The sequence below is a fragment of the Camelus bactrianus genome, chromosome 3 (assembly GCF_048773025.1).
Source record: "Camelus bactrianus isolate YW-2024 breed Bactrian camel chromosome 3, ASM4877302v1, whole genome shotgun sequence".
Taxonomy (NCBI): domain Eukaryota; kingdom Metazoa; phylum Chordata; class Mammalia; order Artiodactyla; family Camelidae; genus Camelus; species Camelus bactrianus.
The window spans coordinates 99,774,496-100,001,712 of NC_133541.1; the positions used below are offsets into that span (position 1 = coordinate 99,774,496).

General features: G+C 39.6%; 9 protein-coding genes, 1 long non-coding RNA gene and 1 other non-coding gene across 27 annotated transcripts; 4 read left to right on the top strand and 7 right to left on the bottom strand.

Moving 5' to 3' along the window:
- Positions 1 to 20,676: 20,676 nt before the first annotated feature.
- HBEGF (heparin binding EGF like growth factor) lies at positions 20,677 to 32,469 on the bottom strand. The gene is made up of 6 exons (XM_074360805.1): positions 32,125 to 32,469; positions 31,753 to 31,926; positions 28,800 to 28,977; positions 23,373 to 23,528; positions 22,481 to 22,571; positions 20,677 to 22,127 (listed from the first exon to the last, which is right to left on the bottom strand). Exons 1-5 carry the CDS (start codon positions 32,168 to 32,170, stop codon positions 22,499 to 22,501), a joined length of 627 nt encoding a protein of 208 aa, XP_074216906.1. The 5' UTR covers positions 32,171 to 32,469; the 3' UTR covers positions 20,677 to 22,127; positions 22,481 to 22,498.
- Positions 32,470 to 44,744: 12,275 nt separating this feature from the next.
- Positions 44,745 to 60,665, top strand: SLC4A9 (solute carrier family 4 member 9). Its single transcript, XM_010971739.3, has 22 exons — positions 44,745 to 45,123; positions 45,472 to 45,632; positions 45,915 to 46,028; positions 46,453 to 46,508; positions 46,655 to 46,812; positions 47,063 to 47,150; positions 47,498 to 47,652; positions 48,043 to 48,159; positions 48,348 to 48,522; positions 48,694 to 48,827; positions 48,983 to 49,245; positions 50,147 to 50,205; positions 50,416 to 50,604; positions 50,734 to 50,847; positions 52,026 to 52,187; positions 52,335 to 52,513; positions 53,222 to 53,294; positions 54,738 to 54,806; positions 55,066 to 55,239; positions 55,838 to 55,993; positions 56,323 to 56,422; positions 57,466 to 60,665. The coding sequence occupies exons 1-21, from the start codon at positions 44,906 to 44,908 to the stop codon at positions 56,374 to 56,376; spliced, it is 2,868 nt and encodes a 955-aa protein (XP_010970041.1). The 5' UTR covers positions 44,745 to 44,905; the 3' UTR covers positions 56,377 to 56,422; positions 57,466 to 60,665.
- Positions 60,666 to 67,455: 6,790 nt separating this feature from the next.
- On the bottom strand, positions 67,456 to 81,593 carry LOC141577095 (uncharacterized). Its single transcript, XR_012505664.1, has 2 exons — positions 81,040 to 81,593; positions 67,456 to 69,288 (listed from the first exon to the last, which is right to left on the bottom strand). It is a non-coding gene; the product is annotated as an uncharacterized LOC141577095 (long non-coding RNA).
- A 166-nt stretch (positions 81,594 to 81,759) lies between these two features.
- On the top strand, positions 81,760 to 194,083 carry ANKHD1 (ankyrin repeat and KH domain containing 1). 14 transcript variants are annotated; one of them, XM_045507940.2, is made up of 37 exons: positions 81,760 to 82,187; positions 103,812 to 103,965; positions 108,416 to 108,572; positions 109,567 to 109,714; positions 110,439 to 110,586; positions 112,140 to 112,373; positions 114,724 to 114,818; positions 125,543 to 125,780; positions 126,012 to 126,203; positions 130,256 to 130,365; positions 138,340 to 138,396; positions 146,259 to 146,346; positions 148,512 to 148,639; positions 148,845 to 148,988; positions 149,902 to 150,004; positions 157,563 to 158,321; positions 164,017 to 164,162; positions 164,333 to 164,444; positions 164,924 to 165,069; positions 165,571 to 165,713; positions 166,146 to 166,359; positions 167,716 to 167,891; positions 168,109 to 168,271; positions 170,032 to 170,127; positions 170,602 to 170,718; positions 174,112 to 174,286; positions 175,072 to 175,528; positions 176,003 to 176,149; positions 177,980 to 178,129; positions 178,289 to 179,901; positions 182,861 to 183,037; positions 184,344 to 184,595; positions 185,153 to 185,328; positions 185,997 to 186,161; positions 189,198 to 189,307; positions 193,409 to 193,582; positions 193,733 to 194,083. In XM_045507940.2, exons 1-37 carry the CDS (start codon positions 81,897 to 81,899, stop codon positions 193,734 to 193,736), a joined length of 7,959 nt encoding a protein of 2,652 aa, XP_045363896.2. In that variant the 5' UTR covers positions 81,760 to 81,896; the 3' UTR covers positions 193,737 to 194,083. The 14 variants fall into 14 exon arrangements, with proteins under 14 accessions (XP_045363896.2, XP_074216882.1, XP_074216884.1 ...); XM_074360781.1 differs by having other exon boundaries at positions 185,156 to 185,328; XM_074360783.1 differs by having other exon boundaries at positions 184,395 to 184,595.
- Positions 173,325 to 173,433, bottom strand: LOC123613306 (U6 spliceosomal RNA). The gene has a single exon (XR_006720686.1). It is a non-coding gene; the product is annotated as a U6 spliceosomal RNA (small nuclear RNA).
- Positions 194,084 to 195,001: 918 nt separating the features above from the next.
- Positions 195,002 to 201,471, bottom strand: SRA1 (steroid receptor RNA activator 1). The gene is made up of 5 exons (XM_010971748.3): positions 200,825 to 201,471; positions 200,573 to 200,698; positions 196,388 to 196,590; positions 195,604 to 195,712; positions 195,002 to 195,454 (listed from the first exon to the last, which is right to left on the bottom strand). The coding sequence occupies exons 1-5, from the start codon at positions 200,847 to 200,849 to the stop codon at positions 195,243 to 195,245; spliced, it is 675 nt and encodes a 224-aa protein (XP_010970050.1). The 5' UTR covers positions 200,850 to 201,471; the 3' UTR covers positions 195,002 to 195,242.
- Positions 201,472 to 201,608: 137 nt separating this feature from the next.
- Positions 201,609 to 207,465, bottom strand: APBB3 (amyloid beta precursor protein binding family B member 3). Of its 4 annotated transcripts, XM_045507947.2 has the most exons (13): positions 207,064 to 207,463; positions 206,605 to 206,768; positions 206,446 to 206,522; positions 205,805 to 205,865; positions 205,468 to 205,614; positions 205,218 to 205,345; positions 204,960 to 204,965; positions 204,675 to 204,810; positions 204,451 to 204,535; positions 204,122 to 204,205; positions 203,761 to 203,876; positions 203,431 to 203,622; positions 201,609 to 202,158 (listed from the first exon to the last, which is right to left on the bottom strand). In XM_045507947.2, exons 1-13 carry the CDS (start codon positions 207,110 to 207,112, stop codon positions 201,922 to 201,924), a joined length of 1,482 nt encoding a protein of 493 aa, XP_045363903.2. In that variant the 5' UTR covers positions 207,113 to 207,463; the 3' UTR covers positions 201,609 to 201,921. The 4 variants fall into 4 exon arrangements, with proteins under 4 accessions (XP_045363903.2, XP_010970047.3, XP_010970049.3 ...); XM_010971745.3 differs by lacking the exon at positions 204,960 to 204,965 and having other exon boundaries at positions 204,122 to 204,280; positions 204,675 to 204,789; positions 207,064 to 207,465; XM_010971747.3 differs by lacking the exon at positions 204,960 to 204,965 and having other exon boundaries at positions 204,675 to 204,789; positions 207,064 to 207,462.
- Positions 207,466 to 207,544: 79 nt separating this feature from the next.
- On the top strand, positions 207,545 to 209,907 carry LOC123613296 (SLC35A4 upstream open reading frame protein). Its single transcript, XM_045507953.2, has 3 exons — positions 207,545 to 207,713; positions 208,676 to 208,774; positions 209,710 to 209,907. The coding sequence occupies exons 1-3, from the start codon at positions 207,699 to 207,701 to the stop codon at positions 209,905 to 209,907; spliced, it is 312 nt and encodes a 103-aa protein (XP_045363909.1). The 5' UTR covers positions 207,545 to 207,698.
- A 366-nt stretch (positions 209,908 to 210,273) lies between these two features.
- Positions 210,274 to 212,264, top strand: SLC35A4 (solute carrier family 35 member A4). The gene has a single exon (XM_010971753.2). The coding sequence runs from the start codon at positions 210,274 to 210,276 to the stop codon at positions 211,309 to 211,311; it is 1,038 nt and encodes a 345-aa protein (XP_010970055.1). The 3' UTR covers positions 211,312 to 212,264.
- A 307-nt stretch (positions 212,265 to 212,571) lies between these two features.
- LOC141577094 (uncharacterized) lies at positions 212,572 to 218,253 on the bottom strand. Its single transcript, XM_074360804.1, has 8 exons — positions 218,063 to 218,253; positions 216,770 to 216,978; positions 216,614 to 216,697; positions 215,433 to 215,481; positions 215,291 to 215,361; positions 214,445 to 214,612; positions 213,504 to 213,662; positions 212,572 to 213,425 (listed from the first exon to the last, which is right to left on the bottom strand). The coding sequence occupies exons 2-8, from the start codon at positions 216,923 to 216,925 to the stop codon at positions 213,219 to 213,221; spliced, it is 894 nt and encodes a 297-aa protein (XP_074216905.1). The 5' UTR covers positions 216,926 to 216,978; positions 218,063 to 218,253; the 3' UTR covers positions 212,572 to 213,218.
- A 498-nt stretch (positions 218,254 to 218,751) lies between these two features.
- LOC141575563 (uncharacterized) lies at positions 218,752 to 220,790 on the bottom strand. The gene is made up of 6 exons (XM_074355050.1): positions 220,776 to 220,790; positions 220,570 to 220,689; positions 219,917 to 219,994; positions 219,560 to 219,642; positions 218,948 to 219,034; positions 218,752 to 218,872 (listed from the first exon to the last, which is right to left on the bottom strand). Exons 1-6 carry the CDS (start codon positions 220,788 to 220,790, stop codon positions 218,752 to 218,754), a joined length of 504 nt encoding a protein of 167 aa, XP_074211151.1.
- Positions 220,791 to 227,217: the final 6,427 nt, after the last annotated feature.

Below are 227,217 nucleotides of genomic sequence, written 5' to 3' on the forward strand. Positions count from 1 at the left end.
AATGGTAGAAGGTGGTAACGGCAAAGAGTTGGACAAGGGACCAGACCATGAAAGACCTTGTAAGCTACCATCAGGGGTCAGAATGTTATCCTGAGTGTGACTGGAAGCCATTGAATTATTTCAAGCAGGGCATTGATAATGATCTGAAAAGACTGATATGATTCTATTTTAAAGAGATTGTTGTGGGTTCTAGGTGAAGAATGGATTGGAAGGAGCAAGAGTGGAAGTAAAGAGATGAGTTAGGAGACTCTTGAAGTAGTACACGAGACAGATGATGACGGTCTAGATGAAGATGATGGTGACAGAGACAGAGAGAAGGAGATGGATTCAGGCAGAGGTAACTGAACTTGATGGAGGAATGAACTGGGGGCAAGAGAGTGGCAACGAAAGGAAGAGAGGAATCCGAGATGATTTGAAATCTTCCAATAAGTATGCTAAATGAAAGAAACCAGACAAGAAAGAGTAACATGCTGTATGATTCCATGTGTATAAATTTTTAGAATATGAAAATAAATCTAAATTAACAGAAAGAAGATCAGTGGTTGCTGGATAGATTGGGGATGGGGGAGACTAAGGAGGAGGCAGAAGGAAGGGATTACAAAGAAGCACTAGATAACTTCTGTGGTGATGGATATATTTATTAGCTCGATTATGAAGATGGTTTCCTGGGTGAGAATTTATCAAACTGTACAGTTTAATATATTCAGTTTATCATATGTCAGTTAAACCTCAAAAAACTGTTTTAAAAGACAAATAAAGACTCCAAGGTGTTTGACCTGAGCAAACTAGTTGAAGGATAATATCTTTTACTGAGAAGAAAAAGTTAATTCTTATGATGTAGACTGCATGTGGTCTCAAAGCCACTCTATAGGAATAAAAAGAAGAATCCTGTGAATAGACTATAGTAGTTAGAGTATAGTTTCAGCTGCTATAACAGGGATCTAAAATAGCCATGACTGAAACAAGATAGAAGCTTGTTTCTCTCTGTCACAAATATCCAGGCATAAGCAATGTAGAGTAAATATATGAGCTCCACCATGCCAGAGTTCCCAGGCTCCTAACTTCTCCATGTGATCCAAAATGACTCATCACCCCCCATGTCCATAGCCTAGCTAGAAGGAAGGGAAAAAGGAAGAGGGAGGCTCACTCCTTCCCTTTAAAGGCATGTCCCAGAAGTTGTACATGTGGCTCTGTTCATAACACATTGGTCCAGAAAGACTCACATGGTCGTTTATGTCTATGAGAAGACTGGGCAACGTAGTAATTATTATGGATGACTAAGTGTCTAGCTAAACACCAGGAATTCTATTATGAAAGGGAAGTAGAAGACAGATACTGGAGGAAATTTAGCAGTTTCTGATATCAGAGCTTTTCAGCTTATGAAGTCACTTCTCATTCATCAAGTTATTTGAACATCACATCTTTGTGAGATGGATCACTCTGAAGGGTTCATTCTATTTGAGAGAAAGTTTAGCAGAGTGGTTAAGAGTATAGGCTTTGGGAGTCTGACCTCCAAGTTTTCAAATCCTGTTTCCACCATTTACTAGCTGTGAGATCCAAGGAAAATTACTTAACCTCTCAGAGCTCCTGCCTCTTCAACTGTAAAATAGAGATACTAATAGTACCCATCTTGTAGGTTCTTAAATGAGATAATGCATGCAAATTTCCTGGTATATAGTTACACCTAATCAACATTAGCTATTATTGTGTGTCAAATGTTGTGAACCTACAGATAAATAAAGGAACAGTTTACAGTGGGAGTCACAGATAAACAGAGAGTTATAAAAGAATATGAAAATTCTGCTGTAGAGGAAGTGACCCCAGGAGCTCGAAGAATACAGAGTAGGGGATCCTAACCAAGGAGGATTGTAGGAAAAATAAGAGTTAGTGGCAAAGAAAGGAGAAACGACATTCCTAGAAGAGACTAAGATACCAAGACGAGAGCCTAGTGTCTTCAGGAAAATATAAATTGTTTGGTATGGCTGAAGCATGGAAGCACATTAACCACTAAGAGAAAGAAACAGAGAGAGATGAAGGCCAACGGTGGAGGGCCTTCCGAGTCAAGTTCAAGAGATTGGGTTCTGTCCTGTGGTCACTGAGTGCAATGGAGTGTTGTTAGCAGGGGAGTGACTGGCACATTTACATTCCAGAAAACTGCCATGGCTGCTTTATGTGGAGTGATTCCCAAAAGGCAGAAGATGAGAAACCAGATCAGAACTGGAGCAGCCATCCAGACACCAAGGGGCCAGAACTAAAGCAGTGGAAGAGAGGAGAGCCCCAGAGTTTACCTGCTTTTCAGAATTCCTCTTCTGTCTCTTGCAATTTCTCAACCTTGCCTTATAGCTTTTGCATCACTTAAATTACTAGAGAAACATATTCTTTGATAACATTTCTATATATATATATACAAGCGACCAACCATCATGGTTCGCCCAAGACTATACCAATTTTTGTACTGAGAGTCCTGTGATCTGGGAAATTCTTCAGTCCTGGGTAGGCTGGGATAGCTAGTCACTCAACCTAGAGAGCCTTATGGAGACGCAGTGAGCCGTAATGGTTAAAGGAAAAATTCTGGAACCAGATTGCCTGATCAAATCCTAGCCCCATCATATACCAGGTATAGGACCTTGAGCAAGTTACTTTACCTCTCTGTAGCTCAATTTCCCCACATGAAAAATGCGGATGATGTAATCTAGTAACTACCTCACAAGATTGTTGTGAGGACTAAATGAATTAATATAGAGAGCTGGCCCTCCGTATCTGTGGATGCAAAACTCATGGATATGGAGGGCTGACTATAAAGGACTTAAGCATCCTGAGATTTTGATATCTGTGGGAGGGGAGGGCAGGTCTTGGAACCAATCCTTGGTGGATATAGAGGGACAACAATACTGAGTATTTAACATGGAACCTTGTATTTGCCATGAGCATTTTGAAATTACAGTTATTACAAATCTGCTGCCTTCTGGTTTATTTCACTTCTGTTCCCGCACATCCCCTTGCTCTGTCATCCTTTCATGGATGTCTGCAGACCCTTCATTTCAAGTTCTTAGCCACCCACCCAAAGGTGAGCAGAAAAAGTAGTTCTGTGACTCTGGAGACTCCCTGGTCTGTGGGTAGCCTCTAAAAGTATTCAATTGAATTAAATAGATTTGAAGTCTTTTAAGACTCTCTCCCAAGTGAGCTACTTCCTGATAGCCTCAAGAGTGGGAATTTTGCACCTGTTTCCTTTGAAAACGAATTATGCACACTGGTCTGCCTAGGAGTGGGATGGAATGGGGTGGGGCATTGGTAAGGCTTGTATGGTAGTTCCACGAGGGCTTTAGGGACAGGGGTAGGGAGTGATCCTTCCCAAGTGACACATTTGCCAAGAAATTCTGAGGTAGCTCTTCTAGCTGACAAAGTAAGGTTTGGGGGTAGGACATTCCTAGGAGGGAACAGGGAGCCTTAGCTGTTCCTACCAGACAAAATAGTCATTGGAAACTGCATAGTGAGGAAGTGAGTTGTTCTAAGTAGGAACTGTTGGTGGTTTTTCCCAGGCACGTTGCCATATTTGACTCAATCTATCTTTGAAAAATCCAAAGAAAGTGAATATTTGCAATCAATCTGATGATTTAAACTTGCATAAGAGATGAAGCTGGGTAACAGGGCATAACAAAGACTGGGATATTTATCCCGTTGCTCACCAGGGAAAGTTAGGGTGGGGGGCGTGCCAGAGCTGAGAGCTGAGAATGGGAGACTCAAGAATAGGAAAGAAATAAAATCAGGGAAATCAAAAGCCTGGTGGAGAATCCATGTCTCTATCGCCCCAGCTCACCCCAAACGGAAAAAGTTCATGGTCCTTTAAAACAGGAAGAGGACTACAATGGAGTTGGGTTGAGATCTGGACATGCATTTTTTAAAACAGGCACCAAAAAGTACCAGCACAGAGGAATGTTTTTCCACCCTCACAGCTGTACCTAGGACAAGGTGACTAAAGCTTTTCCCTAGAGCACCCACATTTAGCAGCTCCAAACATTTTCAAATATTTTTCAATTGTAAGAAACTTAAATATTTAATATTTTTCCTTTATAAATTAGAAGAACATGAGTGAGAGTAGCCCCTAATAAGCAAAAAACATAGTCAAAACAGGAAGCCACACATTGTCCATCTCATTACTAACTCTCATATGTAGCCACAAGCAACTCCAGGCTTACATTTGGACAGTTTAGCCTCGAAGAGGAAAGAGACAATGCCTCTTTCCATTATGGGTCCAGAAAGGGCCCCAGAATTGGATTTCCCAGGCCTAAGTAGGATCATATGTCCATCCTCGAAACAGTCACGATAACCAGAGGCATGGAATGCTCTGATTGGGCAGGTGCAGGTCATCCAGCCCTTCCTGGAAGGTTAGGGGTATCAGCCCCACCCAAAAAGCACATGGACTGAGAGTGAGGGAGAAGTGTCTTCTTTACGGAAGAGTGAAGTATGAGGTAGAGGTAATGGCTGTCACAAACAGAACAAACAAACAAACAAACAAAACAGTGTCCACTACACCTTAGTTGCCAAATTTCAACTTTTTAATCCTCTCTCCTAATGAATAGGTCAATTCCATTTCAGTAGGGACATGAACTTCATGATAGCAAACCTCTGTTCTTCCCCAGATAGCGGAGATCAGGGACTCCAAGGAAACACTTGTGTTTTGCAATAGAGTCCTTGGATTACTGGATGTGGAAGGTCCCATCTATGGGGACTGAATCTAAGACTTAATGTTGTTTGGCATTTCCAGCTCAAAGACCCTAAGCACTGTCTCTCTGCTTCATTAAAGACAAATTGTAGCAAGCACTTTTGGCAGGGATGTGGAAGTTACCACTTCCTTTTGTCCCTTCAGCTAAGGTCAAAGCAAAGGTTAGCTTGGGTTTGGGAAGATGGCAAAGGGTATCTGGCTGTGGATGAGTAGCTTCTGTGACCTCACAGGTCTTTGCCTTTTTAATCACAGTGATGGGTAGAATATATAAGAAGTCACTAGCAGGAATCCTTATTCTGAAACATCAGCATCTGAGGGCAGAAAGCCATATAGAATCAGAGGGCAGACTCTGCAAGGGACCCTAATTAGTCCATTCATTTGTCACATCTGTATTTCCAATGTGTTCTGCCATCTGAAGTTTAGTATAAAATTTCCAGAAAAGAATCCTAGACTCAAAGAGCTACAAGGGAACTTTGAGTTGTTCTAAGTCCTCGCTTTATAGTTGAAAATATAGAAAACAGACCGAAATGTGGGAAAATATAATATAGAAATACAGAAAATGAGGCTCACAAAGGAGAAGTGGCTTACCAAGGACGTAGCAAATTGGTATCAAGCTAAGACTAGAGCCCAGAAGTCTGGGATTCCCTTCTAGAGTTCCTTCCATTCCACCTGTGGCCTCTTTTGGGTGGATTCTGACAAGACTATACTGAGTTTTAAACAGAAGAATTTAGAGTCAGAACGCTCCATTTGTCTTGGGAATATGGGACTCCGTTTTGTAGTTACTTACCCTCGTTGCACTTGAATGAGCAGATCTTGAAAAGGGCCTCAATCCCAGGGCACGAAGAGAAGTTGAGATAGAAAAAGCTCCACGGTTCTGCTTCCTAGAAGCAAGATGAACCTAGTTTCAGATTTGGACTATGCATTGGGGATTCTGGCTACTCCCTAAATGCACTAGGATGTCTAAGGTATCCTTGGCAATGTACACTAAGTGTTGTGCCTGCAAGGCATTTTTTTCTGGATCGGGAAAAGCATAATTTCCTCAGTATCTCAGAGGAGCTGATAACCCTCAAAAGGTTAAGAACGACCACTCCAAAGTGATCTTCCAAAAGTGGTTTGTCATCAGAATTACCAGGGAAGCTTTGAAAGCACTGATACCCCAGCCCCTCCTCCTAGAGAGGAGGATTCAGTGGATTTGTGCTGGAACCCAGAGAATCTGCATCTTTTAGAAGCTCTCCAGGCCTAGAAACTGCAGCTCTAGAAAAAAATATTAATAGAAATGCTTTTCTAGAAGGGAGAAGGAAAAATTACCTCAGGGCTTAGCACTTGAAAGCCATCCTGATATAAGTGCTTCAGGTGTTTATGACAAAGAGAAAACTAGAATTCCTGGAAAGGGGAGGAAGTTGAAACCCAAGAAGCCATAGAAGCAACAGTGGAATTAAGAAGGCGGCCAAGTTTCTGTTATACTGCACTGTGACCACAGCTTACACCAGGCAGATCAGCTTTGCCTCCCTGACACTACCCTCCTGTGATTGTCAGGGCAGTAGAGCATTAGTGCAAATCAACCACTTCTTGGGTTTCTGTCGTTTCTAAACAGAAAACTACTCACACATTGGCTTTGCCCATTTACGCGTGAAACAAATATTTCAGTGCCTACCGGATGCTAGGTACTGTGCTAGCACTGAACAGAATGGACACCTTGCCAGTCCTCATGATCCTTCCCAGTCTGGCATAGGTACTGGGCGCATTCCGTGGAACTGAGAATTGAGGTGAGAAAGAGGTCTTTCCCTTTGTTTTAGTGGCTCCGTCACACTGGTTTCTCTTCTATTCCCAGAACACATCAAACTTTTTCTTTCCTCCAGGCTTTCTATTTCTCCTCTAGAACATTCTTCCTTGCACTCTGTTTATCACCTATGACCAATCCTGCAGGTGTCAGCTTCAATGGCCTTTTGATGACGAGACCTCTCACTGACTGCACAATCTCAAGTATCTCCCCTGTTACCCTCTCTTGGAGCACCTTACGCTTTTTTACAAGGCATTTATCACAATTTTAATAATATATTTATTTGTATGATTCTTTTTTTTAAAGAAATCTTTTTTCTAACATTTTAAAAGTATTTTATTTATTTATTATTGTATTATTTAATTACTCTATTTTGGTGGTGGTGGGGAGTTAATTAGGTTTATTTATTTTTAGAGGAGGTACAGGGGACTGAACCCAGGACCTCATGCATGCTAAGCATGGGCTCAACCACTTGAGCTATACCTTCCCCCCTGTATGATTCTTTTTAAACTCTGCTATAAAAAAAAAAAAAAGAAATTCATGCAATAACCACATATTAAATGAAAACTGTATGAATCATACACCAGAAAAGGAAAGTTAGCTTCCTGCTCCCGACCTCCTGATTTTCAGTTCTTTCCACAGGCAAATGCTATTACATTCTATAGATAATTTACGCAGTTTGAAGGGCCCATGTAATTATTTACCAAGTGGCTGTCTCCTCTACTAAACTGAGGCTAGGCGCTGTGTCTGTGTGTTCATTGCCTTATCCTTAGTGTTTGGCACATAATCAGGACTTCATTGGTGTTTGTCGGGTAAATGAAAAGATGTTAAAAGAACAGAGAGATTGAGTCAATAACTAAGCTGCCAGCTCTTGTGCATCTTCCAGGCCCCAGCTCAGCTGTGAGCACACAGTAAACTTTATTGATGCTTCTATGCTCCCCTAACTCATTTATACCTCCTAGAGAGCAACTTCTCACACGGTGCTGAAACTATAGTTCCCTCATCTGTCTGTCTGTCTCTCCCAGTAGTCAGTGAGCTCCTTGAGGGCTGGGACCATGTTTAACTCTCCTGGAACACCGTGCTAAGCATCCCAGACATTAATGAACACTTTCTGACTGGCTGCGAGTCTAACCTGACTCATCAGACTGTTGGCTTCTTGGCAATTCTGTTCCCAGCCTGTCAGAGCAGTTCAGGTTAGCGCTTTCTCCAACGTCTCTAGTTTAGAGAGATGCACTTCACTTGAACCTTCCTGCAGATTCTCATTTCTTTTAGGACTCAGTTCCCTCATCTGTCAAATGGAGATAGTCATGCCAACCTTCCAGGGTTGTTGTGGTAATTAAATGAAGTCTTATGTAAAAGCTCCAAGCACATCAAGGCAGTTGTTCAGCTCCCCATCCCTTTTCAGCAAGAAGAAGGGTCTAGTAGCCTGTTTCTCTGAAAAGGAGAAAGGGTCTCTCTGCATGGGAAGTAGGGTCGGGCAGACAGGAACTTTAATTCTGACCCCAGTTCAAACATAATTGAGACAGTGAGGTGAGAATCATTAATAAAAGGGAAAAATGGCCCTCTCTGGACAACGATTTAAAATGTAATGGTTGCATATCAAAGCAGATGTTGAGTGATGCCTCCTGAGGACAGAATACAGAGACTTAGGAGGTTCCTAAGGCCATATGCAGTCTGGTCCCTGCCTGCCCCTTCTGTCTCATCTTGCAGCAATCTCTCCCTCCCTTCCCTCCAGGCTCCAGCCACTCTGAACTTCCTTTGTTCCTCCTGCATCCTTTTGATGCCAGGCCTTTGCATATGCTCTTCCATCTCCCTGTTAATCACTTATTCTATAACTCTAAGCTTAAAACTTTCTCCCCCAGGAAGACCTCTCTCGACCTCCTGAACCAGACAGGTCACTGTGTTGTAGGCCACCTTGTAAAACCCTGTTCTTCCTCTTTCATAGCACTCATTACAGATGTGTATTCCCAAAGGGCCTGCATTCAACCATCTATTTATTCCACAATTCTTTCAAGAATTCCTACTATGTGCTAGTGGTTGTTCTGAAGGCTGGAGATAAAGTGGTAGGCAAGATCAGCCACAGACCCTACTAATGACACTTACATTCTAGTGAGAGAGACAGACAGTAGACAAACAAACAAATTAATATAGGGACCACTGCCCTATATTCATTGCTGCATTTCCAGAACTGGACATTGTATACTCAACACACAGCAGATGCTCAATAAATGCTTGTTGAGGTGAAGGAACATGAAGGGAGGGTGAATGGCAGGCAGATTCAGGCAAGAGGCAAAGGTGGCCAGTGTCAGAGCCAACACGACTAACTACTGCAGGATCATTTCACCCTGAAGATCTGTCCATCTTACAGGAGGGGCCAAAATGGGTTGGAGCCTTCCCTCTCCTGTTGGTCTCCAAGAACATGAGCCTTGTGGGAAAACATGGCTGTGAATGAAAAATATTGCCACCATTTCAGTAAATAAAGAAGGCTCTGGCCATCAAGTCATCAGCCACTACTGCCACCCTCCCACCCCACCCCCGCCAGTGAGTGTCAGGAACTCAGGATGCAGATAAATAGGCAGCCCAGCCTCTGCAGCCACCCTTAACCATGCACCCTGAGGGAACTCAATGTGGAAGAACAGGATACTGGCCCTAAATAACTAGGTGCACATCAAAGGAATGATTTCAATGAGACTAGACCTTTGCACCTTCCCATACAGAGAAAAGCACTAAATTCCTTAACTTGAGATACCTGGTTTGCTTTCATCAACAGTAACCTTTTGATGTTCCTACTACCTGGTCTTTGTTGCAAAAACTCCTAAATATCCTGGCTTTTAACGTTCCACTTTGGAACAGTCTCTTAGACCAATCTGAGAGGCTGTGTCCCAGGCTTGAGTCCTCAGGAAGTCCACCAAATAAAACATAACTCTCAACTTTTAGGTACTGTATTTTATTTCAGTCGACATATGTTCACTTCCGCCTGTCCTGTGCCTATGAAGGTATGTAAAAATGGGGATAAATGAATGGGTGGAAGCCTCAGACTTGCCAAATAATCTTATCCACTCTTGTGCTTTCCTGCACCAGAGACTGGTTAGCTAGTTGCCAAACCCATTTCCTCTTTCTCATGGACACCTACCTAGACTACCTCTTCCCACTTCTTATATAGTTAAATGTGACTACATGATGAGCTTTTATCAATGGAATGTAGATAGAAGCAAAACAATTTCCCATGCACAATCCTTTATGCTCTTTCCACATCACAGGGATCCTGGAAGCTGCATATGAAAGATGGCAGAGACCCAGGATGGAAGGACTTAGGTCCCTAAACTACTATTTGGAGAAGAGTCTCCAATTTATTAGAAGCACCCATTTTAGATTTGATCTGAGTAAGAAATAAGCTACTGTGATGGGCCACTGAGGCTGGGCATTGACTTGTTAAAGCAGCTAGCATTGTCTTAACTATGTAATTCCTAGTCTCTCCAGGCCAATGACAATTCTCCAGCCCAAAGCCTCCCCTGAGCGCCAAACTCAGCTCTACAGCTATGCCCCAGACATCTCTTCTGACGTGGTGGTCACCACTTTAGACAAAACGTGATAAAAACTGGGTTTGCTATCTTCACCTCCAACCAACTTCTCCTTTTCCACCGGGGCCAATCTCAGTGGATGGCACCACTGTCCATCCAGGCACACAAGCCTCAAACACAGATTCATCCTTGACTCCTTTCCCCTCTCCCTCATCCTCCACATACTCCTAAATATCTCTTGAAGTGATATACTTCTCTTCTTCCCCAGTGCTGCTACCACCGTCAGATTCTGCGACCTGGAGACTGTAATGGCCACCAACCAACTGGGCTCCCTACTCTTCCCTACTCTACTTTAGCTACCCTTCTCATCCACTCTTCCCACTGCAGCCTCAGTCATCTACCCCAAATAGATCTGACCGTGCCACCCACTACCTACACTTACTTTAAAACCCTAGGCTGGCTCCCCATTGCCTGAGGATCCAGTCCAGACTCCTTGGCACAGTCTTGAAGGCCCCACGTGATCTGCAGCCTCTTCGCCTCTTCTGCTGACCCCAAACCAGCTGTCCCCATTCCAAACTCATCACAGTTCCTCATTCACATCATCCTCCCTCCCTGCACTTACCGTTCCCTCTGCCCTGAATACTCTCAACTCCTCTCTTCCCTTAGACCACATCAGCTCATCCTTTAGGCCTCAGCTTGACTTTCACTTCCTCAAGGAAGTGGCCTCCCTGACCCCTGGAGCAGGCTCGGCCACCTGGCACCTCCTACTGTCCATCATAACTCTCTTGACATTTGATTGTTGTGACTTGTTTAATTCTCTTTCCCATTAGAATGCAAGTTCCTAGAGAGCAGGGCCTGGATCCTGTTCACCTTTGTGTTCTTAGCTTCTAGAACAAAGTAGAAATCACTGTATGAATATTCAGTGAATACAGGTAAGCAGTGAACTAGCTCAGTAATTGTCAACTTAAAGTTGCAATGTGGCATCTCTCTGCAGCCTCTTAGGAATATCAGAATTAACTGATCATTCTTTCATGACAGCAAACAGTTAATTCTCAGAGTTTCTGTGTGATCTGAGTCAGGGTGATTCGCCCTGACTTCTTAATGAGGAAATAGAGCCACAGGGGAGCAGGTGATGTGCCCCAGGGAAGTAGGGAGGTGAGGCAGTCCCAGGGCTCCAGCTATGACCACACTGCCTCCACCTCCCCCTCCTACTTTTCTTGTTTCTGAGCACCAGGCGGAAATGTAATGTCATGACACATTGGGGGATTTCTTTCTTCCACTGCATTTTTCTGATGTGACTCCAGCCTGGGGGGGTTGGGGGAGCACAGGCCACAGGGGGAAGGAGGCGGGTGGTGGGGAGGTTAGCTGCCACATTCCACAGCGGCCTCCATTTGCATAGCTCCGGGATAGAAGAAAGAAGTTCAAGAGCTTTGGCAGACGCACTGGGCATTCAGCTCCTGTTCTGGCAGCTGCAGAGGCTGGGCCCAAACGCAGACTCTGCCAAGGCCAGGGAGGCAGGCCCTCTCCCAGCCCAGGCTGCCAAGATGAGGTGGAGGAGGTCAGAGCCTCTGCCTAAGATGGGGGATCACAGAAAGAGTCCCCTTCTTTCTGTCCAGCCTGGCAGCCAGTTGGCCATGAGTCAGTAAGTGTGTGTGTATAGGATGGGGGTGGCGGAATAATGTCAGGCCCTCAGTGCAAATCCTTCCAGGTTGGAGGACTGGTGTGGGCATTGGAGAGCCTGGGGGCTATCATGGCCCTTGTCCACCCTAGAAATATTGGAGGGGCAGCCCCTGGGCAGATGTCCTCACCCAGCTGCCAGTCACATTCCAGAGAGAGCCTCAAGCCACAGAGTGAGGCTTGAGAAAGAGCTAGAGGCCTCGCTCACCATGGAAACCAGGCTTCCTAGGAAAAGGTCACATATTTGATGTGGCTGTCATCCGGGCACCTTAAATGAAGCACTGTTCTTGTTTTCCTGAGGACACCCACCGGTAAAGAAGGCCTGGGACAATGGGGTGACAGTTTGACCTGTGTGTCCGACTCTAGGCAGGCCCCTGTCACAGCGAAGTCCAGTGCTGTACCCACTTACAGAGCCTGACTCCAACTTGTACCCACTGGGTCAGCCCTGCTGGCATAGCCGTGAATCTGGCAAGGAGACTGGCTGTTCCAAGAATCTGGAAAACCCACTAGGGTAAAACTACCAGGGGGCTTGAAGTCAGAGCTCGTTAATAGTTATCATGCATCGAGTACTTACTTCATGTCAGATGTTATGATAAATGCTTTCCACGCACCATAATCCTCATGAAAACCCTAATGAAAAAACGGAAGCTTTGAGAGGTTCAATAACTTGTCTAAGATGATATACAACCAAAAAATGGCCTGGTCAGGATTTGAACCCAGCTTTGTTGGCTACAGAGCCTGAACTTTTAATGAATGAAATGCATTTATTCATGCTTTCATTCATTTATTCAATTGTCCATTCATTCATGTATGCAGCAAACATTTAGAGAGAGTCTCTGATGTGCTAGGAACTGTACTGGGTATCGGTACAGAGAGCTGCGAAAGGGCACACTCCACGACCTCCATGAACTCACAGAGAAACAGATGAGCAAACAATGACAGTACAGTGTGACAGAAGCCACCGGAGAGGAACACCAAAGCTGCTATGGGAAGAGGACCAATTTTTCTTGCATTGTCCAGGCACAGTGCTGTGGAAGCACAGAACAGGAGTGACTCACCCAATTGAGACTGACGGACTTTCTCCAGAAGGTGTCTAAACACATCCTAGAAAAGGATGTTTGTACCTGCAGGGTTGAACGTGGGTCAGTCTTCTCCAGTTAGGCCTAGAGTCTCAGGGTCTGGAGTCGCATCCACTAGGCAGTCAGGAGAGAACACTTACATTCAAATGGACCTGATCAGGCTCCCCTTACCAAGCACATGGCTTCCCAGAGCCACCAACCCACTCAGTTCCACCAAAGAGATAGAATGAAGTCAGGCCTTCCTAGAGAGCCTTGGGTGAGGACATGGTTTACATAGCCAGCCTTATCTCAGGACACTAGGGGCAAAAAGGAAGAACAAGCTGGTAGCTTCTTCCTTCTTTCACATTCCCATTGAAGCCTGCCTGCTGTCAAAAACTGGGGGACAGCAGAAACAAAACTAGTCTCTCATTATAGGGAAACCAACCCAGTGACTTCTAGGTTAGGCAAGGAAATGAGGGTTGGGGAAAAGGGTGACTTAATTCCTCCCATCTGTCTGGTTCCTACACCCACATCATTTGTCTTTAGGGAAGCCTCCCACACAGGCTGTGACCCACTAACTACACCACTACAGCCCTGAAAGGAGCCCTTTTCCTTAAAGCCCTGTTGGTTAGTAATGGCCAAGATGCTGCGAGGGAAGAACGGAGGGAGGGAGGGACAGAGGGAGGGATGTTCTCTAAAGAGTAAGAGGGTAGCTGGCTTCCTTCACAGCTGTATGGGTGGCAGTGAGCTAAGAGGTCCTGTTCGCTTTTCCATTAATCAAGGGGGCAATCAAGAAAAAAAAAATGTGCCATTTTTAAAGTTCAAAAAGAAAATCCAAGCCACAACAACCTCCAAATTATATTAACATGGTGGTAGCCTGACACTCTGGAAACCAACCAAGGAAGGGGCAACTCTGACTTCCTCCTCCTGCTCTCAGGCAAGAATAGACTTTTTCTTTTTCCAAGCTTGTTCTCCATAGAGCGGACACTGCCCAGTACTCTGCTCCCTGGAGTCTTGGCCTGGCTTGGGTACCTCACCGAAGCAAGGAGGAAAACACAGAATCTTCTCCTCTCTTCTCTCTTTGGAGAATGTTGGCCAAGAAGGAAGTTCACAGTCATTGAGGAGCCTGGGCCCTCCTGGACAAAAACAACACCAAGCAAAATTGCATTAGGCCTTGGGCAAGGAACTTAATTCCTCTGAGTTTTGGGGCCCTAAGCCGTTAAACTGGACATACTGCTACTACGCACCTTCCTGGGGCAGTATAAGGATTAATTAAGATCCTATAAGAGAAGAGCTGTGAAACACCATTTAAATGTCAAGAGTCTTGATTTTTTTTTTCTTTTTCTGTCTTTAGGTCCTTCTTATTTATCCTTTTGCCTTCTTTTTTCTCCTCCTTGCATCCCTCTCCCTCCCATCACCCTCACTGTAGTACCATCCTTCACCACATTTGGACTTAATAAGTCCACAAAAGAATTCTCAGTTTCCATGGCCCCTGTGAGCTTGCTCCCCCATTCTTTCCCATCTTGATGAAAAGAACCATCATTTGTCCAGTTCCTCAGGCTAAAATCCAGAAAATCATCCTTGATTCTTCTCTTTTCCAAAGGCCCAAATTCAATCCCTCTGTATGTGTCATAGGTGATTCCTCCTGAATCTGACCATTTCCCACCAGCTCTTCTGCTACCACCCTAATCCTGACCACCATCACGTCTTTCCTGGATGACTGCAAAGAACTCTGAACATCTTGCTTCTTCCGCTTTTGTCCCCTAGATCCCATCTCTGTATACCAGTCATATTTAAAAAGCATAAATCAATAAGACAAGGATGCCCACTCTCCTCACTCCTATTCAATACAGTATTGGAAATCCAGCCATAGCACTTATACAAGAAAAATAAATAAAAGCGACCCAAATTGAAAAAGAACAGGTTAAACTGTCATTACATGCAGATGACATGATACTATATATAGAAAATCCTAAAGGCTCCACACAAAAACTACTAGAGCTGATAAAAGAATTCAGCAAGGTAGCAGGATACAAGCTTAACATCCTGAAATCAGTTGCATTTCTTTACACTAAAAATGAAATATCAGAAAAAGAAAGAAACAATCCTTTCTTAAACTGTATCCAAAAGATACTTAGGGATAAATCTGACCGAGGAAGTGAAAGACTTATATGCAGAGAACTATAAAACATTGACTAAGGAAATTAAAGATTACTTAAAGAAATGGAAAGATATCCCATGTTCTTGGATTGGAAGAATTATGGCCATACTACCCAAAGCAATCTATAGATTTAATGTGATCCCTATCAAATTACCAAGGACATTTTTCACAGAACTAGAACAAATAATCCTAAAATTTATATGGAATCACAAAAGACCCAGAATTGTCAAAGCAATACTGAAGAAAAAGAATAAAGCTGGAGGAATAACCTCCCAGACTCCAGACAATAGTACAGAGTGACAGTAATCAAAACAGCATGGTATTTGCACAAAAATAGAAATATGGATCAATGGAACAGAATACAGAGTCCAGAAACAACCCCACAAGCTTTTGGTCAATTAATCCTTGACAAAGGAGGCAAGAACATACAGTGGAGTAAAGACAGTCTCTTCAGCAAATGGTGTTGGGAAAACTGCACAGCTGCATGTAAATCAATGAAGTTAGAATACTCCCTCACACCATACACAAAAATAAACTCAAAATGGTGTAAAGACTTAAACATAAGACAAGACACTATAAACCTCTTCAAAGAAAATATAGGCAAAACATTTTCTGACATAAATCTTAACAATGTTCTCCTAGGGCAGTCTACCCAGGCAATAGAAATAAAAGCAAAAATAAACAAATGGGACCTAATTAAACTTATAAGCTTTTGCACAGCAAAGGAAACTATAAGCAAAACAAAAAGACAACTCATGGCATGGGAGAAAATATTTACAAAAGATGACACTGACAAGGGCTTAATTTCCAAAATATATAAACAGCTCATACAACATCATCATCATCATCATCATCATCATCATCATCATCATCATCATCATAATAAAAAATAAAACAAAAATGGGCAGAAGACCTAAAGAAGCAATTCTTCAATGAATACATACAAATGGCCAATAGGCACATGAAAAAAATGCTCAACATCACTAATTTTCAGAGAAATGCAAATCAAAACTACAATGAAGTATCACCTCACATCATTCAGAACAGCCATCATTCAAAATTCCACAAAAGACAAATGCTGGAGAGGGCGTGGAGAAAAGGAAACCCTCTTACACTGTTGAAATGTAATTTGGTGCAGCTATTATGGAAAACAGTATGGAGATTCCTCAAAAGACTAAAAATAGACTTACCATATGATTCAGCAATCCCACTCCTGGGCATACATCCAGAGGGAACCTTAATTCAAAAAGATACATGCACCCCAATGTTCATAGCAGCACTATTTACAATAGTCAAGACATGGAAACAACCTAAATGTCCATCGACAGATGACTGGACAAAGAAGCTGTGATATATTTATACAATGGGATACTACTCAGCCATAAAAAAATAAAATAATACCATTTGCAGCAACATGGATAGACCTGGAGATTGTCATTCTAAGTGAACTAAGCCAGAAACAGAAAAAAAAAATACTATATGATATCGCTTATACGTGGAATCTAAAAAATAAAAGACAAACAAACTTATTTACAAAACAGAAACAGACTAATAGACATAGAAAACAAACTTGTGGTTGCCTGGGCCGGGGGGAGGGAAGAGGGTGGGAAGGGATAAATTGGGAGTTTGAGATTTGCAGATACTAACAAATATATATAAAATAGATAAACAAGTTCATACTATAGTACAGGGAACTATATTCAGTATCTTATAGTAACTTATGGTGAAAAAGAATATGAAAATAGATATATGTATGTACATGTATGACTGAAGCATTATGCTGTACACTAGAGACTAACCCAACATTGTAAACTGACTATACCTCAGTAAAAATATATATATACAAAAAAAAGCATAAATCATATCACTCCCCGGCTCGAAATACTCCATTGGCTTCCAAATTGTTCACCATGGCCTACAAGGCCCCACATGATCTGGTCCTTACCTCCCACTTCAACCTCCAACGACAACACTTCAGCCCAGGGTTTCATTTCTGTCCCTCATACATACGAAGTTTATTCTTTGCATGCCTGATCCTATCTTGTCCCAGTTCAGATGTTACCTCCTCTGAGAGACCTTTCTTGAGCCACCTATGTAAATTAATTCTGTCCCCACTGATTCTTCAATAGATCATTCTTGTGTATACATGTTATTTCTGAAATTATCCTATTTTTTTCCTTACACATGTATTGTGGGGCTATGTGTCAGTCTTGTCCACTCTTCTTCAGTGGATGAATGGATAAATGAATGCACTTGTTCAAAAATTACTTCTTTTCTCCCTCTACCGTCACTGTATCAAAATGCCCTCCCTCTTCTTTAGAACATGGATTTCATTTGGAAGGTAACAGAGAGGCCTCTACAAATATTTGCTGAATGAATTACATAAACTAAGAATGCCAGCCTCTTAACGCATAGCTATTCCCAGGAGTATTCGCATTCTCAAACAGGAAGCTTGAATTTCAGGCCCTGCCAACAAAGGGAAAAATTTCAGACCAGCTGAGTTGAAGTGATACATTTGGACAGAGTTGCTGTTCCAATGCTTCTTAAATCCACATAAGACCCTTTAGCGCTCCTTTATTATCCAAAGTTGACATTAAAATGTAAAATAGTAATTGAAAAGCACTGTTTGTTTCTAAGGAAAGAATTGTGGACTTAGAATCAGAGGCCTGGGTTTCAATCCTGGATGTGACACTAATTAGCTTCTTGAACATGTTGCTGAAGATAACCAACATTTACTGAACATCTAACATATGCCTGGCTCCGAGCTAGACACTTTGCTCATATATATCATTTTTGCAACACTTCTGGGTGAATACTTTTAGTATGTCTATTTTATAGGTAAGGAGGAGGGTTCCGAAAGGTCCAGTATCATGCATGAAGGCGTGTGCTAATAAACAGTGGTGTCTGGGCTCAGACCCAAATTTGTTTCAGCCTGTATTCCTGTTCCTTCCCCAGCACCCTGATAAGGCACCTCCAGGCAGGAGAAGAAACTAAGGAATTGCTCTCCAAGATCATTTCAGGTGATTTCTTCACTACGTTGTTTCTGTATTTGGGAAAAGGAGAGGAGTCTGGCCCCAAGAACTCATTTGGGAATGTGGCTTAGTGGTTAGAGTAAAGTCTTGGGTGTCAGGCTTCCTGAGTTAACAGCATGACTTTACCACTCATCTTAGGCATCCGCAACATGGGTAGACTCAGACCACCTACCTCCTGGCCCAGTGGGCCCTGCTTAGTGAGCACTCCATAAATGACAAATATTTATTAAGCTAATAATGATTGTTATGAACATCATAGAAGAAAGTGTCTCAAAGGCAGCTGAAAGGGAAGCTCTCAGAGAAGAGGTAGTGCTCACAAGGGTCCGATTCCTTCTGCTGGCCAATCTTGAGAGGTGGCTGCAGGTTCAGAGGCTCCCAGGACCACCGTAACAGCCAAGTAGATGACCAGGGGAGCTCCACTTGAAAGCTTGAGGAGAGCTTTCATCAGCAGGAGGGCAGGAGGAGAGAGAGCAGCTGAAAAGCAGGAAGCCAAGAGACCACAGGAAACACTAGCTGGAGAAACAAAGTGTGCTCGGAAAAGGCCAGCCTTGTGTAGGGACTGGAGACTTGAAGCTTAGAGGCAGGAAAGGGAGCCCCACGAAGAGTTCAAAGTAATTCACTGTTCTGTAGTTATTTCTGACGTCTGTACTTACTTTCTCTGATTACTAAAGTAATACATTGGTACTTTACAGAGCTTTACATAATGCAAATAGCAAAATAGCAAAAGAGTCCCCTATTCAAGTTTTTAAGAATCTTTTTACTGAAGCTTGGGACGTATAGAAAAATGCACGAGTCATGCTCAGTGAATTTTCTCAAAGTGAGTACACCCGGGTAACTAGCACCTAGATCTTAGAACCGAATGTTATCGGAACAGCAGAAGTTCCCCTCTCTGCCCCCTTCCAGTCATTACCAATCCCAGTAGGAATCCTTTTCCTGGTTTCTTTCCCTATAGATTAGCTTTGCCTGTTTTTAAATTTTAAATAAATGGGATCACACAGAATGTACCCTGTGTCTGGCTTCTTTCACCCAGCAATATGTTAAAAGATTCATTCATAATGCTATTTAGTATTTCATTATACAGACATAGCACAATTTACTTATTAATTTTATCATCAAATATTGATGAGTATTTGGGTTTCCAGTTTTGAGTTATTGTAAATAATGCTATGCTCACTCTTGTACACATCTTTTAGTGAACATATGTACTCATTTCATATGTATTGAATTTCATTTCAAATGTATTTCATTTGTATATTCCTAGAAGTGGAATTGCTGGGTTATAGGGTGTGCATATGTTCAGCTTTGGATGTTCAAAGTGCGTATGAGATCCCTGTGTGGGCTCCCAGAGAAACTTCAGTGTCACAACTGTCTAAGAGAAGAGGATGAGGAAGGGGCAGTCCAGTAGCACTTGTCCACTGACCTCCCAATGGATCTGTCTGCCTCCAGTTTATCCGCCACACCATGGCCTGCCCCAAATTCCATTTATCCTGTCATCCCCATCCATCCTCCCCAACAAAGGCCCTTCTTTAAACCCAACCACACTTCGAGGGCAGCACTGCATCACATACCTGTCCACCTGCTGGTCTTGGACTGGACTTTAGTCATTTCTTATATTCATTCATCCATGTAACAAAAGTTGAGTGCCTACAGCTCAATTGCACTGTTTTAGAATCTGGAATTGCAGCAATGCACACACCCCTATCTTCATGGAGTTAGCACGCTAGTGGGAAGAGACAGACAAAAACAAATAAAAATGTTAGTGGTGACAAGGGCTATGGAGGAAAATAAAGCAGGATAATTAAGAGAATTAAGAATGGAGTGATAGAGGAGTGTGCTGCTGTATAATAGGTGGTCAGGGAAGGCCTTTAAGGCAGACAAGATCTGGATTATGTTCTGAATAATTGCATTGGCTACTATGTTGGAAATGGGCTATACGGAGCAAGGTGGGAGAAAGGAGACAGGAGGCCATCACAAGTCTGGGTAAGAGAGGACGGTGAATTGCACTGGGGCGATAACAGTGGCAGTGATAAGTGATTGCATTCAGCATATATCCTAAAGGTAGGTCTGACAAGATTTGCTGATGGATGGAATGTGGAGCATGAAAGGGGTGTCAAATGTGACTTGTTTCCACCAGGAGCAATGTCTGCTTGCGTATACAGCATAGAATCAGGCCCCCAAGGCCTGATTGAATGGGTAGATGTCTTTCCTGGTTACAGCCAGCCAAACTTCCTATGTGAAAGGTCTGTTCTCTCCTGTCTCAGAGATGGCGTAAGTATTAAGACAAATATTTAGAGTCAGATTACCAGTCACAGCTCTGTCACTTACCGACACTATATCCTCAGGCAAGTTACATAATCTTTCCAAGCCTCAGTTTCCTCTTTTGGAAAAATGGGCCAACAGTACCTCCACCACAGGGTTGTTGGGGATACTGAGACAGTATATACAAATAGGCCTGGTGTAGAGCCTAATACAGAGTCAGAGCTAAGAAAATACCTCTGTTAGGGAGAGGGTATAACTCAGTGGTAGAGTGCGCACTTACCATGAATGAGGTCCTGGGTTCAATCACCAGTACCTTCACTAAAATAAACAAATAAACCTAATTACCCCCCTATAAATACATACATACGTACTTACATAAAACATCAAAAAATAAATTTAAAAAAAGAGAAAAAAGAAAATACCTCTGTTAAACCAGTTCCCAGTTAAAACAAGCAGACAGAAGGCTACGCAGTAAGGGTTATCTTTATTTGAATTGCAAAGTATAAATATGAACCAGGTTTGGCAATACAGGTTGTAACAGTTCAGTAATGGCACCAGAAACTTCCAGAAGGGACCATGACAGCATACCTTGCTAGTTTTGGTGAGGTGGGCGGGTTTACACAAAAGCCTGCCTCACCTCCAACCTTTTCTGTAGCAACTGGTAGGTTATCAATTACTGAGAACAGTCGGCTCCAAAGTTTCCTGTTCCTCCTCAGCCTTTTTCTTTGCTAGTATCTTCTCTAGAGTATCCTCTGCTGCACTGACCCCTGCATGGAGTAGCACCAGAAGAATGGCAGGAGTAAGAGAAATGTCTTGACACATGGGAAGGTGAGTTCCCACTCTGTGGGCCTGGGACAATGGAGGGGTAAGGGGCCAGGAAAGCTGCAGGCATGGAAGCCCCACCTCTTCTGAGATTGGGCAGGGAGAGGACACAGGGAAACACTGATATCTGTTACATCTTGACATCAGCACCTTGGGCTTTCAAAACATAAACGGTAGACACAATCGCCTAGGCAAGACTGCAATCCAACTCACAGAGTGGATCTGACAAAGTTAATTCCTATATCCTGACCATACAGAACACTCCCTGTGGCACTCTGATCATGGAGGATCTTCAGAGATGTGGACAGAAAAGTAGATGACTACAGATGGGTCACAGAGCCACCTCAGATTTGTGGCAGAGGAGAGTGATGCTGAGCCAGATGGTGGGGGATGTGGGGTGGAGGGCCAGGAAATTGCCAAAGTAACAGTCTAGGCACTTGAAATATTATTGTTAGATTGTTAAAAACTAAATAAATTAACATACATAGAATAAAATAAATATATAATTTAAGAGGCATTTTACAAACAAACAAACAACAAACAAAAATAGGTGTTATTTTTCCATCTGGGTAGAAGTCCCAAAATTCAGAGTTCTCAGGTTTATGGTATTTCACAGTTAACTCATCAAATCCAGCACTGGAGGGTCCAAATGGCAGATCCCTTGGTGGCTACTTGAGTACACGGCTTCTCAATCTTTGTTACTTTCTTCCAACCCACAAATCTTTCTTTCTTCCTCTTCTTTTTTTCTTTTTTTTCAAAGATCCTGGAGCATATGGAATTTAACTGGCGTTTTAATCCAGAAGATAAGTGTTTAAACAAACTTATGGGGGTAAGTGGGACTTGGTGGAGGGGAATCCAAAGGGCATAAAGAGTCCCTCAGTTTTGCTTTCTTCTGACCCAGATCCCACTGGACATACTCTGTTTGGCACTTGAAGGCTCTGGTATTTTGGCAAAGCAATTATGGGAGGCCCAATCTAGATGGCAACTGGGGATGAAGGAATCTTCATGGCTAGTTGTGAAGTCCTTTTCCTCTGCAGAGTCTGCGATCGATCAAAACTTGTATCTTCTCAGAGGTAGCAGTCCCCAGTTGATTCCTAAAGCATAAGAGGAAGGCATTTAAAGATGGATTCAGCTTAAAAGGTCTTAAGAGTCTCCTGGGTCCACTCTCAAGAAGTAGAAAGATCTTCTGGGAAGGGGTGGGAAGGCGACAAGAAGAGGATGGGAGAAGCTATCTTCTCAGGCATCTCTCCTGGGGATCTCTCTAGCAACTTTCACCCTAGTTGGAGATGCAGCCCCAAAAGCCTTTTTAAAAATAATTTTGCAATGGAACCCTGACTCCACAGTAGCCTGTCCCCCAACCCGTAGGTCAAGAGAAGAATTCAGCATGCCTAGAAACAGATCCAGGAAAGATAGTGATGGGGCCAGGGGGCAAAGGGTGGACCATTACCTTGAACACAGGTCTCTCTCAGTGGGAAGTAGTCATGCCCAATTTCACTTTCTCTTCATTTTCCACATCATAACCTCCTCTCCTGTGGTACCTGGGGAAGATAAGTTCTGTGAGCAAGCTCTGCCTACTATAAGAGGGTGCAGGTCCCAGAGCTGGTCCTTTCGAAAGACTCTGGCCCAGTGGTTCTCTCTATACTTGGAAAATCCTAGAGGATATGGCGGCCCAACAGACCTCTGGCCAAAGGTCCGACTACCTCAAGGGATGCCTGTCTCTAACAACAGGCTATAATTTGCTAAGAACTTTCACCTCAGTTATATGATCCTTACAACATCTTTATGAGGTAGGTAGACAGAGATTATCATCACTGAAAGATTACAACCCTTAGCAAGATAGGTAACTTGATCCAGGTCTCAAAACAGATGAGTTGCACTCCTTGTAAATGGGCACAGAGTGCTTAGTAGGTTTCCCCAATCTAGAACACAACCTGGACTGGAAGCATGGCCTGAGGTCCAGATGCCTCAGAACTGGAAGGATATACCAATAGCACCACCCAGGCCCCGACTACCAAACCATACCCTAATGCCATCAAAGATCAGAGCCTGGAGGAGGAACTGTGTGAAGAGGTGGCTCCACAGGTGGGCTGCTGATTCTGCTACAAGAAGCAAGACCTGCTATGGCCTGGCAATTTTGCCCTGGGCTCTAGAGAGTGGACTCATGTTATACCAGAGGAGCCAGGTTCATGTCATACCAGAGGATCCATACCAGAAACCCTATACCCAGGAATGCTCCTAGACCAGGATTTGGGGGGTTGGAAGGCTCATGTCACCATCAGGTAGAAGATCCTGGAGAAGGAGGAATAGAAGTGATTTGCAGAAATAGCTGTGACACTCACCTAAACATGAGAAGCCCCACAATGACGAGCAGACAGACGGATGACAGCACCACGGCCACCACAGCCAGGATGGTTGTGTGATCATAGGTATATAAACGATTTTTCACTGGGAGGCTCAGTCCATGGCACCTTTCTCCATGGTAACCTGGGTGGCAGCTGGTCCAAAACAGAACAAAGCAGAGATGAGGTTAGTGGTTTGGCCAGACTCTTGGCAATAGGCCACCTACACAAGCAAAACCCCACTCCCCACAACTTCAGCCTGTCAGTCCCTAACAGTGATCTCTGTCCTTCCTCTATCCTTCTCCATACAAGACTCTTAGAAGCCCCTCTGAAGGCTCCGTAGCCTTCCTCCCTCACTCCACACCCTCTCCCTTCTCCATTCCCTTTGGTTTTCTGGCTCAAAGTTCCTGCTCCAGGCAGGGAAAAAGCAACGGAGGACTTCAGGGCTTGGCTAGATATGTTCCACGTGTGGATAATTAACTACATTTGTGTTAAGATGTTCTGTTTAAGCCAGTTCAGAGGACTTAGGCACAAGATCTGGTGGGCTGAGCTGAGGGGATTCAGTATCACTCCCTCTAGTGAGGCCCCTCAACACTCTGACCCAGAAATAAACCCAGCCTTCCCCACCAGTGCTTTCAGCGTCCAGTCTCTCTCTGCCACTGCCCAGCCTATTAATAGGCCCCGTTCCTTTGCCAGGAGTCATTTTTCTCGTTTCCTTCATTTAACTCCCAGCTCCCTCTGAGTGCAAGGCCTAACTTGAGAGCTTAATTTTGGCCTTTGGCCTCCGAACGCTAGGCTATCAGGCTTCCTATATCACAGGACAAAGCCAACAAACCAAGAAAACATCTTCTTGCCCAGCTGTCCTGCCTGTGCATTCTAGACCATCAGAAACAACCCCTTGGCTTCTCTCACTCAAGAAATAAATCAGATGGCAACTGCCTCTTCTAACACAAAACTTTTCCTGGAAGCTCTTAGGAAGACTGGGAAGTGCTTATAGTTGAACAAGCACATTCATGTCCCTTTCTTTATCTGAGCACCCCAGAGACCCTTTGATGTAGTAGGAGCCCCATGTCACAGAAGGGCAGAGCTGTTTTCCCCTACAGTCACACAGCAGGGCAGACACATGGATGTGGACTGTGTGATAGTGAGCTCAGCCAGGGGTGTAGCAGCTCTGTCTGTCTAGGGACTTCAGGCCACTAGCAGCTGACGGAAGCACTGAGAACCTGGTGGCCCTCTATTCTGAACTGCCCATCCTTTGGGAAGAAGGTTAGGCACTTGGTGCCTCAGAGCAAGGAATCCCCTTCTTCCTGCTCTTCCAGAAAAGCTCCAAGGAGCAGACCTGTCCAGACCCAGGGGCCGGGCTGCCCCTGCCTTCCTGCCCAGCACTTCTCCCTTTCCCAGCTCCTCCTGGGTGTTTTGGGGAACCACTTCACTGTAGGATAAATGCAGGTCAGGTCCACAGCAGAGCACACAGTTCCTTGCCTAGCCTCTCCATGCATCTGTCCCATCGGCCCAGATGGGCAAAGCAATGACCCCCATCCTGCCAGGACAATAGATGATGCTCTCAGGGATGCCCCTGGAAAATCATTTGTGCACCTCAGTTTACAGTTTACAAGACAGTATTCTTATCAACTACCTTAACTGAGACTCATAACACCCTGGTAGGCAGGTGTAGACTCTTTCACAGATCGAAAGACCAAGATTAGGGTCAGAGAGAGTAAGTGATTTGCCAAATGTTTCACAAGTGGGAGGAGAAGGGCCAAGATTAAAAATTAGTCTTGGCAGATTCCAAATTCATAATTCTTTCCATTCTGAACAGTGCAGGTTACCCTGCAGAAACACATATCTGATGGGTTTGATGGGTTTGAAAGACTGTCTCTTTGCTCTCTCATATTATTATTATTATTATTATTATTATCATCATCATCATCATCATCATCATCTTGAATAATAAATAGCAAACATTTCAGGCTCCCTATAAGCCAAGTACTCTGTGCTAATTGCTTTACAAGGATCATTTCCTTCAGCCTCAAAAACATCTCTGTGAAGAAGGAGTTACTATCTTCATTTTAAAGATGAACAAACTGAGGCTTAACCTCCGTTAGAAAACTCGCCCACGATCACACAGCTAGTGAGTGGGAGAGCCAGGATTCAACCCAGTGGTCTGGCTGACTGCAGAGACTGTGCTTTCCTGGGGGGAGGGAAGCTGAAGTTGAGTCTGTTTTTCACTCCCAGTCCATCATCCAAACCCCACAGGTAGTTACTCAGATGATAGAAATAAAGCTTGGCCTCAGAGTCCCGCAATTCAGTTACATAATCCCTCCACCCCCACCCTGAGTCAAAAGGATAATAATGTAAACATCCTAATATTACCTCCCTCCCTTTGCAGACAACTCTTGGCTCCCCCATGGAAGGGGCATTCCAAGCATCCCAGGGTTGGGGCATGATCGTGTGTCTTGCCCAGAGCCGGCAACCCATCAAACTGGGACCTGTTCCTCCTACTCATGTCTGTGACCCATTTCAGAACTTGCATTATTACAACAGAAGCAAGAACTCTCTGGAGTCCAGATACATTTTCCAAATTGGATTTCTCCACCCCTACCCCAGGAGGTGGAGGGGGCACCATTTGGTGGAGGGGACTCAGAATGCCTGTGTTCCAGGCTGGTTCTGCTGCTATTTCTAGCCGGGTGATCTTGAGCAAGTTATTTTCACATTTCTAAGCTTTGGTTTTCTCATGTAAAACAGAGGAACAATAAATGCTTACCTCATTAGAGTTCTGTGAAGGTTGAATGAGATAATATAGATAAAAGCACTTAATCAAAGCCTTGTGTGGGAGTTACTATATAATCAGACTCCAGAGGACAGTGCCCATACCCTGAGGATGGGGCACCAAAGTCAGATGCAGCCAAAGAGAAGGGGGCTTATCATTCCTTCTGGGCATCTGAGCAATAAAGCCAAATGAAGCCCTTGAGCCTGTCTCTTTTCCAGCACTGAGTCTTCCTCAGCCCAATTGCCCCCAGGTTTCCTCCAGTCACAGGAAACTTTGCAGCCAACTTCTGGGTCAGCAACTAGTCAGGAGCCCCAGGAAACTGCTCTTTGAGGGCAACTTTTGGCTGGTAACACAAAAGGATTTTCCTGTGGATGGTGGCTGCAGAGGGCTGGTTTAGGAAGTCGGCCAGCCTCAAGCTCACCACAGCAGCCTGGACACGCCCTGGCTGGTGGTTCCTGGGTCTGGAAGCAAGAAGGAGCCACAAAGGGCCCCAGATGTAGGTGCCCAGCTGTCACATTCCCCCAAACCAGGAGCTCTGTGTCTGCTTGTTGTCTGCTGCCCTGAGTACCAAAGGCTGGAGGCAGGAGGCAGCAAACCAGAAACAGAATCCAGCCCCTTGAAAATCTGCCTAGGAAGCAGACACAAAGTCCTCACATCAGATTGCCATGCTCTTAAACTAGGAAAAGCCTTAAGAGCCCTCTAGTAAAATAGCTGCCCTCTATAAAATCCTGCTCCAACTCTGTAAGGACAGGCAGAGAAGAAGGATGCAAGCCAACACCCAGGGCAGCCTGGGGGCATGAAAAGCATGTTGGAATGGGAGTCAGGCACCTGAGTCCCTGTCCTGTTTCCACCTACTTTATTTAGCTGTTGATCTCAGACAAATCACTTCCTACTTCCTGGCTCCAGCTTCCTCATCTTTCAAGTAGAGACAGCAAACCTCCTGTCTACCCAGCAGAGGGCTTTCAATCATCCCAGGACAGAACTACATCTTCCCATCTCCTAGAATAGTTGGCACCAAGTAGGTGTTCAACATGTATCTGTTGGGCCCAACTCATATTAAATGTAAACTCTGGAGCTCCAGGGCAAAGAAGGGATGGTATTGTCACATTTATCATCACCATCCCTAAGGTCACCTTGGCCCTGGACATCATTTTCTAGGTTCTCTGGGCTTAGCTGGTCGGTCCAGCCCAGCTCTCCAGGAGAGCAGCCTTACAAGGGTTCTCAGCTGAGCACTGAAATTCCATCCACCAATGCCTTGGACCAGTTTGGCCCAGACAGATTCCTGGCCTCAATCCATCCATCCTGACTACTCTCAGAGTCACCACCTCCACCCTGTACTAATGAGGCCATTCTACAAACTTAAGACAAACATTTCCTTCCCTGTCCCAAGACCTTGGGAAGGATAATATGGGGACTGTCTAGGTCACTTCTAAGCAACCGTCTCCAATATTAAGCTCATGATGAGGATGTTATAAGAGAGGACACTCAAGTGACTGTGGACATGGTGGGGAAGGATGGGTCTGTCTGCCAACTGTCAAATACAGGGCAGCTCTGCCACATGAGATCAGATGGGATAAGAAAGCTTTAAAAAGCCAAAGGACCTGTCCCAATCACAGTAGAAGCGATGCCAGGCAGCCAGCCTTCTTGACAGGCTGGGAAGCAGTGTGCACACAACTGTCTCCTGACCCTGCCAGAATCTCCCAGGTCACAGAGGCTGCCTCTCCATAGGAAACTCGGGCCCAACAGAAGAGAGTGGATGTTTGCAGCTTGATGTGGGTGTGGGTCTCGGGCACAGTGGTGACATTATGCCTGCCAGAGAGCATGGCAGTGCTGTCATTCCTGAGGGATTGCCAAGGCAGCCCTCTGCTGGGCTTGGCCTAGCACAGTGGCTGGGGAACCCATGGCCCCTCCACCCACACCCTTGCCAGGGAGAAGGTGGTGATGCCTGACCGACCAGGGGCTGATGCCTACTGAGTCAGGTTCCATTTTCTGCTAATCCCGCACAAAGGAAGTGTTTTCCCACCCCAGTGGCCAAAGGCCAATACCCACCCTGTCCCCCACCTCATGGCCCTTGACAGGGTGAGGAAGAAGGGAGGAGAGACTTCTCCCTGCTCCCAGTGACTGCTTCCTGTACAATCCTGCCACGCCTCAGATTCAACCCACATTTTCTCACATGCACATAGGTCTGAGTGCATACACACCTGCACAGCATGTGTCCAAATGTACCTCAGACCTGCCTGCAGGCCTTGGGAAAGGAGGCTATGCGAGCTCCACTCCACCCAGGAAGCCCACTCTGCCATGTTTCCTACTGGCTTCTCCCATCTGGAGTAGGGCATGAGGCAGAGAAATGAACCTGCCTTCAGGTGTCAGCTCTCCTCTCCACAAGCTCATTTCTGAGCAAGCAGGAAATTTCTGAGCAAGCAGGAAAAGCAAGGATGAAAGAGCGTCACAAACCCACGCCACAGGAAATTGCATCCTATGTTGGGGGGAGCCCCTTCCGCTGACTAAAAATATTTCCCCTCCTCCCAACTTCCTCCCAGAGGTTGAGAAGAAACTGGGTAGAATTATGAATTCAAGGAACAGTGACAACGAGGAACAGCCACGTGGCTGAAGAAGAGTGAGCTGATAACAGACAGTCCCAGGGAAGGGACACTTACATGCAGGATGGAGCCCGGAACTCCTTCAAATATTTGCAGTCTCCGTGGATGCAGTAATCCTTGTATTTCCGAAGACACGGGTCTCTCTTCTTCCCTAACCCCTTGCCTTTCTTCTTTCTTTTCCCACGCTCCTCCTTGCCCGGTGTGGCCAGAGCTTGCGGCTTAGAGGAGAAAGCAGCTGCAGTAGAAAAGTAGATGCTGTTAAGTCTCTGGCTCTCTCAGGGGAAAGGCTCACACAGCACAGTGTCAGGAAGGACGCTTTCATACTACCTCCACTCAGACGCCTGAGAAGGCCCTTTGGCCCAGTGCCTCCCAAGGGCTGAGGGAAGCCTGGGCAGACCACCAGAAAGCAGTGGAGGAAGGAGAGGCTGAGGGAGTCCCAAGGAAGGCATTTCACAAACTCAGTTTAAGAACCTCATTCTAAGAATGCTAGTTTCTGTTAAGTAACTGCAGCTGCTTGGGCAATTCTACCAGCTTCACCCCCACCCCACTGTCCATCCTCATCTCCTACCCCCCCCACGCCCACTTGGTTCTATTTTGGCCTTAAATCAGCCTCATTTCCTGATGCTGCACTCAGTGACCCACTTGCAGGAAGAGAGTGTCAGAGATAAAAATTGCTTCTGGACAAGGTACTTGGAGGGTACTTTAGAAGGAGAAGGCTCCTAAAATAAGAACAGTACCCATGTCTGGGTGGCCCCCTCTGGGGTATCCATTTGCACCAGGTTAATGAGCCCAAATCTGAACCAGCCTCAGGGATACAAGCAAGCCATCTCTCGTCAGAGCCTTGCTTTTTTGACATCAAGCAGAATGCTTAACTTGCTATGCGCCCTTTGCAGCTCATCCCCTCTCTCAAAGATCCATTTACATTTATCCCCAAATGTCCTGTCTCTAGCTCTCTAGGATAGGGAGTACAGTGCACAAGGGGTAGAAAGATGGAAAGTAAAGAACTATCGAGAAGGAACTAGAACAACAACGACTCTCCCCATTTTTCCATGCTTCAAAGGGGAAAAACGATCTCACACAGACATCCAGCTGGGACTGACCATGGGCTACACCCATCAGCTCAGGGGTCTAATGCCAGTCCCCCTTCCCCTGTCCCCAGCAGAATAAAGGTGCCCACTGTCCGTGGCTGTAGCGACATGTCTGGCAGAAGGGTGAGCATTGCATATTAGACTGGGGACCTTGGATCCTCAAGGTGGAACTGGCTTCAAAAAATATGGCTTTTCATTTTCAGATGAAAAACTTGAGGTCCCAAAAGTCAGTGACTTGCCCAAGGTCATATAGGGTTGGGATCTGAAATGTGGTCTCTGGAGTCCATTTCCAGTGCTCTATCCCAACACACCAAGCTGCCTCACACACACCCCTGTTCCTCCATCAGACAAGCCCAGAGCACCTGGGATGTTGAGTCAGGAATGAGACAATGAAGGGGCTCTAAAGTCGGTAGATCCATGCTCTAATTTCAGCCATGTGATTTTGGGCAAGTCACATAAATCTCCCCGAGCCCTGAGGTTCTTGGTAAAAAGTGGATAGCAGGGGTTCCTATCTCAGAGGGTTGCAACACGGATTAATTAACCCACAATAACGTATTGAGTGCCTAAAATACAGCAGGCACTTAATAAATGGTAACATTTAAATTAGGTGAGAAGATATCCTGAGATCTGAAAAATCGTCTTTGCCCAGGAAACCCAAGAAAAGGGCACAGGCAGGTGCCAGTAGTCCCATAGTCCCCTGTTTCTTCTGGTGCAGACCCAGAACCAGTGACCAGAGCTGTGGTGAAACTGAGGCAGGAGAGCCAAGCCAATCAAAAAAGGGAGGGAGAGAGTGACAGGGTGATAGCCAGGCTCCTGCTGGGGAGAGGGAGCTGTGAGTCAGGTCTGCAGAGGTATGAGGAGCAGCTGTGTGGGTGGAGGGTGAGTCACAGCCCAGCTCTGCCCAGCCTAGGAGGAGAGGGCCAGGAGAATCCAGGTTGTTCTGGCCAGGGGTGACCCCAGAGGGTCACTAAGAGAATGGAAGGTGGAAGCCCAGCCTCAGTTTTGGAGCAGATCCGTAATTTATACAAAACAGAGACAGCACCTAAGGGAAGCTCTGGAGAAGGAAGACGGGTGGCTGAGCAGGCGGAGCTAGAACAGGTGGGTATCCTTCCAGCCAAATATAGTCATTCCAGGGCTCCAGGGCTCAGTCCCTGCTCCACCCTCAAGAATCTCTGCAGGTGGCTGGGGATAGGGAAGGAGACAATACTGGAGGTTCTGGACTCTGCCCTGTGCTTCTATGTACTTAGCCACAGCACCTGGGCTGGCTGGAGGATCCCACCCAGGGACTCTAAGTGGTCCGGAAGTATCCAGGCTTTGGGTAGGATTTGTAGACACATAGCACATCAATACAGCTCTCTAGGGACCCCGTGCTCACCATTCACAGCCTCCTCAAGGGGTGCTGGCCTTACCTGGGCAGACCAAGAGTTCTTCATTCCCCTCTGTTTCCCCAACTTGGAGACAGGTAGGTGGAGGAGACTAACACTGCACACCTACTGTGTGCCTAGCATCTCTACATCTTTTATCTTATTTTACACACAATAGCCATTTGATGGGGGAATTAGGACTTGTGCCCATTTTTACGTAGAAACTCGAGGGGAAGCATCTCAATAGGAACCACTCCTTGTTCCTATCACCCAGATTACCTCAGAGGAATGAATGTATGGAGCCCAGGCACTTTGCCTGTCTCAATTGCCCTAAGTACCCAGAAGGGCAGCAACTCAGCACGTGAGACCCAAGGACAAGAAAGACAATGGGACCTGTATACCAGGATCCCCCAGTAAGCTTGGCAGGCCAAGCGGCTTTTCCTTGAAGTCCCCCTTGAAAAACCCCAAACCATAGGTGTGCCCAATCAGCATGAATGCCAGATCCGCTTATTTCTCAACTCCCACCAGGGTCCGAGGATGGGCAGCCCCAACACCCACCTCTGAAAAGGTCCATGTTTCCCTCTTCCAAGTCCAGGGCTTCCCGGCCTCGGCCACCTCCCGGGGGCAACAGCTGGTCCGTAGATTCAGTGGGAGAGTCCAGATTGCTGGTTCCAGCCGCAAGCCCTCTCCGAAGCCGCTCCAGGCTGTCGCCGGTCACCAACGCCGAGAGCACTGCGCGTGAGAGGCGCGGCCGCATCAGACCCCAGCCCAGACCCCGGGTCGCCACGCACCGTCGCCGGCGCCCGCCAGCCGGGGAGCACTGGCCCCACCAAGTGGCCCGCGCCGGGGGCGCTGCAGCTATCTCCCTCGGTGCCCCAAGCAGAGCCTCCCCATCCCCCCGACCTCCGGGGACGGCGGCAGCCTTCTTACCTGCAGCCAGAATGAGCTTCAGCACCACCGACGGCGGCAGCTTCATGGTCCCGGATCCGGCGGAGGCGGAGAGGCAGCAATCACTTTGGAGGCGGCGGCCACCGGGCGCTGGCACCGGAGCCGGGGCCGGCGAAGCTCGGGAGATCCGGCCGGGCAGGGTCTGCTGCCGGCCTCTGGGTGCACGCCTGACTGCGACCTGCGCGCAGCTCGCGGCCGCTGGGCGCCTCTCTGCTCACTCTGTCAATCAGTCAATCTGTCTGTCCGCCGGAGCCCCCGCGCCTCAGTCAGGCTGGCCAGCCGCGTGCCGCGCGCAGATCCCTCGGTCGACTGAGCGCTCCCCGGCGCGCGGCCGGGAATAAGGCTCTGGGAGGCGCCAAAGCCCCGCCCCGCCGCCCGCCGCCCCCTCCCCCCTCCCCTCCCCCGGCACTGGGACGCCCGCCCGGCTTGAGGCGCCGGCAGCGCAGCCCCCGACCCCGCGGGCGCGGCGGCGAAAGGGGGCGGGAGAAGGGGGCGGTGCTCACATATTTTGGGACTGGGCCAGGGCAGCCACCGCCTGACTGTGGGTAGGGCTGCTGACCGGCAGGTGGCGGGGACCAGTTCCTACCTTTCTCCAAATGTTGGTCGCGCTGCAGCCTTGTGTCTGCTGAGCCGAGCTTCGCCCTTGGACACCCCTCACTTCTTCCCCTCTTCCAGGCCTGGTCCCTCCTGTCATCCCTGCTCTGAACCAGGGATCTCCACCCATGTCACCTTCTGAGCTTCAGAAACCTGCTTCTTCGCCTACCAACAAATCGAGTACTGAATAATAATTAAATCATTTATCATTTAAACATTAGACGTATGAATGCCAGCAGGTCTCGTGGGCCCGAGGTTACCAGAGTTGCAGTTACAAGCACTTGCATCAATTCAGCAAAGGAAGTTAGGATTTTTCCAGCCGCTGGAGTGGCTTCTCCCCATCTATTTTCCAGGATACATAGTCACCATTAGGATTTTTGAACTACGGGTTATAATTCCCAGGCTTCTGGGATTGGAGAGACACAGGCTGTGAAATAAGCCTCATACTGCTCCTGGCCTTTGAACACCATCTTCTTCTCCAACCTAAAAACTGAGCCCCCTCCCACAGGACCCAGCTGGCTAGCCTAGGTTTCTGTGTTCAACAGGTGCCAGGAGACTGACTTGTTTCTCTTCCAGCGCGTGTATTTTTACAGGGGTCTTCTGGAGTCAGTGTCCCGACCCAAAGAAATGACTCTCTCAGTAGGCATTTCAACTCCCAGGGACGTGCTGGGGAGGGAGTTGTGTGACAGAGGGCTGGGTTGGCATTCAGAGCCCTCAGATTGTGCCAGATAGAGCTGCTTGCCTGATTCAGCCCGTGTGTAGGGATAAAAACAGGCCTGCTATTTATACACAGTCTATCCCACTCTCCCTTCCCATCCCCACTTCTGCAGGGGTCAGTGCAACTCTGTGCTCTTAACTCGCCCCTAGCAATTCTCCCCAGGTTTGGGTTTCCATAACGCACTTGAACCACTACAGACCTAAGTTGGAATCCTGACTTTGCTTCTTACTGTGTGATCTTGGACAAGATATTTAATCTCACTGAGCTTCAGTTTCCACATCTCTCAAATGGGAATAACAATAATAGTAATGCCTACTTCATTGAGAACTTCTTGAAAATTGAACGAAGGAACACATATAGAGCAGTTAGTACAGTACCAGACATACTACAGGCTGTCACTAAATGGGACCTATGATTATTATTATTACCAAGCATTTTACATTGACCATTCCATTTCCTTAGAGACCTCTTCTCTCCCTTCCCCACAGATCTGAGGCTCCGCATGTGGTTGGGCTGGTTTTAGAAGGAAGCTCACCTGTCACCTATTTGGCCAAGCACCACTGTGGGATTATTCCTTTGGGTGATCAGTATCGGGCCTAGGACTTCAGTAGATTGTCACCACCCAGGCCACACCTTTGTCCTCCCTCAGCAGCTGCCTGACCACTTGCTTCCCCAAAACAAAGCTACCTTGGGATCACGGGTCTCCCCAGGGGAGGGTGGAGGGAAATACTTCCTGACAGCCAAGTCACCCCCCTCCCCCCACCAATGCCAGGTTCACACCCAGCTCTCCTGTCTCAGCCTGCCTCTCCCTTCACACACTCTGTCCTTCCGCCTTCTCACCCCTGCATCAGCCTTAGCCCACTCACAGGGCAACTCCAAGTTTTCATCACACCTGTGCGCCTCGCCCCAGCTAGGTTTGTGTGTCAGCCAGGGTTTATGGGAAGGGCCTGGAATGGTTTTGGGATAGTCACTTCTCCTCTTAGAAATTTGATCCTCTGATCAGAAAAAGGAATTACGATTCATGCTGGGGCAACCTCATTAACTCATTTATTCCAAAACCATTCCCTGAATGCTTTTCAGGCACCCGGGACACAGCAATAAACAAGAAAGCCAAGGATATGCTTTTCATGGAGCCCACATTCTACAATAGGGGGAGACAGCCAACCCATTAAGTAAATGAAAAAGGAAAATGGACCCTATGATGATAAATGCTAAGATGAAAGTTAAAATTCAATGATATACTATAGGCTGATGTGTCCCAGTGCTTGGGACAACACTTCAGAATTAGTGACTGATTAACAAAGCCTGTGACTTTAAAGGTGCGAAAGCATTCTAAGCCATGTACAGAGGGCAAAAACTTTGAGGTGGGAACAAGCATGGAGCACTCAGGGAACAGCGGGAAGGCCAGAAAGGAGGGAGGGATACGAGATTACATTGAAGTAAAGGCAAGAGACAGATAATAGAGGAGTTACAGGCCAAGGGAGATGCTAGATTGTATTCCCTACCACTGTGAGCATCAAATGATACATCAAGGGAAAAGCACAGTTATGCAGGATTCTTTCATGTCCTCCCCTCTCTCTACCCAGCACTCCCCCAACCTGCTCTCTGGCTGTCAAGTGCCAGGGACACATTCCTAAGGAAGTAGACAGACAGGCCACTCTGATTTCCCTGACTATCTATTGACCATGAGTGACTGAGGCTTGGAGACCTGTTGGCCCTGAGCCACTAGTGGGTTACAGATGGGCAAATCCAGAGCAGAAACCCTGGCATCCTGCTTCCCAGCCTGGTGCTGGGTTCCCAGGCCTCTGGAAAGGAAGTCTCTATGGGACACTGAGTGCCGCTGACTCTCTGCTAGGCCATACAGACCTTGAATTGGGGAGAGCACTCGCAAGCCAGTGGGGAGGAGGTGCTGACGGTGACAAGAAAGCGGTGAAGGGAACTTGGAGAGGGGACCAACCTGAGTCCCTTCCCCACTGTGGCTGAGATGTCTATACGAGTAGAGTGGTTCTCCCACACCTGCCTGTGCATCAGAATTACCTGGGAATTTATTTACAATAAAAAGTTTCAAGCCCCACCCCAAACCTCCTAATTCAAAACTCCTAGGGTGGGGCCCACGCATTTACACTTTTGACAGGTAATTCTGACATCAGCCAGGTCTGCATAATGAACTAGGACGAGTCAAACATCTGAACAAAATCTGAACCTCCAAGGCAGAGGCAGAAGAGCTTTAAGTAATGACACTTCCCATGCATGACCTTGTGTGATCCTCACAACTGCCCTAAGTCTAGAGGCTCCTCCCCATTTTAAAGGGGTGAAGCTGAAAAAGCTGAATAACAGCCCATGGCCACCCAGCTACTGAGAACCTTAGCCTCAATTTGAATTCCTCTCTTTTTCCTGGGCCTGTGCTTTTAAGCTCAACACTACCTTGAATAAATGCATAAACAATAGCCACCCTCTCTCTGCCTCTACAGACAGTAACATCCTCCGCTCTACTGAGGCTCAGCACTCCATCTCTCCTAGGGGTGGTGATAAGAACCTCTGTCTTACAGGCCTAGGTCAGGGCAGCAGGATACCTAGTGACACGGGTGCACTCTGGGGAGCCAGACTTTCACAGGTTCACATTTGGGTTCTGCTATTTTTCTAAGCTTTCTAACTTTGGGCACATCAATTTCTCTAACTTAAAGTTTGCTCACCTGCAAAATGGGGATAATTATGGGAGCAGAATATGATGCCTGGCCCACAGTAGGTGCTTACTTGGTGACAGCTGCACCTAAGAACAAATTCTTCCTTCCTTCCTTCCTTCCTTCTTCCCTCTCTCCCTTCCTTCCAGTGGGAGTTTAATAAGGTGCCGCTTTAACCTGGGCCAGCCATCCTCAGTTGAAATGGTCCCTTTCTGCTGGGAGATGGCCATGCTTACCAATGAGATGGTGGATCTGCAAGGCCACTGGGAGTTTTGGAAACCTCCACCGGAGAAAGCAGCCCTGGTCCTAGCTCTGAAAGAAGCATGTGCCCCCTAGGGGAGGCGATTCAGCTGCCTTCTCCTTCCATTCTCTGGGAGAAGTTAAGTCCTAAGCAGACCCAGAGCTCTGTTGGCTGGGGAGAGGGAAAAAGGAGAGGAGACTCCACTGAGGGTATGTCTATCACTATGTGAGCATGAGCCTAGAGTTATCCAAACTTGGAAGCTCAGGGTAAGGGGTCATTGCTCCTTACCCCAGCTGACTTCTCTCATGCCCATTCTCTATCCCCATGCGAGCCAGTTGATGAAGCAGTTTTGGGAGTGCAGCTAGATTTGAACTCAGTCCTCCCCTTTGAAGTCCTCGTGCATCTCCTTTCCTGACCTTACACCCTTACCTCCTGGAGGTAATGCCAGATAATGCTTCCTACACACCCCAGGGCTGGACAGGCTCTCACATCTGATTGCCTGGGGTTGGGATCCATTTGAATTAGATGAAAGATAGGAATGGATGAGGCGCGGAGGGGTTCAGGAATCCTGTCATCCCCAGAAGATGCTGAGCAAAGGATATTTTTGATGTGCTTGGCGAAGGCCTGGATTCCAAGCCACCCTCTTCCATGTCTGGGCCTATTTCTGTGACTTCAAGGGATTAAAGTCTCCAGTCCCAGGACTTTACCCCTTCAGCCATCCCCATCCCCTAACACATATGCTCTCTGTCGGCAGGGAGGGGCAGGTAATTCCTCACTCATCCATCATACAATCTGTCTCCCTCCTCAAACCTCAGGTTCCTCCGTGTGAAATGAAGAGTTGAAACAATTGTTCTGTATCCAGGCACTGGTCAGTGATGTGCATCATGAATTTTTTGCAGTCATGGTGCTGTCAAAAGGCTTGCTGGGCCAATTCTATGGCAAGCAACAGTGCCTGATCTACAGGGCATGATAACCTTTCCCTGTGTCTCAGCTTCTTCATCTCTAGATGAAGCGAGAATACCAATCTACTTAAGGGGGTTCTTGTGACAGTTGAATGAGATAGCGTCTCTGAAAGTGCTTGGCAAAATGGAAAGCCCCATACAAAGAGGTCAGTACTATTATTAACTTTGCTAGGGCTCAACCTTGGAATGAGGTCACATCACATCGCATGCTAGGAATTAATAAACTTGGTTCCTCTTAGAAATTCGGTCACAGAGCTGCAATTTAACAATTTAACATAATCCATTTACTCTTTTTTATGACTAAGGGTTGATTGATCTAAGACAGTGGTTCACAAAGGAAGAGATACTGCCTCCTGGGGGACATTTTAGGACTCTGTGGGGGAGTTTCTGGTTGTCACCAATTTGGAAGTCTTCAGCCTTTTGGGGGGAAAAGCTGTCAGATCCACACAATTAAGAATTGCCCCAAATGATATTACTTGTTTGTGGACTTTAAACTATGATATAAATGAACTTATTTACAAAACAGAAACAGAGTCACAGACAAAGAAAACAAATTTATGGTTACCAAAGAGGGAAGGGGAGGAGGAAGGGATAAATTAAGAATTTGGGATTAGTAGATACAAACTACAACATATAAAATAGATAAACAACAAACTCCTACTGTGTAGCACAGGAAACTATATTCAATATCTTGTAATAACCCATAATGGAAAAGAACATCAAAGTGAACATATATGTATAACTGAATCACTTTGCTGCACACCAGAAACTAACACAGTGTAAATCAACTATATTTCAATTTTTAAAAATTAGGGGGAAAAAAAAAGAATTGCCCCACTTTCCATGCTGCTTTTGAGTGTCCCACTAGACATTCATATGGGTGAAAACCTTGATTAAATTACTTCAGCCTAGACTCGTCTCTCAGTTATACAAAAATTGAAAAAGAGTTTTTGCACTGATTTTCCCAGGAATGAAATTAGTGTGAATTGTTTTTTCTGGTGGTATCTGAGTTGCCAAACAACAAACCTAGATCAGTTAGTATTTGTAGCTGCCCCATTCAAGGTGAGTCTGTGTAGGTGCAAGCAATGAGCTACTTCATTGAGATTTCTAGAGTAGTTGTGACCAAGAATTTGCATATGCAAGTAATATTATTTTATTTTTAATCACCTTCTCTTCTATATTAATTAGGATATTGACTGTCTTTAAAGAGTAAATGTGCAGCCAGAAAGAGAAAGAAAAATACCATATATCACTTATATGTGGAATTAAAAAAAAAAGACAAGCTTATTTACAAAACAGAAACAGACTCAAAGACATGGACAACAAACTTATGGTTACCAGGGTGGGAAGGGGTTGGGAAGGGATAAATTGGGAGTCTGAGACTTGCAGATACTAATATATATAAAATAGATAAACACCAAGTTTATACCGTACAAGGAACTGTTTCCAATATCTTACAGTAACTTATGGTGAAAAAGAATATGAAAATGAATATATATATATTCATGTTTGACTGAAACATTATGCTATATACCAGAGATTGACCCAACACTGTAAACTGACTATATTTCAATAAAAATGTATATTTAAAAAAAGAGTAAATGTTCAGATAGGATATTCTTTGTGAACTTCATTTCAGGATAGTAAAGGGGTGTTAATGAATTTGTTATAAAAAGGAAATACTGATTCTGAAAGCATTGAGAACCACTAACACAAGAGATATTCACATGAAATATGAACAACTATATCCTTTGTAAAAGTGCTGTTCTTGATATTATTACATATAAGGTCCCTGGCCAGTGTGTAATTAACTCCTCTTGCAGTTCAATGTTAGGAAGTATGGCTCATGACTATCTAGTAGAGGTACTTCCTTGTATAAGATTATGCAAGTGTGGAATTCATATTTTCACTTTTTACATCTACCGCAAGGAAGCACACAGTTAAGTTTTGGTGCTCAGTTGCAGTGATTATCCCCGGCCCAGTATTTTGAGGACAATTATTTCTTTCTTCTCCAACTTGGTTTCACTACTGGGACTCTTTAATCATCTTTTAGTATTTACTTGTTTCTGTGTCTCTTGTGTAAATCTTCTCTGGAAATAAGAGGAGCATACGTATTTAGTATGAAAGTCAAAGATCACATACCTGCCCTTGCCTTCCCACCACTTCCTGAATCTAGGTCAGAGGTGCCTGGAAAGCTTGAGGTAGAGCAGTTTATGGCAGGTTCAGGTGGTTATGCTCTGCAGACTTGGTCTCTCTGATACCTGTGCCTCTTCCCTGCAAAGGCTCTCACCTCTCCACTCCAGATTGGAGTTGGGGGAGGCACTGTGAGAAGGAGCAGCAGGCTCCAGCTGTCAGGGTGCACTCCAAGTCTTGGCTGGATCTTGGTGGCCTGGACTCATGGTAGGATCAGAAAAGGGTACCCTAGCTCCAGGATCGGAGAAGCCCAAAGCACCAGCTGGAGCAACTTTCCCTCCACACACACACTCCCCAAGCATCTTGTCTGAATCCCTCAGAGCAGAGGCTTGGAAGCTCAGACTGAGGCATGGGACTGACTCTGTGAATCCTGGGTCCACTTGCCCCTCGCTCTGACTTTGGGCAAGATACCTCTCTGAGCCTCAGTTTCCTCATCCAGAAATGGCAACGTTAGCTACCCCAAAGGACTACTGTAAAGACTCACTGAGACAACCTGCAAGGTGCTAAGGCAGCGCTTAGAACCCATCAAGTGCTTGAAAGCTGGCAGAGGCTGTTCATTCCAGCGGCCCTAGTTTGGTATGAGGCATATGCCTATCTGCTGCCCCCAGCTGTGAGCTCCTGGAGGCAAGAGCGTGCATTCAATCTCAGCTCCTCATTCATAAGCTCAGTGACTATGGCAAATTGCTTAAACTTTCTGAGCCCGTGTTCTTAGAATATAGTGGGACAAATGAAATATACCTCAAATTTGTGGTGTGAGTAAAATTAACAGTGGTTATTTGGAGGTAAGGGCATTATGAAAATTTATTTTATTTTATGTTCTTTTTATTCTTATGAGCATTTTCTCTTTTTCCTATAACACATATGAATTATTCATGTATTTTAAGTCACTTCTCAAAAACATGTTTTTCCTAAAAAGAAATACTTAAATTTATTTAGTGCTCAGTATATTTTAGGTGTTGTTCTAAGCACTTTGCATATATTATTTCATTTAATTCTCACATCTCTGAGGAAGATAGTATTTTCACCCCCATTTTATAGGTGAGAAAATTAAGGCTTAAGCAGATTGAGCAATTCACCCAGTCGGTTTTAAGTGAATCTAGATATGAGATAAAATTACATGAAACTATACACATATACACACACACAGATAAATGAGTACATGCAGAAACAAGTGAAATCTGAATAAGGCCTTCAGTCTACTTAAGAGTGTTGTACTTATGTCATCGCCCTGGTTTTGATATCATACTATTGTTATAAGTTACCATTGGGGGAAGCTGGATGAAAGGTACCAGCCAGACACCTCTCTACCTTGTTTTGCAACTTCTTCTATAATTAGACTCACATAAATAGTTTTTTAAAACAAGTTAAATTAAAAGTTTTTAAAAACGAGAAGTTTTTAAAGGCCTGCCATAAGGATTACATGAGATAATGCGCCTAGCACAGTGGTTGGACACAACTGACATTTCAGTATTTGATCATTTCCTTCTTCCCCACTCTGGGAGTGAGTATTTTCATAATTCTATAATAATAACAGGCTTCCTTTATGGTGTTACTGTGTACCAGACCTATGCAGCAGGCACTTGTATTATTCCCCTTTTACTGATAGGAAGACTCAGGCTCTGCAAAGATAAAACCTCTTCTCCACTTGCTAGGAAGTGACCAGGCCTGGATTTACACCCAGGAGGCCTGTCAGTGACCCTGCTCCCTCCCCCTCAGGGCCAGCTCAGACTACAGCTAAAGGTTTACTTTGAACCTTGGGAATCATCTACTCCAACTGTCTCAGTTTACTTGGAAGAAAGCAGGCTCAGAAGGGGCCAGGGCTTTGTTCAAGGACACCCAACAAGTCTGTGACTGAGCCAGGATGAGAACTAGGTCTTTGAACTCCTGGGCAAGGGCATTTTCCAGTGCTCTCGCCCAGGGCTGTTCGCTCAGACAGCACACCTTCACCGGCCCTGTCTGGGAGACCACTGATGCCCACAGGTAGACCTGTGGTTTCCCACTCACATCCCCCACCAACGTGTGCAGCTTAGGGCACTTGAGGCCCTAGAGGTGGAAGCAGGGATGGGGAGGGTGGAGGCATGGTTGCCCTCTACTGCAGGCAGCCTTGGGAACCAGGGAAGTTGGGGCCATAGAGAGGACAAGGGCAGACCCTTTGAACTTTGGCTGGAGCCTGGGTGGAAAGGGAGAGTGTGTTTGTGAGGGGGTATTCATGCCAAATCCATGCTCTTGTCCCCCTCAGGCACTCTTGAGTCACTTGCCCCTGAGGTTGGGACACATTCTTGAAGGGGGTGGTCACAGGGATTCCCCGCCCTGAGGCCCTAGGCCAGTTTCCATTCATCCTGGGACTGAAACCAACTCCCCCTTCAGACTCAGCACCCAGTCCCCAACTGGTAATACAGTGACTCTCTTCTCTAATTCCTGCCCTGGGTGGGACCTCCTTGGACTTGGAGCGATTCACCCCAAGTCCAGACTTGGGGTTGGGGGGGAGGGCCGGTCTGAGTCCCATTTTTCAGGGAACAAATGGGTCCCAGGTATCTAGAGGGGGGTTGACCTATATTTAGATTAGTGACTGGTCTCTCTCCCCATCCCTGTTGGGCTCTTCCTACTCCATCCCACCAGGCCAATCTGCATTGAGGCAGAGCAAAGCTGAGGATCAAGGACCCTGTCCTGCCATCTCGCCACTTCTGTGCCCTCGTGAGTCTGTTGGGAAGCAAACCTGCGCTGCTCGGCCCAAGGGAGCGGCCCTAAAGATCCGACCTGCGGGGAGCAGCGCCCTCGTGTGGCCTCTAGGAGAAGCGCAGCTCATTTCCCAGCCCTACCCCTTTCCATGAGCTCATTGAACAAGTATTTATTGAATGCCAATAGGTGCTCTAGGAGCTCTAGATAGCTAAAATACCTGCTCCGTGGTCGGTACATTCCACTGTGTGTGTGTGTGTGTAGGGCCAGGCAATAAACGATAAAAAGTAAATAAATAAAAGAGGCAGTTACAAGTACTGATAATTGCTAGGAAGAAAATAAAACAGAAACCATAAGCAAAACAAAAAGACCACCTATGGAATGAGAGAAAATATTTGCAAAAGATGAGATTGACAAGGGCTTAATTTCCAGAATATATAAACAGCACATACAACTTAATAAGAAAAAAACAAAAAACCCAATCCAAAAATGGGCAGAATTCCTAAACAAGCAATTCTACAATGAAGACATACAAATGGCCAATAGGCATATGAAAAAATGCTCAATATCACCAATTATCAGAGAAATGCAAACCAAAACTGCAGTGAGGTATCACCTCACACCAGTCAGAATGGCCATCATTCAAAAGTTCACAAACGACAAATGCTGAAGAGGATATGGAGAAAAGGGGAATTTCTTACACTGTTGGTGGGAATGTAGTTTGGTGCAGCCACTGAGGAAAACAGTATGGAGATTCCCCAAAAGACTGAAAATAGACTTCCATATGATCCCACTCCTGGGCATATTTCCAGAGGGAACTTTAATTTGGAAAGATACATTCTCTGCAATGTTCACAGCGGCACTGTTTACAAAAGCCAAGAATGGAAACAACCTGAATGTCCATTGACAGATGACTGGATAAAGAAGCTGTGGTATATTTATACAATGAAATACTATTTAGCCATAAAAAAGAATAAAATAATGCCATTTGCAGCAACATGGATGGATCTGGAGATTGTCCTAAGTAAAGTAAGCCAGACAGAGAAAGAAAAATACTATATGATATCACTTATATGTGGAATCTAAAAAAAAGACAAATGAACTTATTTATAAAACAGAAACAGACTCACAGACATAGAAAACAAACTTATGGTTACCAGAGGGGGAAGAGGGTCAGAAGGGATAAATTGGGAGTTTGAGATCTGCAAGTACTAACTACTATATATTAAGTAGATAAACAACAAGTTTCTACTGTATATATAGCCCAGGGAACTATATTCAATATCTTGTAGTAACTTATGGTGAAAAATAATATGAAAACGAATATATGTATGTTCACGTATGACTGAAGCATTATGCTGTATACCAGAAATTGAACATTGTAAACTCACTATACTTCAGTAAACATATATATTTTTTTTCTTGTATATGTATATACATATACAAGAAAAAAAGAAAGAAAATAAAACAGAAAAAATGTGATGTAAAAACTTAGGATTGGATGGAAAAGGGAGGTTTCCTTGAGTAGGTAATGTCTGAGGTGAGGCCTAGGTAACAGGGATCCAGTCCTGTGAGGATCTGGGGAAAAAAATCTTCCCTTGCAGAGAAAAGAGCTACCACAAAGACCCTCTGGCAGGAACAGGCTTTGCATAAGAAAGGAAGACCAGTCTGACTGCAGAGGAGTGAGCAAGGACAAAATGGGTATGAGATTCCATCAGGGATGAGGGCTGGGGCTAGACTATAGATCTTGTAGGCCATGACAGGGTTCGATTATCCTTCTAGGAGTAATGGGAATGTAGTAGGTGGGTTTTGAGCAGAAGAGTAATACAGTATCATTGTCTTTTAAAAGGACCCCTATGGCTGCCATGTGGAGAATGGGAGAGTGGAAGCAGGGAGATCACTGCAAGAGATTAGAAAGCTATTGAAATAATTCAGGTGAGACATCCTGGTGACTTGGAACAACGTGGCAGTTTGGGGCAGGGTGGAGAAGGGGAGATGTGGTTGGATGCTGGGTCTATTTTGAAGGCAGAGCCAATAGGACTTGCTAATAGATTACATTCTCCCTTGCTTATTTGGCCCCAGGAACTCCTTCACACACACACATCCTAGTTGGCCCCTCCATCCTTACTGCAGGGGCTGAGTTAGAGGAGCTGATCCCAGGCACACAGCTAAATTGGGAAGTTTCCAGGTGTCGGGCAGGCACTGTGTTCTCCATGAACTGCCTCCACTTTCCACCATTAGTCCTTTTAATGGGCAGAGCCTCCGTCTGCCGTCTCCCTTAGCCTGCCTGACTTCTGTAGATCCAGTTATTTATTAGGTCTCTGTTTGTCCAAATGGGTGCCCTCAGGGTGCGTTGGTGACACCCCAAACAGTCCCCAGTATTTGGTGTTTGTATTTGATACAGAGTAGGGAGCAGTATAATCTGGGGTCAGTCCTGAGACCCAAATCAGCAATGTACTCCTATTAATTTACACAAAACAGTGGGGTCCTGATCCTGAGAAAGATCAGGCTAGCCTCACACTCTCAAGGTAGCAGGAGAGGAGAAAACAACAGGGGAGGAAGTGACAGGTTGGCTCTGGAGTCAGCAGGCCTTGCTCTGTTTGTGTTGTGCTGCACGGTGGGGTGCATTATAAATGCAGCCAGCCAGAGGGCCCCTGGCCCCAGAACCTACGGGAAAGTCTGTGCAAGCCTCACTGAGATGAAGCTGCCAGGCCAGGAGGAGTTTGAAGTCTCCGGGTCTTGTGAAAATGTGCCCACTGGAGAGATGGACAGTGTCGCTGGATCTGACCCCAGCCCTGATGGCCCCTTAGACACAGACAGCAGGGACCTGAGGGTACCCAAGGACCCTCTGCTCTTCATTCAGCTGAATGAGCTGCTGGGCTGGCCTCAGGTGCTGGAGTGGAGGGAGACAGGCAGGTGAGTGGGACCTAGGCCAGTTTTATGAGGTCCTTCCCCTTCCCCCTTGGGACCTCCTCCATGACTCCCATCTCTTTCTGGGTGGGGGGCAGTATTTTCACCCCCAATCAGGAGTCCCTGTGTTTTGCATTTCAGACCCTTGCCCTCTGTGGTTCTCAGTCTTCTCGGCAGTCTGGTTTTGAATTCCCCAAGACCCAAGATAAGGGACAACATCCAGGGTGGGGTGTACTCTGCACCACTGGGCTCACGACTCCCCCATTGCCTCCCCTTCCCTGGCTCTCCTGTGCCCCCACTCCTGGACCTGGGAGAGATGCTCCCAATAACACTGTCTACCCACCTTCTCCACAGGTGGGTGCTATTTGAAGAGAAGCTGGAAGTGGGTGCAGGCCGGTGGAGCACCCCCCATGTGCCCACCCTGGCGCTGCCCAGCCTTCAGAAGCTCCGCAGCCTACTGGCCAAGGGCCTCGTCCTGCTAGACTGTCCAGCTCAGAGCCTTCTGGAGCTTGTGGGTATGTTAGGAGCCTTTGCTGGGGGGACCTGGGCAGCCATGCCATTTCCCTAATATTTCCCCCCAAGTCTTTCAATGTTCCTGAGCCTGCTTCACCCCACCCTAGGGATTATTCATCCCTGTCACAGGGGAGAGATGGAAATGCAGAGTGGAAAAGCAAGTTCACTGTTCTCTGCATTCCCTGATCGAAGAAGGGAAAGGGACCTGCACAGCGGGGAAAGGGGATAAGTTCAGGGGCAGGGAGTCCTCTGGAAAGGGCTCGAGCCCCACCCGGCTTCTCCAGAGCAGGTGACTGGAGTGGAGTGGCTGAGCCCAGAGCTGAGGGGGCAGCTGAAGGCCTTGCTGCTGCAGACACCCCAGCACCTCATCCAGTCCACCGGCACCAGCCCTTGCCAGGGTGAGAGGCCCCTCCCTGCACCCAAGACCAAAAACCCTGGGATGGAAGGGTCCCAGGTCTCCCCTGCACTTTCCCGGACCAGGAGTGGCCTAGCCTCAGCTTAGATCTCAACCCAGGGCTCATGGGGGAGAAGTGGGGGTAGTAGTGAGGGGAGAAGAATGGAGGGGCTAGAATCACAACAGCCAGAGCCCTGTGAACAGATGGTCTTGGGAAGCACTGTGCCAGAGCTCTGCACACACTATGTCACTGAATCTTCACAATCACCCTGTGAGGTAATAGCACAATTATCCTCATTTTAGTGATGAGGATCAGAGAGGGAAGGTGTGCTCCAGTTTTCACAATTTGGCGAAGCTGATCAGGGAGACCTGTTGGATCCACCCCCAATGCCTGTGCTCTTTAATTACCACATGATCCTGTTTTGTAGGATCTGCCCAACCAAGAGAGGCTTCTCATGATGAGGAAGCTCCCCTGAAGGAACAGGTTTGTGGCCCTTCCTTGGACAGGGCTGAGAGGGTCCAGGGATTAACAGAGGTCCTCCCTCCACTGGACTCATCAGTCAAGATTCTGCCAACTCCCCTTCCCCAAATAGTCTCTCATCCTCTGTGTCTCTTTGAACCCCCACCCAGCATCAGAACCCCCTGAAACGGAAGCTCCCTCCAGAGGCTGAGGCAGGGGCTGTGTTGGCAGGAGAGCTGGGCTTCCTGGCACAGCCACTCGGTGTCTTTGTGCGACTGCAGGAACCAGTGGTGCTGGGGCCCCTTATTGAGGTGCTCCTACCCAGCAGGTGAGGCTGCTGGGTGGGAGTCGGGGATCCTGGAGCCCAGTGAAGGCTTTTACTGGGAGAGGATTAAGAGGTGTTTGGGTGCAGTCCTCTGGAGGTATTTGGGAGTGGTGCTCAGTGTGAAGGCAGTGGTCAAGGCTGCAAAGGTGTGCATGTGAGTGTATATTTGAAGGCTGGTAGGGAGATCAGAGGCCAGGGCTGCCCTGTGGGATAGCAGCCTCTGACCCTCCCTTGGGCCTGATTCCTTCTTCAGGTTTTTCTGCCTCCTCCTTGGTCCCCCGACATTGGGAAGGAGCTACCGTGAGATGGGCCGGGCAGTGGCCGTCCTCCTCAGTGACCCTGTGAGTCAGCAGGCGTGTATGTGTGTGTGCACGCACCCATGCATAGGCTCCTGTCAGTGAGTGTGGACTCTATGTGTGACTGAGGACAGCGATGAAGCAGAGTGTGGCTTCATATTAGTGAGCCTGAGCACTGAAGTTTCCTTGGCTACCACTGCACACACACACCCACCTAGCACAGTCCTGGCACACAGTAGGCACCCACAGATACTCACTGAATACAAGCGCACATGGATGAATGCTTGAATGACTCGTCTGCCTATGTGACTTGTGTCTAGTTTTGAAGCTGTGAAAACGCATAGAAGGGTACAGATCTGTATTTACTGCCCCCTCTGTGCCCCTGTCCCCAGCAATTCCAGTGGTCAGTTCGTCGGGCCAGCAGCCTTCATGACCTTCTGGCAGCTCTAGATGCCTTCCTAGAGGAGGTGACAGTGCTCCCTCCAGGTCGGTGGGACCCAACAGCTCGGATTCCCCCGCCTAAACGTCTGCCCGCTGAGAACAAAAGGTATATGGGAGTCTTAATCCCATATAGATCCTTCCCCACTGGCCTTGGGTCCAGTTCCACAGCTGAGGAGGGCAGAGGTCCCAGGCAAGGGACAGAGACCTACCTGTTTGGATTTGGAGTCGGGCTGACTTGAGTTCCGCTGGACCACTCTGTCGCTGTGAGACCTTGACCGAGAATCTTCTGCTGCCGGCACCTGGCTTTCACTTCTGTTAGAAGGTCACAGTATGATCTGGACCTTTTTAAGGAGAGGTCCACGTCTCCGCGATCAGAGTCGCGTCCCCAGCCAGCAGAGACAGGAGCCGCCACCAGGGGGCAGGGCGCCATGAATTCCTGCGCTGAGTCCAGGTCTGGTTGGAGATCCTAAGCCAACTTGGGTTCCCCTTGTCCCAGGCTCCCCTCGCAACTGCGGGAGGCCAAGAGCCCCTCTGCCCAGCGAGGGGCCCTGGCTGAGGACAGGCATGGCCGCGGGCCGCACATACCCAACCCAGAGTTGCAGCGGACTGGCAGGTGAGGCGAGCTGGGTGGAAGGAAGGGTAGAGGTCCTGGGGGAGTGGGAGGAGTCACAGGGGCACAGAGGCCTGCGCTCCCTGGGGGCGGGGGCGGGGTGGGGGGCGCTCACCCGGGCACAGGGAAAGCAGCGCGGAGAGGGGTGTGGGTTGAGGAAACCTGGATCACTGACCATCCGCGGGCGGGAGGCTGTTCGGGGGCCTTGTCCAGGACGTGTGCCGGAAGGCCTCGTGGTACCCCAGCGACTTCTCGGACGCCCTGCACCCCCAGTGCTTTTCAGCCGTGCTCTACATTTACCTGGCCACCGTCACTAATGCCATCACTTTCGGCGGTCTGCTGGGAGAAGCCACCGACGGTGCTCAGGTGGGTAGGTGGAGGCAAGAAGGGGTTAGGCCCAGCTCTGGTGTTCCACCAGCCATGCCCTTTGCCCTTCTCTGGTACTATGGGGGTGCTGAGGAGGCTCCCCAGAAGCTTAGGATCCTGTGCTGAGGACTCCGGGGTCCTGTGCTGACAGGGTCCACTGTTGATTTCTAGGGGTTGCTGGAAAGCTTCCTGGGCACGGCAGTGGCTGGAGCTACCTTCTGCCTGATGGCTGGCCAGCCCCTCACCATCCTCAGCAGCACTGGGCCAGTGCTGGTCTTTGAACGCCTGCTCTTCTCCTTCAGCAGGTAGAACTCCCCGAACCCACTAGCACACCCTCAGCCTGGTCTCAGCTAAGTCAGTAGCGGAGAGTGGGAACTGCTTGGCTCCAGAGGCAGCTGACCTGGATTAGACTGGGAGCAGAATGGGCTCTGCCAAGCCCTGCCTGTCTCTCACCCCCCAGAGATCACAGCCTGGACTACCTGCCCTTCCGCCTGTGGGTGGGCATCTGGGTGGCCACCTTTTGCCTGGTGCTGGTGGCAACAGAGGCCAGCGTGCTGGTGCGCTACTTCACCCGCTTCACCGAGGAAGGCTTTTGTGCTCTCATCAGCCTCATCTTCATCTATGATGCCGTGGGCAAAATGCTGAACTTGACCCGTGCCTATCCCATCCAGAGACCTGGTTCTCCCGCCTATGGCTGCCTCTGCCAGTATCCAGACCTGGGAGGTGGGTGAGGGAAATAGGGAACTTGGCAAAATGAGGGAGGATGCAGGAGGGGCTGTCCCCTTGCTGTTCCCCTTAGTTCAACAAAATGCTGAGTACTTAACCAGTAACTGGCAGTACTCTTTCCTACTCTGGTTCTCAGTCAATTGAAAAACAAGTCAACAGAGCAGGCCCAATATCATTTTTATTTCTGACAATGGTTCTATCTATGGGTGAACGGGATTCCTAATGATGAAGAATATGGTTCTATCTATGGGTGAACAGGATTCCTAATGAATGAAAACCCAAATTAAATCAACTTACCCAACTAGTCATGGCTGCACTGGACAGGGAATGTCTTGCCCTAGAAGAGCAGAGCTAAATGCATACATGGCGCAGGCAATTTACTCCCCAGAGAAGGAAAGGAAGGGGCAGGGCCAGACATGCCCCGTTTCTTCTCCCAAACTCACCAATCAAATAAATCGCTGCTCTTCCCCTAGGCCCAGTGACTGGGCAGAGAGAAGCACAGAGTACTACACTTGCACGCATCCCTCCACATGGACGGAAACATCAGGACTGGGGAACAGGTGCTCTCTCAAGGGTATCAGACTCTGTGCTGGGCATAAACAAGACCAGTTCTGGCCCTGGTGGAAACACAGATTTGTGTGCTTATCCATTGACTGGGCATCTTCTTTGGCCAGTCCTGTGCGGGCACCAGGGATAGAAATGGGTAGGGAATTTGAAGGGACAAGGGCATGAGGCAATGTCCCGAGGACAGATTTGGTAGTGATTGGAGTCAGCAGACAGATAAGTCAGAACTAAGAATTCTCTGGTTCAGCTGGACCTGTGAGATGAGGCTCCTGATTAGGACTGGAGAAGTTTCCCAGGGGAGGAAAATATATCTGAATTCTTCTTTGCTTCCCAGGAAATGAGTCTCAGTGGACAAGCACAAAGCCAAAAGATAGAGATGACATCTTAAGCATGGTGAGGGTCTGTTCCTGGGAAGGCCTGGGAAAGAAAGGGTGGAGGCCAAAGAAGTCAGGGGTTCCTGGCTCTTCCCACCCCTCACAGGTCACTGAGGCCCAGCCATTTGCTATGGCAGGAGATCTCCTATCTTGTGCTTGTTCTCAGTGGACATTAGTGGACGTTTATTCCACTATATGTAACCCCATCGCTGACCATCTTTCCACACAGGACCTAGGCCTGGTCAATGCATCCTTGCTGCCCCCACCTGAGTGTGCCCGGCGGGGAGGCCACTCTCGTGGCCCCGGCTGTGACATGGTCCCCGACATCGCCTTCTTCTCCATCCTCCTCTTCCTTATCTCCTTCCTCTTTGCCACAGCCCTCAAGCACGTAAAGACCAGCCGCTTCTTCCCCTCGGTGGTGAGTGTCATTTCTCTTTCTGTGGGGCAAAATTGGCTCTTGGCCTCGAGTCCTGTCTGCAAATGGAAAGGGGTACAGAAGGAGGGGGATGGTGGCCTCAGCCTGACCAAGTGTCCACCGTGTGGCCAGGTGCGTAAGGTACTGGGAGACTTCTCCTCGGTCCTGGCCATCCTGCTGGGCTGTGGCCTTGATGCCTACCTGGGCCTAGCCACGCCGAAGCTCATGGTGCCCAGAGAGTTCAAGGTGAGAACTGGGAGTGTAGGGAAGAGGGCGAAGCAGGGCCAGCAGACGACCCTAGAGGAGGAAGATGAGTAGATCCCACACGTCTCCTCTAGTCTTGTTTTCTCATTCATAAAATAGAAATAGTATAATGGCCTCACAGAGTTGTTGTGAGGACACATCGTGTGCTATAGTGAGCACAGACTACTAGGTTGCTATTTTTATAGGTAAGGAGTTAAAAGAATGGGTTCTGGTCATCCAGCCCTGGGTCTGAGCTCCATTTTTGCCATTTCCTAGCTGTGTGACCATAGGCAAGTTAACCTACATTCTGAGCCTCAATTTCTTCATCTGTGAAATGGAAATAATAAATAACAATAGTTCCTACCTCATGGGTTATTTTGAGGTTCACAGAAGAACATAGTGTAAAGCACTATCACGTGCCAGGACTGGCACATACCAACACGTCAGTAAATGCAGGTATTGTTGTTATGTGTTCTCCCTACCCTTGGCATGGCCCTACCCACTGCACTACTCCCCACTCTCTTCTCTGTACCCCCGATTGCCTGCTCTGATCTGGTGGCTAGAGCTCCCTGCCCAGGGCATGACAGTGTGCTGACTTAGCACAGAAACTTTGCCTGTGCATTTGGGGCCCTCCCTTCCGGCTTCCCTCAGGACAGGAGTGCAGGGGGGCTCCTGCTGGGTGAGCCTCAGGGGCTCGGAACCCAAGACAGCAACTGGGGCCCCTCCCCCACACAGACGCTTATAATCAGAGCAGACGCAGACACACCCAGCCCTGCCCCATCCCTAGATCAGACAGGTCTGAGCCTGAGCTGCCCCACCCTAGATGGTTTGGGGGTGGGGGTGCCTAGGGAGAAGGGCTCTGAACATCAAGAAGTGTGGGTAGGCCTCATCCACCACCTCCTCCTCTTGCAGGGAGGGAGGGACCCTGAGAATCAAAGTCCAGAGCTCCTGGCTCCAGCCCAACCCCCAGGCTGGGTCCCCCTCCTTCTTCTTTCTGGCATCCCTAACCTGGACTGCTTTGAACCAGCTGTGCACACATAAGACTGCTCCCACCTAACATTCAGTGTCTTGGGGTGGGCAGGGGTTGGGGAGCATTGTGGAAAAAAGCCAAGGCTGGGGTGTGCAGGTGAGGTGCTCTTGAGAGACCCTCTCCAACCTATCTGTGGACTGCCCTCCCCCAGCCCACACTCCCTGGGCGTGGCTGGCTGGTATCACCTTTTGGGACCAACCCCTGGTGGCTGAGTGTGGCAGCCGTCCTGCCTGCCCTGCTGTTGTCTATCCTTATCTTCATGGACCAGCAGATCACAGCGGTCATCCTCAACCATGCCAAATATAGACTTCAGGTAAGGCCTGCTAGGTAAGACCCTAGGTCCCCAGACCAAGGGACAGAAGCTCCAGGGTGGGGTCCAGGCTCCCCATCTCCTACCCTAGAGGACAGAGGGCCCAGGTCTGGCCTAGTTTCATCCTCTTTGCCCCACCACTACCTTCAGAAAGGAGCTGGCTTCCACCTGGACCTCTTCTGTGTGGCTGTGCTGATGCTGCTCACATCAGCACTCGGGCTGCCCTGGTATGTCTCAGCCACTGTCATCTCCCTGGCCCACATGGACAGTCTTCGGAGAGAGAGCAGAGCCCGTGCCCCAGGGGAAGCTCCCAGCTTCCTGGGCATCAGGTGAGGCCAGTATTCAGGAGGCTGGAATGAGAGGTGGGTGCAAGGTGGGGTAGTGGGTGACAGGGCAGAGTAATTTGGGCAGTTTAAATTTTAAGCTGATGACTCCAGAGGGCTTCTCTCACTGCTCCACGAGCACTGCAGTGGGGTGAATGGATGGGTTCTGGGCCCTGAGATGGGTGAGTTAGATCTTCCTCCCTCCTCTTTCAGCCATGCGACTGGGAGGGGCTTCAAGAGGAGCATCATGGATATAAGGGTGGAGGCAGCCAGGGCTGAGCAAGGATGAGGTGCCACCTAATAATCCCCACTCAGTGTAGAAGCATCTCATTGATGTTACAAAGTAACCATCACAAAAACAATTTTGTTGGAAACACACTCTGTCAAAAGTATGTGAAATCAACTTTGCAAATTGTGGAACAAAAGTGTTTATGGTAGTATAAAAATTGCTAATTTTCCATCAAAATAAAAACAAAGAGCAACTGTGAGCTTGAGCTGATGAAGAGGCCTGGAACCCCCATAATGAAGTGCCCTGTCCCTCCCTCTCCACCAATTTTTCACACCAAGCTAAGGCCCTCTCCCCGCCAGGTAACTATTGGGGGATCCCTCCACTTCCCTTCCGCCAGGGTCTGTTATGGAGTCTGGCCAGTGTCTGCAGCTTGGGATCCCCAAGGGCTCACCCAGACCTTGGCTCTCTCCTCCCTGTCCCAACAGAGAGCAGAGGCTGACGGGCCTGGTGGTGTTCATTCTCACAGGAACCTCCATCTTCCTGGCACCTGTACTCAAGGTACCTTCGCCTGACAGGCCAGCATCAGGGGCAGGGAACTAATTATGATAAGTAAAGCAAGAACTGACGCTGGCTGAACATTTACTGCACACTAGGCACTGTGTTAAGTTTTCTCTATACATGGTCTCATTTAATCCTCATAATAACCCGAGAGGCATATATACTTTACAAATGAGGAACCTGAAAGTTAAAGAGGTTAAGTAGCTTGTAAGAGACCACTAAGAGAGCTAGTTTCTTGGATCTATCTGAAAACCCAAACTCTAACCCAGTGGGCTTTCTACCCAGTGGAGCAGGGTGTAGACATGCCACCATCCCTCGGGGCCAAGCACTACCCTTGCTCCAGCCTCTCAATGAGCCTTAGACTAAAAGTGTGGTCATCACACCCCAGAAAAACTTTGAGGCCAAATCCCTTCACTTCTCCTTCACCACATGTTTATAAAACACCTGTTGTATGCAAGGCTCTGCTAGGCACCTGCGAGAATGGGGTGTGGAGGCGGGGAGTACTGAAAAGGACTATGGAGCCATGCCCTTGTCAGCAACACATACACACGAATAAAAAGTAAGTAACAAGTAACAGCAGAAAGGTTCAACAAGCCAAGACAGTGAAGCAGTCAAGGAGGCTATGGAGAATGGCACACAAGAGTGACTGGCAGGATGACAAGAGGTTAGGGGAGGGAAAGGTCATGGAGGCTGGGTGAGAGTAGAGCATTTGAAAGAGCCAGATGGACCGGATCAGCCACTTACTAACTAGGTGACTCTCATTCAGCAGATATTTACTGAGCATAAACCATACACCAAGCACTGTTCCAGGGACTGGGGATACAGTGATGATCAAAAGAGATCATCCACATCTAGCAGTCTGGTGAGAGGAGACAGATAGAAACAATTAAAACAATAGAACAGAATTAGTTCGGATAGTTATAACTTCTATGAAAAATAAGAGAGGGTAAGGTGATTAAGAGCACAGGGGGTCTACTTTAGATTGGATGATCAGAGAAGGCCTTTCTCGGGTGTCATGAGATGAGTAGTGAGAAGCATGAGTAGTGAGAAGGAGGTCAGGGAAGAGCATTTTAGGTGGAGGGAATAGCAAAGCAAAAGGCCTTGCAAGGTATAGAAATAAACTTAGGAGTATTGAGGGAAGGAAAGGAGGCCAGTATAGCAGGAAAAAAGAGAGCAGAGAGGAATGTGAGAAAGAATAGTGAGGTGGTTATGGGCATGTTACTTAGACTCTCTGCAATCCAATTTCTCCCTCTGTAAAATGGAGACAATTATAGGATTTACCTCATCTGATTGATGTGACGATTCAATGAGATCAGGCATGCAAAGTGGGAAGGAAGGGAAAGACCTGGGTATGCTTAGATGTTGGAGGCTGGAGGGTGGGGTTGGAGCCAAAGGCGGGTATCCGGTGAACTCCTTTGCCAGTTCTCCACTTCTCTCTACCAGTACATCCCGATGCCTGTGCTCTATGGCATCTTCCTATACATGGGCGTGGGAGCGATTAGCAGCATCCAGGTGAGCCCATTAAAATCACCAGGTAACCCCACTTTTCTTTTCTTTCCTGCTGGTACCTCCTGCTTGCATTTGCCAACTCCCCTCCTCTCCTCTCTTCCTGCCTCTGCTGCGCACAGAGACTCTGCCACACTCTGGATGGGGAGGGGACCAAGGGAGCCTTCTGACTGCACCCCCCTGCCATGCTGGGCTTAGATAGCTAACAGTGACACCCACCAGGCTATCTGAGTATCCTGCTTTCTTCTTCCTCTTGTTCCCCCAGTTAACGAAGAGGGTGCAACTGTTATTGATGCCAGCAAAGCACCAACCGGATCTTCTGCTCTTGCGGCATGTGCCTCTGAGCAGGGTCCACCTCTTCACAGCCATCCAGCTTGCCTGCCTGGGTCTACTTTGGATAATCAAGTCTACCCCTGCAGCCATCATCTTCCCCCTCATGGTGACTCAGGGCAGAGCTGGGTGGTGTCCTGATCGCTCCTGGGAGACTCTGAGCCTGGGAGGGTGGCCAAAGCCTCCACAAGAGGAAGAATCTCCCTCTCACTTGTCCTGGGTCTGGCTGGGTGGGAATCCTAGGACAAAGAAAGTTGGCCAAGGGATGGCTACAGATGAGCCAGTCCTGGGACACTTGGTTCAACTTCCTTGGGCTGATCAACCACAGATAGGGATGTAAAGCCCAGAAGAAAACTGAAGCCCTGAGAGAGGCAATGCTGGTACTTTTGTTACTCAGTGAGTTGATAACATAAGTGGCTTCTGGCCTTGTTCTTACTGAGGAAGTCAAGAACCATGGGCTTTGCAGTGGGACCACTCTGGTGACCACATCCTAGCTGTGTGACCTCTGAGAAGTACTAAACTCTCAGGGCTTCAGTTTCCTTCTCTGTACAATGGGAGTAATTATTATATCCAATTCAAGTGAATGTGTTAGCATTCACTATACACAATGCCTGCCACAGTGGAAGTACTCAGGGAATGTTACTATTGTTAGTGTTCCTGATGCTGTTGCTGACAGCCAGCCCTGGGCTTTGTTTCTATCCCTGCAGTTGCTGGGCCTGGTGGGGATCCGAAAGGCACTGGAGTGGGTCTTCTCACCACGGGAACTCTTCTGGCTGGATGAGCTGATGTCAGAGAAGGAGAGAAGCATTCCTGAGAAGGGGCTGGAGCCAGAGTACTCACTCAGTGGAAGTGACAGTGAAGATGTGAGCTCCAGGATGGGCCCTCTCAGGAGAACAAGGGAGGGAGTCCAGAAAGATCTGATCAACACAATCACTCCTCAGCTCCATATTAACATAGGTCCCCTGAAGGAGTGAGGGAAGTTTTTCTTCATAGGGCAGGGGCCCTAGTTCATTACCCCATGGAGGTGGAACAGGCTGGTGACACAGCTCTAAGTGGGTTGTCTTTCTCAACCCTGGTCTTTATTTCAATGTGGGTTTATATCCTTTCACTCTCTGGTCCCTTTCTCTCTGCTCTCTGTCTTGGTTTCTTGGTCTTTCTATTCCCAGCTCATCTTGGGATCTCTCTTCCATAGTCAGAGCTCATGTATCAGCCAAAGGTTCCAGAAATCAACATCTCTGTGAATTAGCTGGAGTAGGAGTAAGGAGTGGAGGCTCCAGGAAACAGAGCATGAGGTGAGGATATGAGAGAAGTGCCCCTGACATCTAGGATGGGGAGGTGGGGCTGAGACCTTGGAAACCTCTAGTGTGCTGACCAGCCCATTTTCTCTTCATGCTCCAGTCTTTCATCAACCGTAGAGTGGGGGAAGGGGCAGAAGAGTCTTTCCAGAGGAAAGAATTGGGAAACTTGCGAGGGTACCTGGGCTTGGCTCTCTGCGGTACTGAAGTCCGGCCGGTAGAGGGAGCTCAAGCTCACACCAAACTGGAAGTGGGCATGGGAGGTGGGGAAGGGAGGGGTACCGTAGCAAAAGAATGAAGGAGCCAGGAGGAGAGGAAGCGGGGATAAAACTCCCTGCCACTTTTCTTTGCTTTGGAGGCTCCTTCCACAGGCTGCAGAGAACCACACTGCAGACAAGTGAAGGGATTCTTTGTCACTTGCTCTTTGCCATTCTTTCATTTTATTCATCCATTTATCAAAACATTTTCTTAGTATTTTGGAGTATCCAGGTAATAGAGATATCGTGGTAAGATAGTCATGGTCCCTGACCTCAGGAAGTTAAAATTCCAGTGGTAAAACAAATAGGCAAGTGTTACAGTGAGATAGTGCTGGCTAAGGTAAGGAGAGGCTGTGGCAGCAGAGAGGCTTCCAATCCCTCCTTGGAGGGGGTGAAGGTACGGTCCTGGGAGTTGGATAGGGCATCCAAGAGGAAGTGGTCCATAATTTGAAATCTGAAGAATGAACCTAGCCAGGCTAGATGGAGGGAAAATGTTCTAGGCAAAGGGTGCAGCATATGCAAACGCCTGGAATTTTCCCCCCTTGATAAATTGAATTCTTTGGGGCCATAGAATGCCTTCACTCCATGGCTCTCCAAGCCTAAGAGCCCCCACCACTTACAATGGAAAATTCTGGGGTCTTGAGGGAGACAAATCACCCATTGGCCCAGAACAAGAATCTTTTGAGCTCTCCTTATCCCCTATCTCTGCTTGGCTCTGTTCTTTGCCTTACTGTGTCCCTGAGCACTTGCTCTGACCCCACCATGTCTTCTCTCTGTTCACAGGTATTTACTCCGGAAGTTGTCCTTTGGTTTAACTGCCAGATGCTCAGTCATCTGGAAAACTGGAACAGTGGGGCAGGACTGGAAGGCAGCTGGCCAAGACCTCAGTCACCCGCCTGAGCTGGGGGTGGAGAGTGGCAGGGAACAAGTAGGTAGGCATTGCAGTTAGGGAAGTCTGGTAAGCCAGAGGGACTGAGGAGGCCCTACTGACTCTCTACCCCCATTAAACGAATCTGAGTCCAGAGGCCCTTACTATTGTGAACTTTCTGTCCTCACAGATTGTCTTTTACAGAATCAGGGGGTTGTCATGGAACTCTTTTTGGTCTACAAAAGGAAAAAAAGTCCCTCTTTCCAGAATAAGTATTCCTCTATTTAAAACAGTTTTTCTTTTTTTTTTTTTTTTACACATATAAAATAAACTTCGGGTGTTTTTGACCACAAAAGTAATTGAGATTACTGCAAAATATTGGACCACTACAGAAATGTATAATTTTTGAAATGGAAACTACCCCAGAGATAACTAGTGTTCACATTTTAGTGCATATTATTCAGATTTATTGAGTTCTATAAACACACTTGACACTACGCATTAGATGTTTTTCCCATGTCAATACTACATACATATTTAACTTACTCTTTTTGCATAGAATAAATAGCTATAAGTTGAAAAAGATACCATATACACAAAAGAGTATATAAAATATCTTCTGTAAGGGCAAGAATTTCTCCAGAGTATATACTTAGGAGGAGAATTAATGAGTAACAATAAAAAGAACACCTGTGTGTCCAACACTCAGGTTTAGAAATAGGATATTCTTAGTAACTCAGAAGTACCCCCAATATTGTATCCCCAACTCCATGTAAACACTATCTAAATTTTATGGTAATTATGTTCTCACTTTTCTTATAGTTTTAACATCTATTTATGTATGTTTATGTGTTTATTATTTTGCCTGTTTGTGAATGTTATATAAATGGAATCACAGTGTATGAATTCTGTAACTGCTTTTTTCACTCAGCATTGTTTTGAGAATCAATCATGTGAATTGATGCAGCTGTAGTTTGTTCATTTTCATTGCTGTGTAGCACTCTGTTGCATGACTCTACCACAATTCAATTATTCATTTTACTGTTGACTCGAAGAATTCACTGCTGAAGCTATCTGGACCTGGTGCTTGCTTTGTGGAAAGTTAACTGAAATTCTTTAATGGTTATTGGATTTTTTTATTTTAATTAAAGACTATATTTTTTAACACAGTTTTAGGTTCAGGTTGTAGGAATTTCAGGCTCTTTATTTTATTCTCTAGCCAGTTTTGGTGAATTGTATTTTTCTAGGAATCTATTCATTTTATCTAAATTTTCATATTTATTGGCATAAAGTTATTATAACCTTTATTTGTTTAATCTATGTAGCACATTTAGCTATAGTTGCCATACCATTTTTAATATTATTTGCATTCTCTTTTTTTCTTTTTTGTTCTTGGTTACTCTTGCCAGAAGTTAGTCTATTTTAGTCTACATTAATTTCTACTCTTTAATATTTCCTTCCATTTTATTTTTCTAACTTCTTAGTTCATTACTTTGAGACTGAGTTATTTCCTGATGTAAGCAGTACTGCTATAGATTTTCTTCAAAGTACACTTTAGCTGCATCTCACAGTTTTGATTATAGTATTCTCACTATCATTTATTTCTAAGTTTTTTCTAATTCTTACTATGATTTCCCTTTTGACCCATATGTTGTTAAGAAGTACATTTTAATAATTTCCAAACATGTTTTTTCCTCTTAATTATCTTTTTGTAACTGATCTCTAATTTAACTGCATTTAGACATTTGTGAGGCTAACTTTATGACCTGGCCATAAATGTTCCATGTGTGCCTGAAAAGAATGTTTATGCTCCAGTTTTGGGAAGCAATTTTTTATCTGTTCCTATTAGGCCAGCCTACTAATTGTGCTGATCAAAATGTTCTATATCTTTCATAACTTCTTTTTGGGTCTGTTTGAACTATCAAATACTGGAGGAGGAATGTTAACATACTATGATAATGAATTTGTCAATATCTCCTTGTAGATATGTCAATTTTGTTTTTATGTATTTTTAAAAGCTGTGTTATTGGGTGCTTTCTAGTTTAGAATTGCTGTATTTTCCTAGTTAACTGATACATTTATAGTTTTGTACTGATCTTATTTTGTAATGACTAGTAATGCTTTCTGCTTTAAAGTTATTTTCTCTTCTAGAAATATAGTTAAGTTTTCTTTTTGGTTAGAATTTACCTATATTGCATATTGGTATTCTTTGAACTTTAGCCTTTCTGTGTTTTTATATTTTAAGTGTATCTATTACTACCACCACAGAGTCATATTAGTGGTTTTTAAACTCCAATTTGATAATGTCTTTTTTTTTTTGATGATGATAATGTCTTTTAGCTAGAGAACTCAATACATTTACATTTAGAGTGATTACTGATATATTTGGTTTTGTCTTATTTGGTTTTCTATTGTTCTGTTTTTCTGTTTCTTTTCCTTTTTCTTGTCTTGTTTTGGATTGATTGAGCTATTCCTGTCTTTTCTTTTTCTTTTCCATTTTTCTCCCTCTACTCATTTGGGATATGAGAAAAAGGGAAGTCAAGGATGACTACAGTGTTTTTGTCATAAGAAACAGGAAGAATGGAATTACCATTAAGTGATTCCATATTTGGACATCTTAAGTATGATGCCTTTTAGATAGTAAGGTAGAGATGTCATATAGGCAGCTGAACATGCAAATATGAAGTTTGAGGGGAGGTCTGATTTAGAGGTAAAAATTTGTAAGTTTATTAGTATATAAATTATATTTAAAATAGATAGCAAGATTAACCAAGGGAGTGGATGCAGTTAGAGAAGAGATCCAAGGACCAAATCTTGGAACACTCCAGTGTTAAAAGGTAGGAGGTCGAGGAGCAACCAGGAAAGGAGAAGACTGATGAGTGGCCTGTGACGTGGGAGCAAGACCAGGAGAACATTCTTGAAGTAAGAAAATGTTTCACAGAGAGGTGTTTCTGGTTACAATTTGTTTTGGGATCATTCTAACTCATTACTTTTGTGCTGGTTCATCATGAATTTTAAAGTTAAAAATTATATTTAACCTAGCATTTTAGTTGTTTTGGATCCTAATATTATAGTCTAAGTATCTACTGATTGAGAAAAATATGTATCAAAAGTATCATTTAAACTTAGATAATTGTGTATTTTACTCATTTCAATAGCATCTTCATATTGTTGAAAACATCTTTGTTTAGACTTACTTATTGAAACAGTCAACAAATATTTATTGACCATCAACAATGTCCTGGCAGATAAGGTTTCTGGCGTCATGGAGTTTACATTTACAGGGAAGAAAAGAAGTAAAGAACAACAAATAAGATCATCTCAGATAAAGGCAAATACTCTGAAGAAAATCAAACAGGGTAATATAATAAGGACAGGGAGAAGACATTACTTAAGATGGATGTTCAGGGAAGGCTTCTCTGAGGAGGCCTTTAAGGTGACAAGGAATCAGCCAAATTATAATCTGCCCGTTGGGGTGTAAACATACACATAAATTTAAGAGTTCTACAGTCCTTAGATTGGGAACCACTGTCATAAGAGAAAGATTTTGAGGTCAGTACTGGCGTCAAACTTAGCCCTGAGCTTGCTCAGTCTAGACCATATGAGCCTGGGATACTTTCTTGGCTCTAGCCTATAGGCTTCAGCTTCCTGTCAGTAAAATGGAGCCAACAGCCTGGATTCTAGGGTGCTGCAAGGGTTAATTGATGCCTTCAACATTCTTTAAGATCTTTAGATGAAAGACCCAGGGCTGAATAGAGGGTTATTAGAGCCTCCCAAGCCCCAGGGAAATGCCTCCATATCAGTAACCTAGGTTCTCTCCTCTCCAGTCTGTAGCTGTGGGACAATGGTTCTCAAAATTTTGTGGCATTGGAATCAAAGGTTGTTATAATATGAATTCCTGGAGTCTCTGCCTAGGGTTCTGATTCTCCCTGAGGTTCTGGGTTCTTGCCTTCTTAGATCAGTGTTCTTCTGTCCCCTTGTCCAGTGGCCTAATGCTTCCCAACAATATAGACTTTTGTCTTTGCAAATGGACCTGAGTGTGCACTTGTCCATATATACTATGGCCAGAGACATCTTTGATCATTTTTCCTGAGAGCAATCCAGAGCATAGATTGGGGAAGGCAGGAATGTGTCTGTATTTACTTCTCAAATGCAGACATATGTTAGAAGAAGGATTTGGGGGAAGCTTTTGAATAAAAGGAGGGAGGAACTGCCACCTAGTACAAAGTGGGAGAAGGTGATTACAAGGAAAGTAATTAATTCTGGTTTGAAGATCAGTTCATTGCTTCTTACCCCTCTTCCTGGTGCTGAATCTCACAGTAGGGGCTGTCCAAGGCTTGACTAACCAATTCATTCATTCATTCATTCAACAAATACATATGTGTTAAATATCTATCATATGCCAGGCAGTATTCTATGTATAGGAATTCAGTGTTAAATAAGACAAGATCTCTGCTCTCCAGGAGTTTCCATTCTAGTAGGGGGAGACAAAAATAAGTAAGTATGTAAAGATATATGCATAAGACTATCAGACAGTTTTAAGTGAATAGTAAAAGCTAACGTAAAAAAAAAAAAAGCAAATGCAATAAAGAGGGTAGGTGACTACCATAGATTAACATTTGAGCAAATACCTGAATGACAAAAAGAAGTCAGCCTTGGGAATTGGGGGTGGGGTGGGGTGGGGAATGGAAGGGAAGCATTTTTGGCAAAGGGAGTATCAGAGCAAAGGCTCTCAGGCAGGAAGGACTTCAGAATGTTTGAGAAACTGAGAAAAGGCCCATCCGTATAGCTAGAGTGGAGAAGCGAGGGAGAGAAAATTGCAAGATGAGGTTGGAGAGTCTGAGGATTGGGGCTGTAGGTTACCATAATAAATACCTTGGAAGAAGCAGTGTGGGTGAAGCCTTGTCTCCTAGGGTAGGGATAGTAGAGGCCAACTTAGAACTGTGAAAACAATCTTGAAAATGAAGAACCAAGTTGGAGGACTCACACTCTCCAATTTCAGAATTTAATTCAGAGCTACAGTAATCAAGACAGTGTGGTACCAGCGTCAGGAAAGACATACAGAATTGACAGTCCAGAAACAAACCCTCACACTTAGGTCAATTAATTTTTGATAAGGGTGCCAAGACAATTTAATGGTAAAAGAATAGTCTTTTCAACAAATGGTGAAGAGAAGGTATAACTCAGTGTTAGAGTGCATGCTTAGCATGCATGAGGTCCTTGGTTCAACCCCCAGTACCTCCATTAAATAAATAAATGAACCTAATTACCCACCCACCCACCCCCAAAAAATCAGCAGATGGTGCTGGAAAAACTGGACATCTATATGCAAAATAATAAAGTTGGACCCCTTCCTCACATTATATGTAAAAATTAATTCAAAATGGATCAAAAATGTAAATTTAAGAGCTAAACTACCTCTTCTTAGAAGAAAACATAGGGTTAGAGTTAAGTGTAACATAGGTGTAAATCTTCATGACCTTAAATTTGGCACTGGTTTCTGAGATATGATACCAAAAGCACAAATAACAACAACAAAAAAATTAATTGGGCATCATCAAAATTTAAAACTTCTGTGCTCCAAATTATACTATCCAGAAAGGGAAAAGACAATTCACAGAATGGGAGAAATATTTACAATCATATCTTGTAACAGACTTGTATCTAGAATTTATTAAGAACTTTTACAACTCAGTCATAAAAAGACAAATAACCCAATTTAAAAATGGACAAAGGATCTAAGTAGACATTTATCTGGATATATAAATGGCCAATAAACACATGAAAAGATGCTCAATATCAGCCATCAGAGAAACACAAATCAAAACCGCAAGGAGATATCATTCATACCCCCTAGGATGGTTATAAATAACTAGTATTAGTAAGGATGTGGAGAAATTGGAACCCTCATACGTCTCTGGTGGGAATGTAAAATGGTACATCAGCCCTGGAAAACAGTTTGTGTTCCTCAAAAGTTAAACATAGAATTACCACATGATCCAGCAATTCTACTCCTAGGTATATACCCAAAAGAAATGAAACCAAAAACTCAGACACTGTTACACCACTGTTTATAGGAGTATTATTCACAATAGCCAAAAGGTAGAAGTAACCCAAATGATTCAACAACCCAAACTGATGAGAAGATCAACAAAATGTGTTACATACATACAGCGGAATATTATCCAGCAGTAAAATGGAATGAAGCACTGATACATGCTATAACACTGATGAACCTTGAAAATTATCATTCTAAGTGAAAGAAGCTAGTCACAAGGGACCATGTGTTTTATGATTCCATATATAAGAACTATCAGAATAGGCAAATCTTTAAAGACAGAAGGTAGACAAGTGGCTGCCTAGGGCTGGGGACTTGGGGTGTTAGAGATAGTGGCAAGTGGGTTTAGGATTTCTTTTTAGGGATGATGAAAATGTTTTAAAATAGATATGATGGTTGTACAACTGTGAATGTAAAAAAGTCACCTGTTGTATACTTTGGATGAATTGGGTGGTATGCAAATTATATTTCAATGAAGCTGTTTTAAAAATGAAAAGAATAGTAGGGGCCAGAGTCTGGGATCTAATTAGCAGAGTCACAGTAGGGAGGTTGAAAACCTCTAGGGCTTCCAAGACCAAAGGAATCACCACTGCTGGGCAAGAACTGGGGAGTTCTCCAATACCAACTCCAGGAGCATGCTAGCTAAGTGAACCCAAGGGAAGAACTATGGCCTTGAGAGGTTTCTCCAGGTTGTTTTCAGAGACCTGTGTTTGTTCACCTCCTGTGAATATATCCATGTCCAAAGGGGATAATGTGTAGTGATGCAAACTAGAGCTATATTTCTTCTCTAGATCCTCTGCTCTTTTCAATGGCAATACATTTATTTCAGAGCCTTTAGCTTCTTCTGTTCATTAATAACTATAGGATCAGAGCTAGAGGATCAACTCATCTGAAAGAATGTAGAAAACTGAGGGTTCAGAGAAGGAAAGTAACTTCCTTGATCACACAGCCAGTAAATGGCACAGAGAAGACTCAAATCATAGTGAAATGCCTTACCCCTAAATTCCCCATCCTACTGACTATATCCCTTAACAATCAGTAATAGCCAAAGGAAAGAAGGCTCAGGCCAGGGGAGGGGTGGATAGTGGGAGGAAAAGGGAGAGGCTTAGGTGAATGTGGAGGTGGAAGGGGAGGTATGTGGGAAAGTAGCTGTTGTTACTATGTTGGTTTACATTTTTTTTCTCTTTAATCTTGATCTCTTTTCATGTTTTCATGACCTATTCTAATTAACCATGTGGTACTAGGTATTGTGGCCTAGAAGAATTGTTGGTTCTTATAGGTCACTGAAGGGTATAGGCCATTTTAATAAGTTGGCCAGAGCAGGGCAAAAGAAATCCCAGTATTGCTGCTTTAGCAGATGTCCTGGGCCCCTCCCTGTCCATGCTATTGAGCCCAAGCAGACCAGCTGTGGCCCCTAATAGCTTGTCCTTACCACCTATCTTTGGGGTTTCTAAATAAACTCCTTAATGGCTAGGAAGTTGCCTCACTCTCATCTGCCCTTTCCTAGTCTCTCTCTTTACCCAGAGCAACCTCCAAGTCTCATCTGGAGTCTTAGATGAGGAGGAAAGAAGTGCCTTTTCTCTTTCATAGGCTCACATTAGAGATACCCAGAACACAGTTCAGAGCTCTTGTTCCCAAGCTTTGACTGTTGGGCTAAAGATGAGCAGTGGCTAAGTGGGAAAGAGACTGAAAACCAGGCAGTGGCTCCATAGGTCATCTTCCTCCATTCTTCTGCCTCCACTAGAACTGCTATACTATTGTACTGCAGCAGTTCTGATACCTTTTGGTCTCAGAACCCCTTTACACTTTGAAAAATTATTAAAGACCCAAAGAGCTCTTATTTAGATTTGTGGGGTTTGTCTATCGACATCAAAGATTAAAACTGAGGAATTAAAAAAATCTGTAAGTTCATTTTATAAATGTGAACATGAGTGACATATTTTTATAAAATTTATCTTTCCAAACAAGAAAAGATTTAATGAGATGAGTGGACTTTTTAATGTCTGGCTTAATAAAAGACAGATGGATTCTCCTATCTGCTTCCACATTCATTCAATTGAAATACAGTGTTTTGGTTGAATAATATGAAGGAAGTCAGGTCTTATGCAGATATGTAGTTTATAAAGGGAGAAATATTTTAATGTATTTTCCAGATAATTGTGGTTATTCAGTTTAATACCACACCAAAATTTAACAACTGTTAGTTTTGTAAAGGTTGAAACCATAACGATACATTTTCATACTCTGTTACATTAAAATCCAGTGGTCTACCTTTGGATGGTCGTTTTACTTGTGCATGGTTTTGTAACATCAAGCATTGGTCATTTGGGAAATACTGGTCCACCGAGTTATGTGGGTCTTGCAAATATCGACACATTTAATTATATAATATCAAAACCACATTTGTTAATATCACCACTATCTCTTCAGAAAAGTTTTTAAAAGTTTTGGGAAACTGTAAACCAATGGTGGTGGACACAATTTTGCAAAAATCCTCATTTTTGCCCCAAAGCTTGGATTTTATAATTGGAAACAAATACTGTCAGCTGTTTTCCTTCAAGTGGCAGGCTTCAGAAAATGTCTGCCAAATACACAAGTCTGAATTACCAAAATTTATCTGTCAGTCACACTTTCAAATAAAAATTGTGTTCCATGAAAAAGTGGTTAGGTCAGCTTTGCGATCAGAAGAGCTGTGTCAGTGTCTTTCTGGAGACAATCAATGTATCTGAGACAAGCAATGTATAGCAGAAGAGCTTTATGAATACTTCCCATTTCCTTACAAAATAGAATATTTAAAATATATGTACTCGAGGGTCGAATTTTAATGCCTCATTAAGGATATTCATACTAAAATTGGCTTTTTTCCCTTTGAGGGCTGAGTGGGGAAGACTACATTAACTACGACTACAGTTTGATACCATTGCCTTGAGTTGTGCTAACGCACAAGCAGTTTTTACCCACGATTGCTTTTATACCATTAAAAAGACAACATGGTGAAAAGTAATATCTTAGAATTGTAATGAAAACAGTTTTGACTTCATGGCCCTGAAAAGACCTTGGGGCCTCCAGGAGTCTATAAACCATACTATGAGAACTGTGGCAATACATATGTGTGTATATGTATATATTGATGATTGATGTATATGTAAAATATTTCTTCTTAAGTTCAGATATCTCTGAGTTAAGTGTAATTCCCTACATTCAACCTAAAAAAGGTGCTTTCTAAATTTTAATTAATTTGCTTTTTCCTCCCAATTTTAATTTATTGGACAAGCAACATAACAACAATAAAGATTTTTTAAAATAAAAAAAAATTCATCTACCAACTTCTAAAGTTTAGTTTTAAGGTAATAACTGGGGTACTTTTGGAAATTTTTTATTACAAAAGTGTTATATGCTCACTGTAGACAATTCAAATAATAAGTGTTCAAATAAAATATTTTTACTCAAAAATAGAATTGCGTATATTTTTTTACTCAGCAGTTTACCATGAACATTCTATTTACAGATTTCATTCATTCTTTTTATCAAGTGTATAACCAGGTCATTTTATAGCTGTACTACAACTTATTCAGTCGCTTCTTTATTGATGGACAAGCAAGATTCCAATGAATATCCTTGTACATATATTTTTGAGTTAATGTGTGAGTGTCTCTCTGCAACTATTACCCCAGAATTGGAAATGGATTTACTAAGTCAAAGGGTATGTGCATTAAAAATTTTGAAGGCACCTCCAAATTGATTTCCCTAAAGACTGTATCAATTTACATTCCTGCTAAAGGTATATGAGAGAGCAACATGTTGGGATTTGTGGGACTTGTGACAGTAACTGCTGGACTGGAGATGATCAGGGTCTGAATAGTGGTCTCACTACTACTCTTGATTTTTTTTTTTTTTTTTTTTTGGTAACATTTCTGAATCCTTTGGTCACTCTCCAGGAATCCTAAAATCCCTAGTAAATAGAACAGTACTGCCACTTTTTGGACTCTCTGTTATGGCTCAATCTTAGTTAAAAACCTTGCTAGCTTATGGGGTGAGGCACTGGGACAGACTAGGGCTTTTGTTAAGCTCCAGAGGCCACTGACAGGCTTGCCCACTTTTCAGACATTTGTCCCCATAAGTCTTGTAATGGTGAAGCAATCCTCTTCAGCTGACAAAACTTTTGTACCTACTAGATCTCTGCTGAAGAAGTCCAACCCTGGTTGTTTTTTTGGTTTTTTGTTTTTAAATTCCTTGTCACCAATGATACCAATGCCATGATTTAAGAGGGCTCTCTAGGTAAGAAGTTTCAGGGTAGAGTCCCAACCACAATTTTTCTTACAGCTTCTGTGAGTTTGTACCAGACTCATGTCTCAACTAGACTGTCTATAGGTATCCTTTTGAGGCCATAGCAGACACTATGCCACTTCTTTGGGGAAGAACATTAGGGAGGTGGCACTGTTACCTGCCCTGCAGGTGAACGCCATGCTGTGTCTCCTGATTTATGAGTCTGCCTTGATGAGTAAGGGGTGTGGTAAACTGATTTGAGTTCAAACACTCCGCAAGAGTCTTCAAGGTCAGCCTTCAGAATGACTCAGTTCTCACATATAAGCCAAAATTCCTCCCCAAGTTGGAATCCTGGGCTTATTGTCTCCTCACTTAGTGGTAAGCAACGATGTACGTCCAACTCTTAAAGGAAACATCAAAGGGTGACAGATGGGGTCATATAGGTAACCTCAGAGATTTTTCCTTGGAGAACTGACCCTAATGCCCAGTCATGCAGTTCCTCCTTTATTAAAAAGGGGATTGTGAAGACTAGAGGACTCCTCAAGAATTCTTCTGATTCAAAAGTGTTAATTCTCTACATGCCAGACCACCATGACCTAAAAGATAAGCTGATACTTGCTGTGGGGGTTACTATTTAACTGTTTTCTCATCAGGGAAGTGCTCAGACTATGAGATTCCAAACTTTCGCCAGTCATCAGACTTTTTGAAGTCTATGGCAGAATGCCATGGTATACCAGCCAAGGAGAGCTTCTAGAGAGGATGGGTGTGGCTGACCAAGCTGCAGGGCACAAGAGGACATATGAAACAGGATGTTTGGAGTGATTAGCTTCAGGTTTCCCAGGTGTGGAGTAGGAGAGGTGGGGGCTTCACTGTGATGCACATGGTAGGATTCTGAGTTTCTCCAAGGGATCTGCTGACTGCAGGCTATTGTAATCCTATTCTTGTCAAAGTGCTTGTACAACTGTGGACCAGTGCATCTGGGTTGAACCCCTACATACTTGCTGGTACTTACTTCTCAGTGTGACTTTTGACCTTACCTTTTAATTAGTATTGCGGGATGGTGGGAAGCTCACAGAATTGCTGTTAATACTCATATTTTCAGTATTCATCTTGCAGTGGAGACAATACCCAAAATATACTCATTAAGGACTCACCTGGGGGAAAAGTGACTTAATCTCCATTGCTAACCACGTGACCTTTCTGCATAGAGATACTTATTTCTGCAAAAGGCAAAGCTACAACTTAACACTTAAAAAAAATTGATTCCAGTTACAGTAAAGATATTGATCTGTTTCTGTTCAGTGTATTTCTTTTGAGGGTTTCTGGCTGACTTACCATGCAATGTTCTATTTCTGCAAAGTTCTTCCCACTGCTGTCTGAAACCAAACACATAGGGTAAACCCACCATCTTCACCTGAAAAAGAATGATTCCAGCTTAATTTTCCTAGTACTGCTAATAAATATGTCATTTGATCAGTCCCCTGATTCTACACCTAAAAGGATTTTTTTCTTACAAACTTTATTAAACTTGTTCCTGATCACCAGAGTAATATATTACTTATAGAAAAATTGAAAACATAAATAAATAAAATAAATAAAAATCACCCATTATCTCACCATCCACAGACAATCCGTCTGGTGTATGTCATTTTGATGTATGGGATTATTCTATTCATTTTAGTGTGTTGTGAATATTATATACTCTTTGTTTTATAATTTTATCTTTTATTTGATATAATATGAACTTCATTTTTAATGATTATAGAATCAAATTGTATATCAAAATTGAGAGTTAATTTCAATTAATTCCTGTTAGATATTTAGGTTGTATTGATTTTTTGCTATGTAATATTTTGTGCTTTGTCTGATAAACTCTTGTTTTGTTTTGTTTTTATTGAAGTATAGACAGTTTATAATGTATCAATTTCTGGTGTACAGCATAACAGTTCAGTCATACATATACATACATATATTTGTTTTCAAATTCTTTTTCATTATAGGTTACTACAAGATATTGAATATAGTTTCATGTACTACAGAGTACGAACTTGTTGTTTATCTATTTTATAGAAGTTAGTATCTGCGAATCTCAAACTCCCAATTTATCCCTTCCCACCCTCTTTCCCCCCTGGTAACCGTAAGTTTGTTTTCTATGTCTGTGAGTCTGTTTCTGTTTTGCAAATAAGTTCGTTTGTCTTTTTTTTAGATTCCACATGTAAGTGATTATCATTTATTTTTCTTTCTCTTTCTGGCTTACTTCACTTAGAAGGACAATCTCCAAGTCCATCCATGTTGCTGCAAATGGCATTATTTTATTCTTTTTAAAGGCTGAATAGTATTCCATAGTATAAATACACCACAGCTTCTTTATCCAGTCATCTATTGATGGACATTAAGGTTGTTTCCATGTCTTGGCTATTGTAAACAGTGCTGCTATGAACATTGGAGTGCATGTGTATTTTTGAATTAAGGTTCCCTCTGGATATATGGCCAGGAGTGGGATTGCTGGATCATACGGTAAATCTATTTTTAGTCTTTCCAGGAATCTCCATACTGTTTTCCATAATGGCTGCACCAAACTACATTCCCACCAACAGTGTAGGAAGGTTCCCTTTTCTCCACACCCTCTCCAGCATTTATTGTTTGTGGACTTTTGAGTCATGGCCATTCTGACTAGTATGAGGTGATACTTCATTGTAGTTTTGATTTGCAGTGATATTGAGCATTTTTTAAAACTTTTTTTATTGAATTATAGTCATTTTACAATGTTGTGTCAAATTCCAGTGTACAGCACAATTTTTCAATTATACATGAACATACATATATTTGTTGTCACATTTTTTTTTGCTGTAAGCTTGTATATATTGATCTTGTATATATTTCCCTGTGCTATAGAGTATAATCTTGTTTATCTATTCTACATATGCCTGTCAGTATCTACAAATTTTGAAATCCCAGTCTGTCCCTTCCCACCCACCGCCCCCTTGGCAACCACAAGTTTGTGTTCTATGTCTATGAGTCTGTTTCTGTTTTGTATTTATGTTCTTTTTTTTTTTTTTTTTTTTTAGATTCCACATATGAGTGACCTCATATGGTATTTTTCTTTCTCTTTCTGGCTTACTTCATTTAGAATGACATTCACCAGGAACTCCATGTTGCTGCAAATGGCATTATGTTGTCAGTTTTTATGGCTGAATAGTATTCCATTGTATAAATATACCACTTCTTCTTTATCCAGTCATCTGTTGATGGACATTTAGGCTGTTTCCATGTCTTGGCTATTGTAAATAGTGCTGCTATGAACATTGGGGTGCAGGTGTCATTTTGAAGTAGAGTTCCTTCTGGATATATGCCCAGGAGCGGGATTCCTGGGTCATATGGTAAGTCTATTCCTAGTCTTTTGAGGAATCTTCATACTGTTTTCCACAGTGGCTGCACCAAACTGCATTCCCACCAGCAGTGGAGGGTTCCCTTTACTCCACAGCCTCTCCAGCATTTGTCATTTGTGGACTTTTGAATGATGGCAATTTTGACTGGTGTGATGTGAGGTATCACATACCTCACTGCAGTTTTGATTTGCATTTCTCTGATAATTAGTGATATTGAGCATTTTTTCATGTGCCTTATTGATCATTTGTATTTCTTCCTTGGAGAATTGCTTGTTTAGGTCTTCTGCCCATTTTTGGATTGGGTTGTTTGTTTTTTTCTTATTAAGTCGTCTGAGTTGCTTATATATTCTGGAGATCAAGCCTTTGTCAGTTTCATTTGCAAAAATTTTCTCCGATTCCATAGGTTGTCATTTTGTTTTACTTATGCTTTCCTTTGCTGTGCAGAAGCATGTAAGTTTAATTAGGTCCCATTTGTTTATTCTTGCTTTTATTTCTATTGCTTGGGTATACTGCCCTGGGAGAACATTTTTGAGATGTATATCAGATAATGTTTTGCCTATATTTTCTTCTAGGAGGTTTATTGCATCTTGTCTTATGCTTAAGTCTTTGATCCATTTTGAGTTTATTTTTGTGTATAGTGTAAGGGAGTGTTCTAGCTTCATTAATTTACATGCTGCTGTCCAGTTTTCCCAAAACAATTTGCTGAAGAGGCTGTCTTTATTCCATTGTATATTCTTGCCTCCTTTGTCGAAAATTAGTTGACCAAAAGTTTGTGGGTTCATTTCTGGGCTCTCTATTCTGTTCCATTGGTCCATATGTCTGTTTTTGTACCAATACCATGCTGTTTTGATTACTGTAGCTCTATAGTATTGTCTGAAGTCTGGGAGAGTTATTCCTCCAGCCTCTTTCTTTTTCTTCAGTAATGCTTTGGCAATTCTAGGTCTTTTGTGGTTCCATATAAATTTTATTATGATTTGTTCTAGTTCTGTGAAATATGTCCTGGATAATTTGATAGGGATTACATTAAATCTGTAGATTGTCTTGGGCAGTATGACCATTTTAACAATATTGATTCTTCCAATGCAGGAGCATGGGATATCTTTCCATTTTATTAAGTCTTCTTTAATTTCCTTCATCAGTGTTTTATAGTTTTCCGTGTATAAGTCTTTCACCTCCTTGGTTAAATTTATTCCTAGGTATTTTATTACTTTGGGTGCTATTTTAAAGGGGATTGTTTCTTTACTTTCTTTTTCTGTTGATTCATCATTAGTGTAAAGAAATGCAACTGATTTTTGAACATTAATCTTGTAACTTGCTACCTTGCTGAATTCTTTGATTATTTCTAGCAGTTTTTGTGGACCTTTTGGGGTTTTCTATATACAGTATCATGTCATCTGCATATAGTGACACTTTTACCTCTTCTTGAGCATTTTTTCATGTGCCTATTGGCCACTTGTATGTCTTCATTGGAGAACTGCTTTTTTAGGTCTTATGCCCATTTTTGGATTGGGTTGTTTATTTTTTTTTCTTATTAAGTTGTATGAGCTGTTTATATAGTCTGGAAATTAAGCCCTTGTCAGTCTCATCTTTTACAAATATTTTCTCCCATGCCCTAAGTTGTCCTTTTGTTTTGCTTATGGTTTCCTTTGCTGTGCAAAAGCTTGTAAGTTTAATTAGGTCCCATTTGTTTATTTTTGCTTTTATTTCTATTGCCTGAGTAGACTGCCCTAGAAAAACATTGCTTAGATTTGTGTCAGAAAATGTTTTGCCTATGTTTTCTTCTAAGAGGTTTATAGTGTCTTGTCTTATGTTTAAGTCTTTACACCATTTTGAGTTTATTTTTGTGTATGGTGTGAGGAAGTATTCTAACTTCATTGATTTACATGCAGCTGTGCAGTTTTCCCAACGCTATTTGCTTAAGAGACTGTCTTTACTCCATTGTATGTTCTTGCCTCCTTTGTCAGAGATTAATTGACCAAAAGTTGTACTACAACTTCTTTATCCAGTCATCTGTTGATGGACATTTAGGTTGCTTCCATGCCTTGTCTATTGTATATAGTGCTGCTATGAACACTGGGGTGCAGGTATCTTTTCGAATCAGAGTCCCTCCGGATATATGCCCAGGAGTGGGATTGCTGGATCATATGGTAAGTCCATTTTTAGTTTTTTGAGGAATCCCCATACTGTCTGGTCTTCCATAATGGCTGTGTATGGTGTATACCTTAAACTAATACAATGTTATGTCAATTATATTTCAATAAAACTGGAAAAATAAAAAAACAATTTTACTAAAAATAAAAATAAAATATATAAATGTAAAAATAAAAAAGTTAAATTAAAAATAAAAACTTTAAATTTTAGAATAGTTTTAGACTTAAAAAAAAGTTGCAAAGATAGTACAGAGTTCCTACATAGCCTGCTTGTTTCCTCTATTACTACATCTAATATTAGTATGGTACATTTATCACAACTAAGGAGCCAACACTGATACATTATTATTAGCTACAATTCATTAGCTTTATTCAGATTTCCTTCATGTTTATCTCTTGTCCTTTTTCTGTTCCAGGATCCCATTCAAGATACAACAGTACATTTAGTCATCATGTCTCCTTAGGTTCTTCTTGACTATGACAGTTCTCAGACTTTTCTTGCACATAATATCAAGGATACATAGTATCAACATGATTTATCACTGCTGACATTAATCTTGATCACCTGGTTGAGGTAGTGTTTGTCAGGTTTCTCCACTATAAAGTTACTCTTCCTCCTCCCTTTTCCACACTGCACTCTTTGGAAGGATGTCATTATGCACAACCTACACTTAGGGAGAAGGGAGTTATGCTTCACCTCCTTGAGGGCAGAATATCTACATGACTTTGAAATTCTTTTGCACAGAAGACTTATCTCTTCTCCCCATTAATTTACTTATTCAATCACTTATATGCAAATGGACTCATGGATATTCATTTTATACTTTGGGTTATAATCTAAGACTATTTATTTGCTCAAATTCTTCCAGCTTTGGCCACTGGGAGCTTTTTCAGTTAGCTCCTGTATCTCTTTGAGATACCCTCATTATTTTGTGTATGTGTGTATTTTTTGCTCCTAGAATCAAGCCATTTCTCTAAGAAGCTATAGTTCCTTTTATTGAAGAATGATATTAAAAACCAAGATCTGGTTATAAGGCATGCATGTTGCTACTGGAGTGTTATTTATAGCTGACAGAGCAAGGAAAAATATGTGTGTATACTAACATGTGTTTATACATATATATGTATTTTTACATATATCCACTTGTTATATTAAATATAACAACTATGTTAAACTAAATATGAGATCATACTGATGTCTCCAACTCTAATCCATTACCACACAGATCAGTCTAGCCTCTTCCTCTTGCTTATCTGCAATCTCTCACTCCAATAGTGAGAAAGTAGGCTCCCACCATCTGCCATCCATTTATACAATTATTCAGTTCCTGTACATACATAGTGGTTTCAGAATTGTTACTGCATATCTCCATGGGAAAGAACTTGACCAACTAGAGTACAGTGCTTATGTGCTATTCGTTTTGTCTTTAGTCTTAGAGACAACACTCATTTCCAAAGTTACATTTTTCCTCTACTCCCTTCAGTGAAGTTGTTTCATACATTTGTGATGACTAGATTCTTTTGTCATAGTCTACATTTCATTCTAGGATTCCCTGACCTACTAAATGATTTAAAAGCTTTTTTTTCATACATTAAAGTCACTTGTAAAGTTATTTAGGTTTGACAAATGCATAGTATCATGTATCCACTATTACAGTAACATACAGAACAGAATATCATACAAAAATTTGCCACCCTAAAAAAATCCTCTGTGCTTCACTTGTTCAACTCTTCCCCCATCTCAACCTCTGGCACAGTGATCTGTTTATCATCTCCATAGTTTTGCCTTTTCCAGAATGTCATATAAATAGAATCATACAGTATGCAGCCTTTTTAAACTGGCTCCTTTCACTTAGCAATATGCACTTAAAGTTCATCTTTGTCTTTGCATGGTTTGACAGCTCATTCATTTTTATTAATGAATAGTGTTCCATTGTATGGCTGTACCACAGTCTGATTATCCATTTCATTATTGAAGGAAATTGTGGTTGCTTCCAGGTTTGGGTGATTAAGAAAGCTGCTATAAACATTCCCATGCAGGATTTTATGTGGGTATAAGTTTTCATAAAGGTGGGTAAATATTTAGGAGTGCAATTGTGGATCGTATGGTAAGACTATATTTAGCTTTGTAAGAACTTTCCAAACTCTCTTCCAAAATGGCTATGACATTTTGCATTCTCACCAGTAATGAATGAAAGTTCCTGTTGCTTTGTATCCTTACCAGCAATTGGTATTGTCAGTACTTTGGATTTTAGCCATTCTAATAGAAGGAAATAGAAATTTAAAGAAAGAATCTTGATACATGATGTCACATTTCCCTTCAGAAAGTTTGTTTTGATTTTTCTCAAGTAACTTTTGTTCCTAACTCTATTGTTCCCCATATTTAATCAGGCACCAAGTGTTGATTCTTATGCTTGCTGACAGTTCCTTTCTCTCCATTCTGATAGCCACTCCCCTGATTCAGGCCTTCATTACCTCACACCTGGATTAAGTACCACAGCAAGATTGCTTGTTTCCTAGACTCCAATATCTCCTTGTCTCATCCCAACTCTTACAATGCAGACCAAACAAAACAAAACAAAACAAAAAATTGTGATCTCCCTTTAACAATTTTATCTTGCAACTTTGCTTTTCAGTAACTGTGAACCAAATGTAAAGCCCTCAGTCCAGTATTCAACATTTCTTTAACCAAAGAGAAATTTCTTTTTTAAGTTTCTCTTTGCAGTGACTAGGTTAGTCTTTTTCCCATCTTGACACACCACTTGAAGGCTTTCAATTCTGTCATCTTTCCTTTTCATTTGGAATGCTTTACCTCTATTTCCTCCAGTTAGTTCCTAGTTCAAAATGATCATAATCAAAGTTTTTTCCTATATAAACTTACTCCATTTTGACTTCTCATTTACTTCCTATCTACTCAATACTGTAAAATAGTTTATTGTATTGTCCTGAATTTGTCTTTCTGTTGTTTAAGACTGTTCTCTACTATTCCATGTGCATTTTATTTACCTCATCATCAATAAGTATATGTATCAGTGTAACTGAAAAGAAGTGCATTAAATCTGCTTCTTTTATGTTTTCTCTGAAGACTTGGCAGAGTGCCATGTACACAGTAGGAATGAACTAAATGTTGGTTGAACGAACTTGTGAAAAAATTGCAGAATTATTTGAAATGATATTTTATTTAAATTTATTTTACTCAAAAAATATATGTTCCAGTGAGGAGGGTATAGCTCAGTGGTAGAGGGCCTGCTTAGCATGCACAAGGTCCTGGGTTCAATCCCCAGGACCTCCATTACAAATAAATAAACCCTATTAACCCCCACCCAAAGTATATGTTCACTGTGGAAAAAGAAAATAAAGAAAAGCCTAGAAAATATAAACATTTAAAAAAGAAAAAAGGAATTTTATAAATCTTTGTATGATTATTCCAGTACCCATAGAAAATGACTATTAAAATCTTGGTTTTGCATGTAACCTACCGTACTTTTTCTGTACTTGTATGGTATTTGATTTGAACTCAAACTATATTTTGTGATATGAAATGCCTCTGAAGTTATATACCTTTAAAGTGTACCTCATAGCTGGGAGGGTATAGCTCAGTGGCAGAGTGTGTGCTTAGCATGCACAAGGTCATGGGTTCAATCTCCAGTACCTCCATTAAAATTACCCACCCCCAAATTAAATTAAAGCATACCTCAAAAGGTCAAGTGGACACATAAACTTTCTTTGTCAAGGATCACAGTATCACACACAGAAATATATCATCCATTTGAAGTAGACTTGATATTTCTGACTGCCAACCCAAGAGACCCTCCCACTAAATCCTACTTCCACTCAATAACCCTTTTGCATATTCTCCTTGACATGCTGCCCTTTATCCACCACTTCAAGGATTAAGAAATCCTGACAGAACCCCAAGGAAGAAAATGGATAATAATTGTTCTCTCCTCTCTTCTTGAGAACCTGAGTGACTCCACCACAAGGGATATTTATATACTCATTAGTTTTAGAAGTTTGAAATACACACACACACACACACACACACACACACACACACACATTTTCCCCTTTTCAGGAAGGGTAGGCCCAGTCGCAGAATAAATTCTAGGATCTTTGCTGAATAATTTGGTATAATTTTCTTAGGCTGTGTGGTGGGGTAGTCCAGCTGCAGGCATAGCTCCTTGTTTTTTAAAATATGCCCACTTACTAAATGTTGCTAGACATCTTGTAGGTGTATTCAAGTACAGCTCAGAGAAGTAGTAGCCTTCAGTCTAGTTGCAAATTTTGTAACTTTTCAGATGAACTAGTATGTGCCCAGTACTTCCTGGAGAATAGGGAGTAGGTTAGAAAGTTAGACATCTGCAGCATTGTTTGTCGAGAAAAAAAAGAAGAGTAACAATATAAATGTCCAATATTATAGTAATGGATAAATAAGTTACAGTATGCCCAGTTAACAGAATACCATGAAGTAGTAAACAAGAATTATAGAGCGCCTTATATACTGACATGGAATATCTCTAGAATAAACGAGGTGAAAAAAGCAAGTGTATACAGATGTGTGTATAGTATGCTGCCATTTGCATTAAAACAGGAAAAAAATACCTGTATGAAACTGCTTACATATGTATAAACATTTCTAGAAGGAAACTTAAAAACCTAATAACATGGTTTGCATATAAGAGGGGATCTGAGTGGCTAATGGACAAAGTAAAAGGACTCTTTCATTGTATTTTAAAAACTCTTTTCGAAATGTGAACCATGTGAACATATTAATTATTCAGATTTTTTAATGTGAAATCGGATATTCTAAGAAATTAGCAATATAGTTGGAGAAACCAGGAGATAAATTTTAAATTAAATGTTTCTGAATGTTACAAAAGAGGAGGATATCAAATTTGGTAGTAGTTAGGAATAACTTTACCTAGAGTGCTAATTAGCAAGTTTATAAGAAGGATATAATGGTGGGACGATTATATCAGTTTACCTGATTAATGAAGTTCCTCTGCCTTTGAGAGCACCATGGAATCAATGTGATTCAGAGGGAAGATCATGGCTTTTGGGATCAGGCCGAAATAAATTCAAATCCTAGCCTTTTCATATACTGGTCTTACAAGTTTGGGTAAGCTATTTAACCTTTTAGGAGTTTCAATTTCCTTATCTATAAAATGGGTGAAGTCATGGTAGGGTTATTATACAGGTTAAATGACAACATCCAAGTGCAACAAATTTGTTGCTTTACTTATTCTTCTTTCCTTACATAGATGGGCTAAACTGAGATGGAATGATATGCAGAAATTAAACACCTTGAGAAAATACGGTTTGCATGTGAGAGAACTACATGTAGCTAAAGTCCTTCTATCTATGACTTGGTGTGCCATCCTTCTATTTCTTGTAAGGAATGAAGCCTTTTATTACCTCAGAAGTTTTAAAAAGCCTTCTGGCTATAGTTTTACTTTTTCCTTCCCTGTTTGAAAGATGGTCAAAAGGTATAGAGTGCTTTGAAACATATTACAACTACACCCTAATAAGTATTCTCACTGGTTTTCTGTGGGAAAACATTTTATTCTAATGTTTACTTCTAACAAATATATTTTTAAAAGGGATTTTGTGCCGTACTACTTATTTAGCATTTGAAAAATCAATGTGTTACTTTCGTTCAGTAGTAAACACCATCTTAAAATATATCAAAACCAAGGTTATCCATTAAATCACATTGATACTTGTACATTCATCACATGTATTACTTGATATGATAATGATTTCTCCATTAGTTTCACATTTGTAAAACCACATGAATGTGGTACATATGAAAAAGGACTCTATGTATCAGTCACCAAAATCTAGGAGATTGAGAGTTCCTAACTCCCATAATGATCGTCAAATTACTGACAACAAATGTCCCAGGTAAAGGTCTTGGTGAAACAAAAACCATTGCTCAATCATATTTTCCCAGCTATACTCAAAGTTGGTTGCTAAGGCCTGAGTAGAAAGTATATTTTTCTCTCTCAAATGTATTGGGAAAATGTATATATCCAGATTTCCTTCCTCTGTCTTTGAGATTCATTACATTTGTTTAAAGAATTTTAAGAGTTTGTTCAGGGGTTGCATCAGAAATTATTTTTGTATTAGTAGTAGGAATGACAAGTAGTTCCTTTGTAATGTTCCACCAGTCAATACCTGTTTTTGCCTAAGGATGTATCCATTACCAATTCTGGATAATCCAGCTTTGAAGTGGGTTGGGCAGTGCTAGGTTTCTTCTGTTGGTGCTATTAGTTTGGGTTGTGACCTAGTCACACATGCCTTGAAAACTTAAACAGAACTGAAGATATGAGCTAATTAAGTTTCACAAATTCTAACTAAAGCCAGTACACATAGCATTTACATTAAAACAGTTTTCTAGAAAAGGTACAAAACTTTTTCCCTCTATTTTCTCCAAGTTATTATCTAGAAAGAACATTTACCTAAAATGTTCTGCTCAAAGAAAACAGTCTCTTTGAATGTGAAATGCCAAAATGAGCAATCACCAAGCCAAAGAAATGTTCGCAATCTTCAAAATGCTCTTTAAATAAATGTTTGGCAGAATCCATTTTCAAAGTGATTTAAAAATTATTTTAAAATAGAATTTTCAGATTCCAGTTCAAGGGAGGTGAAATAATAAAAATTACACAATCAAGATATACAAAGCCCTTTGTTAAAGATGCAAGAGAGGAGACAATGCCAAATCTTTTGCTTTTAGCCAGTCTCTCCTGGCTAAACCTCACATGGACATTCTCTGGGTCAACGACATTTGCCATAAAAAATACACCAAATGCCTTTCTTGTCAGCTTTGATCATAGGATTACTCAGAGTATGAGCATTTTAAAGCCCTCTTTATTGACAAAGGCGATAGAGAGATAATAGATGTAGAGAGAGATCCTTAGAAGGGGGAAGACCCCCTTAGCTAGCCTTGTTTTGCATCACAGAGATCTACAAATAATTAGTCTGTCTGGCAGGAGCCCGAGTCAGGTGGAGGACTCCTGAAGGAACAGTAAGTAACAAAAATGAATCTTTGCTTTAAGATTGGCACTTTGCTAAGCGCCTGATGTTATTACCAATTTATTCATAACAACCTATGAGGGAGGAACTAATATTACCCCCATTTTAGAGATGAGTGAACTGAAAGTCACAGAGATTAAACGACTAACGCCCGGAGGTTACAGAGCAAATAAGTGGCGGCACCAGAACTCGAAACTGCTCCAGAGCACGCACCCTTGACCACTGCGTTCAGCCCCATAGTGTGATTCCGCGGCCTTGCCACCCTCCTTCGTGGGACAGTTCCCAGTACTGAGGCATGGCGCTGTCCAGCCCTCACGTCCGCCACCTTCCACCGGCAAAGAACGCAGCCCTGCGGGGCGACCCCGCCCGCGGGTCGTGGAACTGCCGCGCCCAGCCACGTTCTGGCACGCAGGCGAGCCGAATCGCCTCCGGGTGGCCATCCCCAGCAGTCTTTCTTGTCCCCTCAGCTTGGCGGGCCAGATTCGGCTCGGGCAAGCGGGCGGCGAGCAGCTGGAACGGCCCTGCCCCCTCGCCTCTCCCAGCCCCCTAATCCCGCCCAAAGAGCCAGAGGTAGAGTTTCCACAGCCTCACCTGTCCCCAGAGGCGGCGACCTCTGTAGTGACTGACGCGCCGCTCCTCCAACCGGGGACTGGCAAGAAGGTGGGGCCTAGGTGAGACTGATAGCTTCTTCCCTCCAATCCCCGTGCAGCAACTCTCCGGCCAGCGTCGCCGCGCCTGGCGGAGAGCGACAGGTGGGAGCTGAGTTACCTCTGCGCCTCTTGCACCCTTGACGTGTAAGCCTCACCAGGCGCTGTGCCAAGTTACTCCAAATCTAATTAATTCTTTCAGATCGTCACCTCAGCCGTCATTTTAAACAAGAGTGGAAATTCCCCAACCCTTTCCCGTCACCTCAGATGGAGGCGGGATGAAATGGACCCTTACCGGCCAATTGTACCACGCGACGTCCTGTGACAAAGTGACCGACACTCCATACTGCCAATGAAGTTTCCCATTGTCAGGGGTTACTCTGACTGACCTCAAGGCTAACTAATCCACTTTAAGGTCGTGACGCGATAGTCAGAGGGGCTGGCCAATAGACGTAGAAAAAGACCGGAAGTCGGCGCGTGGGGAATCGGAGGCGGGTGTTCGCAACCGCCTAGGCCTGCGCGGGTCAACGCAGCTTGGAGGCCGCGAGCCAGCGAAAGGCGCGTGACGAGTAGCCTGAGCGACGGGTCATCTTGGCCAATGATCTGCAGCCGCTGAGAAGCTGCAGCCAGTGGCGAGTGTTGGGGGCGGGAGGCAGCAGGTTAGGCAGTGAGAAGTTAGTGGCGCTGCTGGGACGGGGGTAAGGAGACGCTTCTTCCTCCTGCTGCTCCTCTCGTTCCCGGGATCGGCAGCGGCGGTGGCCGCGAGTGACTCGGCAGCGTCTCCGGCTCCGCGTGCGAACCATGCTGACCGACGGCGGAGGCGGCGGCACCTCCTTTGAGGAGGACCTGGACTCGGTGGCTCCGCGATCCGCCCCAGCCGGGGCCTCGGAGCCGCCTCCGCCGGGAGGGGTCGGGCTGGGGATCCGCACCGTGAGACTCTTTGGGGAGGCCGGGCCCGCTCCAGGAGTCGGTGGCGGCGGGAGCGGTGCAGGCGGAGGGGACGCGGCGCTGGATTTCAAGTTGGCGGCTGCCGTCCTGAGGACCGGGGGTGGAGGTGGTGCCTCTGGTAGCGACGAGGACGAGGTGTCCGAGGTACGGCTCTAGGACCCCTGCCTCCCACACAGCTTGAGGCATGAATTCTCTCTGGGCCGGCGCGGGGCCCGGGCTGCCCTCCCGCTGCCCCGGGCGGAGTCGTTCCGTGACAGCGATCGGCTCCATGGCGGCAGTGGCAGCGGTGCGGGCCTAGTGCACCCTCGGCTTACTCTTCAGCCCGCGTCTCGAGCCGGACCGGTTCCCGTCACCATCCGTAGACCCACAATAGAGTCCTTTGGTCTCTGAGCTTCGCGCGGGAACCGGGACTCCTCAGGCTACCTCCCGCCCACCCAGCTTTGGAGATGGGGGGGCGGGGTCTTGCCACAGTCCCTGCCCTTGGTACTGAGAGAGCGAGACAGGGTGAGGGACAGAAAGACTGAGGCTGAGACAGACACAGACAGAGCTAGCTTGCTCAAAGAACATTTCCAATATACTGTGTCTCTCAGAGTTGAAGGGTTGGACATTATTTGCCTTATGCGTTACATGTGTCTTTAAGGAGGGTTCTTAATTCCCCTCTTTAGTCTGAGACAGGTGAGTATTAAGGAACTCCGCTTTTACGCTGAAAAATCACGTGGGTCTTGCACCTGGGACTTTGTGTGAAGTTAGACAGGAAAAGAAAGTTCCAGTGCATCTTTGAGCTTCAGAATAACAGGAAAGCTGAGCTCTGGAGATTTTTAGGCTTGGGGAAGGTGAGGCACCCTATGGACATCTTTTGCAGTGAGGGAAATTTGTTATTAGATCCTAAGTTTCTTTTAACTCTTAGGGTGTGTACTGAACCTTTTTCAGTCTAAGCAACCTAGAATGGTAGGCATCATCTTTTGGGCTCTAGAGAAAAAGGAGATATTTTATATATGTACTTTTTTTCCTCTTGACTGTGGCTTGGGTACTGTCCTATTTATTGTTCTAAGTGCTCAGGGTATTCTATTTTGGTTCTAAGGTGCCTGGTTCATCCCCTATGACCAATTATTTTAACCTCTGATCTTGGTGTTAAAGTACAGAGATTTCTCTGTGTGTACAGCTCTCCTGGCTGTTGTATTTGAGAGGAATAAGGAGAAACTGTATTTGTGCATTGCAGAATACATTTAGTGCGCAGTATTAACCATTCTTGATCTGAACAGGAATTCTTTTAGATTTAAAACTTTAGTATATTCTAACCCCAGTATTTTGCTTTGGAAAAATCTGTGTGGGTTGTAAAGGAGATGGTTCCTCGAATGTCTGTATCTTTGAATTTCACTATATGAGAAATAATTTCTAAGCCAAGGTGGGACAGGATTTTATTTGGGTAGGCAGTTATGGGGAGAATATCTGGAGGAATTCCTCTCCTGGGCTTGTGGAAGGCTTTCATTTAGATTTTAAATGAAGATTGATGAGAGATGAACTTAGAACACATGTACTTTTTACCTAGGAAATAAAGTGGAAATATCTTTAGACTCTAAAGATTAGAATCTATTTTTCTTTGAAACTTGTAAGAGAGACTGAAAAGATTTGCTTTGGTCTAAATGTGATAGAAGGATGGTGTCCTGGATTTTCTAGACCATTTTTACATAATTGTCATAGGTGAGGTGAAAGGTCACTCATTTGCTTTTACTTAAGTAGTATTGTTAAATTTCTTAAGAGTTAGAATGCTAGTGAGCTTCTAAAGTGATAAATCTCTAACTCTTTGGGCTCATGTGTTATTTCTGGCGAAATGAGCTTTTGAAGTAACTATTTCAAGTGAGGCTTTTTCACACACACACACACACACACACACACACACACACACATATACACACACTAGTATTTCATTTGGAATCCCCATACCAGGTGGTTAAAACTATGAGCAGAATCTATACCTTTTGTGTTTTTTTAATGTTTAACATAGAAATTATTCACAATTCGTTCACCGAGACTAATGGTAGAAGAACCTCTTATTCTCCTAAATTTTCTTTGTCTAAAGGATTTAGGTATTATGTATAGATGTAGACCTCATTTTTGGAATGCAGGTTTCTAGAATACTCACAGACTTTAGCCTAATCTCAGATAATGCTCGGTGTATATATAGATTCTTTCTTAACCTTTGGAGAAAGGAAATTTTGTTTTTATGTCTGGTTTCCTCCATATCATACAGAGAAGAAATTCTTGGAGTATCTAGTCTCTGTTGTATACTGTGTGTGGTAGGGTATAGTCTATGCCTTTGCGAGTGAAATGACTTTTTTTGCCAAGCAAATTTTTGGCTTTTCTCTCTGACAAGATGAGCTATCATCTCCCATATTATTACATTTGAATTTCCAGTGTGAAGAGGCCATAAGTAATGTTCTTAAGAAAACACCCAACTTGCATTTGATGAATAATAATAAAATCCTTATTTACATCATGCCTAGATGTTTTAGAACTAAGCATTTAGAATTTAGACATTCGGAGAGATGAGTTGGATTGTAGTTTGAGAGTGAAGTTTGTCTTGTTTCCCAAATGGGACAGAACTAGGTGAGAAATAAGTAAGAAATGTGGAGGCCTAGTGTATTTGCTCCAGAATTAGTTGAAGTTCTATGCATTCAGTATACAGAGATGTAGATACTCTAAGGACTTTTTTTCTATTCATTCTCAGAGCCAACAACTGAGGGGAAAACAAGCTACTTTCCCTTGCTGACTAAGTCAACAAACCTTTTAGTCTGAAGAAAGAGCTTGAGTCTTTTTGTAAATTTTTTATATTAGAATTGTTTTAGCTTAGAGAATGCCACCATTTGGGAACTTTGGTTCTTGGTGTTTTAAACACTGGGATAAATAAATGCCTGTTTTGTATTTCTTCAGGCATACTGAGCATGTTTCTTAGCTGTCCAGGGCCTTGACTGGAAGAGTCGGTAGTTAAACTGGATTCTGTTGAAATGTACCCATTGTTCAGAATAGAAGTTAGGTTGAAAATTCTTTAAAAACCAATTTTTAAATGTTAATTTTAGATTTGTAGTCTTTTTTTTTTGTAAAGTAAAAGAAAAATAAAATTCCTAACGAAAGGATTTTGATGAGGTTTATGACTTTTAATTCTGTCTTAAAAATATATGCACATACTGCATGTCTATGTGTGTGACATTTTCCTTTTAAAATTATAAAAGTAATACAGTCTCATGGTAAAAAGTTCAACAATATAGTTAGTAGATAGAAGATGAAAAGTAAAAGTCCTCCTCACCACTACTGACCCTTCAAATTGCACTCCTCAGAGGTAACCAATATTAAAGTTTTTCTTTCAGTAAAATTGCTAGGCCTATATAAGCCTATGTGTATGTGTATACATATTTATATACACACTTAGAAGACAGATACCCAATTAGGAAACATTGCTGAGCCTTTTTTCTTATCTTGAGGCAGGTGCCATAGTTACAATTAGATAGAAGTACACAGAAATTGTATACAGTAATTTATAGCAAAAGCTTTGCAGGGATTTTTTTTTTTTCCTGAAAAATATGTTTTGAGTCAAAAGCACAGACCATCCAGAGGTTCCATTCTGATTTTCTCTAATGGGAGATGGATCATTTCCTTCAGGGTTACTTATGATCTATAATCTAGAGCATGGTTTCTCAAAGCAACATATTGACATCTGGGGCCAGATAATTGTTACGAGGGGCTCTTCTATGCTTTAGCAACATCCCTTGCCTTTTCCCACTAGATGCCAGTAGAACCCACCCAGTAGTGACAGCTAAAAATGTCCTTAGACAACACCAAGCCAAATGTCTCAGGAGGCAAAATCACCCCTGGTAGAGAACCGCTGGTCTACAGGCCCACTCTTATCAGGGATGGCAATTTTGTCATGAATACTGTGTATTTAAAGTTCAGGTAAACAAGGTGAGTCACTGCTTTTAATAGCATCCCAGGGCTTGGGCTCATAACCTGAACAAGAGAGAAACTGAAAGAGGGTACTGAAAGGTTTAATGTTGTAAATTTTTTATGGTAAATTTATAATTTTGAGAAACTTAAAATACTGTATTGTTTTTGAAAAATTCATTTTCATCCATGAAAATGAATTTCTTAAAAACCTTTATGGGAACTTTGTTCAAGGTAGAATGGCTTGATAATTCCATAGATTATTATCAGTAGTAATAAAATAGGAAATACCTTTGTATTCTAGGGAGCAAATTTTGAAGACATGGAAATGTTTATTGAAGGAAAAATTACATGTTATTACTGTAACAATTTGTTATATCGCATGACTGTCAACCATGCACATTTTCATTCTATAAAGCCTCAAGACTTCACATAAAATGATTCATTGATGAGTGTGGTTATATGAATTTTGGGTCAAAACAGGGTTGATTTTGGGTAGAAGAAAACCTTTTTGTGAAACTTGATTTATGTAGAGGTTTTCTTTTAGTTATTTAATACATTTTCATAGGTGATCACATTTGTATAAGACTAATAATAATATAAAGGCAAATACAGTAAAAAGTCTTGATCTTACCCCTGCTCCCAAGTATCCTGCCCTTTTACACCTTTAATGTCTTTTGTCCTTTCAGAATTTCTCTGTGGAAATATAATATGTAGTTTTATTTTCTCCATTGTTACACAAAAGATAACATTACTATTCATGGGAGATTTTTAAATGGTGAATTTGAGAAAGATTTAGACTTTTTATCTGATCAAAGTGATGAAATGTTAAGAATGGTCCACTGGAGATGAGTTTAAGCACATTCCTTTCTGAGCCTATCTAGTAGTAGAGTGATGACCTCTGAAAATCAATTCTGGCTTTCTGAATCAATGAGAGATAAGATAAATAAAATATGTTACTTTAAAGAAAGCCAAGCAGCAATTTCTTTTTAAAGTGTTAGTCTTGGGTTGGCAAGTAAAAAGAAAGAAGTGAGAAATCTACCCTTTTATTTTTCCCCAAATTTACCCTCCTAAGAACCAAAGTCTAAGAAATGAAATAAATTCTTTTCTTTCTTTTTCTTTCTTTTTTTTAACCTACTGTAAATGAACTGTTTCAATGTATCTGACTTCTTGGACCTTACTATTTACAATTTTCCTCTCCTTTTGCTTATCTATCTATAAAGTCATAGAATCTTGGTGATAATCCTATTTCATCTCATTTTTAGGTAACTGCTACCATTTAATGAATGCTTATTTTATGCCAGTACCGTACTAGATACTTTGGTTGTTTTATTTAATCGTTTCAACATCCCTTTGAGGTAGGTATTATCTACATTTTAATAGATGAATAAATGTAGGTTCGGAGAAATGATGAATCCAAAAAACAAAACAAAAAAATGGTTAAAATGTTACACACTTAGTACGTGGTAAAGCTAGAATTTATATCTAGTACTAAATCCAGAACCCATGCTACTATTTTGCTCCTTCAGATTAAGATATAGGCAAAGTTTTTGGTTACCAATGCTGTCTCCAGCATTGGTAAGGGACCTTGCTTAGTCCCTATTGAAGTTTTCATAGGTCTAAAGTGAAATGAGGAAAGTAAGGACAATGTAGTGAATTTCTCAAAAAGCTGTTTTTTTTTTTTCACTTTTTTCTATTTTGAGGTAATGCCCTTCTTACTGTTATGAAATTTTTACAATATCCGTATTTGACAAAATATCAAATTGGAAAGTTCTTGACAGGACCCTGGCTAAATCCTCAAAAGTCTAGGAATCATTGAGCTAAGTGACTTGCCTAGGATCACACAGCTAATTTATAGTAGAAAATAGGTCATGTGACTCCCATTTTGGTTTAACTGCTAGGTTGTCCTGTTGTTTCTCTTCTGATGCATTGTACCAATGAATTTGATTAGTTGCCTAGGAAATGCCTATCTTAATCTAGCATATAATCCGTGGTTGACCTTGTTGGAAAACTATGTTCTTTAATGAAACTGGTGACTGCCGTGTAGATCAATATGTTAAGAAGGCAGTCAAAGGTGTACTATTGATTATAGGAGGAACATTATTTTAAGATAATTTTGTAATTGAACTTACTTGTAAAGTTCAGGTCTTGTCATTATTCATTTTAAAAGAATTAAGAAATATTAAAAAGTACCAATAAAGAAAGGTATATACCCAACTTTGCATCTTTGCCAATATGGGAAACATTGGTTTTAATTTGTAAAAATTAAAATCTGTATGCTTTTCTATTGGTAGCTACTTACAGTGTATGATTCCTATGAATGAAGATCATTTGCCTTGTGATGATTGACTGGTTTACCTTTTTTTGGCCAACTCTACCTAAACCAGGAGGAAAGTAAAGTTATATGCAAAGCTTATTTTTACTTACTAGACTGAAATTTAGCAGTAGTTTGTCAAAGAGCACATTCTGCTCTTCTTCCACTACACATCCTTCAGTTCTCACAAAGTTTTTCCCTTAATGGACGCTTTTTTCATTAGTAGAAAGGCTTTAAAAAAATTTTTTTTAAGTAGATAGCCCACTATATCCTAGTGGTTTGATTCACCTGCATTAGTGTGCAATTTTGAAAAGAGAAAGGCAAGTATACCCCCAGGGATTAGCCCCAAGAACCAAAGAATTAAACAGGAGAACAGTTTATTAAGTTGCCAAGGTAAGTTTGATGCATTTGTTTGTAATGAGGACAGTTAGGTTGAGAGTAGTTTTTTTAATTGTGGTAAAGCACACATAACAAAATTTACCATTTTAACTATTTTTTTGTCTTTTTAAAATTGAGTTAAAATATGCGTAACATAAAATTTACCATTTTAACCATTTTAAAGTGGTTTTTAAGTACATTCACATTGTTGTGCAACCATCACCACCAGCCATCTACAAAACTTTTTCATCTTCCTAAACTGAAATTCTACCCCTTAAACAGCAATACCCATCCTCCCTTCCTAGCCCCAGCAACCATAATTCTACTTTATTTTTCTATGAATTTGACTACTCTAAGTATCTCAAATAAGTGGAATTATACATTTTTTCTACTTTTGTGACTGGCTTGTTTTACTTAGCATAACATCTTCAGGGTTCATCCATGTTGTATCTTGTATGACAATTAGTTGAATACTATTCCATTGTATGTATATACCACATTGTGTTTATTCATTCATCCGTTGATTCACACTCCGATTGCTTTGACCTTTTGGCTGTTGTGATTATGCTGCTCTGAACATGATTGTACAAATACCTGTTCGAGTCCCTTCTTCCAGTTCTTTTGCATATATATCCGGAAGTGGGATTGCTGGATCATATTGTAATTCTATTTTTAATTTTTTGAGGAACCACCATACTGTTTAATATAGCAGCTATACCATTTTGCATTCCCAGTGGCAGAGCACAAAGGTTCTGATTTCTCCACATTCTAGCCAGTACTTACTATTTTCTGTTTTGTTTTTGTTTTTGATAATACCTATCCTAATGGATGTGGTTTTGATTTGCATTTCCCTAATAACTAGTGATGTTGAACATCTTTTCATGTGCTTATTGACCATTTGTGTATCTTCTTTGGAGAGATGTCTATTTAAACACTTGGCCCGTTTTTAATTGGGTTTTTCGTTGTTTAATTGTAGACGTTCTTTGGATATTAATCTCTTACCATATGTATAATTTCAACATATTTTCTCACATTCTATGGGTTGCCTTTTCACTCTGTTGATGGCATCCTTTCATGCTTATAAGTTTTATTTTGATGATGTCCAGTTTATCTGTTCTTTTGGTGCCTGTGCTTTTGGTGTCATATCCATAAAGTTGTTGCTAAATCCAATGTCATAAAGGTTTTCTTCAGTGTTTTCTTCTAAGAATTTTGTAGTTTAGCTCTTACATTTAAGTCTTTGATCCATTTTCAGTTTATTTTTGTACATAGTGTAAGGTCAGAGTCTAACTTTATCTTTAGCATGTGGATATCTAGTTTTTCCAGCATCATTTGTTGAAAAGACTGCAATTTTCCCCATTAAATGATCTTGGCATCCTTGTTGAAATTAATTGATCATGTGTTAGAGGGTTTAATTCTGTGCTCTCTGTTCAAATCTATTAGTCTATATGTCTTACTATACTATCACACTCTTGATTACTGTAGCTTTTAGGTAGTGTCATTTTTCCACCTTTGTTTTTCTCTTTCAAGATTGTTTTGACTAGTCAGGGTTCCTTGAGAGTCTAGGTGAATTTTAGGATGAATCTTTGTATTTCTGTAAAAAATGCTGTTGGGATTTTGATAGGGGTTGTAGTGAATCTATAGATTGCTTTATGAGAACAAGTTTGAATACAAATCTTATGTAATTGTTTCATCACAATAGGTATTAGCAAGTTAAAAAGCTTAAGATTGACAAAATATTTAAAAGCTTCTATGACAGAGAGAGGCAGAGCACTCACTGATGTCTTCCCTGAAGCTACTGAACCCAGTTTACATGGAATACTGTGCTGGGAAGTTGTTTCTGTAATACAATCCTTATTTTTTCCCAATTTGTCCTCAGATTGGCTAGTTTATAATTGATCATGGTGCTTCATATATTGATTACATGCTGGAAAGAATTTTTTTTTTTCTTTTTATCACTAGAGATAAGCTCAGTTTTGGAAAGATTACCTCAATATGGAATTAAATCTAGATAAATGAACCTGTAGTATTTTCTTTAATGATGTAGAATTTAAAAGTTTTTACATGGGCATTTTATGAAATCTGGGTCAGAAGGTAGACGTTTGGCCGTGCCAGTTGATGCCTTCAGTGGTACACTTTGAAAGTACTTTCATCTCTTACCAACTTCTAATTTATTTTTTTCTGTGTTTACCTATTCTTCTGCTGAATCTCTACATTTTAATTTTTGCCTTTTAAAAATGTGTACAGTTGCTAAATTCAGAAACATGTGAAACAAACTATCATTATCAAAGAGCAAATCCCAAAAGAGGCCATAGTCCAGTTTTATTTGGATACTTTTTCTCTTTTTTGTTACTTTTCATTTTGATATTATTTCAGACTTACTGGAAAGTTGCAAGAATAGTACAAGGAACTCCTCCTATATATCCTTTATCCAGACTCACCTGTTGTGTTCCTTTTGTCCCATTCCACACCCCTCAACAAATAAATAATTTATTTTCTGAATCATTTGGAAGTAGTTTCATACATCATGCCTCTTTACCATTAAATTCTTCAGTGTACATTCTTTAACAACAAAGGCATTCTTTTACATAACCATGGTACGTTTATCAAAATAGAAAATTTAACAGATTTCCAAAGTATTTTTCAAATTCCAATTCCAAGAGTTTTAAAAATTGAAATAGAATTCACACATCATAGAATTTACTCTTTAAAGTGTATAATTCAGTGGTTTTTTAATATATTCACAGAGTTGTGCAACCTTCACTACTATCTATTTTAAAACATTTTCATCACCCCCAAACAAAACCATAAGCAGTCATTTCCCATTTCACCCTCCCTGTAGCCCCTGATAATCACTAATCTACTTTCTGTCTCTGGATTTGCCTAGTCTGGGCATTTCATATAAATGGGGTCATACAATATGTGGTCTTTTGTGCCTCAGTTTTTTTAATTAGTATACTGTTTTCAAGATTTCTACATATTGTATCTTTTATCAGTCTTCTTGGAATAGTCCATTTTGTGGATATACCACATTTTGTTCATTGGACATCTGGGTTATTTCTACCTTTTGTACTAAATAATAATACTATGAACTTTTGTGTACAAGTTTTGTATGAAGATATCTTTTTGGTTCCTTTGAGTATATACCTAGGAGTGGAATTGCTATGTCACATAACTCTATGTTTAACTTTCTGAGGAACCATCAAGCTGTTTTCTATAGCAGGTGCACAATTTTGCATTCCTAGCAGCAGTGTATGAGGGTTCCAATTTCTTCACATCCTTGCTGACTTTTTTTTAAATAGCCATCTGAGTAGGTATGGATTTGTATCTCATTGTGATTCTGATTTGGATTTCCCCAGTGACTAATGAAGTTGAGCATCTTTTCATGTGCTTGTTGTCCATTTGTATGTCTTTGGAGAAATGTCTTTTTAGGTCTTTTCCCTATTTCTTGGTTGAGTTATTTGTCTTTTTATTGTTGAATCATGTGGGGGTTTTTTGTTTGTTTTTTGTTTCTTTTTAGGAAAAAATTTGTATTCTGGATACTAGTCCCTTATCAGATACACGATTTGCAAATATTTTCTTCCATTCTGTGCACCGTCTTTTCACTTTCGTGATTGCATTTTTAAATTTTAAATTTGTGGTTAGAGCCCAGTTTTTGTATTTATCTTTTTTGTTGTTGTTGCTTGTGCCTTTGTTACCATGTCTAAAAAGACCATTGCATAATCTAAGATTGGGAAGAGATTTACAACTGTTTTCTTCTAAGAGTTTTATAGTTTTAGCTCTTACATTTAGGTCTTTGATCCATTTTGAGTTAATTTTTATATAAGATGTGGGGTAGAGGTCCAGCCTCATTCTTTTGAATGTAGACATCCAGTTGTCCCAACACTAATTGTTAAAAATTAGTTCTTTCTCCATTAAATTGTCTTGGTACCCTTGTCAAAAGTCAATTGACTGTAAATGTGAGGGTTTATTTCTGGAGTGCTTATTTCTGTTTTATTCCACTGTTCTATATGTCTTTATCTAGACAGTTCCAAAACTGTCATGATGAGTGTAGTTTTTTGTAGTAAGTTTTGAAATTGGGAAGTGTAAGTCTTCCAACTTTGTTTTTTGTTTTTTCAGGATCCTTTCAGGATCCTGTTCTGGGTTACTGGATATGTCCTTGTTCTCTTCATCTGGTCTCCAGAAGAGGTTTAATTTGGGGTAATTTATATGCTACAGAATTTTCAGTCACACACAATAGACTCCCCACCCCATTAATAATATCCAGTTCCTGAAATTTCTGCCCAGCTTGTATATGCTGAAGATGGATGGTTGGGAACTCTTTTGTTTTAAACCTATTTGCCAGGCTACCAGAAGAACAAGTTGTTGTAGCATTTGTTTTTTATGCATTGCCTCCCTGACAAAGTCTGGGGATATGTTTAAGAGAAGACAAAACTGAAGACGGAGGAGATGCTATTCATAGTCTGAGTGCATCTGATGTATACAGTCTGTAAGAAGAATATAGGCAAGATTTCTTTTTCCAGGATAATAAATGGATAAGTAGAATAAAATATAAAGCATAGCAATTAGAGTTTTTGCATCTGGTATCTTCTAGTAATTGCTTAAGAGGTGTGAATTCGATATTTGAGTAATACACAATTTGCTTGACACCTAAGCCAGTGTTATCACCTATGTGATTAAATTGCAGAAACAAATCTTATATATCACTGGTCAAATGGTCCCAGTTATGTTAATTTACTAGTTATTTTGATTCTGGAGTGTGAGAATCTATACTATATTTTGGTATCTGTTTTGCTTCGGATTTGACTGACAGGTTACAAAAGAAATGTTTATTTTCTTTTAGTTTGGAGAGACCATTTTTTTAAGGTTATACATTGTCAGGTGCATGGATTTCACCTACTACCCCCAAGAACAAATAATATGATAATACGAAAGTACTTATTATTGTGTATTATCTTCTCATTAATCTGTTAAAATCATTTATTCATTCTCTACAGAAGAAAATCAGCATTTAGTTTGGGGTAGGCCCTCTTGTTCATGAACTGACATCATGCATAGTAAAATTATGTCAGAGTTTAGAGTTCTTGGCAGTCTGTTTAGGAATTCTGATTGGTATTGTAGAGTAGATTTATTTATTCCACAATAATTTATCTAGAGCCTACTATTTGTTAAGCTTGTGATAGGCTTTGGGATTACAAAAATGAAAAAGTGTGATCCCTGCCCTTAAAGACAGCAGTCTTTTCAGGAATGTGAACATTTCAGGGAATGTGAAAACAATGTAAATTATTTATTAAAATTATATTTGCCCTTCTGAACTACTTTTACATAATAACATTATATTTGAATGTGTGTTCTAGGCATATATACCTAAACTGCATCACCTCATTTAATTTTTTCCTAGTTTTGTGATAGTCCATGATCCTAAACTCAATGTATGGATCATTGCCTTGAGTTAGTTGGACAATCACTATTAAGGTTGATGTTTGGATGTCTTACTTCAGGAGTTTGGGCTTTAAGTGGCAGGTTTAGAGGGGTGGTGATTTAAAACGAAAGGATTCAAAGTTCCATCAGCATAAACATTTAAGCAAAACCGCAACTGCTTTATTATTCTCTATAAACTCTCCAAGCATGTCCTGCTCCACAGCCTTTGGCATTTGTAGTTCACTCTCTTAGGAGCATTCTTCTCTTAGATATCCATGTGGCTTCCCTCTCTCACTCACTACTTTTTAGCAGTCTGCTAAGAGCCCTTCCAACTGCCTACTGTATGTATGTGCCATAAACGTCTTAGGTTCAGAATTCTAAAACTGAGCTCACTTCCCTCTCCTTCCCTCTCCTCTCCCACCCCCATTTGTAAATTTCATTGCCCTAAAACTAGTCGGTGTAGTCAGAAACCTCAGAGCTTGCATCTGTTGTTTCTTCTCACCACATACATCTAGGCAGGCACTAAGTCCTGTAGTTTCCTTTTTTTTATTAATTGAAGTATAATTGATTTATCATATTGTGTTTGTTTTAGGTGTACAGCAAAGTGATTTGGTTATATACATACACACAAACACACATACATAGTAAGTATTTTTTCAGATTCTTTTCTATTATGGGTTATTACAAAGTATTGAATATACTTCCTTGTGCAACACAGTAAATCCTTGTTGTTTATCTTATATGTGGTGTGCATCTCTTAATCCCATACTTCTAATTTATCCCTACTCCTCTTCCCCTTTGGTATCCATAAGTTTGTTTCTGTGTCTGTGAGTTTGTTTTTGTTTTGTAAATAAGTTTATTTGTATTAATTTTTAGATTCCATATATAAGTGATACATAATATTTGTCTTTCTCTGCCTTATTTCACTTAGTATGATAATCTCTGGGCCCATCCATGTTGCTGCAAATGATGATATTTTATCCTGTTTTATGGCTGAGTAATATTCCATTGTATATATGTGCCACATCTTCCTTATCCATTCATCTGTTGCTAGACACTTAGGTTGCTTCCATGTCTTAGCTATTATAAATAGTGCTTCTGTGAACATTGGCGTTCATGTATTTTTTCAGATTAGAATTTTTTTAAACTCAAGTACAGTCAATTATAATGTATCAATTTCTGGTGTACAGCACAATGTCCCAGTCTTGTATATACATACATACATTTGTTTTCATATTTCAGATTAGAATTTTTGTCTTTTCTGGATATATGCCCAGGAGTGGAATGGCTGGTAACTCTATTTTTAGATTTTTAAGGAACCTCCATACTGTTTTCTGTAGTGGCTGCACCAGTTCACCTTCCCACCAGCGGTGTAGGAGGGATCCCTTTTCTCCTTTGGTAGGTTCTTTCTTCACATCTTGTTTATTTGTCACTTTGTATCCTCACTACGTTTGCCTTAAATCAAATCATCTTTCACCTGAATTTATTGTACTAATCCCTGGATCTGTCTACTTCTAAGATTATACCTCTGATTCTTCTACCCTGCTGTCACATTAAATTCTCTAATGTCGGTTCAATCATGTTACTCTTTTGGCAAAAAACCCTTTCCCATCCCATAAAGGGTAAATCAGACTCCTTGGTATGACATACAAGGTTATTTAGGATTTGGCTTCTGTCTATTTCTATCCTTGCTATATCCTACTTTATTTGGTTTTTATATTCCAGACATACAAAATTGCTATAGTTCTTTGACCATATCAAGCTGTTATACCTCCCAAGTAATTTTATCCCACTGCTTTGGCTTCTAGAATCATGATGATAGCTACTATATGCTGAGTATTTATTGTCCACTGGACCAAATGGTTACCCATATATTCTCAAATAAACATTACAACTACCATATGAAGAAAGTGATATTATTCCCAATTTATAGATAAGGAAACTGAAGCTTAGGGACATTATATAACATACACAAAGTCATACATCTAGTAATGATAGAGACAGAATCTGAATCTAGATATCTTGGAATGTAAAACCCATGCTTATAACTACTACTGTTATACTGCAGCTGTCACTAATGGTCCTCTTCTCCATCCTGTTGTATACCTTCTTGTCCCAGAGTCATCACCTCTATCTGACTTCCTTCATTACTACCCAAATGGAATTGATCATTTCTTCCTTTGTGTTCCCATGTTGTCTGTATATAACTCTGTTAAAAGACATCTGTAGTACTTTATCACATTTATTTGATTGTGTCTTAATGAGCAGGAATTGCATCTTATTTATTTTTGTGTTCCCAGTATATAGTAGAATGTCTGGCACATAGTAGGTGCTTATTAAATGTTGGATTCAGTAAGTCAGTGTATGTTGAATGTATGTCTGGTGTTTAATATGCTCAGGTTACTTGTTAGCCTAAGATAAGTATAATGGATTCATATTATTTTGAGTGATTACCATGTGTTAAGTACTATTGTTCAATTTTAGATAGTGTCTTGCTTAATCATCAGTAACCCTGTGATATAGTTACTGCTATTATCCTTATTTTATAGTTGAAGAAAATGAGGCTAAGAGCGGTAAAACAAGTTAGCTGAGATCTCTGTGAACAGTGGACTGGTGTTCTAAGTGTCCTTGATCTTAGTCATTATGCTGTCCTCCCATTATTGGTATGAATTGGAAGTTTATGGGTGTTTGAAGCTCTGTTTAACTTATTAAAATCAAGTACTTCTTTGGAGTGTTTGATGCTTATTTTTTACTTAGGATAATGAGCAGAAGCCAGAACTTCTTTCTAACCCATTTATTATGGTAGGGCAAGTATAGAGTAACATTTCTTCTTTCAACATTCAGATTTTTTTTTGTCCTTAATTGCCAGGTTCTTCATTCCTTGTGACTTTTCTAATGAGTATGTGAGCAGTCGTCTCAAAAATCTCTAGTGGCACAAATTTTGCTGTATGTATGTTGATTAGAAATAATGTAGTTGTAGCTGCCAGAAATCACTAAATAGAAGCATGATTTGTCTGTCTCTCTAAGAACTCTGGCAGAGGGAAGTTAGTGGGCTTGATGATCTATTACATTTAATTTAATTTAAAGAACTTTTTTCCTGACATTACTATTATTGTTAAACTGTGACATTATAATGCTTGTAGATTCTGTTTACTTCATCGGTTAGTATTTGTTCTAGTCATACAACATTGTTAAAAAGATTGACTTAATTCAGTTTGGTGTGATAAAAGGGGTATGAGCTTTGGAGTGTGAAACACATGGCTTCAAATCCCTGCATGATTATGTGGTCTTGGGTATGTCACTTTTCTGAGTTTCATCTACCTACAATGAAAATGTTAATCTACTTCATCGAGTAGTTAAGATGATTGAATGGAATAATATATGGAAAATGCTGATACATATGAGGGATTTTAGTAATGGTAGCCTACTATTTTTTTAAAAAGCACTTAAAGGTAACTTTTCTTTTTAAAGATGACTTTCTCCCAGGTTTAGAAAATTAAAAAAAAAAAAACCCAACAGATTCTGTATTAAAACTATAGTTTAGAAATGAAGTGTTCGTAGTTGACCAAAGTGGAGTTAATTTTCTCCAGCTCTAACTAAGAATTAGGAAAAGCCTGATGGTTCTCTCTTTTGGCATTTGAAGCTAATTAGCTTCAGAAATCCCAAGATACAATTTGTGATTTTTGAGAAGAATATTGCAGGTCTGAATTTGGGAAGACAGTTTTCCTTGGAAGCAAAGAACCTTGAAAAGTTTTTATCATAAGAAATATAGCTTTTTCATTCCAGTATTTCCAGATGTTGCTGATTATATTGGGCCTTACAGTATTAGCAAAACTGATTCCTAAATTTATCATTAGTTGATCTTGCATTGCAATCATATTACTCTGAGTGGATCTTGGAGCACGTTTGTTGTGGATGTGACTGTTGAAACTTTGGGGTACTGTGTTTTTTGCAAAAAGGAATTGCTGTGTCCTTCAGTAATTATCTCTTGGAATGCTGACCCATCCTTTTTGCTGCTCCAAGTAGACATCAATAGTAAGCTACCTGCATTCCAAAATCGGTGTGAGTGCTGAGTCTGACTTAAAGTAGAGGGCTTACTTTTAGTGGGGAAAGGTAAGACATTCAAATATAAACTAAAGAGAAAAGAGAAATAGCAAGCACATTTTAAAAAATATGTATTTTAGATGTTTGAATGTTTTATTAGCTTCTCATTTTTATTTACCAACTCTGAATATCTTAAGGAAGCTTTGTTTTTGAAGGTTTATGAGGAGAGGTAGTAAGAAATAAAGTTTAGCCCTCCCTTCAACTTTCTCAAAGTTCCAGTTGGAATTCATGGGAGTGATTAAGGGTTGCGAGGAACAAAATTTGTGACCACTAATTTATCAGTCCCTAACTCAAAAAACAAATTCATTAAACGTGTTAAAAATTTTATAATTTGTCTGGCATTCTGTGTAAAACAATGTATTTTTGACTTATATTTGAGCATTTGATGATGTTCTTTGTTTGCCCATTGCATGGTATACCACACAAGTAGAGAATATATAAACAAAAATATATAATGTATATGTTTGTTTGTTTGTTTATTTGTATAATGTACATTTTTGTGATAGAATGTTTTTTACTAACATTTCTTTGTTAACTAGCAATTACTATTTCCAGAAATACAGCCTTAGAAAAGGTAATAATTGGTCATTCACAACTGTGTAGATGACATTTTATTATTTTGCTGTTATAAAACTTGAAACATATTAATATTATTGACAGTGTTAATTATAGCACTACTTACTTACACTTGGTAGGAATTTTTTTTTGGTGGTAGCAAGTTTTGGCCAAATCATAGCTAGGTTAATAGATCATTTTTCTAACTAGATCTTGGCCAGGGTGACAAACTGAGTTTTTTTAAGGTGGTAATAACTGAGTCTGTGGTTATTCTGCCTAGTAACTATTGCCATCCAGTGGTTCGTTTTTGAAATGTCAAATAGGATAAAAAAATGGACAAAATGCTTGTTTCCCTTTTCCTCCCTCCCACCTTTGTTAAAATTCTACTTGAAGCTAAAAACCACACTAATTTTTTTAAAAGAAAGGAGAGAGGAAAAGGACTTTTGAGGAGGAAGACATCAAGAGTTTGCCTTTAGCATTTTAGAAGAGATAACTTATGAGGGAAAAGCAGGTAGTTTTTTGTGGGCCAGATTTCCTCTCATCCTTTTTTGTCCACCTTTTATTTTTGTACCTAATTAGAAGGAGGGGGAAAAATTCTGCCATGTTTAGGACTTGAAGTAAACTTTTTTTGCCATTGGCAAAAACAGTACCACTATAGGTGGATATTTTATGTTTGCTCCTGAAAGTAGCTGCTGGACAGAGATGAGGTATGTAACTACTGCTTGGCAGTAAAGAAATTTCTGTGCTCCTTTAGCTGTTATGTAAGAAACTGTGAGGCTTGTATATTCATTTGCATGATGAGGACAATTTCATTAAATATACCATTATTTTGGACTTGTCTATTATAGAGACATTTATTTGGTGTTACATAACAGCCTTTTATATTAAATGTATGGTATTGGTCTTATTTAATATTTCCATGTAGCTATAAATGGTTTCCATCTTGACTGGCTGAGGTAATGCTGTCACAATTTGAGTTGCAACAGTATGTGTTTCAGCAGGTTTATCAGGTAGTATATTTATGAATTGCCTAAATCAGTTCCCCAAATATTCCCAAAGTAATAGGCATAACTGGATATTTTGTCCTTTTATTAATTCCACATTGACACAGGCTTTTAAAATGTTAGAGTAGGACAAAGGAAGTATTAGAATTGAGTGCTTTTTGGCACATCTATTTGATACAAATGTATTTAAGTCATTTATGTGTATGGTTATGTATAACTATAACTCATTCTGGGAATTTAAGATTTTTCCCACAAATGTTACAGATGTTTAAAATTTGATCTTGTGGGTCAGAACTTAAAAATAAAATGCCTAAAACTACACTTGAAAATTCAGGTGATCCTTACAAGGAAAAAAAATTATAACTGTGAGATGATAGATGTTAACTTATTGTGGTATTCATTTCCCAATATGTACATATACAAAATCATTATGTCCTACAAGTAAAACTTATACAACATTATATGTCAATTGTAACTCAATACAAGGTGGAAAATATTAATAAAATGTAAAGAAAAATTCAGGTGAACACTGATCAAAGTGTACCATGCTAGATTATCAGTGAGTATCATTCTTCCAGTTTGAAAAGGCATAGAAAATAAGACACTGTGGTGAGGGACAGGACAGAAGAGTTGTAATTACATGTAATTATTTTCTAAAAGTTACATTTATACAGTGTTTTATTTTCAGAATGCTTTTTACCTTATCTCATCATTTCAGTAACACTGTAAGGTAGGCAGGGCAAGTATTGTCTTTGTTTACTGAGGAAGAAATTGAATGTTGGAAAGGTTGAGTGTTATGTCTGAAGTCACACACAATACCTGATAGAACTGAGACTTGAATCTAATTCTCCTAATTTCTAGTGCAATATTCTTTCCTTTATGCATTGTTGTCTGAAACTTGAATTTATGTGCACTCTTAAGATGTAGGAGAATTAAACTCAGTAAATTGTCTTATGAATTGTAATTTTAAAAAAATATTTTACTTATTTATTTTGGGAGGAGAGGGAGGTAATTAGGTTTATTTATTTTAACGGAGGTACTGTGGATTGAACCGAGGACCTCATGGATGCTAAGCATGCACTCTACCACTGAGCTATACCCTCCCTGCATGAATTTTAATTTTTAAAGGGAAAATACAAGTCCTCTGAAGGCAAGGGGCACATCTCTATTTTGTGTGTTTCTTCTGAACTTGATTCTTCCCAAGCACTTAGGAATATGCTGTTTGTGCATGTGATACTAGTAATTACTGACACCCAGGATGACATTGCTACTGATTCTCTCTTCCTAGTGATGGTGACCAGGTAAGCAATGAGCAATCTGCCACCTTGTACATAGTCTTACTCAAATCTATCTCCAGTTGTTCTTTCTAGCCTAAAGCCATAGTTGTACTCTAGATACCTTATGGTTTTTTGTTTTTTAATTTGAGATTTAATTTACGATGGAATTCAGCATTTTAAAGTATATGATTCAAGTGGTTTTTAGTATATTCACAAGATTGGGCAGTATTTACCACTGTCTAGTTCCAGGCATTTTCATCATTCCAAAAAGAAACTTCAGACCCATTACTAGTCACTCCTATTCCTCCTTCCCTGACTCCTCAGGAAACCACTAATCTTTGTGGATTTGCCTGTGCTGGATATTTCATGTAAATGAAATCATACAATATGTGACTTATGTCTGGCTTCTTTCACTAAGCATGATGTTTTCAAGGTTTATCTATGTCAGTACCTACTCCATTTTATGGCTGAATAATATTCCATTGTATAGATATACCACATTTTATTTATCCACTTACTAATTAACGGACATTTAGGTTGTTTCCACTTTCTGTCTTTTATGCATAATACAGCAGTGAACTTCTTTATGCAAGTTTTTGTGATGAATATGTATGTTTTCAGTCTTCGTACATGGGTACATAGAAATGGAATTGCTGGGTCATATGGTAATTCTGTGTTTAGTTTTTGAAGAACTGCCAGTTTCCTATAGTGGCTTCATCATTTATACTTCTACTGGTAGTGTACGAATGATTTTTTATTGTTTGAGAGCAAATCATTCATCACTTTCTAAATGCATCTTCAAGCCCTTTTTTTTTCCCATTCCCTTACATCTCCACCCTGATGTGTGACCACTTACTGAAATTCTATGCATCCTTCAAAGCCTAGCTTATATTCTCTGTGCAAAGTCTTCTTAAGTTACTGGGGCTGCAAATGATTTCTGTCTCTTAATGCATATTGTTGTACCATTTATTTCTCTTGGAGGCCTTTTGTGATAGTTGTTTTTGTCTTTGACATTTCTTCTACCACATTTTTGTACTCTAATGGTACTTTGTAGAAAACAAGACTTCGTTAAATACTGGAGAATGTATGGGAGAGAATTGGAAATCCTTAACTTGGATTTTTTAGATGTTACATGATACAATCTGTATTTGTCTCTATAATATGTGTAATGCTGCATCAGACCACTGCTTTTTATAAGATAGGCATAACATCTAAATATCATTTTGAATAAATTCCAGAATTTGGAATGGTGGTTTTATCTGTCCTCACAACTGGCAGGTGTGTGTATCTGCAAACACCTAATAATTTCTTGAGCTTGCAACAAGCTCTTTATTATACAAGCAATTTCCTTTCAAATCATTTGAAAACTGGTAGTCTACATTTATCTATTGGTATAGTTCTAGAATGGCATCTTTGTAATTACATATTAAAGAAGCTGTATTGCAACATAGTACATGGCTCAGTGTTATTGGATCTGAAGTTAAAGGTTTATTTTGTAAAATTGTAGTACATACTAGATAATAAGACATCTCCATCATTGTAACTTTACTATCTTTACTAGGATATCTTTATTTGGTGTCCATTGTGAAAATTGGTGACCAACTAGCCAAATATTCTAAATAATGTAGTTAGGTAACCTCCCTGGTTAAGCATATTTACATATCATAGTCATACATAGGCATATAAATAGGTACTCATAATTGTATATATGAGTACTCATATGTTCCTCTTCATGTTTACATATATGTACATACGTACTTTTAGAAAAATATAGGTCATACTGTTTTAAATCTTATGGTTTTCACTTAATTTTATGTTTTCTCATGCAATGTATTAAATATGCTTCGAAAGCAGTGTTTTTAATGACTTCGTAGTAGTCCATCCTGTGAATGTACAAAATGTACTTACCAAATTCCCTATTGTAGTTTTTTCCCCTTCATTTTTGGAATTTTAATTAATGCTGTAATGAACATCCTTGGACATTTTGTCTGGCATTCAAATAACTTTTTAATAGATTTTTTTTAATGGAATTACCACATCAAAGGGCATGCACTTTTTAAAGCATTTTGATACACATTTCCAGATTCCCATAAAAGTTGTGCATATTTCATTTGCTAAGAAAAATCATTTAGAATTAACTTGATTTGAAATTAGAGATTGCATATTTATGTTCATAAGTTGATTTTGCTCATTCATTTCAACAGATATGTATTGCATAACTACTATTATGAGGTATTCTTAGGCCCAGAGGATAGCACAGTGAACAAATGGGTATTATTCCTAACCTTACAGAGTTTTCCTGTCTAGAGCAGTTGAGTTATTTGGCAGTGAGTTAAATCTTACTTTCTTTAGTTTGAGTCAAAATTGATTAACTTGATTAAAGGAGAGGAAAAACTATACCTTAATAACCTATCTATGCTATCTATCTAGTCTTTTTGCTGTCTATTACTGTATACATCTTCATAGGGGCTATGTTGATGTACTTGTTTGATTTTTTTTTTTTTTTAATGCTGTTTTTCAGGGTTTGTGGTAGGCACAAAAGATTCACTGCTCTCCAGGAAACTTGAATCTGGTGTATCTGGGTTATATCTAGTTATGTCTGAAGACAAACAGATAGTCAGGAGTCTTCCTCAAAGTCCCTTCCCATAGCCCCCATGTTTCTACAGTAATTTATTTCGTTATATTGAAATTCCAAATTAGAAGTCATGTTACCTTAAATTACAGTTATTCTAATGATACTAAGATCAGTTTCATGAATATTGCATCTTTAATTTATAAACAGGTTGAATCATTTATTTTGGACCAAGAAGATCTGGATAACCCAGTGCTTAAAACAACCTCAGAGATATTCTTGTCAAGTACTGCAGAAGGAACAGACTTACGCACTGTGGATCCAGAGACACAGGCACGACTAGAAGCATTGCTAGAAGCAGCAGGTACTTTATTTTTTGTTTTCTCCTTTTTATCTCTTTAAAAATTTAGATCTCTGTACAAAGTTATACAAGAGTATCCCCAAATTCTGTATATGAAGTCTGAAATCTCTGTAAATTTTTTTTTTAAATTTCCTAAAGGAAACATTCATGTTTTATGTTTAAAAATTCTTGGATAAAAGTTCTCTGAGTGATTTCTGGGCTCAACAGTGACATTTTTAAGGTTTTAGATAATCAGCTAGTTATCAAGGAAAACTTACTACCAATTATATTATAAAATTAAAATGTAGGAGATAAATTTAATCTATCAAATTATGAGTCTTTTAACTCATTTAGTTAACTCTGCGTGTGGTTAGTTACTTACTGACTTTAATCTATATGTAAATTATAGATTGCTGTTTTTTACCTAAAAGACACTTAAATAAAAATTGAACACAAAATTGGACCAAAATATACCAAGCTATGTCAGTTTTTTTGTTGTGAAGCAGCAGAAAAGAAAAACCTGTGATAAGTATGATTTCTTCAAATAATGTATACTTATAATTATTTTAAATTGTAGAACCTGTTCATAATTTTTTGTACAAAATTTCCATTACACTGTAATGAAAGCCTTTTATCTCCTGAAATTGTTTTAAGAAGGAAATTAACTTTTTCTAGCCTTTGTATATTGATTTCAAGGTATGTTCACTTTGTATAATACTCCCTATATTTACTATTTTAATATAAATATATGTGCACATTACACATATATAAGAATTTAATCTAGATGAATTTACAGGTTATTTTTTAAAATACTGCCTAGAAACTTGTTAGAGTGCCACGTTTATTCCTTATCCCATGTTAAAGTTATTAAAATGCAGAACGTTCAAAATAAAGTTTTTAAAAGCATAGAAAATTTTGTTTAGTTTCTGACTACTTTAATAAGCATAATATTAAAGATAGGTATTCATAAAAATCACAGCAGCCTTTTAGCACATTTCATGTTGAAGGAAGAAAAAAAATGTTGCATTTGACCAAATAATGAATAGAGGAAAAGTAGGCACTAAAAGAAATTGAGTATTTTTATATTATTCTTGGAAAGACATAGATAGTATGCTAGGAATGTGTTTACTTGATATTGTTATTCCTTTAACGTTGTCCTCTTACGGAAAAGCACAGGTACAGTTTGTAGCTGATTGACTTTTAGTCTATCTGATGTGTCTTTCTGGAACTGATAAAAACTTAAAATTAGATTGAACAAAATATTTAAGTATCTAGCAGAAGATTGTTTAAGTTAGAGTAAGACTAGTGATTCTTTAAAAGGGTTTAAAGATCACATTAATAATTGCATTGCTGTCCCTCCCTTTGGATTTCTTGAGTCTCTTAGTTGTGATTTAGAGGTAGTCATGAGATTCCTGAAATGGGAGTGCCATGGCCACTTTCTTTTTTTTTTTTTTTCCCCCTGTTCTTTGGAACCTTACATTTGTTTTGCTTAGAGTAAGAGCAGAGAGAAATGTGGAAGAAAGGCATTTTTCTTCTCTTTCTCTGAACTAATTTAACTTTTTTTCCCAGACCAAGCTTTTTTAGTAAATGATAGTACATCTGCTCTCTGGTTTAGGCTGACACTTCATTCATGTTGTGAGCACTACTCCATAACCCCTAACTAAGGATTTTAAACTCATTTCTCTTTTTTCTTGCCACTTCCTGATTCTCACTCAGGGCTCTTTTCTCGTACTTTGAGCATTTTTCTTTTGTCCTTTTCTCTTTAGGTTCATGGCATATCTAATATAAGCAGCAAGATACCATAGAATTGCTTGCTTTTCATACCTATATTGTTAGAAAATAAACCTTGAAAATCATGACTTGGTCTTCTGGGAGGTGTTGGAAATTATTGAATTTTAAAATTTTGTATATTTTGGCAATTTAAACTCCAGACAGTGTTGGATATGATATTGTATCCAAAGAAATTTTCAGATGTATTTTTAAATATTCTAAGCCTTAAGCAAGTCAGTTGTTTAATGAATACTTTTGTTTTGTGCTTTAGCATTTCATTTGCTTTTTGGACATTGTGTTGAGCCTATAACATTTAAGAGGAATTTTTAGACTTAGGTTTGTGGGTTTATTTATTTATTTATATTTAAGTATAGTCAGTTTACAATGTTGTGCCAATTTCTGGTGTACAGCATAATATTTCAGTGATACATATACATATATAAATTCATTTTCATATTTTTCATTATAGGTTACTAAAAGATATTGAATATAGTTCCCTGTGTTATACAGAAGAAACTTGCTTATGTTTAGAATGTGTTAAATATTACTAGGCTTCTTAAGGAAGATAGAATTCTTGACATTATTTTAACTGAAAAGATAAAATTGAAATTTTTTTAAAGATTCTTTCTTAAGATCCTTAAAGAAAATTAGGAATTAAGGCCATTTCAAGAAGAATTTTAAAAAATTATTTTCTAAATTATAAATGTAATGCATAATATAAAGTAGCTAAAACAATATGAAATGTATTAAATAGATTATAAGGTCTGCTCATTGTCAAGGTTTACATATACTTGTCAAGGTTTACATATACTTCCTGACTTTCCCTTGAAGTTATATAAACACGTGTATGTTTGAATATACATGATTTTTTAAAAAGTGCAACAGGATCATATTCTACAAATTATAACTTTCTTTTTTTTTTCACTTAAGTTATTGTGAAATGATTTGTTGATCTTTCTCCTTCTTTGAAGGGTAAGATAATATTCTGTCTCTTGGATGTACCAGTTTATTTTACCAAATCCTTATTGAAGGATATTTAGGTTCTTTCTAAATTTTTTTGTTATCATAAATAATACTGTAGTTTATATCCATATATATCTATCACTTTTCTTACTTGTACATCTATCTTCATAGGACAGGTTCCTAGACAGTGGTATCACTGAGTCAGGATATTTGCACTTAAAAAAAATTTTTTTTTAATAGGGAGAGGTAATTTTTTAGGTTTCTTTATTGTTTATTTTTTAAACAGGGGTATTGAGAATTGAACCCAGGACCCTGTGCATGCTAGGTGTGCACTCTACCACTGAGCTATACCCTCCCCCCTTAAAATTTTGATAACTTGTCAAATTGGCCCCCCAAGATTGTGCCAGTAAACATTTCTATGAGCAGTTTTGAAAGGGCCTCACATCTCAGTCTTTTTTGGGGGGGGGTCAGTTTCATAATTTGTGTTCATTTAGTATGATCATTAAGTTGTATGGTAGCTCTTTATAAGTGATGATAAAAATTCATTGGGTATTGATTTTTCCAGTTTTTATTTTGCTTTAACTTTATTTATAGTATCTTTAATTATATAGAAATTTTTATTGAAATTAAAAATGTTTAGTATTATTTACTAACTTTTTATTAAAGTATAGCTTTTGAGATTTGGTCTCTGCTTAGAAAAGCATCAGCAATAGAAAAATACTACATAGTATAATGGTACTTTTCAAGTTTTATTTAAACCTATCTGGTATCTATTTTTGTAAATGGTATGAATTAGGGATCTTACTTAATTTTCAAATGGTAGCCAATTTCTGAACAGTGTTTAGGAAATAAATAAGCCCTCCTGTCTCACTGATTTGAAATGTTACCTTTAACATATACTGAATTCACGAATGATCTAAGGTCTTCTTCTTTTTCTTCTTTTTTTTAATTTTTGGCCTCTATTATACATTCTTGATATAATTATCCCTTTTCTGTGCAAGTATCATACTATCATATGAATAGCATTGCAATATATTTTACATCTTGTTGGGCAAGTTTTAACTTCCTTCTTTTTTTTGTTGTTCTGCAAAATGTTATTGACTATTCTCTCAGTTTCAGCAGTAACAGGTGGTGATATTATTGAGATTTTCTGTTACAGTAGTCAAGGATTCCTCACTGAATCTAGAGGAAAAGACTTTTTGGCAACTTAGACCTACCAGATTGTGAGCTCTGTAAGGACAGGAATTATGTCTTACTCCTTTTTGTTTCCCTAGTGTCTAGTGTAACATAAGCACATAATAAATATTAAATATGAGATTTAATTTATTTTAATTTACAATTATGCCCCAGAAAATGGTTCTAGGTGGCTATTTAGCCAAAGGAAGAAACTGTTGGATTGTTTGTTGTAATTCATAGGATAGACAAATATGATCCTGTACTAGAGATCTTATGCTATGACTATTTATATACTTTAATAGAAATCTCATTCATTTGCTACAGTAAATATTGTATTAAGTTATATTTGGAGTTAGGTAGAGGACAAATTAATATTATGTATAAAGGTGGAAAGACTAAAATATAGGTAGTTATGCAATGACCTTTTGACATTAGTGGCAAAATTGAAATAATCAGCTTTGTATGTGGAGACTATGCCATTTTTGTCGTAGATAATACTGAAATGTAATTATAGTTTACACTTTTATGCTTTTTTTCCCCCTGCACTGTCTGATGCACACTGAAGGAATTGGCAAATTGTCAACTGCTGATGGTAAAGCCTTTGCAGATCCTGAAGTACTCCGAAGACTGACATCCTCAGTAAGTTGTGCACTGGATGAAGCTGCTGCCGCACTGACACGGATGAGGGCGGAAAACAGCCACAATGCAGGACAAGTGGACACGTATGTGTTTAATGACTTTTGCTGGGTATTCAGTTCAGTGCCTGGTTTTCATTTCTAAGAACGTTACTTCTTGTTCTAAAGGTTGTAATAGTAAACTATAAACTGACCACTTGAGTAATAATAAATGAAATGGGTTACTATGCAATAATCTAGGTCCTTCCTACTCAGATATGGTCCATGGACTAACAGCATCAGCATCACTTGAGAACTTTTTAGAAATGTAGAATTTCAGAACCCACCTTGGATCTACTGAATCAGAATCTACATTTTAACAAGAAACATGGGTGATTGGTGTGCACATTAAAGTTTGAGATTCACTGATTTTGTTAGTCATTCTGCAGTAAAAATTTTACTTAGATGTTTACCTTCTATTGTTACCAAATAAAATTTTAAGCCATAGGATTATATCCCACGTCTTTGGGGTGGGAGGAGGAAGGGTACAGCTCAGTGGTAGAGTACATGCATAGGATGCATGAGGTCCTGGGTTCAATACCCAGTACCTCCAGTAAAAAATAAATAAACAAATAAAAACCTAATCCTCCCCTGCCTCAAAAAAAAAAAAAAAACTGACTTAATATCCTACATGTCTTTGGGAATTAATTACATTAGCTTAAAAACTTGTACATTGGAGGGTGGGTGGGTATAGCTCAGTGGCAGAGCGCATGCTTAGCATGCACGATGTCCTGGGTTCAATCCCAGTCCCTCCATTTAAAAAAAAATCAGAAAAACTTGTGCATCTAGTGCTTTTTAAACTTTATTTAAAATTTAATATGACAATATGTTAGGACATCTTGAAAAATAAAAATGACAGCTATTTTCAAATTCACTTACTGCCTTTCTGGCTTGGTTCATGTACATGAATAATTAGTATTGCAAACAAGATGTTCAAATAATTTTTTCCCTTACTATATTAACACTTTCTGTGTACGACTAACTATGTATTTAATTCATTATAATAGGACCTTGAGTCTTTCTGTGTTGGTTTTGTTTTCAGTCGCAGTCTGGCAGAAGCTTGTTCAGATGGGGATGTGAATGCTGTTCGTAAATTGCTAGATGAAGGCAGAAGTGTAAATGAACATACAGAAGAAGGAGAAAGCCTTCTGTGTTTGGCTTGTTCAGCTGGGTATTATGAATTAGCACAAGTAAGCAGAAATAATCTTTAGTAATCAAAATTAGGGAAGTTTTAATGTTTTATTTATTTTCATCATTAATAAAAGAAATTATAATTAGAAGTCAAGGTCTTTCCTTTTTGGCAGTAGGTAAAATAGAAACTAACGTATAATTAATTTTTGTTGCCTGTTCCTGCAACTGGGCATAGTCCATTTTTCTGCCAGTTACTCGAGTAGTCCTAATGAATAAGACACACATAGAAATAATAAAAATATTTTAAACTTGCCCTTAGAAATAATATACAACTATAATGGAAGATGTTATTTATTTTCATTTCATCTGGATTACCCTAATTCTTTTAATTTTTTTTTCTCTTCAAACAATTTGGGGAAATAGCCATGTGTTTACTGGTTAGTTTATGTCTTGTGAGTATAGTTTTCCTGTTCTCTTGCTAGATAATCCAGTGCATAACACAAATTCTTTGGCAGGAGCAGTTAGATTTTATAGCTGGATGATTAATGTGGTTGCCTATTTTACTTGAAGATTAATATGTAATGAATTGTATTATAAAATATATCATCTAACCTGGTGTTTTGAGCAGTGAACACTGGCATATTTTTCTAAAAGACGATTTTTTTTTAATTTTTCCTGACCTCTTCTCTAAAAGAGTATCTTCCCAGATTCAGTTTATTCTTTAGAAATGCTATAAGTAGTAAGAATTGACAATTTTTCTCTGTGTGTATATGTGTTTTAAAGGTATTGCTTGCTATGCATGCTAATGTTGAAGATAGGGGGAATAAAGGAGATATAACACCCCTAATGGCAGCATCCAGTGGAGGTTATTTAGATATTGTGAAATTATTACTTCTTCATGATGCAGATGTCAACTCCCAGTCTGCAACAGGTATGTAGAAAATGATGTGTTAATTTGAGGAAGATAAATTGATATAATTAATTATAACCTGAGAGATAAAAATTTGATTCCTAGGGAAAACCAATTGTAAACCTACAGAAAAATCAGCCCTTGTTGAGTCTCTGAGTAAAATACAGCTTAATTTGATATCTTCAAAATATCTATCTTTAAAACACACTTAGATTCTGTTTGGTCAAGATTGACAGTTTTTCTGCTGGGGACAATTCTTTTTGGCCACAATGATATATAATGTATAAGGAGGCAAATTTATGAACCGTATCTTTTACAATTCTTTATCTCATTTAACTACAACTCCCTTGATTTTAGGTTATGGGTTAACCTGAGAGTCAAAACTTTATATAGGGTTTTTCATGTCAAGTGTTCAGAATGCAGTAATAATAAGATACTCTGTGGCAGCATGAAAGCTATCTCGTAAGGACAACTCTTTTTGTTATTTATAAGCTTTGGTCATATGTCTTGAATTATAGGTAGATTCCTCAGATTCAGTGATACAACCACATGGTTTAAAAGACAATTTAAATAATGAAAGCATATCAGTGTTTCATACCATTAAGTGTATGTTAAATGTAGCCTAATTTATTTTTATACTGAGCACAACTTCCTAGAAGGGATTTTAGGTCACTTTGCTGACCACCTTGTCTTAGTTGTGGTAATATTAATATCCTTAGTGTCTGAGACTGTTGAACAGTTGAATTCTGAGCAAATTAGGTTCTGAAATGATAGTTTTCTTTCTGAACCTTTGAAATAATCTTCTTCAGTCTCATACTGTTGGATGGTTAAACAATCTCTCTACTCCCTTTAATAAATAAAAGTCCTCAAAACAAAACAAAAAATTATATGCATTTATATGTATAACTGAATCACTTTGCTGTACACCTGAAACTAATGTTGTGAAATTGACTATACTTCAATAAAAAATAAGAATTAAAAAAAATCAGGAAAGAAATAAGTGGCAAATGAGGGGATAATGATCTTTTAAATAAATTATTCTTTTGAAGGTATTATGCTGAGAGGGATTTATGTCTGTCTCACTGTGTCGCATACATGTAGATTAAAGATATGTTTCAGGAAGAAAATGTACCTAAAACAATGAATTGTCTTATGAATAAATCTATAAAGACAAAGAGAGGTAAAAGAAAATAAAGAAATGAATATACAAAGAAAGAAAATATTAAGGGTTTTTAAGTTGTTACAGTGTTGAAAGAAAAAGGAACACTTTCAAATGGTACATTAGAATATTTTAGATTAAAATATGTTGAAAGTGATTTTTGAAAGTGGCACTTAATCTTATTTTACAAATGAAGGAAATAAGGACGGGGTAAATTGGCCTGTTTATAATAAACCTTTTAATCAGTAAAAAAATTAAGATGATACTTCTAACCAAAAGAAGAAAGAAACTTGAGATGATAGTTCTAATGGTTTGTGTAAGGTAATTGGAGAGAGAGAACTAGAGCAGTAGCTTTATCTAAGTATAATCATACGATTTTTATCATAATTTTATGTTTCTTTTTGTTCTTTGTTAGGAAATACTGCACTGACTTACGCCTGTGCTGGAGGATTTGTTGATATTGTGAAAGTGCTACTTAATGAAGGAGCAAATATAGAAGATCATAATGAAAATGGACATACCCCCTTAATGGAAGCAGCCAGTGCAGGTCATGTGGAAGTTGCAAGAGTTCTTCTAGATCATGGGGCAGGCATCAACACTCATTCTAACGAATTCAAAGAAAGTGCTCTTACACTTGCATGCTACAAAGGTACTCTATATATGTATTAATATTTATAGGGTTTTTTTGGTAGCAACTTTGAATATTTAAATATTTGAATATTGAGTATTTAAGTTAATTTTATATTGCTTATACTTTCCCTGTGCTATATAATTATCCAGCTTGTAAGAGATTATATAGAAAGTCCATTTTAGCTTGTATTTCCTGAAGTATAGTTTCATAGTGTATGTTTCTTTATTATTTTAATTCAGATTTATTCAATTAGCTATAAATTCAACCAAAATTCTTAGCTCAGATTTAGAGGGTTTCCATTCTTTAATAACTTTTGTTTTATATGATTTTTCCAACCTTTATTTCAAAAATAATACACACTCAAATTATAATAACACGTGATACAGAAAACCTAAGGAAACACAGAATAGCATAAAGAAAAGAATTTTTTCAATGACATGTAATGCTACCATCTAAAGATTTAAAAAGCACATAAACAATATTTTAGTGTATTTACTTCCAGTGTTTTTAAACAAATATATATACAGTTGACTCTTACAACATGGATTTGAACTACATAGGTTCATTTATACATGGATTTTAAAAAATAAATATGTACTATTTTATTACATAGTCAAAGGTTGGTTGAGTCCTTGGATGTGGAATCAAGGATTTGGAGGACCAACTCTGAAGATATATGTGGATTTTTGATTGCACTAGGAGTCCATATCCCTAACCCTCCCTATTGCTCAAGGGTCAACTCTATATATACATTTTTAAAACCAAACAATCATACTCTAACACTATTTTATAGTCTGTTTATTTTATTTAGCAGTACATCATGAACATTTCCCCATCTCAATAAATACTTTTGTAATACAGCTTTTGATGGTCACATGGTATTTCACTGTATCAGTTAGGAGTGGCTTTGGCTGCATGTCACAGAACCTAAATTAATAATGATTCTAAGAAAAGAGAAGGCTTCTCTCTTTTACATAAAATAATTCCAAGTGTAGGGCATCTAGAGCTAATAAGGCAGTTCCATTGTTATCAAGAGCTCAGCATTCTGTTTTTCTTCTCCACCGTCCTAGTATGTGGTTTCTATCCTGTAGGTTACTTATAATCAAAGATGGTAGGTAGGGCTCCAGCAATCCATATTCTAGGAAGGATGAAGAGGGTAAGGGCAAAATGAGGAGTGCATTCTAATTTAGTAAGCTACCTTTAGGGAGTTTTCCTAGAAGTCCTGCCTTATAACTCCCTCTTACATCTCATTGGCTACACATTGCAGCAAGGGAGGCTGGAAAATGTAGTCTTTTAGTCAAGCATGTTGCCAATGAGATGAAATTGGAGTTCTGTTATTAAGGAAAAATGAGAGAATGGATATTGGGTAGGGGACTAACAATCTCTGCCAAATACATCAAATGGATGCACCATAATTGCCTATTGTTGGACACTTGAATTGTTCCCAATTTTTCACTATTATTAAAAACACTGTGATAACATCCTTGTACAGACATCTTTGCCTAATCTCTGATTATTTCCTTAGGATAAATTCCTGGAAGTGGAATTGCTGGGTCAAAGGGTATGGACACTTTTAAGGCTTTTGATACATATTGCCAAATTGCCTTCTAGAAAGGTTGAACCAATTTACACTCCCACCAGCAGTGTTTGAGAGTGCCCTTTACCCCACCCTACACCCTCACCAACACTGGGTATTATCATTCTTTTTAATATTTGCCATTTTGATAGTAAAAAATGGTGTTTCATTTTAATTTGCATTTGTTTAGTAGGAAGGTTTAATATTTTTTCATCAGTTTAATATTCATTTTCATTTCTTTTTTGAATTACCATTTCATGTCCTTCATCCATTTTTCTACTGGAGTGTTTGTCTATTTCTTATTGACTGTTAAGGCTTTTTATATATTAAATGTATCAAGAGGGTTGAAATTATTTTGAATGGAGTTTTCTGTGCCTGCTCATTGCCACAGTGAGTTTATGGTTATTATTTTAAAGCTTTTTTTCTGAAAAATGTGATCAAAACATAACTTTACCTGGCATTCTATTTGATTTCAGTGTTTTGATTTGGTAGTTGATATGGATTAAATCAAAGAATAAGTAGTAGTGCTTTACTTAACTTGATTTAATGTGCTAATGTGGACTAATTCAATCTTTAAAACCTAGATAAGACCTTGACGAGAGCCTGCTTATTATTTTGGATTGGCTTTGTAAAACTGTTGATTTATTTATTGAATGCAAAATAAGTTCTCTTACAAATTTTTGTATAGACACCTGAAAGAAAAAGATGCCCCATTTTAATACTTACATGTTAAATTGATACTCAACTCTTGAGAAATACAGTTTTAAAATTTGGTTCTTTTTTTTTCTTAAGGCCATTTGGATATGGTTCGCTTTCTGCTTGATGCTGGTGCAGATCAAGAGCACAAAACAGATGAGATGCATACTGCCTTAATGGAGGCTTGCATGGTAATTTTAAATTGTCTTCACTTGAGATTTTATGGGAAGAAAGGGTCATGTCTGCTTAAGCTTTTGAGAATCTTTTTGAATAATTATTATGATATCAGTAAAGATTTTGAAAATTTTGTGTTGTCAGAGAGGGAAGGGGAAGTGTACAATGTTTTGCTTAATTTTCAATAATAAATCTGTTAATGTAGGAAACAGTACAGAAGGTAGGTCTGGCTATGTCATTTCCAACATACTTCTTGTGCTTTTATTTTCTTCCCAGTTTTTTCATTTTGGTAAAGTATACATGTCATAAAATTACCATCTTAACTATTTTTAAGTGATATTAAATACATTCATAATGTTGTCCAACCATCAGTACCACCTGTCTCTGGAACTCTTTTCATCTTATAAAACTGAAACTCTATATTCATTAAACAACTTTTCATTCCCCATGTCTTCCTATTTCTGGTAATCACCATATCACTTTTTATCTCTATGATTTTGACTACATTAAGTCCCTCATACAAGTGGAATCATACAATATCTGTCTTTTTGTGACTGGCTTATTTCATTTAGTGTAATGTCCTCAGATTCACCCATGTTTTTGCATATGTCAGAATTTCTTCATTCTTTAAGGCTACATTTTATTTATATATATATATTTTAAATTGAAGTATAGTCAGTTTACAATGTTGTGTCTATTTCTGGTGTATAGCATAATAGTTCAGTCATACCTATACATACATATATTCCTTTTCATATTCTTTTTTATTATAGGTTACTACAAGATATTGAATATAGTTTCCTGTACTATCTAGTAGAAACTTGTTGTTTATCTGTTTTATATGTAGTACTTCGTATCTGCAAATCTCAAACTCCCAATTTATCCCTTCCCAGCCCTTTCCCCACTCCCTGGTAACCATAAGTTTGTTTTCTATGTCTATGAGTCTGTTTCTGTTTTATAAATTAGTTCATTGGTGTCATTTTTTTAGATTCCACATATAAGTGACATCATATGATGTTTTTCTTTCTCTTTCTGGCTTAGTTCATTGAGAATGACAATCTCCAGGTCCATCATGTTACTCCAAATGGCATTAACTTATTATTTTTTATGGCTGAGTAGTATTCTATTGTATAAGTACATCACAACTTCTTTATGCAGTCATCTGTTGATGGACATTTAGGTTGTTTCCATGTCTTGGCTATTGTAAATAGTGCTACTATGAACATTGGGGTGCCATAATATTTTATTGTATGTATATGCCACATTTTGCTTATGCATTCATCCACTAATGGACACTTGGGTTGCTTTCATGCTTTAGCAATTGTGAATAATGGTGCTATGAACATGGGTGTACAAATATCTGTTTGAGTCCTCGCTTTCAGTTCTTTTGGGTATATACCCAGAAGTAGGATTGCTTGATCATATGGTAATTCTATTTTTAATGTTTTGAGGAACCACCACCATACTATTTTTCCACAGCAGTTACACCATTTTACATTCTCACCAATAATAGTACACCAGTAGTGTACAGGGGTCCTCATTTCTTCACATCCTCACCAACACCTATTTTCTTTTTTTTTGATTTAATGTTTGTAGTTTGATTTGCATTTCCCTAATGATTAGTGATGTGTAGCATCTTTTCATATGGTTATTGGCCATTTGTATATCTTCTGAAGAAACGTCTATTCAAATCCTTTACCCATTCTTGAATTAGGTTGTTTTTGTTGATGAGTTTTATATATTCTGGACATTAATCCCTTATCAGATATATGATATATAAATATTTCCTCCCATTCTGTGGGTTGCCTTTTTATTTTGTTGGTAGTGTTCTTTTGTGCACAAACATTTTTAATTAAGTAGTTTGTCTTTTTTGTTGTTGCTGTTGCCTGTGCCTTTGATGTCATATCCAAGAAATCATTGCCAAATCCAGTATCATGAGGCTTTTCTCCTGTGTTTTCTTCTAGCAGTTTTATAGTTTTAGCTCTTATGTTTAGGTCTTTGATCCATTTTGAGTTAATTCTTGTATGTGGTGTTAGGTAAGGGTTTAATTTCATTCTTTTGCATGTGGATATCCAGTTTTCCCAGCATCAGTGTTGAAAAGGCTGGCTTTTCTCATTTGAATCATCTTGACATCCTTGTCACAAATCATTTGACCATATACGCATGGGTTTATTTCTGGGCTCTCTATTCTGTTCCGTGGGTCTATATGTCTGTCTTTAAGCCAGAACTACAAAGCTGTGATTACTGTAGCTTTGTATAAGTTTTGACATCAAGAAATGTGAGTCCTCCAGCTTTGTTTTTTTTTCTAAGATTGTTTTGGCTATTCACGGTTCTCTTAGATTGCATATGAATTTTAAGATGAGCTTTTCTGTTTCTGCAGAAAACTCCATTGGATTTTTGATATGGATTGCATTGAATCTGTAGATTGGTTTGGATAGTACTGACATCTTAATAATATTAAGTTTTCCTTTTTTTTTTTTTTGCACCGCTTTAAAAAAAATTTGTGCAATCTTCCCAAAGTGACATTTTCTTCAGAGAACAAGAAGTCTTGTAGCAAATATGACTAAGATTACTTCTTCCAAAAACTGAGTCAACACATGCAGTCAGTTTGGCCACATATGGTTATTTGCAAGCAGTAATTTTTTTAAAATGAAAACTATCTCTAGGTTGTGATTTCTGTAGCTATTAAACACTGGTACAAAAAAAATCAAAGGACTAAAATCAATCCATGTTAAAGAGCATAATAGCTATATTAACATTTCTATTTTTCTTTTTTTAATTAATAGACTTAATTTTTTTAGAGCAGTTTCAGGTTCATAGCAGAAAATACAGAGTTCATACATAGCCCTCCCCACCCACACATGTATACTCCCCTACCCTCAACATGCCTCATCAGTGTGGCATGTTTGGTACAATCAATGAACCAACATGGACACAGTATTATCAACCAAAGTCCATAGTTTACATTAGGGTTCACTCTTGATGTTGTACATTCTATGTGTTTTGACAAATGCATGATAACATGTAGCCACCACTGTGGTATCATACAGAATAATTTCATTGCTCTAAAAATCCCTTGTGCTCCATCTAGTTTTCTGGTCCGTGAACATTCCCTTTATTTATGGCTTTAATTTCTTAAAGCAATGCTTTGTAGTTTCCATTGTACAAGTATTTTACTTCCTTAGTTAATTCCTAAGTATTTTTTTCTTTTTAATGCTATTATAAATGGAATTGTTTTTGTAATATCCTTGTCATATTGTTCATCAAAAATGCATTGGTGGGGAGGGTATAGCTCAGTGGTAGAGCACCTGCTTAGTAGGCACAAGGTCCTCGGTTCAATCCCCAATATCTCCTTAAATAAATAAGTAAGTAAAGCTAATTACCCCCCCAATTTTTTTTTAAAAATGCACTGAAATGCAACTAAATTTTGTGTATTACTTTGTATCTTGGTACTTTGGTGAATTCACTTATTCTAACAATTTGTGTGTGTGTGTGTGTGTGTGTGGTCTTCAGTGTTTTCTACATACAAGAGCATATCACCTGTGAACAGAGATGATTTTACTTTTCCTTTCCAATCTTGATTCCTTTTTTCCCCTTTTTCCTTGCCTAATAGCTCTGGCTAGAACTTCCAGTACTGTGTTGAATAGAAGTGGTGAAAATAAGCATCCTTGCCTTGTTTTTGATCTTAGAGGAAAAGCTTTTAGTCTTTCACCATTGAGTGTGATGTTTGCTGTGGGTTTTTTATATGTGGCTTTTAGTATGTTGAGATAGTTTCCTTCTAGTCTTAATTTGGTGAGTGTTTTTTTTTTCTATTTTTTTAATGGCCCAATTGATTTCTTTTTAAGTTTAAAAATTTTTTAATTTATTTTTATTTATTTTATTTATTTAAAAAATTTTGTTGGGGGGAGGTAATTAGGCTTATTTATTTATTTGTTTATTTATTTTAAATGGAGGTACTGGGGGTTGAATCCAGGACCTTGTGCATGCTAGGCATTCACTCTACCACTGAGTTATACCCTCTCCCTCTTTTAAGTTTTTTTACCCCTGTTTTTATCCTCATCTTTTTTTTTTTAAACTCTTTTTTGGGAGAGGTAATACTAGTTTGTTTGTTTGTTTTAATGGAGGTACTGGAGATTGAAACCAGGACGTTGTGCTTGCTAAGTATATACTCTTATCGCTAAGATATATCCTCCCCTTGTTGAGTGTTTTTATCATGAAAGGATTTTGAATTCTGTGAAATGCTTTTTCTTTATCAATGGAGATGATCATGTGCTTTTTTCCCCTTATTCTATTACTGTGGTATATTATATCAGTCAATTTTCGTATGTTGATCCATCCTTGAACTCCTGTAATAAATCTCACTTGGTCATGGTGTATAATTCTTGTAATATATTGCTGAATTTGGTTCTCTAGTGTTTTGTTGAATATTTTCGCATCAGTGTTCATAAAGAATATTGGTTTGTAGTTTTATTCTGCTGTAGTGTCTTTGGCTTTGGTATCAGGTCAATGCTGGCCTCAAAGAATGAATTAAAAAATATTCCGTCCTCTTTAGGTTTTTGGAAAAGTTTGAGAAGAATTCATGTTAATTCTTCTTTAAATGTTTGGTAGAATACACCAGTGAAGCCATCAATTCCAGAGGTTTTCTTTGTTGGTAGAAAGAAACTTTCTTTGTTTCTTTTTATGACTGATTCAATCTCCTTGCTAGTTATAGGTCTATTTAGAGTTTGTTCCTTTGTGATTTAGTCTTGGTAGGTTTTTTTTGTCTCTAGGAATTTGTCCACTTCATCAAAGTTATTCAATTTGTTGGTGTACAGTTGTTCATAGTAATCTTTTCTATTTGTATTGCATTGGTAGTAATGTCCCCACTTTCATTTCTGATTTTAGTACTTTGAGTCTTCTCTCTTTTTCTTAGTTCATTGAATTTTGTTGATCTTTCCAAAGAACCAACTTTATTTTCATTGATTTTTCCCTATTGTTTTCTGTTCTTTGCTTATTTCGGCTCTAATCTTTGTTATTCCTTCTTTATGCTAGTTTTGGGTTTAGTTTGTTCTTCTGTTGTCAGTCCAGTTGATTGGTTTCTGGTTTGTATAATTTCCTTCTTTCTTTCTTTCTTTCTTTTTTTTTTTTTTTTTTTGATGGTACTGGGAATTGAACCCAGGATCTCTCTCATGCTAAGCATGCACTCTACCACTGAGCTATATCCACTTCCCTGGTTTGTATAATTTCTTAACCTGATTCTAAATTTAACGCAATTAATGACTGAGTATACTTTTGGAAAAGGACAGTAACATGCAACCCTAAAGTAATATATTTTGGAGATAATAGACATCTTTCTATAGTTTTTGTAGCTTCATATTAAAACTTGTAAAGCAAACTGACCCTCAAAATATATTGACTAATATACTCTATGGGTAACCTATAAAGCATTTGTTTGCTTCTTTTCAGGATAACCTAGAATTAGAGTTCTTGTTCAAGCATTTTGTATCAAAGATAAATATTACATTTAATCCTGTCAACATAACATCTCTAAGTTAGAAGCTTAGGTCAGACTCTTTATTTTATAACTGTGAAAAAACTAAGAAACAACAAAATTGGGAGAATTTTGTCTCAAATCATTCAGTTAGTTAACAGATGTTAGAGTCCTGGGCCCACCACAATTATTTGTGTAGATTGTGTAACAGGAAGTGGTGGCCATGCCCAAGTCTGGGTCTTCTTTTTTCAGCTGAAATTTTTGCCACTAGCATTACACTGACTCTTATGTAAGCCAATTTTTTAAAATAGCAATGTTTGTTAGAGAAATCATAGAAAAAATTTGACAGTAAAAATGAAATATTTTATATATGCTGATATTTCTTTATTTACATATACTAACAGTTGCAAAATATATTTAATATAGATTTTCTGTTGGCAGCACAAATTTTCAAAACAAACGGGTTCCAAAGGGTATTACTTAGCAAATATATGCTTTTGTTAATAAAACAGTGCTGGATTCCTAAAACTTTTCCAGCATGTTTGGTCATAGATCAATCCAAGAACCATTTTTCTTCTACTTCTTCTGTAAGCACTTAGATATCTGTGTATCTACAAAGCATATATCAAATACAAAGAAATCAGAGCTATCTGAGTTTTTAAGACAGGTGTAATGACAAGAAAATTACCTGGAAGTACAAATGTTTTTTGAGATGTGATTAAGTAAGCACATCATTATCGATGGTAATTCCTATTTTGTTGTATATTACTGCATAACAGATCACTTGAAACATAGTGACTTAATACAATAACATTTTTATTTTTCATCATTTTTTATGTTGATTGGATGGTTATTCTGTTCTTTTTCATTGGGGGCAGTTTCTCATACAGTTGCTGTCAGATAGAGGCTGGGTGAAATATGGTTTAACTCACATGTCTGGCACATTGTTAGTGATGGTTGGAAGTCAGACCTCTCTTTTGCCATGGATAATCTCTTACATGGGCTTTAATAGTAGCTAGATCCCAAGGATTACCGATAGCATTGTAAGAGAGAAGCTAAGAACTGACACAATATCATTTTCACTGTATTTAATGGATTAAAGCAGTCAAGGGGGAGGTAAAATTTATATTTTAATGGGAGGGTGTGAGAAAGAATTTGAAGCCATCTTTGTAGAACTCCTAAAAATTAGTATCTTTTTTAATAAAAAATTCTCAAGACATATATTGCTTTATTTCTGAATAAGGTATCTTTGTATCCTATTCTAACAACAGTATACCAATTATTCAAGGTAATTAGTAGAATACAGTTTAGAGGAAAGTGTGAGTTAACAATCGGGATAAACAAATTAGCAATTGGAAGACTTAATAAATTCGTTTTAATGACTCCTAAATTTGCAGAGTAAATCAGAAATTTATTTTAAAAAATCTATCTCAAACTCTAAATGATGGAAAAAAAACATAGTACTTTTAAATTGGGTATAACTTAAATACAGTAATCTGCCATATCTTAATTACATGGCTTGACATTTTATGTATGTATGTACCTATGTAGCAACTAGAACAGGACCCCAGAAGGCTCACCTATGCCCACTTCTAGTCAGTACCCTCCTTCAAGAGTAACCACAATTCTAACTTCTGTTGCCAAAAATTAGTTTTCTTGTTTTGAACTTCATATAAATAGGATAATACAATGCGTATTCTTTGGTATCTGATTTTTTTCACTCGATATTATTTATGTGAGAATTATATCCATGTTGTTCCATTATACAGTGGTTTGCTCTTTTTAATCTTTGGTTAGTATTCTATTGTATAAATATGCCATAGTCTTTTGTGATGGACATTTGTGTTGTTTTCAGAGTTTGGCTATTACCAGTAAAGCTGCTATGAACATTCTTGTATATGTCTTTTGAAGCAATCATTTCTGTTCGGTATATATCTAGGAGTAAGATTGCTCAGTGGAAAGATTTTTTGGTTACTAATTCAGTCATGTTTTATAGATCTATTTAGACTGACTTTTTTTTTCTTGAGTCAGTTTTGATAGTTTATGTCTTTCTAGGAGTTTGTCCATTTCATCTAGGTTATCTAATTGGTTGGCATCCAATTTTTCCATAGTATTCTCTCATAATCCTTTTTATTTTTATATGGTCAGCATTAATGTCCTTTTCATTCTTGATTTTAGTAATTTGATCCTTCTGGGTTTTTTTCATAGTAAGTCTGACTAAAGGTTTGTCAATTTTGTTCATCTTTTCAGAGAATAAACTTGGTTGATTCATTTTCAAAACTTTCTTTTTGCTAATCTCTGACTTAATTCCACTCTATTCTTTATTATTTCATTCCTTCTGCCTGCTTTGGGTTTACTTTGCTCTTTTTCTGGGCTCTTGAGTTGGGAATTTAGATGATTGATTTGAGACATTTCCTCTTTTCTGTTGTACATATTTAGTGCAGTAAATTTCCCTCTCGGCACTGCTTTAGCTGTATCCTACAAATTTTGATCTATCATATTTCATTTTCATTCAGTTTATTGTATTTTTTATATTTCACTTGAAACTTTCTTTTTGACTCATGGATTATTTTGATATGTGTTTAGTTTTAAACATTTGAATGTTTGAAAATTTTCCTGGTCTTTTTGTTAATGATTTCTAGTTTGATTCCGTTGTGATCAGAGAACACATTCTGTATGATTTCAGTTCTTTAATTTTTGAGGTTTGTTTTACAATCAGGATATGGTTCTATATTACATGGGCATTTGAAAAGAATGTATATTCTGCTTTTGGTGGATGGAGTGTTCTGTAAAGCCAGTAAGACCCTGTTAACAGATGGTATAGAGTTCTTCTACATCCTTTCTGAATGTCTGTCTAATTGTTAAAACAGTTGTTGAGAGGGGGCGTTGAAATCTCCAACCATATTTGTTGATTTGTCTTTTTCTTCTTTTAGTTCCCTTACTTTTTCCCCCACATTTTGGAGCTCTGTTGTTTCGGTGCATGTACATTTTCGGAATTGCTATGTCTTCTTTGTGATTGACCCTTTTATCATTATATTAACTCTCTATCTCTTAATTTTCTTTGTTCTGAGGTCTCCTTTATCTGATATTAATATGGCTACTCTGCTTTCCTCTGATTAATGTTTGCCTGATAAATGCTTTTATCCTTTTCTTTCAAACTGCATGTGTCATTATACTGAAGTTAGATTTCTTGTAGACAGTGTATATTTGGGTCGTGTTTTGTAACCCACTCTGCCAGTCTCTGTTTTTTAATTGGTTTGTATAGATCATTTATATTTAAATGTAATTATTGATACGGTATTTTTATAAGGTGGTTCTATGCTGGAATTTATTTTTTCTTCCAGTTTCTCCATTTTTTTCCCCTCAATTTTCTTTCTTTTTTTTTTTTAATTGAAGTACAGTCAATTACAATGTGTCAATTTCTGGTGTACAGCACAATGTCCCAGTCTTGTCTATACATATAGATACTCATTTTCATATTTTTTTCCATTAAAGGTTATTACAAGATACTCAGCATAGTTCCCTGTGCTATACTAAAGAAACATTTTTAAAATCTATTTTTATATATAGTGGCTAACATTTGTAAATATCAAACTTCCAAATTTATCCCCTCCCACTCCCTTTCCCTGGTAACAATAAGATTGTTTACTAAGTCTGAGAGTCTGTTTTGTTGATGAGTTCATAGTGTCTTTTTTTTTTTTTTTTAGATTCCACATATGAGTGATATCATATGATATTTTTCTTTCTCTTTCTGGCTTACTTCACTTAGAATGATGATCTTTAGGTCCATCCATGTTGCTGCAAATGGCATTCAATTTTCTTTAATATACCTAATAGCTATTTTGAAGTTCTTTTCTTTGACTCCTATATTTGATTCACTTCTGGGTCAACTTTTATTATTTTATATCTTGATGATCAGTCAGGCTAGGGCTAGGGCTATGATCACTGAAAGAATGGAACACATGAGATGAACCCTACATTCACTCCAACTTTCTGTCTTCGGGCATCTTCCAAACCATGGACCAAGGAACTATATCCAAACAAAGAGTAAATATCTCTAGGACTAAAGAGTGAACGTAATGCTAAAATTAAGCCTCAATAGCATGAGTGTGATTCATTCACTGGTCACTGCCTGCTAGAACATAATTTCACAGTCTTAAAAGGAGGACAGGATAATCCAGAGCCTTGAAGAGGGATCATCCACAGCATGTGGCTTACAATGAAAAACTACTAGACATATTAAGAGGCAAGAAAGTGTGACTGATCATTAATGACTATTTCCCCTGAAGTAGTCAGTTGGTCATTAACTTCCTGGTCTGGATAGTTACTGTGTCATTCATGATGGCAGCTGATCTTCAAACAGCCAGTGAGGAAAAAAAAAAGATAAAACCTTATTTTTGTACTCAGTTTTTACTTTTCATTAGCAATACTTTGATTATTTTTGAAATACGGAACAACACAACATCTGTCTTTATTTGCCACAACAAGAGTTAAGACCTATATAAAAATTTGAAGTATAAAATTTGAAACTAAAGGTGTGTATTTATGGTAATAGAAGGATAGAATGGATATCCTCCATGAGAATGTTTTATTGTTGATTGCCTTACTACCTATGTGATGGGCTCATGCTAAAATGATTTATAAGTAAATAAGATATTTATTTATTTAATAAGATTTATTTTTACATCTCTGTAAACTTCTTTGCCTCATTACAACAAGCTAGTGATAAAAAAATATAAGATAGTGTCAGTCCATAGGGATTTAGCTTGGTGACATAATCCCAAGTGGTAATGACTTCACCGAATTTGTTGTGTTATTTTTTGCCATGTCTTTGTTTCTTAAATAGATCTAACACAGTTTATACACTTAAACATGACACCTAAGTTTGAGGCTATGGCTATATTTGACCTGGCAGTAGAATAAACAGTAATTATTTTGAGGTGCTGTTGACTATGGATTTAATAGTTTTTAGAACTTCAGAGTATTTGGAAATTCAAAGTTATTTGAAACTGTAACTATATGTCACAAGTCTGATTCTACTGGAAAATTTTGGGCTTGCTCAAAGTAAAGTAAAATAATTTTAATGGACTTTTGGTAATACAGATCTCAAATTGCTTGAATGGGCATGATAATATTTATGCATCTAAGCTGCATCTCCTTTTCTTTCCTCTTGTCTTTCATTGACACTTGCTTTTCTTCTCTCACTTAAAAAAAAATCTGAAAACAAAACAAAAATTCCTTTCTTTTTGCTTTACTTCTGAAAATCTGCAGGATGGACATGTAGAAGTAGCACGTTTGCTTTTGGATAGTGGTGCTCAAGTGAATATGCCTGCAGATTCATTCGAGTCTCCGTTAACGCTAGCTGCCTGTGGAGGACACGTTGAATTGGCAGCTCTACTTATTGAAAGGGGGGCAAATCTTGAAGAAGTTAATGATGAAGGATACACTCCCTTGATGGAAGCTGCTCGAGAAGGACATGAAGAGATGGTGGCACTACTCTTAGCACAAGGTAAAATAGTTTTACTTCTTTAATAAAAAAAAATCAGTTTCCTTTGGATGCTTTGTGTCAGTAACCTTCAAGTTTACTACAACTAAGACATTTTTTGCATTAATGATAAATTACCAACACCTTGAGAGGAACCCCAGAAGCAGAGAAGATAGAGATGATTATCACAATTCAAACAGTATATTTACTGTAAGTCTTTTTAGGTAGTTTTATCTATTTTTATGCTTTCCCCAGGAGCAAATATTAATGCCCAGACAGAAGAAACCCAAGAAACTGCTCTGACCTTGGCTTGCTGTGGAGGATTTTCTGAAGTTGCAGACTTCCTGATTAAGGCAGGAGCTGATATTGAACTTGGCTGCTCCACACCTCTGATGGAGGCTTCTCAGGAGGGACACCTGGAGTTGGTTAAATATTTACTGGCTGCTGGTATGTGGATTTAAAAATGCCTCTTAGAAAAAGGCCTTTATATTGCTTTCATAACTTTAGCAATTAAGCTTAACTTTTTCATTTTTGTGAAAGTTGAAATACAGCTCCACAATTTGACTGCTCTTCTTAGGCCTCTAAATCTCTAAAAATGTCATTTTTAAAAAGATTTCATATTGTTATTAATGTTTATTTATTGAGCATAAGGCTTCTCATTGACCTTCTCTTTAGATTGAATGATATGTGACTTCTAGAGGGGAGAAGTCAGTTCCTCCTAGCCTCTGTTAATAAGACGAGGTGAGGATGACATTAGAGGTTATAATTCGATACCTTTAAGCCTGTTCATTTCTTGAAAATTCTCTCTTCTCAAAGAAAGAAAGGAGGAGTGGGTGGGAATTTGGGTGGGGAGGAGAAGTACTTAGTTTAAAAATAATTTGTGCTTTGTACATTGTTAAGCAACAATAAGAAATAAGTATTTTTACATTGAATATTTGTAGCTTTATTTAAAGCAAAGTAAGGATACACCAGAAAAAAAATTGATCCGGATAGGTAGAAACCTTCATATATCCTTTAGAAATGATATAAAAATGTTCTTTTTATCTACATCTGATAAATTGCTTAAAACTTGATGTTTCAAGAAATTAATATGTAAAGGAAAAGAAAATATTTAGCAAAACTTTATTCATCCTTTTTGGGTTTCACTGTTACATTAATTTGAGTATAGCCCAGCCTCAATTTTTCTGTGAATTATTGTTGAAATAATTTCTCAATCTAGATCATTAGTGATTTGAATGATTGTTTAGATTTTGAAACAATGCACAAACCAGCCGTACAAGCTGACATCTTTCCTGATTCAAATACTATTATTTGCTGTAGTTAGTATATGTATATATACTCTTTAGATTGAATGATATGTGGCTTCTGGAGGGGAGAAGTTAGTTCCTCCTAGTCTCTGTTAATAAGAGGAGGTGAGGATGACACAGAGTCATTATTTCTCCATTATTTTTTGTAACTCTCTGTATCCCATTCAAGAGTCTTTCTCTACCAGTAGTTATCATCCTTCATTCTTCCCACATCCCTCTAAGTAGTCATGGTATTGATAAGGAGTAAATGTTTACTAAGAAATTGTTGAATATCAGACATTCTGGTCCCACTAGTATAGTAAGAAATATTATACACATCTTACAGATATGGAAACTGATCTACAATCACGTTACATGACTTCCCTAAGCAACCAAACTAATAAGTGACAGAGCTAAAATTCAAACTTAGAACTCCTGACATTGTTTTTTCTATTTCATTACCATTGATTCTCATATTTAGCTACCTTTGCTAATTTGAAGTATGTAGTTTCCAGAACTATCTCAGGGGCTTGAGAAGCTCTTTTTTATGTGATTTCTCCCTAAAAAAATTTTTTTCCAGATTAGAATGTGATTTATTCACATGAAGTTCTTCTGATAGTTTAGTACTAAAGAAGAGTCCAATAGGTCTTCTAATACATTTGCTATACAGTTTTTTAAAACATTCAAAAACCTTTTTGTTGTGGTAGTTTTTCGAATATATAGAAAATATAATGAATCCTAAGAACCCATCACTCAGCTTTAGTCATTTTTAATTCATGGCCAGTCTCATTTTATTTATATTCCCATTTGTCCCCTACTTATTTCTTTATAATTATTTTATTAAAAATAATTAAATATTAAAAATTTCATTGATATAATTGACATATAACATTATATTAGTTTTAGGTATACAACATAATGATTTAATATTTGTATACATTGTGAATTAGAATAAATCTAGTTAACATCTGTTACCATATATATTTATAAAAGCAGTTTAAAATTTGTTTCAGTTTCTTTAATTTAAATCAAATTATTTAAGAAATAAATTTATTTTTATGAATTATCAATAAATATTTCAATATGTATCTCTAAAAGACAGACTTTTTTTTTTATGGAGGAACTTGGGATAGAATCCAGGATCTCGTGCATACTAAGCACGCACTCTACCACCAAGCTATTACCCACCACTCCAAGAAAGACTTAAAAAAGGAATCACAATATCGTTTTCTAACCTGAATTTTTTTTTGAGAGGAGGAGGTAATTAGGTTTATTTATTATTTTTTTTTTTAGAGGAGGTACTGGGGATCGAACCCAAGATGCATGCACTCTACCACTTGAGCTATACCCTCCCCAACTAACCTAATATTTTAACATAATAATTTCTTAGTATCGTTAAATATCCAAGCAGTTTTCATATTTTCCTGATAGTCTTGTAAATGTGTATGTGTGTGTTTAATGACTTTGTTGATTTACGGTTCATTTAGTAACTATTGATCAATATAGTTTCTTTAATCTGTAGGCTCCTCTTCCATCTTTCTTTTCTCTTGCAAGTTTTAGTTGAAGGCATGGAATGTTTATCCTTTAGCTTCCCAGCGTATGGATTTTGTTAAGTGCATCTCCATTGTTTCATTTACTTTGTTTTTCTGTTCCTTGGATTTCCCATAAAGTAGTAGTTAGTTCTAGAGACTTAATTGAATTCAGGTATGATGTCTGTTTTGTTTTAAGACTACTTCATGGGTAGTATTTGTGTACTTTCTTCAGGAGATAAAAATGTCTGATTTTCTCTGTTTTTGTGATGTTATTAGTCATTGATGACTATTGCTTAGATCCATTAATTTATTAGAGGTTGCAAAGTGGTGATACTTTAAATTCTATTATTCCTTTCTTGTTTATTAATTGGAGTATGTCTATAAAGAGAAACTTCCCCTTATCAACTTTTTGGTTACTCTTAGATATAAATCTTTCGAAAATAGTTTAAATGTTTGATTTTTCCCCCCTTTACTTTTCCCTCCCAAACAATGAAGTGGTCCCTTAGTATCATTTAGTGGTGGCCAATGAAGTATTTTTTTGGTTTCGACTTGAACATCATTTTGAACTTTTGGATTTAAATATATGATGGCTTTCACTCCATCATAGTCCTCATTCCTTTTGATGTAAAAATTGCCAAAAGATGGGACAGTTTGACTATCTTTGGTCAATAAGTTTAGCCCCTAAATCCTTTTGGTATGACCTCATTATATTCTCTGATAGTTTCCTTGCTTTGTGACATGGCAAGGCGTTTCAGGCCTATCTTTTTTTTTTTTTTTTTTCCTATTTTCTTTCTTGTTTTTTAAATTAATAGACTTTATTTTTTAGAGCAGGTTCAGGTTCACAACAGAATTGAGCAGAAAATACAGAGAGTTTACACATAGCCCTCCCCACTCATACGTGTATACTCTTCTACCCTCAACATCCCTCATCAGGGTGGCATATTTGGTGCAATCGATGAACCAACATGGACACAGTATTATCATCCAAAGTCCATAGTTTACATTTGGGTTCAGTTTCAGGCCTATATTATACAGATTCTGTCCCAGTCTTAGAACCAATTATTTCTCTTAAAAAGCTGTTAATTCTATTTACTGGGAAATGGTACTTAGAAACCACAATATAAGCTGGAGGTGATATTTCTGCTTGGCCTTTCATTGTCTCTAGGCCATTTTAGTTGGTTAGGGTTAGGAAACTTTACTTTTCAAAATGAATTCATGTCAGTACTTCCAATTCAGAGCCATAGGGTTTTACTTCACCTCAGCAGTCTTTTATCCAGGTTTTCTCTCAAACTTGCCTAAAATTTCACTTCTCATCAAAGAATTATTCATTTGATTTTTACTACAATATCCATAGAACTGTCTCAGAATAGAAACCAAAACTACCACCAGTATGATTTCAGAAAACTTTGATATTTTTTGTTTTGCAGCTTTTATATTTTATTTCTTAGGGTATATCTTCCTGGGGATGTACTGAATTTTTTATATTTGGTATAGTTCTTTCTGTGTGGCTAAAAGCATTTTTTTCAAAATATATCTAAAGGAAAATTAAGATACTTAAATTATATTCTTCTATTTTTACTTTTAGAGTTTATGAGTTCCACCAAATTGCAAAATGGGACTATCTAATATAATTTGAAAATTCACAAAATAATTGTATGATTTTTGTTTGTTTGTTTGCCAGGTGCTAATGTTCATGCTACAACAGCAACAGGAGACACGGCCTTAACCTACGCTTGTGAAAATGGACATACAGATGTTGCAGATGTTTTGCTTCAAGCAGGAGCTGATTTAGTAAGATATTTTTAATTTCAAGTATTTTTGCGTGAATGTTAATATTCATTTATTTTTAACACTTAAAAAATACTAGTAAAGAAAATTAATAGTTTGCCTGCTTTGTATAAAATAACTTCAAAAAGTTTGGCTATTTGTTCTAGTTGTTGCATTTATTAGGTATATTTGAAAAGTTTTTAAAAGGACGTACTCTTTCTTTTCCTAGGTAAAACCATTTGTTTGTTTCCTTCTCTCACCCTAATCCCATTTGACATTCCTGAACCTTTGTAACTGCCCTTTGTTAGACATATCATAGATTCAATGGTATGTTTATAGAATAGAATAACCTGTCAAATCACTGAGTGATTTCTTTTGTTTTTCTGATTAGTTAGACATTTAAAATATAGCTACTGTCATGTTCCTAACAACGTTATCGCAGCATTCTCTGCTTTCTCTGTTCTTTTAGTGTCTTCTATTTTGGCTTTGTAAAGTTTCAAATTAGATGACAGGTTCATATGTGTAATAATCCCTACAACTATGGGAAATTGTAGATAATATCCCACTTTAAGTTTCATGCTTCTTTCTGAAATGTGTGCTTTGACTAATTTTTATTTTGTGAGAGTACTTTAAAGTGCTTTCTAGAATTCCTCCCAGAGTTCCCTCACATGTTTCTCAAAAATCTTCGAAGACGTAAATAGTTATATATGTTGCAGAGAATCAAGTTCATTGATTTCAGTTATTTAGAAAAAATTGTGCAATTGTGTATTGCCTTTTAAATCATTTCCAGCAACAGACATTTCCCCAAAAATATCTGAGAACATTACTGGAAAATAATTATTAACTAAAATTAATGTATAATATAGTAATTCTATTTATTTATAATCATTTCTACTAATACTGAATACTGTAGTGATAATACTAGCATTCATTCTCATTAATCAGGATCTGCCCCATCAGTTAGAATTTCTAGGAGGTGTACTTATTTTGTTTGAAAATTATGACAGATATGTTAAGTAGATCTTAATCATCTGCCTTTGTTCTATATCTGAGTTTTTTTTTAGATTTGCTTTGGGTCATCTATAAAATTAAGAATTGAAGTATTTCATCACTTGAAATAAAGAAATAGGGTAGAGCATAAAAGCTTAGCTACTATTAGCAAAGTTTAATACTCTTATCCTCTGAATTTTTATCAGAATTCTCTTTTCCTTATTCCATTTTTCCATAGCAAAGTCACTTTCTTGTTTATTAGGAGTTCTTCTAAAAATATTAAATAAGAAAAGGAGGTACTATCTGTTAAATGCACTCTAAGGTATAGGAAAACATTACCAATCTTGACAACATTACCAATCTTGACAGAATTAAAAATCTGTTATGAAATATTTTTAAATGTTTTATTTTTATAGTCTTCTGGAATTAGGTAAATTGTCTGTGATTAGAGATCCTTAAACAAATTTTCTTAAATGAACAGACAGAAGGATTTAGAGTTACCATACTGTTTTACATTCAAAATATAAGATTAAAAAGTAGCTCAGATTAATATATATCTTAAGTACAAATGTAATACTGCTATTCTAATGTAATTGTTTTTCTATTTTGTGATCTATCTTTGCATTCATATTTACATGTAATTATAATCATACAGTTATTTTCTATTTTCTGGCTATGTATTCTATCATAATCTTTTCCCTATTGCTACATATTCTCTGTATTTATAAGTCTTGTGTAATATTCCATCAAGTTGATGAACCCTAAACCTTGAGTTGCTTTTTATTTTTCACTGTTAGAAATACTGTTAGATTTAATAACTTCATGTATATAACTTTTTCTGTTTTTCTCCTTTTGAGTTATTTATTAATTTTTCACTTTTAAAAATATATTGCCTATTTCATGCTTTTGCTGTCTGCGGAGAGACATTTCAGTTTTATTATTAGTTCTTTTCCTGATGGTAAAAAGTAGTTCTTGGTCTTTATAGAAAGTGTGGAAAGTATGGAAAAGTATAGTAAGTTTAGTACTTAAAACCTATAAATAAACTTTGTGATTTCAGGCTTTTCTATAAGCCAGAGGGTAGAAAGAGAAGACCTAATCAAAAACAAGAAATGAGTAAAGCAGGCAGATCAGTTCCTGAGTCCCAAGAAAAAATGGCTGATAATTCTTACTAGGTGGACCTTACAAGGCATCTTTCTTGTCCTTCATTCTTTGCTGACACCTCCTAGTATCTGTTTGGAGCTATAGTAATTTCTTCCAGTGGTTTAAAGATGTTTTCCATTCCTGGCATCCCATAGATGTGTTCTTGATACCTAGGTTTGGTAGGTCTTTAAGTTAAAAATGTGGAGGTCTTTTGTTTCATTTTGTTTTGGTGGGCTGGCTGAGAACCTTCATTTTGGGGGTAACTATTTTTACTTTCAGTTTTAAATAAGATTGTAGAAGTCAACCTTTGGAACATAATCTGTACCAACACCTGTACAAATCCCTATGCTTTGTTAGATTTTTAGAGCTTAACTTTTGCCATAATTGAAGGCTTTATTATTTTTTTAAAGGAGTTTGAAAGCTGTTGTTTCCCATTTTAAAAAATATTTTGCACTAGAATCAGCTGGGATATTAATTATAATTTTAAAAATATTTAACACACAGCTGTTTGGATTTCTTGTATTGTTTCCTGAGATGAAATTGAGAGGTTTTAGGGCTTTTCATTCTACATGTGTAGTAAGTATACTATAGAACTTAGTTTTAAAGGAAATCTACATGTTTTCTTTTTTACTGCTTTTTAAAAAAATCACAGCCTGTACTGATGGCATACTTGAGCATTTTCAGGTAGATCCTCAAAATATGTGCATGTTCTAATTTTGAAACTTAGTTATTTGAAACTTCATTTACCCTTAAGAATCTTTTAAACAAAACAAAATTTTATGGCTATTTCCAGTAAAAGCAAAAACATTGAATATCTGTCATATCTACAAGATTATGGATTGATATGTAGCTTGTCTAACTGTAATAACTGCATAAATTTGAATAATCCATTATTTAAAACCTTTGAACTAGATTAATATTCCTAAATAGGCCACTTAAAATGTCCTATTGGAAATCAAAAAAATTAAATAACATAAAATGTTGTCCATTAATTCCAAGAGGTTTTTGAAAAATTCTCCCTATTTAATATCCAGAATTGTTTTACTGCTCTATAAGCATCAAGATTACTCAATAAGCAGAGAGCCTTGAACAAATCACTTAATCCATATCTTCCTGCTATTTGCATCTCTTGTTACCCCTGTAATGGGAATCACTTTATAGTGAAATAAAGATTATTCCTTTATGTGTTTTCTTCCTCTGCATACTATTTTTTGTTTTTGGTCTCAGATTTGTTTTAGTATTTGATGTTATTATAGGTATAATACGATGTGAACCCATTGTAAGGAAAGAAAATTTGTATTAAAACACATTAGCATTCTGTAGTATACTTAAATATTCTTGCTTTGGCTCTGCTAGGTATCCTTCAGCAAATCACTTAGATTCCCTAGTCTTCTTTTGTTTTTCTCCCTCACCTTTCCCCTTTCCTTTTTTCATGAGGGATTTGGACCAGAAGATCTTTAGCAATGTGGTTTAAGAAATCTAATTTTATGCTAGTAAAGAACAAGTTAACCAACTACCTGTTTGAATGTATTAGATGGACTAGATGATCTTGAGTGCTTAGCCCAAAAATGTATAAAGTACTATGGAATCCTTGAAGAAAATGAAATTTTAAGGTATAAATTATCATTACTAATAATAGTGATGTGTTCCATAAATTATTCTCTCTCTTAAAATCTTTGTGTATACCAAATGTATCTTAAATTATCCAAACATTATTTGGGGGGTTATTTACAGTTAATAATTAGCAGATTTAGCTTTATAAAATATTTTACAGATTATTTTAATAGATAAAAGTTACTAACCCCTAAAATATACAATAATTTGGTAAGTCTACCCCAATAAAGATTAAGAATCATCTAGTATTATAATGCTAAATCATTATCTCTTCCACCCTGTCTTTTTACTATCAGTATTTTATCTACTTAAATACTGTCAAATAAATAGGAAGAGTTTCATTGATGTGGATTTTTGTTTTAAGTAAACTATTTCCTCAACAACATAGTTTCTCCAGTTATCTTTGGGACTGTTCAGTTGTGAATTTTTTTCTTCTTTTCCTACAGTTAAAGTTTATTTCAAGGGGCAGAATAAACTTTGTTACATCCCTTTCTTCTCATCTTACATGCCTTCAAACTTTTCAAAATTTCCTTTGTTTAGGATTGTTTTTTCAGCTTTGGCTTTCAAGTATACATAGGCAGTGTTCAGTGAGACACAAGGAATTTAGAAATACTGTTTTACTGTAAGATGTTTGCTACCTTGAAGATAGGGGCGGAAGACAAAGGTTTCCAAGGACGAGCTAGGACATGGTTTCTTTCTTTATGCTCATAATAGGTCTGCTTTAGATGAAATAAATCAGAGAAAAAAATAGAACCAATCTTAAGTGTGGTAGTCACACAGTGTTGCTAAGTAATGGGTCTTTGCCATATTGAGTAATAATTGATTCTTTACAAATCAGTTATTTTCCTTCCCTTGGCTAAATTTTTAACAAAAGTTTATAATTGATTGATAAAAATACTTTTCTTATTTTTAAATAGGTAATACCGTTACATGGTTCAAAATTCAGAGTATAAAACTGTCCCATGGGCACCCATTTTCCCTCTCTATTGGCAGTGTTGCTCAGTTTTTTAGTATCCTTCCGGGACATTTTATGTATGTATGACAAAAAGTCACATATTGAAAGAAACACATATAATCAATATTTGATTCTTTGTGTAATACCTTACTGAAAGAGTTTTTATTTTTTCTATACTAATTTTCTCTGTAGATTTGATCATAGGTTTTACAGGTTTATTATTTTTAACTTTAGAATAAAAATTGAAGCACTTTTGTACTGAGTAAACTGAATCCTATGAGTATGTCATACTGGTCTAGTACTGATTTTCATCCCTAACCATAAAGTAAGTTCTCTGACCCTTGTTGCTTTTCTACCAGCCAAATGAGCTTTTGTGGGCATTTTCCTAGAATAGTTGAGCTAATGGAAACTGGGTGATTTGGACATGGATACATTAGCATCCTTTGTTTTTTATTCCTGGAATTTATTTCCTTTGAGATGAGATTTGATGGGGACTTCCCTTAAAATAAACATATTTTAAAGGACCAGTTTGTTATGTATATTAAATCTTATGAAATAGAAATGTAGACTAGATCTTCTTTCATGAGATTAAAAAAAAAATTTAAGCAGTATGTTGTGTGTCCTTGACATTTCTATACACCTAAGCATATATATATTCTATGCATGTGGGCTATACGTCTTTATGTGAATGGATTTGTTATCACATATACTGTTCTGAAACTTTTTTCTCTGTAATATTTTTCTGTCAATTCCTATAGATTTCTCATTCTTTTTCACAGGTACCCAGTGTTCTATATAATTTATTAACCATGAATGTATTCATAAATATCTGGGTTATTACAGGTTTTAAATATTACAAATGGTGCTACACTAAATATTGTTATACATATTTATATATATTTGCTATTTTTATGAATGTATCTATAGGGATAAATTCCTGGAATTGAAATTGCTGGTTATCAGAGGGTCCAAGTCTAAAATTTTGAAAGCTGCTGCCAAATTGTTCAAAAATGCTGAACCAGACTACACTTCTGTTAACAACTGAGGTGTTTTGATTCACCACATTCTCATTGACATGAGTTGGATTTCTTCTTTAACTCTTTCCTTCCTTTCTTCCTTTTTCTAAAAAAATGGTTTAATTTTCTAATCTCGGATCAGAGTCTTCTTTTTCATTTTATCTAAAAAGAATCCCTGTGTTCCAAATAGACCTATGAGCTGCTCACTAATTGCTCCCCAAACTTTGGTGAACTATGTAAAACACAGGTATTAAGTTACTTTCTGGAAGACTATTCAGACATAATTTGCAAATGCAATTTTTGAAATATTTTGTTTAAAAAAGAAACTGATTTTAAAAAACTAAATATCAGACCATACTTACTGATTTCATTCTGAAGATGAGATTAATGTGTCTTCCACCATAGGACTTTTCATGAGTTATTTTATTATTACACTGTCATGATTTTGTAACATTTACATTCTGTTTTATGGCCCTATTTCTTGAAGTTGTTTAACTATATATTTAGGTAGATTCAGTATCTACCTCACTAGTCTTTCAAATTATATAGCCTCTTAATTTTGTTTTCCTGAATTTGACTCACCTTTTTGGTGACTGATACCGGTATTTTGATTTGAATTTCCTCTTCCCAGCAAAAAAAAAGGAATTCGCAGGTGCTTGCATTTTTGAGACTACTGTGTGTTGTATTTATACATGAATGTAGCCGAACATAAAATTATTGAATCACTTGTTTTTTTCCCCTCAAAATTCTAAGCTCTCTGTTCTGCTGCCTTCTGGTACCAGGCCAGAGCGTGGTAGAATATTCCACATTGTATGTAAGTGACTTTATTTTTTCCGCCTGGAATATCATAAGATTCTTTTATTATCCTTAGACCTCTATGATTTCACCAGGATGTGCCTTGGTGTTTGTTATTCTATAATAGTTTTTCGTGGAAAACACTGAGTACTTTCTATCTGAAGATTTTAATTCATCCTTTTCCCCTTCTCCTTTTCTTTTTCCTCCTCATCTTCCAATTTTCTTCTACTACAACCTTGAATACTTCTTTTTCTGTTCTGTTTTCTTCTGGGATATTTATTATCCATATATTGGATATCCTCTATTTGTTTTATCTTTATGTCTGATTCTTTTCATTTCATTGTCCTTTTCCTCTACATTGTTTCTTTCTTAAGCCCATCTACCAGGTCACTATTTTTTCTATATGCTTGTTGCTGCTTCTAGTGTGGTTTTCATGGTTTCATTATTACTTAGTTTCTTCTGCTCTTCCAACTCACTTTTAAATTTCCTCTTGCTGTTATATCACTTTGTTCAACTATTTAAAGCATTCATGCTCTCTTTATTTGAAAGTACAGGGAAGTATTTGACTAAAGTTTTGTTTCCGTTTCACAGGAACTTCTTAATAGGCTCTGTGTTGGATACTTTGTGCTTATTTATTTATATTTGACTGGGGCTTGTATTTGCTGGAAATCATATGGGAATGAGGAAGGGAGAGAAAGTGAGCTTTAATAGTCAGCTTCTTCAAATCATGTAGTTGTCTCAGAATACTTTCTCACCAAACCTCTACCATAGGAGCACACATCCCCTTAGGGTAAGCATATCACCCAGGGTAGAAGGTAGGAGTGACTTGGAGTGAAATCTTCTCTAGGCCACATTTCTTATTTGGAGGCTTAGTTGACCCTGGTCAGTGACTGCAAAGCTTATTACTGTTTCTTCAGTTGTCTCCCTGTCTTACCTCCAAGTACTTTCTTTCTAATAGGAGTCTAGATCTAGAGAAAAAATAGATATTCCATCTCTCAAGGTCCTTGAAGTCTCCCGTTTTAGTTGAAAAGTGTGAGCACTAAGTGTGTTTATAATGAAAGGGGTATTACATAACTGTTTAATCATCTTGCAGTATTTTCCCTACTTTTTCTCCCAACTTTTGATATTCCCAAATCTTCTGATTTAATTATTTCCTTGACTAGATATTAAGATAGTGCTCTTGATTCTATAGCTTTAGTTGTATTTGGAGGCAAAAGCAAGGCATGAGTTCAGATAATTTAGCAGAATTATATATGCATATATAAGGTTTATATTGAAGTTATATTGGTAGAGAACCACATTATCATACCCTTAAAAATCATGCTTTGTTTAGGAGATTATGTTCTCTACAGATGGGGAATCTTTTTAGTTGATGATCCTGACTTAACAAAGCCCAGCACCTGAAGTACCATGCACAAGGTCTTCATGGCCAACTGTGATTTTCATTTTTGGAATAAGATCCGTGAGTTCTTCTTTTTCCTTTCACAGGACAAGCAGGAGGACATGAAGACTATTTTGGAGGGCATAGATCCGGCCAAGCATCAGGTGAGGGTGGCCTTTGATGCTTGTAAGCTACTACATAAAGATAGATGATGTAGGTAACCAGAACTCTGGATATCTGAATTCCAGCCAAGAAGTTCCAGGACCTTGCTGGGTGACAAAGGAAATCCTCTTCGATTGAAAAAGATTATGAAGTTCCAATAAAAACAGATTTATATTACTAGTAGTTTGCTTCCTTAGTATTCCTTTTATGTGGTATTCCTAAAAAATAACCTAGGTGAAAGTAGTTTTTTTATTCAGGTAGTGCCTTTTCATTCTCCCTTATTAGGAGAGTTTAGATACCCCAGAGAAAAAGTCTCAGTTTTAAAATCCTTTGTATTCAGCTTTGTTAATCTAAAATCTGAAACTCAGATTTAGGATGATATATTGGATTTTTAAAATATAATCCTCAAATACTACCCCCACCAGTAGTTTAGTGAAACATTTCCTGTATTGTTCATGCCCTAATTTCTATAAAATTAAATTTTCTTAAAATCATCTCCTGTAATCTTATTCTGAAATTGGTTTTTAAGAAAGTGATTTACTTGTTCATAAGCAAATATTTCTTTTCTTTTGAAAAAATGTATGGAATTTGTGCCTGATGGTTTTAAAAGTCAGGCAAATTTAATATCCATTATAATCCAGAGAGATTTCTTTAAACTCAGGAGCAGTGCTTAACTTTTAAATTAGGTGGGGGGGGGGGGGAATGTGATTGCATCTATCTAAAATACATTTTTCAGTATCAAGCCACTTTTAATCATAATGCTTATTAAGTATCGTCATTTTTACTTTGTTGAATGAGATGTTATGTTCATTCTATTTTGAAGAAAGTAAATAAATTTCTCTCACAAAATATTATGTGAAAATGTAAACTTTTACTCAGTTTACATAATTGCTCTGGCTCCTATCAGGAATATAAAGCTGAGTGTTATTGCAGCTAAAGTATTTCTTTCTCTCTGGATTTGTTAAAGGAAATGTGAATATAAATCTGTCTCTGTAGCTGTAAGTCTCGAAACTTGGGATACTTTTTAAAATTGAGATTTCCAGCACCACTTTTAGAGGTTCAGATTCAGTAGATCTGGAGTGGGAAGTCTGCATGTTAAATGATATCCCAGGAGATTCTGATAAGTCCTCCATATTCCACACTTTGAGACATTGCTAGAGTCTCTAGATTATTCTGCATCATTGTTGAGTTCTGTTCTTTTTCCATCTTTGCTTTATTATCATTCTTACTCCATCCAAACTGAAATAAGCTTGATTTTTCTCTTTGTTACTTGTGGTTTTTAGGAACTGAGCTTAACACAAACCCTAGAACAGTGCCTTTTAATCTTTTCCCATCTCATTTCTGTTGAGCGATATGAATCTGATCAGTAACAGATCACCAAGGTAATGATTAATATACAGTTGTGAGTTGGAAGAATATACCCTGGGGGAGAGTATAAGAATCCTCTAGTACATATATAGTATAAAACAGTCTCCCTTTCCTCTCCTCTGATTCTGTTCTTTCACCCTAGACAATGTCCTTCTTTCAACTCCAAGGAACACTTCCTCTGTGGTAGTTACAATCTTAGATATATTCATGAATACCCTGGGTATCCATGACTGTGATTTTAAAGGAAATCAACTTAAAAAAAAAAAAAAGAAAACCTTACTGTAAAATTAAATTTTGTTTTTCAAAGCCAAGTAGAAAAAAAAAAAAAACTGCACCTTTTTTCTTACAGTGGTTATTCATCAGAACCAGAACACTTTTCATGGATAAGATATAAGGAGGGCTTGTAAGCTCTGATTATCCACTTTTCTTCAACTGTTAGTAATTAGCTTACCTTAATAAATTAAATACGATCTCCCACTTTTAAAATAACTCTTTATTAAGGAATAATATATATATTTAAATTTCACTACTTAAAGCTGGAAAACTTTAATCAATTTTTTCTTTATCCCTAAAACTATCTGTGAAATCCACAAAACTCCTGATACCTTTTTTTAAAGGCCAAGTTCTTTTTTTCTAGGTTATTGTATGTTAAATGAGTCCTTTTCCGCTATCTCAAGGTTGTTTAAATATAAGTAACAAGTGACTTCCAGTCAAGAAGGTAAAGTCAGTGTTAGTACATTTTGAAGCCTTTCTGCTCCCTATCATTTCAAGTACATAGATATATTAAATAAAATAACGAGAGAGAAATAAAGTAAATTAAAAATATGTAGCTATACTCAGAAACAAGATTAAAGAACTCTGTGGGCTAGAAATGGAGCATGGATCCACAGCTGAAGCTATAGGCCCAAAGAGAATTAAACCTAAAAGAAATGGGCACTGGGGGCTGGGATTTCATCTTCTATGAAGGAATAGGGATGGAATGCATCTTACATGAAACAGGCCAATAGATCTATAGTCTACTTGACTGAAGCACGGAACTCGTACGTTATTGCCCCACCTGTGAAGCAAGTTGGAGAAAAGGCTCCAAGCAACTGCCCAGGATTGCAGTTAGAAATTATCTAATTGTTTTTCATAGAGGGAAGCTGCAAAGACAACAGTGTAACTAAGAACTTGGAGGAAAACATTATTTGATGTAGTGAGCAGAACAGAAATAACTTCATGGAATCAGAAGCTTAAGTTGCCAAGGAAAGATCTACTTCTAGAATGGACCAGACTGAGGCAACTTTCAAACCATCTGATGAGAAAACAATAAGTTTGTGGATGGAAATAAAAGAAAAAGCAACTCCAATACAAAATGAGCTTTTTCAAGTAAAAAAATGCATAAAGCTAAAGAGCAAGTCTACACAAGAGAGATAGTCAAAATGCAAGTAAACAAAAAGCAGCAACACAGAAGAAGAGCCCAAGGAAACTGAAATAAAAGACTTAAACTTACAGATTTTAAACATGATTATTTTAAACTATGAACAATAGCCCTAAAACAGTGTGAGGCAATGAAACAAAAGCTTATGATTATGAATTAAGAACAGCTAGATTTGAAATAAAACATTTAAACTTTCAGGGGAAAAAGTTGTGGAAATAAAAATTCAGTATATAGGTTAAACAGTGTATTGGATGATGAATAAAGAATGAATAAGATGATAAAATAAGAAGTAACACAATGTAGCAGAAAGATAAAGAGATGAAAAATATGAGAGAGAAATTGAGAGAAAGGGGATAGATTAAGAGGCTCTACCATACACCTATTTGAAGTTCCTGCAGGAGAGGGTGGAAACAGAAAACAGAGGCAATACTTGAAGAGATAAAGATGGAGAATTTTCTAGAATTGAAACCTGACGTGAATCCTTTATAGAAAAATCAATCACCAGGGAGAACACATGAAACATCAGAATTTTCCGGATAAAGAAAAATCTTAAAAGGTACTGGCAGAGAAATTCATTATCTACAAAGAAACAACAATCAAATTGTTGACAGATTCTTATCAAGAGTAATAATCACAGAAAACAATGGAGAGTAATGTCCTCAAAATGCCAGAAGAAAATAGCACAGTATAGAACTTTGTACTCCACTAGCATTCCAAAGAAGGAAAAATAAGCATATTTTCAGATCTACAAAGAATAAAAGAGTTTACCATTTCAGACCTTTGCCAAAAGAACTACTAAAAGATATGTACATCAATCAGGAGAAAAATGAGCCCTGGAGGAAGGCGTGGGATGCAAAAAGCTACGGTAAGCAAAGAGATTGGTAAAATATAAATATAAATTTGTGAGTATAAAGCCTAAATTTTTATGCTTAAAACCAAAGTAGTACTAAAAATCTAGACAGCAATAGTATGACAGAAATTCAGAAGAATATGTTAGAGAGTTAAAACCATGCTAGAATCTTTGTTTTGTTCAGGAGAGGATAATCAGGTACTGAATAACTTTAAAGACTCTTTTTTAGAAAAATATATTATGAATCAGAACAAATATAAACCTATTTATAAGGGCAGTCTTTTGAATTTGATTCAAAACCAAAATCTAGTAAAATTCTGTTTTCAGGAGAAAAACCTAAAGGAAAATGACAGGGAAAGGTTGACAAAGTAATGAAAAAAGTTATGTAAGGCAATATTAATATCAGACAAAATGGAATTTTAAGCCAAAATCATTTTTAGAGATAAATGCTCCCCCAACTGGTGTAACAATCAGTTACTCACATCCATCCTCCAGATAAGAGAAAATTACAAAATTACAAGAAAATTAGTTTTACATTTGTAGTAATAGGATTTTTTTCATACACTTCACTATGATAGATCAAATAGATCAAACAAGTGTTAAGAACAGAAAAATCAAGTTTGTTCTTATAGAGAGCTAACATTTTATTTCCAATAAATATGGTATATGTTATCTTCTAATACATATAATATGCATAAAATTTGTCCATGTTTTAGGCCACTAAAAAGTCTGTAAAATGAACTTTTTAATCATATGAACTACATTCTCTGATCTCTGTTGTTTTAAAATTACAAATCAATAATAAAACCTTTTTTAAAAAAATCCCATACAACTAGAAAATGAAGAAAAATACTTTTAGATAATTCATGAGTTTAAAAGGCAATCACAGTAAAAGTTACAAAATAGATATTATCCCAAAAACTACACATCAAAACTTGGGTGAGAGGATGCAGCTAAAGTGGTCCTTAGTAGGAAAATTATATGCAGAGAGAGAGAGAGAGAGAGTGAGTGTGTGTGTGTGTGTGTGTGGAAATGAAGCTAAGAAAGGAACAACAGCACAAAGAAGGAAGGACATTAAAAGTTAATAGAATAGAAAACAACAAAAATAGGGATTAAAAAGCAAAAATTAAAACTGATTTTTAAAATAGTCTGAAGTACATAAAATAAGCCCACCTTTTTTCAAAAGGGAAAAAGACAGGTAAATGATAGAAACTTAAGGGGAGTTATAACTATATGATACAGTACAGAACTTTAAAATTTATAAGGCAATCATATGAACAATCAATAAATTTGAATACTTAGATGAAATGAATACTGTTTTTTCCTCAAAATATATAAATTATCAAAATTGATTCAAGGAACCCTCAATAGAACAATAGCCATAATACAAGCTGAATCAGTAGTTTTAAATCACCTATCCATTGAGGGTAAGAGGCCTAGATGGAATTATATGTGTTACTAAATGTTCAAGCAGTTGATAATCCCTATATTATTCTAGCTTTTCCCCAAAAAAGAGAAAGAAAAAATGTTAAATTGCACAATATCTAAGTTTATAGCCTTGAAAAATAATTTTGTGTTTATGAAGGGAAAAAATAATTTATATCCTAAAATTGTATTAATCTTGAACAAATACTGGCTGAAATAATAAATCCAACATTGATTAGTAAGCAGCACAGTTGACCCTTGACTAATGTCGGGGTTAGGGCGCTGACATGTGCAGTGGAAAATCCAAGTGTACCTTTACAGTCCACCCTTGGTATCCAAGGTTCTGCATCCATGTGTTCAACCAACCACGTATCCTGTAGCATAGTGCTTAAGATACCAATGTGTAAGTGACTCACGCAGTTCAAGCCCACAATTTTCAAGGGTCAACTGTATAAATAAATTTAATTCCTATTTTAAAAGAAGGATGTAGTGGTCAGACATTTGGGGACAAATGATTACATATTGTCTGATACACATTATTAATTTGAGGACATGAAATAGTATAAATACATTATAAAGTTGTAGCATTGTTTTACCAACTATTTTCTCAAACATATTGTTCAAAACCAAAGGAGTAACTATTTATAAGGAAACATAATAAGCAGCTTTTTACACCTTTTATTTCTGAAATTTTATTATTTTGAATTTTGAAGCTTCACTTGGGGTGAGGATCTTGGAATAGTACTTTCTGATTTCTTATTTTTAACAGCTATGGGAATGTTTTAAATATAGAGAACTTAACAGTTACTTTAAAAGTTTATTCTAAAGCAAGGCTTTCAGAATCTTGTCTTTGCCGTTACTCATAGGATCTAGTTATGTTGATGGGTGTCACTGCCAGGCTTAAGCTAAGAAAGGGAAAAAAAGGGAAAGTGACATTAGTATTGCCCACCCATGTTCTAGTAATAATGTATTATCAAATGCAGATAATGAATGTCTTACTCTGTGTAACTACTACTCTTAATTTCTTGTTAAATTAACTTTTCTTTTTCTTATTTACCTAATAGAAAATTAAAACTTCAAACTTTAGTTTTATGAGAGGAAAGATTTGAGGGGTCAGTCGTGTTTAGGTTCCTTCTTGGTAAACAGTATTCAAGCACTTCATTGCTTTGAACATTAGCTATATAACAGTAAGCAAAAATGTACATGGTTGCCGTTCTCATGAAACTTACAGTTGAGTGGTGGACGTTAGCCAAATAGTTAAACTAATACATGATTGGAACTTATGAAGGAACGGTTCATAGAGCTATAAGTCAATAATAGGAAAATTGATCTAGCCAGAAAGTTCAAGGAGGTCTTCCTTGAAGAAATAACACTTGACTTGAGACATGAAGGATGAAAAGGAGCTAATAAGAAGTGCTACGGGGAAGAGAGAGCAGCTTAAGCAAAAAGGCCCTGAGGCAGGAGGGGAAATAACAATTGCTAAAGAGCATTTTTTTTCCAGAGTGTAGTTGACACTACTTTCTAGGTCTTTCTGAGTAAGACCTTCATATTGTATATTCCATTTTGTTTGAAATAAATTGCCAGAATTTTAGATTTACCTAAGTTCAAAATTCTGAAGCCAATTTATTTTGGCGTTATCTATAGTTATTCATTCTTCATAACTTAGATTTAATAAAGATCATTGTCTAATCAATATGCATAACAAAAAGTCAAAGCATAAACTAATGTTTATGGGAGGTTGAGAGAGTCTATACTAAAAGAAAAAAATTTTTAAAGTGAGATTCCTGTCACTGCAGTCCAGTTTAAAGTTTCTATTGGGTTGACAATCTATTCTATTTCTTACTGTTAGTTTGCCTAAGTTGTAGATCATATATAGTTTTGTATATAGACTGGTTAACTGTGTGGTGGCTAAGGGATTCTCTGAGTTAATTAGGAGAAATCAGCATTCTTTGTCAAATTTTTCTTAGTAACAGAAGAGGACCAGAACAACAGAAATTATTGTTTGCATACATAGTGAAAGAGGAGATAGATGAGAAAACTTTTCATAAAAGTCATCTATTAGCTACATTTTAATACTTAGATGCATGTAGTAAGAGTTCACAGGTCTCCCAACAGACAGTGCTACTTACCATACAAGCAAGATGCTTTAAGTGGTTTATTAGGATGGTTGGAAGCTGTTTTATCATTTATTCTCTTGCCGGCAAACTTCCTAGGAAAAATAACGTTCTTTCTGCTATTGTTAAGACTGCTTCTTTTGCCTTTGACTATTCAAGCACTCAATTTCTACTCTGAAAATTATCTGTTCATTGATATATTTTTTCCTTTTCCTTTTCCTTTTCCCTTTACTCCTGAAATACCATAGTGTTTTTCTTCAGGGATTTTTTTTTTTTACTATCCTTTGATAGAGTTCTTATTGGCTTCTGATATGGTGAGATCAAGGTCCTCATGACCACTTTACAAAACTAAAGTTCCTTTTTCTTAGTTCAGATGAAGAGTTAGGGAAAAATCTTTTTAATCTTAGTATTAGAAAAATGCAGTTACTTCTCTTTGGGAATCAAACTAAACATAAGCCTTTAACCATTATTATTTGGTATGCAAAACTGAACTTGCTCTTAGAAAGTTACACCATCTAATGTGAACTGAAATCAATCCAACATTTTGGAGGAATTGAGGTAGGTAACATAAGTGACTACACTGAGTAAGTATTAAATCTTCATAATTTCTTATGTCACTAGTACTAAGTGTTTAAAATAGATGGGTAATTAATTGGCAGTGATGGATTATGGATGTTTCTTTGCTAGGAACATGAATCTGAAGGTGGAAGAACACCTTTGATGAAAGCCGCAAGAGCTGGTCATTTGTGCACCGTGCAGTTTCTTATTAGCAAAGGTAAACAAAGTAGAAGTGAGCATTTCTAAGAGGCTACAATATCTAAAAAAAAAATTTCCTAAACTGTTGCAATTTATGTTAAAGCTATTTTACATACAATATAAGTACTATATTTTAGTCTTTTGTTGCTGTATTTTGTTAAGAGTTCATAAGGTGCTTGCTGGGATCTTTATTAGTTTTGAGTTTAAAGTCTTCATCAACCAAACAGCATATGGTTGCTCCTTAAAGTTGAAAATGCCACATGTAAAATGTCCAGCTATATTTGGTAGATAGAATATTGTTCAGCACCTAATGATAAGGCAGTTCTGCTGGAAATGGAGAAGGGTGTGGGGAGAAAGCCTACTCCTGTTGTTTATGGTACAGTTGAATTAACCACGTACAAGGGCGTTATCTATTATTCATATTCCTCTAGGGATTCTATTGTTAGAATATATTTAGGCAAAGAAGTTCAAATGATGGATGAAAAGGTAGTTAAAGACTGTTCCCTATAGAAAAGTGAAATGCTGCTGAACCAATGTTAGGTTGAACTGTATAGAATTATTGTATATGTCAAAAATAACAATAATCAGCAATTTCATTTGGTTCAACCTAACTCTGTGTGAAGTATTAGAGGTACTCTGGGATCTGATAAAAAAATCCTAGGACAGGATGTTAAACTGTAAGGAAGGTCCACTCATGTGTTGTATTACTAAAATAAATATTTTATACCAATGTTCCAATAGAAGTCTGACATTTTGTACCATTAAGGATGTGGTGTAAGAGTTTATCATTTTAAATATACTTTCTTCTTTAATTGACTAAAACTAGGTTTATTTTCTTCATATCACATTTTTCTACCTAGTAAGGCATATCTTACATAATGTTATAACATAGTCTGTAAAAAGATGTTTACCTTAACCATGCAGAAGTAATAAACAGATGGTTAACCTTTGGAGTTCTCTTATGCTCCTTTACTAAAGAGGTTACCTAATCATACCTAACAACTACCCTGCTCAGCATATAATCAGGAGTGTGAGGAATAAGATCACATTGATTATAGCCTTTCTAGGCTGTAGTAACTGCTAAACAATCCCACATCTAAATTTATTAACAACTTCAAAAATAAGCTCATATTACTTATGTAAGGATGCTTACTGGTATACTTTGCCTTTCCTAGAAGGTACTTCAGTACAAGTTAGGATTAAGTTCAAGCAGGTATTTTTGAAAGGTAAATTAATAGTAGTTTTACTCAGAGGTTTATTTTTCCCTTCATAAAGTAAGTCTGAAACTACAGAAGAAAGAAGAATGAATATTGCCAATCTTAACTATCTAGTTGAGTCCTTTTGGGATTGTAAAAGGTAGTTGAATTAAAAACGAATTCCACCCCCTCCCCAGGGGTCAAAGTTAATTTACACAGGCTAAGAAAATATTTTGCATTTACACTTTCTTTAGGTCATGTTGTACAATGCTGTTGAACAACTTACTAAACCACCTTTCAGATAACATGAGAATAATCTTATGTCCTTTCTTCATATCCAGATCCCTCTGACTCTCAAAATACACAATATGAGGAATTATAATTCCCTTAAATATTGTTTAAAAAAATCTGTTTTCTCTACTTTAAGAACTGGCAATACTTCCACCACATTCTAGAAGTAGATCAGATGTCTTTGAAAAGTTATATATTTTTGTAGTACATACAAGTGGTTACACACAGTGGTATTATTTGATGCTCACACTAATCTGTATATATTTATTAATCTAGAGTTTTCATTTTAGAAGTGATATTGAATGAACGAACTACAACCATGCGCAATAATGTGGATGAATCTCACAAATATTATATTGAGCAAAAGAATCCAGGCACAAAAGAGTACATTGTATGATTTCATTCATATAAAGTTCAAAAACTAAAACCAGTTTGAAAGTCAGGGTAGTAGTTACCATCGAAGGGGTGGATAGTGACTGAAACGGTGCACAAGGTGAGGCTTCTGGCATGTGGATAATGCTCTCTTTCTTGATCTGGGTGCTGATTACACAGGTGTATTCACTTTGTGAAAAATTTTCAAACTATACACTTATGATTTGTGTCCTCTTTTTGTATCTATGTTGTACTTCAAAAAAGGTTTTAAAATCATGTTGTCTGAACTGGCTTTGCTAAGACTGCTGATTATTTTTCTTTGCAGGTGCCAATGTGAATAGGGCTACAGCCAATAATGATCATACAGTGGTGTCGCTGGCATGTGCAGGAGGTCACCTGGCAGTTGTTGAGCTACTTTTGGCCCATGGGGCTGACCCTACTCATCGACTTAAGGTATTCTTCTTCAAAATAAGTAAATAATATGTACATTATTATTAAAATATATTTCAAATGTTTTAGTGCTTAGTATTTATTATTAACATTTATTATTATTTAAGTGAGTTTTGAATTTATATTAGCTGCTAAGAAACTAAATGTGTATAGTAATCATATTAAACAAAATTTACAAGTAATTAATTATGGTGTCAATTTTTCTCAGGATGGCTCAACAATGCTCATTGAAGCTGCAAAAGGTGGTCATACTAATGTTGTTTCTTATCTATTGGATTATCCAAACAATGTTCTGTCAGTTCCTACCACAGATGTTTCTCAGCTTACCCCACCTTCTCAAGATCAATCTCAGGTAACGTAAGACGGAGCTTATTTATGAAAATAAATATTCTTCAAATTGGGAGTTTTTGTTTAAAGTTAGTCTTAAGCAAAACGAGCTTATTTCTCTTACATATTGAGATAAATGTGGTCCTAAATTCACCTAAATTCAAGATTTTCTTCAAAAGTACATGGAAATTTTTTTTATTGTCTTATTTACTGAAAACAGTATTTTTTTAAAAAATACACTTAATACTAAGTATAAAATAGATATTCCAGGTTGTCCTCTTGTTACAACTAGGTCTTCAGGGTTGTCTGTTTTTTAATGACTACACTAAGCATAATCTTTAACCAGGAGAAAGCTTTTCCTTTAATACCTCCCGAGACAGTATTAATTATCCTAAAGACAGTTAATTTTGTCATCTGGCAAGTATAGGGAACCAGGGTATATGCACCAAAAATTCATTAAAGTAATTTTTAAACCTACCTAAAAATATGGAGAGAATATAGAGAGTATACTAAGTTTACAAAGTTCAGTAAAATCTTAAGTTCTTTCCCTCAAAGTTATCTGGAGAACTGCTAAAATACAACAATTCAGAAAAATATTGGATTTTTTTCTTTTCTTCTGACCCATATAGAATTTGAACAATGGTAAATTGACCATTTGAATATGTAACTTGTATGCTTAGCTAAATTTGAAGCTAGCAAGACTTCTCCTTAACAAGAGAGTAATATTAATTCCATTTAAGCTTAAATCATTGACTACTTGTAGATTGCCTGAATTTGTCCAATTGGTATTCTCAGAAATTATCCTTGGTGAAAGCTTCTTTTTTTTTCTTTTTAAAGAAACAAAAAGTGAATTTGGTAGTATATGAAGACAATCTAAAACAGGGACCTTTGTTTTAGTCTTTGGTCTGAGATTGTTTCCTTCTGAGTTGACTTTTTAGGTTCCACGTGTACCAATGCATACACTTGCCATGGTTGTACCTCCCCAGGAACCTGACAGAACTTCACAGGAGAACTCTCCTGCCCTTTTAGGAGTACAGAAAGGTTAGTTATTGAATTATTTTCCTTAAAATGGGTATCTTATCACCTAATATATGAATTCATAAAGTATAATGGTTGCTGTGTACCCAGAATTGAGGTAGGTAATTCTGACAAAAGCTAATAGTCTTACGTACTATTTAAAATAGGCATAAGTGCTAGGAGAAATGATTTCTTAAAATGTTAACATACTTCTAGGTGTAGTTTTCATCTGGCATAGATGAAAATAATTAAGTATATCAAGTTCTTCATTATATTTAAGTAGCAAAACTTGATCAGGCATTCATTTTTCATATCACAGTTCTTTAGCAAAAACAATAGTATAATATGAGAAGTGAAAATCTGTTTTTGCTGTCTAGTTAAGTCTTAGTAGCATTGATTCAATTCACTGAGTGAGAAGTTGAAGAATTATATTTAGTTTCTTTTATATAATTGTTCATATAGTGAGTTAACTAACATCTGTCAATATGTGAGCACAGACAAATAACTATTAAAAAGTATATGAATAATATCCAAGTGAATATTAAGGAGTATACACTGTTTCAAGGGCTCAAATCTGTAAGTTCTGTTATTTTTCTGCTGTCTTTTCATTTGTGGATATAAAGTACCTTCACTTGATAATCATGTATGATAATCATGTATAATCATATCTGAGTTCTTTCTCTGAAATAAAGTTGGTAATATGTAAGGTATTAAAAACTTATATATCAGAGAAGTTTATGAGCATATTTCATTCATTATATGATTATCAAGTCCTAGATTTTTCAACACACAGAGGTGTGTAAGTATGTATTAGTATCTTTAATACAACTTTAAGTAAAGTTGGTTGGTAAGGGGTGGCTGTTATAGCAGGAAAACAGAAGCTTCTTTCAAATTAATGTCAATGTTAGTAATTTAAAGTATTGTGGACCTTTACCAAGGATTACTTCTTTTCTAAACTACTAATTTCAGAGATCAAATACCTGTAGTCTCTCTGACTTTAAGCTAGTTCCAGCAGTTTTTCACTGAATACCTACCTATTCAAACTTTTTCAGAAAATGAGGACTGCTATTTTTTAATCTTAACAAATAAAAAGCAAATTAAGCATGTGCTTGTTAAGGAATCTGAGCATCCTAACCATCTGACAGCCTTTAATAAAATATTTAAACCTAACTGATTCTGTTCTTGTTGTTTTTTGTTTGGCTATATACCCTATAAGGACTGTAGCAACTTTGGCTTGGGAAATTCAGTACTAAATAAGAAAGCATTTAAAAAATATGTTTATTGACACAGAGCCACAGAAAAACCAAGAAATAAGCTAGGGAGGATATAGAATATGTACAGAAAGGAAGTAAAACATTTTAAATTTAGATTTAATATATAAGTCAACTGAAATGTTTGGGTAGTGGTTTTTTAAGTTGATACTCAAGTGAGTAATCATCATTTTTGCTTACTGAAATACCTTCTTATTACTGAGCATCTATTTATTTTCTTCACTTTGATGTTTTATTCTGTACTTTAAGTAGTATCAAAATATGAACTAACCTTTTAAGGACTCTTTCATTTTACCAAACTATTTGGGAAGGAAAAAATAAACACTTGTATCGAGACACTTGGGCACTTGATATTGCCAGCTGCCAAGTGGCATTGCCAACCCAACATTTATTTATGCAGGATCAAGCTGTGATAATGCATTGTGTTAAGATATTGTGTTGGTATAAATCATGTGCATCATAGAATATTATATCACTATAAATTAGGAAAAATCAGTTGATTATGTAAAAGTACACTGAACCACCTAGACAGGTAGAAAAACCTACCTTTAATTATTAAAGACATACTATTTTCTCCATAAAGTGGAATTTTCTTAAAATTTCTCATTTATGTCTCTAGAAAAGTTCCTTTGAATGATGAAATTGTTGTTTGACCATTTCATTTTTGTTTCTTCTAAGTCCATAGATTGTATCTGTGTTGCATATGTGGCTAAAATTGGAGGAAGCATTATTCTCTAAGACTCCCTTCTTTTCCTCTTCTAGCGATCATCTTTTCAAGTGTATAACATTTTACTCTTATCTAAAGTATTTTATTCATATCTGCATCCTTTTAAAATATATTCATGCTCTTAAATCTTACCCCGGTGTTTCATATGTGTGTGTGTGTGTGTGTGTGTGTGTGTGTGTATCCTACTCAGATATTCTTTACTTTCTTAACCCATGTGCACCATTTGTCCAGGCTCTATCCATCTTGACTCATATTTTCCTGATTTAGGCAACTAATCTCACTTTTCCATTGTTAGTTTTCAAGGATTCAAGATTCTAGGTAGCATCTGACCAAGGCTTCAGAATCACCACTGTAAACAAAATGTGAAACTAGGTAAGAGTGATGTACTCAGTTTTGTAGCATTATTTAGCTTTATTATCGATAGTTAATGAATATTCAAATGGGAAAGTAATATTAAACCTTTGCCTTTCCAAATTCAATTTTGTGAGTGAATTTGTTGATTGAAGCCACTCATGCATCTGAATTATTTGCAGTAACTAGTTCTACAGAGATCTTAAAAGAGAAGGATTCATGATAATTCTCTGCAGTTGTACAGCTTAGAATTAGTCTATTGCAGAACATTAAAATGATGTCAGTATAAACAATACACATCTTTTGTGTGTACCTCAAGCCCTCTTGAGGAATCATTTCTTTTCTCTGAACTCCTATAGCACTTTATTGGATATTCCTTCTGGCTCTGGTCACTCCTGCACCTTCATCTCCCCCTTGGACTTCAAGTGTGGAAGGTTGAGTTAATCATGCTCAATTCCTGCTGCTTAGTCATCATAGCTCCTCTCTTGTTTTACTTAATTCCCTTTTATTCTTCTTTCCTTACCCATAATTCCCTTAGGCAGTCATTCTAATGTATTTGATGTGCAGATTCTTTTGTTCTTACAACTTCTTATAAAATGTTTTCTACTTTGTATATATTTTTAATTTACATAAATGGTATTATGCTCTAGACCCTGTTTTGTTTTTTACTTTTTTCACTTAATACCATTTTTAAGATCTATCCATAAGTCTACCTCTAGATTGTTTCTATCTGTAGCATAGTGTTTCACTGTGTAAATCTTGTATTTTTTACTTGTCCTTTCTCCCAGTAATGGGTACCCAAATTGCCTTTCATTCCCCACCACCACGGACAATGCTGTGATGAAAATTCTGACACAGTCCCCTTATGGATCTATATGAGAATTTCTTTGGGGTAAACTCAGGAGCAAAATTACCTGTCATAGGAATGCATAATGTTTATCTGATAAAATACTACAAATTCACTCTCTAGAATGGCTACAACAGTTTATAGTCCCACCAGCAATGTGTAAGGGTTACTATATTATATACCCTCACCTCGTTTCCATACCAACCAAAGATTGCCTTTATCCTCTTACTTGGATTTGTACATCTCTATCTTTCCTTTCAGAATGTAAGCTCCTCAAGGGCAGGATTTCTGCTGCTCATCTTTGTATGGCCCACTATGCCTTGCTTGTACTAGATGTTAAATATTTGTTGAATAAATTAATGAATGTCAGGCTAAGAATATAGATTATTCTGAAGACAAAAGAAAATTATTAAGAATTTTAAGAAGAGAGACATTGTGATTAGAGAGGATGTTTAAAAACTTAATCAAGAAGTAGTATTCTAGAGTGGTGGGGAAAAGATCAAAAACAAAAAAGTAAGTGTAAAGGAAGAATTAAGTTAACATGCAGCTTTCTATCCCAGAGTTGCTTATTGGAATAGGTAACATGAAAAGTTCTCATTATCAAATCATTAAAATTATATAGAAAAATTTTATGTACAGTGAATGAAGTTGAGTGTTCCTCCGGAACTTTTACTAATATTCCCTACTTTAGTAGATGTCCATTATGTAAACGTGCTTACATGGATTTACATATGCCTAATTTTTTTAATTTTTGTATAATTTATTTTTATTTATCTATTTTGGGGGGAAGGTAATGAGGTTTCCTTATTTATTTAGTTTTTTTTTTTTTTAATAGAGGTACTGGGGATTGAACCCAGGACCTCATGCATGCTTAGCATGTGCTCTACCACTGAGCTATACCCTCTCCCCTAACGTATGCCTAAATTTAATCATGCCTTAAACATATAAGTGCTTATAATAAAAAGGTAGAAGATTGAATTAAACTGTTAACATGTAACACAGATGCTCTATTTTTGGACACTCTTGCTTAATCTTACTGTGTTAAAGATGTATAGCATCCCCTGTTACTTTGGGAAATTTTGAAACAGATATTTAGACATAAAGGAAAAACGAATCAATTCTAGGCAATGGCTTTCATTTCTGACTATGACCACAACAAGAAGTATTTATATTGAAACCAGCACACAACATGCATCTATTTATCCAAACGCAGATTCCATTAGTACATTTGATTTCTGTGTTATTTTCAATTCTACATCATCAGCTTTTTTTTTTTTTCCTACTTTAGATCTAGTTGGGAATGTTGTTTAAAATTCCTGAGAGATGAAATTTGCTATGTCTTGATAAAACCAAATCTAGAGCCACCTGTATGTCATGCAGTTTTTTCCTTTGGCCATTATTTTTCTATTGCACAGTGGACTGATAATTTTAGACAAAAATGATTGATTAACTCATTAATCAGAGAGTTAAACTTATTTTGATAGTAAACTAAATATGTTCACCTCATTTACTCTCTGCCCTTTAAAAAATAACATCCTTATTCTAATCTGTCTATCATGATTTCCTATTACAAACTTTTTCTAATTAATGGAAGAAAACTGAAAGTTGAGGAAGTAGGATAGAAACGAAACCAAAGAGATGAGATGGTAACTCTACCCATGTTCCTAAATAGTACTTTATGATACCACTTAAGGCTACCAATGAATAGATTGACTTATTTGTATCTGACAGTGGGAGATGTTTGAGGGAGATAGAATTCTTACTTTCTGGCATCTTATATTAACTGTCTTCCTACCTTCTGAAACTTTTGCTGCTAAAAAGACACTTGTTAGCATTTACTACTTTTCTCCAAAATTGAAGGTGTTGCTTCAGCTTCTAAAAATAATTAGGTGACATTTGTTTTTCACCAGCTTAGTCTATTGATGATGCTATAGCTTGTATTAGTGCTTTGATGTGTATCAGCACAATCCCACAAACTCCATGGTTACAGATACTCAGCCATTGGTTATTTGGGGAAGAACTGCTTTTTGTGTATTACTCTCACCATCCTCTGTTTTACCTGCCACATATATTTTGGGCTTTTTTGTCTCTATGTTCAATTAAATAAGTTACTCTTAGTAATCTTGTGCCCTAAGCTTCTTGAATTTTATTTGTTAAAGAGATAGGACTTTCTTATCTATTACTGTCCTTAAAATTCTAGTCTTATTTTGGGTCATCTTACTGTTTATAAGGTTTTAAATCTGTGAATGTCCAATATGATCATATAATTAATTACTATTCTGGTTAGTGTTGAACTCTTGCCTAGTTTTCTTAATCTTAAATGCAAATTACATAGGAATTATACATGAGTATTTTGAAATTAATGTTAAGGGAGCATTCAGTCTTTGTAGAACTTCTAAATTTATTCTGCCAATGTCAATGAATATATTACAGGACTGAAAATTTTCTAGCTGGGCTACCAGATTTATACATTACTCTGTGGCAGTTAAATTCTCTTTTCTTACCATCGATTGTCATTAGGTACTTTGAACATGTAAATCACACCAAGGATTCCTATATGGTCTATGGAAATAGTTATCTCACAAACTAACAGCTTTTGTTCTGAAAGGATAAAGTCTTTCCCCACCACTTTGCTCAGATAGAAATATAAAATTGAATATAGACAGTACATTTTGCTGAATTTTGCCTTCAAAGAATAAGTCTCTTAAAGTGATTTTTTAAACTGTGGTCATCTGACCTTGTTAAAGACAATACCTCAGGGAAAAACTGTTGACTTTTTTGGTAATAACATGTTGCAAATGTTTGAGCTACTTGCAGTTTGAGATCTCTTATTGCAGCAAAAAAGCAGTTAGATCTCTGATTTTTTTTTTCTTTAATGGTTTTGTCATTCTCTTGCAATTCAGAGCATTTCAATATCTAATGGGTTACTTTTTTCCTTTGGACCTGAGAATCATTTTAAATGCACTGGATGAGCTTATTTTTAAAATTCTTAAGTTACCTATGTTATTTAAACATATTGGCTACAATCCTAAACAGTAAACAACTATTTTTTACCCATTTTTTAAAAACAGTTTTATTGTTATTTAATATACATACAATAAAATTCACTCATTTTAAATGTACAATACAGTGACTTTTAGTAAATTTACAGAATTGTGTAACCATCACCACCATCTGGTTTTGGAACATTTCCACCACTCATAAAAGATTTCACATGCCTGTTTGTGATCAGACCTCATTCTCACCACTGTAACCCAGGCAACTACTACTTTCCTTTCTGTCTATAGATTTACCTTGTCTCTATAGATTTGATATAAATGAAATTGCATAATATGTGGTCTTTTGTGTCTGGGTTCTTTCATTTTGTTTAAGGTTCACTCATGTTGTAGGATATAGCAGTAGTTTGTTCCTTTCTATTGCTGAATAGTCACAGTTCTTCCTAAACAAGAAGATTAAGCCTTGAATTTGCCTCAAAGTAGTTATATATTTCTTCCATTTTATGTCCAGATGTTAGGATTGTTAATGTTGATAATTATTTTGCCTTGAGGGGAGTAAGTTAATTTGTGTGATTGAATACCTTAAATTAGTATACAATTACTTCATTTTTCACATACATCATCAATATGAGTAATCCTATATAGGAAGTCTGATTTTGCTCTTAGGTAACATTCACTGTTTCTCTCATATACTTTTACTTAAAGAGTTTATTTAAACTGAGAATAATTGTCCTTTGTAATACAAGTTTGATACAGTGTTCAGGTACAGAAGTATTTAAGACTTAAGTAGTGAAACATTTTAGAAGGATATGTCTTGAAAAAACTGATTTCACATTATATTTTAATATAATGAAAGAAACATTTTGGCAACTTGAAAGATACTCTTCCCCATTTTGATCTACAAGTTATAGTTTCTTGCACTAGCTTGTATAGTTAATATTGTAAAAGGAACAGTTGGGCCGTGAAGCTAACATTAATGGTATCCTCAACACTATTTTAGTACTGCTTTAGATGTGATGTCCTTTAAAAATTTCAATTTAATAAGGAGAATTTTAGGATTCTTTCCTCTTTGATTTCCTTTTACTCCTACCCCGTCTTATTTTCCAGAATTCTCCAATCCTAAATATTTGGTATTTTTAAATTTAAAAAGTCACAATGTTTGAATTGAAAACATCCCTGTTTGTGTGGTGTAAAATAGATGAGTCTGCTCTTTAATCTACCTACCACTGGTGTGAATCTTTGAACATTTCCTTCTACAGCATTAATTATAAGGGTTTTGGGAGGGAGATGTGTGTGTGTGGGAGAGGGGAGACTGGGTTGTTTTTCTTTTTTTGTTTTGTTTTTGTTCTTTTTAGCATGGCACATTTTCAAACATTTTTCATGTGCTTAGGTACATCAAAGCAGAAGTCCAGTTCCCTGCAGGTAGCAGATCAGGACGTACTGCCACCTTTTCACCCATACCAGCCTTTGGAGTGCATAGTAGAGGAGACTGAAGGCAAACTGAATGAACTGGGACAAAGAATTAGTGCTATTGAAAAAGCACAGCTTAAGTCATTGGAGTTAATCCAAGGTGAACCTCTGAACAAAGATAAGATAGAAGAACTTAAAAAGAACAGAGAAGAGCAAGTCCAGAAGAAGAAGAAAATACTGAAAGAACTGCAGAAAGTGGAAAGGCAGTTGCAGATGAAAACACAGCAGCAATTTACCAAAGAATACTTGGAAACCAAAGGTCAGAAAGACACAGTATCTCTACACCAGCAGTGCTCTCATAGAGGAGTCTTCCCAGAAGGGGAAGGAGATGGTAGTCTCCCAGAGGATCACTTTTCAGAGTTACCTCAGGTTGACACAATCTTATTTAAAGATAACGATGTTGATGATGAGCAACAGTCTCCACCATCGGCAGAACAAATTGATTTTGTCCCAGTCCAGCCTTTATCATCTCCACAGTGTAACTTTTCCAGTGAATTAGGTTCTAATGGGACAAATTCTCTTGAACTTCAGAAGGTATCAGGTAATCATCAGATTATAGGACAGCCTCAGATTGCTATTACTGGACATGATCAGGGGCTGTTAGTTCAAGAACCAGATGGACTAATGGTTGCAACTCCAGCCCAGACGCTTACCGACACTCTTGATGACCTGATAGCAGGTGGGTTAAGAAATATGTCTGTAATAATTTCTCTTTAATTTGTGTGTTCAACTTCTTTACACAACCCTCCAAAAACACCGCCTTTGTACGTTTCCATTTTAAAACTATCATCGTAAATTACTCATTTCTTGAGGTGTTTTAGAAGTGAATTTAAGCTCAACAGCACTAACACCCAAAAGTATGTTTTCCCCTCTTCTTTTTTGTTATTTGCAAAGGCAAAGAAAGTTGCCATGATCCTTTATTTTAGGCCTTTGGTATCAAAACCGCTCTGTATTGTGTCGTAGGTAGGAGATCTCAAAGTTAAATTTCTTTGTAGGCTTTAGAGATATTCATACAAGATTATACATTAAATTTTCCTGCTGGTGATTTTCATGTTTGGAAATCAGAATTCGAAGTCACATTGCTTTTTCTTTATTTATACATTTATTAGATGAATTTAAATATTTCTAATTAAAAGGGATGTTCCGAGAAAACTCTAAGTATTCCATGTTGTTAACACTATTTGTGGTTAGAAGATCTAAAGTACATTGAAATTATTGTCAACTTGATAATGATTTGGAGATTGGGATTTTTGTATTAACTGTCTTGATGGAAGCACACAGACAGATACACCACACACATACACAAAGCAAAAAAGAGACAGGCCTGATAAACTTTAAGTATATGTTTCTGTTTATTGTTGTGTGGAAAATTACAACTAGGTATGAAATGAGGTGCACAAGTTTACTTTCCCTTTCATTGTCCTTGCAGCAGTGGGAAAACAGTGCAATTAATCATTTACCTTCCTAAAGATGGCTGGTGAATGTATCACCTCCATGAGAGCCCAGTTCAGAAATGCAGCCAGAATGGCTGTTGACAGTGGATGAAGACCAAGAACTAAGATGTAGCTGGAGTGATATTCAAAGGCAGGCCAGTCCTCTGTCTCTTGATTGCAACATTTTTTTTCCTTACTGTTGTCTGTTTCTTGTCATATTCTCCTCCCCTCCTCCCATCCCAATTATGCTATCCCAGTTTCCTTTCTTCTTTTGTGAGCCTTTAGTCTTCCTAATCTTTACTGAATCTTTAAAAATGTGGAATAAGAACCTTAATTCAGGAATTTTATTGGGCATGTGTATGACTTCCAATGGTTATAGAATTGTAATACTGCCTTCGAGGCTCCTCTGATACGTAGTCGGTATCACTGTGCAGAGGAGGAACGTCTTAGTTTCCCTAAAGAAAATTAAAATGTTGGGAAATGTTTTAAGGAGTTAGATTCTTTATTCTTTAATTTATATTTTCGTATCTTCAGCCCACAGCCACTTAACTCAAATTAACTTTGTGCCATAAGCATTGAGAGTTGTTATAAATTTTGAATGAACTCTTATGGTTCATTTATAGTTCTAGTTTCTAATCTGAGTGTGAAGTATGGTTATGAATAAAAATGATGATGAAACTGATGATCTGGGAGTACCATTTTTAAGACATAGGCTTCTATAAATACCATTATTATGTTCCTAATTAGGTACTCATTTTGCAGTTAATGAAACCCATTACTAGTCTAGTTTGTTGGAACCTGTCTTTTTTTTTTTTTTTTAAAGAATGTAGAAACAGCTCTAAAGGGAACTTGTAGGTGTTAACTTTATCGTAGTATTTATGAATATTTCTTGTAAGGAGGTCAAATTCTTTTTATTTCACTGAAGTATTTCTTTCTTTTTTTTAACTTTATTTTTATTTGTTTTTGTGGGGAAGGTAATTAGGCTTATTTATTTTTATTTACTTTTTAATGGGGGTACTGGGGATTGAATCCAGGACCTCATGTATGCTATACCCTGAGCTATACCCTCCCCCCTCACCGAAGTATTTCTTAAATTGAAATGGCCTTTTAGAAAGTTCACATGAAACTTCAAAAACTTGGTTTAGAAAACATCTTTTAATTATATTTAGGTGTTTTTACATTTAGTTTTAATATAAACTAATAAAATATAATTTCTGTGTTAGACAATTTCTAGTGATAGATGGCCCACCATATTGCATAATATTCTTTTATTAATAAGCTTTAATGTAAATAAATTGGTCAATACATTAAAAATTATCTTCATTTTTTTTCATTTTTGAAGCTTTTGGAATATATAGCAATAATTAGATTTTCTTTGTTCAAAAATAATGTCTTATCTCAAAGTTTTGAAATGTTGTTTTGTTATGTACAAATTTCTCTTAATTTCTTAACTGAAGGTGAGAGAAACAAGGATGAATTAGGTAAATACTTATTTCTATAATTATATGATTTGTTAATATATCAGTAGAATTATAGATCAGGCCAAAGATATAATTAATTTTAGCTAATTAAGCTTAGTCTGGTTCTTATTCCTCATAGTTAATAGGAGAGAGAATACTGTACATCTTACAATTTTATTTTAGCTAATACTCATATTTAATAGCAATAAATTTCACTCTTTAAGTATAGGAGTATTTTTTATTTATTGCTGTTATACTCTCAAAATATTTGTCATGATAATGAGTTGGTTAGGTACACAATTTATTTATGTCATAACCTGATTCGCTGACTGACAGCTCTTTAGTATATAGTCTTATATGTATCATACTTGATATAGTCCCAGACAGAATATATGTAAACCCTTGATTGGGAGCATACTTTTTCAGGTCCTTTTCTTCTGAATATAAGTGTTGGGCTTTTAGAAGCTATTGTAAAAGCACGTGATTCTCAATTCAAGTGTCTAAAACTCAGGTCTGAAAATTAAAAGCAATTAAAAGAAATTCAAAATAGCTTTGACCATTGAGCAGTTCTAGAAACATCTAGTAAAATTTTCATTATTAATGTATAAAGAAGCTTGGTTAAAAATCAATTAATATAAATTTATTTACATTTCTTAAGCACTTACCATGCACCAAGCTCTGTGCTAAATGCTGTTATATACATTATCTCATGAACTGTTTATAGAAATACTACAAAATAGGTCCGTTTCCTATCTCTGTTTTCCTGTTGAAAACTAAGGCTTATGGAAATTAAGTTGCTAGTAAGTGTTAAAAATTCGAACTCAGTTCAGCCAGGTTTAAGAACCTTAGATGTAATATACATGCATCTGAATCAACTTGAAGTTCTGAGTTTGTATTAAAGATACTATTTCCTTAGAGTTCTAAATTCTACTAAATAACAGTTCCTTTTATTTTTATATTAAGATTTGATGTGCATGTAAGGTTTAATATAGTTTTGTGACTTTAGAACATTGTTCCTGTTGTTGATATTTTAATAGAATCTCTAAGAACAAATTCCAATTCAAAAATATCTTGCTTTAAGTAATCCTATGGTTGTCAGTGTAGACTTAAGAATAAAAAATTAGGAAATCCTCTTGTTTTTGAGGGAATTTTTAATAAAATGTCTTTAAATAATATCTTCAATAGATGTTAATATTTTATTATAGATTATTATTTATATGGAAGTATTTAGTAAAGTTACTATTATATAAAACAGATAATAATGATGTAATTTCTTAAGCCCTCACAACATAGCTTGTGTACACCTAGTATCTGAGATTTCTTTATATATTAAGGTTTATTATTATCTTTCATATTACCTGCAAAACTTTTAAACTTCATAAAGAATTAAGTAAAAATTGCACTTAGTTCTTCTATTACCCCATTTCAGGATAGTATATATATTTAACTGAATTATGACTTTTGTGGTAGTGATCTGTTTTGGTCATTTTCAGAGAGACATTTTGTTTGGACATAGGAAACATTTTAGGATTTATGAAAATATTGTAGTCCTGGTATAATTTTGTCTTAATAAAACCATTATTCCATATGCACTTTTAAAATCTTTGCTATTTTCTAGTTTTATCTTTATAACTTTTTGTATGTAATTAATCCTATTAAGTCACTTCCGTGGAATGTTTCTGATTGTCATGATTGCAAGGAGAAAAAATGTTTCTAGGATACTGTTAAAAAAATGTACAATCCATGTAACAATACATTTTTAATAGTAGAGCTGTTAAATGCACAACAGTATTTTTTAAAAACCATCTGTGGAGAAGTCTTTTATAACATCACATTCTCGCATAGCACTGTCATCAACTATTTAAAAAATTTTAATATCTATTTTTTATGATAACCAAAAAATGACATGAATAAAGAAACTTAATAATGATGGAAAAATAATTAGTAAGATATATGTTAATAATCATGAAACCACTATTAAAATCTTATTATTATAAAGATGCTATGTATCAATGTTTAGTGTTTTGTTTTCTGGAGCTGTTTTCCAAACATAACAGCTGTTTTGCGGAGGTATAACAAAATACTATCCACTTTTAATTCATTCAGTGACAAAAATATTTAAAGCTTTGTTTTCATTGTGCATGTTCTTATAAGCAAAAAAAAGAACTAAAATAATAATTTCTATTTGTAACCAGATGGTTAAATTACATATATTTACTTGGTGACAGAAGCTGCAGAAATTCTTATTGTCAAGATGATTTTATATATATTGGTGGGGAGAGGGAAGGGACAGCTCATGTAGAAACCTACCTGAACATCTTAAAATTTGCTAAATTATTTAAAGAAGTAGCATACTGCACTTAGTTATTCACACACTGTGATCAGTATCCTTCATTGAGATCCAGTCATATTCTAGAGAGAAAACGTTCTTCAACCCTTGAAATGCTTACATTTTTCCTTTAAGACTTACGTGTTTTGGATTGAATTTTAGTGTGTGTAAGAGGAAGTTATTGCCACCAGTGAAGCTTTGTTGTCTTTTTCTATATTAGTAATGATTATATGTTTTTCTTTCATGAGTTGTAATGTTTTTATTTTTCCATATGGTGAATAATAGAACTGAAAGTCCTATAAAATATCTGATAATTATACATATTGGACACTTACCATATAGCAAGCACAGTGTTAAATGCTTTTTATATAGTATCTCACGGGCTGCTAACAACATCTCTCTGAGATAGGTCTTATTTCCTCCTTTATGGGGCAAACTTCATTTCTTATGAAATAAAAAAATATACAGAGACTTTAAGGTGTAATTTCATTTAACTCAGTTTCAAACACCAGATTTTGAGGTCCTTAATAAAAGTTCCAATGTTCATTTTTAAAATAGCTTGATTTTCAGACATTGATTCATTTTAGCAGATTTTCAGAGTAATTTTACATCTTCTCTGCTGTTTATGTGAGAAATATTCTAACTTGTTCTTCCACTCCTCCTTCTTGTTTTTTCTCTCTTCTTTTTTTTTTTTTTTGCATTGTCTTCAAGATTTTTTTAATCTAATTGCCTTTTACAAACTAAAATATAAAATTCCTTTAATTTTTTTAGAAACTATTTTCTCCCTATTGACAATGTAAAAGACTACCATTTGTTGTATATGTACTAATCATCAGGTACCATGCTCAGTATTTTACTTTATTATCTCAAGTGGTCTTTCCAACAGCCTTACAAGGGGGGTACTGTAATTATCATCCCCATTTTAGATATAAGGAAATTGAGGTTCAGAGAGGTTAAACTACTTGACTACAATCAGAAAGTTTATTGGTGGAACTGGGATTCAAACATATGTCCATCTGACTCCAAAGCTTATGATTTAACTGCTACTACATTATACTACTGCTATGGAAATTTCTATTTTCTGTATTTTTCTGTACACAAATGACTTTACTTTTTTAAGTAGAATTCAGCGATATGAATATTGTTTTTCAGCTGTGAGTAGCAGAATTCCCGCTGGTTCAAGCAGTTCCTCTCAGACCACAGAATGTCTTACACCTGATCCCTGTTCACAGTCTCCAAGCAATGTGGCTTCCCAGTCTATGCCCCCTGTGTACCCTTCAGTTGACATTGATGCACATGTGAGTAGACTGCTTTATTTGAACTTATTTTGCACATTCTAATTTTCTTTTTTTGGAAAGGAAAATAATCATTGTACATTAATTGTGAAAATAAATGTTATTTGCTCTTCAACTGATAATCCCGTAGTAAACAGGAAGAAAACTAACTTTTTTTTTTTTCCTTCTCCTAGACTGAGAGCAATCATGACACAGCATTAACGTTAGCTTGTGCAGGTGGTCATGAAGAACTTGTATCTGTACTCATTGCACGAGATGCTAAAATTGAACACAGAGACAAAAAGGGTAAGAAATGTTAGAAATAAAGTCTGAGTGTAATTACATCAGAGAACTATTTGTTTTTTCACTATCGATAAGTAGTTCCTAGACTGTCTCAGTAAAAAGATAGGTTAGCATATTTCGATAGGAATCTCCAGATTTGTTCATCTACAGAGCCAAATTATCCTTCAGAAATTCAGTACTTTCAAGCAGGTACAGCAAGTTGTGGTTGCCTTTCTTCTTAATCTAAAAATAGAGCATGCAGAGGTATCAAAGTTTATTATGAGTATAAACTTTAATAGTTTCACTTGACGTAGCATTTTCTTTTTATCAGGTATTTATGGGATTTTGTCACCAACAAATTAGGTCTTAAAACAGTTTTATGTTAAAGGATTATAAGTATCTGCCCTAAAGACCTTTTCCTACTAAAACAGTAGAGAATTAAAAGCAGTGACTTAGTAAGTAAAAACCACAAATTTGTCTGAGATTTTTATTTTCTGATTTAGGTTTCACACCACTGATCCTGGCAGCAACAGCAGGGCATGTTGGAGTTGTTGAAATCCTTTTGGATAAAGGTGGAGATATAGAAGCACAATCTGAACGAACTAAGGATACTCCACTTTCATTGGCATGTTCTGGTGGACGGCAAGAGGTATATTAATGTTAATTTTCATTTTATAAATATTTTACTTGTATTTTAAATATGCATATGTTTAGTAATTTAGCTACATGAATAAAACTTGCATGTGCTTTGACATGTTCTATATACTAAGTTTATAATGAGACTAGTAAATGCTCTTTTAAGGAATCTGTTGCCTTTTTGGCAAAATAAAAATTGTCTTTATCCTAACATTTATTGGGACTGAATGAAGCACAATCCTAACACATATGAAAAGCAAATTCACCACTTAAAAATTGATGAATAGAAAGAGTAACATCTTATTATTTCAATATAATTGGGATATCATAGCTCTGATTCCTCAATATGGAATTGAATTCATTTCTCTAGTGCCAATATTTGAATATTTAGGATCTAATTAAAATTTCTGATATTTAGACAAGGAAGTTATAGGTTCCATTTCTTTGTGCTTCCTTCATTATAAAGTGAACCCTTGGTGTAAACTCGACTTCTCTGTTCTGTTTTGCTTTGTAGGTGGTAGACTTGCTACTGGCTCGAGGTGCAAATAAAGAACATAGAAATGTGTCTGATTATACACCACTGAGTCTAGCTGCATCTGGAGGATATGTTAATATCATTAAGATTCTGCTTAATGCTGGGGCAGAAATTAATTCAAGGTATCTATCACCTGTTCATTTTATTACTCATGATTAGTAAATTACTGCCTTGGAGTTAAATGTTTTTCTCCTAAATGGACAAGTACCATTTTTAATTAAGATAGCACTAAAGTTGCAAGGCCAACAATTAATTCCTATAATGTGCTTATAAGTAATCAAAGCTTGCTTCAGCTAACGTGGCTGTTTTTAAAGAGGTCTTATTTCAGAAAATACTTTGTTATACATAGTTGGAAATTGATAGCTGTAAATAGGGATTATGTTTTAAATTGTGAGATTTTCCTATTCTTAATTATTAGTCTAAACAAAATTATTCATTGGCGTTAGAAACCTTTCTTTTTACTAAAACTTTTTCATCTTTTATGTTGTCTATGCTTTTTAAAAAACAATAGGCAACATATTATTTTAATTTTCTAAGCACATTTCCCCCCTTAGGACTGGGAGTAAACTGGGTATTTCTCCCCTGATGTTGGCTGCGATGAATGGACATGTTCCTGCAGTGAAACTGCTGCTTGATATGGGTTCAGACATTAATGCCCAAATAGAGACCAATCGGAACACGGCTCTCACCTTGGCCTGTTTCCAAGGCCGAGCAGAAGTCGTGAGTTTGCTTCTGGACCGAAAAGCCAATGTTGAACATAGAGCAAAGGTAAGCATTTTATAATTTGTCAACTACTTCAGATATATTTCTAGTGGAAAAAGCATGCATGGCATCTGAACTCAAATTGAATGTACTATTTTAAATTGTCATAAGTTAAAACTGATGCTCCAAGGCAGGATTAGAAAATTATGCTATACAGTGGTCAGTGACACACTATCACCATTCATGACTTTTATTAAGTACAGTGAAGAAAAATAGAATCAGTATTTTTTTCATCTTCGGCCTTGAGTGGCTCTCTATTAATCGTCTAGTTTGCAACTTCTGAATGTAGTAAAATTATTTTATAGTGATACATTTTTGTAGTAAGAAAATTTTGTAGAGAGCTTTAATTAGATACTTTCATGAGGCATGTGCTTACTATTGGTAAAAACCCCAATCAAAAAATTACTGCATAAATTGTAAAACCGAGACAACTAAAATCTAATCTGACCATGATAAATTCTGACAATTTCATGACTATTTGGCATTTAGAAAGTAGGAGTTAGTATGGCAGTGTTTTAAATTTCTTTCCTTAGAACTATTAGATGCATAGGGCCTTAGAAATATGTAGCTTTTGGACAATTTTTTATAATCAGGCAGTGACCAATCTGGTAGTCATTTCAAATTGGAAAGGTTTGAATGAAAATATTTTTCCCTGATCTTTGTTATTTGTATTTCTTAAAATTTAATGCAAAATTTGCTTTCTTTTAATCTAAGAAATGAGAAAGTGTAGTTTTCCCTCAGACTTTTCATTGTACGAAGAGAAATGAGCCTTTCTTGCTATCCAGTTTTATCTTTTGTACAAGTATTCACTGTGGCCCATTTATCCATTAGAAGTCCTAGAGAAATCCATATTATTTTGGAAATGATACTAGTCAGAAATGTCTTTTGGCAAATGTTGGAGACTAATGAAAAACACATGCATAAAATTTATGAAATGATATTTTAATCTGTTTTACCCAAGTTTGAGTAAGATTTAAGGAATTTATCCTGGGTTATTTAGCAAACTGCATTCTCAGAATATATTCTAAACAAAGTTTTCCCATTGAACATTGTGCCATATTTTCATTTTATTCGTTTTTAATATCTATTCATTGTGTACAGAAGTTATTGTATCATGTAAATTTGTAACAGTAAAGAAGTTATGAAATTGTTTTTTTTAACATAAAGTAATATAAGTGAATTCATTCTAGCATTTCTAACTGAATATAAGTTTTCACTTGATATTTAGTAAAGTTCAAAAATGAATATTGCCTAGCCCTCTTGTGAGAGAAAATCAGAAATAGAATCCACTTATATGTCAATTGTTTAAGTCCTTTAAAGAAATTAACATAATTTACTCAGATAATTTTTTGGTTTAAACAGACTGGTCTTACTCCCTTGATGGAAGCTGCTTCTGGAGGATATGCAGAGGTTGGAAGAGTTCTCCTAGATAAAGGAGCAGATGTCAATGCTCCCCCTGTGCCTTCCTCAAGAGATACTGCTTTAACAATAGCAGCTGACAAAGGTCACTACAAATTTTGTGAGCTCCTGATTAATAGGTGTGTAAATTTTACATTTATTTATAGAATTTCCTATGATCCCTTTCACTTTTCAGAGCCTTTACAGTTAATAAAATTGTTTTACTTTATTGACATTTTAAAGAAAGATTATTTGTTTGCTATTTTTAAAAGACTAAAAGACAAATTAGAGAAAAACAGAAAAAATCAGCCTCTTCTCACAGGAAAGAAGCTATAGTAACATTCTTTCATTTTATAGGGGAGCCCATATTGACGTTCGTAACAAGAAGGGAAACACGCCACTTTGGTTGGCATCCAATGGTGGTCATTTTGATGTGGTACAGTTGCTAGTGCAAGCAGGTGCTGATGTGGATGCAGCAGATAACCGGAAAATCACACCTCTTATGTCAGCATTTCGCAAGGTAACTTGTAGGGGGGAAAGATAGAATTTGTTTAAAATTATTAAGTTTTAAGTTGAAATCATGTGAGAAAGAAAGAAAATTGGTCTTGAAGAATTGACTCTATTTCTATACACAAACTTCTGCTATTTTTCCACTATCTTTGATCCCAAATCTAAGAGCTACATGCAGTTACCTAAAAGCAACTTTGTTGGTTAATCATCTGGTGTCTTGACTAGTACATAAAACATGAGATTTAAGGATAGATTTTATATGCAGATGGATGTTTTTTCTACCTAGGGAGAACCAAAAACAAGTGGACTCTCATAAAAATATATTATACCTCTTATGTATATTAAGGCTCATGTGTTATAATTATCCCCATTACAATTATCATAAACTATAAACTACTTATCATGGTTTACAAAGCTCTGCGTGATATGGCTCATACCAGCCTCAGACCAGTCATTTCTACTACCCTTCCCCTTTGCTCACTGGTTTTCTTTTCCTGAAATGTTCTTTCCCTCGCTCTTCACTGGACTTACTTCTACTCATTCTTTAATGTCTAACTATCCTTAAATGTCACTTCTCAGAGAATTCTAACTCCTAGTCTGAAAAGTTTCTCTTGTTCTCTTTTATAGTACACTATTATTTTCCTTATCTCATTTTTTAATTATACATTCAAATATGTATTTACTTTTTAATGCCCATCTCCCCAGTCAGACTGGAAGATCCATGGAGGCCAAGATTCATGACTGTCTTTTTCACTTCTGTTTATACCCAGTTATTTAGCACAGAGCCATACATTTAATAGGTGGTCACTAAGTAACTATTGAATGAGTGTAAGTTTTGTGTCTTTAATGAAAATCTTAAATATTTTCATTAAAAATTTTTTTCTTTCCTTTTAATTAAGGTATAATTTATATATAGTGAAACACACAAATCTAAGGTGCATACACTCATGTAACCCATTTTCCATAAAGATATAAAGTACTTACATAATCCTCGAAAGCTCTGTCATGCTCATTCTCAATTAATTTTCTGCCCCGGAGGCAACCAGTTTTCTGATTTTTGTCACCAACAGACTAATGCTTTAAGAAGTTTGAGAACCTTAGTAGGAGAAAATATGCAAGTTTGGCTGTATTAAAATAGATACACTTAAAATTGATTGCAGATCATCCAGCCCCTAATAATAGCATTTAGAAAGTATTTTACCTAGATTCAAGACATAGGACTCAGATAAATGTAACAGTCTACCTTGTTTAGTTGGTTAAGAGAGGGCCAAAATAATGCTTTGAAATCTAGAACATCCTCTTTGTTTTAGGACTAATCTCCCTTTTATATTTTGAGTCATTTCATACCACGAATTTTTGTTTTACTGATAGATTTATTCCAGGAGATAATGTTTTTCTACAAAAGTTTTTCTATTTTCAGTGAGAAATGGGCAGTTTAAATTCAGGAGAAGGGGGAGGGTATGGCTCAGTGGTATAGAGCGTGCTTAGCATGCATGAGGTCCTAGGTTTAATCCCCAGTACATCTATTAAAAAAAAAAAAAGAAACAGTAAATTCAGGAGAAATGTCTTTTGGTCCATCATGTATTCCTGAGCATGTTGTACTTCTCTTTTTCTGTTTATAAACTCAACACTGTTTTTATTCTCATAATTTCAGTTTTAAGTTTAGTAAACTCCCAAGTGTTATTGTACCTTTCTTTTACCCTTAAGTTTTTAAGTGTGTGGGCCAATTTCAAGGGATCATTTTTGTATATTTTGTTGTACTTCTTACAGGGTCATGTAAAAGTTGTTCAGTATTTGGTGAAGGAAGTAAATCAATTCCCTTCTGATATAGAATGCATGAGATACATAGCAACAATTACAGATAAGGTAGGTTCAATATACTGTTTGTTGAAACACATTTTTGTTCTTTGTGGAATTATATACCAAAGTGTATAGTTAGCAACCTGTTCTTTTTGTCCTCTATGAGACTGATAAACTCATCTTTCTATGTTTTAGTTTCTCCATTTGCGAAATGAATAATGGGCATAATATTTTTCATAAATTATTTTGAGATTTTCTTCTAATTATGGATCATAATTCAGTGATTGCAGCTAAAGTTTATTACCAGACTATTAGACTGATTAGAAATTTTTCTAAGAATGTACAAACTTTTTAGGAAATGATACCTTATTTTGATAAAAGATTAATACATGATTCAAAGGATAGCTTAATTTGGTTTAGTTAATATTCAGCAATTTGAGCTTTAAGCCCTGGACTGTGGAATACTCATAAGCTCAAGTTTTATTTGGCTTGTTTATGTTATGTGTTCCTGTATTTACATAGTTCCATTTTCCAATATAGGAACTGTTGAAAAAATGTCACCAGTGTGTTGAGACAATTGTGAAGGCTAAAGACCAGCAGGCTGCAGAAGCAAATAAGAATGCAAGTATTCTTTTAAAGGAACTTGATCTGGAAAAGGTGAGTGGGAAAAATAATTTTCCTTATAGAAATTGTTGATAATCTACTAGAATAAATTTGCCACCTACATGACCAATAATCTTAACAAAATCACTTTAAAAAATGATTGATAGATTATCAAACTACCACTGATTTTTAAAATTCTGATCTATTATTTATCAAAAAAAATTTTGAACCATGTAAGTGAGGAATTAATTTTTGAGCAGATCACAGTTCTTCAGATGACATTACTATCTATGTGGCTTTAACGTTAGTGTGAGAAGAAATTTATTAAAACATTGGAAATCTTTTGTTTACTGTAAGATCTGGGATATAAGTGATTCATTATCTCCTAAATTAAAGAGTAAGTATCTAAATATCCTAGGATGTGTGGTAATATAATGGAAAAAAAAATTTTCTTTTTTGAAGATCACTTTTCTGAGGCCCAGTCTGCTTATCTAGAAAATGAAAGTATTGTTAGTGAACCCAGAAGTTGTATTAAAAAATGAGCACCATGATCAAATAGTTATTACAGGAATGCAGGAGATAGCTTAACATTAATATATTTTGTTGATGATTAAAGGAAGAAAAAAATAGGATCATTTTGAGAGATTTGAAAATTTTGACACCAATTCTTCGTTTAAAAAAAAAAACTTGTTAAAAACAGAAGAACAGATTGCTTACAAATCAGTGAGAAAAAGATAATTTTCCCAGAATAAAAAATGACCACACGAATGGGCAATTCACAGAAAAAGAAATATATAAATTCAATAAGTAGATGGAGAATGCTCAACTTCATGAATAAACAGAAATGCACAGTAACAGAGTGATTTAAAATTTTTTTACCAGATTAGCAAAACTTAAAATTTAAAGATTTGGTAATAGCTATTGATAGCAAAGCTGTAGAGAAATTAGCACTCTAGTATGATTTTTGATGCGTCGTGTAAATTAGTATAACTATTGTTGGAGATGATTTGACAAGCGACTTATTTAAAAGGGTTCTTACTCTACCCATTCCTGTTACAGAAATTTAGCCTGAGGTATGTAATTAGACAAATGCTCAAAGATGTGATTGTGTAAGGACAGTCACTGTTACGTTGCTTATAATGAATGGGGAAAAGTGTTATCCTTAAGGTTTTATCATTAGGGAATTAAATAAATTTTAGTACCTCCATGATGAACTTGATTACAGTTAAAATCAGAAGGGGAAAAAATGTTATATTCATTTTTAAATAAAGTGAAGTTTGAAGTTAGATGACTACCAAGTCCCTCCCATGTCTAAAATGTTTATTTTTTGTGTAACTACCAGGGATATGGTCAGCAATTCCTTAAACAGCCAATTTGCTCTTATGCCAACAGAGTGATAAAATAATTGTTAGCTGAATATGCAGTCTCTTCTTTCAGTCTTCAGCCCCTTTCTCATTTATATAGGGGATTGACAAACTTTTTCTATAAAATACCAAAGTGTAAATATTTTAGGCTTTGTAGGCCACATGATCTCTGTCATAACTCCTTGATTCTGCTATTGTAGCACGAAAATGCCTATAGACAGTGGCTAAATGAATGTTCCAATAGAACTTTATTTATGAACACCAAAATTTTGATTTCATATAATTTTTATATGTCACAGAATATTCTTTGTATTTTTTTTTAACCATTTAAAATGTAAAAGTGAGTCTAGCTTTCAGGCCATAGAAACACAGACAGCAGACTGGATTTGGCATTTAGGCCATATACAGTTTGCCGACGCCTGATTTAGACAAATAAGAATTTCAAAGAGTAACCAATTTATGACTCAGAACGAGGAAAATGCTTTACTTTATGACCAGGAAAACTGGACTTCATTGGCAAATTTTTATGGTGAGACTTTTTTGGATAATTTCCATAGAAATATGAGTAACTTGATGTGCTTCTGTTTGCTTCAAACTTTCATTATGATGCTAGGCAACTATTACCATGTTCCCTTTTCTGAAAAAAAAAAAAAAAGAAAAAAAAAGGTATTTTCTAGTACTAACCAAAGTAAAACTCTATAAAGTAAGAAAAAATTTTTTCTATAATGGCCTCTCATCAATATTTTCATAGTGAAATTTGTTAATATCTTATGAAGATCATAATAGCTGCATTTTAGTCAAACAGATGCCATATAAATGTATTTTTTAACAGCTTTACTAAGGTTTAATTCACATACCATACAATTTGCCCATTCAAAAGTATACAATTCAGTGGCTTTTAGTATATTCATAGAGGTACCTTCATCACCACAATCAATTTTAGGACATTTTCATCATCCCAGAAAGAAACCCTACATCCCTTAGGTATCACCCACCATCCCTTCAATCCCTCCATCCTACAACCCACTCATCTACTTTATGTCTCTATACTTTTGCATACTCTGGACATTTCATATAAATGGAATCACATAGTATTTGGTCCTCTATGACTGGCTTCTTTTGCTTCATGTTTTCAAGGTTCATCCATCTTGTAGCATGTATCAAGATTTCATTTCTTTTTATTGCTGAATAATATCCCATTATATAGATATACTACACTTTGTGTATCCATTTATTAGTTGATGGGAATTTAGGTTGTTTCCACTTCATAGGTTGCAAGTTTTTTGTTTGCTTTGTTTTAGCATGGAATGTTTCATGAATTTGCGTGTCATCCTTGTATAGGAGCCATGCTAATATTCTTTGTATTATTTCAGTTTTTCAGTATATGTGCTGCTGAAGTGAGCCTGATGTACAAGTTTTTGTACAAGTATGTTTTCATTTCTCTAGGGTATATATATCTAGCAATCTAGATCATATGGTAATCTGTAACCATTTGAGGAACTGCCAGATTGTTTTCCAAGGTAGCTACACCATTTTATGATCCTAACAGCAGTATATGAAGGCTGGAATTTCTTCACATCCTCACCATGATTTGTTTTATTTATTATAGCCATCCTAGTGATTATGAAGTGGGTATCTCATTGTGATTTGCTTTGCTTTTCCCTGATGGCTTGTGATATTGAGCATCTATCTCTTCATGTGTTTATTGACCATTTGAATATGTTGTTTGGAGAAATGTCTTTTCAGACCTTTGCCCATTTTTTAATTGAGTTATTTGTCTTTTCATTATAGAGTTGTGAAAGTTCTTTATAAATTTTTGATAAAGGCCCTTACCAGATGTAAGATTTGCAAATTTTTTCCGCCATTTTATGGGTTGTCTTGTCACCTTCTTGGTGGTTCCTCTGAAACACAAAAACTTAATGTTGATGATGTCCAGTTTATCTATTTCTCCCTTTGTTGCTTTAAAAAATGTGTGTTAAGACTGACATCCATGGAAATACCCATGTATCATAAACAAAAATATTATTTCATTCTTTATTTTAAATTATTTCATTATTGATGAGATGATATACATTATTTGCAGTCAAGAGAGGAGAGCAGAAAGCAGGCTCTTGCAGCTAAAAGAGAGAAAAGAAAAGAAAAGAGAAAAAAGAAAAAAGAGGAGCAGAAAAGGAAGCAAGAGGAAGATGAGGAAAACAAACCTAAGGAGAATTCAGAACTACCAGAGGATGAAGATGAAGAGGAGAATGATGAAGATGGTGAGAAATGACCCATCTGAAATAGTGATAAAAATTCTCCTGCGTTTGTCAACTTTATTCTGAGTGCTTTTTGTTCTAATTCTAGTTAAATAAATATTCAGTTGCTTTAATCTGAAACTGACTATTGACTTCTGTAGTAAATATTTTTAAATATTTTACATTGTAAAGTGATACAGAGAAACAAGGGAGAAGGCAAGCACATAATTTGAAGATACTCAGTTGTAATTTAAGTTCCCCTGTGAAATATTGTATATGTTCTAGAAGTGATACAGCAAGAGGTTTGTCAGCTCCTCTTCAGGTTCTTCCCTACCTTCTCCTTCCCCAGTTTCCAACTGGGGAGAGATCCAGTTCTTCCATAAGTTGCTCGCAGCTACATAGGGTTGGTGTCCATCACTCTCAAAGAGTTTTTTTATTGTACAGTCTGGCAGTGCTTGTAGTAAGCAAATAATTTTGTTCTATTTGAATTATACTTCTTAAATACAATTTGAAAATTTTCCTAAATTCAAACTATATTGAGATTTTTGGTTAATTCATGAGACTAGCATTTCAGATCTTAAGAATGTTAATTGTATACAGTTTTATACCAAGTTAGACATCAAAATATGATACAGTGTATTTGCATTTGTTCTAGTAGTAAAGATTTCTTTACTTACTAGTGAATACTGGTAAAAGGAAAATATGACCTAAGAGTCTGAACTATTATGAATTATAAGGTATATTCTGTCACAATTTGTTTTGAGATCTGTGTCTCTCAGTGTGATTTTTATCCTTTTTCATAATTTCAGTGGAACAAGAAGTTCCCATAGAACCTCCCAGTGCGACCACCACCACCACAATTGGAATCTCTGCAACATCTGCAACATTCACAAACGTGTTTGGGAAAAAAAGGGCTAACGTTGTGACAACTCCCAGTACCAATCGGAAAAATAAGAAGAACAAAACAAAGGAGACCCCTCCCACTGCACATTTAATATTACCAGAACAACATATATCCTTAGCACAGCAAAAGGCAGATAAGAATAAAATAAATGGAGAGCCCAGAGGTGGTGGTGCAGGTGGGAATAGTGACTCAGATAACTTGGACAGCACAGATTGCAACAGTGAGAGTAGTAGTGGTGGTAAAAGCCAAGAGTTAAATTTCACTATGGATGTGAATTCCTCTAGTGATAGGAGATACCCCTCACTGCTACTCCATTCCCAAGAAGAAAAGACAAGTACTACCGCTTCCAAAACTCAGACACGGTAAAATTTTCTAACTTGTTAATTCTTCACCTACTTTTTCTTTTTAATGCCTGGCAGAAGAACTTGAAGTATGTTCTTCAAGCCCAAGTTGTGTTAAACAGTTTAAGTTTATCACATTATCTGTCTTGAATGTTCAAAACAAATTCACCAATGTCTTCCTAATCATGTTCTAGTTATGAAATGAGATTATTAGAACTTTTAAGATTCAAATTTAAATTTGGCAATATTAGCATACATTGATTTTATTTTAACTATATCATTTTTACTGATTATAGTCCTTTTGGATTCTGAATCCATTTTAATACTAAAATAAATGATGGACTCTGACCTGTTTTTGTTTTTCTAAATTGTTAATAATCTCATGTGCCAAATTTTAATTCAAGTATTTCAGTATACCTTGTGTATAAAGGACTAATCTCTTGAGTTCCTATCTTAAAATGTATCTTTTATTGGACTTGATATTTCTTTTCTCAGACTTGAAGGCGAAGTAAATCCTAATTCTTTATCAACAAGCTACAAGTCAGTATCATTGCCATTAAGCTCTTCAAACATAAAGCTGAATCTGACTAGCCCTAAAAGGGGGCAAAAAAGAGAAGAAGGGTGGAAAGAAGTTGTCCGAAGGTAAATAGAATTAGTCTCATCTTTTTATCTTTAATAGACTGTAACAGGTTTTCCTCTTGTGAGATAGTTACCCAGTTAATGAATGATTTGAATGTGGCTATTATTTTCAAATGCAGTTGCCTTACTATATCCAGAGTAGATTAAAGCAAAATTAGAAACAGTATGTAAATTTTGCATAGATATTTTATATGATACAACAAATGTTGGCTTTAAAATAATGAAAAAGTACTTCATTAAAGTACAAGATTGGGAAGAGGGTATAGCTCAGTGGTAGAGTGCATGCTTATTAGCATGCATGAAGTCCTGGGTTCATTCCCCAGTACCTCCATTAAAAATAAATAAATCTAATTACCCCCGTCTCCCCCCCAAAAAAGATTTTAAAAAACACACAAGATTACATTTTACAGACAAACCATACAAAAAGATCACAAGTTTCACTTGACAACAAAGTCACAATCTTATTAGTGAGGACTGTCATGTTGTTTAATGGTCCCATTTTAATTCAGACAAGCTTGTCCATCTACAGCATTTAAATAAAGTTAGACCTGGCTAGAAAAGAACTATTCTGAAGAACTGGTTATCTCCTTTTAACCAATGCAGTTAGATCACCATAAGAGGGGACAAAGGAGCCCATAAAATTAAAACTACCTTCCCCAAGGAAGGAAGGAAGGAAGGAAGAAAAACACCCACACCCCTGTAGCTAACTTTGACAACTTCCTTCATTCACACTGCTTTATAATAAAAGCAGAGAGGGGCTAGTGCTTTTAAATGTTTCACAACAATCCAGAAGATATTTCTAGTCTCTGCTCATGCTTCACAACAGGGAATCAGGACAAGACATAGATTTGTTAATGTGCATTTAATTACCAAAGGACTAAGATATCGGCTTTTTTTTCTGTAATGTTTCTAAGACATTGTGTCTACTAAAAACAAATAAAAAAGGAAGAGGTCTTGGCAGAAGAGGAGAAGTAATGCATACCTGATGATCAGATTGATCTTAAGTATTATTCATGGCATACAGCCTAATTGATGCTCTAGCTTTCAAAATATCTTAAATATATTGTTCCCAATCTGTCTACATTAAGATGATAAATTTTGATCATGAAATGTATTTCAGAGGCTACCATTAGGTATTCTTCTGGAAGCTATAGTTCAAAGTTTGAGGGTCCATCCCTCGTAGGAGGCAGCCATCAATGACCACATGAAAATAATGGGTGTTGCTCTCATTTGGTTTGGCCAGCAAACACTGGGTTTCCTTGATAATCCTGTGGGACACCCAGGCCATCTTATCAGATCCAAGATCAGCCTCTGGTCTTTTCTCTAGTTCCACTCGCCTCACACACAGGTAGAAGTCCCAGGCTCCACTTGTGAGTTGCTTTTTATATAATTCAAATCTGAGGCTTTATTTTTTTATTGCTAAGTAAAGTTGTTGATACTGATAAGCTAGCCTTTATTATTCATATCCAGTATGGAATTTAACAAAATGGTATGCATTATTTTAATTTAGAAAGTGTCAATACATATGACCATTGCAGTTAATCACTAACATGATAGCTGGGCAGATTTGAATGCTTAGATTATGATTGATTTAATATATCTATATACATACATATGTATATATATATTTTTTTTTTTTTAATGGCAATGTAATTTTTACCTTTACTAAGTTAAATATGATGTGGTCAGTTTCTAAAATAAAAACTTCCAATAATTTTCTCTTTTAGGTTTGAGAAATAGTATTCTGCAAATGTCCATGAACATACTTACTGAGACATTTTTTTAATAAAGACATTTGGTTTCATAAGCTCACATATGGTCTTCATTTTATAGGTCAAAGAAATTGTCTGTTCCAGCCTCCGTGGTTTCCAGGATAATGGGAAGAGGGGGATGTAACATCACTGCAATACAGGATGTTACCGGTGCCCATATTGATGTGGATAAACAAAAAGATAAGAATGGCGAGAGAATGATCACAATAAGGTAATTGTGAAATATATGTTGTTAGTTTTGTGAGGAAATTAAATTTTATAAGAAGCATATTTTTATTAGGCATGGTACAATCGAGAATTTTATTTCATGGTAAAGATTACCTAGTTTTTTTATGGTTTTGATCTTGTTTTTTGTTTATTTTCTCTCCAGGGGTGGTACAGAATCAACAAGATACGCAGTTCAGCTTATTAATGCACTTATTCAAGATCCTGCTAAGGAACTGGAAGACTTGATTCCTAAAAACCATATCAGAACACCTGCCAGCACCAAATCCATTCATGCAAACTTCTCACCTGGAGTAGGCACCACAACAGCTTCCAGTAAAAATGCATTTCCCTTGGGTGCTCCAAGTCTTGTAACTTCACAGGCAACAACATTATCTACGTTCCAGCCCACTAATAAACTTAATAAGAACGTTCCAACGAATGTACGTTCTTCTTTCCCAGTTTCTCTCCCCTTAGCTTATCCCCACCCTCATTTTGCCCTGCTGGCTGCTCAAACTATGCAACAGATTCGGCATCCTCGCTTACCCATGGCCCAGTTTGGAGGAACCTTTTCACCCTCTCCTAACACTTGGGGACCATTCCCAGTGAGACCTGTGAATCCTGGCAACACAAATAGCTCTCCAAAGCATAATAATACAGGCCGTCTTCCTAACCAGAACGGGACTGTTCTACCCTCAGAATCTGCTGGACTAGCTACTGCCAGTTGTCCTGTCACTGTCTCTTCTGTAGTTACTGCCAGTCAGCAACTGTGTGTGACTAATACCCGGACTCCCTCATCAGTCAGAAAGCAGTTGTTTGCCTGTGTGCCCAAGACAAGTCCTCCAGCAACGGTGATTTCTTCTGTGACAAGCACTTGTAGTTCCCTGCCTTCTGTCTCCTCTGCACCTATCAATAGTGGGCAAGTTCCCACCGCGTTTCTGCCCGCAAGTACTCCTCAAGGACAGCTTTCTTCACAAAAGATGGAGTCTTTCTCTGCCATGCCGCCCCACAAAGAGAAAGTGTCAACACAGGACCAGTCCATGGCAAACCTGTGTACCCCTTCTTCAACTGCAAATAGCTGCAGTAGCTCTGCCAGCAACACCCTAGGAGCTCCAGAAACTCACCCATCTGGTAGTCCCACTCCTTCCTCCAATAATACACAGGAGGAAGCACAGCCACCTAGTTTGTCTGATTTAAGTCCTGTGTCAATGCCTTTTGCATCTAATTCAGAACCTGCTCCACTGACTTTGGCATCACCCAGAATGGTTGCTGCTGATAATCAGGATACCAATAATTTACCTCAGTTAGCTGTACCAGCACCTCGAGTTTCTCATCGTATGCAGCCCAGAGGTTCATTTTACTCGGTGGTACCAAATGCAACTATACACCAGGATCCCCAGTCTATTTTTGTTACAAATCCAGTTCCTTTAACACCACCGCAAGGCCCACCAGCTGCAGTGCAGCTTTCTTCAGCCATGAACATTATGAATGGTTCTCAGATGCACATTAACCCAGCAAATAAATCTTTGCCACCTACATTTGGCCCAGCCACGCTTTTCAATCACTTCAGTAGTCTTTTTGATAGCAGCCAGGTGCCAGCTAACCAAGGTTGGGGAGATGGTCCACTGTCCTCACGAGTTGCTGCAGATGCCTCTTTCACTGTTCAGTCAGCATTCCTGGGTAACTCTGTACTTGGACACCTGGAAAACGTGCACCCTGACAACTCCAAGGCACCTGGCTTCAGACCAACTTCCCAGCGAGTTTCTACTAGTCCAGTTGGTAAGTTATTATAACTATTGCTACAGCACAGTTTGGGGCTCTAAGAGCATAATCTGTCTTCCAAGATAATAAAGCATTTATTTTGTACATAATTTTGCATGATCTTAAAGAAACAAAGAGTATGTCATAAATAGTAAAGACCCTTTAATGACTGCTGATTGGGGAAAAAACTAGCCCTAGGTAAATCACTCACATGTGAGCTGCTTTATATTGTCTTTTATGATCTCTTCATCTCTCATATCAAGGAAGTTATACTTTGTGTCAGTCCATTTTCTTAGAATTGATGTAAGATGATGTTAATAAAAAAGGACTCATAATATGCTTCAAGGATCCAAAATTACAGACATTTTTAAAATCATAGTGATTGTTTGCATTTCTCAGATTGTAAATGTTTGAGTTATGAAGGTATTTAGGCCCCAATCCATAATCTACATTCTTTGTTTTCAGCGTTGGGTGCTTGGAATGAATATTAAATGATGTAGTTTAATAGTAACTATATTATTTACATTAGATGGAGCTGTTGGAAGAGACCAAGTCATGTGTGGGCTCTTATTTTTAAAAAACCGACTAAGATTTAGCTGTTTATTCCTTGAAATCAGAAACCAGCTGCTGAGGCAGTATAAAAAATATTTAGAAAGATAAGAGGCTAGTGGTGGCTTGGAGATATTTGGCAAATCAGAGTCTATTTTCCAGAGTCTAAAGGCCAAATTTTATTCCAATCTGCACTGTTCTAAAAAACAAATTAGAAATTGTAGCTGACCTGTTATGGGGATAAGAAGAACTATTGGCACTTAGCATTTTTCTTCCAGTTAGATAACGGTCCCATAGCCCATCCTTCCTTTTTTCTAATTATAACTGATCTAACTTGTTTAAAAGTTGTGAGAATATGGATACTGTATAGTCTTAGCTTTTATATCAGATATGTTTCCGTTTACTTGTCTTTTCAGGATAACATAGTGTTATATCATCTTTCAAAAAGAAATACAGCTTATGCAAGACTGTATGATCCAAAAATACTCTCTAGGATTTTTTTTTCTTCTTTTCTATAAATAGGTATCTATTTTAACTTTTTGTTTTGGGCAAACTTATAAAGGTTTTCATAGGCCCCAGGATGAAAGAAGAGCACATTGCCAGTGCTCAGGCTGTGGTAGAAAGCATTAATCCTTGACTTGGCTGGCCCTAATATGTGAATTTAGAGTGCCTTAGCTAGAGATAAACTTCAAATCTCTCATATTCCAGTGTTTGAGCACTTTACACACCACATATTGCATCCTAACAAGATGTGCAGATTATAAATGTCTGGAAAAAAGAAAGTTAAGGAAATCATCCATCTAGTTTGGTAGAAGACAACATTTTGGGACCTTAATTATTCAAATCTATGACATCAAAATTATTTACTTCTAATTAAAAAATAATTTTTTGAAATAGCAAGCATTAAATTTTGACCTTCCTTCTGGGGTCCAGGATTGACTAAGCCTGGTCTCATATCTTAACTGCCTGTGTGATTTCTTTTGTTGATGCTCTTTGATGGATATAGTTTACTCTCCTAGTTTACAGGTAAGAAATAGTAATACTTATGAAGATGGGAAAGGATGTGGAGAAATTGGAACCCTCAAATGCTGTTGGTAGAAATTTTAAATGGTACTTTGGAAAAACAGTTTGACAGCTCCTCAAAGGGTTAAAAAGAGTTACCATGTGATCCAGTAATTCTGCTCCTAGGTATACCCAAGAGAAAACATACATTTACACAAAAACTAGTACACAAATGTTCATAGCAGCACCATTCATAATAGCAAATAGTAGCAACAGCCCAAAGTCCAACAACTGATGAATGGAAAAACAAAATGTGATGTATCTATATCATGAGATATCATTCTCATTATAGTATCTATTTTTATATTTATATTCTATATTATGAGATATAATGAAAGAAATGAAGTAATTATTTGTGCTGCATCATGGATAAACTTGGAAAACATTTTGCTAAGTGACAGAAGCCAGTCACAAAAGATCATATATTGTATAATTCTATTTATATGAAGTTTCCAGAATAGGCAAATCTAGAGAGACAGTATATTAGTGGTTGCTTAGAGGTTCAGATAAGGGGTAAAGGAGGATGGAGAGTGACAGGTAATGCATACAGGGGTTTCTTTAGAGTAGACACAAATGTTCTAAAATTGATTGTGGTGATTGTTCCACAATCCTGGGACTATACTGAAAGCCTTTGAATTGTCTACTTTAAAAATAGATGAATAAGACCTGCTTGAGAGGTGTTGAATATTTTATGTTGATATTAACTACTTTTTCCTGAAATGAGTACCTGTAATCCTTTTCCGGACCCATGTCCCCTTTCCCTAATATGTTTTCTAGAAAAAGGAGTGGAGTTTGAGAAGACTGCTAAATTCAGATTTATGTCAACTAGATAGAAACTTTGATGTAGTTTGCAACTGTTGATTTTTTTTTTTTAATTAGATGAGTACTGAAATTATCTTTAGTTTAATAGTATGCTTTTCCTCCTTGTTAGGAAGGAAACATTGGTAGGTTTGGTATTCATCTTCCAGGGAAAATGACTGTAGCTATATAGATGAACAGCTGTACTTTGAGATTTCCCACAAAAGGGAAAGCAGAAATTATTGATGGGTACCCGTATTCATAACATGCTCTTATCCCATGTTCCCTCCAATGAAAACTTTGAGATTTATCTAGAACATACTCCAGGTGACTGCCGTTCTTAAACACTGGACTTACTTTTCTATATCTAGTGCTGTTTGATATTCTTCTGGACTGCAAGTGAAAAATGGATTTGGGACATAGAGTACAAAATAAATGGATTCCTGTTACTGTGATCCACAAAATAAACTACATGCTTTCTTCTTTTTAAAAGAAGAATTAAATAAACCTTGGACTTTCAGTTTTAAAGCTTTGGCTAATTGGATGTCTTGGACCTGTTTTATTTCAGGTTTACCGTCCATTGACCCATCAGGCAGCTCCCCATCTTCCTCTTCTGCTCCTCTGACAAGTTTTTCCAGCATACCAGGAACACGGGTTTTCCTGCAAGGGCCAGCTCCTGTTGGGACTCCTAGTTTCAACAGACAACATTTTTCTCCCCACCCTTGGACAAGCGCCTCAAACTCATGTAGGAATCCTGGAGGAACTCTTACCTAAGAGTTTTGAATAAGTTATTAAACCATTTGTTTCAGGGAACCCTGTATTATAACTTTAGTAATCTAAATGGTATGCAGGTACCCAAGGTTTGTATTGCAGTCATGTCAAAAATTTATCAATCATTTGTAGGAGAGAAAACTTTAAGGGTCAAGCTATTCTTCCAAGCCAGATTTGTTTACATTGAGTTTTGGATCAAGAAAAGAGGTACAAGTAGTTTTATAAAAGGACTCTTTGGAGGCAGTATTATGAAATAATTTCTTAAGTCTGAAAAGAAGTTGAATTTAAGTTGAACTTAAGTATCTGGTCAGTTTGGTATGATTCCTTATTTATTTTTACATTTTAGGAAATTGTATTGTTGCCATTTATAAGTAAAAATATTCCTCTGTTCTGGCTTAGTTATTTCAGTATTTAGAACCGATGAAGTTAGAACAGGACTTGAACAGGATTTGATTTTTTTAAATGAGCATTATGAGGTAGTCAGTAAGTGGTAGCCCTTTGACATGGAAAACTACCCATATTACCTGAGAGTCCCATTAGGAAACAAAGCCGTGAATTGAATCCAACGATGCTTTGCCAACATTTAACCTTTCTTCCTCGTGGGGGAAAAAAGGGCTATAGAAAGAGAAAAAAGAAAAAAGCTAGTAAGTATAGAGCTAATAAATGTATAATATTGTTTTCCAGGCAGTATGCTAGGTACCATCCAAACACTGCCACATTTTAAGCTAATTTAAAATGTGACAATATATATTTTGAGACGATTAAAAAAAATTCTTTTTGTTATTATTTAGGTATTTTGCTAGAGGAGGTAATTAGATTATTTAGCTTTTTTTTTTTTTTTTTTTTAATGGAGGTACTGGGGATTGAACTCAGGACCTTGTGCATGCTAAACATGCACTCTACCGCTGAGCTATACCCTCCTCCCTTAAGAATATTTTTTTAGAACTAGAGTAAGAATAAATATGGCCTTCTTCCTTTCTAGCCTTGTTCAGTTCAATTTGAAAAAGCTTTTGAGTATTTGTTTATATTTACTATTTTTTCTTTTTTTAATTTCTTCTATTTTTATACTTAGCTATTTTTCAGACTGTTTATACTTAACTACAGGCAGAAGTAGTATAGGATAATGTTTAAGAACTTAGATATTTTCATTTGAATGCTCTTGTAAAATGAAAATTTTCTTTACAGTACCTATGTTATGGAATAGATCTTTCCAACAAGGTTTCTCATATTCTTATAGTTTTTATATGTAATAAAACAATAGAGAAATATTTTGCCACCAGGTGACTCTCCTATTCCATCTGTTTCTTCGGGATCATCTTCACCTCTTTCAGCCACTTCTGCCCCCCCAACTTTGGGCCAACCAAAAGGAGGTAGTGCCAGTCAGGATCGAAAGATACCTCCCCCTATTGGAACAGAGAGACTAGCCCGGATTCGACAAGGAGGGTCTGTAACACAAGCCCCTGTGGGGACCAGTTTTGTCGCTCCTGTTGGACACAGTGGAATCTGGTCATTCGGCGTCAATGCCATGTCAGGTACAGTTACGTTGCCATCTATCTGAAGGGATATCTCAAGTAAGTTGTGGGATTTTGCCATTAAAATATAGTTCCTTAAAAAAAAAAAAAAAAGCTTAGTTCTTACACTTAATCAGTGGGGTTGTTTAAACCTTTGAGTTCAATCTTGTCTCAAAGTCTGGAATGTTAGTTTGGGTTACACATAATATATGTAATGTGTATGATAATAAATAACATATATAAAATAATAAATAGAGTTGATTAGAAGTAAAAGATTCAAAGCATACTTCTTTTCCCCTCTCTTAAGCTTTTCATTGTAAAATGGGACAATCATTTGATTTCTTTCAGAGAGCACTTAATCTTTTGAAGTACAGGTAGACTGGGGCATTCAGAGGACTCTACCTAATTTTCCAGAAACTCATGTCTTTTCAGTTTGCAGAAATTGTCATGAATGTGTCCTGAGCTTGTAAAAGGCATGATCTTGATTAAATTTAGTGTGAGAAAAAATGATCAAATGGTAATGTTTTGTTATTTAATCCAAATAAATATCTAACCCTTTTCTCAATTCTTCTTTCTAGAAGGCTTATCAGGTTGGTCACAGTCTGTGATAGGGAACCATCCAATGCATCAACAATTATCAGACCCAAGCACATTCTCTCAGCATCAGCCAATGGAGAGAGATGATTCTGGAATGGTAGCCCCCTCTAACATTTTTCATCAGCCAATGGCAAACAGTTTTGTGGATTTTTCTAAAGTAAGTTGACAAGTCTCATTGTAACCTGTTTAACACTTTGCCAGCCAATGTAGTCACATGTTAAGGAGTAATTTGTACTGAAATAATTCTCCCTTCTAGTGTAACTAGTTTGTTTCCATGTCTTTGCCAGATCTTTTACCCAATTTTAAGAGTGGGTTATGTGGTCTATATTAGTTTGTCCTCAAACTAATCCTGAAGATGCCCCCAGCTTCCCCCCAAAACCTGAGAGATTTGAGTTTTGCTACTTTGCATTTGGCTGCCCTTCTAAAAAGCTGGCTGTGAGCTCCCCATTGCCCTCTTGTCAGCTTGAGAGCTTCCTGGCTGCCATAAAGCCAGATTGTGGCTGCAAGCAATTGTGTAGAGTTCTGTTTTCTTAGCACAAGCTTATTAGTAAATCTAAAATGTGGGAAAGTTGAGGGTATAACAGGTGTTCATCAAATATTAGAAATTTCCTTTTGATTTGATATTGGATTTAGTTTTTTCCCTCTTCCCATTGAAAAGTGTTGCTGATACAGATAACCACTTCTGGTTTTTTAGTTCTTTACGATGCTGTATTTATTAGGATCCTCTGGAGTCCTTTGAATGAAAGGCAGTTAGAGAGATCTATGCTGGTATTATGGACTCATCATTTATAATCACTTCATGAGTAAACCTTTCCGCTGTTTTAGGGTCTGCCAATTTCCATGTATGGAGGCACCATAATACCCTCCCATCCCCAACTTGCTGATGTTCCGGGAGGCCCTCTGTTTAATGGACTCCACAACCCAGATCCTGCTTGGAACCCTATGATAAAAGTTATTCAAAATTCAACTGAATGCACTGATGCTCAGCAGGTAAAATGGACTTAATGCTCTTATTTTTCAGATTTATTGTGTCATTCTTTTAATTCTTTGGGTAGTACAAGTTCTGAATATCAGAAGCCATGACATCTCACCACTTTGATCTGAATTAAGTTTGTCAATATCAAGATGATGCTACTTAACATTTAATTTCATGTATGTGTATTTTTCCTAGGCAGAAACAGTGAATTGCCATTGCATTTATATATTCATTTTATAAATGTCTAAAGATTCCTAATTAGAAATTCCAATTTTTCCTCCCCCTTTTCAGATTTGGCCTGGCACGTGGGCACCTCATATTGGAAACATGCATCTCAAATATGTCAACTAAGTTAGAAGGTCTTACTCTTTAGCCTTGTTTGAGAAACCTTTGACCTTGGAAGAACCCTGGGGAATTTTTTTTTTTTTTTAATCTGCCTAAGAAATTTTCTCTGAGGCTTTAGCAATGGAAATTTGATTGCCCATTGTATAAGAACAAAGTGATTTCCTATCCACCTGATTATGTTCTCTGGTTAGTTTAGCCATTTTGAATTTAGTGCTTTGGGCTAAACATACAGAATGCTATTTGTATGCAGAAGAGAATTAGATGATTACATGTTTCAACCTTTTAGGGTGGTAAATACATGTACAATTGTTTACATACTTAAAAGGAAAAAGTTGAGTAAATTTCTTGTCATATAGTGGCTCTACTTAATGTAGCCTGTATTAATGTGAAATATTTACCAGAATATTCAATAAAAAGATGAACAGTGTTTAGAAGTGGGGTGTGATCCTTTCAGTGGTCATACAGGTACTACCCAATCCACAATCATATTGAACCAGGTTAATACTATATTTGTAATAGACTTCTCACATTTTACACTTTAGAGTCCATTCTTAGACTGCCTTGAAAAGCACTTTTAAAACTAGTTGTATACTTACTGTGTTAAACATTCCTTGTTCTCTTCCATATCATTTTATAAGTGAGAAAGTTTCAAGCCCCTGCAGGGTGTCTTATCTGACTTCAGCAGACAGGCCACTGATAGGTTTAGCTCTTTGTGGATCGTAAGTTTGTCAATAAGAACAATAGAATTTCAGTCAGATGACACCAAACAAACTTAAGGATACCCAGATCATCCGTCAGATTCCTTTTGTGTTTCTGACTTTCTTTATCTAAAGATTTATTTTGGTTATAGGTGTTTAAGTTTTATTTGGGTGGGGACATATGAGGGGGAGGGAGTGACTCCTGTAATTCTGTTGTATTGTTGAATCAACTGAATAATGTTTACAAATATATGACTAATTCTGGGCTTAGTTCCATGAAGAGCTGGTATGGTCAATAAGCTAAACTCCAGAACACTGAATGGATTGCTTTGTCCAAACTATAGGCTATGCCAAGAATCTGATGCACTACAGAAGGAAAAACTATCCCATTGAAAAGAACAGTCATCAACTTACACATATTTTAATATGGTTGGTCTTAGATATAGGCAATCTAAAAAATAAAACAAAATGTTTGAGGCTGATAGAGAAGCCAAAACATGTATCAAGGCAAAGAAAGATGAATAGAAAAATATTAACTAGAGGCAGAGTCATACTAGAAGCTTTTTTTTTTACTTTCATGCCAACAGTTCTAGTCTTCTCTTCCTGGCTTCTAGAGCCAACACTAAATGAGGAACACCATATTTGTTCTTTGTTAGACATACCTGGTTTGTTTGTCTTCCATATCATCTTAAATATGAGAATGCTTCTGTAACCTCATTTATTTTCAATTTTAAATGGATTTGAAAAGTATCACTGGTATTGAAACTATTGCCATTGTAGTGCTTGATAACCACATCAAGTACTCTCAAGAGACCCCCTTGCCTTGAGGGGGATAAAAGACCCCTTGGATCACCTACATATCTTGCTGTTTCCACTTACAACTAACAACAAAAATAACAAAAAAATCACCTAGTATTAGTGAAATGAATGAAACTATTCTTGATGCAACATACACTAGTGAGAGATAATATTAAGTAAGTTATTCAGTGGGACAAAAAGGTGAGTTTTGTTCTGTTTTAACTATCTACAATATATTTGAATTATTGAAGGAGCTCTTAACCCTATCTTCTACACGTTGAGGACAACAGAATGAGAAATTCTATCTCAAGTCAGGAACTAGAACTCTAAGGAGAGGAGGCAATTATGAGAAACTCATAGGATGATTAGGAAGAAACAGGAGCTGTGCAGTTTGTAGCAATTACTTAGGATACCCTCCTTCCTGGCCTCTTACCAGCAATGCCTTCTTTTCTTTCTGTTTGGATCCCAGTAACCTATTCCCCATTCCATTTTGCCTGCTATAATCTCTTCTTCCTTTGTCTTGCCTCTTCCTGGCATTACTTTACTGCTATTTTACCAACCTGAACCTTGGATTAAACCTAGCTCAGGTAAGAACTTAATTACTTTCAAAACATACAAGGGATTTGGGGGGAGGCCTCACGGGTACAGCAGAACAAGAGTCAGAAGCCAAAATTCTATTTTCATTTCTGCCACTTGAAGCCATATGACATTAGGCAAATCATTTTCTCATCTCTGGGCTTCACTTTCCTCATCTGAAAATGAAATTGAATGTAAATGAACTCAAAAGAGTTCTAATACAGATTTTCTTTTTTGTCCCATGAATATATGGGAGTATATATGGTACGGGAATGCTAGAAGCCAACAGAATGGTTCATGTTGCTGAGGTTTGAGAACTACCATTTGTTCTCACATGGAATCAAAGGCCTGTTGTGAGAGGCATTATTGATTTTGGGATTTTAGTGGAGGCAGAAGAAAATCTTGCACACCCATAGTGAGTCCTCAAGTCATTAAGAAACACCTTGCTTAGGCATAGATCAAACCTCATGAGAGTAACAGCTCTTTCAAGGAATAAAACTATCATCAAGGTTTCTGGACCTACTTATTTCAAGCAGTGTTCAATGTAAAATTCCCACCACCAACAAAATTATTGATGTTTTAAGACCCTTTAAACCTGTTGTGGCTACAGTGTGCTGACTTGCCCTTTTATAGGCCAGTCTGCTTCCTTCAGTCCCTGCTCTCAAAGGGGAAATCTCATCACCTCAGCTAACCAGACCAAAGAAGAGAGTTGGACAGCCAATGGTGGCCTCTCCTAACCAGAGGTAAGAAATCTCAGGATTTAGAACTATAGCTTCCATTAGTTCTTACAGATTCTGACCAAATCCTCTTCCCAACCTCAAAATTAGTAAATGAGGGGACCATCCTCGGTTTGATGTAGCTTTTAGAAGAGGAAAGGCTGATCATATTAGAGTTTCAAGCCAAAGAGAGAGGAGTACTTAGTATACAGGGTTCTGTCCTACTGATTAAAACCTTTGTACCACATTGTAAACCCAGGAGGAGACAAACAAGCCTGTAGGAAAACAGATTCTGAACATCTTGTTCTTTAGCCATAGAGCTCTTCTACCAAGAAGTGTGGCTGGTCATGACATCTTACCAGTTGACACTGTCCTGGGGTGAGGGGCTCTGATAACACTGCATTTTCTATTCACCCTCAAAGATTTGTCACCATTTGTCAATGTTATTTGACAGGTTACTTTACTTTCACTCTCTTGTAGGAAATGGGTGAGAGAAAGGTGGTTTTAAATATCCAAAACTTAAAGTGTGTTAAGACCACCTCCAATAAAAGGCAGGAGCCTGGGCTTGACCTAATTTGGAAAACAAAGTCATGAATCTAATGGTCCGATTGCAAACCTATTTTGTGATTACTTTTCACCTCCTCCTGTTCTATCTTGATGGTATTGTTGTGAGTTCAAAGTAATTTGCCTAGTAGCAGAGACCTGGTATTCCCCTATAAGTCTAATCAAATCTCTGGGGTTGAGACCTGGGCATAAGTATTTATTTTTAAAGCTCTCATACTGTAATCTCTAATGGGCAATCAGTGTTGAGCGACCCTCATATTTACTCTTGGTCCTTCAACCAGGTTGAATAGATGATGAATCTGGCTTTCTCCCTAAAGCCAACTACCTGTTCTCTAGTTCCCCAGCCCATATAGCACACAGCATTTCAAGAAAAGTAAGCTTCTAGTAGTAGTCTTTTAGTGTAGTAACTGCTGCTGTTGTTTTACAGGAGAGATTAATAAAAGGGAGATCTCACTTCCAAACTGATCCTTCTTGAAAACATCTGACACTTCTCTCCTAGTTCTACTCTGGCTCTTCTTTCTCAGTCTCTTTTGGTGAAATCCTCTTCCTCTGCAACCCCTTAAATAAATGTTGATGTTTCCAGGTCTCTTCTTTTGGTGTATCTTCTCCTGCCATGATCTCATCCCACACTCTTGGATTTTACTCCACAAATCTGAATCAAACTCAGAGTTCTTCCTTTGTAGTTTCAGACCTGTATATCTGATTCCTTACAATGCTTCTCCATCTGAGCATTCCACACACATTATACATTCCCCAATATAAGATATATCCCACCTCTTGTTTTCTCTGTTATATCACACGGGACTCCTAGCTACCAAGACTCTCAAATCAGAAGATTGGGAATTATCCTAGCTTATCTCCTCTCTCACCCCACCCTTAATCAGTCACCTTATCCTTCCTTCTCTGTGTATCTAGATCCCCTTCACTTCTCTTCATCCTCACAGCCACTTTTTGCCCACCCCATTTCACTAGGCTAGAGTCTTCACCTTCAGTCTCACTGTTGTCCATCCCATCCCCAACTCCCCTCACTAGACTGCTTACTCACCCTGCTTAAAAGTTGAGTATAGATGGTTCCTCACAATCTGATCCTTGGGCTTACAATGCTTTGTAAGTGGCTCAAAAGCCTTTTTGGAACAATAAAATATACATATCCTTGCTGTTGGAAGTGTGATTCTAAGGACCTGCAGACCTAAGGGTCTGCATCACGTGGGATTTTATTAAAACCCCAGAATCTCAAGTCCCACCTACTGTATTAGAATCCTCATTTTAACAAGGTCTCCAGGTGATTTATGTGCACATTAAAGTTTGAGAAGCGCTTTTACTTGTAAAATCCAGTATCTTTTAATGAGTGAAAAAATCTGAGCTAAGAAAATTTGATGAAGCCAGAAGTAACACTGATAAATGCACGGTCAGGTGGTCTATAATTAATTTGCAGGATGGGGCTTTGGTGGGGGTATACTGATTTTGAGGAAGCTAAAAACATCGGACAACTGGATCAAGTTGAGATTTTTAGTGAATATAGGTACTAGACTTGGTACTTACCATTACCTCTCTCCTGCCTCCTTTCACATCAGTGTGCCTACATCAAAAAATCTTCTTTTAAAGGCCATACTCTCTCTGACCTCGTACTCTCTCTTTCCAGAGGGCTAAAGACCAAGCCCTCCTCATCAGCCCCCAGCCAGCTTTTCCTTAAGTTTCCTGGGATTAGTTAGCTATGGCAAAGAGATCAGGCATCTCCTGCTCCCCAGTCTTTATTCATTCTTTAATCAGTCCAGGTATCACTTCTTCCGGAAAGCCCACCCTAACTCTCATCTTCCCTTGGTGCTGTGCATCAAGGCATTTTTCACCCTGTACTGTAATTGATTAATGGGAGGCAGTACACATCTGTGCTTAAGGGCACAGGCTCTGCAATCAGATACACTCAAATTCCCCCTTCTACAAGTGCATGACGTTGAACCGTGACTTAACCTCTCTGGGCTTTGGTTTCCTCGCCTGTAAAATGTGGTTTAATGGTGCTTAACTGTCCGAAACTGTTGAGAGGAATGGGTGAATTAATACATGACAGTAATGTGTGCCATACCTCACCTGACCCAGCGCCCCCTGTAAACAGTAAATAGTAAACAGCTGAGCGGCTGCAGCGCTCATAGGCAGGCTGGTCAATGTTGGGCCAGGAAACTGGAGGTCGGTGCAGGTCCTGGGACTCCTTCCAACTTTTCGCAGAGCTCCGTGCTTGCTCCAGCGCGGATAGGGCGGGATCATCTGGTTGAGTGACAGCTGGCCCGCCCCGGGCGTGACGTAGTCCTTGTGTTGTTGCTGCTGCCGCACGTGGTCGACTGAGTCGGTCTCAGGCTCGGCTGCTTTCCGCGTCCTCAGCACCAGCACCAACCTCTTGTCTTCTGCTCCTCCTGTTCGCTATGTCCACATCCACGAGCTGCCCGATTCCCGGGGGCAGGGACCAGCTGCCCGACTGCTACAGCACCACGCCGGGGGGCACGCTATACGCCACTACCCCGGGAGGTCAGCGGGCTGGGCCGGGGTCTACTGGCGGCGGGCAGGCCAGCGTGTCTGTCGCGGGACTTGGGTGGGCAGGTGCGGACCTGGACTAGTCCGCAGGCCCCTCAGCAGATTGCAGCTTTGAGTAGGGTGGGGGCTTGGAGCTAAAGCCCAGTTCCATAAAACCTCGAAGTGATGCAAGACGGTCTTGAGCCTACTTTCGGGTGACACTGGACATAAATTCTCACTGTGGCCTGGGTTCTGGGCACCTTGCTCACCCCCTACTCCTGATTTTGCTGCCTGGGAGGTAGGTCAAGGCCTCAACTGAGTGTGGTCTCAGCAGGAAGCAACGAGGTCCTGCAAAGCTGCCAAAGCAGGACTATGGCAGTTGGGACCAAGGGTTTCAGGTATCTGTGCTGCGTGGCTTGCTAGTGGCTGATTGGTCGAACAGCCTGGGATCGTGCCTACCCAGGGATTCCTACCAAGTGGAGGGGAAGCGGAAGGGTGAGAATAGGGTAGGGTCCTTTGAGGACAATTCGGGCCAAGTTCTTCGAGGCTGGGCTGAGCCTGTTAGGACTTAGGAGGGGTCAGGAAAAGAACAGTATGTCCCTGGGTTCCACAGGAGGAACACAGCTCCTTCAAGCAGGCCATCAGAGCCCAGGTGGCAGGACTAGCCTTCACATCTGCTTTTTGGCTTCCTCATCCAACTGAGGCTGGAGGGCTAAGCCCCACCCTGTGAACCAAAGCAGTGAAGTTCCAGAGCCAGCAGAGCAGGACAAGAGCATCCTGAAGTACCTGAGATCCAAGTCCAGTGCTCTTCCTAGAGCCAAAACCTGAAGCTCCCCTCACCCAAAAGCCCCTGCCTAGACCAGCTGGGATGCTACTTTTGACACTTAGACACCTCTTGGTTAGGCCCAGAAGTCTGCTGTGAAGGCTAGTCAGCTGAGATTCTGGCTGGGCTGTAGAGCAGCAGCCCTTTAAAGCACGAGAAAATGTGACCTCTTGGTCCCTAAAAACCTGTGTCTGGAGACACAAGCTCCTGCCTCTTACATAGCCCTTACCCCTTGACAGGCACCAGGATCATCTACGACCGAAAGTTCCTGCTGGAGTGCAAGAACTCACCCATTGCCCGGACACCCCCCTGCTGCCTCCCTCAGATTCCCGGGGTCACAACTCCTCCAACAGCCCCACCTTCCAAGCTGGAGGAGCTGAAGGAGCAAAAGGAGACAGAGGAAGAGATACCCGGTAAGGAAAGCAGGCCCTAAAATTATGAAATGGCTTTGAGTCCAAATGCCCAAGTAGAGTGGGGATTCATTTCTGAGGGGCTTCTGCACTGAGACTGAGCCTGCAGACCCCCAACCCAGCAACCAGTCCTTCTGCCTTTTTTCTCTCCAGATGATGCACAATTTGAAATGGACATCTAATCCAGTGCAGATGACCCTGTGTGTGGAGTTAAAGGAATCCCTGATGCCGCTGCTGCTACCTCCTTTTTCTGGGATATCCAAAGGCCAGCTGGCCTCATCTAATCCAGAAGGGGGTGACTTGTTGGTATGGGGCCTCCCTTAGTTCCAAGGCAGCTAGACCAGGAACAGGAGTGGGCAACTTGCCAAGCCCTTAGCTCTACTTTCTCTTCGGTCTGTAGGCACTGCTCCCAACCCCTGGCCCTCGGCTCAGGCTGAGTCTGGGACTAGGGCTGGGGAACGGAGAATGTCACTTTCTGACTACTTTAGTAAACATTGAAAGAAATGCCTTGGCTCCAGTGCTGTCCTCAATGCTGATCTTCTCATCTCAGCCATAAAGCTGAGGGCCCCAGCAAACCTGGTTAGGATCAGAGGTCCCACCCAGGTCCCTTCCCAGGTCCCACTGGCCTACTTCCAGCAGCAATTAGAGCCTGAGGCAGGCTTTGGGGGCCGGCCATAGGAGCCACCAAACCATAAACAGCAATAGCCTGACCCGTGCCAAGGACTGTTCCTAGCCTTTCCAGGAAGCGGCCTTTCTGGAATCAGACCTCTCCAGCAGTCCCTCCCTAGTTATTCCAAAGCGGGAAAAAAGCACTGCCCCAGTCTATACCCAGTTTTCTTTGGTCTCTCCCTGTGCCTTTTCTGCCTCCCACCTGTAAGTACCAACCTTATTACAACACTGAAAACCTGTCCTCTGCCTTCTCACAGCACAGTATGAACCTCTCTAGGCCCTTCCATCTGGTTCTGTTGTCCTCCAGACCTTAGGACCCAAAGGCAGCAGCTTATTTGGTGAATCACATAAAGAGTCAAGATCTTACTATCCCTGACCCCCACCCCCAAGGAGGAGAAAAATGATCCTATATCTCAGCAATCTGGTCTTTTTCTCCTTCAATTTATACAGCTAACCTTAGTAATATTTGCATTCCTCAAGGATGATGCAGTACAAATAGGGCAGTCTCCTTTTCTTGAGGGAAAAACTTCCTCATGCTTTTTAAGCCTCTTTTCTCATGCTGAAACAAAGTCATCCATCCAAAACCATAGGGTTACTCAGCCCAGCAAGGGATGTGCGTTTGTCTAATTTGAGGGAAAGTGGCAGGCAGTAATCTGGTCATGCATAGCAAGGCCATTCATGAGTAGAGGATGAACAGAGGTCTGTATGGTACACAGGGAGCACAGCAGTCAAGGACACCAAAGGGAACCAGTATGGCATAGGAAGGGCTCATCTCTCCTACCCAGGGCCCACAATGAGATGTATTTATTGAAATGTATATGGTATGGGTAACAAGTGACCCCTCTGTGGGACCTCTTCCCCTAGAGGTGGGCCAGGCTAAGGACCCAAAAGGGGCAGACAGTCTCTGAAGTGGTAAAAAGGAGCCAAGTGAGAGAAGACCTCCCATACCAAGGCATAGGAGACAATGTGAAATCAGTCTGGGGAAACCAAAGGATTATGGAGCCTGTTGGATGCCTGGTACAGTCTGGTTCTGCTCAGCTGTGGCTGTAGATTTCTCTTCATTGGCCTCCTCCTCTGAAGACAGAATCCTCTTTTCTGCAATTAATCTTTTAACTCCCACCATCCATTGACTGACCTCAGTCACATGGTCAACCATGAGTGAGCGGTGGATGTCATCTGCTGCATCCCACTGGTGGCTTGAAAGCTCTGAGGAGAGAGGTGGGCTGAGCAAGCAGCCTGAAGCAAGTCGTAGCTGCTACTCCTCCCCTCCCAGTCAAAAATCGCAGCACCTATTTCAGCTTGGCCAGCCACAGCAAGATGAGGGACTTAGGCTATACAAAGGGACCCAGCCACACCTTGTACAAGCAGAGCCATCCTCTTCTTTACAGGCATTGACAGCTTCCCTCCAGCCCAGTGTTCCTGCAGCAGAGCCAGGCGTCGGCTGATGTCATCACATACCTGCTTCTGAGAGACAGAAGCCCCCTCCAAGTCAGTGCTGCCAGCCTAACCGAGGCAGGGAAGGCAGTGCCACGTAGGAAGCACCTGCTTTCTCAGGCCCAAGAACTTTACACTCAGTCTTAGAGTTATGGTTCTTCAAAGATTAGAGGCCCCACTGAGATGCTGATGAAATCTATGGATCTCCTTCCAAGAAAAATGCATATGTGGCTAGAATTTTAAAATTTCTAGTTTCTCAGATGCTCAGAAATTCATTCTAAAGTGCTACTTTACAAATAAGTAAACTAAGGACCAAAGAGGTGAAGATCACTCTGTTACTGTCCTTTAAGACTCGTCAGATCCCTTGCCTCAAGAGAACTTAGGAAACATTATAGGTAGAAAAAGGGAGTTTCCCTCTCCCTCCCTGAACATAAAATCAACAAGATTTGCTCTAAATGACCTAGAGGGTACAAAAATGAGGAAGTTATTGCTAATGGGAGTTAAATTCAACTCTTGTTCCTACAAGCCTCTTCTACTGAAGACTGTGAACCCTGCCAAACCATGTGTTCATTTTTCTAGGAAGTCCTTAGATTCTGAAGGGGTCCCTAACTCAGAAAGGGTTAAGAGCCATTGCCCATAGGGTCAGAAAGTCTACTTTTGGGAGCCATACCTGCACCTGGTGGTCATCAGAGCTTTCCCACTTACCTTTGTGTGGCCACGGCAATCCTCCAATGCCTGTTCCAAAGGTGTCAGCACATCTTCCGGCAGAGTCTCAGACTCAACAACTGGGAAATTTGTGGGCTGTGTGCTGGAGGGAGGAGAACTCCCCACAAGTGGTGGCCTGGAAGCCTTATTTGAAGGAGGTGGAGGTCCCATTGGGGGAGCCCCAGAAGTCTCAGAGGTGGGGACTGAAAAGGTAAAGCAAGATAAAGCAAACATGGCTTAAATAGGTAAGAAGTTCAATTCTAACTTCATCCCTTCTAAGGAGGGTTACTCTGCAACAACACATTCATTAGAAATGTGTGTTTATAAAGTCCCTGCGATGCATCAGACAATGTGCAAGGTGCCAGAAATAGAGTAGTAAACCAGACAGATTAGGTTCCTGACTTCAGAGACCTTAAATTCTAGAGGAAGACGGGAAAAAAAGAAAGAAAATTACCAAGTTACGTTGTGTGGTACAAAGAAATAAAACATGATGTGATAAAGAGGAGTATTAGAGGGACCTACCCAGACTGACTGTTCAAGGAAGGCCTCCTAAGATGACATTTAAATTTATCTCAGCTCACATCTAATGTGACATGTGGCAAGTTACCTTTAACCTCCAAGTTTGGGTTCCACTTCCATAAAATGGTGATATTATAGTACTAGCACTTATTTCACAGGGTTGCAGTGATGATTAAGAACACAGGTACAGCTGCTAGTGTGTAGCAAAAATGTGCTCACAAAGTTAAGAACTAATGGATGAGATAGATGCAGCCATAAAGAGCTGAAGGAACAGTATACTAGGTAAAGGTAAGGGCAGTGCCCAAGAGGTGGAAAAGTCCTGACTTGTTCAAGGAACAGAAAAAAGGCCTGTGTGGCTGGAAATTATTAACACTGAAAAAAGTAGTATGAGCTTTCTCTGGAGAAGTAAGCAGGGATCCAGACCCCTACAGGGCTTTGGAGGAGTTTGGCTGAGCCTAATGATGACGGACAGCCACTGCAGGTTTATAAAAACAAAGGGTGATGTCAATAGACTTGTTTTTTATGATGTTCATTCACTCTGTATGGCCTGTGAAAAGCTGGTGAGAATAGGTCAAGAAGGGGAGGGACACCAGTTGAGAGGTTAACAGTAGTTCAGGAAAGAGAATACTAGCATGAACTAGAGTTAAAGAGTAGATGAGGGGAAACAGAGTGGTCTCAGATTTATTTAGAAGAAGGTAGAAGAGGACTTGATGGAACAGGGGGTGAAGGAGAGAGGAGCCAAGGACAACTCTTGGTCTCTGACTTTAATAATGGGATGGTGGAATCACTATGGAAAATGAGAATACTGGAGGAGAAAAGTCAAAAGTTACTTCTAGGTATCAACATCCACATGGATGATTAACTCACCTGATTTGGTCTCTCGATTTGACCTCACCTCCAATGATCATTTTTTTTCCACCCTACTTCAGCCTCTCGCCCCTGGCTGCCTTATTCTCAACAACACTGTGCCACTTCCAAAATCTGACCACCTCTCCTACCCTTCCAGCTCAGCTACTCAGATTTTTGAGGTGCATTAAAATCACTCCTTTAATGCTCTTATCTCACTTATCCCCTCCCATTGTCCCACTTACCTGGTAAACCCAACTTGCCTGCAATTGTTGGGAGGAAAACAACCATGCTGATGAGTCACACTTTAAATTCATAGCTACAGATTTTAAAAGGCATCCAACATTGCCTGGAAATCCTGTACTTTGCCTCATTTTCCTACTCTTCAGAACGGCTGTTTTCACATCTCCTAAACTTTTCTACCTTCTTCCTTTCTTTTCCTGCAGTCTCTGTCCTTTTGACCATGCCTCATATTTCACTGAGAAAATAAGAGGTCACAAATAGGAACACCCCCACCTTCTCACCACCAATTCTACTAACCCACCTGCATCTGGCTGCTTTCATTCCTCCTCTAATAAATGAAGGTTCCTGCTCTATCAGAGGCTATCTCCCCAGCTGAACTCTGCATCCCTAACTCTCTTGCTTTCTCTGGGCTTCCATCCTGCAGTTATCCCTTTTCTCCTACACCATCAGTTCTCCTTCTCTACCATATTATCTCATCAGCATACTAAACCCTCCCTTACCTCACAGTCATCCCCAGACAGTGCCTCATTTCTCATCTCTGCTTCACAGCAGAATTTCTTCTGTGAGCTAACTACAGTTACTCTCTCTACTTCTTTTCATATTTTCTCCTCAGCCCATTCCTGACAGGTTTCTGCTCTCATCACTCCCGACTGCTTTTGTTAGGGTCACCAGTGATCACTATGTTTGTCAAATCAAGTGGTCCCTTTTCTCCTCTGACTTGACCTTTCAGCAGCATTCATCAGGGTTCATCAAGATGTTACCCTCTCCCAGAGTAAATTTTACTTTTCTTCTTACTTCTTTGGCCACTTCTCAGTGTCCTTTGCTAATTCCTTTTCTGTTCAACCTTGAAATGCTAAAGAGCCTTAGGGCTCTGGCTTGGATCCTCTTTAGGCCTCTACCCACATACTCTCCTTATTTAAGCCCATAAAATCAAATATCATCCATGTGATAGTGGTGGTGACACATTTCTGTAATTCTAGCCTAGACCTCTCCCCTATTTAGCAGCCCAAATTTAACATGGCCAAAACAGAAACCTTGCTTTTCCCCTCCCCTCAAAACCTAGTCATCCCATATCATTGAACACTACATCCAGTTCCTCAAGCCAAAAATACAAGTTACAGTGCTGCTTCTTTCACCTCACCTAGGACATCTACTCATTCCTATTGACTTTCTCCATAACATATCCCATATCCATCCAATTCCTGTACTCCCACCCTTGTCCGAATCATTACAACTTACCTATGTTAGCATAATAGCCCCTTAATTTGTCTATCCACTTCTTCCTTAAAATCTGTTTTCCACATAACAGACACATTGATCTTTTTTTTTTAATGTAAATCAATGTTTCTCAACCTGGGGAGATTCTGTCCCCACAGTAAACGTCTAGAGACGCTTTTGGCTGTCACAACTGGGTGGGTGCTACTGGCATCTAGTGGGTAGAGGCCAGGGATGCTGCAGACATCCTACAATATATGGGACAGTCCCTCACAAAAAAGAATTATCTGGCCCAAAATATCAGTAGTGCTAAGGTTAAGAAACTGGTTTATATCGTTCCTCTGCAATGTTACGGGTGTGGCTAACAGAGGAGTTGAAAAGAGACCACACTTTCCTATTAGCCTGGGAAATGCTCAGGGAGAAAGAAACCACCCTCCTCTACTTAACATTTTTCAGTGGCTTCCCACTTTATGTAAATTAAAATATGAATTCCTTGTCCTGATTTACAAAAACCCACTATGGGGGTGAGGGTATAGGTCAGTGGTAGAGTGCATGCTTAGCATGCATGCATGAGGTACTGGGTTCAATCCCAGAACCTCCATTAAAAAAAAAAAAGAAAGAACGAAAAAGAAAACACTAAAATCTGGCCCCTGCCTACTACTGAGATCTAAATTTCTATCCCTAGTCCACTGTGCTCTAGCCATCAGATGCTCCTTCAGTCTCTGAATTTGTCAAACTTATTCTTAAGACTTCTGCAATAGCTATTTCCAAAGCCTGGAATACTCTTGCACCTGATACTTGTGTGGCTAGCTTTTAAATGTCAACCCTTAGATACCTTAGTTACCAGTCACTCTCACATCACCTTGTTTTTCTCTGTAGAGCCCTCACCACTGTTTCCTCTATCTGCAAAGCTATAGTGTGGACTCTACAAAAATAGAAAACTTTTATCTTGTTGACTGCTTTCTAGTTCGCCTTCAAACACAGTAGGTGCTCAGTAGATGATACTGATTAAATGAACGAATAACACATTAAATCTGAGGTGGTTATCATACAGCCAAGTGAAGATGCAGAACACACAAATGGGTATACCACTACGTTCTGTGAAAAGATCCATGTTGGAAATAAAATTAGAAAAACAATATATAGGATGAGATCACCTAAGGCGAAAACACAGAGTCTTTTGAGACCAGCGCACCAATTATCGACCTGGGCAGTAAAAAAGGGCCTGAACGGAGCCCCTTTGTGGAGCACCAAGCTCTCTCCACAGGAAGTCCTTTTCGAAACGCAAGAGACCCAAAGGCCAGGCTTATTCCTGGCACCGCCCATTCTCGGCGGGTCTCCGCGCACAGGGCCCCCACCCACCTCTGGGGGATCCATCCTGGGGAGCAGCGACCCTCTTCGTGAGCGGCGTACGCTTGGGTCCGCCAGCCTGGATCTGCAGCCCGTATGAGAACTGCGGCGGATCGTTCCAGCCGCGCTCCTTGTTGCCTGCAAAGGTAAGAGGACGCGTGAAGCAAGCCCGGGGAAGACAGAGGGTCCGCACCCCGCGCAGTACTCGCCCCTAGCCAGGGCAGGGAGAAGACCCAGCGCCCCTAGCCCGGCCGCCGCGCTCACCCGGCTTCACGTACAGCTCCGCCATCTCCACTTCCGCACGGCCAGCGGGGCAGTACGTCACTTCCAGGGCGGCCGCACTCCCAAGCCGCTGGGGCCACGCCCCTAGCCGGGCCGGCTGCCTGGAGCACTCGTGGTTGGACGGTTGTTCAGACACGCAAGGAGCCGTTGTCGAGACCCTGCGCCAACTCCCTAAGGGACTTCAAATCTATCCCAGCTAATAACGCACAGAGCCCCGACCACACGGCACCAAAGGGGGCTGTTCTCCAGAAAATAGCGCTCTAAGAGCCCAAGTCCTCTGAGAGTCCCCCCTCTCCGTGTTTCACAGTTGCTATCAGGAGCAAGTTTAAACCTCCAGAATCTCCCGCCCCACTGTAATCTAGGCAGGTGTCCACTGCCCTGAACATTTACACTCACTAGGCTGGAATATATGTATCAGGAAGCCTATTAATGTCTCAGGCCAAGTTAAGTGTCTCGTCTGAGCTCCCACAACCCTCGGAGATTTCCTAGCCGTACTACATTTTGTCTTCGGTCTTGTTTATTTGGGTCTTATTTGACAGTCTCAGAAGGTGGAACCCCTGACTATTTTATCCCCAGGTGTACCTTAGTGCCTAGCACAGAGGAAACCTTAGGGAATATATCTGTTATATGAAGTCAGATTTTTAGTACATCCATGCCGTCACGTGACTACAGGCAGCCACCAATACCAAGCACAGACGCAGACACTCACCTCATACAGGCTGTTAACTCTCAACCCAGTACAAGGTCCAATACCATTCAAAACCAGTGAAGTCACTGGGATTTTTATTTGTACTGATTTTGCTATAAAGTGTTGCTGAGGTAGAGCCAACTGTCCCAGGCTGGACAGGGGCAAGGAATGCAGGGACCCAGGGAAAGGTGAGCCTTGGGCCTACGCTGTGGTGCACGGCCTCTCATCATCCTTATAAACAATAGATTGGGCAATAAATAGAGGGTAGTCAAGGGTCAGTGGGGCAGGCAGAGAAGGCTCCAAGGGGTGAGAGGCTGCAGACCCCTGGGGAATGAAGGGGTAGAGTTGGGCATGAACCCAGAGCCTCCTTCCCCAGTCCTCCTGGATTAATTTAGGGCATGTGGAGCAGAGAGGGTTTCAGCCGGAAGGCATCAAGAAAAGAGAAGACACCCCGCTTTCGTGGGGCTGCCCCTGCACCCCCAACCCCTCCTTTGAGCAGGGGAAGGGGCAGGGAACCTCCTGGGGAATCCACAGAGCTGGTCCGCTTGAGCCGCAGGCGGGCACGGGCCTGGGCACCCCAGGCCTTGCCTCGGGCTGCAGAGGCCACAAGACACTTCTGGTACTGAACCTAGGGAGAAGGGGAATGTGAGAATCCAGCTTGCTCCTTTCTGCCTCTGGACTCCCTGAAAGTTTCAGAAGGACAGGGAACCAGCCAAGGCTTCAATATGAAATGAAGCTGGTGGTCTGCCACATCTGGAGCCCCCACAACATTTCCAGGTAGCTCAATAACTTAACCATTAACGATCACTATGCTGACTCTCCCCCATCTCTCACTGCAGTGGACTGGTGCCTGGCCAAGTGGACTCCCAAGTCAAGGGGAGGTTCTGCAACCCACACTCCATTCCCAGTGCAACTGCCCCAATCTTCTCTCATTTGAACTCAATACATCCTAAATGGTCTTCCTACTTCTCCTGTGTCTTCCAAATCTTTTACCCATATAGCTTAAGTGGTCTTCCTAATCCACAAACTTGACTTTACTGTCCTGCTCAAGACCTTTCAATGGCTCAAATGCCTCCAGATAAAATAAACTCATCACTCTACCCTGTAAGTTCCATGATCTGTGTTCTGCCATTCTTTCTGCCCCTATCTCTCACTCCATCCCCACTTGCACTCCAGACAGACTAGACTCTTTCAGATACTCTAATTCCACTGCCATCCCTCTCACTTTCACAGCTGGAGTTCCCTGTACATGGTAACACCTTCTGTCCCACTCCCTTTCACCTGGGTTAACTTCCTCCTTGAACCTTCAGCTCTCAGTTTTCTATCACCTCTTTCAGGTAGCTTTCTTGGACCCCTGAAGGGGCCATCTCCTCCATCATCTTGTGGTGTACAACTTCTTTCTAGTCTGTCTCTGCTCTAACCTGAATGTTCTGTGAGGACAAAGGCTGTGCCCTCTATACACTGACTTCCCAGGGTCAAGTATGGTTGAGTTCCAGCAAGCACTCACATTTGAGTTAATAAGTAAACTGAACTGAGTGCAAATGTCCCACACTCAAATGCCCACAGCTGCCAGAAAATAACCTAAATGAGACAAAACAGGATCAATGCTCACCGTACAAGGTATAGCCCCCACACTATTCCAGCTGAATGCTGAAATATATACATGTGGATCCAAGTATCAGAACTTCCGATATTTTAAGATAAACAGGAATAGCAATGATTATGTGAAATGTCCTGGCCTTACAATACTGGCAACTAACTAAAACTTACTAGAAAAAGCTTAAGAGCCAAATAAACTACTGCTGAACCATAGTCAGCCCTGGGATGGCTGGTTTGTGATGTCACCAGTACAGAGCAGCTGCAGGGCAATCCCACACACCAATTCCCACCCCTGACTCACCATGCAAGCAGCCTGCACAGCTTCGGAGAGTCCCCCTGCATGGGGCTGGCACCAGAAGGCCGCACACTGGAAGCTCTGACGGCCCAGGTCAGCAATGAGGCCAAAGGTGTGTGGGTCACGGCCAACGCCAATAAAGGTCACAAGGCGCACAGGGCACTGCCACAGTGGCTCCTCCTCTGCACCAGCCTCTGCCTGCCCAAATCAGGGCTAGTCACTAGAGGGCCAGGTACTGGCTGGACCCACTGAGCACTTCCAGCAGCAACTAATAACCCCTCAGCATCCCCGCCTACCCCTCCACAGCCCCCCACTTCACCTTCTTCTGGCTGGTACCTGAATAGGATGTGCAGTCATGAGAGAGTCAGACACACTGAGTATGGCAGGGACCCAGGTATCCTGGTCCCCGCGGGTGGTGAGAGCACCAATGGCCTCGTTCAGCACGTCCATGCCTAGGGGAGGGGAACATGCCCACCATGGTGTCTCCCAGGCATACAAAAGGAAAGGATCTGCAAGGAACGTCTACGCCCCTCTCACTGACTTAGGATTCAGAGATGGAAACAGAATAGCTGGGGCCAGGCTTAGCATCCTGAACTAAGAAGAGTGGTACACTTCAGGCTATGGAGGGCCAGGGGAGCACTCACCCACCTTCCCCTTATCTTATGCAGCCCACCCCTCCAGCCCACTCAGTCCTCACCCATGGCTTTGGTGACTGGCAGGGTCCCGATGTACAGTGCCTCGTATGTCTGAGCTGCCTGGCTCACGGCATCCAATAGCTCCACTGAAATATATACACCATGCTGGCCGGGGTACTCTCTCAATGACCCCTTTCTCCACCTTTCTGAGGGAACTGGAGCTAGTAGAAAAAAGGTCATGGATGCTCCTCCAATTTAGGGTTTGGGATCCCTAGGACAAGGACACCTCTGAAGTCCTCTGTCTCCAAAGAAATACTAAATAACCATGAGCCGCCCCCAATTTTTCACCAAAGCAGCCTGTTACTGCAACGTGGCACCCCACTCCCCATACCTTGCCGAGGCAGGTCTTCAGGGGTGATGGGGTCTAGTGAGCAGCAAGGGGAATCACCACTGACTCCTACTCGCTCTGACAAGATCTGAAACACAACGTAGCCAGCATGAGGTGCAGGGAGGAAGAAGTGAGGTCAGGGAGCCAACACCACCCTGCCACAACCATCTTAGCAGCTTCAGACCCAGCTACATACCCACATTCCCTGCCCCACTCCTGGCCCTTACCTGGGCACAGAGCCCATGTAGGGCACTGGCAATGGCCTTGGCAGGGACGTCACAGCGAAACACATGGCACTTGAGCATACAGCTGTCTTTATCACCCGCCACAAAAGCGAAGTCCCTGGCAAGGTCAGAGATGGGGCTAGGGCAGGGGCAGAGATCCAGCTGGGAAAGCTAGGTAGGGGCAAAGGCCTAGCTAGAGTGCCTGCAGAAGGCTGGAAAGTCAGGGGTATGGCAAGGATGGAACAGGGAGGGCAGGGCTGGGGCTCCAGGGACCTGGCTGTCACTCACCTGTCACTGTTCCAGAAGCATGTGGGAGCACAGGAGAAAATCAGCCCAGCCTCTCAGGCTCTCCCCCATCCGTCCCTGCTGAGCCAGGCCCACCCTCCCCAACCAGAGCTGGACCAGGCAGGTGAGGCAGAGCTCGGGTCCATGTCAGAGGATCTGTGTCCAGGGGTTCAAGTACAGGGGATCAGCATCAGTGGGGATCACAGCCTGTAAGGGGGAGGGACGAGCAACTCTCACTTTGAGGGATGCAGGGGTCCTCACCGGCCCTTGGAACTGCCCACACCCCATACACGGATGTGCACCAGAGGCTGGCAGTGGATCAGACTGCGGTCCAGGGGATTCACCAGGCTCATGGCATCCTTCTTCAGGATCATCAGCATGTTCTGGCCCTGCCAAGGAGAAGCCAACCCGGAGCTCAGATGAAGGCGGTTGCCATGAGGAACAGACAATTCAGGGACAACCACCTCTGCTGGATGCTGGGCTGCACTCTTTGAAGGGCCAGCCAGCTCACCTCGCCCCAGGCACCATCTGGGGGCTGGCTCTGACTGCGGGTCTGGGCCAGCTGCTGGATGCAGTTATTGACTGCGATACTGCTCTTCCCTGGTACCAGATCCTCTTCAGGTACCTCTACCCAGCCCAGAGACCGGACTGCAAAGCACTGACAGGTTAGAAGAAAGGACAGGAGGACCCTGAGTGAGTAGAGGTGAAGTAGGGTGGGAGCTCCCACAGGTTCCACACATAAAAACCCTCTGATACCTCCTCCCTTCACCCTCCATCACCTCTTAGCCCAAACACCCTCCTGACCTTTCCTTTGGGACCCTCCCCAATGCCCTCTGACCCGTCACTACCTTAGCCCCTGGCTCCACTCTCTGGATGTAGGAGTCTTCACCATACCAGGACAGAGAGTTACTGGAATAGAGCAGAGCTGGTAAGAGGACCACACTTCCTACAGAAGGGAAACTAGTGAGGACTAGACTACTTGATATGCACAAGACATGGCATAAGACCCAGAATATAGTGTCCCAAATATAACATCAGAGTGGGACAAGGTCCAGGACAAATGTAACCTAGAGCATGGCTTTGAATTTGGGAAGGAATTTAAGACACAGAACATAGAATAAAACTTATAAACATGGAGCAGGGTCCAAAATGTGGACCAGAGCCCCAAATGAGGACAAGAAAACCATAGAACACAGGACAGGAACCTCCATGAACAGAACCTAGGGTAGTGTCCAAGGTCTAGAACATGATACGTTCAGGACCCAGAATATGTAAAACAATTTTTAACAAAAACAGCTTGAAACAAGAAACAAAACTTAAAACACTAGGAGAGTCAAGATTATGGAACAGAGCCAAGAACACAGAACAGAGTCCTAAACATGGGATAGAGTCCAGAACCTGGGCTGGAAAGCAGACTGTGGGTCCAGCTGCATCTTTGAGTGCCATAGAACACCAAGCCTTTCATTTTTGCCTGGTCTATCCCTGTTACCTCCGGTCCAATGAGCTCTCCAGGCTGGAAAAGGATCTCCCCTTGGGGGGCCGAAGTCCCCAGATTCCCTCCGTCCTCTGTAGAGAGGGTGTTAGGTCAGTGTGGCAGCAGGCTTTTGTCCGCACATGAGCTCAGGCCCCCTCCTCAAACTCCACCTACCGTGCCTGGGTCCTCTGCATCTCCTGGCTCCCAGGTTGGGCGCTGCCACTGGGTGCTACCGCTGGGTACATGCCAATAGTAAGTACCTGCAGCATCACGGATCTTCCTCCAGCCAGGGGGCAGGCCTGGCTCCCCCTCCAGACTCTGGTCCCCCCACAAATCATCTACCGGAACACGGGATTGGAGAGGGAGGAGATATATGCGAACTTACAATACACTTTGTCAAAACCCTTCCTCCAAACCAAAAGGGACAACCTTTGGGCTGAAGGTCCAGTCTGAGAATCCAGGCTTTCAATCCTGCATATTGCAGTGCAAAGACCAGGGCTCATCTGTCCCCTGGCCCTCACCCCGATACGTACCTACCCCCTCCCTGTCTCTGAGCCTGAGGTAGCGTTTCGCGCTCCCTCGTTCCCCCACCCCTCAGCTCCAGATCTTCCCAACGGGACCCTCCGTGCACACCATCGCAGTTGACCAGAATGATGGCCAGCATGTAATCCTTGCCCAGCATAGCTTTGGTCGCGTCCCCGCCGGCCTTCGCCAGCCCGCACTCAGCCCAGCTCAACTCCGGAGCGGCTGCGCCTACAAGTCCAGCCTCTCTGCGCCGGAATCGGCCGGGCCAGCGGGCGCCGCACAATTACGGGGCGGGGCAGGGGCCGGGTCCCGGAGGCTGAAAAAGACCCGCCGGAGCAGCGCCTCCCGCCGAGAGGTGGCGCGTGTAAACAGGCGTTCGGATCCCAAGTGGCTTCGCGTTTCCGTCCGAGGCTCTGGGGGAGGCGCAAGAACCGCGGCGCACACGCTGACATCACAGCCCAACCGTGAGCTCATCAAGCAGCGGAATATCCGCCAGGCGAACTTGCGCAGAGAGCACACGCACACGAGTGAGATCATTGCGTTTACGTCGTAAACGCGCGCGCGCACGCAGCCTGGGTCCCAACGAGAGAGGTCACGTCATCTGCTAAAAGGAGACCGCCAGGAACGCGCCTCCACCCTTTCCAAAAATGCCCCGGAAGTGCCTCCGCCCCCAGTAAAGATGGCGGTAGCCCTTGCCAGGAGGGAGGCGGTGCTGCGCCTGCGCCACAAGTTCGGCGGGGAAAATGGCGGATGACAAGGTGAGTGAACGTGGGGTTCTCTGCAGTTAGGGGTGCTCTTCACAGCTTCTGAGTCCTGGGGCGAGGCGACAACTGCAGCGACTCGTGGGTGGGATTGCCCCTTGTTCCTCCTGAGGGCAGGTATTACTCCTGTCGACTACCTCAATAGTGGAGAGTCGGAGCACTACGCGAGGCAAGCGTAGCCGGAGGTCCCCCGGGTGTCCCCACCTGGCACCGTCACTAGTTAACTTGCATACACTCCTAACTTTGCCCTATTCCCTGGCCCCCAAAATTCCCTTCCAGAGACAAGGAGTTTCCAGTCCACACGGACACTCACATCCGCATTCGCACACACTAATTTCATACTTAGTGGGGCCAAAATAAGTCAGTTCATTTACCCACACTCCTGCAGACAGCCACCTTCCTTCTCCCCTCCACCCACCAAACCCCAGCTTATCCAGTCACACATTCAATTTGGGGTGGCCTTGAGGGGAAAGGGGGAGAAGCCTAGGCAGAAATCACGTTTACCCCCAGATTGTCCAGGGAACTGCCTCAGGCTATTACTCATCATTAGTCTTGAAGTTCAGCACCACCCACACATTTACTTGCAGTCCCTGTGTTAGGCTGCGGGAGGCTACCCACCACCTTCAGGTAGCTTATAGTCACTACTGCTTGCCTGATAAACCTAACTGAAGGTTCCCTAGCTGTCCCTCCTGCCTTCCCTATACACTGCTTGCTATGCAAAATTTCTTGTAAGGGTTGTTGTAAGTTACCAATGCAGATCCCATCTGTCACCCCTTCCCTGGCCCCTATACGAATTCTTTAATTTTCAATCCCTTTCTTCCTTTATTAATCACTGTCATCTCAGGGAGGCTTTATAGGAAGTTTTTCAGACTCACTCCTCCCTACCCCCAGTCTCTGATAGACTTGAGTAGGGATGGGGCTGGGTCAGCCTTCTGGAGCCAGCCTCTCCCTTGTCCTAGGATTCTCTGCCCAAGCTTAAGGACCTGGCATTTCTCAAGAACCAGCTTGAGCGCCTGCAGCAGCGTGTGGAAGACGAAGTCAGCAGTGGTGTGGGCCAGGTAAGGCTGTGCCTGCCCCCCACCCCTTAAGCTTCATGGCCAATATGCTTTCAAATGTGTGGTAGAGACTTACTCAGCAAATGGTTGGTTATTAAGGGCCTGTTCTCTGTGACCCCTCCTCTTCCTCCCAGGAAAGTTTCCCTGAGAAAATGGCATTTGAACTCGGTTTTTGTTTTTTTTTTTCAATTGATAACTCTCAGATCTCAATCTGCATCCCAGATCACTCTTTCCTGAGATCCATGTGTACCAAGAGGTCACATAGCACAGTGATTAAATGAACAATTTCTGGAGCCAGAGTGCTTAGTGTTGAATCCTAGCTCCTCTATTAATAATGTGACTATACATAAGTTACTTAATCTCTCTTCCTCAGTTTCCTAGTCTGTAAAATGGGCATAATACCATATTATATCAATGCTAGGAAGGATTTTTTTTTTTTGTTATGAACCCAGGACCTCATGCATGCTAAGCACGCACTCTACCACTGAGCTATACCCTCCCCCGAACTGGGATCTTAAATCTTAGGAGTTAACTAGGTGATGAGGGGGAAGAGGGAACATTTCAGGCAGATGGAATAGCATAGGCAAATCCCTTGTGGTGGGAGGTAGGATGGTGTAGCAGTTCAGTTTGGCTGCAGCAGTGGGGGAGTGTGCTAGGAAATGAGACGGGAAGCAGGCAGGGGTCAGATTCTTCAGGGACCTCTTTCTCAGTAGGATTCTGTGGTTAGAGCCTTCTAACCACAGGGTTCTGGCATTGTGTGATCAGGACTTCTAGGTTCTTTTTCTGCCTCCAGAATCTTCAGAAAATCTTTGGAGAGCATACTACAGCTTTCCTGAGTAAGGAGGAGCAGGTGGTGGGATGTGCTAAGCCCCTTGAGTAGCTCCTGACTAGAGAAGGGGAGAGCCTAGCTGAGTTTCCTCCTGCATTTTCCTCCACAGGATGGCTCGCTCTTGTCCTCCCCATTCCTCAAGGGCTTCCTGGCTGGTTACGTGGTGGCCAAACTGAGGGCATCGGCAGTATTGGGCTTTGCCGTGGGCACCTGCACTGGCATATATGCAGCGCAGGCATATGCTGTGCCCAATGTAGAGAAGACCTTGAGGGACTATCTTCGATCACTGCGCAAGGGGCCCGACTAGCTCTGGATCCCATGAGGGAGGCAGGATGACCAGCTGGGGCCTGCAGGCGGAAGCCTTCCAGCCACAGATGCCGCCCCTGGCCTCCCGGGCTTTCACCCATTTGCTCACTCCAGCTTTCCTGCTGCCTTCATCCTCACTTCCCTTCCTGCAGAGGCTGTACAGTGGCTCATCAGCCAGCACCCTGGACTCCTTCCCTCCATAACCCCACGGGACTGGCCCCAAGACTGGCTTCTAGGGCCACCAACCCTTTCCTCTTCCAGCCCTTGCTGTGGGGTTTGCAGCTGACTCTGATTCTCAGTATCTCTCTGGCAATGTACCACAGCTCCTCACCCCTGGGAGCCAGCTCCATAACTTGATTTTCCCCAGATGCATCACAGTCCCCGTTGTCCCCTTGCCAGCTACACAGGCCACCCAAGGTCTAGTTTGGGCATGAATGTAGAGGACGGGGGTATGCCAGGCCTGGGCCGTCCCAGGCAGGCCCGCTGGACCCTGATGCTACTCCTGTCCACTGCCATGTACGGGGCCCATGCCCCATTGCTGGCGCTGTGCCATGTAGACGGCCGCATGCCCTTCCGGCCCTCCTCGGCCGTACTGCTGACTGAACTGACGAAGCTGCTACTGTGCGCCTTCTCTCTCCTGGTGGGCTGGCAAGCATGGCCCCAGGGGACCCCACCCTGGCGCCAAGCTGCCCCCTTCGCACTATCAGCCCTGCTCTATGGTGCCAACAACAACCTGGTGATCTATCTTCAACGTTACATGGACCCCAGCACCTACCAGGTGCTGAGCAATCTCAAGATCGGAAGCACAGCCCTGTTCTACTGCCTCTGCCTCCGACACCGCCTCTCCGCACGCCAGGGCTTAGCACTGCTGCTGCTGATGGCAGCGGGAGCCTGCTATGCAGCTGGTGGCCTCCGGGACCCTGGGAACACGCTTCCTGGGCCCCCTTCAGCAGCTGCTGCAGGCCCCATGCCCCTGCATATCACTCCACTGGGACTGCTGCTTCTCATCCTGTACTGCCTCATCTCAGGCTTGTCTTCCGTGTACACAGAGCTGCTCATGAAACGACAGCGGCTGCCCCTGGCCCTTCAGAACCTCTTCCTCTACACTTTTGGTGTGCTCCTGAACCTAGGTCTGCATGCAGGTGGCGGCCCCGGCCCAGGCCTCCTGGAGGGCTTCTCGGGTTGGGCAGCGCTCGTCGTGCTGAGCCAAGCACTCAATGGACTGCTCATGTCAGCCGTCATGAAGCACGGCAGCAGCATCACGCGCCTCTTCGTTGTGTCCTGCTCACTAGTGGTCAATGCTGTGCTCTCAGCAGCCCTGCTGCGGCTGCAGCTCACAGCTGCCTTCTTCCTAGCCACACTGCTCATCGGCCTGGCTGTGCGCCTGTACTATGGCAGCCGCTAGCCCCTGACCTAACCCCACCCTGGGTCTTGACCTGTAGGTTGGGTGCCACCATCAGAGCCACCTCCCAATCCTCCCTCCTTCCCTTTGGCAGCCCTGAAACAAGTGCCTTGTGAGAAAAGCTGGGTCAGTGAGAGCAGCCACGTTAGTCTCTGAGCTGGGTGGATGAAGAGTTATCCCTGGGAGACTCGAAGGCTGGGTTTGATTAAGGAAACTCTTAACCCACCCTTCCCTGAGTTCTTACGGGCTAAGGAATTAGGAGAGCATCAGTACACAGGCCTGAGAAAAGATACCATTCCTGATGGGAATGGAGGAGGCCCCCTGCCTCATCCTGCATGAATGCAGTCGCTTAAAGTGGGGCGTGGGCAGCAGTTGACCTTCCTTGCCTACTGTGGTCACCCCCACCGACCCACTGCCCCCAGGCCTGGTGCTGGCTGCTCCAGCCCAGCCTTGGCACATGACTCACCCATAATGGATACCCCTCGCCCCCTGCCGACTGTCATGCAGGAAAGCCCAGTTACCACACATCATAACCCCATTACCCAGGCCACTCTGCCATGCTCCCCTAGCTCCAGTAGCGCCTGGAGACAATGCCCCCTGCTCTCTCCACACCCAGCCCTTGTTCTGGAAACCTCAGAGAGGACTGGGGCTTGACTCATCTCAGGGAATGTTGCCCCTGGGCCCTGGTTTAAGCCTATACTCCTGACCTCTCTGTTCACCCCAAGGGCCCTCTCAAAGCCCACTGCCCCCTCTACTGCTCCTAGGAGGTACCATTCTTCCCACTCTGGGTCCTGCCCTTTCCTAGCAGCGTCCCAGCTCTCAACAGCCTGGGGAAAGCTATACACAGAGCGACCTGGGACCAGGCACAGGGAAACTTGTACAGCTCAATCAGTGTCTAACGTGTAAGCAATAAGGTCTTAATAAAGTGTTCCGGGGTGTAGTTTCCTACAATCGGCCCTGATTGTCCTGTGTCTTCTCTGTTGCGTATCTCCTCTCAAGCATAATTTCCTTCCTCTGGTGCCCTGAGTATCTTAATCCTGGGGTGACTCAGAGACTGAGAAAAAATCTGTTTTCTCCCAGCTCTTGCCAGCAGCATTATTTCCTCTGAGAACTCCATGGCGCTGAAACTCTGTCACATAATTTTGGGACTTTCTCTGAAGCACAAAACTTGGGCCCTGGAGGGAGCTGTGGGAATAGAAGGTGCTGGGCCCAGCGAGGCAAACTGTAGACTGTAGGCTAGAGAACTCTAAAGGAAGGTGATTTTGATTCTCATCTCTGGTTCCCTCACTGATATCCCTACCTGCTATCTCTTCTCATGGCCAGAGGAGTATCTGGCCCTGCTCCCATGGTAGAATACCTGGTAAGCTGGTAAAGAAAAAAGAAAACAAAAAACAAGGCCTATTGAAGCAGAATCTTAGGAAGTGGGGTTTGAGAATCTTTTTTTTTCTTTTTCTTTTTCCTTTTTTTTTTCTTTCTTTTCTTTACTTTTTCTTTCTTTCTTTTTCTTTTCTTTTTCTTTCTTTTTTTCCAATAAGCTCCCTAGGTGATTCTGATATGCGCTGCAACCTGTGGACCACTACTGTCTACAGTGTAGAACTATAGCCAGCCAGGCTTGAGTTTGAATTCTGGCTCCGTCACTTATTGGCTGGCTGTCCTTGGACAGTTACACAACCTCTCCTAGCTTTAGTTGCGTTATCTCTCAAATGGGGGTCATATGGTACCTACTACTATGTAGGGTAGTAGAAAAGGCTAAATCAATTATTGGATATCAGGCACTTAGCAAGGACTGGCACAGTGAGACCTGGTTAGTGGTGGTGTTATTAATCCATAATGAAAGTTAGCTTGGCTGTTGTGTCCCAACTTCCTCTCCCTTCTAAGGTCTTTAAGAGGAAACTGCCCCTGAAGGATTCCTAATTACCAGGTTTCTCCTCAAGGCTGGAATCCAGCATGACTGCTTCCAGCCTAGTCTGCCAAAGCTGTTGGTTCTGGGCTTGGAGCTCCTGGTTCTGTGTAGCCAGGCTGATGGTGTCTTGCAGGACTCCAGCCAGCAAGCTGCGGTAGTGATGCTCTGTGGTCACAGCCCGTTCCTCCCACAGTCCCCGCCAGGCTCGGAATACCTGTGCCCAGAGTTAGAGATGCCCATCAGTCAACCAGCCTTGGAACCAGCCCAAGGCCTGCCCTCTGTCCACACTAACCTGCAGCACGTGGCATGTCCGGGCTCGGGCAGCCTGCACGTACAGGTCATAGAGCGCTACCAGGTCCTGCTCCGCAGCATCCCGTTCTGCCTGAAGGGCCTCCAGCTGGAGTCTCAGTGCTGCCTGCTCCCGGTGCCATCTGTGCCTCTCCTTGGAGGGCTTCAGTGATAATACATCCTCTTTGTTGATTACCACCTGTGTGCCAGGCTCTGTTCTACATACTTTATGTTATTATCTCATTTTATCCAATGACAACCTTGAGGTAGTTGACATTTTACTGACTTGGAAACAGTGGATCAGATAGGTGACCTAACGATCAAATTCACGTGGCTAGTGAGGGACAGAACTCAGATGACATATGCCTTTCAACAGTTTACTGTCACCCTTGGGGTAAAGTCCAAATCCAGAGGCACACACTGTCTCTTTAGCCTTGCTCCAACTACGTACCTGCCAGCCTCCAGCCACATAGGCAATACACAGTACCCAGAACCTGTATTGCCACTGCTTCCCTTTGGACCTTTGCTCATATGGAATTCTCTTCTCTTAGAAACATGTCTCCCTCCTCCCCGCCACCTCTGTGCACACAAGTTTTATTGTTTAAACAAGTTGTATTTACTGAGTGCCTGTATGTGATGAGGACAACCTGCCCATGTGGAGCTCATGGTCTAATGAATTGTTCTGGCTGATTTGTTTGTCCTTTAAGTCTCAGCTTAGATGCCATCTCTGATCCACTCCAGTATGGGTCAGGTGCGCTTCTTTGTTGCCATGAGCCACTAGCTCCCCCTGCCACAGCACTTAGCACTGAGAATTGCGTTGTCTATCCCCCACAAACCTGGGAGGGCCAGGGAGAGGGTAGGGCCCAACCTGACACAAGACCCCGGCCCCTAGCACATTGCCTGGCCAGATTAGAATGAGCCTCAAGTCCCATCCACTGTCCTTACCTCTTCTCTAGCCCCCAGGCCTTTGACCTGGTCACCTGCCACTTCCTCCTTTTCCTGTTCCAAATGCTTCATTTCCTCTTGGATCCAGATTTGATGCCGTTCTCGCAGTCTCTGCCTCCGGGCCTGAGCCAGGAAGAACTGCAGGGCCACATCTGGGGCCTGCTGGGCCTAGGGGGCATCAGTCTGGGCTCAGCCAGAAGCCCATGTGAGCACATTGCCTTGGGACACAGGGCCCAACTTTTCCACCAGAACCCCATTAACAGGGCTGCTCCTAGAATTACTTGCAGAAGACTAACTGGCCTGGAAGAGCTTGTGGCCTGGACAGAGGCTCAGAGGCCATGGGGGAAGACAAGTATTGACTCTGCCAGTAGGAACTGTGGAGGCCCTAGTGGTCCCATACCTCTGATCCAACCCAGTAGGAAAACAGCCCCTTCCCATATCCTGCCCTTAGTAGTCCTTTTTGTTTAATTTTTAGGGGGGTAGGTGTTTTTTATTACTATTTTATTTAATTAATTAATTTATTTATTTATTAGGTGTTTTTTATTACTATTTTATTTTATTTTATTTTATTTTATTTATTTATTTATTTATTTATTTATTTATTTATTTATTTTTAATGGAGGTACTGAAGATTGAACCCAGGACCTCAGGCATGCAAAACACACAACACACACTACCACTGAGCTACACCCTCCCCCTCTTAGTAGCCCTTCTGATCCCTTTTTGCCAGAAGCTCAGTATTTCTCCCTGATGTTAGGGCAGCGTAAACAGGAAACATTATCTGGGCTCTGTGACTCTTCACTCCCCCAACAGCTTCCAGTTGTTAGGGAGTACACAAGATGGTACCTGTTCCTCAGAGCCCCTGGGAGGATGCTTTCCGAGGAGCCCAGATTCTATAGATGCTGTTCTTCCTGCCACTGGAGGAAACTGCAGTTAAGCACACCAAAGGTGGAGAAGACCCCAGCTTCACTGCAACTCCCACACTCACCTTGAGGTTCCTGGAGGCCTGGGCTGTGGCTTGCTGTTGAATCTATCACCTGCTGAGAAAATATTAGTGAGAATTCCATACCTTTCCTCCCAGAACAGCATGGATTTTGAAAACAGACAGATCAGTGTCCCCACCCTCCTTTTCTTAGCTGTATGACCTCCAGCAGTTGGCTAGTCTTTTGAGTCTCCATTTTCTTATCCATAAAATGGAGCTGGATAAAAGTCATGGAGAGCATGAAATGAGATAAGGCACCCAAAGTACTAAGCACTGGCCAGCTGTGCTCAATAAATGGGAGTTTACAGGCCTAATTCCCAAGGCCCAGGTCTGTAAAAAGAAGTTATGAGTAATTATGAAAAGGGAAGGACAAGGATAAGCTGGACAGGGCAACCTTCCAGCCGCCTTGTGCCAAATCATGGAGGACAGCGCCCCCTTCTGCACAAGAGAAGCCATGCATCCTAAGGGGATGAAAGCTCAGCACTGAGTCTGGATTTGGATGTGTTTGCACCTCTGCTGCCTTTAATTATCCCAGTGACCCTGGGACACTCGGATCGCTTCTCTGAACTTCAGTTTGCTCACCTGAAAAGTAGGAGAAATGTTGTCTTCCCTGTTTAAAAGAATTCTGTGGCTTCCCCTTGACCTTTGAGACAAAGTTCAAACATCTCAACAGATTGACAAAGCCCTGTATGACCAGGCCCCTGCTTCACTCTCCAATCCTTCACTCTTGGCTCTCTTCCTTAAACTCTATTCTCCAGCAAACTGAGCTGCTTGCAGTCTTGTAAAGAGATCAAACATTCGCTTACCTCTGAGACTTTGCCTGTTATTTTCTCTGCCTGGAATGTTCTTCATTCATCTTTGCTAGATGATCAACTTCCTCCATGTAGTCTTCCTTCCCTCTCATGCCAAGACTAACTTAGATGCCCCCATAGAACCCTTCAAATAAGCCCTTCAGAGCACCGATCATGGTGTAAATGTTTTTCTCCAGAGGTTAGTAAACTCCATTAGGATAGGGATTTCCCAGCCCCCACATGACACTGTGCCCTGCACATAGTGAGTGGTCAGTAAATGTTTTGGAATCAATAAATTAATAAATGAAGGAAGGGCCCCCTCACAGTGCTCTGTGAACAGAAGGGAAGAAGGCAGACATCAATGAGACTCCAGAGAGGTTGGATGAGAAGACATACCCGTGGTTCTGGGAGTCCCGCAGCCTCAGCTTTGACCTCTTTGAGCATCCAGCTTCCCAAGCGCTGGCTCCAGGCTTTTACCACCTGTGGAGAGAGGGTTCAGGGTGGGCTGCAGCCATTGCTGGCCCAGGCACCTCCAGGCCTCACCTTGCTCACCTGCAGCTCCCGCAGTGCCCTGCCCAGCTGGCTGAGCCCGCTCTCTGTCAGAGTGTCCCCAAGGAGGCCTGAACGCAGGCTCTTCAGGCCAGCCCGGCGGGCCCGGGCCTCTTCTACTGCATCCCACAGGGTGGGCCTCACCTGGTTCACCTTCATCCTCCTTCTCGCCGCCCCCAACAGTGCAGCCTGGAGCAAGCTCTGGGAGCTGCCTAGTAAGAGGAGACACAGAGTGAATCACTCCTTCCTCTGAACTCCAAAGCACACTGCCTATAATATTTTTAATTTGTATTAATAGGACTAGTCATGAAAATAGCTAACACTTAGCAGGCTTTTACACGTGCTTGATGGTACTATGCTCAGGCTTTTCATGAATTGCCTCTTCTTATCCAGACAACACTCCAATGAGGCAGCAGCTCTGATTTACCCTGCCTCCCCCAGCATTTTCTAGAGGAAACTGAAGCTCAGAGAGGTCAAGGAACTTCCTGGTGAGTGGCACAGCTGAAACTCAAGTCCAGTTTGGTCAGACATTAAAACCTCTACCCTTGATTGTTATCCCAAACTGGCCTGGACATTAATATACTTCTTTCCCTCTGTGCTTTGTCCTTAAGAATATGCACTGCCCCAGCTTATTTCCTCATTCCACAGTGCCTGGCACAGGGTGAGGTCTGAAAAAATATTGGCTAAATGAATGTGTATCTGTTGATTTTGAAGACAGAGGGCCAGACCTTTTTTTCTCTTTTATTAATGGAAAACTTCAAACATATACATAGTATAGGAAATCCATCTACTTATTACCCAGCTTCAACAATTATCAACTCATGGACATTCTTGTTTGATCTCTACCCTCTGCTTGACCTCCTCCAAATCTCTGATGTCATATTTCACAGAGGCTTGATCTTTTAATGGGTGTGTGAAAATAGGCAAGTACCTTCCCTTCTCTGATCCTTGCTTTCCTCATCTATAAATTAAGCCTGCCTCCCTTCCCTCACCTGTAAATTCAATCTGCCTCATGGGGTTGTGATAATCAAAGGTATTCATTAGTGTAAAAATGCTTGGTAAACTGTTGAAGGCCTCTGGAAGGGTGAGAGGTTGCTTTTACTATTGTCCTTGCTTCTCCAGACTTCGGCAGCCTGACAACCCTGGGACCTTTCTGAATCCTGGCCCTCCCAGATGGGTGAGGCTCTCTCTGGGCTGGCTAGGGTGGGGGCTGCAGCTGGTTGGGTGAGAGGTGGGTGGGGCTGAAGGCCAGATCCCAGAGCTTCCCAAAGAACCCCGCACCTTCCCCCAGGCCACCTTGAGTGTCCAGGCGAAGAAGAAGGCCACTGTAGTTGTTTCCTTCCAGGAGCCATGAGACAATCCAGGGCAGAGAGCCCTCCACCTCCTCACCAACAACCTCACCAGCCAACACCTGCAACAGGGGACAGTCTCTGCCAGAGGGAAGGAGGGAAGAAGAAAGGAGATGTCCACTGGTGGATGGAGAAGAATATTTGAAGAAATAATGTTCAAAAATTCCCCCAAATTTATGAAAAACATGAATCTACACATCTAAGAAGCTCAACAAATTCCGAGGAGGATAAACTCAAAGAGATTCACACCAAGACAGATTATAATCAAATTATTAAAAGCCAAAGTCAAAGAGAGAATCTTGAAAACAAAAGAGAAGAAACTTGTTTTGTACAAGAGATCTTTAATAAGATTAAAAACCAATTTCTCATCAGAAATGGTGGAGGCCAGGAGGCAGTGAGATAATATAGTTAAAGTCCTCAAAGAAAAGAAACTGTCAACTAAGATCTGACAATACTATCCCTCAAAACTATAGGAGTTACAGAAAAGCTGAGGGAGTTCATTGCAAGAAATGAGCAAAGGGAGCAAATCCTTCAGTATGTCAGAGGAAAGGAAACTCTGATGCTTCCTAGGGCCTCTACATCCATATTTCAGTCATCCCCACCCTTCCCCAAAGCTGTTAAAAGGCTCCATTAGACTTACAGGACTCCTGGGAGCTGCAGGATCCGCAAGGCTCCTTGCCACATGCTCTGGGTACCAGGCCCCTCAGAAGGGTCAGGCCCTGGGCAGGACATGGTGATGGTGAGCAGAGAGCAGGCCCTGTAGAGGAGAGCATAGGATCAAGCCAAATGGCTAGGGAGTGGGTTGAGGTGACAGGTGCCCTCCTGTCCTTACCTGCCTTCACCAACTGCAGCCTGCAAGTACAGCTCTGAGGCAGCTCTTGAGTCAGATACTTCCACTTCAGTGGCATTTACCACCACCCTGGAGGAAGAGGAGGCTGAGCTCAGCTCCTAAGCACGAGGGTTCTGTCCAGCCCCCCAGAATCTCTGCATGGGGAGCCCATGGGAATCCCAAGAGCATATAAGAATCACCCCCAAGTCTCCAAGCTCAGTATATCCCCTAAAAGCCTCTCATGTTCATGATCTTTTTTATTTTCTCCTATCATTTGCCCTGGGAGGGAAATAGGGTAGTTGAGATTGCTCCCATTTTACAGATAAAGAAGCTGAAGTTCTGCTTAGTGAGATGCTCAAATGGTACCAGGATGGTAATGACTAAGTTGAAAAGGTATACGTGGGTGGGGTGAGAAGAAGGAGAGGGATGAGACATGAGGATGAAAGGAAGATGGAGAGAGGGAGTCCTGGGAGCACACCCAGGCCCTGTAAGCATGACCCCAAGCTCAGAACTCCTCTGGGGTGGCAGTGGGGAGAAGCCTGATGGCTTGGTTTGGGGCATCAGCCCTGCCTTAAGTCAAGCACCCTCAGACGCCTTTGGGCTCAGGCCACTCACAAGCCCAGAGGTGCCACATCCAGCACCGACAGGTTCTCTGCTCCTGGAGCAAGCAGGTCCTGAGTCCTCCCACTGGGGCTGAGCTGAGATCACACAAGCACAACATTTGTTACAGTCTGAACCTTTCTCAACCTTTGGTTCACATGATCCTCCCACTGGGCCCCTGTGGGCCAAGCAGGGCACCAAAATTCAGCCATTTCAGGCAGAAAAAAGGAGACCCCATCAGGGCAAGCCGATGCTGATGAGCAGCAGAGTGGGGCTAGACCCACGCTCTTCAGGCTGCCCGCAAGCCTCAGGCTCTTTTGCAGCATCACTATGGCCTCGGCTCCCCAGGTGTCCCCTCCCCCAGGGCCTCACCTGCACCAGGCTAAGAGTACTAAGCACAGCATCAGAGCCCCTGAGGGGCAGAGCTTCCTCAAACAGCATCTGCAGCAGCTAAAGTGGAGAAAGGGGTTCAGTGGGAATTGAGAAAGGATTAATCTGTTCTTCCTCATTTCCTGAGGCTGAAGTCTGTGCCTGGCTGTGTGCTGGGTGCTATGGCCATGGTGGCCATGACAGAAATAGCCCCAGCCCTCTTGGTTCGCAGCGAGCCAGACAAGTGAGCAGATATTTTCAGTGGGACTTGCTGTTGGCCCGGGCAGGGACCTACAACAAGTTTCTGAGGCAACTATTTTAGTTTGGGGGCATTTTCATGAAGCCCAAAAACAAAACTTTCAAGTATATTATCATTATTAGTATTACTAAGAACAGTGAGAATTACACCTCCCTGGATATTTGATCTTTGCACACCACCCCTCCCTGACCTCATGGACCCCAGCCTCCTACTTTCCCTGATCTCTCAATAGCTTCGTAGATTGACTATGGCAAAACCACAGGATGCTGTAGGAACCCCAAGAAGGGGCACCTAGTCCAGCCAGGGTGGGGAGGGGAAAGTATCGGAAGGTCTCCTGGAAAGGAGGCAACACCTGAGCCTCATGACAGCTGTGCCTGGTGCCTCATCTGGGACTCACCTGAGGCACGAGCCGTGGCGCCTCTGTTTCCCGACCCCGAAGCAACAGGGCCACACTGTACCCTTGGCCCACCCTGCCCAGCGTCGACTGGGCTCGGGCTAGCAGCTCCTGCTCTGCCTCCTGCAGGGAGACACAGGCACAGCCCCCTGTCTCAGGTGCCCTGACTCAGCCTGCGCTGAGGAAAGGGCTCAGGAAGCACCCAGCACCCACCCTCCTCCCATCGCCCTATCAGACCCCCTACCTCAGCAGCGTAAGAACCCAGGACTCTGTCAAAAGTGATGCATTGTTCCTGTGGACAGGAAACAGTGTCACTCCCACCTCCCCCTGCCTTCACCCACTTCTCATCCCTTCCCATCCCATCTCTACCTGAGTCCCACGCTGAAGCAGGCAGATGCTCTCGGGCCCCTCCAGGAGGAGTGTGCGGCAATAGGTCTCCTCAGGTCCTGAGAAAGGTGGACTTCATATCAACTCTCCTGGGGGAAACTGAAGTCCCAGGACTCTTGAGTCCTGCCCTCAACCTTTGCCTCAGTTCCTCACATGAAATGGCCTCACCCTTCCCCTCTCCCAAGAGGCTCTCCCAGGCTGTACTTCCTCTGAATGACTGGGTGGGGGCTTCTCACCCGATCTTCTCCCTTGATCTACTTCCACCACCACGATCAGCCTGGCCTGGGGGTTGTCAGTGAGGCCTGAGGGGGCTGAGCTGTCCTGGCCCCAACCAGCCCCTGTTCTCACCACCTCTCCGCACTCCATGGCTACTGTGCTGCTCAAATTCCCCTCAATAATTCATCTCCTTGAGCTGAGGGCTCTGGGTGGGGCCTCTAAATAATAATTTATCAAAGGAGGTGACAGTCCCCTTTTCTGAGTAAGTCAGAACATTGCATGGGATTTTTCTTTTTTCCTCTTATGAAAAATGTCAAACAGATATAACTGTGGAGAGAGTAATTTAATGAATCTCCAAGCAGTCAGCTTCAGCAATTATCAACTTACAGTCAGTCTTATTTCTTCTGTTCCCCTCTCCACCCTTAGTGGATTCTTTTAAAGTAAATCCCAGACACCTTACATTTCAATTATAGCTATTTCAGTATATATTTATAAAAGAAAATCACACCTTTAAAAATGACAGCTTTATTGAGATATAATTCATATACCATACAACTAACCCATTTAAAGTTTGTTTCAGTAGTTTTTAGTAACTTTGCAAAAATGTGTAACTATCACCACGGTTAATTTTAGAACATTTCCATCACTTTGTTTTTATTTTTTTCTTTTTATTTTTTAATAGAATTATAGTTGATTTACAATGTTGTGTTTGTTTCTGGTGTACAGCATAGTGATCAGTAATATATATGTGTGTATATATATATTCCTTTTCATATTCTTTTTCATTATAGGTTACTACCAGATACTGAAAATAGTTTCCTTTGCTATACAGTAGGACCTTGTTGTTTATTTATTTTACATATAGTTGTTGGTATCTGAAAATCTCGAACTCTCAGTTTATCCCTCCCCATCCCCTTTCCCCTCTGGTAACCATAAATTTGTTTTCTATGTCTGAGACTGTTTCTGTTTTGTAAATAAGTTCTTTTGTGTCATTTTAAAAAAATTCCACATATAAGTGATATCATATGGTATTATTTTTTCTCTTTCTGGCTTACTTCTCTTGGTATGATAATCTCTAGGTTGATTCATGTTGATGCAAATAGCATTATTTCATTCTTTTTATGGCTGAGTAATATTCTATTGTGTATGTATACCACAACTTCTTTGTCTAGTCATCTGTTGATGGATGTTTAGGTTGCTTCCATGTCTTGGCTATTGTAAATAGTGCTGCTATGAACATGTACCTTTTCAAATTAGAGTTTCCTCTGGATGTATGTCCAGGAGTGGGATTGTTGGCTCATATAAGAAGCCTAATTTTAGTTTTTTAAGGAATCTTCATACTGTTTTCCATAGTGGCTGTACCAAACTACATTCCCACGAATAGTGTAGGAGGGTTCCTTATTCTCCACACCCCCTCCAGCATTTATTGTTTGCATTTCCATCACTTTATAAAGAAACGTAGTATCCTTTACTACAACCTCCCTAATCCCACCCTCATTCTGACCTTTAAACAACCGCTAATCTATTTTCTATTTCTATAGATTTGCCTATTCTGAATATTTCATATAAATGGATTCACACAGTATGTGTTCTTTTTGTGACTGGCTTCTTTCAGTGTTTTTCAAGGTTCATCCATGTTGTAGCATGGTCAGTACTTCTTTCCTTTTTATGGCTGAATAATGTTCCGTGTAGGGATGAAATTACTTCTGTCACCAATTACCCAGAATTTGGTCAAACATCACAGGTAATGGCACAGTCCCCATATAACTGTCCTTACTTCAGACACTAGTCTCAAGCTTAGAGGTCCCTAGTCCTACATCTCTCTGATGAGCTATCTACACTTTCAGGTGTTTCCACTACTCCTGCAGGTCCCATAATTTGCTAGAATGACTTACAGAACTCAGGAAAGCGTTATACCTGCTGTAGCTGATACCAATTCTCTGACACCAACTGGATGGCCTACATTTCAACCAAATTCTGACACTAAGTGCCTGGAGTTAGCACCAGATTCCACAAGTTAAAATGCAAGGTCCTCAATGAGACTGCCCTTCTTTCAGATTCCAGCCACAAATGGGATCCCCAGCCTACTTGTAGTACTGCTTGACTTGGCTAGAGATTCAGGGATTCCCATGACCACCCCTTACATTCCATAATTCTGCTAGAATGACTCACAGAACTCAGGAAAGTGCTTTACTTATAATTACCTTCTTTATTATAAAGGATGCAAATGAACAATCAATCAGATGAAGAGGTACATAGAATAAGATCTGGAAGGGTCCTGAGTGCAGGAGCTCCTGTTTCTGTGGAGTCAGGGTGTGACACCTTCCCAGTATAACAATATGTTCACTGACCAGAAAGCTCACTGGCCAGAGTTTTTGGTTGAGATTTCATTACGTAGGCACGATTAATTAAATCATTGGCTATGTGACTGAACTCAACTCCAGCTTTTCAATCTGCGTGGTTGATTTTTTCTTTTTCTTTTCTTTCTTTTTTTTTTCCTTTTTTGTTTCATGGTTGATTTTTTTTCTGGTGAGCAGCCTTCTCCATCCTGAAGCTATCTAAGGGTCCTGCCAGAAGTCACCTCATTAGCATAACAGAGAAACTCCTATTGCTCAGGAAATTCCAAACATTTTTGAAACTCTGTGTCAGTAACTGGAGAGAAAGATCAAATAGTTTCTTTATTATATCACAAGCCTCTCTCAGGTTTTTCACCAAGGATCCCTTTTAGTCAAAAGTATCACACCTGTCTGATCATCTACATCTGGTATAGCATTTATAGAACAGGCAGAGCAATAGTAACAAGATGCATACGGCTGACATTTGGAGGAATCAGTATGGGGCAAGCATAGGATGCTTGTGTTTTCCCATACATCTGACAATAAATTTTGATTTTATAGTCTTACCAACAATGCCAGTGTGATATCTCATTGTGTAGATGTTGCGTGAAAAATAAGAGTAATTAATTCAGTTCATCATCATATTTTATGATCAAAATGTCTCCCAGGGCAAAGCCACTCAGATTCTTGTCAGGTTCCAAAAGCAAAAGTGTTCCCAGGATTATATGGCTTCACCTTCAGACATCTGGTATAAATGAACTAAGAGATAGCATCTTGTTCTCTGAGCCTCTTCTGAAGTGTGTAATATTGGATTTCCCTCTTTGCATAACCTATTTGTTCATTCCTTTGCTCTCAGCTACCATTACGCATTCTAAAGTTCTTATGGATTTCAACAGATGCTGAATAGTCAAAACAGTCTTAAAAAAGAGGAACAGAATTGAAGGACTCACACTTTTGGATTTCAAAACTTACTGTGAAGCAACTGTAATCAAGACATTGTGGGAGAAAAATAAAAAGACATTGTGGTACTAGCATAAGAACAAACAGAGATCAGTGGGAGAGAAGTGAGAGTCCAGAAATAAACCCATGACTCTACGGGCAGCTAATTTGACAAGGATGTCAGGAACATTCAATGAGGAAAGACTGATTTCTTTTTTTTTTTATCTGGAGGAGGTAATTACCTTTATTTATTTATTCTTAGAGGAGGTATTGGGGATTGAACCCAGGACCTCATCCATGCTAAGCATGTGCTCTAACACGAGCTATACCCTCCCCCTGTAGGAAAGACTGATCTTTTTAACAAATGGCACTGGGACACTTGGATACCCAGATACAGATGAATGAAGTTGGACCCTTATTTCAGACCATATATAAGAATTAACTTAAATGGGTCAGTTTCCTAAATCTAAGAGCTAAAAGTATAAAACTCTTAGAATTAAAATACAGAAGTTAATCCTCATAACCTATAATCTGGCAATTAATTCTTAGATATGACACCAAAAGCAAGTGCAAGAAAAGAAAACATGATAAACTGGATTTCATCAAAACTGATAACTTTTGTGCATCAAAAGATGTTATCAAAAAGATGAAAATACAACATACAAAATGGGAGAAAATGTTTGCAAACTATATACGATAATGATCTAGCATCCAGGATATATAGAGAACTCCTACAACTCAGCAACAAAAAGACAACCCAAGTTAAAAAATGGGGAAAAGACTTGAATAGCCATTTCTACAAAGAAGATATACACAGTACATGAAAAAATGCTCAATATCATTATATGTTGGTGAAATGCAAAAAGACAACAATCAAAAACTAGGCAAAGAATGTGAATAGACAGTTCTCCAAAGAAGCTATACAAATGACCAACAAGCATGTGAAAAGATGCTCAAAATCATCCATAATTAAAGAAATGTAGGGGAGGGTATGGCTCAGTGGTGGAATGTGTGCCTAACAGGCATGGGTCCTGGGTTCAATCCTCAGTACATCCATTAGAATAAGTAAATAAAACCTAATTACCTCTCCCCACAAATGCAGTACTGTATGTCAATTACATCTAAATGAAACTGGAAGGAAAATAAAGTTTTTAAAAATAAATGCAAATCAAAAGCATAATGAGGTACCACTTCACATCCACTGGTATGGCTCTAATAAGAAGAAAAAATAAAACTGGTTGCTGAGAATATTGACAAATAAGAACCCTCATACATTGCTGATGGGAATGTAATATGGTACAGTCAGTGTGGAAAACAGTTTGGCAGTTCCTCCAAAGGTTAAACATATAATTACCATATGATCCAGCAATACTACCTGGATATATATGCAAAAAAATTGAAAAAGTGTATGTAAACAAATTTGTGTACCAAAATGTTCATTGCAGCATCATTCATAGTAGCCAAAAAGTGTCCACCAACAGATGAATGAATGAACAAAATGTAGTTTATACACACAATGGAGTGCTATACAGCCATAAACAGTAATGAAGTACTGACACATGCTATAACATAGACGAACCTTGAAAACATTATGCTAAGTGAAATAAGCCAGACACAAAAAGACAAATATTGTATGATCCCACTTAAATTAAATATGTAGAATAGGCAAATGTACAGAGACAGCAAGTAGATTACACATTCCCAGGCTCTAGGGGGAGGGGATTGGAGAGTATTTGCTTAAGAGGTACAGAGTTTCTGTTTGGGATGATGAAAAAATTTGGAAATTGTAGTGATGGTTGCACAATATTGTGAATGTAATTAATGCCACTGTACAGTACACTTAAAAATGATAAAATGGCAGGGAGGGTATAGGTATAGCTCAGTGGTAGGGTGCATGTTTAATATGCACCAGCTTCTGGGTTCAATCCCTGCTGTGTCCAGCGCAGCTCGGCATCATGTCTGAGGACCAGTGATGCAAGACTTAAGAAACAAAGAGACAAAGTAAAGAGCGAAGATGGGACAAGGGGATTCAAGATCTCATGGATCTAGAGCCCTGAAAGCCTGGTCAACATCATATTTATTAGGAGTATATAGCTCAGAGAAATATGCGATCAAAGAGGTGGGGCCTTTTTTTTTTTTTTTTTTTTTTGAGGTGGGGCTTTAGATATTCCACACGATAAAGCACTAAATTCTGCTTACTGGTTAACTGATTAATTTCAGGCCAATCCCTTCCAGGAACAATCACCCTCCTGGGGGTATGCAAAATTTCTGAGTCTATCCTCTCATTGCCTCTGGGACATCTCAGGATAGCAAGTACTTCCCCTGGGTTCAACAGCATGCTTTCATGCCAGAACAAAGTTCTGTTAATGGATCTTCTGGCTTTCCAAGACCATCTATTGTTTCACCCTGAGAAAATATCTGCCCTCCTTCATGCCCTTATGGTTAATATCAGGATTGCTCATCACAAATTTTCTTTTTCTTTTTTTTCTTTTTGTGAAGTGGAAGTTGTTTTATTTTAATACTAGGAAGAAGGAGGTATAGCAAGTGATTATTACAATTCTGAGACATTCTAACAGCTGACGTATTTTGAAGGCTTGTTATAAGAAAATGATTACATTTAACCACAAATTTTCTTTAGCATAATATGTGCTATAGATCGTCTACTGCGCAAAATATTAGAACAAAGCAAGCATGTGTATTTTAAGTAAGCAAGTGTGAATATAATATTTTAAGCTCATGGAAATTTAGGAGCAGCTTGTTTTCTAGTTCCTTG

Excerpts from the sequence above, each read along its gene's own strand:
- SLC35A4 (XM_010971753.2), top strand. The coding sequence starts at position 210,274 with ATGCATCACAGTCCCCGTTGTCCCCTTGCCAGCTACACAGGCCACCCA.
- LOC141577094 (XM_074360804.1), bottom strand. The coding sequence starts at position 216,925 with ATGAAGGTGAACCAGGTGAGGCCCACCCTGTGGGATGCAGTAGAAGAG. Across the intron at positions 215,362-215,432 it reads AGGCCTCCAGGAACCTCAAG|TGGCAGGAAGAACAGCATCT; the intron begins GTGAGTGTGGGA and ends AGTTTCCTCCAG. Across the intron at positions 213,663-214,444 it reads GCCTGGGGGCTAGAGAAGAG|CCCTCCAAGGAGAGGCACAG; the intron begins GTAAGGACAGTG and ends TTATCACTGAAG.
- LOC123613296 (XM_045507953.2), top strand. Across the intron at positions 208,775-209,709 it reads TCAGCAGTGGTGTGGGCCAG|GATGGCTCGCTCTTGTCCTC; the intron begins GTAAGGCTGTGC and ends TTTCCTCCACAG.
- SLC4A9 (XM_010971739.3), top strand. The coding sequence starts at position 44,906 with ATGAAGCTGCCAGGCCAGGAGGAGTTTGAAGTCTCCGGGTCTTGTGAA. Across the intron at positions 50,848-52,025 it reads TGGTGCCCAGAGAGTTCAAG|CCCACACTCCCTGGGCGTGG; the intron begins GTGAGAACTGGG and ends GCCCTCCCCCAG. Across the intron at positions 52,514-53,221 it reads CCCAGCTTCCTGGGCATCAG|AGAGCAGAGGCTGACGGGCC; the intron begins GTGAGGCCAGTA and ends CTGTCCCAACAG.
- HBEGF (XM_074360805.1), bottom strand. The coding sequence starts at position 32,170 with ATGAAGCTGCCGCCGTCGGTGGTGCTGAAGCTCATTCTGGCTGCAG. Across the intron at positions 31,927-32,124 it reads GAAGCTCATTCTGGCTGCAG|TGCTCTCGGCGTTGGTGACC; the intron begins GTAAGAAGGCTG and ends TCTCACGCGCAG. Across the intron at positions 28,978-31,752 it reads AAACATGGACCTTTTCAGAG|CTGCTTTCTCCTCTAAGCCG; the intron begins GTGGGTGTTGGG and ends TTTCTACTGCAG.
- LOC141575563 (XM_074355050.1), bottom strand. Across the intron at positions 219,995-220,569 it reads CGCCACGGCTCGTGCCTCAG|CTGCTGCAGATGCTGTTTGA; the intron begins GTGAGTCCCAGA and ends TCTCCACTTTAG. Across the intron at positions 219,035-219,559 it reads GATGTGGCACCTCTGGGCTT|GGTGGTGGTAAATGCCACTG; the intron begins GTGAGTGGCCTG and ends CTCTTCCTCCAG.
- SRA1 (XM_010971748.3), bottom strand. The coding sequence starts at position 200,849 with ATGGCGGAGCTGTACGTGAAGCCGG. Across the intron at positions 196,591-200,572 it reads CCAGGATGGATCCCCCAGAG|TCCCCACCTCTGAGACTTCT; the intron begins GTGGGTGGGGGC and ends TTACCTTTTCAG. Across the intron at positions 195,713-196,387 it reads ATTGCCGTGGCCACACAAAG|AAGCAGGTATGTGATGACAT; the intron begins GTAAGTGGGAAA and ends TCTGTCTCTCAG.
- APBB3 (XM_010971745.3), bottom strand. The coding sequence starts at position 207,112 with ATGCTGGGCAAGGATTACATGCTGGCCATCATTCTGGTCAACTGCGAT. Across the intron at positions 206,769-207,063 it reads CATTCTGGTCAACTGCGATG|ATGATTTGTGGGGGGACCAG; the intron begins GTGTGCACGGAG and ends GTGTTCCGGTAG. Across the intron at positions 204,536-204,674 it reads TACATGGGCTCTGTGCCCAG|ATCTTGTCAGAGCGAGTAGG; the intron begins GTAAGGGCCAGG and ends GTTGTGTTTCAG.
- ANKHD1 (XM_045507940.2), top strand. The coding sequence starts at position 81,897 with ATGCTGACCGACGGCGGAGGCGGCGGCACCTCCTTTGAGGAGGACCTG. Across the intron at positions 109,715-110,438 it reads GGTATTATGAATTAGCACAA|GTATTGCTTGCTATGCATGC; the intron begins GTAAGCAGAAAT and ends TGTGTTTTAAAG. Across the intron at positions 165,070-165,570 it reads GTTCTGGTGGACGGCAAGAG|GTGGTAGACTTGCTACTGGC; the intron begins GTATATTAATGT and ends TTTGCTTTGTAG.